General features: G+C 42.3%; 10 protein-coding genes, 1 long non-coding RNA gene and 2 pseudogenes across 19 annotated transcripts; 4 read left to right on the top strand and 9 right to left on the bottom strand.

Moving 5' to 3' along the window:
* Window positions 1-31,093: 31,093 nt before the first annotated feature.
* On the bottom strand, window positions 31,094-54,113 carry LOC149974350 (heparan sulfate glucosamine 3-O-sulfotransferase 6-like). The gene is made up of 2 exons (XM_090212144.1): window positions 53,263-54,113; window positions 31,094-32,398 (listed from the first exon to the last, which is right to left on the bottom strand). The coding sequence occupies exons 1-2, from the start codon at window positions 53,766-53,768 to the stop codon at window positions 31,780-31,782; spliced, it is 1,125 nt and encodes a 374-aa protein (XP_090068270.1). The 5' UTR covers window positions 53,769-54,113; the 3' UTR covers window positions 31,094-31,779.
* Window positions 54,114-77,148: 23,035 nt separating this feature from the next.
* On the bottom strand, window positions 77,149-79,237 carry LOC149974349 (methionine-R-sulfoxide reductase B1-A-like; annotated as a pseudogene). The gene is made up of 4 exons (XR_016489231.1): window positions 79,069-79,237; window positions 78,630-78,772; window positions 78,349-78,466; window positions 77,149-78,144 (listed from the first exon to the last, which is right to left on the bottom strand). The product of XR_016489231.1 is annotated as a methionine-R-sulfoxide reductase B1-A-like (transcript).
* A 225-nt stretch (window positions 79,238-79,462) lies between these two features.
* LOC110499181 (neuralized-like protein 2) lies at window positions 79,463-81,024 on the bottom strand. Its single transcript, XM_021576139.3, is given in 3 exon segments — window positions 79,463-79,824; window positions 79,959-80,248; window positions 80,250-81,024. Coding segments are annotated over 3 exon segments (924 nt in total). The 5' UTR covers window positions 80,768-81,024; the 3' UTR covers window positions 79,463-79,708.
* Window positions 81,025-82,505: 1,481 nt separating this feature from the next.
* On the top strand, window positions 82,506-106,267 carry LOC149974348 (testis-expressed protein 2-like). The gene is made up of 12 exons (XM_090211875.1): window positions 82,506-83,084; window positions 91,191-92,694; window positions 93,730-93,930; window positions 94,222-94,549; window positions 95,074-95,324; window positions 95,424-95,573; window positions 95,830-95,929; window positions 98,389-98,530; window positions 99,542-99,679; window positions 103,526-103,741; window positions 104,991-105,111; window positions 105,342-106,267. Exons 2-12 carry the CDS (start codon window positions 91,222-91,224, stop codon window positions 105,555-105,557), a joined length of 3,336 nt encoding a protein of 1,111 aa, XP_090068001.1. The 5' UTR covers window positions 82,506-83,084; window positions 91,191-91,221; the 3' UTR covers window positions 105,558-106,267.
* Window positions 106,090-114,211, bottom strand: LOC110499594 (RING finger protein 151-like; annotated as a pseudogene). The gene is made up of 5 exons (XR_016489225.1): window positions 114,069-114,211; window positions 113,741-113,837; window positions 107,135-107,276; window positions 106,550-107,039; window positions 106,090-106,107 (listed from the first exon to the last, which is right to left on the bottom strand). The product of XR_016489225.1 is annotated as an RING finger protein 151-like (transcript).
* A 3,989-nt stretch (window positions 114,212-118,200) lies between these two features.
* On the bottom strand, window positions 118,201-127,346 carry LOC110499182 (NADPH oxidase organizer 1). Its single transcript, XM_021576140.3, has 8 exons — window positions 127,164-127,346; window positions 126,931-127,011; window positions 126,752-126,824; window positions 125,904-126,087; window positions 124,655-124,848; window positions 124,245-124,358; window positions 121,645-121,762; window positions 118,201-121,169 (listed from the first exon to the last, which is right to left on the bottom strand). The coding sequence occupies exons 1-8, from the start codon at window positions 127,236-127,238 to the stop codon at window positions 120,431-120,433; spliced, it is 1,578 nt and encodes a 525-aa protein (XP_021431815.3). The 5' UTR covers window positions 127,239-127,346; the 3' UTR covers window positions 118,201-120,430.
* A 23,339-nt stretch (window positions 127,347-150,685) lies between these two features.
* On the bottom strand, window positions 150,686-154,589 carry LOC110499187 (glucose-induced degradation protein 4 homolog). The gene is made up of 6 exons (XM_021576149.3): window positions 154,040-154,589; window positions 153,629-153,688; window positions 153,398-153,505; window positions 152,771-152,872; window positions 152,527-152,657; window positions 150,686-152,146 (listed from the first exon to the last, which is right to left on the bottom strand). Exons 1-6 carry the CDS (start codon window positions 154,226-154,228, stop codon window positions 152,083-152,085), a joined length of 654 nt encoding a protein of 217 aa, XP_021431824.1. The 5' UTR covers window positions 154,229-154,589; the 3' UTR covers window positions 150,686-152,082.
* On the top strand, window positions 154,560-157,094 carry LOC110499186 (ATP synthase mitochondrial F1 complex assembly factor 2). Of its 4 annotated transcripts, none has more exons than XM_021576147.3 (8): window positions 154,560-155,027; window positions 155,162-155,206; window positions 155,342-155,490; window positions 155,670-155,767; window positions 155,892-155,972; window positions 156,138-156,250; window positions 156,538-156,653; window positions 156,776-157,094. In XM_021576147.3, the coding sequence occupies exons 1-8, from the start codon at window positions 154,901-154,903 to the stop codon at window positions 156,911-156,913; spliced, it is 867 nt and encodes a 288-aa protein (XP_021431822.1). In that variant the 5' UTR covers window positions 154,560-154,900; the 3' UTR covers window positions 156,914-157,094. The 4 variants fall into 4 exon arrangements, with proteins under 4 accessions (XP_021431822.1, XP_036811911.1, XP_090068268.1 ...); XM_036956016.2 differs by having other exon boundaries at window positions 154,571-154,649; XM_090212142.1 differs by having other exon boundaries at window positions 154,586-154,649; window positions 155,028-155,206.
* A 2,038-nt stretch (window positions 157,095-159,132) lies between these two features.
* LOC110499185 (TOM1-like protein 2) lies at window positions 159,133-178,972 on the top strand. 4 transcript variants are annotated; one of them, XM_021576142.3, is made up of 14 exons: window positions 159,133-159,242; window positions 159,912-159,996; window positions 160,627-160,855; window positions 162,473-162,607; window positions 162,706-162,903; window positions 163,031-163,147; window positions 163,460-163,593; window positions 163,765-163,813; window positions 165,724-165,895; window positions 166,101-166,224; window positions 166,400-166,478; window positions 175,104-175,163; window positions 175,615-175,651; window positions 175,735-178,972. In XM_021576142.3, exons 1-14 carry the CDS (start codon window positions 159,191-159,193, stop codon window positions 175,875-175,877), a joined length of 1,614 nt encoding a protein of 537 aa, XP_021431817.2. In that variant the 5' UTR covers window positions 159,133-159,190; the 3' UTR covers window positions 175,878-178,972. The 4 variants fall into 4 exon arrangements, with proteins under 4 accessions (XP_021431817.2, XP_021431818.2, XP_021431820.1 ...); XM_021576143.3 differs by lacking the exon at window positions 175,104-175,163; XM_021576145.3 differs by lacking the exons at window positions 175,104-175,163; window positions 175,615-175,651; window positions 175,735-178,972 and adding an exon at window positions 167,031-167,343.
* LOC149974347 (E3 SUMO-protein ligase ZBED1-like) lies at window positions 168,176-172,396 on the bottom strand. Its single transcript, XM_090212140.1, has 2 exons — window positions 170,239-172,396; window positions 168,176-170,086 (listed from the first exon to the last, which is right to left on the bottom strand). Exons 1-2 carry the CDS (start codon window positions 170,371-170,373, stop codon window positions 168,422-168,424), a joined length of 1,800 nt encoding a protein of 599 aa, XP_090068266.1. The 5' UTR covers window positions 170,374-172,396; the 3' UTR covers window positions 168,176-168,421.
* Window positions 178,973-179,336: 364 nt separating the features above from the next.
* LOC149974346 (uncharacterized) lies at window positions 179,337-183,766 on the top strand. The gene is made up of 2 exons (XR_016489302.1): window positions 179,337-179,450; window positions 180,346-183,766. It is a non-coding gene; the product is annotated as an uncharacterized LOC149974346 (long non-coding RNA).
* Window positions 183,767-184,319: 553 nt separating this feature from the next.
* On the bottom strand, window positions 184,320-188,445 carry LOC149974345 (forkhead box protein L3-like). Its single transcript, XM_090212139.1, has 4 exons — window positions 187,948-188,445; window positions 186,804-186,905; window positions 186,615-186,681; window positions 184,320-186,159 (listed from the first exon to the last, which is right to left on the bottom strand). Exons 1-4 carry the CDS (start codon window positions 188,091-188,093, stop codon window positions 185,683-185,685), a joined length of 792 nt encoding a protein of 263 aa, XP_090068265.1. The 5' UTR covers window positions 188,094-188,445; the 3' UTR covers window positions 184,320-185,682.
* A 1,895-nt stretch (window positions 188,446-190,340) lies between these two features.
* LOC149974344 (extracellular serine/threonine protein kinase FAM20C-like) lies at window positions 190,341-268,384 on the bottom strand. The gene is made up of 9 exons (XM_090212138.1): window positions 266,930-268,384; window positions 266,406-266,584; window positions 254,286-254,364; window positions 204,372-204,464; window positions 196,905-197,020; window positions 196,542-196,722; window positions 196,223-196,332; window positions 195,689-195,830; window positions 190,341-194,439 (listed from the first exon to the last, which is right to left on the bottom strand). Exons 1-9 carry the CDS (start codon window positions 267,667-267,669, stop codon window positions 194,172-194,174), a joined length of 1,908 nt encoding a protein of 635 aa, XP_090068264.1. The 5' UTR covers window positions 267,670-268,384; the 3' UTR covers window positions 190,341-194,171.
* Window positions 268,385-271,833: the final 3,449 nt, after the last annotated feature.

Here is a 271,833-nt window from a genome sequence, read left to right as displayed (position 1 = left end):
TAGACACAACATCACAACCCTCCAAGGACATTGTAAATCACTTGAGTGGAGAATAGCCTTTGCTTAAAAAGACTCCCTCTCATGTGTGGGTTTGAATTCACAGCACTACTCAATGTAATGACAGTCTGGGTTGAACTGAAAGTGTTAATTTGATGCAACATAGTGTTTACGCCATTATGTTCTAGTATGGTGCCATATTGAATATGCTGTATTCAAGAAGACGAATGAATGTGCAAGTAGAGATACTGAGGTGCAAAGGAGCAAAATAAATCAATAACAGTATGGTGATGAGGTAGTTGGATGGGCTATTTACAGATGGGCTGTGTACAGGTGCAGTGATCTGTGAGCTGCTCTGACAGCTGGTGCTTAAAGTTAGTGAGGGAGAAATTAGTCTCCAGCTTCAGTGATTTTTGCAGTTCGTTCCAGTCATTGGCAGCAGAGAACTGGAAGGAAAGGCAGCCAAAGGAGGAATTGGCTTTGGGGGTGTCCAGTGAAATTTACCCGCTGGAGCGCGTGCTGCTATGGTGACCAGTGAGCTGAGAAGGCAGGGCTTTACCTAGCAAAGACTTATAGATGACCTGGAGCCAGTGTGTTTGGTGGCGAATATGAAGTGAGGGCCAGCCAACGAGAGCACACAGGTCGCAGTGGTGGGTAGTATATGGGGCTTTGGTGACAAAACAGATGGCACTGTGATAGACTTACATCCATCCATGTATTCACCCCCTTTGCTCTGAAGCCCCTAAATAAGATCTGGTCCAACCAATTACCTTCAGAAATCACATAATTAGTTAAATCAATTCCACCTGTGTGCAATCTTCAGTGTCACATGATCTCAGTATATATACACACACCTTTTCTGAAAGGCCCAAGAGTCCGCAACACCACCAAGCCAACGGCACCATGACGACCAAGGAGCTCTCCAAACAGGTCAGGGACAAAGTCATAGTTGAAGTGTACCTATGATGAAAATTACAGGCCTCTCTCATCTTTTTAAGTGGGAGAACTTGCACAATTGGTGGCTAACTAAATAGTGTGCAGTAGTGCTCAAAGCATGCCATTCCATAAACAACAGAATAGGGCTGTCAAATAAGTTCTTAGTTTTGGGGTTATGCTCAGGTAAAACAATTTGGCTCATCTATACTTCCATAAGTCTTATTCTTGAAAATCAAGGGCTATAACATTTATTGGAATTTCTGGAATTCTGATAGACTTTGGTTTTCAAGGTAAATATATAATTTAATCGTATTATTATATGTAGAAGAAAGCGATGGGTTAGAAGCCTACATAACCAACCCATAAAGTAAAATGTAACATCCATACATGACCAGCTATATAAACTTTAACATTGATTTATCCTGCAATAAATGTGGTTCAATTGGTAACATACATTTTTGTCTTATTCTAATGCCTCTTAAGGGGAAAGTAATCTAAAAGTAACTGAATTAATCAGATTACATTACTTAGTTTGGTTAATCCAAAAATTGTGTTACTGATTACAATTTTGAACAGGTAACGAGTAACTGTAACAGATTACATTTAGAAAGTAACCTACCCAAACCTGCCTAGATGTACATATTACCTCAATTACCTCAACTACCTTGTACCCCTGAACATTGACTTGGTACTGACTCCTGTATATAGCCTCATTATTGTTATTTTAATGTGTTACTATTTCCGATACATTTTTGATCTTATTTCCTTCGTTTTTTTACTCTGCATTATTGCGAAAGGACTCCTAAGTAAGCATTTCACAGTGAATTCTATACCTGTTGTATTCGGCGCATGTAATAAAATGTGATCATAAAATCATGATTGCAAAGTCTCAAATGTTGGATAATACTAATACAGTCATAGTTGTTACATACCAGGCACATCTCCAGACCTGTCATCCTCATCCAAAAGATTCAGAGACCTCGTTGGCATAGCTGAACAGAAGGCTGGCTTCCTTCGTATCTTATGTATCTCAAACATAATCACATTAAATACAGTATTAGGTACTATATTAAATGAATAATGTGAACATTAAAATATGCTCTTAAAAAAACAATTATCTGCTGTTTCTCAATGCAGAAAAGGCACGTGTTGTAAACAGATATGATCAGTCCAGATGAAGTGATATCCTTACCCGGGTTGACAGTGATTATGGCTTTAGAATTGACTGTAGCTGTCATGCAGTTCCGGAAGCTGTCAAAACCAATCCTGGTATCCGAGATAAAGAGCACTTGGAAGTATAGAGAAAAGTCTAATTCAGTCCAAAACCTTTTAAACAAACACAAAAACTCACATTTCCATTGAACAAGTAACAGAGAATAAGTGCCCACTGTATACCAACCTGTTTCTCTTGGTATCAGTCTAAACTAGCTGAATCGCCTCTCTGTCCCAGCCGTGTGATACAGAGGTTGTTATGGTTACTCAGGGGAGAGGATGGGGATATTGAAGAAGGGGTACAGTGGTACATCTTAGTTCCTATCATACTAAGGGAAAGGATGTGACAGAATCATCAAAAAGCTTCCCTTCCAGCCTCTGCCCTTTGTGTCCATCGGCTGTGGTGAAATACCTTGGCTCTGCAATCTAGAGGGCAGAAATAGTGGTTTGGAAAATATTTACAACACTTCTCTTTTTCTTGCTGAATGATCTATAATCTATCTTCATAGCGATATAATTGAATTGAATGTATAATCTCACTACAGTCTCCTACGCTGAACGTGTTAGACAGTCCATTGATGTATTCATCATTGCCCCACAAATAGACATTCATTAAATAGTCTGGCGAGTCCTTGATTGTGAAGACAAAAGAGAATCTGTCAAAACCAGTGGCGATTTTAGCATGTAGGTCTTGCTGGGGGGAAAGTGCGATGCATGCCAGCAAACCACTACATAACACTAAACAATACATTCATTCTGCCCTAACAAGCAAAAAGGCAGTAACTGCTCATTTGGTCAAACAATTATTTTTGGCATTTTTTGCTACATTAAATACATGCTTAATCATGTGGACAAGTATCCTGCCTCTATTGTATTGTGTTTAGGAGAAAATGGGGGTCATGTTAGCAGTAACTGCATAAAGCTACTGTGAAACCAAGGTAAATAAAAGCAATTTTTCTCAGTTCCACGCTATGAGCAGTTACTGCCTTTTTGTTTGGTAGGACAGAATTGCACTAGAACGGTGACAAACGGTGCCCACAAAATGTTAGGGCCTACATAAAGCTGTCCCAACAGCAGTCCCAACATCTTACCACTGCTACACCTGGCTATCAGCAGAGTCTTGTAAGGTAGCGAAATAGTTCATTCAGCCTCATTTACTGCCTTTAAAAAAAACATAGCTGATATGGCTGACTTGCTTAAAGAAATGTGGTTTCTAACGACAATTGAGATGTTCAAACTCTGGCATAAGGGGACAACACGTGGATAAGAGCTAGGACAGACGTAGTCAATATTACTATTTGTTTAGATCTTTTGAAATGTATAGCGTGTAACACCCTGATCTGTTTCATCTGTGCTTGTCTCCACCCCCTCCAGGTGTCAACCATCTTCCCCATTAACCCCTGGGTATTTAAACCTGTGTTTTGTGTCTGTCTGTGCCAGTTTGTCTTGAATGTTCCAAGTCAACCAGTGTGTTTTTCCCCGTGCGCCCGCTTGTTCTATTCTCTTTTGCTAGTCATCCCGGTTTTGACCCTTGCATGTTTTCTGGACTCTGTACCCGCCTGCCTGACCATTCTGCCTGCCCTGACCTCAAGCCTGCCTGCCACGCTGTACCTCCTGGACTCTGAACCAGTTTTGACCTTTTGCCTGTCCACAACCATTCTCTTGCCTACTCTTGCCTAATAAATATCAAAGACTCAAACCATCTGTCTCCTGTATCTGCATCTTGGTCTCGCATTGTGCCCTTATATGCGACAGAATTCAGAACTGTGAGTCGTTCTTAGTGTTCTCCCTGTACACTAAGTCCAAACCATAGGATAAATAAAGGGGGCATATACGCAGACAATGAAAGCTCTTATAATATTATATGATTACATTTCACTAAAACAGGCCATAGGCTACTGTGCACCACCAAGTCAGAACAGTAGTTAAAATTAAGATGGTAAATATACCAAATTATTAGGGTGAGGCACATGGGCTACTAACATCTTACTACACAACATACACTTAGTATTACTTTCTTAGCTATAGTATACATATCTCCCTGGCATATTGCATCATTTATGCAGCAGCATACAATACATTTTTGGACTCACCTTGTTGTGCTGTGCTCACTTGAACAGGAAGGTGGCGCAGCGGTCCTTCCAGGCCAAATTATGTCATCAAAGTCTGACATTCTCTGGATTTATGGTGCTTTCAAAACAACTGGGAACTCGGAAAGAAAACAAGGTTGAATCATGATGACGTCATTGATATTCAGGTTGTAGCTCTAGAAAGAGGCCGGATTTACATTCTGAGTTGGATGACCGTTCAAAGCTTATTTTCCCAGTCGTAGCTTGTTTATTCCCGACTTCCCAGTTGTCTTGAACTCACTGAAGTAAAGTTTAGAGTTTACAGTTGTTATGAGCGAGGCACAAATCATGCTTCATTGACAGCATGACCAATGTTGAATGTTTATCATTTTAAACTTGGAAAAGAGCCCCTTAATCTCAGATTTGGGACCACACAGCCACTGTCACTGATTCCTTCCAAACCACTCACTGTTGAATTTGCGATTTCCAACTTGTTGTGTAATGTTTATGTTGAATGGCCGATGAGTACCAATACGTTTTATCTTTAATTTCTCTTCATTATTTCTCTTCATATGACAAGGATTGAAAAGGATTTGCCAGTAGATTGTCGACTTGATTCATGATGACTGCTAGCTAAGATTTTGAAAGTATGATTTTGACATGATCAGTCCAATCAAAGCTACTGTACATATAATGTGATTTGATGTCATTTTATCTGTGGCCAATGATCTTGAGCCTTCTTGGATGGGCACTTCTAATGTAACTCTATGACAGCACCAAAAATGTTGGGCTTTGCCTCACCTGCCATGAATGACGGGTCGCCACTGGTCAAAACCAAAACCTGAAATGATGAGAAAGGAGAGAGCTCAGTTTCAAAACCTGCCAGAAGAGGATACCAGTGAGCAAGTAATAAACTTGAGCACAGTAGGCTACAGTGCAGGCATGCCTTGGAGAAAGTCTATGCTTGGGGAGGACAGACAGAGTCAAGAGGCCTCACTGTATTTGATACCAATCATGAATACTTGAAAATGTATATAGACTATTAGATCCCAGTATTCCCCAGTATTAAATTATGGAGTAAATATATTGAAATTGAATCCTCAACTTTTCCGGTCTGGATGGCTTTTGATATCAGTTTTTCCAATGATGACTCCAGCCATGCTCTGAAAAACACAATAGATATTTCAACATTTTGTAGGCTTTAAAATATTTAGCCAAATCAATACAACAGTCACGTTTCAAAATTATTAGTTTATTTCACTTCAAGGTATTGTTTTGTTTTATGACAATGAGTCCACACAACTTAGGCTACTGTATCAATTGTATCATATCACATTATTTTTTTTAACTGACATAAGTCAGTTAAGACTTACATAAGTCAGTTAAGAACAAATTCTTATTTACCATGACAGCCTAGGAACAGTGGGTTAACTGCCTTGTTCAGGGGCAGAATGACAGATTTTTACCTTGGGGATTTTTTTCAGCTTGGGGATTCAATCTAGCAACCTTTCGGTTACTGGCCCAATGCTCTAACCACCAGGTGACTTGCCACCTGAAACTATGTCTTGTGTTTTGATGTAAGTCAGAAATGGCAACAAAGTACTGATCCTGTTGTATGCCATTTAAAAAAATGTGTATCCTGTTCTAAAGTGGAGAAGCTGCTGAAATAAGATGAATAGAAATCACACCTGTCTGATATCCAACATGTGTGAGTTAGTAAATAATTACTGGAAAATGTGACATTATTGGCCAAGCTAGCTAACTGCTCTGTCAACTGCTTCCTGCCAGATTACCTACCACGACTCACCTTTGCAGGCTAAAAGCCAGGTAAGGCAAACATTTTCTTGAAGATCATTGAACAAACTATGTCAAATAAACTCAGCAAAAAAAGAAATGTCCTCTCACTGTGAACTGCGTTTATTTTCAGCAAACTTAACATGTGTAAATATTTGTATGAACGTAACAAGATTCAACAACTGAGACATAAGCTGAACAAGTTCCACAGACATGTGACTAACATAAATGGAATAATGTGTCCCTGAACAAAAGGGGGGTCAAAATCAAAAGTAACAGTCTGGTGTGGCCACCAGCTGCATTAAGTACTGCAGTGCATCTCCTCCTCATGGACTGCACCAGATTTGCCAGTTATTGCTGTGATGTTACCCCACTCTTCCACCAAGGCACCTGCAAATTCCCGGACATTTCTGGGGGGAATGGCCCTAGCCTTCACCCTCCGATCTAACAGGTCCCAGACGTGCTCAATGGGATTGAGATCCAGGCTCTTCGCTGGCCATGGCAGAACACTGACATTCCTGTCTTGCAGGAAATCACACACAGAATGAGCAGTATGGCTGGTGGAATTGTCATGCTGGAGAGTCATGTCAGGATGAGCCTGCAGGAAGGGTACCACATGAGGGAGGAGGATGTCTTCCCTGTAACGCACAGCATTGAGATTGCCTCCAATGACAACAAGCTCAGTCCGATGATGCTGTGACACACCGCCCCAGACCATGACGGACCCTCCACCTCCAAATCGATCCTGCTCCAGAGTACAGGCCTCAGTGTAATGCTCATTATTTCGACGATAAACGCGAATCCGACCATCACCCCTGGTGAGACAAAACCGCGACTCGTCAGTGAAGAGCACTTTTTGACGTTGTTGCCGGTGATGTCTGGTGAGGACTTGCCTTACAACAGGCCTACAAGCCTTCAGTCCAGCCTCTCTCAGCCTATTGCGGACACTCTGAGCACTGATGGAGGTATTGTGCTTTCCTGGTGTAACTCGGGCAGTTGTTGTTGCCATCCTGTACCTGTCCTGCAGGTGTTATGTTCGGATGTACCGATCCAGTGCAGGTGTTGTTACACGTGGTCTGCCACTGCGAGGACGATCAGCTGTCCGTACTCCCTGTAGCGCTGTCTCACAGTACGGACATTGCAATTTATTGCCCTGGCCACATCTGCAGTCCTCATGCCTCCTTGCAGTATGCGTTCACGCAGATGAGCAGGGACCCTGGGCATCTTTCTTTTTGTGTTTTTCAGTCAGTAGAAAGGCTTCTTTTAATGTCCTAAGTTTTCTTAATTGTGACCTTAATTGCCTACCGTCTGTAAGCTGTTAGTGTCTTAACGACCGTTCCACAGGTGCATGTTCATTAATTGTTTATGGTTCATTGAGCAAGCATGGAAAACAGTGTTTAAACCCTTTACAATGAAGATCTGTGAAGTTATTTGGATTTTTACGAATTACCTTTGAAAGACAGGATCCTGAAAAAGGGACGGTGCTTTTTGTTGCTGAGTTTACAATTATAAAAAATCAAGAACCCTTAGTATTTGTTAGAAAAGCCATTGAGATTGCCTGGTTTGCCTCCGGAGTTAAGTTAATTTTGGCTGCAAGAAAAGCCCGCCCGCTCGAGCCATGTTGTTAACCCACCCACTGCACCCTTGTGGATGGATGGATAGACTAACACATGGTGCTCTAGGGCTGATGCTATTGTCTCATCTGCATTGAGAGAGCGCTTCCTTTTTACTTTTTTTTGTTGTGAAACTGGATTTATTCTGATTCTTTCAACCAAGATATTCTTTTAGGCCTTTACATCATGTGCTTGTTCTTTGATTGTACGGCTTATATCAGCGATGGGAAACTTTGATGGAAATGGGGCCCACAACAAAACTGAGCTCATCATGCCACAGTGGCTAGTTTGTCTGTGTGCCCATATCCAGTGGTGTAAAGTACTTTACTTTAAAATACAACTTAAGTCGTTTTTTGGGGTATCTGTTCTTTACTTTACTATTTATATTTTTGACTACTTTTACATTTACTTCACTACATTCCTAAAGAAAATATTGTACTCTTTACTCCATACATTTTCCCTGACACCCAAAAGTGACATTTTGAATGTTTGGCAGCATAGGAAAATGGTCCAGTTCACACACTTATCAACAGATCATTCCTGGTCATCCCTACTGCCTCTGATCTGGCGGACTCATTTAACACCCATGCTTCGTTTGTAAATTATGTCTAAATGTTGGAGTGTGCCCCTGGCTATCCGTACATTTTTAAAACAAGAAAATGGTGCCGTCTGGTTTGCTTAATATAAGGAATTTGAAATGATTTATACTTTTACTTTTTACTTTTCATACTTAAGTACATTTTAGAGATTACAGTTACTTTTGATACTAACGTTTAATGAAAGCCAATTACTTTTAGACTTTTACTCAAGTAGTATTTTACTGGGCGACTTTCACTTTTACTTGAGTCATTTTCCATTAAGGTATCTTTACTTTTACTCAAGTATGACAATTGGGTACTTTTTCCACCACTGCCCACATCCATAACCACACATGCAGTCAGAGCTGGCCCTAGTCTTTTGAGCTAACACAATTTTGTTTAGTGGGGCCTCGCACCATGCGAGCAAAACAATTTAGCGGCACCTCTCTTGACAGCGGAGATTATAATATTTTTTCCCCCTGGAATTCTACACATTTTGCCATGGTTGTAGAGAAAATGTTGCAGTTGTAAAGCAAGTTTGCTGCAATTCCACACATTTTATCATGGGGCACTTTAGAGGATTTAGCCATTTTATAACACATTTCATGCAATTCTACTCATTTTGCCATATGATGGAGAGAAACACTTGCAGTTTTACAGCTAATTTCCTGCAATTCTACACAGTTTTGCATAGAGTGGGGAGAAATGTTAGTATTTTTTTATATGATATCTGAGTGTTAGTGACTAACAAAATCAATGGGAGCCCCCCAGACGGTAATTCGACAATGATTACTACAATCTTAGATAGCTGGCTATAATTTACTAATCAAAATGTTTTTGCTGACATGGGTGAGTGACTGTCAATGACTGACACAGCAATAAAAAACTACTGATGGACAACCACGTTTTGACATTTTGCCCAACCCTGACTTATTTGATAAAACTGTTCCTTGGACACAACTTCCTCTCTGTAATGCTCTTCTCCACCGCCCACTTTTCTTGGCATTCATTTAAAAAAATAGATGAACATTTATCAGCCGCATCCAAGGACTTGTCACCCCTTATTGAAAGGATTTATGACTTGTGGTTGAGGATTAATACATTCCCTTGGCTACAGACCTAGTCCTTGACATGGAGAAAGGGTCTACTGCAGTAGGCTGCTACGTCAATCCAGACCCTTTTGAGACATGACCTTACTGAACTGTCATGATGTAAACCTGCCGGTTTCCACATGTAGACTTTCGGCTACCTCAGTAGTAAGTACAGTGTACTTTGTAATAGCCAGACATTACATTACATTACACTATCATAGAGGAGGCCCTAGAGCAGTTTATAGCCAGAGAGCAGTTTATAGCCAGAGCGTTAAAAGAGGCCACGAGATGGGCTCTATCTTTTTTTACGAGGTAAATACATCTCAATCACTGGCCTGTGTTTTGCAAGCAGCCCAATCCTTATAGACTATGGGCAAACCAAATATGTGAAGGCTATGCCTCTCCACCTTTGACTCACTCAGTTTGAGATTTTATTCTAAATGTTACACTGTAGATCTAGCCACAGTAAGATTCTGGCTAGAATTAAGCTTTAACTTTCAGATGCAACCATGTTTAATAAACCTTCCAAAGAACGGCCATGCAGAGCAGGCAGCTGTACAAACACAAAACCTACACGAACAATGACGAAACTGGCGATGATGCACAGGTGCGATCTACAAGTAGAATATCAAAGTCTGGCACGGCCTGGCTGTTCTGTTCCGTAGCATTGACATTTGAGATGTTGTCATTACAAAGAGGGGATAACAGCAGTGCCACAGGCTACGGTATTGTCCCTGTTTTGAGACCTAAGATGATCGTACTTGCCTCTCAGTCGTTGGTGTCTGTATTTGATGAGACAGCTGTGACAGCTCCTCCCTTCACCAAATGGTGGGAGCTGCTTTGATACACTAAGCTGGAGCTGGAACACAATACAGTGTATTTCACAGCTGAATGGATAACAAAAGGTGTAATTGGAAACCACATTGTTTGTCGTCAGTCAAGTTCCTTACTGTAATCCTTTTCGCTGTGTGTTGTGTTTTTTGGATCAGATACTGACTGGTGGTGATTTTCATATGCCGAAATATGTTTTCTGTTTTTAGTTCACGTCGTATTTGAAATCAGGATGTCATGCAAGATACGGTGCATTCGGGAAGTATTCAGACCCCTTAAGTTTTTTCACATTTTGTAGTGTTCCAGTCTTATCATTAAATGGATTGAATAAAGAAAATGCCTCATCAATCTACACCCAATACCCCATAATGACGAAGACAAAACAGGTTTTTGAAAATGTATAAAAAAACAAACAGAAATACCTATTTTACATAAGTATTCGGACCCTTTGCTATGAGATTCGAAATTGAGCTCAGGTGCATCCTGTTTTCATCGATCATCCTTGAGATGTTTATACATCTTAATTAGAGTACACCTGTGGTACATTCAATTGATTGGACATAATTTGGAAAGGCAAACACCTGTCTATATAAGGTCCTACAGTTGACAGTGCATGTCAGAGCAAAAACCAAACCATGAGGTCGAAGGAATTGTCTAGAGCTCTGAGACAGGATTGTGTCGAGGCACAGATCTGGCGAAGGGTACCAATGTCTGCAGCATTGAAGGTCCCCAAGAACACAGTGGCCTCCATCATTCTTAAATGGAAGAAGTTTGGAACCACCAAGACTCTTCCTAGGGCTGGCCGTCCAGCCAAACTGAGCAATTGGGGGAGAAGAGCCTTGGTCAGGAAGGTGACCAAGAACCCGATGGTCACTCTGACAGAGCTCCAGACTTTCTCTGTGGAGACGGGAAACACTTCCAGAAGGACAACCATCTCTGCAGCACTCCACCAGTCAGGCCTTTATGGTAGAGTGGCCAGACCGAAGCCACTCCTCAGTAAAAGGCACATGACAGCCCGCTATAGGCACCTAAAGGATGCTCAGACCATGAGACACAAGATTCTCTGGTCTGATGAAACCCACATTGAACTCTTTGGGCTGAATGCTAAGCGTCACGTCTGGAGGAAACCTGGCACAATCCCTACGGTGAAGCATAGTGGCGGCAGCATCATGCTATGGGGATGTTTTTCAGCGGCAGGGACTGGGATACTAGTCAGGATCGAGGGAAAGATGAATGGAGCAAAGTACAGAGAGATCCTTGATGTAAATGGCTACTATGTATGCTAAAACACCTGTATGTTGTTATATGACAATATGCTATACTATATATCAAATATAGTTTATTTGACAGCTTTGAAGTAATGTTGATAGTGGCAGTGATCATCATTATAATTCCATGCAAGGTATGTAGGCCGAGAGTCATTTAGGTATTCAATTATCATATTACAAATGAAAACGTCATTAGGCATTTCCTAACAGGGTTTGTGATTCCATTGACTGCACCGAAAACTAAATTACACAAAAAATAAGTATGTTAAATCTACATGTATACTAACATACTATTATTTTGTATTCAACATAATGGAGAATCAACGTTTACTACTACCACTTTCATTCATAATTTGTATGAATTTAGAAATCACATTTATCAACTATTGGATGCTTTGGAATGCCACTTGTGACATTGCTTACATGTTTCATGAGTCGAGCAGGAAATACACAGGCTTTCAAACAGAGGCACTGATGGAATGCTCTGTGATTGGCTGGCCCCTCGTCCGAGGGTCGTCTGACTCGGTTCCCATGAGTCCACACCAAGGAGGACTGGAGTGGTCTGCTGGCCCCTGACTATTGACCGTTCACCCTCCTGAACTATTAATCAAACCAGTTAACCTATTTCAGTGGCCTAGAGGGCAGCCATGTAACACCTGACCTGTGACTCTGACCAGCCCAGAGCCAGGTCCATGTTATCCACTGAGACTACAGCAGTCTCTATGGTAAGGCAGAGTCAGAGTTGTCCTCACTCAACCCTCCAGTGAAAGCATTTTATAGTAGGCATAATCTGATGACTTTTGAACACTTTTCCAATGTACTTTTTTATCTTGGTTATATGAGTAATGCCGTTATCTGTTATCTGTCACTCCATATACCCAAACAGGGGGAGAGAAACAAAGCTATGGTACAGTCATGTGCCATTTGGAAACTGGAGGGAGAGCTAACTACTTAACATTTCCAGGGGTTAGGTTACAGGTGGAGCAAAGAGTTAGAATCCACAGACTAACAATGGAACTATTGTCAAGAGTCAAATCAGTGGTGCAAAATGGTAATACACTGACCACTACATCGATGCTGTAGAGTTCAAATCAAAGCAGAAAATCTAGCATTTTACAAGCACTGGCCAAGGAACATGGTGGTGGTTGAATGGGTGTGTGTTTCTAAAGTGGAAAACGTCTCAAGTACAATAGAGGTACTCTATGTATACTTCTCTCCAATATTCCTAACACCTGTGCAACTGCTTTTCTTTAAGCCTACAGTAGGCATTTGGGCCTACAGTATAGTATGTAGCCATTTGGGCCTACAGTATAGTATGTAGCCATTTGGGCCTACAGTATAGTATGTAGCCATTTGGGCCTAATCCAGCTGAGAGCTTTAGTAGAACAGTGCTCTCTGTCTGTTGTATATCAGGTTCAATAGACCTGGTATTATTTTGGCGGAGGCCTCATTAATCATCTTAATAAGGTGCTGAAGAAAACCAGTGCGGAGGTAGAGAGCAGTGACATTACACTGCATGATGACAGCAATCAGCACATCAATGCTGAGACCTTAGCTGGTCTACTTTTAGTGAGTGTGCTTGTGCATTTTGCATTATGCATGAGTTTAAACCAGTTTAAACTGCTTTCACCTCACTCAATACTCACTTTTTATCCACTCAAAATAAAACTCCAGCTTGAAATGCAGTGACTGCCTCTCAGTATGACGTTACCTAGAGAGATTTATCTTCTGTTTTCGTCTTTACTCTGGAAAGACCCAGTGCAGTATTTCACCAGCATCAAAGGTTCACCCGGTCTCTATCTGAGATGTATTCAGAGTCAGAACAGATCGTGTTTAGGTTTGTTCTCCTCAGAATCGGCCTTGACAGACAGAACTATCTCGCTCCGAGTTTGACCCCAGAGTTCTTCATTTTCTCAATAAAACAAGCCTTTGAAGTGCCGAATCAGAAGGAAGACACATTTGTTCAATTATATTTGTGAGAACATTTTAAACAGAAGCTTTCATTTGTCTCTGCTGCATGTGCTCCGCTGAACAATGAGTCCATTTAGTTCTCGAACACAAAAAGGGGGTATGAAGTGGGACATGGTGAGTTCAGTTTCATGGTGAGTTCAGTTTCATGGTGAGTTCAGTTTCACGGTGAGTTCAGTTTCATGGTGAGTTAGGCTCTTACAATAATTACACTGTTTATGAGCTGATTCGATATGCTAGCTTCAGTATGTAACACGTTTGAAAATAAGATTTTTTACGTGAATCATATTTGTGTTATTGTGCATTAAGTTGCATAAGCAAAATCATGTGTAAGCCACTCTAAACTGAGGCAAGATGCACCCAGACATTGTGTTGACGCCCACAAAGGGTTAAATACATAATGATATGAAGGTCCCTTAACCTATTGATATTCAGTATTTCTAGCATAATCTGTCAATCACCCGAGCAACGCTATGGAGGGTTTTTCTCTGCATTTACTATAGATCTCTGCTGCCTGTCAACCTCAGGGGAAGATGTGCTCCTCAGGGGTTGGTTAGGCGAGTCATTCAGTTTCACTGTTGATGCATCACACCAGCCCAAAACACCATGAATCTCCCAAGGATATCACATCTTTAGTCCAGGTTATCCATCCAGGTCTCAAGTGGCTTATTGAAGGTGGACGGTATTGGATTCTGTGGTACACTGGAATTAATCCTGAGAGAGCATCTGTGAATCTGTTACTGGTAAGGTTGTGAAAATGATGGTAAAATATGGAATCCTGTAGTAGCATCGATAAGTCCCTCCTCCAAGAACTAAATGTCTCACTAATTCGCCCTTTTCAATGACACATTGGCTTCTTTCAAATCCAACTCTGCTATTAGACCGAAAGGGTCGGTCTCACCCGTCTCTTCCAGTTAATCTCCTGCTGGATGGTATGCTGGTACTGGTCGTTATGTCACATATGGTAGCAATCACATTCTGTTATAGGCAACCCTTCATGAAGCATTAATAACAGTGTGGCTTGGGTTTTAATAAAAAAGTGTGGAACGAATTATGGACTTATCCCATTGAAGTAGAGCACAAGTGTGGCCAAAAGCCATTCCAGGGATTGGAGAGATGACAGAGTGCAGGAATTTGACTGGTGGAAGAGCAAGGCTTCCCAGTAATTACTGAGCAGGCCCTTGGGATTCGTACAGTGGTTGGGGGGAGAACACACAGCAAGTCTATCGACATCACAGACACAGAACTGACAGCGAGTCTACAGACGTCACAACCCCTACTACTGCAGCAACACACAGCATATCTACAGACGTCAGAAACACGGAACACACAGCGAGTCTACAGACACCACAGACCCTAGACAGGCTCCTCAGAATATAACAGCCCCTCAGAATATAACAGCTCCTCAGAATATAACAGGCTCCTCAGAATATAACAGGCTCCTCAGAATATAACAGGCTCCTCAGAATATAACAGCTCCTCAGAATATAACAGCCCCTCAGAATATAACAGCCCCTCAGAATATAACAGCTCCTCAGAATGTAACAGGCTCCTCAGAATATAACAGCCCCTCAGAATATAACAGGCTCCTCAGAATATAACAGACTTCTCAGAATATAACAGCCCCTCAGAATATAACAGCCCCTCAGAATAGAACAGGCTCCTCAGAATATAACAGACTTCTCAGAATATAACAGGCTCCTCAGAATATAACAGGCTCCTCAGAATATAACAGGCTCCTCAGAATATAACAGGCTCCTCAGAATATAACAGGCTCCTCAGAATATAACAGGCTCCTCAGAATATAACAGGCTCCTCAGAATATAACAGCTCCTCAGAATATAACAGCCCCTCAGAATATAACAGGTTCCTCAGAATATAACTGTCACGCCCTGACCATAGTTTACTTTGTATTTTCTATGTTTTGATTGGTCAGGGTGTGATCTGAGTGGGCATTCTATGTTTCATGTCTTGTTTGTCTATTTCTATGTTCAGCCTGATATGGTTCTCAGTCAGAGGCAGGTGTTCATCATTGTCTCTGATTGGGAACCATATTTAGGTAGCCTGGGGTTCACTGTGTGTTTGTGGGTGATTGTTCCTGTCTATGTGTTTTCACCAGATAGGCTGTTTAGGTTTTCGTTACGTTCATCACGTTCTTTATTTTGTAGTGTTTGTATTGATTCGTGTTTTACGTTTGTTCATTAAACATGAATCGCAATCTACACGCTGCATTTTGGTCCGACTCTCCTTCTCACCAAGAAAACCGTTACAGAATCACCCACCACCAACGAACCAGCAGCGTGTCAACAGGCAGGAGCAGCGCGAGGAGACGCGCAATAAGGACTTCTGGACATGGGAGGAAATCCTCGACGGGAGAGGACCCTGGGCTAAACCAGGGGAGTGTAGCCGCCCAAAGGTGCAGCAGGAGAAGAAGCAGCAGGAGCAGCTGCAGTGGGAGAGGCTGCACCACCTGGAGAAATGGACATGGGAGGAAGAACTGGACGGTAAAGGACCCTGGGCTCAGCCTGGAGAATATCGCCGCCCCAAGGAGGAACTGGAGGCGGCGAAAGCTGAGAGGCGCAGATATGAGGAGGCAGCACGACGTAGCGGATGGAAGCCTGAGAGGCAGCCCCAAAAATTTCTTGGGGGGGGGCTAACAGGGAGTATGGCTACGCCAGGTAGGAGACCTGGGCAGACTCCCTGTGCTTACCGGGGGGCTAGAGAGACCGGACAGGCACCGTGTTATGCAGTGGTGCGCACGGTGTCTCCAGTGCGGGTGCATAGCCCGGTGCGGTATATTCCAGCTCCGCGTGTCTGCCGGGCTAGATTGAGCGTCGAGCCTAATGCCATGAAGCCGGCTCTACGCAGCTGGTCCCCAGTGCGTCTCCTTGGGCCGGTTTACATGGCACCAGCCTTGCGCTCGGTGTCTCCGGTTCGCCTGCATAGTCCAGTGCGGGCTATTCCACCTCGCCACACTGGCAGGGCGACCGTGAGCATTCAACCAGGTAAGGTTGGGCAGGCTCGGTGCTCAAGAGCTCCAGTGCGCCTGCACGGTCCGGTTTTTCCAGTACCACCTCCACACCCCAGCCCTCCGGTAGCAGCTCCCCGCACCAGGCTTCCTGTGCGTGTCCTCGGCCCAGTACCACCAGTGCCAGCACCACGCATCAGGCCTACAGTGCGCCTCGCCTGTCCAGCGCTGCCAGAGCCTCCCTTCTCTTCAGCGCTGTCGGAGTCTCCCGCCTGTTTAGCGCTGTTAGAGCCTGCCTTCTCTACAGCGCTGCCGGAGTCTCCCGCCTGTTCAGAACTGCCAGTTAGCATAGAGCTGCCAGTTAGCATAGAGCTGCCAGTTAGCATAGAGCTGCCAGTTAGCATAGAGCTGCCAGTTAGCATAGAGCTGCCAGTTAGCATAGAGCTGCCAGTCTGCAAGGAGCTGCCAGTCTGCATAGAGCTGCCAGTCTGCATAGAGCTGCCAGTCTGCATGGAGCTGCCAGTCTGCAAGGAGCCGCCAGAGCTGCCAGTCTGCAAGGAGCCGCCAGAGCTGCCAGTCTGCAAGGAGCCGCCAGAGCTGCCAGTCTGCAAGGAGCCGCCAGAGCTGCCAGTCTGCAAGGAGCCGCCAGAGCTGCCAGTCTGCATGGAGCAGCCAGGGCCGCCAGTCAGCATGGAGCAGCCAGGGCCGCCAGTCAGCATGGAGCAGCCAGGGCCGCCAGTCAGCATGGAGCAGCCAGGGCCGCCAGTCAGCATGGAGCAGCCAGTCAGCATGGAGCAGCCAGTCAGCATGGAGCAGCCAGAGCAGCCAGTCAGCATGGAGCAGCCAGAGCTGCCAGTCAGCATAGAGCAGTCTGCCAGCATGGAGCAGCCAGAGCTGTCAGTCAGCATGGAGCAGCCAGAGCAGCCAGTCTGTGTCGACCAGTCTCTTCCAGATCTGCCAGTCGTCCAGACTCTTCCAGATCTGCCAGTCGTCCAGACTCTTCCAGATCTGCCAGTCGACCAGACTCTTCCAGATCTGCCAGTCGTCCAGACTCTTCCAGATCTGCCAGTCGTCCAGACTCTTCCAGATCTGCCAGTCGTCCAGACTCTTCCAGATCTGCCAGTCGTCCAGACTCTTCCAGATCTGCCAGTCGTCCAGACTCTTCCAGATCTGCCAGTCGTCCAGACTCTTCCAGATCTGCCAGTCGACCAGACTCTTCCAGATCTGCCAGTCGACCAGACTCTTCCAGATCTGCCAGTCGACCAGACTCTTCCAGATCTGCCAGTCGACCAGACTCTTCCAGATCTGCCAGTCGACCAGACTCTTCCTGATCTGCCAGTCGACCAGACTCTTCCAGATCTGCCAGTCGTCCAGACTCTCTCAGATCTGCCAGTCGTCCAGATTCTCCCAGATCTGCCAGTCGTCCAGATTCTCCCAGATCCGCCAGTCGTCCAGATTCTCCCAGATCCGCCAGTCAGCCAGGATCTTCCAGAACCGCCAGCCAGCCAGGATCTGCCGGATCTAACCACCTGCCTGAGCTTCTTCTCAGTGCTGAGCTTCTTCTCAGTGCTGAGCTTCCTCTCAGGGCTGAGCTACCCATCTGTCCCGAGTTACCTCTGTCCCGAGCTGTCCCTCTGTCCCATGTTATCATTGTGGTGGGTAACCTATTTAGGGACGTTTAGGAGGGGGATTAAAACTGTCATGGAGTGGGGTCCACGTCCAGCGCCAGAGCCGCCACCGCGGACAGATGCCCACCCAGACCCTCCCCTATAGGTTCAGGTTTTGCGGCCGGAGTCCGCACCTTGGGGGGGGGGTACTGTCACGCCCTGACCATAGTTTACTTTGTATTTTCTATGTTTTGATTGGTCAGGGTGTGATCTGAGTGGGCATTCTATGTTTCATGTCTTGTTTGTCTATTTCTATGTTCAGCCTGATATGGTTCTCAGTCAGAGGCAGGTGTTCATCATTGTCTCTGATTGGGAACCATATTTAGGTAGCCTGGGGTTCACTGTGTGTTTGTGGGTGATTGTTCCTGTCTATGTGTTTTCACCAGATAGGCTGTTTAGGTTTTCGTTACGTTCATCACGTTCTTTATTTTGTAGTGTTTGTATTGATTCGTGTTTTACGTTTGTTCATTAAACATGAATCGCAATCTACACGCTGCATTTTGGTCCGACTCTCCTTCTCACCAAGAAAACCGTTACAGAATCACCCACCACCAACGGACCAAGCAGCGTGTCAACAGGCAGGAGCAGCGCGAGGAGACGCGCAATAAGGACTTCTGGACATGGGAGGAAATCCTCGACGGGAGAGGACCCTGGGCTAAACCAGGGGAGTGTAGCCGCCCAAAGGTGCAGCAGGAGAAGAAGCAGCAGGAGCAGCTGCAGTGGGAGAGGCTGCACCACCTGGAGAAATGGACATGGGAGGAAGAACTGGACGGTAAAGGACCCTGGGCTCAGCCTGGAGAATATCGCCGCCCCAAGGAGGAACTGGAGGCGGCGAAAGCTGAGAGGCGCAGATATGAGGAGGCAGCACGACGTAGCGGATGGAAGCCTGAGAGGCAGCCCCAAAAATTTCTTGGGGGGGGGCTAACAGGGAGTATGGCTACGCCAGGTAGGAGACCTGGGCAGACTCCCTGTGCTTACCGGGGGGCTAGAGAGACCGGACAGGCACCGTGTTATGCAGTGGTGCGCACGGTGTCTCCAGTGCGGGTGCATAGCCCGGTGCGGTATATTCCAGCTCCGCGTGTCTGCCGGGCTAGATTGAGCGTCGAGCCTAATGCCATGAAGCCGGCTCTACGCAGCTGGTCCCCAGTGCGTCTCCTTGGGCCGGTTTACATGGCACCAGCCTTGCGCTCGGTGTCTCCGGTTCGCCTGCATAGTCCAGTGCGGGCTATTCCACCTCGCCGCACTGGCAGGGCGACCGTGAGCATTCAACCAGGTAAGGTTGGGCAGGCTCGGTGCTCAAGAGCTCCAGTGCGCCTGCACGGTCCGGTTTTTCCAGTACCACCTCCACACCCCAGCCCTCCGGTAGCAGCTCCCCGCACCAGGCTTCCTGTGCGTGTCCTCGGCCCAGTACCACCAGTGCCAGCACCACGCATCAGGCCTACAGTGCGCCTCGCCTGTCCAGCGCTGCCAGAGCCTCCCTTCTCTTCAGCGCTGTCGGAGTCTCCCGCCTGTTTAGCGCTGTTAGAGCCTGCCTTCTCTACAGCGCTGCCGGAGTCTCCCGCCTGTTCAGAACTGCCAGTTAGCATAGAGCTGCCAGTTAGCATAGAGCTGCCAGTTAGCATAGAGCTGCCAGTTAGCATAGAGCTGCCAGTTAGCATAGAGCTGCCAGTTAGCATAGAGCTGCCAGTCTGCAAGGAGCTGCCAGTCTGCATAGAGCTGCCAGTCTGCATAGAGCTGCCAGTCTGCATGGAGCTGCCAGTCTGCAAGGAGCCGCCAGAGCTGCCAGTCTGCAAGGAGCCGCCAGAGCTGCCAGTCTGCAAGGAGCCGCCAGAGCTGCCAGTCTGCAAGGAGCCGCCAGAGCTGCCAGTCTGCAAGGAGCCGCCAGAGCTGCCAGTCTGCATGGAGCAGCCAGGGCCGCCAGTCAGCATGGAGCAGCCAGGGCCGCCAGTCAGCATGGAGCAGCCAGGGCCGCCAGTCAGCATGGAGCAGCCAGGGCCGCCAGTCAGCATGGAGCAGCCAGTCAGCATGGAGCAGCCAGTCAGCATGGAGCAGCCAGAGCAGCCAGTCAGCATGGAGCAGCCAGAGCTGCCAGTCAGCATAGAGCAGTCTGCCAGCATGGAGCAGCCAGAGCTGTCAGTCAGCATGGAGCAGCCAGAGCAGCCAGTCTGTGTCGACCAGTCTCTTCCAGATCTGCCAGTCGTCCAGACTCTTCCAGATCTGCCAGTCGTCCAGACTCTTCCAGATCTGCCAGTCGACCAGACTCTTCCAGATCTGCCAGTCGTCCAGACTCTTCCAGATCTGCCAGTCGTCCAGACTCTTCCAGATCTGCCAGTCGTCCAGACTCTTCCAGATCTGCCAGTCGTCCAGACTCTTCCAGATCTGCCAGTCGTCCAGACTCTTCCAGATCTGCCAGTCGTCCAGACTCTTCCAGATCTGCCAGTCGACCAGACTCTTCCAGATCTGCCAGTCGACCAGACTCTTCCAGATCTGCCAGTCGACCAGACTCTTCCAGATCTGCCAGTCGACCAGACTCTTCCAGATCTGCCAGTCGACCAGACTCTTCCTGATCTGCCAGTCGACCAGACTCTTCCAGATCTGCCAGTCGTCCAGACTCTCTCAGATCTGCCAGTCGTCCAGATTCTCCCAGATCTGCCAGTCGTCCAGATTCTCCCAGATCCGCCAGTCGTCCAGATTCTCCCAGATCCGCCAGTCAGCCAGGATCTTCCAGAACCGCCAGCCAGCCAGGATCTGCCGGATCTAACCACCTGCCTGAGCTTCTTCTCAGTGCTGAGCTTCTTCTCAGTGCTGAGCTTCCTCTCAGGGCTGAGCTACCCATCTGTCCCGAGTTACCTCTGTCCCGAGCTGTCCCTCTGTCCCATGTTATCATTGTGGTGGGTAACCTATTTAGGGACGTTTAGGAGGGGGATTAAAACTGTCATGGAGTGGGGTCCACGTCCAGCGCCAGAGCCGCCACCGCGGACAGATGCCCACCCAGACCCTCCCCTATAGGTTCAGGTTTTGCGGCCGGAGTCCGCACCTTGGGGGGGGGGTACTGTCACGCCCTGACCATAGTTTACTTTGTATTTTCTATGTTTTGATTGGTCAGGGTGTGATCTGAGTGGGCATTCTATGTTTCATGTCTTGTTTGTCTATTTCTATGTTCAGCCTGATATGGTTCTCAGTCAGAGGCAGGTGTTCATCATTGTCTCTGATTGGGAACCATATTTAGGTAGCCTGGGGTTCACTGTGTGTTTGTGGGTGATTGTTCCTGTCTATGTGTTTTCACCAGATAGGCTGTTTAGGTTTTCGTTACGTTCATCACGTTCTTTATTTTGTAGTGTTTGTATTGATTCGTGTTTTACGTTTGTTCATTAAACATGAATCGCAATCTACACGCTGCATTTTGGTCCGACTCTCCTTCTCACCAAGAAAACCGTTACAATAACAGGCTCCTTAGAATATAACAGGTTCCTCAGAATATGACAGCCCCTCAGAATATAACAGACTTCTCAGAATATAACAGGCTCCTCAGAATATAAAAGGCTCCTCAGAATATAACAGGCTCCTCATAATATAACAGGCTCCTCAGAATATAACAGCTCCTCAGAATATAACAGCCCCTCAGAATATAACAGCCCCTCAGAATATAACAGCCCCTTAGAATATAACATGCTCCTCAGAATATAACAGACTTCTCAGAATATAACAGGCTCCTCAGAATATAACAGGCTCCTCAGAATATAACAGCCCCTCAGAATATAACAGCTCCCTCAGAATATAACAGCTCCTCAGAATATAACAGCTCCCTCAGAATATAACAGCCCCTCAGAATATAACAGCTCCCTCAGAATATAACAGCTTCTCAGAATATAACAGGTTCCTCAGAATATAACAGCTCCCTCAGAATATAACAGCTTCTCAGAATATAACAGCTCCTCAGAATATAACAGGCTCCTCAGAATATAACAGCCCCTCAGAATATAACAGCTCCTCAGAATATAACAGCCCCTCAGAATATAACAGGTTCCTCAGAATATAACAGGCCCCTCAGAATATAACAGGCTCCTCAGAATATAACAGGCTCCTCAGAATATAACAGGCTCCTCAGAATATAACAGGCTCCTCAGAATATAACAGGCTCCTCAGAATATAACAGGCTCCTCAGAATATAACAGGCTCCTCAGAATATAACAGGCTCCTCAGAATATAACAGCCCCTCAGAATATAACAGGTTCCTCAGAATATAACAGGCCCCTCAGAATATAACAGGCTCCTCAGAATATAACAGGCTCCTCAGAATATAACAGGCTCCTCAGAATATAACAGGCTCCTCAGAATATAACAGCCCCTCAGAATATAACAGGCTCCTCAGAATATAACAGGCTCCTCAGAATATAACAGGCTCCTCAGAATATAACAGGCTCCCTAGAATATAACAGCCCCTCAGAATATAACAGCCCCTCAGAATATAACAGCTCCCTAGAATATAACAGGCTCCTCAGAATATGTATAGATAGTGTCGAATCAAAATGTATACTATTGGTTGCATACACAGATTAAGCAGATGTTATTGCAGGTGCAGCGAAATGCTTATATTTCTATCTCCAACAGTGCAGTAATATCAAGCAATACAATAACCAAAAAGACCCCCCCCCCCCCCCCCCCCCCCCACACAAAAACAAAGCAATTAAGAAATATCAGTGTCAGCGCTAAGAACTGACCCCTGTCCCTAGAGCGAGTGACATCTCTGTCTTTCAATCAACCCCTACACACACACCACCCCTACTCACTGTGCCAGTGAAAGTGAGGTTTCTAGTGGGTTGGCAGAGAAGCGGCTGCCCCTAGAGGGAGCGACACCTCTGTCCTTAAATCAGCATCCATTCTGTGAGGTGACAGGTTAGATGTACAGCACGGTAGGCTGGGGCCCTGGCTCCGCTATCCCTCATAGACTGTCTGCATCATCTTGTATTTGGTCCCTAAATGTAGTATTTATGTCTTGCTAAGTGTCACATCATAGTTGGTTTCCAAATTGACCTTCATGCCACCCTGGCTGTATGGATCCTTGATGCCAGTATGTTATTGCTTTAGACAACTTCTAGTTTCCTAACCAAATAAGGCAAAAATATGTTGCTCATTTTATTGTCACGTTATTAGATAACGTATCACCAGGCATGTAGTCACAGTTTAATCTATTGAAGTGAAGGACTATAGTGAATCTACTGTGAATTACTTACTGTGATGCTTGTCTGCCATTACACTGTAATGACGGCATTTAGCACTTCTGATGAGCTATCCCATTACTCAGATGGGGCTGTGGCTACTGTTCGGTCTTACCAACTGGTTCGTCTTGAGTAAGAGCAAATGCACTGATCTTATTAACAGCACACTCTCTGTCTCATTGATTTCCATTAGTCTGAACACACCAATACGTCAGCTTGATCAACTCAGGCAAGATGAAACAGAGTATGCAGTGGTTAGAAATACATGGGAATGTCAGCCTGTGTAAAGATACATTTATACACATTGATGTTAAACACACACACACACACACACACACACACACACACACACACACACACACACACACACACACACACACACACACACCATCCCTTCTCCATATCCCCTTATCATCGGGAGCCCATCAATATCACATTACCTGTTCTTTTAGTTGTGTATTGATCCCAGCAGGCCCTGAGCCTGGCCATGTGTGGATTAGGACATGCTCTATTACCTGAACCTGGCTGTCAGATAGTGGCCTGGACACTGGACAGCATCATGGTCACAGGCTGCTAGCTGCTGATCGATTGCTGGGAGTGTGAAAGGTCTCTGATTGCAGTGTGTCTCGTCTCCATGGTGTAGATGGTTACCTATTGTCTCTGGAGGAGTTCTCTAAAATCCCTTGGCACTAGTCAGTGTTTTACAGTGGACTGATGTAGTTTTAAGATACTCCATAGTCAGGGTTCTATGTAGCTAGCCTATATGCACATTGCAAATGCGGCCATAGTGTAATGCCAGAGTTTAATGTCAGTTTAAACAGCCTGTTTACAAGTTTGTGTGGTGAAAGGATGTCATTGCAATTGTCTGTCTTTGGGCATCTGGAGTGACAGTTAAAATATTGGGCAATTAGTATTCATATATTCCGTTTTTTGTCTTTGTCAATGTCTGGTTTTTCTCATCCCTCAAATCACAGAATGTCAGAGTGATCTATTGTCTTTAGGGAACAGTTGGCCTAAGGCTGACTTTATTTCCAAAGTATGACAATGGCAGATAGAATGGTAGACAGAAAGACATGAATAATAATTAATTGTACCCTCGGTTCTCTTGTCATTTTCTTGACATCACAAACTGTTTAATGGTGAAGCCAATTGTTTCTGATCCTGATGGTTGTTGATGATGTCTATAAACATTATCATTAGGTGTGTGTGTGTGTGCGTGTGTGTGTGTGTGTGTGTGTCTGTATTTGACAGTGTGTGGTACAAATCTATGAAGTCTACTTTCCTCAATCCAGTGTCCCCCTCTCCAGAGATGATGATGATCCACACACACACACACACACACACACACACACACACACACACACACACACACACACACACACACACACACACACACACACACACACACACACACACACACACACACACACACACACACACACACACACACGCACGCAGGCAGGCAGGCAGGCAGGCAGCAAATCCACTGCTCCAAGGCCATATGTGACATGGGTCTTATTGAATATCGTCATAAAACTCTGACCCCCAATCAGCCTCTCACACAAGCACTTTAATATTAAATAATGAGAGTTGGGGAGATGTTCTCTGCTATAGTTCAGGCCCTGGGGGCTAGAGGTACAATATATTGCCTGTCTTTTTCTTGACCTAGAGATGTGGTAATGAACCGAAGCCAAGGAATTTCCACAGGAAGTGGACATTGTCTCAGATTTGGTCACTAATCGCTGGAGAAAATACTTATTCAATGTGAGCAGAGTGTCAGCATTTTGTATGGGCCTGCCCATTTTGTCTGGTGATCTGTGAGGATAAATATGTCGTATATTTTAAAAAACATGATAAAATTAACATACACAGGAGAAGACATTTTGTATGGGCCTGCCCATTTTGTCTGGTGATCTGTGAGGATAAATATGTCGTATATTTTAAAAAACATGATAAAATTAACATACACAGGAGAAGACATTTTGTATGGGCCTGCCCATTTTGTCTGGTGATCTGTGAGGATAAACATGTCGTATATTTTAAAAAACATGATAAAATTAACATACACAGGAGAAGACATTTTGTATGGGCCTGCCCATTTTGTCTGGTGATCTGTGAGGATAAATATGTTGTATATTTTAAAAAACATGATAAAATTAACATACACAGGAGAAGACATTTTGAATGAATCATCTTTGACATTAGTCTGAGGCATCACCTTCCATCCACTAGACCAGAGGAGATCTGACTCCCTCTCCAAGGAACATTGAACATCTGTTAAGTGGCATTGGATCTAATTGACTTTTTGGAGGGTGACCAGTTTTGAAAGGGGCGAGGGAAAGGGAGTGAGGGAGCCCCTTGTTCCCTCTGAGCAGTGCAGGGGGTTTGTAGTGGGCAGAGTACAGGACAGGTGGTGAGCGTAGGCTTCGGAAACATCCGTATAATCACAGGCTGAACACAGAGACGGAGGATAGTAATAATAGGTACTATAGGGAAGTGAAGCCACTCAACCGTTCTAATGAACAGACATTGTCCTCCTAGCTTACACACACACACACACACACACACACACACACACGGCAATCTGTCTCTGGGCATTAGTTTTGCTATAGTTTCAGGTGGAGAGGGCAGAGATCTTTAAAATGTACTGAAGAGGTCAGAGGTCACTCATGAATATCCACTCAGGGGTAAGCTTCATTTACCGTTAATGACTCTCCCTGAGGGTGAGCTGGCTGCTGCACTCTCTCTCTCCCTGCTTCATCTCATGAAGGGTTGAATCAGCTTTTATCATCAATTAACTCAGATCCTCCTCTTGTCTGATGATCTGTTGATCCCTGTGCTGATATTTCTCCGTAGCTCTTGCTTCCTCTTTCTCATGTCTTTGATTCCTCTTTTAACGGTCAGTGAAGTAACCAGGCAGGCTGATATCATGGTCATGAAACCCCAATGTCCACTGCTCAACATATGGACAAATCAATGAGAGGCCTTTTCATTAGACAAGCTGTCATCAGGGAGCCCCTTCAATAACAGCGGAAATGGCAACGGCAGTGCACGATTCAGTTGTTTCTTTCTTGGTGGATTTATAATTACAGCAGATGTTTGACTGACTTTCTGCTTTTGATCAGCTAATTATAAAGGAAACACGGGTGCTAAATAATCTTCTGTTGCATGGAGGAATGTGATCTTAAGTTTCCACCAGCCTTAATGTTGTAATTATAGACTGGAGTCTTCAATGGAGAGAAGGAACCCTCATATTAAACACATCATCAGAGAGACATATTTGTTTGACATCTGCTCAGACTGCCATGTTCTTGCATCTGGAAGGAGACATGTCTTGAGGCCAGTTTCGATCTGGCCTACTTGTCTGGGTTCTCTGAATGTGGCTCTTCTTGTCCATAGTACATTTGACCTGTGTCTTAAAACACTTCACACGTTGGCCGTAACTAACCATAAACACCTCCAAAAGAGATAGAATACCTGACATGTTTATAATGTGGTACGTGTTTAGGATAGAGAGGATGTCGAACATATCCATTCTAGTACAGGTATGTCTGTCTGACGGGGACTACCCATGACACTGCACAGATGTTAAAGAGCAACAGTTGACTCAGAAACACTGTACATCTAATTAGCATGATCCTTTAAATGAAATGTAGTTGACCTCATGTCCTGTATTCTATTTATTTCTACGACATGTACAGTGGGGCAAAAAATCATTTGCAGATCAATTCATTAAAAATCCTACAATGTGATTTTCTGGATGTTTTTCTTCTCATTTTGTCTGTCATAGTTGAAGTGTACCTATGATGAAAATTACAGGTCTCTCTCATCTTTTTAAGTGGGAGAACTTGCACAATTGATGGCTGACTAAATATGTTTTTTGCCCCACTGTATGTTCCTGTAGCACATGTGGAAACCGGTGAAAGAATACCAGAATGCTTTACAGTAATGTTCAACAGTCTACCAAAAAATATCACATTCAGCCATAATATATTAGAATAATTCATCTCCCTCCAATTTCTCACCCTCAATATTTCAGACAATTAATCAGACTGCATAGTCCAGAACATTCTCAAGATATTTGTCACTTCCTCCCTGTCTCTCTGAGAATAGCCTGGCCTGTAGAGGGTATATGGGTCAGAGAGGTGACTTGATGGTGGAATGCACTCTCCCCATGAACTCCAGGCTCCAGGGTCACCAGGGCCAGATCAGACTCCCACAGAGAGGGCTCTATCCTGGACCAGGAGAGACCGAGGAGTGGGCAGATGCTCTAGTCAGTTGAGGGGTGAAGAGTGAAGACTGTGTATGGCAACTCAATCAGGGAAAATAATAGATTTGACCTATAGTATGAGGACACAATGATATGTGCCCCTATATTGAAGGCTGCTATAGATGGTGAATACTGTTATTGAGATGAGTTTAATTAACATGAATTTCCATGACTGAACAAACCCTAAACAAACCTCTAGTCCAGTACCTGTCTTGGTCACGGTGACATGAATTTTGACCAGTTGGTCACAGTTTGGAACCATTGGGCTGGCATTGTAGTGGCCTCTTAACAGTAATAATAGTCTTGGCAAACGCCCCTTCCTGCTATAACAGCTGCTCTAGAAGACTGATGTAAGCTAAACAGTGTCCATAACAGGCAGGCAGGCACTCCGGAAGTGAAGAATGAGGATTGGATTAGCAGCCCTTTGTGATGTCTGCCACCTATTACAATTCATACGAATTTTCAACAGAGGAGGACAGCATTCTTCTGTCTGTTCCTCATAATGTCTTGTGTTGAGGCAGAGTGTCCATGGCAGGCAGACAGGCAGGCTGGCCTGAATTGGCAGCTACTTGACCTCCACTGCAGCTACTTGACCTCCACTGCAAGGGTCACTAATCACTTTCATCTGAGGTGATCTGAGGGCTGGGGTGACTTCCAGGCTCCAGCCTTATTCGCGTTGGCTTAATCCCTGGAACATGGGCCTTATTCACCGACTATGTCTGAACAGTAGTTAGGCCTTCACAGGGAACACTAGTGAGATGTATGGGGAGAGGTGTATGAGGCTAAATCTCAGGACCTGCCTATAAAAGCGCGCTCTACGTACCTTGCGTTGAGCCTGTCTGGCTGTTTGCATATTAATATGTCCGAGCCTCAATGCAATGTATCCAGTCAACTGGTGAATGGATGGCTATCTGCTTTCAGGGCTCTAGTACTGAAACATACAGGGAGCTTTTAGCTGGGGGAACTCTCAAATACATTCCCCTTTTTCTCTTCTCTCCTCTTTCATGAATGGAATCCTCTGACCTTCAACATTCTATACCCAAAGAGCAACAAGCCACTATTGTTGCTGGTTTTTGTTGTTGTATTGTTATCATTTGTTTTTTTACCTCTTGTTCATTCCCCCTCTTCATTCCCCACTTTTACATTGTTGAACCTTGGCCTGCCCATTCTAATCAACAGGCTCTCCTTTATTAGTACAACCAATGATCGAAAAGGTGATGGTCAAGGCAATTTTATCATGTATCAGATACCTTACATCCAGTAAATTCACAGTGTTATGAGATGAGAACTAGATTATAGAAATAGAGGGACTGATGGCAATGGAATTAACATAGTGTTCATAGTGTAGTATGTCGTTTTTAGATTGGTGTTCATTGTGTACATCAGTGGAGGCTGCTGAGGGGAGGAAGGTTCATAATAACGGCTGGAATGGAGTGAATGGAATGTTATCAAACACATGAAAACCTGTCACACCCTGATCAGTTTCACCTGTCCTCGTTATTGTCTCCACCCCCTCCAGGTGTCGCTTGTTATCCCTGGTGTATTTATCCTTGTGTTTTCTGTCTCTCTGTGCCAGTTCATCTCGTATGTTCCAAGTCAACCAGCTTGTTTTTCCCCGTGCGCCTGCCTGTTCTATTCTCCTTTTTCTAGTCCTCCCGGTTTTGACCCTTGCCTGTTTTCTGGACTCTGTACCCGCCTGCCTGACCATTCTGCCTGCCCTGACCTCGAACCTGCCTGCCACGCTGTACCTCCTGGACTCTGAACTGGATTTGACTTTATGCCTGTCCACGACCATTCTCTTGCCTACCCCTTTTGGATATAATAAATATCAAAGACTCAAACCATCTTCCTCCCGTGTCTGCATCTGGGTCTCGCCTTGTGCCCTTATAAAAACCATGTGTTTGATACCCTTCCATTCACTTCATTCCGGCCATTATTATGAGCAGGACTCCCCTCAGCAGCCTCCACTGGTGTACATGCTGTACAGTAGGTGGGTTGTGTTAATTCTGTGTCTATATCTTGTCAGTATATTCTGTTTATTGTGGTAGCACTATTTCACTGAGTCAAATTCCTGTACATGCGAATGTATTTGTTGAATAAAGGTGATTCTGATTGAAATAAGTCCTTCATGACTCCATCAATTAGACACCAAATGAATGAAGTATAAACCACAAACAGTCAGTAAGTATATTCGTATGCAGGCCAGTAGAGATAAGGCTCCAAATCACGGGACAAAATCATACCCATACATTTCTACTTAGGCCCTACATCGATTAGATGTGTATGAGCGATAGATCACTCGTTAAATAATACTTTACAAATGTGTGATGGCGTCCTGTGTCCGACCCTGGCCTAAATCACCGTGACAAGGGGACATGGTACGTATAAGCACATATTCCATAGTCCATAAACTAAACAGGCAGTTATTGATTCAGCTCCCTTCAGCCCGGGTCCCGGAGGTTGAGCTTGCAATATTAATGGATCCTCTAAAATAAGGAGTATATCCCAAATGGCATCCTATCCCCTATACAGTGCACTACTTTTGGCCAGAGCCCATATAGTGCACTATATTGGGGAGCACCCAGGGAGTATGGCTGGGCCTGGGCGGCTCCACTGGCCAACGCCGTAGCACTGGGGTGGTCAGCAGTTTATGGAGGCGAGGCATACAGGTCAACAGAGTGTCAGGGGTCAAAGATTGCCATCCCAAAGGTCTCCAATGACCCCAGCCAATTGATTGCTTACACATCAGAAAGCTTCCTTGCTGTGTTAACTTCAAATTTTGCCCTGGAGGCTACAGGGCCGTATGACCACCACCTACAGGGCCGTATGACCACCACCTACAGGGCCGTATGACCACCCCCTACAGGGCCGTATGACCACCACCTACAGGGCCGTATGACCACCACCTACAGGGTCGTATGACCACCACCTACAGGGTCGTATGACCACCACCTACAGGGTCGTATGACCTCCACCTACAGGGCCGTATGACCACCACCTACAGGGCCGTATGACCACCACCTACAGGGTCGTATGACCACCACCTACAGGGCCGTATGACCACCACCTACAGGGCCGTATGACCACCACCTACAGGGTCTTATGACCTCCACCTACAGGGCCGTATGACCACCACCTACAGGGTCGTATGACCACCACCTACAGGGCCGTATGACCACCACCTACAGGGTCGTATGACCACCTACAGGGTCGTATGACCTCCACCTACAGGGCCGTATGACCACCACCTACAGGGTCGTATGACCACCACCTACAGGGTCTTATGACCTCCACCTACAGGGCCGTATGACCACCACCTACAGGGTCGTATGACCACCACCTACAGGGTCGTATGACCACCACCTACAGGGTCGTATGACCACCTACAGGGTCGTATGACCACCACCTACAGGGTCGTATGACCACCCCCTACACACACCACCCTATCTGCCTTCTCTCTCTGTGGTCTGGTGTGACTGAACAGTGTATCATGTGGTGTGGATATTTCATACTGAAACGTTGATGTATATGATGATGGAAGGATGTCCATTTCAGAATAAAGGCTTTAGTAATATCAGCATCTACAAATACAAAAGTAGTAGATAAAACATCTCAAACATTGTCATTTTAATAAATTATGCTTCCAGAAATGTACAGTCAAGGAGGGGTACAGTTTATGAGTTTGGTATGAAACAAACAATGAAGAAAGGGATACAGATATAGCATATACCACAATTCTCAATAGCATAACACTTGCAACATAAATAATAGCAATTTTACAGCACACAGAGTAAATCAGTAATATATTTTGTTAACAAAAAAATAGTACATAGTCCAGCATTTATACCAGCAATAGTCTTCTGCATTGTTAAAAATAATGTCCCCTAAACATCTTTACGATTGCATTTTCAAACATGAGAATGGGATAACAGTAAAAATTATCATTAATACAATTATTTTAGAAATGCACTTGGCTTATTGTAGTCTAGTTTATTGAAATAGTATTAGCATATTTGGGATGAATATTTGGCAGGCTCGTGGAGCAGTTTTGTCAGAATATTTATTTTTTATTACATTGCAGCGACACAACAATCATACTAGGGAAATCACATCTGTTTATACAAGGAGATTTAAACCCTCTCTTTAAAAACCAAAATATACTAGTCTGTCTGTTTCCACCAGTCCCAGCCGAAGTCACGAGGACCTGTCATTTGGCAAAACCTCAGGTTAAGTGGCCATTACAAGGCCTGTAGATCCTCTGGAGACACATGTCTATGCTTTATCCCATCCCATTTCCATCAGTCCCAGCCAAAGTCATGGCCTGTCATTTGGTAAAACTTCATGTTGAATGGCCTATAGAACTCCCTGAGCCTGAGCAGCACCTCTGGAGAGATCTGTGGATGAGGCCTTCCCTTAGACTTCCCCAGACAGCGTGGCCTGCTGCTCCCCTCTGGCTTCTTCAGGCAGGGGAAACCCTTGGTCTGGTTGAAGTAGAAGTGTTTGTCCGTGACCAACCTCTTCAGCCCCAGGAAGTCCTGCACCCTGCCCATCTCCCCGGCCGGGTCCGTCACAAGCCGCTCGCCGCTGACGAAGAGGAACTTCGAGAGGGGGAAGTAGCGCAGCCAGTTCTCCAGGTGCTTGGCGTAGATCCCGATGCGCACGGCGCTCCAGGAGGTGTCGATGAGGCCCGTGGTGGAGTTCCGGAAGGTCAGGCTCTGGAAAGACGGAAGGCCGGGTTGTTTGGACAGCGTCTGGGTGTAGTCGGACACGGCCCGGGTCACGGGGTCTCGGACCACCACGATCAGCTTGGTATGACGACTCAGGGCGAAGAGACGCCGAGGAGCCTCCTTGGTGACGAAGTAGCTTGGTGTCTTCTCCATGGTGATCTGGCTTTCCAACGTCCGGGGCATCAAGTTTCTGAGAGGAGAGGAGAGAAGAGGAAAGATTTGATTAGTGGTTCCCAAACATTTGGTAAACTAACATACTAACATCTTCTGGGAATGCAACAAACTTTAAGACCTTTGGAACCTGGTTTGTGTGTCATTAACACGACCAGATCTGTTTCCACATGTTTAATATTACAACATTTTATGGAATATGGATATTCCATGCGTCATTGGAGTGTTCCAACAGTCCCCTTTGATGCTCCCCAGCCTTGAGGGCTTCTGATTTAGCTTTGTAATTAGTTGGTTAGGTCTGTGATTACATCAATATAAACATCTACATTAGACGCTGGCCTCGCTGAAATGCATGTCAGATGGAGAGGAAGTCAATGAGTGGGTGCTTAAGGGAAACCACAAAACCATAATAACCAGTGAAAAGTCATTTCCACAGGACTTCCTCCTCCTTCACAAGCCTGTCAGAGCATCTCTGAGAGCTAGGCTGAGAGGTAGGCTGAGAGGTAGGCTGAGAGCTAGGCTGAGAGCTAGGCGGAGAGCTAGGCTGAGAGCTAGGCTGAGAGGTAGGCTGAGAGCTAGGCTGAGAGGTAGGCTGAGAGGTAGGCTGAGAGCTGGGCTGAGAGCTAGGCTGAGAGGTAGGCTGAGAGCTAGGCTGAGAGGTAGGCTGAGAGGTAGGCTGAGAGCTGGGCTGAGAGCTAGGCTGAGAGGTAGGCTGAGAGCTAGGCTGAGAGCTAGGCTGAGAGGTAGGCTGAGAGCTGGGCTGAGAGCTAGGCTGAGAGCTAGGCTGAGAGCTAGGCTGAGAGCTAGGCTGAGAGCTAGGCTGAGAGCTAGGCTGAGAGGTAGGCTGAGAGCTGGGCTGAGAGGTAGGCTGAGAGCTAGGCTGAGAGCTAGGCTGAGAGCTAGGCTGAGAGCTAGGCTGAGAGGTAGGCTGAGAGCTGGGCTGAGAGCTAGGCTGAGAGCTAGGCTGAGAGCTAGGCTGAGAGGTAGGCTGAGAGCTGGGCTGAGAGCTAGGCTGAGAGGTAGGCTGAGAGCTGGGCTGAGAGCTAGGCTGAGAGGTAGGCTGAGAGGTAGGCTGAGAGCTGGGCTGAGAGCTAGGCTGAGAGGTAGGCTGAGAGCTGGGCTGAGCCCAGGCTGCCTGGACAAATAACGGTGCATTCGGAAAGTATTCACACCCCTTGACTTTTCCCACATTTTGTTACGGTATGTTTTTTTTTAATCTCATCAATCTACACACAATACCCCATAATGACAAAGCGAAAACAGGTTTTTAGAATGATTTACATAAGTATTCAGACCCTTTGTTATGAGACTCAAAATTGAGCTCCGGTGAATCCTGTTTCCATTTATCATCCTTGAGATGTGTCTACAACTTGACTGGAGTCCACCTGTGGTAAATTAAATTGATTGGACATGATTTGGAAAGTCATCATTGAGGGAAAGATGAACGGAGCAAAGTACAGAGAGATCCTTGATGAAAACCTGCTCTAGAGCAGACTGGGGCGAAGGTTCACCTTCCAACATGACAATGACCCTAAGCACACAGCCAAGACAATGCAGAAGTGGCTTCAGGACAAGACTCTGAATGTCCTTGAGTGGCCCAGTCAGAGCCCGGACTTGAACCCGATCGAACATCTCTGGGGAGTCTTGAAAATAACTGTGCAGCGAGGCTCCCCATCCAACCTGACAGAGTTTGAGAAGAATGGGAGAAACTCACCAAATACAAGTGTGTTAAGCTTGTAGCCAAGAAGACTCTAGGCTGTAATCAACAAAGTACTGAGTAAAGGGTCTGAATATTTTGTATTTATAATACATTTGCAAAAATGTATAAAAACTTGATTTTGTTTTGCCATTGTGGGGTATTGTGTGTAGATTGATGAGGGGGAAACAACTATATAATCCATTTAAGAATAAAGCTGTAATGTAACAAAATGTGGAAAAAGTCAAGGGGTCTGAATACTTTCCGAATGCACTGTATATCATACCATGCACTGCCTATCGTATACCACGGACACTGCAATAAACTCCCCAACAGACCAGCACCAGTCTGACTCTACTTTAGCCAACAAATGAGAAATAGACCTGCACCCAGATTAGCAGTAAATAATCTGATGATGAGCTAAAGAGATGAAAGACAGCTAATAGTCTCCAAATTGTTTTATTTTCATTTAATTTAACCATTATTTAACCTTTAAAAACGTGTCCTTTAGCAGCTGGAACCTAATGTTGGAACACTATTTAAAGTGGAATCCCAGAAGTTCCATTTTAGAATCCTAAGGACACAAAACAGGAATCCTTCCAACTCTCCTCAGAAAAGGACCACCTTCATTTAATTTAAAATGAGGGGATTCAAATCTCACGGCGGGTTTACGTTTTAGAAATCCAAGCATGAAGGAACGTTCCAACTCCTCAGAAAATCCCCCATTTAATTTCCACGGATGGTTCCCCCCGTAGCATAGCCATGTGGTAGAGACTGAGGTTGGGTCTCAAACGGCACCCTATTCACTATAGTACGGTGCACCAGGGCTCTGAACGGAATTTGTGAACTCTATAAGGAATAGGGTGCCGTTTGAGACGCATTCCAAAAGCTGTCATCAACGTGGTTGGTCTCTGGTCTCTAAATGCAGGGCTCTGGCCTGAGCTGTGTGGGGAACATACTCCTCTCTGATCCAAATCTGACATCCCCACCACGAATGTGCCATGAAGCTAATCCTGAAAACATGGCTTATGTTTTTACAACAGACCGCCTCTTTTTTTTTTACTACAGCCTGGGTATGAGTGGATATGAGGATCGGGTATACAGACAACACTCATACCACAGTAACGGAATCTGTTAGGTTTTTAGAGAGGATCTACCTCAATTGGATCTCCTGGTTCAAAAAAGGTTAAGTAAGAGAAAAAGGAAATCCTGTAGATAACGTTTCATTGGCTCACCCCAACTAGGCCTATAGCATGTTGATATTAATATTACAATGTAAGAGATCAAATAGTAACACAGAAAACCTCCTTTCAAGAGCAACAACTCCACTGGGATTCAGCTTTAGAGGGACATATCTCTACACATTCTCTCCTGTCTTCCTCTGTTCTGAACAACCCCCACGGTGGCTGATCAGTTACATAGGACAGCATTGTGCTATAATTCCATCACTTCATAACTCAAGTTCATTTCAAGATATAAAGGAGACCCTTTTCTTTACAACTACCACTACAACCCATTACAACTAAATAATTACACTTATTTCATTTGATACTTCTTTTGCTCTCTCTATTTGTAAAAAAATGTAATGTTTTACAATACTTATTTTGGCCTGCCATACGCAGGTGACAGTCTGTTTGTGTAGTGTGTACTCAACAGCAACTGAATGTTTAATTCTGACCAAACAGGCTAATGGCATCCATGCTGGACTGTCCCGGCTTCCATTGCCATCATGTTTAAATTCTTTATTTAAATGTTTTATTTATTTAACCTTTATTTAACTAGGTAAGTCAGTTAAGAACTAATTCTTATTTACAATGATGGCCTACCCTGGGCCAAACCCGGATGACGCTGGGCCAATTGTGTGCTGCCCTATGGGAATCCCAAACACAGCTGGTGGTGATACAGCTTGGAACCGAACCAGTGTCTGTAGTGAAGCCTCTAGCACTGAGATGCAGTGTCTTAGACCACCGCGCCACCCGGTATCCCCAAAACATTGTCCTGTAATCACGGAACTCTCTGGCTACAACACAAACCCAAGTGGGAGGGAGGGAGAGACACACATTAACCTAGCCAGACTTATCTCACAGTATTAAAGTGAGACCCATATACAGTGCCTTGCGAAAGTATTCGGCCCCCTTGAACTTTGCGACCTTTTGCCACATTTCAGGCTTCAAACATAAAGATATAAAACTGTATTTTTTTGTGAAGAATCAACAACAAGTGGGACACAATCATGAAGTGGAACGACATTTATTGGATATTTCAAACTTTTTTAACAAATCAAAAACTGAAAAATTGGGCGTGCAAAATTATTCAGCCCCCTTAAGTTAATACTTTGTAGCGCCACCTTTTGCTGCGATTACAGCTGTAAGTCGCTTGGGGTATGTCTCTATCAGTTTTGCACATTGAGAGACTGAATTTTTTTCCCATTCCTCCTTGCAAAACAGCTCGAGCTCAGTGAGGTTGGATGGAGAGCATTTGTGAACAGCAGTTTTCAGTTCTTTCCACAGATTCTCGATTGGATTCAGGTCTGGACTTTGACTTGGCCATTCTAACACCTGGATATGTTTATTTTTGAACCATTCCATTGTAGATTTGCTTATTTTTTGAATCATTGTCTTGTTGGAAGACAAATCTCCGTCCGAGTCTCAGGTCTTTTGCAGACAGAATGGTCCTGTATTTGGCTCCATCCATCTTCCCATCAATTTTAACCATCTTCCCTGTCCCTGCTGAAGAAAAGCAGGCCCAAAGCATGATGCAGCCACCACCATGTTTGACAGTGGGGATGGTGTGTTCAGGGTGATGAGCTGTGTTGCTTTTACGCCAAACATAACGTTTTGCATTGTTGCCAAAAAGTTCAATTTTGGTTTCATCTGACCAGAGCACCTTCTTCCACATGTTTGGTGTGTCTCCCAGGTGGCTTGTGGCAAACGTTAAACGACACTTTTTATGGATATCTTTAAGAAATGGCTTTCTTCTTGCCACTCTTCCATAAAGGCCAGATTTGTGCAATATACGACTGATTGTTGTCCTATGGACAGAGTCTCCCACCTCAGCTGTAGATCTCTGCAGTTCATCCAGAGTGATCATGGGCCTCTTGGCTGAATCTCTGATCAGACTCCTTGTATGAGCTGAAAGTTTAGAGGGACGGCCAGGTCTTGGTAGATTTGCAGTGGTCTGATACTCCTTCCATTTCAATATTATCGCTTGCACAGTGCTCCTTGGGATGTTTAAAGCTTGGGAAATCTTTTTGTATCCAAATCCGGCTTTAAACTTCTTCACAACAGTATCTCGGACCTGCCTGGTGTGTTCCTTGTTCTTCATGATGCTCTCTGCGCTTTTGACGGACCTCTGAGACTATCACAGTGCAGGTGCATTTATACGGAGACTTGATTACACACAGGTGGATTGTATTTATCATCATTAGTCATTTAGGTCAACATTGGATCATTCAGAGATCCTCACTGAACTTCTGGAGAGAGTTTGCTGCACTGAAAGTAAAGGGGCTGAATAATTTTGCATGCCCAATTTTTCAGTTTTTGATTTGTTAAAAAAGTTTGAAATATCCAATAAATGTCGTTCCACTTCATGATTGTGTCCCACTTATTGTTGATTCTTCACAAAAAAATACAGTTTTATATCTTTATGTTTGAAGCCTGAAATGTGGCAAAAGGTCGCAAAGTTCAAGGGGGCCGAATACTTTCGCAAGGCACTGTACTAGAGTGTATATCAATTCAACTGCTATTGTGGTTCTTTGTCAAATGTTGTTGCTCTCTGTATGGTTTCCAACGGCAGCCAGGTTAGCGGAGACTAGCTAAGTGATCTGCTGTTTGTTTTAATCACACCTTAGCCTAGCGGTAGCACTGTTAGCATCTGGAGCAAGAATGCAGGTCAGAGGGTCCACAGATGTGTGTTTATCTCTATAGACCTGCTGTACTCACCGTCTGGGTGGCCCTCAGCTCTATTAGGCCCTGTTGTAAAATACCTCAGGTTGATAGGCTACTGTTTATGACCGTATTGTAGAGACTGAACTAAGTACACCAACCTGAGTGTGTGTCAATGTCATCTCAAAAACAAGGGGAAAAGACAAGCTACACACTAATTGTGGAAACTTTAATGTTGACAAATATTGACTTGATCGTTTTTGTACTAAGTAGGTGAGCTCGCTCGTAAAACGCAGCATCTGGGCATTAGCATGCGTGTGTGTGTAGGGGCGTCATGCATCTCCAACATCTGAGGGAGCACAAAGTACGTGTGGATGGCTGCACGCACGCACACACACACACACACACACACACACACACACACACACACACACACACACACACACACACACACACACACACACACACAAAGTGCTCCAACCTGGGCTTTTAACTCTTATTTGCCTTCCCAGTGTTAGCTCATACAGTAAAAACCCATGTTTGTAAACATAGGACAGGAGCTTTGATTTAAAAGTTGGCCACACTCTCAGAAGAACACACCTAGACACACCCACCCACCCAACGGACACACACAAACACAAACATATGGGCATGCACGCATACACCCTTATGCCCTTTTGCAGGAGCAGCTAACACTCTGCACTGTTACCAGCAGGACAGGCTGAGGTTCTCTGTGTGTGTGTCTGTGTCTGTCTCTGTGTGTGTCTGTGTGAATGCTCACGCATGCAAATGTTTGTACCAGTATGAGCGCGTGTGTGAAATGCAGTAGAGGATATAAAGATTTGTTGTTGGGTAGGAAGGGTTTTCCCTGTTGGTCCCAGGACTCAGACCCTGTATGCTGTGATCTATCTTGACTCTGTGTAACTTTACTCTGTGACCCCCGCCAGACCCCTCTGGGAGAGGACTTTGTCCTTTCCACCCTGAAGGTCAGAGGCAGACACTTATGATTCAGTGGGTGAGACCATCGGGCCCACGGGGGATGCTTATAACGCAAGATGTCTTCAGCTCAGCATCTCCCTCTCCCTCTCTCTACTTATTTTATCAGGGATACTTCCATAGGACATTGCAAGTTACATTATGAGTACACACAGTGTGCAGGAAGGTTGAGAAGACATTTTGTCAACCAATTCCCATCACTGGGGGACTGCATTTCTGTCAAAACAAGTTAAATGTCATCTGGAGGCTTAAACACAGGGAAAGTTGCCTCTGAGAGCTGAGACATGCCTTTGACTCTTTGTCCCCTGCGTTAAACTCAGTACTCTGCTACTCTGCAGAGAGAGAGGCTTGTCATTCCTGGGAGAAGAAAATGGAGGCCTCAGGAGTTAGTGAAGAGTAATTAGAAGTCAAAGTCAGCAGGAAATAACAAAGAGACCAATAAAATGTGTGTGTGTCTGTGTGTCTGTGTCTGTGTCTGTGTGTGTCTGTGTGTCTGTGTGTCTGTGTGTGTGTGTGTGTGTGTGTGTGTGTGTGTGTGTGTGTGTGTGTGTGTGTGTGTGTGTGTGTGTGTGTGTGTGTGTGTGTGTGTGTGTGTGTGTGTGTGTACGCGCAGTACAGTAGCATAGTAAAGTCTAATGGTGTAACGTACACACCAAGGCTGTCGGACTACACTCCCACGCTGGTTTCATACAGCAGCCAGAGAGTGGTGAGAGTTCTATTTGTTGAGGAGGTTCAGGCCTACATCAGTGAGGTAGGTCGGTAAGAAAGACCTAAAGAATGTGTCTACGAGGGGGAAAAGTGAACATGACAGTTAATACAGAGATTATTACAGCAGGCAACTTTGAGAAGAGTCAGTGGGAAGCGGTCTCACAGTTTCCTCGGGAGAGATAATGACAGTGTAGAGAGAGACAGAAAGAGAGAGAGAGATGACAGTGTAGAGAGACAGAAAGAGAGATAGACAGAGAGAGAGAGAGACAGAGACAGAAAGAGAGAGAGACAGAGAGAGAGAGAGACAGAGAGAGAGAGAGACAGAGACAGAAAGAGAAAAAGACAGAGAGAGAGAGACAGAGAGAGAGAGAGACAGACAGACAGACAGACAGACAGACAGAGAGAGAGAGACAGAGAGAGACAGAGAAAGGGGGAAACAGCTCAAGCCTCCAGACTGTCTACTGCAGTATAAAGCCTGACATTCCAACTCCAGAATTAAAAAGAGAGAGAGAATTGGAGAGATAATAGGGTGAGAGAGCAAGAGACGGGAGACTATGTGTGAGAGAGAAAGACAGAAAAAAAGTGTGTTCCTTGCTGTAATTGCACCCCTCCGTCTTATCGAATGGGAAAATCAGCCTGTGTTCCTGCCTGGCCCACAGTGGGTTAGCTGTTAGCTGTGCAACTTTATCAGTGGGCAACCATGGGCCAGGGGCCCACACCCTGAGATAAACAGATGAACAGACAAGAGGAAGAGGAAGAGAGAGATGGACAGATAACTGGAGGGTCACTTCCTTCCTCCTTCCTCCCTCAGCCTGTGTAGTTGTGTAGTTACTGTAATAATTAGATTGGTTAAATTACTTAGAGGGTTTCAGTGTGAAAGCATGCACTGCACTGTAGTCATTCTTTACAAAGAACTACAGAAACCCCGTTTTTAAGAGAACCTCCACCTTTAAAACAGTACTATACTTCTTGTTCTAAATGAATATTTCACAAGGGCTTCTAATGATTCTCTGAGCCAGGTTGAAGTGTGTTTTTCTGTGCACTTCATAAAAGAAAAGCCCTTTTGAACCAAAGTTAAACATTATCATCTAATACTATACATCAAATCAAATCACATTTTCTTTGTCACATACACATGGTTAGCAGATGTTAATGCGAGTGTAGCGAAATGCTTGTGCTTCTAGTTCCGAACATGCAGTAATATCTAACAAGTAATCTAACAATTTCACAACAACTACCTTATACACAGAAGTGTAAAGGAATGAATGATGGCCGAACGGCATAGGCAAGATGCAGTAGGTGGTATAAAGTACAGTTTATACATATGAGATGAGTAATGGGTATGTAAACATTATATAAAGTGGCATTGTTTAAAGTGACTAGTGATATATTTACTACATCCAATTTTTAATTATTAAGTGGCTAGAGATTTGAGTCAGTGTGTTGGCAGCAGCCCCTCAATGTTAGTGATGGCTGTTTAACAGTCTGATGACCTTGAGATAGAAGCTGTTTTTCAGTCTCTCAGTACCCTCTGGAGAGCCTTACGGTTCTGGGCGGGGCAGTTGCCGTACCAGGTGGTGAAACAGCCCGAAAGGATGCTCTCGATTGTGCATCTGTAAAAGTTTGAGTGTTTTTGGTGACAAGCCAAATTTCTTCAGCCTCCTGAGGTTGAAGAGACACTGTTGCTGTTGTGCCTTCTTCACCACGCTGTCTGTGTGGGTGGACCAATTCAGTTTGTCAGTGATGTGTACGCCAAGGAACTTAACTTTCCACCTTCTTCACTACTGTCCCGTCGATGTGGATAGGGGGTGCTCCCTCTGCTGTTTCCTGAAGTCCACGATCATCTCCTTTGTTTTGTTTACGTTGAGTCTGAGGTTTTCCTGACACCACACTCCGAGGGCCCTCACCTCCTCCCTGTAGGCCGTCTCGTCAATGTTGGTAAGCAAGCCAACAACTGTGGTGTCATCTGTAAACTTGATGATTGAGTTGGAGGCGTGCATGGCCGCGCAGTCATGGGTGAACAGGGAGTACAGGAAAGGGCTGAGAACACACCCTTGTGGGGCCCCAGTGTTGAGGATCAGCGGAGTGGTTGTTACCTACCCTCACCACCTGGGGGCATTCCGTCAGAAAGTCCAGGACCCAGTTGCACAGGGTAGGGTCGAGAACCAGGGTCTCAAGCTTAATGACGAGTTTTGAGGGTACTATGGTGTTAAATGCTGAGCAGTAGTCGATGAACAACGTTCTTACACAGGTATTCCTCTTGTCCAGATGGGTTAGGGCAATGTGCAGTGTGATTGCGATTGCGTCATCTGTGTAGCTATTGGGGCGGTAAGCAAATTGGAGTGGGTCTAGGGTGTCAGGTAGGGTGGAGGTGATATGTTCTTTGACTCTCAAAGCACTTCATGATGGCGGAATTGATAGTAGTTTAGCTCAGTTACCTTAGCTTTCTTGGGAACAGGAACAATAGTGGCCCTCTTGAAGCATGTGGGAACAGCAGACTGGGATAGGGACTGATTGAATATGTCCATAAACACACCAGCCAGCTGGTCTGCGCATGCTCTGAGGACGCGGCTAGGGATGCCATCTGGGCCAGCAGCCTTGCGAGAGTTAGCAAGTTCAAATGTTTTTCTCACGTTGGCTGCGGTGAAGGAGAGCCCGCAGGTTTTGGTAGCGGGCCGTGTCGGTGGCACTGTATATTCCTCAAAGCGAGCAAAGAAGCTGTTTAGTTTGTCTGGGAGCAAGACATTGGGGACCGCGACGGGGCTGGTTTTCTTTTTGTAGTCCGTGATTGACTGTAGACCCTGCCACATACCCCTCGTGTCTGAGACGTCGAATTGCGACTCTACTTTGTCTCTATACTGACGCTTAGCTTGTTTGATTGCCTTGCGGAGGGAATAGCTACACTGTTTGTATTCGGTCATGTTTCCGGTCGCCTTGCCCTGATTAAAAGCAGTGGTTCGCGCTTTCAGTTTTGTGTGAATGCTGCCATCAACCCACGGTTTCTGGTTGGGGAAGGTTTTAATAGTTGCCGTGGGTCCAACATCACTGATGCACTTGCTAATAACCTCGCCCACCGAATCAGCGTATACATCAATGTTATTGTCCGATGCTATCCGGAACATATCCCAGTCCACGTGATCGAAGCATTCTTGACGCGTTGAATCAGATTGGTCGGACCAGAGTTGAACAGACCTGAGCACGGGCGTTTCCTGTTTTAGTTTCTGTCTATAGGCTGGGAGCAACAAAATGGAGTCGTGGTCAGATTTGCAGAAAGGAGGGCGAGAGAGGGCTTTGTATGCGTCGATGAAGTTAGAGTAACAATGATCCAGGGTTTTACCAGCCCGGGTCACACATTCGATGTGCTGATAAAAATTAGGGAGCCTTGTTTTCGGATTAGCCTTGTTAAAATCCCCAGCTACAATAAATGCAGCCTTGGGATATGTGGTTTCCAGTTTACACAGAGTCCAATGAAGTTATTTCAGGGCCGTCGAGGTGTCTGCTTGGTGGGGATATACACGACTGTGATAATAATTGAAGAGAATTATCTTGGTAGATAATGCGGTCGGCATTTGATTGTACGGAATTCTAGGTCAGGTGAACAAAAGGACTTGAGTTCCTGTATGTTGTTATGATCACACCACGACTCGTTAATCATAAGGCATACACCCCCGCAATTCTTACCAGAGAGATGTTTGTTTCTGTCGGCGCGATGCGTGAAGAAACCAGGTGGCTGTACCGACTCTGATAACGTATCCCGAGTGAGCCATGTTTCCGTGAAGCAGAGAATGTTGCAATCTCTGATGTCTCTCTGGAAGGCAACCCTTGCTCGGATTTCATTGTCAAGAGACTGGACATTGGCAAGTAGTATACTCGGGAGCGGTGTATACGGAACCTGACCAGAAGACCGCTCCATCTGCCCCTTCTGCGGCGTTGTTGTTTTGGGTCGCCTGCTGGGATCCAATCCATTGTCCTGGGTGGTGGTCCAAACAGAGGATCCGCTTCAGGAAAGTCGTATTCCTGGTCATAATGTTGGTAAGTTGTCGTTGCTCTTATATCCAATAGTTCCTCCCGGCTGTATGTAATAAGACTTCAGATTTCCAGGGGTAACAGTGTTAGAAATAATACATAAAAAAACGAAATGCTGCATAGTTTCCGAAGAACGCGAAGCGAGGCGGTCATCTCTGTCGGCAATGGAGGTGGATAGCAGGAGGTTGGTGGCACCTTAATTGGGGAGGACGGGCTCGTGGTAATGGCTGGAGCGGAATAGGTGGAATGGTATCAAATACATCAAACACATTCCATGTGTTTGATGCCATTCCATTTGATCCGTTCCAGCCATTTCAATGAGCCGTCCTCCCCTCAGCAGCCTCCACTGCTATACATCATGCTGCATTACTCTTTCCCCAGCGTCTGCTACCGTAAAACTATTGGTGAGGGAAAAATAAAACGCCCACATTTTTCCATGAATTACCTACCTTTTCCAAATGAATTGAAATTACAAGTACACCTCAGAACTCTCTAATGGACTCCAACCATTGGCCATCTGGTGTCTACTCAACTCTAGATCAATGAGAAGACTCAATACTGGACTGCAGTGAATGCCACTTCCTAAATTGTTAAATGTCCCACTCCTTGTGGTTGTAGCCCATCCTTGACTTGTTTTAACTGAGGAATGGGATTACAGTTGGCAGAACACAGGGCCTGCAGCTGCTGGGAAAGATAGTGTTTGTCATTAAGGGGCCAATCCTGGCCCAGTAAATTGTGTGTGTGTTTTTGTGTGTAAGAGAAAGATAGTCTCTAAAATACACAGCACAACAGAGAGAGAGTCTCTAAAATACACAGCACAACAGAGAGAGAGAGAGAGTCTCTAAAATACACAGCACAACAGAGAGAGTCTCTAAAACACACAGCACAACAGAGAGAGAGAGAGAGTCTCTAAAACACACAGCACAACAGAGAGAAAGAGAGTCTCTAAAACACACAGCACAACAGAGAGAGAGAGAGAGAGAGAGAGAGAGAGAGAGAGAGAGAGAGAGAGAGAGAGAGTCGGCATATGAGAAAGCATTTATTTGGTTTTCAGATTTCTTTTTTTGAACTTCCTATATAATGTTCACATTCCGAACTGAAAAGGACAGAGTTCTCCTTCAGACAGAGTTCTCATTTGAATCAGTCACATTTCCTCACAATTAAACATAACTATTGTCCAGGAAACCAATTTGTGTTACATTATTAAAGACAACCCATAAAATGTTTCCTTATCTGCTTTTCATAACAAAGAAAGGTGGGTTCCTATGATTCCTATAGCGAGTCTACTCACTACTCTCACGCTCTCTCCACTTCACCCTCACCCTTCTGCCCTCCTTACCCTCTCACCCACCCAGCCAGACGGTCAGTCGGTCAGTCAGTTATTAAACAGAGATGGTCAGGCAGGGCAGAAGGCAGAGGCCACGGCTGAGACAACAATACACACTGAGCTGTCAATGATTTACCAGCCTCTCCAGACAGGCTAAAACAGAAGATGGTATGCTGGGTGATGTGGGTAGAGGCTCAACCTAAAGGGTCATGGGTAAAATGATGTGCCAGACAGCTCCTGGATGAATTATAATCCAATAACTGCCCTTGTTGATAGACTAGAGCAAATAAGCAGACTCTGATTGGGACTGGGCCCTGGTTAAGATAAGTTTAGACAGTTTGAAGTGTAGGGATTCATCCCTTGTGTAACTAAACAGAGCAACTCTGGTGTTGGTGCAAAAACAAAGCTGCCCTTTTCGACTGTCACACTTGTATCACTATCCTACAGTCGCTACAATGACTAGGCCTACTACAGTCTCTGATAACTAAAATGTCATTAGTCCACAAATTTATAATCACAGCTTTACAGAAAACAGAAGACATTTCCCTCTGGTTTTCGGCGCTGACTGGGTGTGTATTATGATTCCAAAGAGGTGTAGTGCTATGTGAGGTTGTTATAGCTGTGACATCCATCTTGCTGTGACAGGGACATGGGAGGATGAGGTCGGGAAGGACGGAGTGGGGGATCATTTTTTACACTCCACCAAACATAAACCCTAATCAGTCACTGTAACCTGGGAGTCGTGTTAGAGACCTGACAGGAACCCAGGCTACTGGATCAATACTGTCATAGTTCTGTTGCTCTATCTGGTTAAAATTGATTAGTTTATAATGAGGGGAAAGAAGGTAGGCTAGTGAAAACATCCCTGGGTTAGTCTTACATTATTATAGTAAATGAGCATCCAAGTAGCCTACATCTGCTAGTTAAAAAAGAAACATACCTTTTTGTCACACTGAGCTTAGAAATCTCCACAACAATATTAATATACAGTATGTGTGAATGCTGCCGTAATTGGTCAACTGTATAGGGAGCACCGTTTTAACTAAGTCCCTTTGAACTAATACATTGCCATGTAGTTCTATTCACTGAGCAAATGATCAGTTAGCTAATCATGTATTTAGACCTAATTAGGTTAGGCATCTGGCTATTGAGGACATTGATTTGGAATAGGCAGTCCCTTGTTCTATCACACTAAGAGGGTTGGAAAGGAAGTCCAATGAACTTTTTCATTCGTCCAATACTAAATACTCATATTGTTATCATTTTCACATCTCCTATGCATGTCCCTTTATTTCATTAACTATCATCTGATTGGATAGGGCATAACATACGGAAGGTGAAAGATCGTCCAATGACGAGCTGTCAAAATATGGAGTTGGGCGATTAGGTTTTTCTCCAGATTGAAAATCCATACCCATCCCAACCCAATTTATCAAATCATGTTTGATTATTCAGTTATATTTCCCCCATTTCTTTTTGCATATTGACATCAGTCTTGAAGACATTCCTTTGGTGCCTTGAAAGCATGCCATGCATGTACACCGCCATAGCCTGAAATAATGACACAGACTAGCCGACCAGTGGACCTTGTCAGGGAAACAAAGTCTCCTTTGTTCAGTCCAATTCTATATATTTGATTTATTTCAGAGACACTTTGACCATGAAAGGCCCTCCCAAAATCTTTTCGTTGGGCCAAAGAACTCTCTCTCTCTGTCTCTAACACTATTTCAAAACCTTAAAAATGTGCCTGGGAATTCGGCAGTGGAAGAATCCCTTGTGATTGATTTTTAAAAAAGGCAGTTAAGAAATAAGAGCTGGACATTCCTGTCTGCATACTGTGACCAATGCTACACTGAATTATGCAAGAAAATATACTTCTGAAGAACCTTGTCCCCCCAATCCCCACACGTTTCAAAGTCTTCACAGTATGTATAGGGTATAAATGTCGGTGGTTGAAGGATCAACGGACACCTTGTCAACAAGATTGAATATTCAGCAGTTAAGGAACCTCCCCTGCAGTGCCCTGGTAAAGGTACCAACAGCTGAATCAATAGGAAACTCTAGTTTAACAGATCAATATTGGAAATGACATCTACAGTATGTCTAATGGATATTCATGGTGTCATGAAAAGGTGTGGTTTAATGGTGGATCGCAGAGGAGAATGGGGAGAGGGAGATGTGACACTTGACTGGGTTGGATCTCAAACGCTTAGGCTACTTGCACACATGCAATGGAAACACACACACACACACACACACACACACACACACACACACACACACACACACACACACACACACACACACACACACACACAAGCACACACACACACACACACAGAGAGAGAAAGAGTAGAAAGAGCTAAACCCTTTAAACATGTTCTCTCCCACAAAGCCACATAACCATTTCCAAATGCATCGAGAGGCCAAGTTTTTTCCACATATAAGCATTTCTTCTAAAACAATTTTCCAAATGCTTCTTTTTAACATGTCCATGTGTTTTATTTGGTAACTAACTGAAGACAGAGGACAGTGTTCCTTTCCAAACTCAAAGCAGTGTAACAATACACTTTGAAATTAAGAGCTCTGTCAAATTACATGATGTTTAAGTGATACTTTCAATGTCCAGTCTAAATGCTTTATGCTGCTGTCTTAAATGGTGCCTGGAGTGGTTCAAGTCCAGATAAGAATGTACATCCAATGGGTTTTTACTTAATTCTATGTCAATGTGAATAGCAACACTTTATAAAATTGCCCTTATGCCACAGAGTTACTCTGTAACTGATTTGGTAACCAGAATGTTATTGGTCAGCCGCACACATAAAACAGTGATTGAATTGCCTTGAAAGGTCCGATTCTGTTTCCTATCAGTTACTAGTATAGTTACTGTGTAGTTACACAAGTTATTATACAAGACATCACAATCCCTTGTGTAATACCTTGGTTAAAATCAAAGACCCCATCAATTATGATACAAGGCCTTTCACACAAAGGAGAGAAGAGTGGAGGGAGGTGAGAGGGCGGAGCTGGTAATGATAAGGGATTAGACTGACTGATCTGGGTGCTTTGACATTAGTCTCATTACTCCAACACAGCACTACATACTTCGACTTAGATAGGAACCAATAAACCATCACACCCTTAGGCACAGATCTAGGATCAGCTTTCCCTCCCCAAATCCCAACCTTTACCATTAGCGGAAAATACCCAATACGGACTTTAGATCAGAGCCTTGGCTTGGGGCAACTTCACCCTACACTGACAAGCTGGTACTCCATAACGTGATGTCATCTCTGTTTCCCTGAGCTGTCTGAGCTAATGCCTGACCTGTCATTACAGCAGGCCAATCCACACAGTGTTGACAATGCCTGTCGTCAGATTAGGAAAGACTAAAACCACACTTGTGAGACATGAGAGAGACTAGAGAGCTGCTGTGCAGCTGCAACAAAGCATTACATGGACTGTGACGGTGTTAAAAGATGTGTTAGAAGGTCACTGGTCTCTCAACACCATCAAAGGCTGTAGCCAGTAACTGTTGTAGTGCCACAATGTAGGCTACTACCTAATCATCTGCCTGGCCTCACAAACTACACTGAATAAAAATATAAACACAAAATGCAACAATTTCCAAGATTTTACTGAGTTACAGTTTATATAAGGAAATCAGTCAATTGAAATAAATTCATTAAACCCTAATCTATGGACTTCACATGACTGGGAATACAGATATGCATCTGTTGGTCACAGACACCTTAATTTAAAAAAGGTAGGGGCGTGGATCCAAAAACAATGCATCGCAACACATCTCCTTCGCGTAGAGTTAATCAGGCTGTTGATTGTGGCCTGTGGAATGTTGTCCCACTCCTCTTCAATGGCTGTGTGAAGTTGCTGGATATTGGCGGGAACTTGAACACGCTGTCGTACACGTCGATCTAGAGCAGTGGTTCCCAAACTTTTCATAGATCCGTACCCCGTCAAACAATCAACCTCCGGGTGTGTACCCCCTCTAGCAATTTCGATGAGGCTCTCTTGTTCAGATAGGAAAGGGATAACGAATCCAGTTTTTTGTGTCGCCATTTCAGGAAAGTACCTGCGTAATTGCGCACCTAGCTCACTAAGGTGCTTCGCTATATCACATGTGACATTATCTGTAAGCTTGAGTTCCTTTACACACAAAAAAATCAGACAATGATGGAAAGACCTGTGTGTTGTCCTTGTTAATGCAGACAGAATAGAGCTCCAACTTCTTAGTTGCTGAGAGTCCCTGTAATCCTAGATTCAGATCATTCAGGCGAGAAAAAACATCACCCAGATAGGCCAGTCGTGTGAGAAACTCGTCATCATGTAAGCAGTCAGACAAGTGAAAATCATGGTCAGTTAAGAAAACTTTAAGCTCGTCTCTCAGTTTTTAAAAAATGTGTCAATACTTTGCCCCTTGATAACCAGATAACTTCTATGTTGTAAAAGCGTTACATGGTCGCTGCCCATATCATTGCATAATGCAGAAAATACCCAAGAGTTCAGGGGTCTTGCTTTAACAAAGTTAACCATTTTCAATGTAGTGTCCAAAACGTCTTTCAAGCTGTCAGGCATTCCCTTGGCAGCAAGAGTATTACCACTCCACTATGTCTCCCTGTCATGGCTTTTGCGCCATCAGTACAGATACCAACACATCTTGACCACCAAAGTCCATTTGATGTCACAAAGATGTCCAGTACTTTAAAAATATCCTCTCATGTTGTCCTTGTTTCCAGAGGTTTGCAGAAGTGGATGTCTTCCTTAATTGACCCCCCATAAACTTAACAGACATATGCCATGAGCTGTGCCAGGCCCGCCAAATCTGTTGACTCATCCAGCTGTAATGCATATAATTCACTGGCTATAATTCACTTTCGAAACATCTGCTGCCATGTCACTTATGCATCATGAAACAGTGATGTTTGATGAAGGCATTGTCTGTATAGTTTTTTGGGCCTTTTCCCCCAGGATTGTCCCAGGCATATTCGCGACAGCAGGAAAAATGAGGTACTCTACAATAGTATGGGGAGTGCCTGTCCTAGCCACTCAGAAGCTCACGATATGAAACGCTTCCGACAGGCCGCCTGACAGGCCGCCCCCAGGTGGTGAGGGTAGGTAGCAACACATCTGCCACGCTGATCCTCAACACTGGAGCTCCCCAGGGGTGCGTGCTCAGTCCCCTCCTGTACTCACTATTCACCCACGACTGCATAGCCAGGCACGACTCCAACACCATCATCACCGACAACGATGAGACAGCCTATAGGGAGGAGGTCAGAGACCTGTCTGGGTGGTGCCAGAATAACAACCTATCCCTCAATGTAACCAAGACTAAGGAGATGATTGTGGACTACAGGAAAAGGAGCACCGAGCACGTCCCCATTCTCATCGACAGGGCTGTAGTGGAGCAGGTTGAGAGCTACAAATTCCTTGGTGTCCACATCAACAACAAACTAGATTGGTTCAAACACACCAATACAGTCGTACGGCCCAGTGTATCCGGTGCCTCTGCCAAGGACAGGGTCTCCTGTATGTCTCTCCAGCCTGGTGAGTCCTGTGCCTGCGCCCAGAACTAATCCTCTCGTATGTCTCCCCAGCCTGGTGAGCCCTGTGGCAGTACTGTCACACCCTGACCTTAGAGATCCCTTTATGCCTTTATTTTGTTTTGGTCAGGGTGTAAGTTGGGGTGGGCATTCTATGTTTTGCGTTTCTATGATTTTCTATTTCTATGTTTTGCCGGGTATGGTTCTCAATCAGGGACAGCTGTCTATCGTTGTCTCTGATTGGGAACCATACTTAGGCTGCCTTTTTTCCCACCTGTCTCTGTGGGAAGTTGACTTTCTTTATGGCACTTAGCCTTAAGCTTCACGGTTTTGTTTTGTAGTGTGTATTGTTTTGTTCGGCGTCTTTTCTTAATTAAAGAACATGTACGCTAACCACGCTGCACCTTGGTCTGCTCCTTTCAACAGCCGTGACAGTGTAAGTCCCCGGCTACTAGGAGTGCCGCCTCTGGGTGAACGTTTTCTTGTTTGCTTATGATACAGCTCATTCAATGTTGTCTTAGTGCCAGCCTCTGACTGTGGTGGTATGTAAACAGCTACGAAAAATACAGATGAAAACTCTCTAGGTAGATAGTGTAGTCAACAGCTTGTCATGAGATACTCTACATCAGTCAAGCAATAGCTTGAGTCTTCCTTAGATATCGTGCACCAGCTGTTATTTAAAAAAATGCATAGTCTGCAGCCCCTTGTCTTACCAGACGCCACTGTTCTATCCTGCCGGTGCAGTGTATAACCAGCCAGCTGTATGTTGATAGTGTCAAGCATTAGATATTACAGTTTTGAATGTCCCGTTGGTACTGTAGTTTAATCTTCCGCGTAGGTCATCTATTTTATTGTCTAAAGATTGCACGTTTGCTAGCAGAATGGAAGGAAGTGGGGGTTTATTCGATCGCCTACAAATTCTCAGAAGGCCTGCCGACCCATTTTTCTCTGCCTCCTCTTCAAGCAAATCATGGGGATCTGGGCCTGTTCCCGAGAAAGCAGTATATCAATTGCGTCAGGCTCATTAGACTCGTTAAAGGAAAAAAAGGATTCTGCCAGTCCGTGGTGAGTAATCGCAGTCCTGATGTCCAGAAGTTATTTTCAGTCATAAGAGATGGTAGCGGCAACATTATGTACAAATTAAGTAAAAAAATGAGTTACAAACAACGCAAATAAACGAACAAAAAAACACAATCGGTTGGGGGAACGTAAAACGTCTGCCTTCTTCTCCGGCTTCTTCTCACCAGGTCAAGACCCAGGTGAGGACGAAGAGCTCGCAGATGAGCTTCCCTGAGACGGCTTCTGATAGTTTGTGCAGAAACTCTTTGGTTGTGCAAACCTACAGTTGCATCAACTATCTGGGTGGCTGGTCTTAGACGATCACACTTGTGAAGAAGTAGGATGTGGATGTCCTGGTCTGGCGGGATTGCACGTGGTCTGCGGTTGTGAGGTACTGCCAAATTCTCTAAAACAACGTTGGAGGCGGCTTATGGCAGAGAACTTAACATTCAATTCTCTGGCAGCAGCTCTGGTGGACATCTCTCAAAACTTGAAATATCTGTGGCATTGTGTTGTGACAAAACTGCACATTTTATAGTGGCCTTTTATTGTCGCCAGCACAAGGTGCACCTGTGTAATGATTATGCTGTTTAATCAGCTTCTTGATATGCCACACCTGTCAGGTGGATGGATTCTCTTGGCAAAGGAGAAATGCTCACTAACAGGGATGTAAACAAAGTTGTGCACATAATTTGAGAGAAATAAGCTTTTTGTGCGTATGGAACATGAAACATGGGACCAACATTTTACATGTTGTGTTTTATATTTTTGTTCAATATATAGTAATTATAGTGAAAAACAGTACAGTCAGGTAACTTGCATTAGACGTATGTTACACTTGCTTAGGAAGAGTACTGTACATCATTATAGGCATTTTTCTGTGTAATCCTTAGTAAAAAAAAATTATAGGTGTATGCTTGGAGACTTTCATCCCTCCATTGATACTGTTTCCATTTGTACCCAACGTCTGCAATATTCATGAACAGACTGTATTGATTTCTCCCTCTTCTTCCCTCTTCTCCTGCCTTCTTCCTAACCAGGTGATATGGGTGACATGTGAGGGCTCCCCAGGGACACACACAGGGACAAACACTTAGAAATGCAGCACATCACGTCAACAAACAGCATTTTATTGGCAGGGGACTGAATACCCCGTCGAACCAAGGGGCTCTGAGAGAGGATCCTTATTTGGCGTTAGGGGATATTAATGAAGTGACACTGAAGTAAGCAGGGGAAGATAGGAGCCTGTTCAGGAGAGTTGATCAATTGCAAAAATAAGGCACCAAAATATACACCTGATATACAGTAAATCCACAGAATATTGTTCTCTTTTGGTGGCTGTGATGACAGGCAGTTTCACACAATATTTTGGGGTGAATTATGACTAAATTATGACTTGTGATTTACCAAGCACCTATGTCACAGTGCAATAACATGATTTTACCTGGGTGTCAGGTAATCTGCATAGACTGATTCAAGTGAAATATTAGGCTATTTATTATAGAAAATCGTATCTCTTTCCATTTTTTGGCCATGTTCAACATGTTTTCACTGCTACTGTAAATTAAAGCATACAAGAAGAAACAGATTTAATTCAAATTCAAAACAGCCCTTACTCTCCCTTACCTGTACCATTCCAATCCGTTATCATAGAACCTGTCGAAGAAGTGGGGTTCGGCGCCCACAGCTCTGACATCCGGGTGAATGCGCAGAAACTCCAGAAGCGCGCGCGTGCCTCCTTTCTTTACTCCGATGATGATTGCCTGAGGAAAAGTTTTACTACCGAAGTTATTGGCTATAGAGATGTTGTTATCCGGTCGCAGTTCGTTATCATTGCCCTGCATGAGTGAGTCAACACTGTCAAAGCCGGGGAGTTCGCGAACAACCGAGCCGGGAGAACTGTTCTTGTGCGGGTCGAGCTTTTGTTGCTTCAGTTCATCATTTAGGCCTAAGATTTTGTTGATAAAAGTTGTCTGTTGGTCGTATACAGGTCTAGGTAAGGATTCGCAGTACCCAGAGAGACAGTAAAATAAGTAAGTGAAAATGATGATCATGGTAAGGAAGACGGAAAGTTTGGACTGCGCCTTCAGGTGTCCAAAGTTGAACACAGCTCTCCATTTGCTACATCCCATGAGTCGCTATACTGAGCTGGAGGGTAACACGCAGAAAACATGCCTTTTTAAATTAGATAAGTTCAATGCGTTTTAAAATAAAGATTAGGCCTGGTCTTTCTTTATAAAGTTACCCATAAAAACATCGTTCTTGATGAAGTCGTGCCATTACGCACTTAAAAAAAATCCATGAATATGTTTGATCATCCACTTCATAACACATAACTCTAGTTTAAATAAATATTTGTAGGCCTAACTGTGTCAATGTCAACTTGTCCAAAATGCACAGTGCTCAGAGAAACGGAGTTTGTCCCCTCTTGCTCCCTGCTCCTCTCCCTTGGCTCGCGCGAAGCCCTCTGGCCCCCATCACCAGACTACAGACACACCCCTTTCCTTCTGGGTGTGAATCCACGCCCTGTTGGTCAAATTCCCTCCTTTACATTTTCAGTCATGATTCTGAAAATAACACGAATAACTGGCACACTGAGATAAATCACAAATAATAATGTGATTGAATAGCTTTTTAAATTACTATGTAGGCTAATTCAATAATATATAGGTATCTTCCAAGAAATAACCATTTGTTTAGAAATATGGTGTTATGCCATTTAAATGTAAAAAGGATCATTAAAAAATCTCTAGATTTGTCTATGTGAAGTGTTGTTTAAAGCCCTCTGTTTGGGACTTACTGTGGTCAATGTGTCTGTGTGGACTGTGGGGTAGGGGTTACCCCCTGTCCCCACCCAGGGCTGTAAAAGGGGCTATACCCTATGGAGCCACCTGTCTGTCTGCTAGCCCTCCTTGGCCACACACCCTATGGAGCCAGCCTGCCCAGCCATGATACACAAATGAACCTCTTCCTGCTATAACAGGGCCAGACAGGTGCAGTCTGTGGTCAGCTGGAGGTCTGTGTGTGACCAGCATGCTGTATAAACAAACCTTCTCCCTCTTCAGGAGACAATGGTGAAAATGCAGATCAGTTTCTCTCAGGTCAACTTTCTCACGTCAGCGGCCTACAGCCAGAGCAGTGTAGCTAGACTACAAGATGCTGATGATCGTAGTCGGCAGTAATTTCATCTGTGGTATTACATATTCTTTCATCAGGTAGAATGCAGTAAGTATTGGAGGAAATCAAAGTACTCGAAACCCAGCCCAGCTGCTGCTGATAAAAGCAACAAGGAAGTAAATGAGTAAAGAAAACAAGTGGAGTAAAGGACTCCTGGAACTGGATCTCTACTACAATGAAGATGTTTAGACAAAGGGCTAAGGTTTCCTCTGTTACCTGAGTAAGGCTGGAGGATGGGCCAGTAAAGTTGATATTACCACAGACATTACCAATCAGCATGGTTGAAACTGAACACACACATACACACACACACACACAGTTAATAAGATGCAGACTTGATAGTTAGTGAGGGGGGGGGGGGGGAAGCCGGACTCTAATACATGTTTAAGAAAGGAACAGCAATTAATGACAAATTTATTTAAGGGCAGAAATAATGCTTGAACATTCATATTTTTTTGCCTGTCCTTGTTCAATCTGTGCTCCTTGTGTCTGACTGGAGCCAATCAGTCCATAGTCAACTCTACTTTGTTGTATTGGAGGCTGTAGTGATAATCCGACTTTCAGACTGATCTGGACAGCCCATTTCAGACTGATCTGGACAGCCCATTTCATTTGAATGCTTCCTTTCAGACTCAGTTTTCTCTTCATCAGCTACCAATGTCATACATCCAGTTCAGACGGAAGATGAGACAGGGATGTTTAGTGTATTTTGTAACTCATTGATGTAAAAAAGCAGAGCAGAGATCTCAGAGAGGAGACCGATAGTAAGCTGTATGAAACATTTCACTTATGATTTTGCCCCCCAAAACAATTACAGTTAACATAATGGGTGAGAACTAATCATCAGCACATCCGTTATCTGCAGCAGACTGTGGTGTTGTTGGGTCGACCATGTGAGCAGAGTGGAAAACAAGCCTCTGGTGAAACAGTCTGACATGACAAAAATGTATTATTGTATTAACTGATAGGTGTAGCACATGCCAATGCAAAAATGGTGTTGTTATAGAATGTTAAAGTTCAGCAACATCCTTTTGGGATTTCAAAAAGAGGAGATAGGGTGAGGGATTCACTGATGTCAGGTAGTGAAGATGTTGACCTGTTGGTTGGAAGACAAATGAGTCCCTACATGACAGCACATCTACACTGAGTGGACAAAACATTAGGAAAGCTACACACATGATACACACATATACCTGTGTGTATCAAGAATGGTCTACCACACCCAGAGGACATTCAGCCAATTTGGTACAACTATAGGAAGCATTGGAGTCAACATGGGCCAGCATCCCTGTGTAACGCTTTCAACACCTTGTAGAGTCCACGCCCTGATGAATTGAGGCTGTTCTGAGGGCAAAAGGAAACATTGCATGCACAGTTTGAGCTACTCTAGGAAGTGACGTTGCAGGCTAGCTCAGTGCTGCCCCCTCTCATGGAGTAGCTGAAGTTTAAGGCCGACTGAGGTACTGCAGACTGCCATTAGCCACAAATGATCCTTATAACTTTGTCTGTGTGTGATTTGAAAGGAATCGGTTCAAGGACATACATCGGGTGAAATAGAAGCAAGTATTGGTACCATTATTGTGTTTTTTAAATTTTTTATATCCACGAATATTGACTACGAAGATCGAGATTTCCCCATTCACTATAATGGGGGATCCTGTTTTTCTGGAAACAATGCCTGCAGTACCGTGGTCAGTCTTTAACTGGAAATCCTCAATGCGAGGGGGCAGTCATTCTCCCCTGATTGACCTGTTACTCTTACCTAAATGATTTAGCTCACTGACTCTTTGAGTACTCTTCCATATTGATCTGTTTTGAATGTTGAAAAACAGCCAGATTTGCTTCTCTGTTCTTTGGTCAAACTGATAAATAATACTCAAATTAAAATATGTTTTATGGTCAGTTGTATTGCACACACACACGCAAACACGCACACGCACAAGCACACACGCATGCATGCACACGCACAAGCACACACACACGCACGCACACAGTGATACCTCCCGTGTTGAATTCCTACCGACCTGTGTAAGGTGCTAGGTGTGGGAAAGAAAACGGCTGCTTGGCAGCAGATTATTATGGTCTGTCGTCCTGGGTAAGTACCTATGACGATCTGCCCTGGCTCTTCAAAGAGAGGATCCATTTCAACCGTCTCCTCGGCTCAGATCCCCTCAGGCTTAAAGAGGATAGACACAACTAGAGACTTGTTTTATGATCATACTGACGTGTTATTGTTTACAGAAATATAAACGTTATCGCTTGTCGTGTCGTGAGGAGCCAGAATCCTCTTTCATCCAAGCTGAAAGTGACATTGAGTTGGAATGTATGGATCAGGGCTTGGGAAGGAGGTGGCAGACTACCAAAAGGTTCCTTTTTGTGATGGAAAAATACTTTTCTGTTTCAGCATAATAGCTTTTGTAACGGTCGTCGTAGGTGGAAGAAGGTGAGGACCAAGGTGCAGCGTGGTACGTGTTCATAATATTTTAATAGAACACTGAAAAATACAAAAAAAACAACAACATGAACGGACGAAACCGAAACAGTTCTGTCTGGCACAGATACGAAACAGAAAACAACTACCCACAACTCAAGGGCGAAACCAGGCTACCTAAGTATGGTTCTCAATCAGAGACAACGATTGACAGCTGCCTCTGATTGGGAACTATACCAGGCCAAACACATAGAAATACAAACATAGAACAAAACATAGCATGCCCAACCCAACTGACGCCCTGACCAACCTAAAATAGAGACATAAAAAAGGAACTAAGGTCAGGACGTGACAGCTTTGTTCAATGCTTTAAAGCTTTACACAATGGTTTTAGCACTTCACTATCTCTGGTGAGACTGTATGAGCAACACTTCTCAAGTTTAACGTTTTGAAGAGGATGACAGATGGTGAGCTGGTACAGTTGTCCCGTAGGAGAAAGACAGTATTGTGTCTATATAATACAGGACTACAGGAGATACAATGCATGGGGCTATCTGCTGAAGAGGTGCTCTTGAAACCTATTGAGTCACCTGGAAACCTATTGAGTCACCTGGATGGAATGTCTGTGCTGGCCTTACTCTGAGGGACAGTAATCACACACACGCGCACACACACATACACCTAGTGAGCCCTTCTGTCATAATGGATCATACACAGGCACCACAGGACAAAAGGGGCCATGACACATCATGCTGAACCCGACAGCTCATCCCTTTCAAGGAACCGGAGCCTGCTGTAATGAAGGAAGAGATCTGGCTGCTCCCTGGCTGTTTATCCAGCAGAGAAAAGACAGTTGTTGAAAGGTGCAGCCGTGTCCTATCAGCTTCCCCTGTTCTCACAGTCCTCTTTAGAAAACATCAAATCAATATCATCACCCCCCTGAGGTGCCGATGGCAAGGGCTGCACCGGATACAGTGAAACCAGAGGGAAATATCCTTGCGGTAACACCTAAGTGAACTTTAGTGTGTCTCTATAAACTTTAGTGTCTTTCCAATCTCTGCAAGATGTTGTTTTCATTCAGCTTTAACAGTAGGCCTATGTAGATTTCATCTATAATGTCATGTAGAGCAGACTTGCCAACCATGTTTGCTCAAAACAGCTGAATAGCAAACGAGCAAACTGCCTCTAAACTAACGAGTCTCTTCTAATTATGGAGGGGAGGTACTGAAGATCCCAGCATCCTCTCTCTCTCTCTCGCTCTCTCTCAGCCCTAACTGCAGGGCAAAGTAGTGCGGTTAGCTGGCTAAGTATAGTTATCGCAGGGCTAGCAGGCAAGCAGCGCAAAAATGCTTCCAAATGAGAGCAGCTTTCAGGGTATAAGTAAGTGCCAGGCATGCCCATGCAGGAACATATTCCTGCAAGATGTGAGAATTTTTGGAATAATAACAAATGTTTATCAGCCTGTGAAATTATTAAAGATGACAAAGAGGCCGTGGAGGCAGCTGCTGTGGGGAGAGCCAAGCTGATGCCTGACCAACCACCATTAATGGCTTTACTGCACTGCATTGTGGTTATGTATCCTCATTGTCTCTAGTAAAAGGAGAAGGGGTGAAGTTGCCCCCTGAGATGTTCCCATTTGAGATCAGCCTTTAGGTTTGGAAAGAGAAATAGCTGAGGCCATCAGCTGGGTTATGCTGAGTGAAAACAGTCAGGGTCTCATGTTAAAACAAATACTTTGACCATGATTACTGGGTTAAGTCCTTATAAAACTGATATTCTATGTAGGGACTGGGGGGGGGGGATGCACAGTGGTCTTAAATTCAAAGTAGAGTTTTTCTGTACCAGCACCATACCGTGCTGTCAGCAGCTTGTCACAACTAGAATCTGAAATCTAACCTCATTCCTTTGATTGGGATAAGATATCCCCTCAGGTGTGATACAGTTTGGAGATCCAGACACAACATTGGGAGAGAACCACTGGAAATCTAGAGGCCTGAAGTACATTTCTGCTACTGCTGCTAGATGGAAAAAGCAGATGAATGAGACAGAGTGGCACATTTTCAGCAGTTACAGGAAGACTATGTTGGTATTTCTATCATTAGTCCATTGTTGACATAGTCCCAACATGTTTTGCTTGTCAGCACGCAACTTTCAAAATGCAGAAATCATCCCAGTATGATACATTTTTGCATCATTTGGTGCTGTGTTTTGCATCATACGGGGATGATTTCTGCATTTTGAAAGTTACTTATCTTGGGAACTTGGACAACTAAATATGGACAATAAGCACTCCCAGGAACGATGACATCATGACGACAAGTCAAATACAAAAACAACCTCTGAGGTAACAGAGCATCTGGCTTTTAGTCTACAGGAGTAAGCCATTAGCCCAGCTTTGATAGGTTGTTATCTGAAAGGTGTAATTCACTGTGATAAGACCACCCGTAACAACCTGCAGTGAACAGCATATGGACCCACATGAAGTGTGTGAAGTGTACCACGTATACTGTGTGTGTGTGTGTGTGTGTGTGTGGCTGTTTGTGTACCTGTCTGCCTGCATGCCTGTGTTTGTGTGCATGCATGTATGTACACATGGGGTCGTTCTTGACCTGATGTTTCCCTCCTGCAACAAATCTGACCACTTAGCCTAAGCTCAACAATACAGTGTGCATTTCATATACATTACTGCATAGTGGGACACATACAGAGAGAATCCCAAACCACTTGATGATATGATCTATGATGTAATCTGGAATATGGAGAGGCCTGTAATCATGCTAGTCTCTTCTTCGTCTGTGATGGCTTCCACAGAGAAAGAGAATGTATCACAAACCAGCTTATCCATAAATAAACAGAAGTGTCCATTGGTGGCTAACCCTTTCAGAGAAACTTCTAGAAACCAAAAAGCAAATAAAAATGAGTAACGAGACTGAGATTTATGTCAGCATGTTTTTCTTTGGAAAAGAGCAAATGTATCTCTATGTTTGATATTCAAATGTGATTACGTGATCCTGATTCTGCAGGACCTTGGGTCTATGAGTTCTATGATACAAACATATATTTTTTAAACTATTGTGAGCCTATTCAACAGCTTGACTCAACATCTTGTCAAAGATCAGAACAGAAATAGAGCTACATAATGTATTTCTCCTCAGTAAAACTCCCCCAAACGGCACCCTATTCTCTACATAGTGCACTACTTTGGACCAGAGCCCTATGGACACTATATAGGGAATAGGGTACCATATGGGATACAGACATAGTTCCAGGTCTCTGCAGAGGGAAGGAGGAGATAACCTGATTAAATAGTTTCAGGGCCCGTATCGCCATGGCCTGGGACATTGTTTCTTTTGAAGTCTTCCCCTGGTTCGGTTGATGTGTTTCAAGGTTATCGCTCTCATAGGAAAGATAACACTACAGGACAGGAATCAGAGGTGATGTTTACTAACATTCACTACCACAGCCTTCCTCTAAGTAGTGATAGGATGAGGCAGCGATACAAGTCTAGCAGAAGCAACTCTGGAAACACCAGCTATTTAGTCTTGAATGCATTGAAAACTATTTTGTATTTGTATTTATTGTGGATCCAAGGCATCAGCTACTCTTCCTACGGTCCAGCAAAATTAAGGCAGTTATACAAAAAAATGTATATATATTTTTACAACACATACACAGATGTCACTACACACTGTGTGCCCTCAGGCCCCTACTCCAGCACTACCACATATCTACAATACTAAATCCATGTTTATGTGTGTGTATGTGTGTGTGTATGTGTGTGTCTGTGCCTATATTTGTGTTGCTTCACAGTCCCCGCTGTTCCATAAGGTGTTTTTTTTATCTGTTTTTTTTAAATCTAATTGTACTGCTTGCATCATTTACTTGATGTGGAATAGAGTTCCATGTAGTCATGGCTCTTTGTAGTACAAGGCACCTCCCATAGTCTGTTCTGGACTTGGGGACTGTGAAGAGACCTCTGGTGGCATGTCTTGTGGGGTATGCATGGGTGTCTGAGCTGTGTGCCAGGAGTTTAGACAGACAGCTCGGTGCATTCAACATGTAGCTCTCATAAATACAAGTAGTGATGAAGTCAATCTCTCCTCCACTTTGAGCCAGGAGAGATTGACATGCATATGATTAATATTAGCTCTCTGTGTACATCCAAGGCCCAGCTGTGCTGCCCTGTTCTGAGCCAAATGCAATTTTCCCAAGTCCCACTTTGTGGCACCTGACCGCATGACTGGACAGTAATCCAGGTGCGACAAAACTAGGGCCTGTAGGACCTGCCTTGTTGATAGTGTTGTTAAGAAGGCAGAGCAGCGCTTTATTATGGACAGACTTCTCCCCATCTTAGCTACTGTTGTATCAATATGTTTTGACCATGACAGTTTACAATCCAGGGTTACTCCAAGCAGGTCCAAGGATGTGCATAGTTCACCAAGCAAATAATGTGGATATATACTGTATACTGTATATATAATTAATATTGTGATAATATATTACCTACAGCATATACTGCGCATGTTGTATATTACCTCCAACTGATCTGTGAACTGTGTCCCTAACTCACATCCTATAGAGACTAAACATCCTAAGACAAATAGACTGTCATTAATATGAAGGATCAACTACAGCCACAACCAATCTCTACCAGAGATAACAGAACTCTTTTGATCCTTCCTCCAACTTCAAGTTACTTGACTTGCACATCACTGAGGACCTGAAATGGTCCCACCACACCGCAACAGCGCCTCTACAACCTCAGGCGGCTGAAGAAATTTGGCATGGCCCATTAGACCCTCACAAACTTCTAGAGATGCACCATCGAGAGCATTCCATCGGGCTGCATCACCGCCTGGTACGGCATCTGCACTGCGCATCACTTGGGGCACGCTGCCTGCCCTCCAGGAAATTTACGCCACTCGGTGTGAAAGAATGGCCAAGAAGATCATCAAGGACCTCAGCCACCCGAGCCACGATCTGTTCACTCTGCTACCTTCTTAGCAGACAGAGACGGCACAGATGCATCAAAGCTGGGACCAAGAGACTAAAAAACAGCTTCTATCTCCAGTCCATCAGACTGTTGAACAGTCATCACTAGCTGGCTACCTGCCCGGTACACTGCCCTGTGCCTTGAGACTAATGCCCCATGTACTGTACAGAGCCATTTATTGCAGGTCAACTCATATTCTGTTTATATTCTCTTGTTTACATACGGTGTATGTAAATACTGTATTCTCAACATAGCTCATCCTAATATACATAATGCACTACTGTACATACCATTCTCTTTTCCAAATTATATACCTTCTATACACACCACGTATTTATATTCTGGGTATATTTATATTCTGGTCCATACACACCACATATTTATATTCTGGGTGTATTTATATTCTGGCCCATACACACCACATATTTATATTCTGGGTGTATTTATATTCTGGTCTATACACACCACATATTTATATTCTGGGTGTATTTATATTCTGGTCCATACACACCACATATTTATATTCTGGGTGTATTTATATTCTGGGTGTATTTATATTCTGGGTGTATTTATATTCTGGGTGTATTTATATTCTGGGTGTATTTATATTCTGGGTGTATTTATATTCTGGTCCATACACCACATATTTATATTCTGGGTGTATTTATATTCTGGTCCATACACACCACATATTTATATTCTGGGTGTATTTATATTCTGGGTGTATTTATATTCTGGGTGTATTTATATTCTGGGTGTATTTATATTCTGGTCCATACACCACATATTTATATTCTGGGTGTATTTATATTCTGGTCTATACACACCACATATTTATATTCTGGGTGTATTTATATTCTGGTCCATACACACCACATATTTATATTCTGGGTGTATTTATATTCTGGGTGTATTTATATTCTGGGTGTATTTATATTCTGGGTGTATTTATATTCTGGTCCATACACCACATATTTATATTCTGGGTGTATTTATATTCTGGTCTATACACCACATATTTATATTCTGGGTGTATTTATATTCTGGTCCATACACCACATATTTATATTCTGGGTGTATTTATATTCTGGTCTATACACCACATATTTATATTCTGGGTGTATTTATATTCTGGTCCATACACCACTTATTTACATTCTGGGTGTATTTATATTCTGGTCCATACACCACATATTTATATTCTGGGTGTATTTATATTCTGGGTGTATTTATATTCTGGGTGTATTTATATTCTGGGTGTATTTATATTCTGGTCCATACACCACATATTTATATTCTGGGTGTATTTATATTCTGGTCCATACACCACTTATTTACATTCTGGGTGTATTTATATTCTGGTCCATACACCACATATTTATATTCTGGGTGTATTTATATTCTGGTCTATACACACCACATATTTATATTCTGGGTGTATTTATATTCTGGTCCATACACACCACATATTTATATTCTGGGTGTATTTATATTCTGGGTGTATTTATATTCTGGGTGTATTTATATTCTGGCCCATACACACCACATATTTATATTCTGGGTGTATTTATATTCTGGTCCATACACCACTTATTTACATTCTGGGTGTATTTATATTCTGGTCCGTACACCACATATTTATATTCTGGGTGTATTTATATTCTGGGTGTATTTATATTCTGGTCCATACACCACTTATTTACATTCTGGGTGTATTTATATTCTGGTCCATACACCACATATTTATATTCTGGGTGTATTTATATTCTGGGTGTATTTATATTCTGGTCCATACACCACTTATTTACATTCTGGGTGTATTTATATTCTGGGTGTATTTATATTCTGGTCCATACACCACATATTTATATTCTGGGTGTATTTATATTCTGGTCCATACACCACATATTTATATTCTCGATTCTGACAAATGCTCACTCTATATCTACTCTGGATTGTTAATTGATCCCATTTGTCATTTCTTTATATAGTGTCTTGTTTAGGTTTTTTGATTACTTGTGACATTTACTGCACTGTTGGAGCTAGTAACATAAGCATTTCACTGCACCTGCTATAACACCTGTAAATCTGTGTAAGTGGCCAAGTGACTCCATGTTTACTGTGGCCTTCATGTACTCTGCAGATGTTCAGTTACACACATCAAAGCATGATGCATTCTGTGTGAAAGCACACTGGGTGCCTTTACACTAGTAAGACAAGCATATTGTCAATATAAGTTCATTTGAATGTGTGTCTTTATATGCACACACAGTAGTAGAGTGCAGTGTACGGGCCAACTTAGCCTTCTTGTAATAAAACTATGATTAAATCCACTTCAAGGACCCAAAGGCGATAAATCATCTTGTTCCGTTGTCGATTTCTAACTTCATATCAAATCCGATATGGATTTGAAACATGTCAATACTGTTTTCTTTGACTGTAAATTGACCATTAATCAGACACAGCCTGTCCCCTGTATCATGGTATTTGATGCATTGTTGAGTGTGTGTGGTCTTGAGGGACTATGTGGTGCTGTCTGGGGCAGCATGCAGCATGTCAGAGGATGAAGATGGATGTGGCTCTACGCCAGCCACCCATTGGGGGAAATGGAGGCTAACACAGCCCAGATGTGGTGTGATCCTGTCCCATTTGACAGGTGAGGGTCCCTGCAGGCTTAGAATGATGTGGATGGAGGGGTATTTATTTAATCCAATAAATACCCCTCTGTCCACTGTCTTGCTAATTAAAATGTTGGCGGAGTAAACATTTTCTAAAATGTTCTAGAATATTTTAGCATGTTAGTGGGATTAAAAATGACTGTAGGAATTATTAAAATTGCAGTTAGGATTTCTCTACTCAGACTGAAATCCACCAACTGCAAATTGAGAAATCATGTGACTAAACTGAATAAAAAGAAGAAGAAACTGTACTATGAAACAAAGATAAATGACATAAAGAATGATATTAAAAAGCTTTGGATCACCAAATTTTGGGCAGAAAGGCAAACCACTCCATCATTCATTGAATCAGATGGCTCATTCATTACAAAACCAATTGATATTGCCAACTAATTTAAATATTTTTTAATTGGCAAGATTAGCAAATTTAGACATGACATGCTAGCAACAAACACTGACACAACACATCCAAGTATATCTGACCTAATTATGAAAGACAAGCATGGAAGTGTTTGGAAAAGGTGAAAAAGTGATTGTTGTCTATCAACAATTACAAGCCAGAATTACAGACTTTCAGCATGTTTATAGGGAAGGACATTCAACAAGCACAGCACCTACACAAATGACTGATGATTAGCTGAGAGAAATTGATGATAAAAAGACTGTGGCGGCTGTTTTGTTAGACTTTAGTGCAGCTTTAGACATTATCGATTATAGTCTGCTGCTGAAAAAATGTATGTGTTATGGCTTTACACCCCCTACTATATTGTGGAGAAAGAGTTACCTGTCTAACAGAACACAGAGGACATTCTTTAATGGAAGCCTCTCCAACATAATCCAGGTAGAATCAGGAATTCTCCAGGGCAGCTGTCTAGGCCCCTTCTTTTTTCAATCTTTACTAACAACATGCCACTGGCTTTCAGTAAAGTCTATGTAAGCTGATGACTCAACACTATACACGTCAGCTACTACAGCGACTGAAATGGCTGCAACACTTAAAAAGAGCTGCAGTTAGTTTTAGAATGGGTGGCAAGGAATAAGTTAGTCCTAAACATTTCAAAAACTAAAAGCAACTAAACCTCAACTAAATATTGTAATGAATAATGTGGAAATTGAGAAAGTTGGGGAAATTGAGAAAGTTGAGGTGACTAAACTGCTTGGAGTAACCCTGGATTGTAAACTGTCATGGTCAAAACATATTGATACAACAGTAGCTAAGATGGGGAGAAGTCTGTCCATAATAAAGCGTTATTCTGCCTTCTTAACAGCACTATCAATAAGGAAGGTCCTACAGGCCCTAGTTTTGTAGCACCTGGACTACTGTTCAGTCGTGTGGTCAGGTGCCACTTAATAAAATGTAAATTGGCTCAGGACAGGACAGCACGGCTGGCACTTAGATGTACACAGAGAGCTAACATTAATCATATGCATGTCAATGGAGGAGAGATTGACTTCATCACTACTTGTGTTTGTGAGAGGTATTGACATGTTGAATGCACCGAGCTGTCTGTTTGAACTACTGGCACACAGCTCAAAGGAGATGATCGTGGACTACAAGAAAGTAGGGCTGAACACGTCCCCATTCACATCACCAACAAACTGTCCACTGTCCGCAGCAGCTAATGGGGATCCATAATAAATACAAATATAAACACGTCCCTGGATGGGTGGTGTGGATATACAGATGTAGATGTAGAATTTGATCACTCTGTTCCTTCAATGCAGAAAAATTTAAAACATGTAATGTATTTAAGGTTTAAAAAGGCATCTGAAGTAATAATTTCCACTTTGAAATTTCAGGCTTGATTTTCCCTTACAAAAATGTATCAATCCATACAAAAATATCCATTAATTATAATCCACATAATAATTCACATTTTCTGTTGCTGCCAGATTATTTTCCTGCTGTAGCATACTGGCTCAAATTAAGATCCTACATCTGTCTGTACACGCAGGTGTGTAAATACCCTTAGTGTAGCTACCCCTATGGGACAAGGCATTTCCATTTGAACATTTACAGGTGTTTTTAACGGCAGTAGTCAGACAACAGAGTGATTGAACTCTCCCATGACGACGGCATTGTATGTATGTGTGCGTTTATGCATGTGCATGTGTGTGTGTGTGTGTGTGTGTGTGTGTGTGTGTGTGTGTGTGTGTGTGTGTGTGTGTGTGTGTGTGTGTGTGTGTGTGTGTGTGTGTGTGTGTGAATGATGGAGTATGCAGGTCCGTAGGGCCCATGTGCACTAATAACCAAGACACACCTGCTGTCTCACTGCTAGGGTCAATGACTATTTGTGTGTCCCTGTCCTCAATGATACCCATTGGACAAAAGCAGCTGCGGTGTGTACTGTAATAAGTACAGTATAAGCGCATCAAGTGCATATTCCTGTTTTTTCTGGTGTGTTGCTAAGACTTTCACACTTCTCTGAATGTTACCTCTGTATCAAACATGAACCTCATCCCCCCACTTTACCGGACATGTATGTGGAGTGTGAGATGTTCAGGGACTGTGGTTTCAGATGAATGCATGACAAGTCTCGGCTCTGGTCAAGCTCATTAACTCAGGTTCAGCAGTGTCCTCAAATCACCTTCAACTCAAGTCCTGTAGATGACTCTGCTTTAAGAAGACTGAGAGAGTTGCATTGTAATGACTAGGCCAGAAAGTACTACGTAAACAATGGAACTTGACTCACATGCATACAGTATTTGTGGATTTTACTGCTACGCAAATGTAGATTTACATAATATCTTACACATAACAGTTACAGGTAATATGAGGTTAAATCCCTGTGGCTAAAATGTCACTGATCTCGGTGTGAAGAGCTACATGTCAGAGCACAACTGGTTGTCTACGTCTGCCTCAACAGAATACACTGTTCAAACCCGTTTGTGTCTTACCTAACAGCTTTGTGGTCGAGGCGCATACTTCTCTGAGGCAGCCAAAACATTGCTTTGTGTCGGTCTGGGCTGCACTACCCAGGATTGTGAAGTGATGTCTGGTTTCTTCAGCTGTACCCTGATTACACATTTCTGCTGCTCAGTTATCTAACGTTCAGATCATCCTGTGTGTGTGTGTGTGTGTGTGTGTGTGTGTGTGTGTGTGTGTGTGCGTGTGCATGTGTGTGTGTCTGCGTGTGCGTGCACGTGTGTGCGTGTGCGTCTGCATGTGTGTCTGCGTGTGCGTGCACGTGTGTGTGTGTGCGTGTGTCTGCGTGTGCGTACACGTGTGTGTGTGTGTGTGCGTGTGCGTGTGCATGTGTGTCTGCGTGTGCGTGCACGTGTGTGTGTGTGTGTGTGTGTGTGTGTGTGTGTGTGTGTGTGTGTGTGTGTGTGCGTGTGTGTGTGCATGTGTGTCTGCGTGTGCGTGCACATGTGAGTGTGAATGATGGTGTATGCGGGTCCATAGGGCCCATGTGCACTAATAACCAAGACACACCTGCTGTCTCACTGCTAGGGTCAATGACTATTTGTGTGTCCCTGTCCTCAATGATACCCATTGGACAAAAGCAGCTGCGGTGTGTACTGTAATAAGTACAGTATAAGCGCATCAAGTGCATATTCCTGTTTTTTCTGGTGTGTTGCTAAGACTTTCACACTTCTCTGAATGTTACCTCTGTATCAAACATGAACCTCATCCCCCCACTTTACCGGACATGTGGTTTCTGTTGAATGCATGACAAGTCTCTGCTCTGGTCAAGCTCATTAACTCAGGTTCAGCAGTGTCCGCAAATCACCTTCAACTCAAGTCCTGTAGATGACTCTGCTTTAAGAAGACTGAGAGAGTTGCATTGTAATGACTGGGCCAGACAGTACTGTGTAAACAATTGAACTTGACTCACGTGCACACAGTATTTGGTGCATTTGACTGCTAAGTAAACATTTATTTACGTAATGTCTTACACAGTTTCAGTTAATATGAGGGTCAATCTCTCTGGCGGAAAAAATGTCACGTAGCTCTTCACACCAAGATCAATGTCAGAGTACAGCATGGCACCACTGGTCGTGTATGTACTTATGCCACAACAGAATACACTGTTCAATCCCGTGTGTGTCTTACCTAACAGCTTTGTGTTCGAGAGGCAGTCAAAACATTGCTTTGTGTTTGGCTGGCCTGCACTACCCAGGATTGTGAAGGGATGTTCAGTCTCTTATAGGACGAGTCATGACTAGAATACATTATATACATATAAAGTGGGTAAAACAGTATGTAAACATTCTTAAAAACTTTTAAGGATCGGAACCTTAATCTAACTGCCTGTAGCTCAGTACCTGAAGCAAGGATATGCATATTCTTGATACCATTTGAAAGTAAACACTTGAAGTTTGCGGAAATGTGAAATTCATGTAGAAGAATATAACACATTAGATCTGGTAAAAGATAATACAAAGAAATAAATGTGTTATATTTTTTTCTTATTTTTGTTTATCATCTTTGACATGCAAGAGAAAGGCCATACATTCAGATATTATTTACCTTCAGAGGTGAATCTATCAAACCAATCGCCATGATAAAAGTGTTTTGTTGTTGTGCACTATCCTCAAACAATAACATGGTATTTTTTGCTCTAATAGCTACTGTAAATTGGACACTGCAGTTAGATTAACAAGAATTTAACATTTCTGCCAATATAAGACATGTCTATGTCCAGGAATTGGCTGTGTTTACAACGTCATTCTAGTCACATTATTGCATATTGAGAAACAACTGTCCTGGTTTAGAGACACCGATCCACGGAGAGGTATTAATGTGCCCAGTGTTCAATGACTATGTACCTGTACATAGGGCAGCAGTCTCTAAGGTGCGGGGTAGAGTACCGGATGGTAGCCGGATAGTAACAATGACTAAGTTCAGGGCAGGGTACTGGGCGGAGGCTGGCTGGTGGTGACTGTTTGGTCTGGAGATACAGTCTAAGCTGTTTCTCAGTCTCTCATCCCAGCATTGATGCACCTGTACTGTCTCCGCCTTCTAGATGGTAGCGGGGTGAACAGGCCATGGCTCGGGTGGCTGAAGTCCTTGATAATCTTCTTGGCCTTCCTGTGACACCGGGTGCTGTAGATGTCCTGGAGGGCAGGCAGTGGGCCCCTGGTGATGCATTGGGCTGACCACATCACCCTCTGGAAACCCCTGCGGTTGCAGACGGTGCAATTGCCGTACCAGGCGGTGATACGGCTCGACAGGATGCCCTCAATGGTGCATCTGTAGAAGTTTGTGAGGGTTACAAGGGCCAAGCCACATTTCTTCAGCCTCCCGAGGTTGAAGAGCTGCTGTTGCACCTTCTTCACCACGTTGTCAGCAGGGTAGTAGTGAAGGGTAAACGCACGTAAAACACCATTTACGTGACCTTTTTATTTGTGAAATAGAACTTACTCACTTTTTATTTTGTTAATGATTGTTTACCCATTTATTATTGCGTTCCCCGCATTGATCAATGCATAGAACTCAAACATTCTTGAACAAATCAAATCAAATTTGTATTTGTCACATGCTCCGAATACAGTGAAATGTTTACTTACAAGCTTGTAACCCCCCTCCCCCAAAAATTAAGAGGAAAATAAATAACAATAGTAGGGCTATATACTGGGGGTACCAGTACAGAGTCAATGTGCAGGGTCACCGGTGTCGAGGTAATTGAGGTAATATGTACATGTAGGTAGAGTTATTATAGTGACAATGCGTAGATAATAAGAGAGTAGCAGCAGTGTAGAAGACAGGGGGGGGGGGGGGCAATGCAAATAGTCTGGGTAACCATTTAATTAGCTGCTCAGGAGTCTTATGACTTGGGGGTAGAAGCTGTTTAGAAGCCTCTTGGACCTAGACTTGGCGCTCCGGTACCGCTTGCCTTGCGGTAGCAGAGGGAACAGTCTTTGACAATGTTTATGGCCTTCCTCTGACACCGCCTGATATAGAGATCCTGGATGGCAGGAAGCTTGGCCCCGGTGATGTACTGGGCCGTACGCATTACCCTCTGTAGTGCCTTGCGGTCGGAGGCCGAGCAGTTGCCATACCAGGCAGTGATGCAACCCGTCAGGATGCTCTCGATGGTGCAGCTGTAAAACCTTTTGAGGATCTGAGGACCCATGCCAAATCTCTTCAGTCTCCTGAGGGGGAATAGGTTTTGTTGTGCTCTCTTCACGACTGTCTTGGTGTGCTTGGACCATGTTAGTTTGTTGGTGATGTGGACGCCAAGGAACTTGAAACTCTCAACCTGCTCCACTGCAGCCCCGTCAATGAGAATGGCGGCGTTCTCAGTCCTCCTTTTCCTGTAGTCCACAATAATCTCCTTTGTCTTGATCACGTTGAGAGACAGTTTGTTGTTCTTGCACCACACGGTCAGGTCTCTAATCTCCTCCCTATAGGCTGTCTCATCGTTGTCGGTGATCAGGCCTACCAGTGTGGTGTCATCAGCAAACTTAATGATGGTGTTGGAGTCTGTCTGGCCGTGCAGTCATGAGTGAACAGGGAGTACAGGAGGGGACTGAGCACGCACCCCTGAGGGGCCCATGTTGAGGATCAGCGTGGCGGATGTGTTGTTACCTACCTTTACCAACTCGGGACAGCCCGTCAGGAAGTCCAGGGTCCAGTTGCAGAGGGAGGTGTTTAGTCCCAGGGTCCTTAGCTTAGTGATGAGCTTTGAGGGTACTATGGTGTTGAATGCTGAGCTGTAGTCAATGAATAGCATTCACAAATAGGTGTTTCTTTTGTCCAGGTGTGAAAGGGCAGTGTGGAGTGCAATAGAGATTGTATCATCTGTGGATCTGTTGGTGCGGTATGCAAACTGGAGTGGGTCTAGGGTTTTATAGTCCACTAAGGGCATTTTACACTGGTGCACTTTATCAGTTTAAAATATAGAACACTGAATTGCAGTGCATCTCACATGAGATACTAAGAGCATGAACGTAATTAAAAAGATAACACATTTGAACATAAACATCTGCACATCCTATTTTTCTGGACTTTTCTAGTGTCCAGTCCAAATTAGCTATTTTGGGAGGGATGTGCATTTTGTGTCATTGTTAACTACAGGAAATTACATTAGGCCTTCTTCCCTAAAGACGTGCATGAAAATGCAATCAAACAATACAGTCCTGAAAATGTAATATGTTTTGGTTTATATCGGTGGTTGTTTGTCTTCTCTCGATCGCCCACAGAAGTTTATAGTTTACCAACCTTTTTGTACCACTACATCACTGGTTGTCAGTGATGTACAAGCCGAGGAACATGAAGCTTTAGACCCTCTCCGCTGTGGCCACGTCGTGCTCTCTCTGCTGTCTCCTGAAGTCCACAATCAGCTTCTTTGTTTTGCTGACGTTGAGGGAGAGTTTATTTTCCTGGCACCACTCCACCAGGGCTCTCACCTCCTCCCTGGAGGCTGTCTCATCGTTGTTGGTAATCAGGCCTACCACTGTTCTGTCATCAGCAAACTTGATGATTGAGTTGGAGACGTGCATGTCCACGCAGTCATGGGTGAACAGGGATTACATGAGGGGGTTGAGCTTGTACCCCTGTGGGGCCCCCGTGTTGAAGATCAGTGTGGAAAAGGTGTTATAGCCTACCTTCAACATTTAAATAGAGTGAAAGTGCAGTCATGTGTTGGATCTGTCATCACTGCTAGGAACATTAGCCTCGTCGCGAAGCCTGGGGAATTTCCATGGAAGAAATAAGCTGAAGAGGGGTCGGAACCCTGTGTCACCTCGCAACAAATCAAATGGCTTGCATTTTACAATGTTTGCAGCACACTGGTTTTCACAGAATTTCTGTTATTACGAGATGAGCTATAGCTGCAGCAAGAGGGGAGAAATGATCTACAATGCTGGCAATATCAATATTTTACATTTTGACGTTTCTGAAGTGATACAGTAGGGCAAAAAAGTATTTAGTCAGCCACCAATTGTGCAAGTTCTCCCACTTAAAAGGATGAGAGAGGCCTGTAATTTTCATCATAGGTACACTTCAACTATGACAGACAAAATGAGGGAAAAAAATCCAGAAAATCACATTGTAGGAGTTTTTATGAATTTATTTGCAGATTCTGGTGGAAAATAAGTATTTGGTCACCTACAAACAAGCAAGATTTCTGGCTCTCACAGACCTGTAACTTCTTCTTTAAGAGGCTCCTCTGTCCTCCACTCGTTACCTGTATTAATGGCACCTGTTTGAACTTGTTATCAGTGTAAAAGACACCTGTCCACAACCTCAAACAGTCACACTCCAAACTCCACTATGGTCAAGACCAAAGAGCTGTCAAAGGACACCAGAAACAAAATTGTAGACCTGCACCAGGCTGGGAAGACTGAATCTGCAATAGGTAAGCAGCTTGGTTTGAAGAAATCAACTGTGGGAGCAATTATTAGGAAATGGAAGACATACAAGACCACTGATAATCTCCCTCGATCTGGGGCTCCACGCAAGATCTCACCCCGTGGGGTCAAAATGATCACAAGAACGATGAGCAAAAATCCCAGAACCACACGGGGGGACCTAGTGAATGACCTGCAGAGAGCTGGGACCAAAGTAACAAAGCCTATCATCAGCAAGGGCATTGAAGATGAAACGTGGCTGGGTCTTTCAGCATGACAATGATCCCAAACACACCGCCCGGGCAACGAAGGAGTGGTTTTGTAAGAAGCATTTCAAGGTCCTGGAGTGGCCTAGCCCGTCTCCAGATCTCAACCCCATAGAAAATCTTTGGAGGGAGTTGAAAGTCCGTGTTGCCCAGCAACAGCCCCAAAACATCACTGCTCTAGAGGAGATCTGCATGGAGGAATGGGACAAATTACCAGCAACAGTGTGTGAAAACCTTGTGAAGACTTACAGAAAACGTTTAACCTCTGTCTTTGCCCACAAAGGGTATATAACAAAGTATTGAGATAAACTTTTGTAATTGACCAAATACTTATTTTCCACCATAATTTGCAAATAAATTCATTAAAAATCCTACAATGTGATTTTCTGGATTTTTTTCCCCTCATTTTGTCTATCATAGTTGAAGTGTACCTATGATGAAAAATACAGGCCTCTCTCATCTTTTTAAGTGGGAGAACATGCACAATTGGTGGCTGACTAAATACTGTTTTGCCCCACTGTATTTGGCTGTAAAGACTAGCATGAGGGACAGGAAGTAGATGGCAACAATGAGGTTTGTTTTGAGAACAGTCAGCTAACATTGTAAGCTACCTAGGTATAACTAGCTAGCTACTAGCTAGTTATATTTCTTTCATGATTATAAAGCCAACAAAATGTTAATAAAAACAGCATATTATTGACCTAAAAGGCTGGCAGTGTTAGCCCAGTCATTAGCTTATCCTTCAGTAAGGCCATTCTACTGCCAATGTTTGTCTATGGAGATTGCACGACTGTGTGCTCGATTTTATACACGTCTGCAACGGGTGTGGCTGAAATAGCCATATCCACTCATTTGATGGGGTGACCACATACTTTTGTCTATATAGTGTATGTGATTAATCAACATTGACAGTAGTTCATTTTGAAAAATAGTTTAACAATTAAAACAACTTTAAACACTTCACTTGAAAGAATCAATACTTCATCACTTCAAAATGTACAAATCAGCTAACTGGTATGTAAAGATTAGATATCTTAGTCTAAACAACAATAGATAATTGAGTAGAAACAAGTAGGATATTATTACTAAAGCAGGATTTCTAGTGAACAAAAAAAATATGAGCCCTGGCCAACCTTGCTCCTCTGATCCCTGACCTACTGGGTGAGCAGACTTCTATTCCAGCCCAGCAATAGCACACGTGATTATCAACTCATTAGATTTTGTAGCAAAGCTCAGTCATGTGGATGAATGGAGACAAGGAATAAAGTATGTTTGTCACCAGAGCGGTTTAAAACATGTTGTGACGTTTAACTTTCCCAGCATAATCCACTGTTAATTTCATGAAAAATGAATCGCAGGCCGTCGGTCACACTTGATGACTATGACTATAACTTTAACTATCCTACCGATCCTTGACTTCGCCGATGTCATTTACAAAATAGCCTCCAACACTCTACTCAGCAAACTGGATGCAGTCTATCTCAGTGTCATCCGTTTTGTCACCAAAGCCCCATATACCCCCGACCACTGCGACCTGCATGCTCTCATCGGCTGGCCCTCGCTACATATTCATCGCCTAACCCACTGGCTCCAGGTCATCTATAAGTCTTTTCTAGGTAAAGCTCCGCCTTATCTCAGCTCACTGGTCACCATAGCAACACCCACCCATAGCACGCACTCCAGCAGGTATATCTCACTGGTCATCCCCAAAGCCAACACCTGCTTTGGCCGCCTTTCCTTCCAGTTCTGTGCTGCCAATGACTGGAACGAATTGCAAAAATAGTTGGAGACTTAATAAGTTGGAGACTTAATATCTCTCTCAATAACTTTAAGCATCAGCTATCTGAACAGCGTACGGCTGCAGCTGTACACAGCCGATCTGTAAATAGCCCATCCAACTACCTCATCCCCATATAGTTTTTTATTTTTTTGCTGCTTTGCACACCAGTATTTCTACTTGCACATCATCATCTGCACATCTATCACTCCAGTGTTCATTTGCTCAATTGTAATTACTTTGCTACTATGGCCTAGTTATTTCCTTACCTCCTTACTCCATTTGCACACACTGTATATAGATTTTTCTATTGTGTTATTGACTGTACTTTTGTTTATTCCATGTCCATGTTCCATTCCATATTGTCGCACTGCTTTGCTTTATCTTGGCCAGGTCTCAGTTATAGATGAGAACATGTTATCAACTGGCCTACCTGGTTAAATAAAGGTGAAATAAATAGAAGGAAAAAAAATGTAATAACTTGAAAACTAACACTTGAAACTAGCATAAGCAATAACTACCTGGACGGAAAACAATGAAGCCCACACACACAGCACCCGTTCTACGGGCGTGTGGGGGAGGGTTCTTGAAATGTAATATCTAATCAAAATCTTGCCGCTGGGAGTCAGCGGATACATCTAATTATTGTAATCTATTTTTGAATATTCAATGAGGGTTGTTGACGTCAATGGCGAGAGATGCTACTAGCCTCATTTTATGAATATGTATAGTTACCTCGAGACAAGTCTGATATAAAGTGTTTTTCTCAAAGTTGCTGGGATGTCTTGTGTCGTACTTATATCAGTACACTCATAACAACTTAAGCATGACGGAACTTCTATTAGATCAAATAAACCTCAAGTATTAGCCAAATTCAACACTCATTGACCTCCATGCAAACACACCTTGCTTGGTGGGCGAAACAACAAAAAAACGCCACCTGCTGGAGGGAAACAGATTGTCTTCCTCTTCTTTTCTGACTACAATGACAACAGCCAGGTCAGACAGTTTAACTCTAATGGAGTTGAGATCATATGTTGGTTTTCAAAGGGCGTAACTGAGGGATACGTAGGTCAAAATGTATGCATTTATACTCATGTTTAGGTCTACAGTGTGTTGATTATATATGTTTAAAAATGTCTGAACTCTGCTTTGTTTTAATGGGCTCTAGTACACTCTCTTAAACATTTAGTCATACAGTAAATGTTCACTACAAGGATCAACCTTTTTAAAGAAAATAAGCATTACACTTGTGGTGAAATCCACAAAAACACACAGCAGCTCCCTCAAGACAGATACAGCAGAGTAGGAACTGCTTCAGAAACATGTCAAGAGTGAGTATGTGATGCGTAAGAGGGCAGTGTGTCTGTCAGTAGTGCTGGTACAGTAAATGATACCCCTCTGAGTCTAGCTGGTCTGCAGGGCCACTCCTTCCCCCACAGGGTCCGTCTGTGCCACTGCCCACAGAATGACTTCAAGCTGGGGCACAGAGAAAGAGATCAACCCTGGCCCCTTGGTACATAATCAAATAACTAAAAGGCAGCTTGCTGCCAAAATGTTGGTGACACACTATACACTGCATCACGAAGACGTTAAACACAGTACGGTGTATAATGTTCAGCTACATTTTTTGTGAAAACGATCTACACCTCAAGTTCCACCAACCTAAATCTGGCCAATTCAGGTGAGTGTTTTCCTTACTTTAAAATACTCCTTTCCCACAACCAGGCATGCAAAATCTGATGCGCCAAGCTGGGGGGTGCTTTCAGTAGGCTCATTTACAGAGATAGCCCCTCCAGCTGGACATGAATTGCAAATGTCTATTACCTCAATTCGAATGGATTTCTCAATTTCTGAATAAATAATGAGAGACAATGTAACAGAGGCAATGGTTTTAGTAAACTATAGTAATTTATTGTTATCAATATAATAGAATCATGACCGATAAACAAAGCATCTGCATTTCATCAGTGCAATTGTATTAATACCAGAAAAATCATTGTTTATTCCATTTGCATTGCCAGTTAGAACATGTATTAATTAAAAGAATGTCATGGGAATCACACAACAGAAGACTCCAAGTCATAAATGACATACGAGATCATATAAATAATAAGCAATCATGCTAGTCAATTCAAGTATGCCATTTCACATGGCTCAATGTGCAAATATACTGTAGCAATGTTAAATCACAAATGGTCCATACAACCCGAAATTCAGCTAATTGTTCAATATTTATCTACATAATATAAGGAAGTGATATTTCAATGAGTAGTATACATGTACATCAAATGCATAGATGTGATAGCAAGCCTGCGTATGTCTTTGGCTAAATTGCAGTGAGAGTTTTTTTCAAGAACATGACACCTTTGCACCAACTGTGTCCCCTCCTTACAGAATACATGGTAAGTATATTCAAATAAATAATCAAATAACTAAAATACAACAAAAAAAAACTCTAATTGCTTCACATGCTTGAACTGCTACAAAGCAATGGACTGCAGCTTAGCATAAAAAGCATATAATCCACCATAGGCTTATATCTTAACGTAACCTATATCTTAACGTAACCTATATCTTAATGTAACCTATATCTTAAAGATGAACTAGATCTGCATGCTTATTATAAGAGGTTTTCAAGGAATGCCTTTAGATCTGTGATGCACTGAAAAACACTACCACGTCTATAGAACAACTATCTTGGGGGAAAATAATGTTTCTCTAGAGTGTCCCTGTATTCCAGGCTGGTCATAGAGTCATCAGTGTACAGGGTGTCCCTCCTGGGCCTTGTTCCTGTCCACGTCACATACTGACCAGTCCCTTACACAGGGCTGTGATGTGAGGCTACAGCTACCTGCTTGGGCTCCTCAACTCGACTTACTGTTTGTCTGGAGCAAGGTGAGGAGAGTGAAGAGAAAGAGAGAGAGGAGAGTGCATTTCAGTACACACTCAAATAGAAAAGCAAATGTGAGTCAAAATATGGACGTTTTTATTTTGACAAAGGCAAATCCTCATTCAACTAGGTTCATATTAACACAACTACACATAAACCAAACAGTTCTTTTTTTCTGATTGGTATTTCGGCACGTTACCTTTATTTGGGACAAACTTGAGCGAGTTGCTGAATATTCAGAATCGTGAGATACCTTCCTCCGGACCGTCGTTGACAAACTCATGGCCTAGTCCGTTACCACACTTCCCACAAAGCACCTGGACACCATTACCACAACATTACACGATTGAGGTAAGAAGAGACACTGATTTTGGGGAAAACAATCCCATTAAAGGCCAACTCTGATATTTACAGCTAAATATCGGGGTTTAGAGGCACAATCTGGGACATTCATGTAAATCTCTAGGAGAGTCAGCCTACCTTGAAGGCTGTGAGTGACTCCATCATCTTGGTGACACTGTCCTCTTTGATGGTCTCAGTGAAGGCAGGCCACGGGGAGGAGTGGAGGAACTTAGACCTGCTGGAGAACAGCGGGTTGTTGCACTGAGAACACACATACATACCTAGAGAGAGAACCAGGTAGAGGGGTGTAGAGGGTTACGTCATCATTAAGGAAAGATACACATTATGTACGTAACAAGATATTTATATTGCATTATAATACATGTAATGGCTATTTTAGATGTAGTGAGGTTTTTATACAAACCTTGTATAACACATAAGAGTAGTAGCCTAACCTGCAGCTTATATAACTGATTAATTAGCCTGTAGTAACGGTTCAGTCGTATTTAATCCTGAAACAAGAGCAAGTTACAACACCAATCAAAGCAAAAATGTGCTTAATCTCATAAATACTCACCTGGTTTGAAATGGTCTTTATAGACCTCGCCATCAAAAAATGAGCAAAAAGACATTCTGAATGTAAAGGAAGAACACTATTTGTGGAGATGAGCTTTGACAGCGCCACTTAAATAGACTGCCAGCACAGAATGGATCGGGCTACAAGATAAGCTTCCGCACATGTGACCAAGTTGTATTATGCAAGCTCTGCCCACGGTTCAAATCTTGACCACTAGATGTCAGTGTTGGACAAACAGTGAGACAACAAGTGACTCTTGGAGAAAGTCCTGACGAAGCAAGTGAGTTACAAGAAGCCTAAGTAAGTGATACATCTAAAATACTTTTCGGGACACACGAACAGCGGACACAAATAACTGTATGGTAGATATAGGAGGAAAATAGATCATAAGAAGTTGATGTCATCCATTTATTTACCAGTTTTCCAAAAAGGCATCTCTGACAGACAAAAAATAATAGGTCAATCATTAATTAAAAACATAACTGGTAAGAGACCAGGGAGTCATTGTAAAGAAGATCTCAAAAATATAAACACATTAAGTACATTTATCATTTCTGAAATGCATAAACCGCTTGGATCTTAAGTTCGGCTCTCGTGAGAAGCTTCTTCAGGAGGTGCTCAGTCCAAAGTGCGCTGTCTGTCACTCATACTTGCAGTAGTGTTTGAGTCTCTCAGGCAGTTCCAGCCAGTCCAGAGCCATCCTGTGGACTATGTTTTTCTGGATGCACTTTCTACACAGAGTCTGCAGGGAGGAAACTGAAGCAAGGGATGAGAAAAGAAAGAGAGAAAAGCCTTGTTAAAACTAATTAATAGAAACTACAACGACCTCAATCTGAAATACTTGTATGTGTGTATTGTATATGTTTTGGTTTCATTCACTTGACACTTACATCCATATTCCACCTGGACAATGCGAACTTGCTTTGTAGCAGAGTAAACATCAACCACAGCAAACAAAGGCTGAAGCATTGGGATGCCCTTAGCTGATGCACCCATATCCTCTCCGTTAATGACAACATGCATGTCCGCCAGGCCCTGTCCTTTGGGCACATACAGCACTCCTATCCGACTACGTCTGGCAGTGGGGGGGAGGGCATTGGTCTTGTACAGGTCATCCAAGATGTGGCTGTAGCGTCCGGGTCGACTCCGACCAACCAGCTTGTCCATGGGGATTTTAACTTTCAATGTGCAGGTGGGAGTCTGTGAAGAACGTCTTGGGTTTGGGATTAATCGCTTCTTCTTCCACATCACCACCCCCGAGCCTAGGTAGCCTCCTACCTCCCTCTTCCCTACCATCCCCTAACCTATGACCCCCGGCCAACCCTCCATCTCCTGCCCCCTCTCCCTCAGGCGCCACAGCCTCCTCCTCCACCACCCGGTTGTGGTTTCGTGTGATAGCAAACACCCAGCTGTCCCCCAGGTCCATGAGGTCCGGCAGGGAGTACTCAGGCACCGTTTCGAAGGTCAGAGGGTCTCTGGCGGTCAGCCCGATCCGCAGGTGGCCACACCAGCCCAGCTCCTTCTCCTCGATCTCCACCAGGAAGATCTCCCCAGGACTCAGCGGCTCTCTGCTGAAGCACACCCCGTTGGCAAAGCTTTCCACTCGGGTAGCCTGGGTCCCCGTAGGGTCTAGCCGCACGTTGGTTCCATGGATATGGTGGAATTCCTGAAACTGGTCAAGAAAAGCTAAAGGTTCCATGTCACAAAGTGACTTGGTGGACTGGATACAGCTGCTTCAGTGGAAATGATATGCCTAAAGAGTAGGCCTGTTGCCTGTGGATCTGAATCAAATAATACACTCCCAACCGAAACCATACAAAAGGTGTACAGTGGCCCTCTATCCAAAGCTCTTACGGTGTCTTCCTTATTTTGAGTAGAGTTGGTAGTAAATGCATGGTCATTGTGCAGACACACACTCTCATACACACAACTACCCCTTAGCCTAGTGCCTATCTGTTGGCTACTCAGGGAAGTTTCTGGTGCCATGGAGAGGGCTATTTTTGAACAGCTGCATATGTCAACAGATGGCAAGGTATGCAAGGGGAGACCCATAAACACACACATGGATGGATGGGGAGTGGTTAGTTAGAGAACCCCCTGGGCCCAAGTGCTCATTTAATTTCACTATAGAATGTGCACAGTATTATACAGTAGTCTAATTATCATAATGCCTATATGCCAGATAAGACCATGGATCTACAGTATTATGTTATTAAGTCTAAAGTTGGAACAACATTGTCTGAATACAATTTGTAGACAAATCAGTCATTAGGCCAATATACTACAATATAGAGTTGTCTAATTGCTGTATGATAATACCTAATTATCATAGTATCGTATGTTAATAAATTAATATGTTGCTAGATGTACTATCTGATATCAGGTTTCTAAATATAGTCAGTGCAAATGTATTCTTATGTAAATCAGTCATTATAATGATATATTAATGTCCCCCTCAGAATAAATGTGTCTTTCCTCATTTATATCATGGACCTCTGAAGAAGCCAATTGGACCATGTCTGCGTCCCAAATGGCACCCTATTCCCTACATAGTACACTGCTTTTGAGCCCTGGCAGAAAGTAGTGCACTATATAGGGAGAAGGCTGACATTTAAGATGCAGATCGTGTCTATATGGGACTTGAAAGAGATGACTCTGCTTGATGTAGATTATGTATTCAGTATGTTGGCTCTGCTCCCATGGTAAGAAAAAAACATCAGTGACATCAGTGTTGTGTTAGAGGAGAGGGATGAACGGTCGTTGAGAATAGCTACAACAAGAACTGTTCCTTTGGGCAGAGAAAGGTATCCTCTAGTAGGGGGTTATCCTAGAGAGAGGGGAATGAGAGAGAAGAGAGAGAGAGCGGAAGAGAAGAAGAGAGAAAGCAGGAGAGAAAGAGCGAGAGGGAGAGAGGCAAAGAGAGAGAGGGAGAGAGAGATGGTAGAAAGAGAGGAGGAGGAGGAGGGGGGGGGGGGTATTCCCCAGCTGCAGCAGTGAGTCTGAACACTATGCCCTGTTCCTTGTCATTTCCAGAGCTTTCTGTATCTAGGCCAAGATAGATGGAGTGCCCTATTCATTATTTTCTCCCTTTCCCCTGCTTTCATAAGTGTTCTCCTGCTCCAGGCCAGAGAGCTGACTCCTGCTCATTTTATCTATAGGACAAGTTAATAAAGGTTTCTATAGAATGGGGTTGAGAGCATTGTCATAGCATCCATGGCCTGTGAAAAATAGACAACATGTGATTGTATATTTTTTTTTATTGGCTTGCTTGTGTGAAATAAGATATTGGCCATTTCATATGTGGTTTCACAATTGTTTGAATTTATGTAAGAAAGCTAAACCTTCTATAAAAAAGAGAGGTAGGCTTTAGAAGCAACACCAACTGAGCATCTCTGTTTCACTCTAGGTGTGTGTGCGTGTGTGTGTGAGAGTGAGAACGTTCGGAGAGAGTGTGTTGAGGCTGGATTATTTCATCTGGATTAAAGTGCACTGCGGCCATGGTTTTTATAATCAGATTGGTGAGAGGAGCTCTAGAGCTTCTGCTGATGATGCTGGAAGCGCGTGTCTTATCTAGAACAGAGTCCGCAAATGGGAGGTGTGCACGAGCGCAGCGTGTGGTGGAACTAGAGTCACACTATATTTTCTATTAAAAGATCAGTGGGCAGCGCACCTTTCTCTTTTTAATAGACAGTCACTACACATCACTGAACACGAACAACCGTCAATTATTCTTACTGCGGTCCGCCGTGAAGAATTAACATTGTTGATACAAGTGGGCGCAGCAAACCAGGCTTGTGATGTGACAAGCGCGCACTATGAGCATTTCGCAGGACATCTCTCTAGGTCGCATTTGACAACCTTGACACACCGTTATTTTGGAGAATAAAAACTATCGAATTGTAAATCGTATTGTCAAGTTAATCGTGGAGACTGGAGTCGCTTCTCGATGTGTCAGTGATAATTGAACAATACAGAAGAAGTGGTGTGGTTTGTGTCCATGCTGCAGCGATAACCAGGTAAATTGAATTCAGTTTTGGTACTTGATATTATTGCTTTTTAATTGAATATGTTTTGGAGCCTCGAAATATTTAATTTCAAGTTCAAATACTTTAAGGGTAACTGTCAACCCCAATTGCAGCCTTTGCCCAACCCCTTCAAAATGTACATTTGACCCGGACACAAACACAACATCTCAGGTGAAAAGTTGTGGTTGGGAGGAATTGCTAATAAATATTAATTTCGTTGGTGGGTGAACGTAGATGTACCTGTCCCAAAACTTTCTCAGTAGACATACTTAGCAGAAATCCACTGACACGCTCTGATAATAACATTGTGTGCGTCGCGAGCAAAAGACCCCCTGGACAGTTAGCTCACAGTGGTAAGGCGCCGAGTTCCTGACATCTGTTGCCACTTGAGGTCTACATTCGAATCCCTAATGGGGTATAAAATACACATTTGAAATGTAGACTCACATGTATTGTGTTGGGAAGAAAAGTGTAATCATCACCTTGAAAATTAAGATTAGGGGCTCAATCCAACCTGCATTGCAGTATTTACAAGGTAGCTCTTTTTCCAATGGTCAAATTAACTCACAGATTGGCCCAGTGTCGTTAAGGTTTTCCTGGGGAAGCCTGACATTGTAAATCAGAATTTGTTCTGAACTGACTTCCCTCATCAAATTACCTATCTGGTTTTTGATTTTAAAAAATGTACTCTTTAAGAACTATTAAAACATAAACATAAACCTATTTCTTGAAATGCTTTATTTAATTGAATGTCATAACAACATGTCAGCAACGTTTTGCCTTTTGTCTCTAGACAGAGCATCATTTATAACCATAACTGATCACCATTTATTTATACCATACATGTATCAATGAGCTCACTAGTCATTATCCTGTACCACTTCCAGTTTATTTGGAAGATATCTATAGGCCTACTGCTGTCACTCATCTCTCTCAGTGATGTTTGCATAAAGCAAACAAAGTCATCATGCATAAACACGTTTCCAGATTCCAAACATATCCGTTATTATTTTTGTCCATAATCCTCCTAGCATGATTTGTCTGACTTTACAGTGAAAGCCTGCATTATGGTTAATCCGGTTCTCTGGCACTGTCCCCCTGTCTGATCAGACTCAGACTGATCAGACTCAGAGAGATGTATTGACACTGCATGGTCTGAGAGGAGAGCAGCAGTAGGAACAGACCTGCCTGCTTGTCTGTCTGTTTGTCTGTCTGGCTTGGTCTGTGCAGTAATTCTCTGGTTGCGATGGAGAATATTGACTTGCCCTAGGAGGAGTAGAGTAACAGTCATCCTCCATAACTCCTATATAGACAGAATGAAATCTCAGATTAACAGGGCAAATACTAGCTGCTGCCTCTGAAGTTTTCCTCTAGAGCCTGTATTGAATAGTACAGTACACATGAGATTTGGAATCAATTTTATGTCGAATTTTACTTTTATTGAGGGGTCAATAATAGAAATAGAAACAATAGAAAATCCACGTACTACTGAAACTGGTAAACTAGTTCGTAATCATTTGTTTTGTTCTATACTGCCAGTGTGCACCAGCATAATGCCGCACTTTGCATGTGCCACTGACTGGATGTACTCCTTCTTGCTCTTTACATCACGCGCCGAGTTGGCACGTCAAATCCTCATCATTGTGTGTCATGCAGTTGACAGGATCAGAGGCATTATATTAGCCAAGCCATGGTTGAGCCTGTCTAGGATAATGCTGATTGATAGATAATGCTGCGGTGTTTCATAACCATGGACGCTGCCCGAATGGCACCCATTTTAGTAATATATAGGGCAGAGTCCTACAGGGCCTTCAGAAACTATTCACACCCCTTGACTTTTCCCACATTTTGTTGTGTGACAGCCTGAATTTAAAATGTCACTGGCCTACACACAATACCCCATAATGTCAAAGTGGAATCATGTTTAGACCTTTTTACAAATTAATAATATATCAAAAGCTGAAATGTCTTGAGTCAATAAGTATTCAAAATCAAATTAATTGTATTTATCACATACAACTGGTGTAGACTATACAGTGAAATGCTTGCTTGCGAACCTTTTCCAACGATGCAGAGTTGATCAAATAATAATACACAATAAAATAGTAACTAACACATTAAATTAAATTAAATACACAAGAATGGAGGTACAGTATATACAAGGAGTACCAGATCACAGTGCAGAGGTACTTGAGGTAGATATGTACATGAAGGCAGGGTAAAGTGACTAGGCATCCGGATAGATAATAATAAGAGTTAAATAAAGAACAGTCTAGCAACAGCAAATGATGAGTGTAAAAGTGTATGTATGTGTGTTTGTGTTGTCTCGGTATGCGTGTGTGTGTGTAGTATTTGTGAATGTGTGAGTTACTGTGTATATGGTGTGTATATATAGTCTAGTGAGTGTGCGTAGGGTCAGTGCAAGATAGAGTCAGTGCAGACAGTAGGGTACCATTAATGAACTATTTAGTAGTCTTATGGCTCGGGGGTAGAAGCTGTCTCGGAGCCTGGTGGTCCGAGATCCAATGCTCTGGTACCATTTGCAGGACGGTAGCAGAGTGAACAGTCTATGACTTGGGTGGCTGGAGTTTTTGCAATTTTTTGTGCCTTCCCAAGACACCAGCTAATATAGAGGTCCTAGATGGCAGGGAGCTCGGCCCCAGTGATGTACTGGGCTGTCCGCTCCACCCTTTGTAGCTCTTTGCGGTCAAGGTCGGGGCAATTGCCATACCAAGCGGTGATGCAACCAGTCAGGATGCTCTCGATGGTGCAGCTGTAGAACCTTTTGAGGATCTGAGGGCCCATGCCAAATAATTTCAGTCTCCTGAGGGGGAGGGGGAAGAGGCGCTGCCATGCCCTCTTTACGACTGTGCAGGTTAATGTGGACCATGTTAAGCTCCACAGCAGCCTCGTCGATGTTGATGGGGGACTGCTGTCCCCTTTTTCTCCTATGATACACAATCAGCTCCTCGGTGAGGGAGAGGTTGTTGTCCTGGCACCACACTGCTAAGTCTCTGACCTCCTCCCTGTAGGCTGACTCATCGCCGTCTGTGATCAGGCATACAACCATCATGTCATCAGCAAAGTCGATGATGGTGTTGGAGTCGTGCACTGCCACGCAGTCGTGGGTTAACAGGGAGTACAGGAGGGGACTAAGCACACACCCTTGAGGGGCCCCCATGTTGAGGGTCAGCGTGGCGGAGGTGTTGTTGCCTACCCTCATCATCTAGGGGTGGCCCGTCACAAAGTCCAGGATCCACTTGCAGAGAGAGGGGTTCAGTCCCAGGGTCCCTAGCGAGGTGATGAGCTTGGAGGGGTCTATGGTGTTGAACGCTGAGCTGTAGTCTATAAACAGCATTCTCACATAGCTATTTCCCCTCTTGTCCAGGTGGGAGAGGGCAGTGTGAAGTGCAATTGAGATTGTGTCATCTGTAGATCTGTTGGGGCGGTCTGCAAATTGGTGTGGGTCTAGGGTGTCTCGGGTGATGATGTTGATATGTGTCATGACCAGCCTTTCGAAGCACTTCATAACCCCTTTGTTATGGCAAGCCTAAATGAGTTATGGCAAGCCTAAATGAGTTATGGCAAGCCTAAATGAGTTATGGTAAGCCTAAATTAGTTATGGCAAGCCTAAATGAGTTATGGCAAGCCTAAATGAGTTATGGTAAGCCTAAATTAGTTATGGCAAGCCTAAATGAGTTATGGCAAGCCTAAATGAGTTATGGCAAGCCTAAATTAGTTATGGCAAGCCTAAATTGTGCTTAACAAGTCACATAATAAGTTGCATGTGTGCAATAACAGTATTTAACATGATTTTTTAATAACTCCCTCATCTCTGTACGCCACACGTCATATTAGTTATCAGTCGAGCAGTGAATTTCATACACAAATTCAACCACAGAGAACAGGGAGGTTTTCCAATGCCTCACTAAGAATAGCACCTATTGGTAGATGGGTAAACTATAAAATACATAGAATATTCCTTTGAGAATGGTGACATTATTAATTACACAAATTCACCTTTCAGCAGGACAATAACCTAAAACACAAGGCCATATACAGTGCATTTTGAAGGTTTTCAGACCCCTCGACTTTTTCCAAATTTTGTTACGTTACAGACTTATTCTAAAATGGATTAAATAAATAAAAATCTCATCAATCTACACACAATACCCCATAATAACAAAGTGAAAACAGGTTTTTAGAAATGTTTGCAAATGTATAAATTTTTTTGAAACAAAAATACATTATTAAGTAATCAGACCCTTTGCTATGAGACTCGAAATTGAGCTCAGATGCATCCTGTTTCCATTGATCATCCTTGAGATGTTCCTACAACTTGATTGTAGTCCACCTGTGGTAAATTCAAATGATTGGACATGATTTGGAAAGGCACACACCTGTCTATCTAAGGTCCCAGAGTTGACAGTGCATGTCAGAGCAAAAACCAAGCCACGAGTTTGAAGGAATCGTCCGTAGAGCTCCGAGACAGGATTGTGTCAAGGCACAGATCTGCGGAAGGGTATCAACACATTTCTGCAGCATTGAAGGTCCACAAGAACACAGTGTCACCATCCTTCTTAAATAGAAGAAGTTTGGAACCACCAAGACTCTTCCTAGAGCTGGCCACCCGACCAAACTGAGCAATCAGCATTGAATCTAATCAAGATATAGTAGTGAATTTTGAATTTTTCTTCCACTTTGACATTACAGAGTATTTTGTGTAGATTGTTGACAAAAAAATTACAATTAAATCCATTTTAATCTCACATTGTAACACAACAAAATGTGGAAAGGGTCATGAATACTTTCTGAAGGCACTGTATGGGCTCTGGTCAAAAGTAGTGCACTATAAAGGAAATAGGGTGCTATTTGGGATGCAGACATGTCTGTCACAGTACAGTGATGCAGACATGTCTGTCACAGTACAGTGATGCCACTGGTTTAGGCCATAGATTTCTACAGACTGAGGAAAGGGCTTTATTCTCAGAATATCTGGTAACGCTTTATTTGGGTAGATGCTCTACAGACTATCAGTAACATTTCAACTAACTATCTACTGACCCTAGCCCTAACTCTACATTTAACCCTTATCCTAAGCCTAAATTGAACCCTTACCGTAATCCTAGTCCTAACACTAAACTTAACCCTTACCCTAACCCTTATTCTAACCCTCACCCAAACTGTAACCTTAGCAAGCCGTTACTTATCAACAGATAGTTGGTTGTTAGTATGACCATCTGTAGAGCTTGTTTGTGTGTGTGTTTGTGTGTGTGTTTGTGTGTGTGCACTCATGCACCTGTGTCTATTTCTACTATTCATGTAAATGCACTGTGCACCCATTCACCCTGCAGAACTTGCCTTCTATCCCCCTGTCCCCAGGCTGAGAGGCAGGTCTAATGCTGTCTGCGACTCTGTGACTCTAATATCTGATGGCTCTCCAGCCCATTTTGGCTGAAGGGATTACAGAGAATCTGCCGCCAGATGCTGTAGAATTTGTGCCATAGCATCATAATGCAGTTACATAACCAACCACAGATGGTGGAGTTTAACTCACAGAGTAATTGACCTAGTCTGCATCTGAAATGGTATCTTATTCCCTGTCTATACATTACATGACTGAAGGTATGTGGACACCTGCTCGTCGAACATCTCACAATTGGACGTGGGCCTTGGTCCGGGAGGTGACCGGGAGGTCACTCTGACGGAGAGGACAACCAGGTCACTCTTCTAGAAGGACAACCATCTCTGCAGCACTCCAACAATCAGACTTTTATGGTAGAGTGGCCAGATGGAAGCCACTCCTCAGTAAAAGGCACATGCTTGTAGTTTGCCAAAAGGCACCTAAAGGACTATCAGACCATGAGAAACAAGATTCTCTGGTCTGAAGAAACCAAGGTTGAACTCTTTGTCCTGAATGCCAAGCGTCACGTCTGGAGGAAACATGGCAGCATCATGCTATGGGGATGTTTTAAAGCTGGAGGGACTGGGAGACTAGTCAGGATCGAGGGAAAGATGAACGGAGCGAAGTACAGAGATCCTTGATGAAAACCTGCTCCAGAGCGCTCAGGACCTCAGACTGTGACAAAGGTTCACCTTCCAACAGGACAACGACCCTAAGCACACAGCCAAGAGAATGCAGGAGTCAGGACAAGTCGTTGAAGATCCTTGAGTGGCCCAGCCAGAGCCCGGACATGAACCCGATCGAACATCTCTGGAGAGACCTGAAAATAGCTGTGAATCGAAGCTCCCCATCCAACCTGACAGATTTAGAGAGAATCTGCAGAGAAAAATGGGAGAAACTTCCCAAATACAGGTGTGCAACGCTTGTAGCGTCATACCCAAGAAGACTCAAGTCTGTAATCTCTGCCAAACGTGCTTCAACAAAGTACTGAGTAAAGCGTCTGAATACTTATGTAAATGTGATATTTCAGTTTTTTTGTTTATAAATTTGCAAATATTCTAAAATCCTGTTTTTGCTTTGTCATTATTGTGTATTTTGTGTTGATTGATGAGGGGGGAAATGATTTAATCCATTTCAGAATGAGGCTGTAACGTAACAAAATGTGGAAAATGTCAAGGGGTCTGAATACTTTCCAAATGCAATGTAGTGTATCTCATAGGGTCCTGATCAACATCTTCCTCCTGTCCACTGATCAACACATGCTCTTTTCTTGGACTGACTTGGACTACTAGCTGCCTTTAATGCCTATAATGTTATAGCCAGGCCTACTGCCAATTCTGCCATTCAGCTCTTTAGTACCATGGTGTAGAATAGATGTTAAATGGCTGCCAAGAGGAGGTGATTGAAAGCATCTCTGACTACCGTTACCATTCATCTTAGTATTACATAAGCTGCTCTTTAAGCTGCTGAAGCAGTCATCAGATCGTGTTGGCGGGCTGCTCTGGACTGCTCTGGGTTCTGACGGCAGGGATCAGAGTAAAACCAACTGATGTCTCTTAGACGGATGAGTCTGAGAGACACATAGAGTACATCTTATTTTCTCTGAGAGTGTCATCTGAAGTGCCTTGATTGAGGTGAATTTAAAAATCACTTGGTTGCATGGCAACAATGCAGAGAAGTGTGTATAATAGATTCCCAATCATACGATTGGTCAGAGCTGAAGTGCACATATGCTTATTCTATGATGTGATAGGCCAACACCTCTACAAACAGTGTTTACATCAAGCTTATATGAAAAATGTGTCTTTTTCCCTGTTCATATACATGAAATTATTAATATATTAGTCTAGCCTTGTGAATGAGTGTAATGTTACATTTTAATCAGTACTTCTTCCACCCCAAATCTGCATGGTATTTGGAGCAACAGGCCCCCAAAGTACAGCATTGGATTCAAGCCCAGTGCTCTGCCCTACTTTAAACAACATTTGGGGAGGAAACTCTCTTATCTATTTCTGTACTTTCCAAGCACAAACCTACACACATACACACACACACACACAAATCACTAGTCACTTTAATAATGCCACTTTAAAAATGTTTATGTATCTTGCATTACTCATCCCATATGTATATACTGTATTCTATACCATCTATTGTATCTTGCCTGTGCCACTCGGTCATCACTCATCCATATATTTATTTATATGGACATATTCTTATTCCATCCATTTACTTAGATTTGTGTAGGTTAGGTAGTTGTTGTGGAATTATTATATTACTTGTTAGATATTACTGCACTGTCGGAACTAGAAGCACAAGCATTTCACTACACTCGCATTAACATCTGCTAACCATGTGTATGTGGCCAATAACATGTCATTTGATTTGATTTGAAATGTGAAGCGACGGCAGCGGGAGACGGAGAGGTTGTTATCTATCGGGGGCCTAATTCAGATGTAGGCAAACGTCAACACAGAGATTTACAATTATGTCACTTCCCTTTGCTTGCCAAGCTGCATTCACACCTCCTTGCATGAACACGAAGGGCAGACTCTCACTGAAAGGAATGCTAATGATGAAAATGAGGCGTAACATATGAAAAGAAGCTCTCTCTCTTTCTCTTCTCTCTTTCTCCTGGGACTTAATCATGAACAGTAGCTGACTGGGTTGATCTTTCTTTTGCTGACTCCTAGGTGCCTCGGGTCTACAATGATAAGACAATAAATGGCAGAGATAGGAGAAAATGTGGCAAGAGGAAGAGAAGAAGGAGATGATGGAGTGGGAGGTTTAAGGCCACCTCATGACCCCCAGAGCCCTGCCCACTTTCCCTTTTCTGCTCCCCCAGTTAGGGCCCACCATGTCGGGCTCAGGAGGGGCATCGTGATCCAGCTAACAGGCACAGAGGGTGAGTGGGACAGTCTGGATGACAACGAGCTCATCTTCCCCCTTGAACACAACGACTATGACGACCAGACTCCCTACATCTCCCTCTCCAAGGAGAGACAGAACTCCATGGAAGAGGAGAACCAACACTGCCTGGACTCCCCAGCCTTCCACGTACCCCTCTCCCCCTCCTCACCTGGGTCCCTGGGGGACTGCTCCAACTCAGCCCCCAGCTTCCTCTCCCCCAGCCCAGCCACCCCCACCCACCGGCCACTGGCTAGCCTGGTCAAGTCCCTGTCCACGGAGCTGGAGCTCCCTCATGGCTCATCCCTCAGACCCAGGCCCTTCCTCAGCCTAGTCAAGTCCATCTCTACTGAGATCTCCCGCTCAGAGCCAGAGGTGTCGCAGTCCAAGTCTGACTCCCGCCTCAACCTGCACCTGCAGTGGAAGAACCTGACTCAGCCTAAGGGAAGGAGTGACGGAGACTCCCGTACCGCGCCACCCTCGCCCATCGCTCTATCCCCGTCCGAGGGCACCAAGGCGGGCTTCTTCAAAATAGAGCTGGAGGACACGAAGCGGAAGTTCTCTGAGGCCATGCAGGAGCCTATGTTCAGTAAACCTATCAGTATTTTCAGTAAGATCATGGGGGATGAGAAGGAGAATGCAGCAGCAGGCAGCCCCAAGCACCAGAGAGCTACAGGGACTCACTCAGCTGGCTCCCCCAGCTCCAGAGGTGTCTATGTGGGGAGGATGGAAAGCACGGAGGTGGGCATCACAGAGTCTCCGCTGCGGAGCACCAAGAGAACGGATGGTGACTCTCCGCCGGTGTTTGACTGGCCGTGTGTCAAACACCCAAAGAAGGGTCTGCCCACTAGAACATGTTCTGTCCACGATCACCACGGTAACAAACCCAACGACAATTCAGAGGAACTTGAGATCTGCACCTACGATGAAGTCATGCAGGTTTTTGCCATTGAGAGTCATCATCACAGGCGCCCGCGGAGATTGCCTGGTTCGCTGATCTCCTCAGGACCCCATCGTGTGGTTGTTCAACCCACCTCTCCACCTCCTCCACCACACATGGTGTTGTTCTGTGTGGCTGTGTTGTCCTACGCCTACTTCATCCTTCCCCTGGGCCCCTATATATCAGGCCTGGCTCTGGGCGTGGCCTTTGGCTTCCTGCTGGGGCTGCTGCTCATCAGGTTGGGCTCAACCAGACACACTGCTCAGCCACATCCACACAGAGACGTTCAGGCCCTGACTGAGGTTGTTAAGCAGGCTGATGCCCTCGGCAACGAATCAGACGTCCTCAAGGTAAGATAGTGTTCAATAGTGAAAATAAATTCCCCCCAAAAAGATAAGAGGCTGAAGGTGAATTCCTTTTTGTACAGTTCATTTCTCTCAGCACAAAAGACCAGCTACGTCTGAATGGGAACTTATAACCATGGAGTCAGAAAATGGCCTTGGTCTTTACAGATCTTGACACCCACACAAGAATTGGCTGAATAGAAAAAATATTTAAAAATCCTACATAATGCGGCGTGCACTTCTTAGAACTTTTCTTCCTAAAACAAGTCAGCACTTCCCATTCCCCCCTCTCTCCCTCTCTGAGCCTGAATTATTTCTAATGTGGTGCCTGTGCGATAGCTAAAAGTGCCTGGGATGCAATTAACGTCGCCCAATAAAAAAGTTCCTCCAAACTTAAAGAGATACAGAGCCTCATTAGTGTTGTCTCCCTTGGCTGAGAACAGCAGGGCAGAGCACAGAAGAGCAGAGCACAGCCTTGCCAGATGCAGGGTACAGCTCCGACCCAGCGTAATCAGCTCCAGAGGCAATTAACTGAGCAGAGAGGCTGGGGCTGTGTAATTTCTCAGGTTCATTGGCAGTCTTATCAGTGGTAAAGTGTAGCGCCACAGGGGGAAAGAGAGGTTATCTTTGTGAGGAGGGATAATTCCCTTGGTTATTTGGTGGGTTTGTTTGGAAAGTGGATGTCAGATTGAGCCTTGGGGTGAACAGTTAGTCGTGGACATCAGTGCGAGGGAGTTTTGAGACTTTTCCTCTCTAACACTAACACCATTTAAAGGACCTAGGCTCCCCGAAGAGTCAAGTCTAATATTGATAGATGTTTTGCTTTGTAGCTTTCTCTATGTGTCATGGTGTATGTTCACTCTTTGACTAACTGCATTGACATGTGTTCTGAAGGACAAGCTATTATCAACATATAAAATAGCGTGTTACACAACAGCTTGTCGTAGTCATTGAAGCATGCTCTCAGTGTATTCCCATGTGACGTTCAAGTATTCGCTTACTGTCTCACTATATAACTGGGTATGTTCCCATTGGTTTCAGGGCTGGCTGAACGAGATGTTTGAGTACGACCCAGAGACCTACCACCTGTCCCTGACCCACTCTGTGTTCGCCAGCCTGGAGGGGCACTGCCTTCGCCTGGACTACCCCAGGAACAACATCAGCCGCAGAGCCACCTACGATGAAAAGCCTCCCGAGGCTGCGGTTGTCAGCACACGCTGCTTCCAGCTACGACACAGCAAGGTCTGTCTGCTTGGTCTGTCAACTTACCCTCGCTGTTCAAAGCTTAACGCTTCATTTGAGGAAATATGATGCAAAGTTTTATATTTTATTCATTGACTTCATAAAACATTGAGATGTTTTTAAAATGTATTTTATATGTGTGTTACATACAATAATCTTAGTGGTCCCCTGTAGCCCAGTTGGTTTAGCATGGCGCTTGCAATGTTTTTTGAGATGGTCTGAAAGCATAATAACCAGATGTATTAATGTTGTGTTATAAGAGGTTTCTAATAAGTCTAGTTGTAATACCAGGTGTTCCTGCTGCCCTCTGAGCTAGCCCGTAAGAGGCTGTGGAACCTGAAGTACCCTATCTGCATTGAGCTGGCAGAGGGAGAGGGGGTCATGGAGGAGGGGAGGGGCACAGTGGAGACGCCAAAAGAGGAGCAGGGGGGAAACCCCCAACTCCAAACACGACCCACCTCCAACCCCAAACCAGCAGCCAACCTCCCCACAACCCTATACCTCTTCGGACGGACAGGAAGAGAGAAGGAGGAGTGGTTTCATCACTTCCTGTCCGCGTCCATGGTAATGGAGAAGGAGAAGGAGAATGAGAGGCCTGGCAGATGTGTGTGCAGATCAGGTAGGATAAACTGTTTTTGTTTGTTTTTGTTGTCTTGTATGGTTGTCTTTTTCCCTCATTTAATTGACTTTGCGTTAGTATTTTATTTGTGTTTTTTGTGTAATGACAAATCTTCACAGTACATATATTGGCCATGAAAATATAATGCATTAGCAATACATGTGGAAAGGGAAGGATAAATCAAGCAAATGTTACTCTAGTGGATTATATGCTCCAGTTCAATGTATTTCAGGATGATTCATTTGTAGATTACAGATGCGTGGACATGTAGGAGAATATAGTACTGTCGTGATGCTCTCAAAGCACTTAACCAGACATGTTTCTGTCCCTGCTCTGGTCTGTCCTGGTAGTAAACTGAACAGTGTTGTCCTACGTCTTAGACAGTCCACTAAGTCCCCTGAAGCTAAATCTATCGCTGAGAATATTACACATTTCCTTACAGATGCACTCTCATGTAACACTTAAAAGAAATGATCACAACAATGTAAAATCTGTGAACCGACAGCTGTCATCTCTGTATCTAGATGTGCCGGTATTGCGAGGGGTGAGCCCATCAAGACAGTCCCAGGACAGCAGAGGTTCCAGCAGGATTGGGAGCACTGAAGAGGACCTCCCCATTCCCCCTTCTGCCCCCTCCATCCAACCATCCAGGATGGGCTCTCCACTGCTGGACTACCCTACCTACATGGCTCGTTTCCTGCCCTCAGAGCAGCCCAGCCCCCTGCCCAGTCCACCCCTCAACAGCACAGAGACAAGCCCCACCAACAAAGTGAGGGTGAGTTCCGCTGACCACCTGAATGAAACATCTAGAAACAGATAGATTATATGATTAAATAGTGTGTTAATCTGTAGTGGCGTATATATTTCCCTACAGTGCACCTGTGATTTCCCAGAGTTCCCGGTGGAGGACAACACTGACTGGGTCAATGCACTGATTGGTCGAATATTCTGGGACTTCCTGCGTGAGAAATATTGGGCGGACATTGTCTCCAGAAAGATCCAGAAAAAGTTGAGCAAAATCAGAGTGAGTGTGTGAGCTCTCACAGTGTAAAATCCCCTCTTCAGAAGTAAGGGGAGCTTGTACAATGTTTCTATTTCGTAATTGTCTAGTAGTATATAGCCAACATAACCACAAAATCCACTGGAAACAAGCAACACAGAGGAGCGAAATTACATTTCTTTGTTTGTTTGTGTGTGTGTGTGTGTGTGTGTGTGTGTGTGTGTGTGTGTGTGTGTGTGTGTGTGTGTGTGTGTGTGTGTGTGTGTGTGTGTGTGTGCAGCTGCCTTACTTCATGAATGAGCTGACTCTGACTGAACTGGACATGGGCTCCTGTCTGCCCCAAATCACCAGTGCGTCCAGACCTGTAGTCAACAGCAGAGGCGAGTGTCAACTAATAAGCTCACTCTTCCTTTTTACTCTCCCTGATGTTTCTGCGATGATGACTAGGGCCGGGTGTTTTCCAGACCATGTGACCTGACCAGGAGAAACTCTGCGGCCCAAATATTGTCAGGAATAACTCCTGACCCTAATGATGACACAGCGAATCAGCCCACTCTGCATACAGTACATGAAACTCTCAGAGCACCAATTAGTGAAAGACAATGACAGTGTGTCATACTTAGTCTAATCTAGATTCTGGAGGGGTACTTAGAAGCAGATTAAATGGATTTGTCCTGATTATGAAGGTCTGCAAATTACAGCAAATTACGACAGATTATAATTCCCCAAAAGAATGATGGTGACAAATGTGGACTGTGCAGGGGGAGCTCTGTATGAATCTGTAAATGGGATGGTGTGTGATTAGAGAGGCATGGATGTGACGCAGGTCGTGTTGCCTTGCGCAAGTTGTGATGCGAGCAGAGAGACATGAGGAAAGGGCTTACAGACTAACCCTCTCTGTAGGTACTAAACTAACACATGGAATTGTTTTAAAATGGTCATACCATGGATCATTTAGCTGTTTTAGGACCCCTTTAGGTATAATAATAATAATATTTGCAAAAATATTTAATTTGGCCTTTATTACTATCGCCGATAGAAACAGATTGAATTCATAAATGGCAAAAAATATAGTTAAAAAAAAATTATCACAAGGAAAAAGGTTTTGAAGTATCTGTCCCATATCTAGCAGATATAAGAAAGGAAATATTTACACATATTTAACCCCTTATTTTTTGGGACACAAAACTACCTCTATACTTCCATTTGTTTGTATGGGTTTCCTTCAGACGAGTCCCATGACTATTCTGTGGTTCGTATAGCAAGACTGAGAACACCATCGTGTTCCTGAGAGTCTGCCCTTTCCATAGAAGGGTCATAACGTTCAGACGCTACAGACATTTCTGTGAGAAGACCGATTTTCGGGATGTCTCATGGTCTGACAAACACCGCTGTAGCTCGGCCACCTTCCACCGTAGATTTGGAAGGCCAACATAGGTGGATGCGACAGATTGAGATGTGATATCTCTAGCATAATTTGACAGATTGAGATGTGATATCTCTAGCATAATCTGACAGATTGAGATGTGATATCTCTAGCATAATCTGACAGATTGAGATGTGATATCTCTAGCATAATCTGACAGATTGAGATGTGATATCTCTAGCATAATCTGACAGATTGAGATGTGATATCTCTAGCATAATCTGACAGATTGAGATGTGATATCTCTAGCATAATCTGACAGATTGAGATGTGATATCTCTATTATAATCTGACAGATTGAGATGTGATATCTCTATCATAATCTGACAGATTGAGATGTGATATCTTTAGCATAATCTGACAGATTGAGATGTGATATCTCTATTATAATCTGACAGATTGAGATGTGATATCTCTATTATAATCTGACAGATTAGATGTGATATCTCTAATCTGACAGATTGAGATGTGATATCTCTATTATAATCTGACAGATTGAGATGTGATCTCTATTATAATCTGACAGATTGAGATGTGATATCTCTATTATAATCTGACAGATTGAGATGTGATCTCTATTATAATCTGACAGATTGAGATGTGATATCTCTATTATAATCTGACAGATTGAGATGTGATATCTCTATTATAATCTCACAGATTGAGATGTGATATCTCTATCATAATCTGACAGATTGAGATGTGATATCTCTAGCATAATGTGACAGATTTTGATGGGATATCTTTTTATTATTTTACTTAGATTGACGCACGGGTGCGTCAATAGACTATTAAGCACAAGCCAGCAAATCCTGTCCAAGCACTATAAGTGCCCCCCGTGTGTATGCGTTCGCAGATGCACACACTCATAGACACACACACACACATAGACACACATAGACACACACGCGCACATAGACACTCATAGTCACACACACACATAGACACACATAGACACACACACACACATAGACACACATAGACACACACACACACATAGACACTCATAGACACACACACACACACATAGACACACATAGACACACACACACATACACACACACACACACACACACACAGACACACACAGACACACATAGACACACACACACACACAGACACACATAGACACACCACCACCAAACCAATATGCTGCACGTCCCCAGCAGGAGGTAACAGCTCCCTGGCTCACTGAGATTACAACAGATTACTGTAATAATATCGACTCATCTGATGCTCAGGACTCTATCATAATCAGATGACATGAGCAATGGACCGTCTCCTCCCTCTCAATCATCTGATCTGTCTCTTAATCTCTGTGCTGGTGTGTGTGTGTGTGTGTGTGTGTGTGTGCATGCGTCAGTGTGTGTGTGTGCGTGCTTGCATTCGCACATGTGTGTGTGTGTTCTCCAGGCTTGTGGCTGGAGCTGGAGGTGGTATACACTGGGGCCCTGCAGATGACCCTGGAGACCAAGATCAACCTGTCCAAACTGGGCAAGGAGGGCAAGGAGGGAAGCCTGGACACTGACAGCCTCACTGATACTGGCAGCCTAGGGTCAGTCACATTACAGTTAATGCACTATCATCTGAAAGAAAATATATGGTTTACTGAACAACATGCATTTTACGTAGTACAACTAACACTATTATTTCATTGTAAATTGAACTGCAAAATTACTAGCCTGGGTTCCAGTCTGTTTGTGCTATTATGGAATTTTTGCACCAAACAGATCTGGATTTCAGGCTACAATATAACCACTGCCTTGCGGCATCTATGCTGACATCCTGGTAATGATTAGATGCTATGCTCTGTCAGAGGGGACAGACAATTAACGATGATTAAGAGACCAACCTACAAAATCCCTCTTATTCTGTCAAACTCCTCTAATAGTGAATCTTTGAACAGAGCCTGTGGATGGTAGAGTTCTCTATACATGACAGAGCTCTCTATACATGCCAGAGCTCTCTATACATGACATAGCTCTCTATACATGACAGAGCTCTCTATACATGACAGAGCTCTCTATACATGACAGAGTTCTCTATACATGACAGAGCTCTCTGTACATGACAGAGCTCTCTATACATGACAGAGCTCTCTATACATGACAGAGCTCTCTATACATGACAGAGCTCTCTATACATTATGTTGATTAGTTGGTCTGTTTCCAGATTTAAATGGATTCCTACAATAGATCCTTGTTCTGTCATAAAAATATAATCTTATTTGTTAAGCATGTATGAGCTTGTTTTTACAGTATGGTTGGCTCTGCTGAGTATGGTTTTATTTAGGTGTCAAATCCCAAAAATGTCTTTATCAGGTTTGTGGAGAAAGCTAGGGTTGGGGCTGAACTCAGATAAGGATTAAGGTTAGTCTCAGTGAGAGCTGAAATCATTTTGCTCTCATGCTTAGCCAGAGCGATTTACAGTCATACATTTTCACTCTTTTTTGTACTAGTTGCCAATGGGAAGTGGACCCACAACCCTGGCATTACAAGTGCCACATTATACCAACTGAGCCACACGAGACACTCAAGAAACCTGTGTTATTGTGTTTTGTGTCCAGATCCAGACCCGTCCTCAGTGTTTTGGCTGACAGTGATGAAGAGTCCTCCAGCGCCGGCTCTTCAGATGAGGAGGAAGTACTGCTCTCAGAGCACCAAAGCATTGTGGGAGAAAAGGGGACTCTACCTGGTGCTGAAGGGTAATTGATGCCTCTTTCTCTTACACACCAAATATAGTCGGCCATGTCGAATGATGCGGCCAGGAGTTTTTCCTGACTGTGACCTGACTGTGACCTTGTACTGTATTTGCCTCGTTTCAATCCGTAGCGATGACATTCGGTTTTGTCGCTCGTTTTACATTTAAAGGCAATGTTCCCACGCTAGCAGAGACTGCATTCACGGTAAACGCTGCATATGTTGGCTTCATCGGAAATGATCTTGACATTTCAAGCGTGCTACAGCGCTGAAACGCTTCGAGCCCTAATATCATTTTCTATAATCACAACCGAGTCACATGACTTGGACTCAAATCTGACTCCAGTCACAAATTTGATGACTTTCGACTCAACCTGATAGAAAATAAAATAACCTGAGACTTGAATTGGACCCTCAAGACTTGGGACTCGGCTTTGACTCGAGACTGATGACTTGAACTTATCTGGCCAGGTTTTGTCATGTCTTGTCACTCATTTTGTGGCACAGAGTCTATGTGGATTACTGTACTCCCAGCCAGAGACAGCAGCACAGCATCGCCCTTGCAAAAAAAACTGCAACAGATTGGCTAGTGAAACACACACTCGGCACTGTGATTGGACCAGCAAACTGTCAATCAACACAGGTCGGGTGACGAGCTAGTGAACAGATTGCTAAATTGCTGTAGGATAGGATCGGATCGGGTGCACCGCAAATGTTAAATTATAGAAGAGAGGATTGCCGTGATACATATACAGCTACAAAAATGTCTTGGTGTTTAAGAACACTTTGCAAGCTCATCGGTAATGGGGCAACAGTTGCTAGCATAGGCCTGCTGGTATGCAACAGCTTTAAACTGATAATCTACATATGAAACTTACCTTTGGAATTTGTTTAAATTGTATTATCACTGTGGTAAAGATGCACCATTGCGCACCTCTTCATTATGCTCTCCAAACTGCTTTTTTTTCTCTCTTGTTGAAGTGTTTGCTGTTGCTTTCACACGTTAAAGTGCATAGGCCCTATCTGGTAAATCTATATTCCATCTAATACTACAATAATTGATAGCGTTTCATCATTCCATCTCTGTACCGGTTATTGTGCACATGAACGTTCACAAGACTTATCTGGTAGAGGTTCTGTTTATTTCATATTTCCCGGGTTATGCCAGACTTCCGTTTGTCTGCGCTCCACGCTTTGGAGTCAGAACCTTAAATAAGACAAATTGGTTGTTGGTGTTGAAATATCATTAACAATCATTCTTCTTGATTAAAAGGAATGTAAACAATGGAAGTGGAAATGGCCTTTTACATTGTAGAACCAGTTTACGGGTTGTAATTGCCAATTGGGTAATTGTATGGTTCTGGGGACCAAGTGATATCATATGTTTGAGCTTCTGTTAGACAGATTCCATTTGGTTTCTCAAGGAGAGGCTACACAGTCTTGCCCTCTACCTGTCCATTCAGATGGGACAGGTTAAACCTGATACAGAGGGCGATTTCTTTTGGCCTACTGCCCTTGTATATGGCGCTTTCACCATGGATCACCTGTAAATAAATCTACACTCCGAGCACTTCAACCTGCCTTGCCGTCTGCTGATTTCATGTCCTTATGGCTGCTACAAATAATGAAACGGCCGTCTGGTAGCCTCAAAATAGACAAGGATTTGTAGTTGAGTAAAACATTTTCTTCATCAGTCTGCACACAATACCCCACGATGACAAAGCATTTTAAAAAGCATTTAAAAAAAAATAAAACTGAAACGTACATAATTATTGTGAGCGGACCAAGTAATTGGGCGTCACTCTAAAGCGGGAAGGTGGAATGAACGAGTCAGGAGTAGGTTTTCTTGATTGAACACAGTTCTCTATTGAGGGCATTTGGTCAACACAAACACTCCAACATAATCAATGAAAATCTTCCAAGGAAAAACATACATCTTCTTCTCCAGATGAAACAGGAACATAATAAGATCATCTTTAAACTACAACCAAAAGTCACGGGCTTGTCACCGTCTTAGTGGTTCTTCCTGGATAGCTCCTCTCTCTCGGTGGCCATCTTCCAGAGATAGTTTTCCCCCCTCTCTGCTGGTTCCATTCTCTCTGTTATAGGGTAAGGAGAGTATGTCATTAGTACCGTCAGCTGTGCTTAATTGCCTTGTCTCCCATGCCTTGTTGGGATACTATCCATGAGCCCAGCCTGCCCTCTGGTGGTCCTTCCACATTATTCAGACCCTTTACTAAGTACTTTGTTGAAGCACCTTTGGCAGCGATTACAGCCTAGAGTCTTCTTGGGTATGACGCTACAAGCTTGGCTCACCTGTATTTGGGGAGTTTCTCCCATTCTTCTCTTCAGATCCTCTCAAGTCGGGTTGGATGGGGAGCGTCGCTGCGCAGCTATCTTCAGGTCTCTCCAGAGATGTTTGATCGGGTTCAAGTCTGGACTCTGGCTGGGCCGCTCAAGGACATTCAGAGACTTTTCCCAAAGCCACTGCTGTGTTGTCTTTGGCTGTGTGCGTAGGGTCGCTGTCCTGTTGGAAGGTGAACCTTTGTCCCAGTCTGAGGACCTGAGCACTCTGGAGCAGATTTTCATCAAGGATCTCTCTGTACTTGCTCCATTCATCTTTCCCTCAATCCTGACACTTAATTATTATTTTTCTTAATTCTTTATTTAACTAGGCTTAAAAACATCCCCACAGCATGATACTGCCACCACCATGCTTCACCGTAGGGATGGTGCCAGATTTCCTCCAGACGTGACACTTGGCATTCAGGCCAAAGAGTTCAATATTGGTTTCATCAGACCAGAGAATCTTGTTTCTCATGTTCTGAGAGTCCTGTCATGTGCCTTTTACTGAGGAGTGGCTTCCGTCTGTCCACTCTGCCATAAAGGCCTGATTGGTGGAGTGCTGCAGAGATGGTTGTCTTTCTAGAAGGTTCTCCTATCTCCACATAAGAACTCTGGAGCTCTGTCAGAGTGACCATCGGGTTCTTGGTTAACAAGGCCCTTCTCCCCCGATTGCTCAATTTGGCTGGGCAGCCAGCTCTAGGAAGAGTCTTGGTGGTTCCAAATTTCTTCCATTTAAGAAAGATGGGGGCCACTGTGTTCTTGAGGATTTTAAATGTAGAATGAAATGCTTTGGTACCCTTCACCAGATCTGTACCTCCACACAATCCTGTATCGGAGCTCTACGGACAATTCCTTCGACCTCATGGCTTGGTTTGCTCTGACATGCACTGTCAACTGTGGGACCTTATATAGTCAGGTGTGTGCCTTTCCAAATCATGTCCAATCAATTGAATTTACACCAGGTGGACTCCAGTAAAGTTGTAGAAACATCTCAAGGATGATCGATGGAAACAAGGATGCACCTGAGCTCAATTTCAAGTCTCATAGCAAAGGGTCTGAATACTTATGTAATTTGCAAACATTTGTAAAAACCTGTTTTCACTTTGTCATTATGACGTATTGTGTGTAGATTGATGAGGATTTAAAAAAAATCCATTTAGAATATGGCTGTAACGTAACAAAATGTGGAAAAAGTCAATGTGTCTGAATACTTTCCGAATGCCCTGTACATTGACATCACTTTCCCAGAATATAGCTTACATTTAAGCTACTATGGCTGGATTCAATCCGTATCGCAAAAGATCTCTATTAAAAGATGTGAATTGTTAATCTCGCTATGAAGAGGATATTCAGTGCTATGGATTGAATAGGGTCCTTAGATTTAGATCATAGCAGTGCAGGTCATAGCAGTGCTGTTTTCATTTGTGACCGGTGTGACATTTACCTCTGAAGGCATAAGTCTTCTCATGTATAAGTCCTCTCTCCTCCTCTCCTCCCCTCTGCAGGATTGCTGCTGGTGGCGGGAGGACAGGCAGGCGGATTTTGAGATTTGTAGACAAAATTGCTAAGTCTAAGTACTTCCAGAAGGCGACAGAGAATGAGTACATCAAAAAGAAGATTGAGGAGATGTCCAACACGCCCCTGCTGCTGGCAGTGGAGGTTCAGGAGCTTTCTGGAACACTGGCTGTCAACATCCCTCCTCCCCCTACTGATAGAATATGGTACGGACCACACTCAACATCCCTCCTCCCCCTACTGATAGAATATGGTACGGCCCACACTCAACATCCCTCCTCCCCCTACTGATAGAATATGGTACGGACCACACTCAACATCCCTCCTCCCCCTACTGATAGAATATGGTACGGCCCACACTCAACATCCCTCCTCCCCCTACTGATAGAATATGGTACGGTCCACACTCAACATCCCTCCTCCCCCTACTGATAGAATATGGTACGGACTACACTCAATATCGCTCCACCCCCTACTGATAGAATATGGTATGGATCACACTCAATATCCCTTCCCCCTACTGATAAAATATGATACAGCCAACACTCCCTTTCCCTCCTCCCCCTACTGATAGAATATGGTATGACCCACTCTCACTCAAAGTTACTCTATGACACAGATCATGAACTCGATTCAGCCGGATGATTTTTTCTTGAGCAGAAGGTCAGGGGGCCTGAACATGATTGCAAATAATTTGTAGAATGCAAATTGACCGGAAGAAGCCCAAACAGATATAATATTTGACTATACATTTGTATACAATCACGTGTCTCTTTATTATGCACGGGAGTACTTGGGAACAGATTTCCAAAATTATAATCTCTTGGAGCTGACTTCCTGGTGTTTTTACAGAACGCTGCAACCCGCCTGGTATTCAACCTTCCCACGTTCTATCATCTCACCCCATTTTGCCACACACCACTCCACTGGCTTCCATTCGAGGCTTGCATCCACTACAAGACCATGTTGTTTACCATGTGATGTTCGGATGTACTGATCCTGTGCAGGTGTTGTTACACGTGGTCCATACTGTCTCCCTGTAGCGCTGTCTTAGGCGTCTCACAGTACGGACATTGCAATTTATTGCCCTGGCCACATCTGCAGTCCTCTTACCTCCTTGCAGCATGCCTAAGGCACGTTCACACAGATGAGCAGGGACCTTGGGCATTTTTCTTTTGGTATTTTTCAGAGTCAGTAGAAAGGCCTCTTTAGTGTCCTAAGTTTTCATAACTGTGACCTTAATAATTGCCTACCGTCTGTAAGCTGTTAGTGTCTTAACGACCATTCCACAGGTGCATGTTCATTGATTGTTTATGGTTCATTGAACAAGCATGGGAAACAGTGTTTAAACCCTTTACAATGAAGATCTGTGAAGTTATTTGTATTTTTACTAATTATCTTTGAAAGATAGGGTCCTGATAGGGTCCTATATTTGTGCATGTGTGTGTATTCCAGGTACAGTTTCTGTGTGCCTCCCAAGCTGGACCTGCGTGTCAGACCCAAGCTGGGGGAGAGGGAGGTCACCTTCTGTCACGTGACCGAGTGGATCGAGAAGAAGCTGCAGGATGAGTTTGAGGTTAGACTTCTCTTTCCTTTCCTGCTGCTATACCTCCCTTTTTCCTCTCTCTCTCTCTCTCTCTCCCCCCCTCCCTTTCCTACCCTTGTCTCTCTCACCTCTCGCCCTCCCTTGTCTTTTCTCATCCAGCTCTTCCTCTTTTACTCTCCCCTGCCTCCCCTTCCCCCCAAATCCCAAGTAAGACAATCTATCCCCAATAAAACAATTAATCTATCTTCTCTCCATTCCAGAAAGTTTTTGTGCTGCCCAACATGGACGATATCTACCTGCCTCTGATGCACTCTGGGATGGACAGTCCTCCAGCTGGGCTGCTGGAGGAGTGTCCAGCCCAGTCGTCACACTCACAACACTCCTCCATGGAGTCCATCGAGAGGATCTCCCAGGACAATACTGCTGCAGACTTGGACTTGGACTACACTGAACAAAAATATGAACTCAACATGTAAAGTGTTGGTCCCATGTTTCATGAGCTGAAATAAAGGAGAATCTCTGTCTGTTAAAAAGCCATTTTGTGGGGAAAAACTATTTCTGATTGGCTGGACCTGGCTGCCCACCAAGTGAAATCCATAGATTAGGTACAAATGTACTTATTTAAATTGTCTGATTTCCTTATGTGAACTGTAACTCAGCAACATATTTGAAATTGTTGCATGTTGCGTTTTTTTTGTTCAGTATAGATGTGCCACCAACTGTAGTAAGATACTGTATATTACAGACTTTAAGTGATACCTTTGGTCAATGTTTACATGTGAGGAACAGTAAAGAGATGTGTGTTTGCGTGTTGATTTCATTTTTTACAGTTCAATGTCCTTTTGATCAGACAGTCCATATTTAAGACGTGAAAGATGAAAACGATCGTTGAATAAAACCAAGACATATAGAAATGTTTTTATGTCATGTTTATAATCATTCAAGGTTTGGATTTGCCAGAATACAATAATCAACCTAATAGAAACATTATGAAAATGAAACATTCCATCAGAATACATCTGCAGTCTGTACAAAACACACCAAAATTAAATTAAAAGTTTAATTAAAATACAAACCTCTTTAATTTTCATAGTTCTGCATAATCATTATTTTATATAAAAACCCTTATGTCTTTTAAAACGTCATTAATCATTTGTAAAATACAAAAATAAACCCTGTTCCCATCTTAGGAGCTGCTGCTTGTGTTACTCTCCTCTGTAGTCTCCCACTCTCCATATCCCTCATACACCTCTCCTTCCCCCTCTCCATATCCCTCATACACCTCTCCTTCCCCCTCTCCATATCCCTCATACACCTCTCCTTCCCCCTCTCCATATCCCTCATACACCTCTCCTTTCCCCTCTCCATATTCCTCATACACCTCTCCTTCCCCCTCTCCATATCCCTCATACACCTCTCCATATCCCTCATACACCTCTCCTTCCCCCTCTCCATATCCCTCATACACCTCTCCTTCCCCCTCTCCATATCCCTCATACACCTCTCCTTTCCCCTCTCCATATTCCTCATACACCTCTCCTTCCCCCTCTCCATATCCCTCATACACCTCTCCTTCCCCCTCTCCATATCCCTCATACACCTCTCCTTCCCCCTCTCCATATCCCTCATACACCTCTCCTTCCCCCTCTCCATATCCCTCATACACCTCTCCATATCCCTCATACACCTCTCCATATCCCTCATACACCTCTCCATATCCCTCATACACCTCTCCTTCCCCCTCTCCATATCCCTCATACACCTCTCCTTCCCCCTCTCCATATTCCTCTCCCTCACCCTCCTGTCCCTCCTCTGCCTCTCCCATGACCTCTAGACTCTCACAGATGAGTGCCATCTGCCTCCTAACTTGTGTCTGCATTCTCCTCATCTTCCTCCGGAGGGCGCTAGCGATGGCTCTGTGGTTCTGCCTCTGGGACTACACCTGCTGCTTCAGCTGCCTTGGGTAACCATAATCATCATCAAAGAGGATTCATCCATTTACACCAAGATCATTTGTATATTGTCAAGGGTAAATTCTAGCCTGGAATCCAAATTGAAGCAGTTGTGTTGGTTCTGGGTGGCCTGTGTGAGCAGAGCACCACAGTCCATGGGGCAGAGCTGGCTCCAGGGCTGACCGGTGCACCAAGGAACTCCTCAGACAGAGGGAAGGTGGCCGAGCAACCATCATTGTTACACTGCATGGGAGAGTGAGAAGGGGAGAGAGGAGAGGAAGTGGAAGACTGTGGGAAAGTGCAAGTCAAAGATTGTGGTCAGTTGTTTACAAGATTTAGGGATAGTTCTGCATTTACTGGGGGGGGGGGGGGGGGAACTGATCCAGCTTAAGGTGTCATAGAAAACAAAACAAAACGATGTTAAACATATATTCACGCCCCTCCCATTGTACTCTACTGTAGTGTAATAGATGTGCTCATTTTTATGACCCCAAATAACCATAATTGTTGAGGGTTCGCCGACCAGAACAGACGAGCTCAGTCTCCTTGCCTGTATCATTTACACTACGATCAGAGCCGGCTGCAGGCAACGATCAACTAGGAGGAAATTACATTTTCAACCATTTGAATTATTGGGACAGTAAAGTATTTTTTGTACTTTTGACTCTATATTTGACACGTTTGGATTTAAAGTGCAGACTGTCAGCTCTAATTTGAGGGTCTTTTCATCCATATTGGGTGAACCGTTTATAAATGACAAATTACTTTTAGAGGAGCAAAAGTATTGGGCCAAATTCACTTATATTTTTATTAAAGTTAAGTATTTGCATATTCATAGCAATCAATGACTACATCAAGCTTGTGACTACAAATCTATTGGATGATTTTTCTGTTTGTTTTGGTTGTGCTTCAGATGATCTTTTAGAATGAATGGTAAATAATGTATTGTGTCATTTCGGAGTCACTGTTATTGTAAATAAGAATATCATGTGTTTCTGAACACTTCTACATGAATGTGGATGCTACCATGGTTACGGATAATCCTGAATGAATGAATAATGATGAGTGAGAAAGTTACAGAGGTATTAGTATCATACCCCCATTGGTAACTTTCTCACTCGTGAATATTCACAATTTTCTCCCCTAAAATTGGGGCGAACATGTACGAACAATTCAAATTATAGCTGACAGTCTGCCCTTTAACCTCATAGTCATTGTATAATTTCAGATCCAAACTTTTGGAGTTTAATAAAGAAATGCTTCACTACTCAATAATTAAGGAGGACACTGTATATACACACAGTTAAGTGATTGGGATTGCACAATAAAGTTGGGAACTTATTTCCATTGTGGTCCCTATTATTTACATAGATACATATACAATACATAGATACAGACACATTACATAGATGCAGACACATTATATAGATACAGACACATTACATAGATACAGACACATTATATAGATACAGACACATTATATAGATACAGACACATTACATAGATACAGACACATTATATAGATACAGACACATTATATAGATACAGACACATTACATAGATACAGACACATTATATAGATACAGACACATTATATAGATACAGACACATTATATAGATACAGACACATTACATAGATACAGACACATTATATAGATACAGACACATTACATAGATACAGACACATTATATAGATACAGACACATTATATAGATACAGACACATTACATAGATACAGACACATTATATAGATACAGACACATTATATAGATACAGACACATTACATAGATACAGACACATTACATAGATACAGACACATTACATAGATGCAGACACATTATATAGATACAGACACATTATATAGATACAAACACATTACATAGATACAGACACATTACATAGATGCAGACACATTACATAGATGCAGACACATTATATAGATACAGACACATTATATAGATACAGACACATTACATAGATACAGACACATTATATAGATACAGACACATTATATAGATACAGACACATTACATAGATACAGACACATTATATAGATACAGACACATTATATAGATACAGACACATTACATAGATACAGACACATTATATAGATACAGACACATTATATAGATACAGACACATTATATAGATACAGACACATTATATAGATACAGACACATTACATAGATGCAGACACATTATATAGATACAGACACATTACATAGATACATATACAATACATAGATACATATACAATACATAGATACAGACACATTATATAGATACAGACACATTATATAGATACAGACACATTATATAGATACAGACACATTACATAGATGCAGACACATTATATAGATACAGACACATTACATAGATACATATACAATACATAGATACATATACAATACATAGATACAGACACATTATATAGATACAGACACATTACATAGATACATATACAATACATAGATACATATACAATACATAGATACAGACACATTATATAGATACAGACACATTACATAGATGCAGACACATTACATAGATGCAGACACATTATATAGATACAGACACATTACATAGATACATATACAATACATAGATACATATACAATACATAGATACAGACACATTATATAGATACAGACACATTACATAGATGCAGACACATTACATAGATACAGACACATTATATAGATACAGACACATTATATAGATACAGACACATTACATAGATACAGACACATTATATAGATACAGACACATTACATAGATACAGACACATTATATAGATACAGACACATTATATAGATACAGACACATTACATAGATACAGACACATTACATAGATACAGACACATTACATAGATACAGACACATTATATAGATACAGACACATTATATAGATACAGACACATTACATAGATGCAGACACATTATATAGATACAGACACATTATATAGATACAGACACATTATATAGATACAGACACATTATATAGATACAGACACATTATATAGATACAGACACATTACATAGATGCAGACACATTATATAGATACAGACACATTATATAGATACAGACACATTACATAGATACAGACACATTATATAGATACAGACACATTACATAGATGCAGACACATTATATAGATACAGACACATTATATAGATACAGACACATTACATAGATACAGACACATTATATAGATACAGACACATTATATAGATACAGACACATTATATAGATACAGACACATTATATAGATACAGACACATTACATAGATGCAGACACATTATATAGATACAGACACATTATATAGATACAGACACATTACATAGATACAGACACATTATATAGATACAGACACATTATATAGATACAGACACATTACATAGATACAGACACATTATATAGATACAGACACATTATATAGATGCAGACACATTATATAGATACAGACACATTACATAGATGCAGACACATTATATAGATACAGACACATTATATAGATACAGACACATTACATAGATACAGACACATTACATAGATACAGACACATTATATAGATACAGACACATTATATAGATACAGACACATTACATAGATGCAGACACATTATATAGATACAGACACATTACATAGATACAGACACATTATATAGATACAGACACATTATATAGATGCAGACACATTATATAGATACAGACACATTATATAGATACAGACACATTATATAGATACAGACACATTATATAGATACAGACACATTACATAGATACAGACACATTATATAGATACAGACACATTATATAGATGCAGACACATTATATAGATACAGACACATTATATAGATACAGACACATTATATAGATGCAGACACATTATATAGATACAGACACATTATATAGATACAGACACATTACATAGATACAGACACATTATATAGATACAGACACATTATATAGATACAGACACATTATATAGATACAGACACATTACATAGATACAGACACATTACATAGATACAGACACATTACATAGATACAGACACATTACATAGATACAGACACATTACATAGATACAGACACATTACATAGATACAGACACATTACATAGATACAGACACATTACATAGATGCAGACACATTACATAGATACAGACAAAAAGCTTATACTGTTCACTCATTAGCCAGATTTTGACATTCTTTTAAAACGTGATTATGGTTGGTATGGCTTTGAGTTACTGTGGTAGTTTGTTCCACTCAACAAATTGGTCTATAAAAATGTGTTCTTACCAGATGGATTTAAACAGTGAGTAGTCGAGACTCTGGCTCTGGTATTATGCTGGTGAACATCTCTAACAAATAAAACATATTTGGAAAGGTATCTGGAGTCCATAATAATTCTGTGGACCAGACCAAGTTCAATTAATTCTACTCTTTTTTTTCCCACAGATAGCCTGCTTAGCTGCTTAAAATGTTTGACCTCCACAAGGGGAGAATTTGCGCACAATTCTTACAGGCTTGTTTTGGATGGTCTTTAGCTTATTCTTTAGATGCTTGGGGCTGCTGTTGAACCATGATGTGCAGCATAATCAAACTGACACTGGACTAGCGCATTTGAGTCTTTAGGGTGTCAATGTCAAGCCATTTTGAGCATGCAGGAATTGTATTTTGGACGAATGTGCACATGCCTACAGGAGACTTTCGAAGTGGCCTAATCAGATTGAAACATTGTACCTGTGTTTATGCCACTTCTAAAGGCACTACATTTTGAAGATGAAATGACACATTTGGGCTCTAATGAAGCGTTAGGTTCTAGGTGCGCTAGGATCAGTTTCTCAGATTGGAGGTTGTAGCAGTTCGCTTGTTAAGCTTTCCTTAAAATCTAGGCCTGTTGGGGGCATATGTGGCCTTATTATTATAGGATGATTTGGGAGAATTACGATCCTCAACAGACAGCACATCTCAGTATCAGAAGTAAAAATACAGCCTAGACTGGCCTGTTAGTACCTTTTTAGAACGTATAAACTGCCGAGGGTAGACCCACAACTAATCCAAATGGAATGAAATATCACAAGGCCTTTGCACCATTATTCAAATGACATTTTCACTGCAGCCTCTAGTAGAAACTCACTTGAAAACAATAATGCAAGTATACATTGTATTGTGGTGTCGTAGGCTAGTCTAGGTAGGATCATTGTATTGTGGTGTTGTAGGCTAGTCTAGGTAGGATAATTGTATTGTGGTGTTGTAGGCTAGTCTAGGTAGGATCATTGTATTGTGGTGTTGTAGGCTAGTCTAGGTAGGGTCATTGTATTGTGGTGTTGTAGGCTAGTCTAGGTAGGATAATTGTATTGTGGTGTTGTAGGCTAGTCTAGGTAGGAGCATTGTATTGTGGTGTTGTAGGCTAGTCTAGGTAGGATCATTGTATTGTGGTGTTGTAGGCTAGTCTAGGTAGGGTCATTGTATTGTGGTGTTGTAGGCTAGTCTAGGTAGGATCATTGTATTGTGGTGTTGTAGGCTAGTCTAGGTGTGATAATTTGATTGCCCCTAAACAAGATCAAGCGTTCTGAACTGCATGTCTTAGGTCTTCACTGTTTTTTCATGAACAATAAAGGCACCTTGCCTCTAACCTGCCTATCATCTATTCCTAATTGTTCTTATGGATTAATATTGAAAATGTATGCAGCTTTGAAGGCATTTATGTGTGGTATGATTGCTAATTAGCCTATTGGACAAACAATCCACCTACCAGTATTGTCACTATGAATGGTGAATAGAGGGCAGGATAGACAGTTAGATTGTATAGACCTGTGGTATATTTAAGCAATAAGGCACGAGGGGTGTGGTATATGGCCAAAATAGCACGGCTAAGAGCTGTTCTTGTGCACGATGTAACGCGGAGTGCCTGGATACAGCCCTTAGCCGTGGTATATTGGCCATGTACCACAAACTCCTGAGGTGCCTTATTGTTATTATAAACTGCTTACCAAAATAATTACAACAGTAAAAATACATTTTTTGTCATAACTGTGGTATATGGTCTGATATACCACAGCTTTCAGCCAATCAGATTTCAGGGCTCAGTTTATAATAAAAGTTGATGTGCTGAAAAGTAATGCATAAGGGAAGTACCAACACACCTTGATATAGAGGAGGCACGTGCAAGCAGATGAGCAAATTTGGCAACACTCTTAGAAAAAAGGGTTCTTCGGCTGTCCCCATAGGAGAACTCTTTTTGGTTCCAGGTAGAACCCTTTTTGGTTCCAGGTAGAACCCTTTTGGGTTCCATGAGGAACCCTCTGTAGAAAAGTTTCTACATGTAACCCAAAATGGTTCTACCTGCAACCAAAAAGGGTTCCTTAAAGAGTTCTCCTGTGTGGGCAGCCGAAGAACCCTTTAATGTTCTAGGTAGCACTTTTTTTTCTAAGAGTGTAAGGATGGAAAAAATACAGGCCATAAAAATGAATGTAGACAGTAAAAAAATCAACTACCCTCTCCTGTGCCCAATAATAAACAACACAACACCCCTAAAACAAAAACAAACGTTTGACAAGCCTCCCATGAGTTCCTCTATGCTTGAAAACTCTAATTTCCTGCCTACTGTGTGACCCTCGCACATTGCTTCTTGAGAAAAAGGAAACCCATTACTTTGTAAAAGAAACATTGAGCAACATTAGGCTGTCATGACTCACCTTAATCCCGAGGTGGCTGATAGTTTTCCTCAATTTGTACATGACAAACATAAAGCTGGACCTGATAGGTTTCCTACAGTAGGGACGTGTCTCCTGTCTAGAGAGAAAGCAGAATTGAATCAATAAAATAAAATGTTACACTTCCACAGTAGAAACCTGAAGAAACTAGATGGTCATCATATTTAAGCACTGTGAAAATGTGCCAAAAATCAACATTTTGTGTCCCAGAAACAGGTTGCTTCATACCTTTCATAATAACACAGCTACTACCTTTTCTTATGAATAACCAGTAAAGGTTACACTGAGGACATGACCCAGTGTACTGTACCTCCTGAGCCACTGTAGGATGCAGATCTTGCAGAAGAAATGGTTCCAGGCCACTCTGACAGGACACCTCAGGACAAATCTACAGATGGTGCAGAGCAGATCATAGTCTGGACCGTCCACAAACAGGTCCACGTCGTAACACACACACACACACACACACACACACACACACACACACACACACACACACACACACACACACACACACACACACACACACACACACACACACACACACACACACACACACACACTACTTTAGGCAGTTCTGAATCAAAGGAATGTCAAAAGCAGTAAGTTAGTCAAATCAAAGCCACTTTGTTATAATAAATCAGAATCCGTGGAAAGGAACACAGGAAGAATCAAATCCCCCCCAACAATGTTACGTGGGTGACGATTTACAACATCCAGGCACTTTTTATATTTCATTTTCCATGTGTTCCTTTCAATGACCCCATTCAATATCAACCAGCAGATGTATTTTTGGATACCAGTAGCTCTCTAGGCACAAAGTTGTTCTCGAAAATCATAATCCATATTCCATCCGTAAAGTCACTGTTCATTATAATTTACATTTCCTAACTCACCATATTTCCCCTGCTCTATTTTCAATTGTCATGAGGTCACAGTTGCCACTGTTTTCATTCCCACAGCTCAGCCCCTCACTCCCTTAGTTAGGACTAGCCTACATGTCAACAGCACAAACACATACACAAACAAATAGTCATTAGTGCCGAGCCACAACAATACACTGCTAAAACACCCTGGAAATAAAACATCAACTGACCAGTAATCATTCAGCTCCATGTCATTCCTCTTCTCTGAAGTTTTAGGGCCCACACTATAGTACTTACTGTTTGGCTCAAAACTCATGATAATGTCCAGAGCTAGTGATTTCACCACCTGGGTCTTTTTTTCTCTACCTCTCTTTACTGCTTTGACTAGATGTTGCCATGGAAACGGAAGTAGGGCTTTGAATGGCGGCTGGCTCTAGAGCTTCCAAACCAAACACATTCTCTAGCTATTGTTCTGACTGACTGTCACATTGAATGGGCTACTATGAATAGGCTTCTTTCAGAACTCAGCTGAGGTCTCTATTCAATAAAAAGTACACTTTCAATTTTAATGGCCTTTTAAAGGCAGTAACAGCCAACTTAATGTTGTAGTTTACTTTATATATCATGCATTTCAGAACTTTTGTCTGTGACATTGGCTGAAGGTTTTCATGAGAACCAAGGTTTTTAAAAGCGTGCCATTATTTTGCATATTTGAAAACCTGTGGTGTTTACAAATGTAGGATTTTAATTTGAGCCAGTTTGCTACTGCAGGAAAATAATCCCGTAAATGTAAATTATTATGTGGATTATGAATCTTGAAAACACACCAACTTGCTACGTATGCTTAGGAAAACAATGCACAGGTCTCACTTACTGGCTAAATGTTTCTAAACATCTGGTAAGGATGGAGACAGGGCGAAATTGTTACTCAGCAATGTTGGTAGTGTGAGAATTCTGGATACTGATTATTATTGACGCCTGTGTGACGGGTATCTGCAGATACCTGGCCTGTCGAGTGAGATGATTGAGATGATGCTTTGACTGGTCTTATTGAGTCACCTTTCTTAAGCGCCACATGTATGCTGATCCCTCCTTTATTCTTAATTAAATGGATGCCAACTTGTGACATGCTTTGAGTACGTTGCACTGATCTCACTTACTGGAAAAATGTTACAGGCATCCAGTAAATTGGAGACATGGGAATGCTTTTTTATATATCAGCAATGAGTTAGGTTAAAGTTCAATTGAATAATCTCCTGATGCATACAAATCTTTATTATCTTTCTTACAGTCTTAAACCTTCCCTTAAAAACATTCCCACCAGTAAATCATTGATCCCTAAACAATTCCCGTCAGGAACGTTCCCTCCTCTTTGCCGTCCCTTTCCATTAAATATGTTCCCATTTGCCCAATAAGCCGTCATTCTTTTAGCAACACCTGTGTGCAATAAGCAAGCATGGCACTATGCCATGTGGCAAAATGTATCTACTCTTCCCAGCATCTACATGTTTTATCAGTGTTCTTCCTTGTGTTTGGATGGAGTCATAATGTCAACACAATTAACTCTTTGTTACTGACCGCAAATGCCACTCCTAAAGTACACTGTTGATTTGCTTTAGTAGCAATAGTGGGAATTATAGACGCAATCAGAGATGTAATGAATTGGAAACTCCACATTCTTCTCTTTTATATATTTCCTTTATTGTTTTATTGACATATTTTTCACTATCTAGATATAGTGGGCTACTATAATCTGCTTGTGATAAGGCATGGATTGCTGCTGTGAGTACTCTATTCCTCAGAGAGAAACTATGAGAATACCTTCCTTATTTAACATACTAATAAATGGGTCATAAACTGCTTTTTCGTTTTCTTGTTTTGAAAAGCAAAATATATATTGTCCGTGAAGATTTATATTGAGTATGATACGTTTAAGAGACATTTATGTCCGAAAATAAGAAACCATTTTACTGTAGTATGAGTCATGTTAACCAAGGCCTTTTCTCAACATGCAGAGAGAGGTTATTTACCAACGACAACAACTTGAGAGACAAACTCATTTATCATCCAGCAGTGTCCAGGCCAAGGAGACTTAATCCTTATGACAGACAAGACTGGTAGAGATCAAAGAGAAAGGGGGATACCCAGTCAGTTGTACAACTGAATGCCTTCAACTGAAATGTGTCGCATTTAACCCAGCCCTTCTGAATCTGAGAGGTGTGGGGGGGCTGCCATAATCGACATCCACAGCGCCCAGGGAACAGTGGGATAACTGCCTTGCTCAGGGGCAGAACAACAGACTTTTACCTTGTCAGCACAGGGATTCAATCCAGCAACCTTCTGGTTACTGGCCCAACATTCTAACCACTAGGCTACCTGCCTAAAACAACCAAGTTACATAACATACGGTTATTCTCACCACAATTAGAAGCAAATCTACAATCTCACATTAAAATGCCGGAAAGTGTCATGGCAATCCCTCTGAATGCATTTAAGGAATGCATTTAATTATTCAGTTTAAGCAAGCTAGCAGGTAGCTTAGCGATTAAGAGCGTTTGGCCAGTAACCAAAATGTTGCTGTTTCGAACCCCTGAGCTGACTAGGTGAAAAATCTGTCGATGACCCCTTGAGCAAGGTACATAACACTAAGCAGCCTTTCAGGTTATGTTGATATAGGACTTGTTTTACTGTGGATATAGATACTTTGTACCTGCTTCCTCCAGCATCTTCACAAGGTCCTTTGCTGTTGTTCTGTGTTTGATTTGCGTTTTTCGAACCAAAGTACGTTCATCTGTAGGAGACAGAACGCGTCTCCTTTCTGAGCGGTATGACGGCTGTGTGGTCCCATGGTGTTTATAACGGCGTACCATTGTTTGTACAGATGAACGTGGTACCTTCAGGCATTTGGAAATTGCTCCCAAGGATGAACCAGATTTGTGGAGGTCTACAATTACTCTTCTGAGGTCTTGGCTGACATCTTTTGATTTTCCCATGATGTCAAGCAAAGAGGCACTGAGTTTGAAGGTAGGCCTTGAAATACATCCACAGGTACACCTCCAATTGATTTAAATTATGTCAATTAGCCTATCAAAAGCTTCTAAAGCCATGACATAATTTTCTGGAATTTTCCAAGCTGTTTAAAGGCACAGTCAGCTTAGTGTATGTAATCTTCTGACCCACTGGAATTGTGATAGTGAATTATAGTGAAATAATCTGTCTGTAAACAATTGTTGGAAAATTGTTGGAAAAATGACTTGTGTCATGCACAAAGTAGATGTCCTGAGGGTTAGGACATCTACTTTGTGCATGACACAAGTCATTTTTCCAACAATTGTTTACAGACAGATTATTTCACTATAATTCACTATCACAATTGCCAAAACTATAGTTTGTCAACAAGACATTTGTGGAGTGGTTGAAAAACTAGTTTTAATGACTCCAACCTAACTGTATGTAAACTTCTGACTTCAGTTGTTTATACTTGAATGTACTACTATGACGATTACTACTATGATTTGACTTTTCATTAAGTTGAACAAAAAAAATCTGATATTTTTTGTAACAAATCAAAACATGTAACAAATCAAATCAAAGTTTATTGGTCTCGTACAGGTGCAGCAAAAAGCTCCTATAGCGCAGTAATACAATACCAATACGCCAATTATCCAGGAAGTCCACAGCAAGAAAGAAATGCATCCCCTATACAGTAAACATGTGTCCAAAATGAAGTTGCTGGGGCCTGTTTGATGGGTGGGGGGGAAATATGGTACTGTAATACCGTAATATAAACCATTACGTAGAAGACACCTTTATCAAAAGTGACAACAGTGCACACATGTTGGTATGTGACCGCAGTGGGAATTGAACCCACAACTCTGGTGTTGCTAGCGCCATGCTCTTTTGAACTGAGCCATGTACAGGACCACTACAATACATAAGTACAATACAATACTGTAAAATACAATACATAATTACTATACAGGTGGAAGATATATGAAACATGACCACTGTAAAAAAATAAGACTTGGAAAGAGAGAAGACAAATACATTGAATTAAGTTTATAGGATAATGTTGATTGCATATAAGGCATACAGAGAGTAATGATAAATAGTTACAGTAAAATTCCAGTATGGAATAACAGTGACTTCAGACACCAATAGAAGAATGATATGTAGGCTACAACAAACAAACCAGTCATTGGTCAACTCTAAAGGGGTAGAACGAGAGCATTTCCATGCATTTCAATAATACATTGAAACTGAACCCTCTTGAAAATGCCCCTCCGGAAACAAATGCGCAATTTCAACATCATAATGAAAATCATTCTACAATATTAAAGCAAAGTAGATACAAATGATATCATACAAGCATACTATATTTAATTCTGTGTCATCCCGTATCTTTCAGAGACAACCGTGTCTCATTCCTTCATATTAAAATCAGACAGGAAAGGTGCATTGAAAATATCATCAGAATATAATGTTTCATCTCAAAATAGAAAAGGGACATTTTTGTGAACATTTGTTTCATCTCAAAATAGAAAAGGGACATTTTTGTGAACATTTGTGTGCTTGTTTCAGCTGTTACCGTGTAGTAATAGGAGTAGTATTATTTATTTGCATGTCAAATTATTATTTTTTTTGTTTGGGGCCTACTCTTTAAGGGTATGCACAAATTAAGGAGTGTGGCTTTAAAAGGTTAAGACTAGTACCTGTGAGCATTTCATGCTAATTTAAATAAGTATAATTAAATAGCAATAGTTTATCAATGATAAATAACATCAGAAAGTTGTCAGCACATTTTAAAGTTCAACACTAGCTAGAGTTCCATCAATTTGGCAAAAGATGTTCAAGCAAATATCTTAATATGCGCACCCAAAAAATATCCACATTTCACCTTCTGTCTGTTAACATCAAACTGGCTTCATGAAAATGAAAAGCTGTGCGTAATTACGTAGTGCACATAAAAATCACTTTGTCATATATTTTTTCATTTAACTAATTAAAAAAACAAGTACAGCATGACAATGACATTCTAGGCGATTCTGTGCTTCCAATTGTTTGGCAATTGTTTTGGGGAGGCCCTTTACTGTTTCAGCATGACAACACCCCTGTGCACAAAGCGAGGTCCATACAGAAATGGTTTGTCGGAATCGGTGTGGAAGAACTTGACTGGCCTGCACAGAGCCCTGACCTCAAACCCATCTAACACCTTTGGGATGAATTGGAATGCAGACTGTGAGCCAGGCCTAATCGCCCAACATCAGTGCCCGACCTCACTAATGCTCTTGTGGCTGAATGGAAGTACTGCTACAACATGTAGTGGAAAGCCTTCCCAGAAGAGTGGAGGCTGGTAAAGAAACAGAGGGGGGACCAACTCCATATTAATGACCATGATTTTGGAAGGAGATGTTCGACAAGCAGTTGTTCACATACTTTTGGTCATGTAGTGTATTTCACAGACAAAAACTTATTCCCCTGTTTTACGTATTTTGTTCTGTCAAGATTTAGAAAGTTTACTAACAATTATACCGTTTCCATCAGTCCTGTAGTGATTTTTTTATTCAACAGGTACTTTACTCATATAAAAATGGTTGGATGGAATTATGGTTAACGTAACATACAGAATAGGCATTTTTATGCCAATGTAACCCTTGTATTGCAAGCCATACTCAAAGTACTGCGCTTCATGTAAAGTCAACCTGGAGAGAATAGTGTAACCCCAAAAACCCCACTCTCCACAACCCACGGCTCCCCATAACCCTAACCCCATCTCCCAGTTCCCCCGCCACCGCTCCCAGCCTTTCTAGTGGGTCTGGACAGGGTCCTGCAGGGAGAACAGCCTCCCTCTGGAGGCCAAGGCAGCCTTGCGGGTCATGGTGGTACACCGGGTCAGGATCTCCTGGGCTCTGGGTCGCGGGGGCACCCTGGGTGCAGTGGTGGGCATCTTACAGGACCCAGTCTCAGACCTGGAGATAGGGCTGGATGACAGACTATTTTCTGGGATGCTGCAGCCATTGTTACGCTCCCTTAGCTGGGGTGAAGACCTGGGGCTGTTTGGGGGGCTCTGGGGCTCCTCCTCACTGCAGCTGGAAGAAGACGTCCTGACATTCCGGCCTGACGAGCTGATGTCAGAGTTGGAGGACTTGGTCCAGCTGATGCTGCTCTTGCGGATTGCTGGATCCGGATTTGACTCAAGGTCTTCTCTCTCTCTTTGGGATGGAGGGACGGCCATGTCGGGACGGGTCTCAGACAGGAGCTCCAGAGAGCGGGTCTTCTGGAGACAGGAGGCCCGGTACGGATCATCCCTGGGCTGGGTTGATGTGTGCTGCTGCAGCCCTGTCTCCTCATACAGTGTGGGTGGGTAACAGTTGCCAGATTGGCTGTCTCTGCTGGATGCCAAGTTGAGAGTAGAGCTGTCCATGTGGGTTGCCAGATTGAGAGAGGAGCTGTGCAGCTTTCTCTGCAGGTTGTGGAGGCCAGCACGTGGGTTGTTGTAAGGCTGCAGGTACATGGAGGGAGAGTAGCCCGTTCTGCCTTTATACCTGGAGGGGAAAAGAGTTGTGTCACTCAGGGTTCAAAGAGTTTGTTTTTGATTAGAGGACATCTTCTGGTCATGACCCTCATGTCAGAACGTTGAAAGTGGCGCCGTTCGTCACCATCACCATCAATCGTCATTTGTCAAAGGGAAACACCAACAAGTGTTATGTTATCCCTACTCTCCTTACTAGTTACCAAATACCTCTGTAAGAAAACCACAGGATTCCCTGATTTATGTCATTTTATTTCAGGTATTAACTTTTGGTGGCCATAATCACGTTTGGAGCGACAATGCATTCAACAGTTCCTCCCCCATACCTGCTGCCACACTATCTAGGCTAAGACAATGAGAGGTTGTAGATTCTTTGCATTGTCTTGTATTACAGACCCGACAATGAAACGCAGTGTTGGTTGCTTTGTCTGTGTAGCATTCTGAGAGGCAGACAGGCAGACAGATAGTCAGGCTACAAGTTAACATACCTGATGAGCCACCATCCGTCGTCTGATTTCCTCAGCACCTCGACCACAGAGCCAATAGGAACAGGCACCTCGTCATGCTTCTTAGTGGAGTAACTCCTCACAGCGCAGTAGAGCGTTCCTGAGGGACAAACCAGGAAGCAGGTTAAAACAACAGAGATTCCTTTCTACATCATCTACAGCAAGCCTTCAGGGCATTTATTGATATTGGATCTTGAGAAATCTCAAAACCATGACAGAATGTCTTGTAATGCAATCTTGTAATCTGGAATGCAATCTCAGTCTGTCATTCTCCATGATGTATATACACTACATGTCTGACAGGAGGCGCTGTGTTGGAGTCACCATGCCTGCATATTTTGTAAACTATAGAAATGCATTTACTAATGTCTACATTCATTTTGCCACATGTATTCTATTACAGTCACGTTAATGCATACTTTTACATTATGTTATGTGAGCTAAACATAAATATGTAAAATGAAAAATACATGAAAAAGTTTTTTTTTTTAAGTAGAATTGTTTTAGATTACAAATGTTACTGGCCCCACAACAACAAGAAATATATACTTCAATACATGCAATCATATAGAGCCTCACAGTGGAGTCATAATACCCATAAAACACAGCAGTCGAACAGGGAAATAGTTCCAATTGTTTTTCCACCATTCATTTTTCCCATAGGGGATTTTAGAAACATTAAAAATAAGGCCTGTGTTTTGTGTAGACTTACCCTGGCATGACATTTTGATAAGCATGTAAATCTCTCTCGGACAAGGTGACTTTTATCAATATATTCGGCACTATTTACGCTCTGATTCGAAAATGCTAATTATCATCAAAGTAGACATGATGCAAAACAACAAATCCCTGAAAGCTCCTGTATGTCATCTCTAGCTGACACCTTTGCTAACAGGTACATTTTCCGTACGCACAAAAATATTATTTCACTTAAATTTTGTGCACAAATTTGTTTAGATCCTTGTTAGTGAGTATTTATCCTTTGCCAAAATAATCCATCCACCTGACAGGTGTGGCATATCAAGAAGCTTACTATACTGCATGATCATTACCAGGGTTGGGGAGTAACAACAGATTACATGTAAATGTATGCACTCATTACTGTAAATCGCTCTGGATGAGAGCGTCTGCTAAATGACTCAAATGTAAATGTCAAATATTGCTAGAGAATTTCATGGTTATTTCTCTACCATAAGCCACCTTCAACGTCATTTTAGAGAATTTGGCAGTACGTCCAACCGGCCTCACAACCGCAAACCATGTGTGTGTAATGCGTTGTGTGGGCGAGCGGTTTGCTGATGTCTTCGTTGTGAACAGAGTGCCCCATGTTGGTGGTGGGGTTAGGCATAAGCTACGGACAACAAACACAATTGCATTTTAGCGATTGGCAATTTAAATACACAGAAATACTGTGATGCGATCCTGAGGCCCATTTTGAGGCCCATTTTTTCTTAAGGTACTGTATCTGTGACCATCAGATGCATATCTGTATTCCCAGTCATGTGAAATCCATAGATTTGTGCCAAATGTATTTATTTCAATTAACTGATTTCCTCATATGAACTGTAACTCAGTAAAATCTTTGAAATTATTGTATGTTGCATTTATATTTTTGTTCAGTGTACTGTACATTTAGTTAACATTTGATAGTTAATACAGAGATTCTTACCTTTGCCTCGACTCATCCAGATCATAATGGCATTTGTAGTTCTGTTTGATAGCCACATTAGCAGCTAACTAGCATTTCATTTTGTGTGTGTGGGGCGGGGGGCTATATTGATAAAAGTCATGTTGTCCTAGAGATATTTACACACAGTTATCAAAACGTAAGCCTACACGAAACAGCACTTATTTTAAGTGTTTCTAAAATCCCCTATGGGAAAAATGAATGGTGCAAAAATTCCCTATTTGACCACTAGGTTTTATGGGTATTATGACTCATACGGTGGTACTCAGTGGAGGACTGCTCCTACTGGGGAGGGCCAATATGGCCGACCAGTGGCTTCAAAGCCTCTCAATGACCAATACATAGCATCAGCAAATAAGGGTTTATATACATCACTGGTCATTCTCTACTATGTTGGGATGAGGGTAATTTATCACTCCAGTATTTAAATGCTAAATTATAATTACCTTGCCACGATGACCTATGTATTGCCTTACCACCTTATCCTACCTCATTTACACACACTGTATATAGACTTTTTTTCTATTGTGTTATTGACTGTACTTTTGTTTATTCGCGTGTAACTCTGTATTGTTGTCTGTGTCGCACTGCTATGCGTTTATCTTGGCCAGGTCGCAGTTGCAAATGAAAACTTGTTCTCAACTGGCCTACCTGGTTAAATAAAGGTGAAATAAAAAAATAAAAAAATGGTATCTAGTTCAGGACTTCCCCCTAGTGCCTGGCTGGCTGTGGAATTTTCTAACCACAAAACTGAATGTCTGGAATGGTTTTATCCATAAGCCAACTGCAATACATCGTAGGCTTAGTATATTAAACAAACTTTCACAACATCTACTGTGATTAAGTTTGGACTGTGGACAGGATATGTATCAATATAGATTTAAAAGTATCTTACCCCCCAAGGGAATTCCATCCAATTCATCTCCATCCTTCTCTGCCTCACACATCTCTAGGTAAGGAGCAGGGAACCAGGCCAACTGTTTGTCCTCGTTCTCCACCAGCCACCAGCCTGAATGAACACACATAAACAGAGACATTATATACGATTACTTTTATTTATTTTATTTTTGATTTAACCTTTATTTAACTAGGCAAGCCATTTAAGAACCAATTCTTATTTACAATGACAGGGGATAATAGATACTTGCATCCTCCAAATGTATCTTAATTAGACTAGTCTTGATTTCCATGCTTCTCCACACAAAGCTTGAAAGTGGAGCCTATCCCAGGTTAACAGTGGAGGGAGAAATTAAATGTGGGCTAACCTATGTTAAAATTGTAAACTAAATCAAAGAGGACTCTAACCTGCTGGGTCTTTGATGAGCACATCCAGCCTCTCATCCAAGGCCACTTTAAAGGGCCTGTTCTTAGTGTCCTTGGTGTTGTAGGGCCCCACACAGCAGTAAGACTGGCTCACAAAAGGGTGTGTCACGTTGCCCAGGCTCAGACGCTGCCCGCTCATGTCCTCCAGCCCATCCCCCGATGGTAGGATCATGACGCTGTGGAGAGGAGACAAACAGACATTGTTAATGTTTTTACCTGCTGGCAGAGATGGGCAGTATTTCTGTTACATGTATTTTAAATATGTATTTCAATTACTTCTGAGTATTACGTCATTTGTATTACACTGGGCTGAACATTCCAATGTATTTTGTAACAAGATACTTTCGAGAGCTGTAATTTGTATTTTCAAAATACAAAATACTTTTCTATACTTCTTTTGTTGTTGCAGTTCACAATTTTGTGCCCCCCTTTCACCCTGCATTAATATCAGAATTCGGGTGCCACTATTGTGTGATAAGAGCGTCTGCTAAACTAAATATAAATGTATATGTAAAAATTAACAATTGCAAAGCATGCCGAATAATATTGTAATGAGCTTCGCCCCGGAACAAGGCTAATAATAATAATACCCAGTGTGCTTTACAGTTCATTTCCATTTTGGTCATTTAGCAGACAATTATCCAGAGTGACTTACTGAGTGCATTCAACTGAGGTAGATAAACAACAACATATCACTGTCATAGCAACTAAAACGTTTCTGTAACCAGACAGAAAATGTTTCTGTCTAAACAAGTGGATTATTTATCTTGAGGCTTTCCTACTTGTATATTTTTAAAAACTTTTCAAAATTTCAAATGTTTTCATCAACTTACCACAAAATAGCCTACTGAGAATGTTGTTGCTGTTCGGTAGGCAACTTGCAAATGTATTTCTGTATTTTAAGTATTTAAGTATTTTGTCATTTATTTTTATGCATCTCTATTCTATTTTGTAATTGTATTTAGTAATTTTGTGCCCATCTCTGTCTGCTGTGTGTTTCTTTAGACAGAGGAACAGAGGCAACCTTGCAAGTTGCAACTCTTTGAAAGTATTTTTCATGAGATGGCCTGAGTGCTAGGTGCTTAAAATGTAGTTGTCATTTAGTAAGTAGAGTAGACGGTCTCAATCAGGACGTTTTTAATAATAAGTGTAGTGAAATTAGAAGGCTGAAAAATGACTTGATAGGCTGAAACGCCCACATTAAAAGGAGGGATGTTTGTAAAGTGTTTACCTGTTTTTGGTGAAGTCTGCCTGCAGGTCGTGGTCTTTGGGCATGAAGAACTGGGTGACCTCTGAACTGCAGCTCACCACGGGGTCACACCTGAGCAGCTCGCTACAGTAGTTTTCCAGTAAATTCATCCGACGCATTGACCAACTAGGATCCTTCTTCTGGATCTTTCTCCTCATAGCTATGGCTGAGGTAGACAGAAGAGGAAAATGAAAAAGGTCAGCTCCGCACTCCGTATTTGCAGTGAAAGAAAGGAACATGTCTTCCATATTTAGTATAGAGAAAGAATGGAAAATGTTTTCTATATTTTTTAATTGAAGGGTTACACTTTTTCATTGAGGTTGGACTCTTCATTCAAAGACTCAATCATGGACACTCTTACGACAGTTGTGGCTGCTTTGAAAGATGTATTGTTGTCTCTACCTTCTTGCCCTTTGTGCTGTTGTCTGTGCCCAATAATGTTTGCACCATGTTGTTGTCATGTTGTGATGCTACTATGCTGTGTTGTCATGTGTTGCTGCCTTGCTATGTTGTTGTCTTTAGGTCTCTCTTTGTGTAGTGTTGTATTGTCCCTCTTGTCATGATGTGTGTTTTTCCTATATTTTTATTTTATTTTTAATTTCAGCCCTGTCCCAGTAGGAGGCCTTCTGCCTTTTGGTAGGCCTTCATTGTAAATAAGAATATGTTCTTAACTGACTTGCCTAGTTAAATAAAGGTTACAAAAAATACAAAAAAAATAGGAAGAAGAACAACATGAACCCGAGGAGGAGGTGAGTGATGAAGGAGAGTTGAAATTGCTTGGGGGTAGATTGTGAGGCAAAGATGAGACTAGTGTGATGTTGTTGATTTACCTCTGAATTTGGGAATCACTCTGTCTCTCTTGCGGAAAGGATTCTCAAGGGGAAACCTCTTCTTCAATTGCCTCTGTTGAAAGAAGAGCAGGGACTAATTGTCAACACATCCGCTGATAAAGATGAATCAATCCTTTTTTATTTTCTTTATTGATGTACAGGTTAAGTTTTAAACTTACGTGAAACTCCTTAAAATCCAATAATGATCTGTAGACAATGACTTCACTCTCATCAGACCACAGAACAGAGGTCATAAACATCTGTAGAATTTAAAAAAATGACATTCATTTATAATTATGCAAAAATTCAACGAATGCAGATATATGGAAACATTTATAACTTTATGTACACACAAATGGAATAATACACAAACAACACACACATTACACTATTAATGTATATAGTGGTTTACCTTGATTTTAGATGCCTCTTTATGCATCACTCCAATAATCCGGACACTGATGGCATAGCGCATCTGGTCTCCCATGTCTGAGATTATTGACCTATTTCTTTTCGTTGGTAATGGTCTCCTCTCCAGTCTCTTGTTTTACACTCTATCGGCTGCGTGAGTACAATTTATACTTTGGGAGAAGAGGCGGAGTCGGTTATCACACCAGCCGCCCGCCGGAGCGATCCGGGTTGCGCTGAGTTCGTCGGTTGTGCACGTGAATAAATATTTAAAACACGTGCCATATACAACAAAATCATCGTCTCGGAGGCGCTTTGTACCTGGCTGTGGGCGGTGGGCTGTAGGCTAAAGGGAATACATCTTTGCATGCCTTGTCTAGAAGTGAATTGGACTGTTTCGATAGATTTTTTACATCGGTCAATTTTAACCACCCAGTTCACCACCCACAGAAATCAATTACAGAAGAAACGGTGGATAGTACAGTATTCAGTATGAACCAATAAATCAATGTATACAGTTAAACAAGGGTTTGGTAATGGGTAGGCAGCAGGCTAGGCCGAGATTTACTCTTCGATTAATTTGTAGGCATAGGGTGCTAGGGGGGTAATCAGCACCCCCCTCTAATTGCTGACACTGACACAAAAAAAGCAAGGTTTGGGGAAAGAAATGGTATGTGGATGAAGGTCATGCTTAGGCAAATAAACTATAAAGGGAAATAATTGGCTATTTTTTGTAAAGTCCTTTTTTTAATTTCTTTGTTGTTTCTTTTCTGTACAATCCATTATGTACAATTGCACTAAATATGATTTGAATAATACAATATTTTAAATATCAGCAGTCTTTAAAATGACATTCAGGAGCAAAAGGTTTTCAATAGTTGTTTTTAATTCATACAAAAAAAGTATTCATTGGAATATAACATTTAATAACAATAACTTCACCAATTAATTCAGTGTAACATTGATGTGGCAACTCGCTTATGCTCTGCTATTGCACATTTGTAATTTGTACATATGTCACAAATAAAACTATCCCCAGTAAAATTGGAGCACAACTCACGAACCTACCTCCTGCACTGCTCACATCTAAACCAGACCCCTCCTGTGATTTAAAACAGGGGGAGAGATGCCAATTGAAAAGCTTTCTCTTAAAAATGTAGCTAGCTATCTAGCTAGCTATATGATATACAATGCTGTGTAAAATAGCCAAAGGGCTATAAAGTAACATTAACTGTAAAGCTATCAGTCACTAGTGGAAACATTTACCACTGCAATTAAGTTACGTTATATTTTTTATGTATTTTACCTCAGACGATCTAGTAGTAAGGTTGCTAGCTAGCCGTCCTAGCAGTTTATGCTAACTATCTAGCTGGCTAGCATTTACTACTAATGAAGTTCCTAGCTAGCAAGTTAGCGTAAACTAGCGCTAACCATAAAGGAGTAACAGATACCTCCTAGTAGGTGGGGGAGGGGCCAGTTGCCCCAACTTTACTCAAAAAGTATTAAAATGTTTCTGTCTAAACAAGTGGATTATTTATCTTGAGGCTTTCCTACTTGTATATTTAAAAAAACTTTTCAAAATTTCAAATGTTTTCATCAACTTACCACAAAATAGCTTTGTTGAAATATCACCAAAAGTTGTGATGATACAGAGGACATGTACACCCGCCTATTGACTCGGTATCGGTACCCCTTGTATATAGCCTCATTATTGTTATTTTATTGTGTTACTTTTTATTTGATTTCTTACTTTAGTTTATTTAGTAAATATTTGCTTAACTCTATTTCTTGAACTGCATTGTTGGTTAAGGGCTTGTAAGTAAGCATTTCACGGTAAGGTCTACGGTACGGTAAGGTATTTGGCGCATGTGACAAATCAAATTAGATTTTGATTTGATTTAATAATCTACTAATACCAACCTTCCCCATTTGTACCTTCCTAACTGGGCCAAATTGTTTTGTTTCCCCTGGCTGCCACGGACCTCTGGCCCTGGCTCTGTTTATCTGACTCCTAATAAAACTCCTGCTGCATGTGCAATCCCTCCACACCTGTCATCCGGTTCTAATTTCCCCCGTCATGACTGGATGGGGGAGACAGTCCCAGGTGTCTCTTCAAAGTGAGGGTGGTGATAGGGGGTTGGATCTGAGGGGTGCAGGCTTTGGGAGCGTCTGAAGGGGTGCCAGGACCCCTCCCCCAGACTCCGTCAGTAAAGGTCAGCTCTATCAGGACCTGAGTGGATGTCAACAAACACCTGGAGAAGAACCACATGTGCCTCGCTGGGCTGGACACGGGACACGAGGGGGATGACTGGCTGTTTCTGGGAGGATTTGCTCGCTGTCTTATTGGGACAACATAACGTGTGTGCACATGCATGCACACACGCTGTAAAACCAAGTGTTGAGGATCTGAACACATAACTGAACATTTTCTGTAACACTTTTTAAAGTGGCAATATGTAACTTTTTGGGGGACCCGACCAATTTCACAAAAAAATATGAGTTATATATATCAAATCAAATCAAATCAAATTTATTTATATAGCCCTTTGTACATCAGCTGATATCTCAAAGTGCTGTACAGAAACCCAGCCTAAAACCCCAAACAGCAAGCAGTGCAGGTGTAGAAGCACGGTGGCTAAGAAAAACTCCCTAGAAAGGCCAAAACCTAGGAAGAAACCTAGAGAGGAACCAGGCTATGTGGGATGGCCAGTCCTCTTCTGGCTGTGCCGGGTGGAGATTATAACAGAACATGGCCAAGATGTTCAAATGTTCATAAATGACCAGCATGGTCAAATAATAATAAGGCAGAACAGTTGAAACTGGAGCAGCAGCACAGTCAGGTGGACTGGGGACAGCAAGGAGTCATCATGTCAGGTATTCCTGGGGCATGGTCCTAGGGCTCAGGTCCTCCGAGAGAGAGAAAGAAAGAGAGAAGGAGAGAATTAGAGAACGCACACTTAGATTCACACAGGACACCGAATAGGACAGGAGAAGTACTCCAGATATAACAAACTGGCCCCCCGACACATAAACTACTGCAGCATAAATACTGGAGGCTGAGACAGGATGGGTCAGGACGAAGAATAGTTTTGTATATATATATAACGAAGAAGGGGTAGATTTCTTATTTTTACTTTCAGTTTTGTACACCAGCTTCAAGCAGCTGAAACAACAACATTTTTGGTTATGGAAACCATATTTCACAAAGATTTAGATGGTACAATGATTCTCTACATTATACTCTCTTATTTTGTCACATAAACTGAAATTAGGCAAATTGTTAGAGTTTTAGCAACCAGAAAATGACGGAGCGATTTCTGCATAGTGTAACTTTAAACGCGTCAAGGCATTTAGAATTTCAATGAAAACGTGTCACAGCGTTTAGATTGTAAACACCAGAACATGTTTATTCGCTGCCTGTTATACTTTTTAAACACATGAACATGTTTATTCAGAGATACCCACCTATGACAGTGTTTTTTTTACGTGGATGTTGCTTTTAATTCCTTCCATTCCTGAAGCCTTCACCAAGTGACTGCCTAAGTGAATGTGTTTACATTAAAAGTACCCCTCTATGACCACATATTAGACATTTCATAAGGCCTTTAGTTATGGCCTAGTTATTCTCAACATTGTGGTCTGAAAATATTGTATCATGGGCCAAATCAGACCTGCAAGTCACAATATAGTGGTTTGTGAAGTTATTGGTAATTCCTATCTGAATCCAGCCAGAGGGAGAATATCCATGACTTGAAATATTTTATCCCCCACAACCTGCACTCGGGATGACTGCTGTGGTAAAACTACCTAAATCATCTAAACTGTAACAACAAGTAATAGGTGCGATAAGTCCAACCCCTCACAGATTGGATTATTTTAGATACATTTATAAGATCAATTCATCAATCATTGTGCATGAGGAAACATAAATATTAAAACAAAACTATTTAAAAAATCTCCCTACAACAAAGCATTCTGGGAAATATGATAATTTGGCCCCTCCCACATATTTTTCACTTTGAGAGAGTTCATGGAAATGAACTCAACACAGTCGAGGAGCAATAACACCATGCGATTGAAAATATTTCTTGAATCAAATGTCCTTTCCAGTTGTGCTGAAATATAGGTAAGGTGACAGACATTCCTAAAGATCATAAGAATAAAAGTCATGTCAATTTCTAATGACGAAATGCACACTAAACAGGACAATGGGAAAGTAAACACTAATGTTTAAAATCTGAACACTTAGGTGATATACAGTCCCTAAAAAGTATTCACATCCCTTGACTTTTTCCACATTTTGTTGTGTTACAGCATGAATTTTAAATTGATTAAATAGAGATTTTATGGCCTACACACAATACCATATAATGTCAAAATGAAATAACTTTTTCAAAATTTGTACAGATTAATAAAAAATGAAAACCTGAAGTATCTTGAGTCAATACGTATTCAACCCCTGTGTTATGGACTCTGTGTGTGCCACGCCCTGGCCTTAGTTATCTTTGTTTTCTTTATTATTTTGGTTAGGCCAGGGTGTGACATGGGTGGTGTATGGTTTTTGTCTCATCTAGGGTGTTTGTACTGTCTAGGGGTTTTTGTAGATTTATGGGGTTGTGTTCATTCTATGTGTTTATGTAAGTCTATGGTTGCCTAGATTGGTTCTCAATCAGAGGCAGGTGTTTATCGTTGTCTCTGATTGGGAACCATATTTAGGCAGCCATGGTCTTTGGGTATTTTGGTGGGTGATTGTTTCCTGTGTCAGAGTTTGTGCCACATGGGACTGTTTCATTGCCAGTTCACTGTATTATTTTGTATTTGTGTTCATGTTTAGTTTTTCTTATAAAAAACCATGGACACCTACCATGCTGCATATTGGTCTGATCCTTGTTTCACCTCTTCAGAGGAAGAGGAGGAAATCTGCCGTGACAGTGTGCAATAATAGTGTTTACAAATATTTTTTTAATGACTACCTAATCTATGTACCACACACATACAAGTATCTGTATGGTCGAGCAGTACATTTGAAACAGGTGAAGCTTGTGGGGGTGGTAGAGCAAAACTGAGAATAGTTTGTAGGCCGAAGACCGATTTTCTCAATAACAAACACCACTCTAGCTCTGCCACCTTTCACCAGAGATGCGGAAGGGCGACATCCACAGATGCAGTGGATTGAGACGCAGCCCATGCAACAAAAAAATAGTTTAAGTTGACACATTTTTTATGGGGACAGTGTAGTGTTTTAAGTCTTTATCTGAGACTGGGTTAGAATTAAATGGGTCTTCGTGCCATCACACGAGGTTGGTGGCACCTTAATTGGGGAGAACAGGCTAGTGGAAATGTCTGGAGTGCAATAGATGGAATAGTATCAATACATCAAACACATCTTTTCCAGGTATTTGATGCTGTTCCATTTGCCGTCCTCCCCTCAGCAGCCTCCACTGAGTAACTAAATAATGATACAGCATCATAATGTTTACCAGCAAGCAATATGCTAATTATGCTATACTTTTTTCTGAATGTGATAATACGATCAGTGTGCTATATTGATGTCTGTTTGTGCATAGTTTGATTTGTAATGTCTAGGAATTCCTATAAGGGACTATAGAGCTCACCAGCTTATTCATTACAACTGACTTAAGCTGATGCTACATCCCCGTGTGGAATAATTTCAGGTACTAATTCATATTTAGAATGTATTTCTCATGTCAATATTTTACAAATGTTACTGTTAGGGAATGTGAAATTAGTAATGACCAGCATTTAATTAGAAAGATGTTCCCCTAGGCTGTTCCCATGAACTTTCACACAATGTTCGCAGATAAGAACTGGCGCTATAGGTCAGAGGTCAGAGGATATGGATTTTACTTGGGGCACCTACAGACAAAATGGCAGGAAATATCTAACATCCGTTTCTTTTTAAAACAGAGTGCAATGCAAAAAGTATTTTAAATAGACAAAATCTATTCCTGGTCTATGTAGTTGATGTACTGTATATATAAATGTGTGTTTGGCAGTGAATATTGTAGCTATGTGCCCTGTTCCAACCGGATGCTGAGGATGGACTGAAGATGGCCTGAGGCCGAAAAGTAAATTTTTTGTTTTAAATTTTTATATATGCATTTTTTGGGCACCATGATGTTCAAATAAACACATTTGTTTTGCATTTAAGCCTCAGTTTTGTATTTATTCCTTTTTTCGACAGTGTGCAGGTCACCATTGCCTCCAGTATTCTTATTTTGACTCCTACGCACCTGGAACAGACACTATTCAGTAGTAAGGACCTGAAAAGAGAGCAGACGGCCTCAACATTTACCCTGTTCCAACCAGACACGTTATCTATGCAAGCATCAGCATCTCTGCTCAACAAGAGACAATAGTTGAGAAGGAACCCGAGCTGGGCATGGCACTTGGACTGACATGCCAGCGACCTGTCATTCTACCAAGAACACTTTGGTGAAACACCTGGAGCAGAGCCACATGTGCCTTGCTGGGCTAGACACGGGACACAGGACACAAGCGGGTAACTGTCTGTTTCTAGGAGGATTTGCACACTGTCTTACAGGACAAACACGTGCATGAGCACATCATATGCATGCACATTCTGTATGCAGGTACGCAATCCTGTAAGCACGCACGTACATACACTTTTTCACTGCATGATTCCATATGTGTTATTTAATTGTTTTGATGTCTTCCTTACTATTATATTATTATTATTCTACTATTATTCTATTACTATTATCCTATATTATATACAGTGCCTTGCGAAAGTATTCGGCCCCCTTGAACTTTGCGACCTTTTGCCACATTTCAGGCTTCAAACATAAAGATATAAAACTGTATTTTTTTGTGAAGAATCAACAACAAGTGGGACACAATCATGAAGTGGAACGACATTTATTGGATATTTCAAAAAAATGTAACAAATCAAAAACTGAAAAATTGGGAGTGCAAAATTATTCAGCCCCCTTAAGTTAATACTTTGTAGCGTCACCTTTTGCTGCGATTACAGCTGTAAGTCGCTTGGGGTATGTCTCTATCAGTTTTGCACATCGAGAGACTGACATTTTTTCCCATTCCTCCTTGCAAAACAGCTCGAGCTCAGTGAGGTTGGATGGAGAGCATTTGTGAACAGCAGTTTTCAGATTTCCACAGATTCTCGATTGGATTCAGGTCTGGACTTTGACTTGGCCATTCTAACACCTGGATATGTTTATTTTTGAACCATTCCATTGTAGATTTTGCTTTATGTTTTAGATCATTGTCTTGTTGGAAGACAAATCTCCGTCCCAGTCTCAGGTCTTTTGCAGACTCCATCAGGTTTTCTTCCAGAATGGTCCTGTATTTGGCTCCATCCATCTTCCCATCAATTTTAACCATCTTCCCTGTCCCTGCTGAAGAAAAGCAGGCCCAAACCATGATGCTGCCACCACCATGTTTGACAGTGGGGATGGTGTGTTGCTTTTACGCCAAACATAACGTTTTGCATTGTTGCCAAAAAGTTCAATTTTGGTTTCATCTGACCAGAGCACCTTCTTCCACATGTATCAACAGTATCTCGGACCTGCCTGGTGTGTTCCTTGTTCTTCATGATGCTCTCTGTGCTTTTAACGGACCTCTGAGACTATCACAGTGCAGGTGCATTTATACGGAGACTTGATTACACACAGGTGGATTGTATTTAACATCATTAGTCATTTAGGTCAACATTGGATCATTCAGAGATCCTCACTGAACTTCTGGAGAGAGTTTGCTGCACTGAAAGTAAAGGGGCTGAATAATTTTGCACGCCCAATTTTTCAGTTTTTGATTTGTTAAAAAAGTTTGAAATATTCAATAAATGTCGTTCCACTTCATGATTGTGTCCCACTTGTTGTTGATTCTTCACAAAAAAATACAGTTTTATATCTTTATGTTTGAAGCCTGAAATGTGGCAAAAGGTCACAAAGTTCAAGGGGGTCGAATACTTTCGCAAGGCACTGTATAATATACTCTTATATGTAGAAAATAGTAAAAATAAAGGAAAACCCTGGAATGAGTAGGTGTGTACAAACTTTTGACTGGTACTGTATGTTTTTTTATTTTTTTCTACTGTGTTATTGACTTGTTTATTGTTTACTCCATTTGTAACTCTGTGTTGTTGTCTGTACACACTGCTTTGCTTTATCTTGGCCAGGTCGCAGTTGTAAATGAGAACTTGTTCTCAACTAGCCTACCTGGTTAAATAAAGGTGATAAAAAAAATAAAAAACGTGCTCTATTCCAACCAGACATGTTATCTATCCAAGCATCAGTATCTCTGCTCAACAACAGACAATAGCTGAGGAGGAACCGGAGCCGTGCATAGCACTGTTTTACCAGCGACCTGCCAGAAAAGCTTATGCATGGCACGTGCATTCTACTTTCAAATACCAGTAACACTTTGGTGAAATCCTTTCCTCTAGTCAGTTCATGACCTGGAACCTTAACTTACCTTTTCTTATTGTCACTCGGAATGTTTTTTTTCTCTTTCAATATGGCCATACAGAATAGCACAGTATTCTGAGGGCCTTTACTTTACTATCAAAACGTGTTGGAAATCTGCAGAAATAGAAAAAAATGTCTATACCAGCTTTGTTGCCATCTTAGTTTTTTGGTACTGGTAGAGAATATGATAATGAGGAGGTAGGTAATGGGGGGGCTTTGACATATGGAAACTGTGTGTGCAGGCCTTTGGTTGTGTTTGTATCAGGCATGTGGCTGGCTCTCGCAATGCTCTGATTGTGGGTTCGATTCCCGGGACCACCCATTATGTAAAATGTCAGCACACATGACTGTAAGTCGCTTACAAGCATCAGCTAAACGGCATATATTATATTATTTATTATTATCGTATGTTACATTATTTTTATTATTATTATATATATATTATATTATGTGGATTTTTACACATGATTTTAAAAAATGGCATTGGATACTTCACCACCCACTTTTGCTGTAAACTGTATAGTGTATTAACATAATACATATTTTACTGTAGGTGAATGTATTTAATCTTATTGTATTTGTAACCCAATGTGAAATAACAGTACATGTTTATAGCACTTTGTGACTCCTTAGTCTCCAGTAAATGTGTTTATATGAAATATACTAAACCAAGACATAATAACAATAGAGGGGTATTGCCCATGAAATGTGTGTGTGTGTGTGTGTGTGTGTGTGTGTGTGTGTGTGTGTGTGTGTGTGTGTGTCAAACATTCATAGGTGTAGTCAAAGCGGGACATTTACCTCTCAATGATCCTCATAAATGCTTTTTGTTGAAGTTGAGGAAACAGGAATATTTTTCTTTTCATTCACATCCTGCAGAATGGTCACATGCAGAATGTTCCTTACCTCATCCAGGCAACCACACCTGAGAAAGTGTAACAGTGACTGCCAGCTAGCTCTGATTTCTAATCCTCAAATGTGAATCACACGCCACTGAAACAAAAACAATACAGATCCCGATAAGATTAATGACCAGGAAATGTCAGAATGTTTGTTGATTAGAATAAACATTTATTCAGAAAGAAAAAGATGCTTAGAAAATGGCAAATACAATGTGCATTCATAAAGTTACCCAAAGAATTGACATATTGTATCAAGCGGTTGAACATCCTGTGCATATTGAATAAGATTAGAGTTCTTATGAGTCAACTGATTCACCACTTCACTTAAGCATTGTTACCTTTGCTAATATTGTTTCTGTTATTTTAGTGTATCTGTGAAGGCTATATAATCTTTCCCATGTATCGGACCATGACCAAACCAATGAAGCTGGGGAGCAGGGAGTGGCGTGAGTGATGGTTTCTGAGAAGAGTGTAAAGCTTTATGTACTGTAACAGTGAGGTCAAGGAGGAAGTTTATCTATACTGTATTAGTCATTCATTGAAGATTTGGAGTCCCTGTGCAGGGAAAGTTGAACTTTTGGCAATACGTTGTGTGTACTACCCACAGAAAAACCCTTGAATAATTGATCATTTACATATTATGCAGTCTTAAAAGGAAAGATCATTTTGTCACTTGCAAGACCAGGTAAAATGCACGAGCACCACTGAAATTCTAGTCAATTCAGGAAGTAGACTGAAATTCCAATTCCTATTCTCTATAATGCTTTTCAATTAGGAACATTTGGAATTAGAGTTTGGATTACTTTCTAAAGGTATTTTTTGAGGAGTGGTGCAGACGCACTCCTTTCGTAATTTATTTATTTATTGAAGAGATTGTAAAGTGTTGGAAAGATGGGAGAGGGTGAGTCAAAGGGTAGTGGGACGGATTCAAACCCATTCCGACTCTGGCATACGTGTGCGGCGTGCCAGGGTCAGTCGCTGTAACCGCTGGACCACACAGGCCATGGATTTGATTAACTTGACTGGAATTGAAATGGAACCCCGATGAGCACTTGCTAGAACAACCTCATATCATTAAGGCTGATCCCTATTATTTATAGTTGTATAAAAATGTAGATCTCATGCCCTGCCCTCTGCCTCATCCCTATCTCTGGACTTAACATGCTGAGCCTTACATAACTAGAATTATAAACTGGGTGGGTCGAGCCCTGAATGCTGATTGGCTGGCAGACGTGGTATATCAGACCGTATACCACGGGTATGACAAAACGTAGATTTTTACTGCTCTAATTGCATTGGTAACCAGCTTATAATAGCATTAAGGTACTTCGGGAGTTTGTGGTATATGGCCAATATACCACGGCTAAGGGCTGTGTCCAGGCCCTCCGTGTTGTGTCGTACATAAGAACAACCCTTAACCGTGGTATATTGGTCATATACCCCACCTATTGGTCATATACCACACCGCCATATTATTGAATTAAAACACTACGCTGGGACCAGTGGAGACTGCTGAGGGGAGGACAGCTCATAGTAATGGCTGGAATACGCAATGGAATGGTATCAACCACACGGAAACCACGTTTGATACAATTCCATTGACTCAGCTCCCAGCTGTGCCCTGGACACCATTTGTGAATTGATCGCCCCCATCTCGCTTCAGAGTTTATTCTGTTAGGTGACCTAAACTGGGATATGCTTAACACCCCGGCAGTCCTACAATCTAAGCTAGATGCCCTCAATCTCACACAAATCATCAAGGAACCCACCAGGTACAACCCTAAATCTGTAAACAAGGGCACCCTCATAGACGTCATCCTGACCAACTGGCCCTCCAAATACACCTCCGCTGTCTTCAACCAGGATCTCAGCGATCACTGCCTCATTGCCTGTATCCGCTACGGATCCGCAGTCAAACGACCACCCCTCATCACTGTCAAACGCTCCCTAAAACACTTCTGTGAGCAGGCCTTTCTAATCGACCTGGCCGGGTATCCTGGAAGGACATTGACCTCATCCTGTCAGTTGAGGATGCCTGGTCATTCTTTAAAAGTAACTTCCTCACCATTTTAGATAAGCATGCTCCGTTCAAAAAATGCAGAACTAAGAACAGATATAGCCCCTGGTTCACTCCAGACCTGACTGCCCTCGACCAGCACAAAAACATCCTGTGGCGGACTGCAATAGCATCGAATAGTCCCCGCGATATGCAACTGTTCAGGGAAGTCAGGAACCAATACACGCAGTCAGTCAGGAAAGCTAAGGCCAGCTTCTTCAAGCAGAAATTTGCATCCTGTAGCTCCAACTCCAAAAGGTTCTGGGACACTGTGAAGTCCATGGAGAACAAGAGCACCTCCTCCCAGCTGCCCACTGCACTGAGGCTAGGTAACACGGTCACCACCGATAAATCCATGATTATCGAAAACTTCAACAAGCATTTCTCAACGGCTGGCCATGCCTTCCTCCTGGCTACTCCAACCTCGGCCAACAGCTCCGCCCCCCCCCCCCCTCCCCCCCGCAGCTACTCGCCCAAGCCTCTCCAGGTTCTCCTTTACCCAAATCCAGATAGCAGATGTTCTGAAAGAGCTGCAAAACCTGGACCCGTACAAATCAGCTGGGCTTGACAATCTGGACCCTCTATTTCTGAAACTATCCGCCGCCATTGTCGCAACCCCTATTACCAGCCTGTTCAACCTCTCATATCGTCTGAGATCCCCAAGGATTGGAAAGCTGCCGCAGTCATCCCGCTCTTCAAAGGGGGAGACACCCTGGACCCAAACTGTTACAGACCTATGTTCATCCTGCCCTGCCTATCTAAGGTCTTCGAAAGCCAAGTCAACAAACAGGTCACTGACCATCTCGAATCCCACCGTACCTTCTCCGCTGTGCAATCTGGTTTCCGAGCCGGTCACGGGTGCACCTCAGCCACGCTCAAGGTACTAAACGATATCATAACCGCCATCGATAAAAGACAGTACTGTGCAGCCGTCTTCATCAACCTTGCCAAGGCTTTCAACTCTGTCAATCACCATATTCTTATCGGCAGACTCAGTAGCCTCGGTTTTTCTGATGACTGCCTTGCCTGGTTCACCAACTACTTTGCAGACAGAGTTCAGTGTGTCAAATCGGAGGGCATGCTGTCCGGTCCTCTGGCAGTCTCTATGGGGGTGCCACAGGGTTCAATTCTCGGGCCGACTCTTTTCTCTGTATATATCAATGATGTTGCTCTTGCTGCGGGCGATTCCCTGATCCACCTCTACGCAGACGACACCATTCTGTATACTTCCGGCCCGTCCTTGGACACTGTGCTATCTAACCTCCAAACGAGCTTCAATGCCATACAACACTCCTTCCGTGGCCTCCAACTGCTCTTAAACGCTAGTAAAACCAAATGCATGCTTTTCAACCGTTCGCTGCCTGCACCCGCACGCCGACTAGCATCACCACCCTGGATGGTTCTGACCTTGAATATGTGGACATCTATAAGTACCTAGGTGTCTGGCTAGACTGTAAACTCTCCTTCCAGACTCATATCAAACATCTCCAATCTAAAATCAAATCTAGAGTCGGCTTTCTATTCCGCAACAAAGCCTCCTTCACTCACGCCGCCAAACTTACCCTAGTAAAACTGACTATCCTACCGATCCTCGACTTCGGCGATGTCATCTACAAAATAGCTTCCAACACTCTACTCAGCAAACTGGATGCAGTTTATCACAGTGCCATCCGTTTTGTTACTAAAGCACTTTATACCACCCACCACTGCGACCTGTATGCTCTAGTCGGCTGGCCCTTGCTACATATTCGTCGCCAGACCCACTGACTCCAGGTCATCTACAAGTCCATGCTAGGTAAAGCTCTGCCTTATCTCAGTTCACTGGTCACAATGGCAACACCCACCCGTAGCACGCGCTCCAGCAGGTGTATCTCACTGATCATCCCTAAAGCCAACACCTCATTTGGCCGCCTTTCGTTCCAGTTTTCTGCTGCCTGTTACTGGAACGAATTGCAAAAATCGCTGAAGTTGGAGACTTTTATCTCCCTCACCAACTTCAAACATCTGCTATCTGAGCAGCTAACCGATCGCTGCAGCTGTACATAGTCTATCAGTACAGTGCCTTGCGAAAGTATTCGGCCCCCTTGAACTTTGCGACCTTTTGCCACATTTCAGGCTTCAAACATAAAGATATAAAACTGTATTTTTTTGTGAAGAATCAACAACAAGTGGGACACAATCATGAAGTGGAACGACATTTATTGGATATTTCAAACTTTTTTAACAAATCAAAAACAGAAAAATTGGGCGTGCAAAATTATTCAGCCCCCTTAAGTTAATACTTTGTAGCGCCACCTTTTGCTGCGATTACAGCTGTAAGTCGCTTGGGGTGTGTCTCTATCAGTTTTGCACATCGAGAGACTGAAATGTTTTCCCATTCCTCCTTGCAAAACAGCTCAAGCTCAGTGAGGTTGGATGGAGAGCATTTGTGAACAGCAGTTTTCAGTTCTTTCCACAGATTCTCGATTGGATTCAGGTCTGGACTTTGACTTGGCCATTCTAACACCTGGATATGTTTATTTTTGAACCATTCCATTGTAGATTTTGCTTTATGTTTTGGATCATTGTCTTGTTGGAAGACAAATCTCCGTCCCAGTCTCAGGTCTTTTGCAGACTCCATCAGGTTTTCTTCCAGAATGGTCCTGTATTTGGCTCCATCCATCTTCCCATCAATTTTAACCATCTTCCCTGTCCCTGCTGAAGAAAAGCAGGCCCAAACCATGATGCTGCCACCACCATGTTTGACAGTGGGGATGGTGTGTTCAGCTGTGTTGCTTTTACGCCAAACATAACGTTTTGCATTGTTGCCAAAAAGTTCAATTTTGGTTTCATCTGACCAGAGCACCTTCTTCCACATGTTTGGTGTGTCTCACAGGTGGCTTGTGGCAAACTTTAAACTACACTTTTTATGGATATCTTTAAGAAATGGCTTTCTTCTTGCCACTCTTCCATAAAGGCCAGATTTGTGCAATATACGACTGATTGTTGTCCTATGGACAGAGTCTCCCACCTCAGCTGTAGATCTCTGCAGTTCATCCAGAGTGATCATGGGCCTCTTGGCTGCATCTCTGATCAGTCTTCTCCTTGTATGAGCTGAAAGTTTAGAGGGACGGCCAGGTCTTGGTAGATTTGCAGTGGTCTGATACTCCTTCCATTTCAATATTATCGCTTGCACAGTGCTCCTTGGGATGTTTAAAGCTTGGGAAATCTTTTTGTATCCAAATCCGGCATTAAACTTCTTCACAACAGTATCTCGGACCTGCCTGGTGTGTTCCTTGTTCTTCATGATCCTCTCTGCGCTTTTAACGGACCTCTGAGACTATCACAGTGCAGGTGCATTTATACGGAGACTTGATTACACACAGGTGGATTGTATTTATCATCATTAGTCATTTAGGTCAACATTGGATCATTCAGAGATCCTCACTGAACTTCTGGAGAGAGTTTGCTGCACTGAAAGTAAAGGGGCTAAATAATTTTGCACGCCCAATTTTTCAGTTTTTGATTTGTTAAAAAAGTTTGAAATATCCAATAAATGTTGTTCCACTTCATGATTGTGTCCCACTTGTTGTTGATTCTTCACAAAAAAATACAGTTTTATATCTTTATGTTCGAAGCCTGAAATGTGGCAAAAGGTCGCAAAGTTCAAGGGGGCCGAATACTTTCACAAGGCACTGTAAATAGCCCACCCAATTTTACCTACCTCATCCCCATACTGTTTTTATTTATTTACTTTTCTGCTCTTTTGCACACCAATATCTCTACCTGTACATGATCTGATAATTTATCACTCCAGTGTTAATTTGCTAAATTGTAATTATTCGCCTACCTCCTCATGCCTTTTGCACACAATGTAAACTCTCTTTTTTTTCTACTGTGTTATTGACTTGTTAATTGTTTACTCCATGTGTAACTCTGTGTTGTCTGTTCACACTGCTATGCTTTATCTTGGCCAGGTCGCAGTTGCAAATGAGAACTTGTTCTCAACTAGCCTACCTGGTTAAATAAAGGTGAAATGAAAAAGGAAATGAAAATGAAACTCCATTCCAGCCATTATTATGAGCTGTCCTTCCCTTACCAGTCTCCACTGGCTGGAACACAGGAACATAAAACTTTATATCATTCCAGTGATACATTTTATGATTGTCAGGAAGTACAAGCCAGGCCCTTGTGTCACCGGAGAGCAACACTGACCTGCCTACAATATCAGGAAAAGAAATAACACACAGATACATTGTGTTGGTGTGAACATGACTAGACAATGGGTTTTTCAACCACTGCATACCAGGGGAAAGAGAGGGATGGGTTTTCCAGACCTGCTACTATTTATGTTATCAAACCAAATGTGCCAACTAACCAACATTACCACATCAGATCTACAGGACAGTAGATTTACCTGGAGTTACAACTTAAATGTTATGTCTATGACAAGGGCACAGGATGGATGTGGTATGAGGATTCATGGACTGATTGACAGTGGTTTGTTACCTGGACAGGGGAGTTATTTCTCTATGGGTCATCACAAAACTCTGGGGAATAGAAATGTTGGGTGACACCATAAATGTGGTTATGTGAGTTATATATATAAATATTGCATTAAAAACATTTCTATGCAATGATTTTGAATGGCTTGGGGAAAGTACATGTTACCTTCACAAATAAGCAGTTTATTAATCTATCCTGTAAACTCTTTTATTGTAATGTTTCATGTTATATTATCAAAGAATAGATAGCAGGGACGTATCAACGGGCTTTGCTCTACAAGTTTTATGCTGTTCTCTTGTGGTCATTTGAAAAATAGCAACAACTTTGGTCCTGACTTGGAGCACTGACCTGGGATTAATCCTGTGGCGTGCACCATACTGTATAAAGAACACTGCACTGAATATAGAAATATACTGAATAAATAGCCCTCTAAGGTACCCAATCACTGACATGACAAGAGGAACGCTGATGATGCACTAGCCAATAAAAAAAATGTCATTCTACTATTACAACTTTCAAGAGTAAGTTGAAAGCTGGACTGAGTTCCTCAGTTCCTCAGTTCCTCTGCATATTACACTTACTGCACTGCTTTCGCCCTGGAAACTTCAATCTGTCTCACTTCCACAGAACATTTCTGATCCCCAGCAACATGGCCACCCCCACAATTGAAACTCTCCAATTCTTTCACCAAAACAACACACTTTTGCCCCATGCCCTCCTGCGCACTTCTCAAACCTCTGAATCTCCCTTCTACATACTGCTGCAATATGATCATAAACTTGGCACCTGAAACACCTTAGTGGGTTTGGAACAAAAGCTCTTACAGGATAACTTAAATACCCTAACATGATTTTAGCCGGGAAACACTGCACCAAAACTCAGAAGGACAGACAGTCTCGTCAGTCTCGTGCTCACCACCGGGTCTGCGTCACACCAAGCAACGTGCATCACAGACACCAAGGATTCCCAACTTCAATTGATCCACCTTAACACTCGACCACAACCCAGTTATCACTGCTTTAAGCGGCACTCTGCTCCAGAGAGCAAAAAGCAGGACACCGCTTTCGTCCCGAGTCTTGAAACACGCAGTGCACCAAAAAAAATCCACCTCTGGATACTTTGACCAAATTGACAGAATCCAACTCATTCTTACCACAAATGGATGCTAAAAGGTATGGATACACTTTCTCCATGAATCGTACTCCCACTGGGACAGAGTCATCTTGGGTGTTTTTCTGATCATTGGGCTTGGAAGTAGTGGCAGACTTACTATTAGGCAGAAGAGGCAACTGCTTCAGGCCTCACATCATCAAGGGGCATTGTGAGCTGGAATTATAAACTGGGTGGTTCGAGCTGTCATGGGTTGCTCAGCTCATCGCTGTCATTCTATCTTGCTTCAGCAGGTTGGTCCAGCAGCAGCAAAATATGTGAGAAGCTTCAAAGTTGCAAAGCAAATGGGGATGGAAGGGGGTTTTGCTTGGCCACTGTGCCCAGGTTAATGAGGCCACATTGTTTACAAAAAAGGCCTCCAAATATGTAAATTAATCCATAAAGCCAAATAATAATTCATAATCGATAAATCATGTATTAATATAATCCACGTTTGTATCATAAATAGTAGAAACAAGTGTCATTAATCACCCACGGACTGGTTCATATTTATAATGGACTATTTCACCCTGAGTTCTGCCGGCTCATGGACAGAAGGCATCCAGCTTTTGTCAAATTACTTTTTGCCGTTAAATCAAATCAAAATCAAATCAAATCAAATGTATTGGTCACATACACATGGTTAGCAGATGTTAATGCGAGTGTAGCAAAATGCTTGTGCTTCTAGTTCCGACAGTGCAGTAATATCTAACAAGTAATCTAACAAATTCACAACAACTACCTTATACACACAAATGTAAAGGGATGAATAAGAATATGTACATATAAATATATGGATGAGCGATGACCGAGCGGCATAGGCAAGGTGCAGTAGATGGTATAGAATACAGTATATGCATATGAGATGAGTAATGAAGGATATGTAAACATTACTAAAGTGGTGTTATTTAAAGTGTTTAGTGATACCTTTATTAAGTCAATTTATTTAAGAGGCCAAAGATTTGAGTCTGTATGTTGGCAGTAGCCTCTCTATGTTAGTGATGGCTGTTTAACAGTCTGATGGCCTTGAGATAAAATATGATTTTCAGTCTCTCCGCCCCAGCTTTGATGCACCTGTACTGACCTCGCCTTCTGGATGATAGCGGGGTGAACAGGCAGTGGCTCGGGTGGTTGTTGTCCTTGATTATCTTTTTGGCCTTTCTGTGACATCGGATGCAGTAGGTGTCCTGGAGGGCAGGTAGTTTGCCCCCGGTGATGGGTTGTACAGACCGCACTACCCTCTGGAGAGGCTTGCGGTTGAGGTGGTGCAGTTGCCTTACCAGGCGGTGATACAGCCCGACAAGATGCTCTCGATTGTGCATCTGTAAAAGTTTGTGAGTGTTTTAGGTGACAAGCCACATTTCTTCAGCTTCCTGACGTTGAAGAGGCGCTGCTGCGCCTTCTTTGCCATGCTATCTGTGTGGGTGGACCATTTCAGTATGCCTGTGATGTGTACACCAAGGAGCTTAAAACTTTCCACCTTTTCCACTACGGTCCCGTCGATGTGGATGGGGGGGGGGGGGTGGGGGGTGCTCACTCTGCTGTAGCAGGTTAGGAGAATTAACGTAGCAGGTTAGGATAATTATATTATGGTTAGGAAAATGGTTAGGGTAAGCTAAAATGAACCAAAGCAAAATCAACTTTTGACTTTAATTCGACATAAAATAAGGACATTTTATTTGAACAGAAAAATTACCGAAGTTAACAAATTTTTTTTGTAAAGAAACAGGTGCCGCTGATAACACTACCTTGGTCATCGAGGCAGAGGACACAATGATGAGCCCAGACAGGCCCAGGCCTAGTTAGCACTTCAACAACCACTAGCATTAGCCTAGCTAGAGCTTTAACCAGTAGCATTACTGCCTCTGCTGCTGTCGGTGAATAATCATCATCGGAACTACATGCTATGACTAGTAGTAGCACAGCGGTAGCTAATGTCGAAGCAGAGCAAAAGCTCTGAGAGGAAGATGCAAATCATGCAAATTCGGTTTCAGAGCCTTATTCACCTCTAGCCCTTGATCTTCCAGAGTCACAAAGAGATCAACACATGGACCTACTGTGTGTTGAAGTGATGATGTGGGCAGAGGCGCTGTCTGACAAACAGAAGTGTGATCTTGTCAAACAGGGGCCAAAACAGCATTCCCTCAAAGTGGGGACGCAGTCCCTTTAAGATTTAGTAGTGACATCTATGAAAAAGTTATGATAAACCGAGAAAAAACAATACACGGACATGGCTTTTGTATTCAAGTTAGGCTGATGCCGCGTTTCGTTTTTATTGTCGGAATTTGGGGAAAAATAAGACTAATTTGAGCAGTGATGGTTTTCAGTGCTGGAAGAATATCGGGACCAATTTGAAAGCACATGAGCGTTGAACTGAGCATTTACAAAATATGGAGAGTTGGCGCCACCTTAAGGAAAAATGTAAACATGGAGTTAATGGCACTTGAGGTAAATCATTGTAAGATGGTTTTGGGGAGATTGCTTGCCATTGATCTGTCATTTGGCTGAATGAAACCAAGCCTTTTGTAGACAGAGGATATACACGAGCCAAGAAACGGCAACTTCCTTGGGCAGGTGGAGCTAATGGCACAATTTGACCCTGTAATGACTGAACGTTTGAGATAGTTTGAAAATCATTACATAATTCATAATTATCTTAGCAAGAGTATCCAAAATAAACCGATAGCTCTGACTGCACAAAAAAATGCCAATGTTGAGAAGATTAAGAAGGAAAAACACTTTGCTGTCATCATGGACTGCATGCCATTTATAAGCCATACTGAACAGCTGTCAGTGGTATTAACGATTAACAATATTTGCACATTATTATTTTTTAAATTATTCAAGCTCTGTCAAGTTGGTTGTTGATCATTGCTAGACAGTCATTTTCAAGTCATGCGATAGATTTTCAAGCCGATTTAAGTCAAAACTGTAACTAGGCTACTTAGGAACATTCAATGTTGTCTTGGTAAGCAACTCCAGTGTATATTTGGCCTTTTGCTTAAGGATATTGTCCTGCTGAAAAGTGAATTTTTTTTCTCACAGTGTTTGTTGGAAAGCAGACTGAACCAGATTTTCCTCTAGGATTTTGCCTGTGCTTCGCTGTATTTGTTTTTTTTTCTTCCTAAAAACCTCCCTAGTCCTTGCAAATGACAAGCATACCCATAACATGAGGCAGCCAACATGCTTGAAAATATGAAGAGAGGTACTCGGTGATATGTTGTGTTGGATTTGACCCAAACATAACACTTTGTATTCAGGACATGCTTTTTTTCAGTTTTACTTAAGTGTCTTTTTGAACACTATTGCACACAGTGAGTCCATGCAACTTATTATGTGACTTGTTTAGGCTTGCCATAATAAAGGGGTTGAATACTCATTGACTTATTTAGATTTTCAGTTCATTTGTAATTTTTTTTAACTAAAAACATAATTCCACTTTGACATTATGGGGTATTTTGTGTAGGCCAGTGACACAAAATCTCAACTTAAATTCAAGCTGTAACAACAAAATGTGGAAAAAGTCGTGTGAGTGATCGTGTGAATACGTTGAAAGCGCTGTATATGTAGCCCATGGATCTGATGGTGTCTGGCCAAAAGGAGTATGGCATGTCCTACTCTTTTTGCCCAGACAGCATCAGATACATGGGCTACATGTAGTAAGGTGAAGGGGCGCTGTTTCACTCAGATTCTTTCTCTGGTGAAAGTTTCAGATACTTGCGAATTGAAGGAAAGTTGGCAGGTGCACAGTGCACAGACTGGCATCTGTCTGGGGCCTCATACTCACTAAGTCAGACCTCGGAAGCCTTCACCTCATGACACAGGTTATTTTTTCCTCACTTGTCAGGATCGATTTCAAGTTCACTAACTGTCAATTTCTCGCAATCTTCAGGCACGTAACATGCATTTCTCTCCTGTATTCGACCCAAATGAGAAAGTACTCAGGCCTGGGTTACAGGTTTGCACCTCGCGCCCCTTCTTTCGATACTGAACAAAAATGTAGACGATTACAACAATTTCAACCATTTTACTGTTACAGTTAATGTAAGAAAATCAGTCAATTTAAATGCATTAATTGGGCCCAAATCCATGGATTTCACATGACTAGGCAGGGGCGCAGCCATGGGTGGGCCTGGGAGGGCATAGGCCTACCCACTTGTGAGCCAGGCCCATGCACTGGGGAGTCATGCCCAGGCAATCAGAATGAGTTTTTCCACACAAAAGGGCTTCATTACACACAGAAATACTCCTCAGTTTCATCTGCTGTCTAGGTGGCTGGTCTCAGACGATCCCGCAGGTGAAGAAGCCGGATATGGATGTCCAGGGCTGGAGTGGTTTGCGGTTGTGAGGCCGGTTGGATGTACTGCCAAATTCTCTTAAACAACGTTGGAGGAAAATGCCAACATTCAGTTCTCTGGCAACAGCTCGGGTGGACGTTCCTGCATTCAGCATGCCAATTGCCAATTATCTTGCCAAAGGATAAATGCTCACTAACAGGGATGTAAACAAATTTGTGCACAGAATTTGAGAAAAATAAGCTTTTTGTGCGTATGGAATATTTCTGGAATCTTTTATTTCAGCTCATGAAATATGGGATCAAAACATTACATGTTGCGTTTGAATTTTTGTTCACTATTGTTACGGATACAGGTATCCTGTGTCTGTGTGTGTTTCTTTTCTCTCCTTCTCCCCTCACAGGTGAAAATCATCACTCCCCAATCAGTCAACAATCAACCCATCAATCAGAAGACACACCTCCTCCTGTTTCCTACCCTATCACAGTTCCTTCCCCATGGTTTAAAAACCCCATCATTTGTTTGCTCTAGAGCTCAATCTCTTTGTAAATGCCATGTTTGTAGACCTCTGTGTTTCACTCGCTCTCTGTGTATTACTTAACCTCTCTTTTGTTTGAGCACCTCCATAGCATATTGTTTTGGTTATGGTGTTTGTTTGTTTGTTGCTGGTGGGAAAACGGGAAACCAAGACAAGTCGCCCATGGGCATACACTACCCGTAGGTGAACTTTGTTAAATACACTAGTTAGAACTGGGCGGACCACCCACTGTATTTTTGGTTAGTTAGCTGTTGTTAAAGTAGGCTAGTCTAGCTTAGGGGTGTTTTTGCATATTTATTGTTTCTTTCCTTGGGTCCAGCTCAGCCCCTTTTCCTGCTCCCCCCATTACCGTGTGTTTATAAATAAACCCTGAGTTTGACGGTATTATTTCAGTTGTCGTGGTTATTTCGTTCACACTTTGTCACAGCTATAATTTGCATGAGATATGTTACGGGTCTCATTACCATCCCCCCTAGACTGTCGGGCCAAAAGGGATTCGTAACAACTATATACCGTATCTATGTCTCTTTCCCCCCCCCCCCCCGTCCGGTCCCTCCATCTCCGTGCGGGACCTCAGGAAATTCAGTTCCCTGCAGCGATCCTTTTCATTACAGCACAGCACAGGAGGGGACATCTATGAAGCATAGTGTACTTTATGGTTAACTAATCTAAGAGACAGAATCTGAGTCAGGCATCGGAAATGGTTACTTGTTAGTTTCACTGACCCCCAAGGCTCTGATGAAGGCAAAGATGCCAAAACGGACGCCTGCTTGTTTGCCCTGTCAATAAATGAACAGATCTATGCAGAAACAGAGTGCTCCTTTACTTTATTGTCCTGGGGTAAGGAATGTTTGTTGCCTTTGGAATCCTTTCTTTCATTATGACCCTGAATACTGTGTTGTAAACTATTGACAGCAACCCTGGCCAGTGCTATCTGGTATCCCTGGGACGTCCCTACCCTAAACCTTACCCGTACCATTTTAAATGTCTACTTCAATGGGGGGTATAGACGTCCCAAGCATTCCAGATAGCATAGACCCAACAACAATGTGTATCAAACTGGTATCACTAGAGGGTAGTATTAGATAGGTAGGAACAGCTAGGGAGCCAAAACTGCCACTTTATCCAGCTGTGCATTCTTGACCTTGAGGTAGCTCAGAATAGAGTATACCAAACATTAGGAACACCTTCCTAATATTGAGTTGCCTCAGAAATACCTCAATTTGTCCAGGCATGGACTCTAGAAGGTGTGGGAAGCATTGGAGTCAACCCATGTTGACTACTACCATACCTCTGTTCAAAGGCACTTAACTTGTCTTGCCCATTCACCCTCTGAATGGCACACATACACCAAAAATAATGATTTAACCCATCTCCTCCCCTTCGTCTACACTGATTGAAGTGGATGTAGCAAGTGACATCAATAAGGGATCGTAGCTTTAACCTTGATTCACCTGGTCAGTCTGTCATGGAAAGAGCAGGGTTTCTTAATATTTGACATACTGTTTATTTGTCCAGCTAGAATAATATTTAGTTCATTGTGTTTTTATGGAGTAATATAAATAACAGGACCCATTGCTAGTATGTCAGTGAAGTACAGTTCATACAATAGTCTTAACAGAAAAACAAGGGATGTTGATATGATTTACTCCATTCTTCACACCAATCTGCTTTCGGTCCATACTCACACACACACACACACACACATACTGGTATAATACATTTTGCTACAGTTTAAAAACATGGCACAATTGCATGGACAGGTGCAAATGTAGAAGGGTAGTGCTTGAAAAGGGCAATTAGACAAAAGATTTCCTTTAACGAGAAGACATTTTGAATACTACTTTATAGAATACATCTGGTTTTTGAAACTTGGAGATGTATGGTTCAGGTCAAGAATGTTGCTGTTGCATTATGCTGCATAGTTAACAATGAAGGGGCATGGACACCCAAGGAAAACAGAAGTTGGTGACAAAAGTATTTCTGTTTTAATGAATGCGAGTAGAGTAAAATGCTGCTGACTGCATGGGCCTAGTAACATGATTCCATCTTAAATCCAACCATGACCTGTGTTACATAACACATGTATATTGGATTAGAAGTGTGGCACTGGAGTTAAACACAACGTGTGCAAATGAAACCCACGATACAAGAACCACAAGCACTCACAAATGTCACTTGTCTTTTCCACAGAGCACGGGCCTCCAGACAGTCATTACTCTGTCGTCTGAACATTTACAACGAGTAGCTGAAGAGGTAACTTGCAAAATCTCTTTGCAGGCAATCAGAAGAGTTAGCCTAGATTGAAAATAAAACAATAACACTGACATTCAATGAGCTATGAAGTGTTTAAAGCTTCAATCCAAAAGACAGAGTGTAGTTCATCAGAACATTATTCCACACGCTGACATTTAGCTTCAAAAGAGATCCAGCGTTTGATAGAGTAGAGCAGAAGAATCTTTGTCCAATATCTGTTAAGCGCAGATGAGAATTGGATAAAAGCAGACAAATCCCCAGTTGCAAGAGGAAAACCCCAGCTTTATTTATAAAGTGTCCAAAGACAAGTGTTGTCGTACTGAAGTCTCCATTTTCATAACTCATGACTGGACCTTGACGCAGCAGAGTGAAAGTCAACAAGCTTTTAAAATCAGACGTTAAAACAAATTAAGAAATGATAAAGCATCACACTGCTATGGCTCTCTGCCCCAATCCCACAGGACTGAAGCTCCTGCCTGCCCTGGCTGGGGCAGAGCAGTCCTTTCCCTCTGTCTCTTCCATCCATCCATACCTTCCTCCGTGAAAGTTCCAGTCCAACAGACCTGCTTCCATCTGTCCATCAATAAATCCATCATTCCATTTCCTTTTCTTCCTCAGACAGAAAAGCACATCCTCTTGGTAGGAGAAACAACACCGTTTTCATGTCCCCCTTCCACCCATCCTTCCCCAGTCCTTCTCAGTCTTCATGCCTCCTTCATGTAGCTTCTGCAGGCCTTAAAGTCTTTCTGAGCCAACAAAGCCACAATGCCTGGGTCACCGGAACTCATAGATGGCTGCACTGTGTTCCAGAACATGGGTGAGGTTCAGAGACTGGTACCTGTGACGGAGAGGGAGTCAGACAGTGCTATTTAGTGCAGAAAGTCAGGAGAGGCGAGATGCATTGGCCAGTCCCAAATCAAATCAACCCCAAGCCCTCAACTCTTATTGTACAGAGATTAGTTATTAAATTTATTTTTGATTAGTTGAAAAAATTATATTTAAAAAAATAAAAGTTAACACCCCACAGAATTAGGGCATGAACTGCATCCCGACGCTGATAACCTGAGCAAATAAAATATGAATTTAAAGAAAAAAGAAACGCATAAGAACTGATGACGCACAGATGCATATGTTCTAAGTTCACAAGGCCTGGCTACATCTGAACCAGTTTTATCACATGTTCATCAATGACCCAGTTAGTATTTAGTCTCCTGTTACCATTCTGAGCTCCTATGATAGTAGTATCCCTCTATGGTGGCTGTGGACTTTTGGAAGCAGATGTAGTAGAAACCAGCGAAGGAAGCACCGCTGATATCTTTAATGGTGTGATCAGGGACCAGGAACTGCTCCTGTGGAAGAGAATGCAACAGTTAGTACATCATTATAACAACAGTATTTTTTACAGGAAATGTTGCCAAACCTCATAGCCATGATTCAGCTTTTCCATGGTAATGGAGCTTACCTTCCACCTCATGAAGATGTAGTCAGACTTCTTCAGCTCTTCATAGTCAAACTCATCCGAGTTGAACGTCTTTGCATACTGGTAGAAGGCCTGGAATTTTCCCTGGGGCCCAAATATAAAATCGTTAATCGCTGGAACAATACAATACGTTTAACAATCATAACAATTGTTCTTGCTTGACAAATCTACCGTTATCAGACCCCCCCCCCCCCAGGTTCCAAACCAATTCAATCACTTTTCACCCGGTGCAACGTCCACCCACCTGGGATAGCTTAGTCGAATCCCCTCATTGCTTGAAATCACTGCCCCCACTTTAAGCACCACATTCACCAAATCCTGATACGACCAAATAACCAGTGGCGGAACACCAAAACTAGCCTGTTAGCCGTCGCATCCCAGGGAATTTTCACAGACGTCACAATACTATTTATTTGACATAGTCTGTCCACGAGAGATTAACAGCAACCAAAAACATTAATGAGGGGGATGACACCCTCACATTCTCACCAGGAAAGATTAACTCCTACTTCATTTGACACAGCGGTCTAAAGCAGATCAACATGGGTGGTATCAGACTATTAAATTAAATTAGGCTAAATTAAATGAATGATCGCATATTCGATTTACCCAGTGCTTGCGATCCACATCCTCATCTGCATCCCACTTCCTGGTTAGAAACGGACGCTTCCTACTGATGATCTCCCCTGCAAAGAACGTAGTCAGAGTGGGGTATTCCTTCAGAAGAAAAAAACAGAAAGAGAAACAGGTTATGCTGGGAATCAAAACCATGATTAAAATAAAAGGGTTAGAATAAACCTTTATTCAACCTCTTTTCAGTATCAAGTAAATCATTCTCACCTCTGTCAACCCTTTGATCTTCAAGTACCCACACAAGTATGAGTCTTCCATGGTCACATGCTGAAAGAAACAACACAAGACTTGAAAACTGTATGTAAATGTTCACTTGCTAGATAGTGGAATGAAGGATCATTCATTGTGTAACTTCTTTCCAATGGTGTCATGATGTGAGCCAACGATGCATCTGAACACAGCTGAATCACATTCTGGTAATAACATGTTCACTACTAATGCCAGCTCACCTACCGTCACTAGAATGTAAATTCAATTAATGATAACATCTAGGTTTCATGGCCGGTGATTATGAACACTCCTTCTGGAAGCTGGCAATCATTACGTGTTTTGACATTTTAGTCAGCACAATTAGTCGTCACCTGACTGGCAAATGAAAGTTTCATAAATCTAACGGACCTGCAAAACAACCTCGACATCGTAGGAGTTGCCTTTGCTCTTCTGATGTCCTCGGAACTTGGAACCGCTGTAGAGAAGCGAGGCGATAACACCGGGCTGGTGGGTGTTGATCAAGGGAGGTGGGATAAGCGAGGCCGAGGACTTGAAGGCCATGGGGGTGTTACTGATGTATCCAGCGAGGACAGGCATGGTTCTGGTACCGCGGGAAGGACACCGACCGCAGTCAGTGGCCGTCCGGGCGATAGATGTGGGAAGATGGTACAGAGAGCACGAATGAGGCGGCTCACCTACATCCAAATCCCTTCAAATGTAATACTTCAGTCACTCACACCAAGCTCCAGAAAAGTAAATGGACTTCGTCGCGGGCGTCATAAAACAGCAGCATTCTCTTCTCTCATTAGCCAAGGGATGCACTCGTCTAAAAGCGCGCCGCTCATTGGCTTATTTATCGCAACGCTATCAATGACTTTTGAGGATGTAGTCCTTTTCGCTCTGGCACTCTTCCATTCTGTTTGATTGTATAACAAGAATAGAACTACATTTCCCATGTATCTGGGAAATCTGTCGAATCTGCCAAACACGAAAGGTCACACATGGGATGCAGTGAGAGGTGTGTGCAAATACGATCGTATTTTTCCAAATGATTCGTTTTAGATCAGTCAACCTTCAACTATTATTCGTCAGCCGTTTCAGTCGTTTCTTATAGCAACAGTAGTGTGTCCTGCATTTTGAAAAGCGATACTATCCGGCATTCACATTCCTGTTAGCTAACGTTAGTTCAGCTAGCCAAGTCAACTGTAGGTTTGAACCCCACTTCAATTGGGGAAACTTGTTTGTTAAAACATCTCTGTCACTGACACGATGTTGAGGAATCTTGTGAGATTTCACAATTGTCTGGGGCATGCTTTCTCTCCCCCCACTGTCTGCCCAAGAGGTCAAATGTTTAAGCTGCTCTCTGTGAACTCAAAATCCTACTCCATTATCACAGGTAAGAGATGCACCAGCCACTTGTTTCATCAAATATCAAGAAAAGGCTCTCGAGCTTGCTGGTTTACAGTGATCGTGGCTATGTGCACCACGGAGGTTGCACATGTCTTGTTTACTTTGTTTCGCTCTCAACAGAAAGAAAGAAATTCTATGAGGATGTTAGCATATCCCATGGAGAGGGTGAGTACTGTATCGGAACTTGGAGAGTGAGGGTCTTTCTCTCTTGACATTATTTAAATAAGAAGTCTGAGTGGTAAGAATTCAAGAACTCACTTTTTCTTTTTTCTTTTTTTACCTTAAATTTTTGGTCTGCAGGTGGCATGTTTGAGATCAACCTGGACCGGCGGAAACTGAAAACACCAGGAGGAAAGCTGTTCACAGCCCCCAACGAAGCCTTAGCCATTGCCGTGGCGAATGAATGGGATACTCAGAAAGACATGCTGAAGTTCTACAGCATGCATATGGTATGACCTTTTACCTCAGTACTTTTGTTCAATGCTTCATGTTGGCTGTATCTGAAATGGTCACTGTACCCCATACAGGGCACTACTTTCTCTAGAGCTTTTGACTTGGGCCTGGATTCAAACTAATGCTCTATATGTGGGAAAAGGGTGCAATTTGAGATTTGTTCTCTCTCCTCCAGACCACTCTCTGCAACACAGCCCTAGATAACCCTACGTTCCGCAGCAAGGACCAAATGATCACTGCTGCCCTCAAGTATCTGGAGACTGACACTATCTGGTACACAGAGATATTTGTAGTAGCATGTGGGTTTAGGTTCTCTCCATCAGAAATTATTTCTACAGATCATTCATGTGTATGATTGCACAGGGATTGAAACTGTGAGTATGTTGTCTCCTTGCAGTTACAGAGTTGAGGAGCCTCCATCACTAGTTGAGCTTCAGAATAATGAATGGGACCCTGTGTTGAACTGGATTGAAGACCGGTTGGTATCACTTTAACATGATCATTGACTCATTTTCTGTGAGTTACCTTACAAAAAGTTCACTGGACATGTATACGTATTTGCATGTCATCTTCAGCAAAGGAGGGAAACAGAGATTTGTAGCATTGTCTTGCAAATACTTGAATGAATGTTTTTCTCTTTCAGGTACAACGTAGTCATTGGCTCCTCCACCAGTATACTGGGGCCAGAGATCCCACAGGCGACGATGGATACTTTCCGCCAGCACCTGGGTTCCTATAACTTCTGGTCCCTGACAGGTAAAAACATCTAAGAGTCATTAGAGGTACTCCCGTCCCGTGGACATGTGCAAATTCTTTACTGTATGTGGGTGCTAAAAGGAATCAGCCTCTTGCCTAGACCAATGGACTGAAAATGGAGAGAGAATCGTCTCTATTTTCAGTTTGTTGGGCCACTTCAGGTAGAGCCTCTTGCTTTGCACTCAGAAGTAGGACCGGTGTTTATGATCACATAATATTGCAGAGTCTCAGTTAAATAGGCTGTACAAGACTACTAATATTCTTTGTGTGACCTCCTATGTGTGTAGGTCTGGAGTATGTGATCACCCAGCTGAAGTCAGTGGTGCTTGCCTTTGCTTTAATAGACAAACACATAACAGTGGAGCAGGCCGTGCTGCTGTCACGACTAGAGGAGGAGTTCCAGGTAGGAACTCGCCACAGAAACAATGCATATACAGAGATTAGAAAAGCGTTGTGGATATGTATTCAATCTCTTTCTCTCTTACTAATGATTTATTTTCCTCTGTCTCTTTTCCCTCTACATAGATCGGGCATTGGGGAAATGTAGAGTGGGCTCATGATGTTGACCTGTATGAGCTGAGGTCACGTACAGCAGCAGGGGCTCTGTTTGTACATTTCTCTTCTGAAAGTTCAACGGTCAAACGCAAACTCATGCAAGACTAAGGAGGACATTCAGTGCTTCCCTGAGTCAACACAAACTCAGACAGGACTCTTAAGAGCAAAGGCAACAGAGGCAGTGTACTGGCCTCTGACTGGGAAGAAATCCCAACTCCTTCGGACTTGTGTTTATCTCTGGTTGTTGTCTTTTGCGGAATAAAAACACATAATATTCTATGTCAATCAATCAAATGTATTTATGAAGCCCTTTTACATCAGCAGTGTCACAAAATGCTTATACAGAAACCCAGCCTAAAACTCCAAAGAGCTAGAAATGTAGTTGCCTGGAAACCTGACGTTCAGTTGCATTGAATTTTACATCGTGCAAAAATGTGCGTTTGAATCAGGAAAGTTACTTCTACTGACCTCTACAAGCCAGAATATTGAATAATATATTTTAATGTACTTTAGCGGTTGTCCGTGCGGTAGGAATGAGGAAAGTATAATTACATAAACTTTTCAAAGCACTTGTAGTGCATTCAGATTTCTATCACCTGACGCATGTTCACAAGATAAAAATACATGCACGAGACGTAGCAAAATTAAGGCAGTTATTTCACAACACATTAAGTGTGCCACTACTCTTCTACCATACAGGCTACCTACCTAGGCTACCTCTGATGGCAGGTAGCCTAGTGGTTAGAGCGCTGGACTAGTAAACAGAAGGTTGCAACATCAAATCCCTGAGCTGACAAGGTAAACATCTGTTGTTCTGCCCCTGAACAAGGCAGTTAACCCACTGTTCCTAGGCTGTCATTGAAAATAAGACTTTGTTCTTAACTTACTTGCCTAGTTAAGTAAAGGTAAAATATACATAAATATATCTACAACACAAAAAAATCAAGTTTGTATGTGTATCTCCTCGCTGTTCCATAAGATTAATTTCGATTGGTTATTTAAATCTGATTTTACTGCTTGCATGAGTTAATTGATGTGGAACATAGTTCTGTGGCTCCATGTAGTACTGTGCACCTCCCATAGTCTGTTCTGGACTTGGGGATTGTGAAGAGACCTCTGGAATGACTTGTGGAGTATGCATGGGTGTCCGAGCTGTGTACTTGTAGTTTTAAACAGACAGCTCGGTGCATTCAACATGTCAATACTTCTCACAAATACAAGTAGTGATGAAACCAATCTCTCCTCTACTTTGAGAATGACATGCATATTATTAATGTTAGCTCTGTGTACATTTAAGGGCCAGCTGTTCTGCCCTATTATGGGCCAATTGTAGTTTTCCTGAGTCCCTCTGTGGCATCTGACCACATGACTGGACAGTAGTCCAGGTGTGACAAAACTAGGGCCTGTCGGACCTGCCTTTTTGATAATGTTAAGAAGGCAGAGTAGTGCTTTATTATAGACAGACATCTCCCCAGCTTAGCTACTATTGTGTCAATAAGTTTGTACAATGAGAGTTTAAAATCCAGGGTTACTCCAAGCAGTTTAGTCTCCTCAAAAAGAAAGATGTGTAATTTAATTTCAGTAAAGAGGAACAGGCTTCTCTGACACTCATTCCCTATAAAGTACAACTTGGCAGCAGCCAAGTATGATGATGGCCATCTCTTCTACAGTTTGTGTTTTGAATCAGTTTCTCAGTCATCAGTGACTTTTGGGAACATTGCATGTTTCTATGGAAACAGTGAGTGTTGTTCCTTCAGGGGAGGAATGTTAATTCCTTGTCCCCCCTGTCTCAGCCCAGATGTCTCTTTCACTCCCACTGTATTATGCTTAGTAGCTTGTAGCAAAGCTGACTTCGTTTTTCTGTTGCTTCAGTAAAAATGTAATTTATCAATGGGTCAAACTGACTAAAACATGTTTATTGTTACATACACAGCTGTTACACATATCACCAGCTTTTTTGTCAAACCACTTGAATCAAACCCTAAATGCATTAGAATAAAGATGTTCAGAAACACTGTTCTGTTATTTTTAAAGCAAACATTTTGAAATCCTAATGTAAAATCGCTTGTGGACATGATAACATACTTTGGATTGTGTGCACAGATTGTAAAATCTAATGTTTACATAACCATATTGGAAATAAGTCACAAAAATCTTTTCACCATAAACATATTTTTATCTAGGTTTTCTTCATGTAGTCCTGTTAGATTCATGAACGCAGTGATGGTTGTCATTATTTACAATGGTCTGCAATGTAATGATCGACGTTTATGTTGCCCAATCAGATTGACGTACTGGATGTCTCTGCCAATGCAATTGCTTGATGGGCGAGGCTTACTATCTTTCCATGAAGTGAATCGTACACATTGTTTGTTGTCGATCAAGATGGAGTTCCTTTTGGGAAATCCATACAGTACTCCGGTGGGACATTGTATTGGTAAGTAAAACAATTATTTTTTTTTTTTTTTAACAAACTCTGATTGAAAGGAATTTGTAGATAATCGTGTTTCACATTTTTGAATCGTCATGACATTTGATTCTTACTCAGCTAAGTTCATTGGCTATCGACCCATACGCGAAGCTAACCAGTTGACTAGCATTCATTTTGGTTATTTCCAAGCTGGTTAGCTTCAGATAATTGGCAAAAAAATATGTTAACTAGTTATATATTCATCAATGTAAGCATAAGCAATAGTTCGTGGTAATCCTGCTAGGTAGTGGTTGGGCATATTCCGTTTGTTGCACTTTATTCATTTACACTCGCTACTTAAGTTAAGCTAGCTAACGTTAACTAACGTTACTGTCTGTATCTGGTCGCGATAACTGTTTGTGGCTGACTAGCTATTCGAATGAACCATATGACACGTATTTGACAGCTGGACTACTGCTAAATTAGCTAGCTAGCTCTCGATAACCCAAGGCACATGACTGGGTAACTAACTTAAGTTACTTAGCTAGCTAAATTAGTATAGCGTTGCTGTAACTGAGCTAATTAGCTAGCTAACAAGTTAGCATATGTGATCATTGCAATCATGAAAAGGATATTGTTTTCAAATGACAATTTTCTACTGCTCTGACGAGGCGGAATTGAATGTTCTGTCTTTAGAGAGAGCCACTGATGGCTCCCTTCAGAATGAGGACTGGGCCCTCAATATGGAAATATGTGACATAATCAATGAAACCGAGGATGGGTGAGTAGAAAAGCGCATTCTAACTAGGCTAATGAATTATGTGAATTATAAAACACACGTTAGACCTATTCTGGAGCTTTGTGACATGGACTTGATAATTTGTCCCTAGTGACTTAACTACATCTGAATATGGCCACACTTTCTCTGTGAAGGTCTCTTGCTCTGTTTGCCTTGCCTCTTATCAGAAACAATAATGGATTTGGTCCAAGTGCTGGCCTACTATCTAGTGCTTGGATAGCTATCTGATCCATTAAACTTGATGTAAAAGTGTTGAAGTCCATTTTCTGTTTGATAAGTGGGTGGTAAATGAGGGAAGGTGGATTTACCCCTACTCCCAGTTTCTCATAATATGACATCAGTTTCTTAAAGCCCTCTGTATCAGGAAGGCCACACCTACCACTGTTAATGATGTGTCTGCATTATAGTGTAGCCTAGACCATTTTTAGTAAAGCATTGCCTGTTACATAAATCCTTTAAATTATTCATAACATTATTTCAGTCAAAATGGCGAAATGATGCTTGGTGGTGCAGTTACTACGCTGTAGTAGATGGTATGTTGTAGTTATCATGTGTCAGTCTTCTCCCAATCTCACCCTGTTCTCTGCTCTTTGCTGTGTGTTGATTCTGCAGGCCCAAGGATGCCATCAGGGCAATGAAGAAGAGGCTGAACGGGAACAAGAACTACAGGGAGGTGATGCTGGCACTCACCGTCCTGGAGACATGTGTGAAGAACTGCGGGCATCGTTTTCATGCCCTCGTCACCAGCAGAGACTTCATAGATGGCGTGCTTGTAAAAATCATCTCGCCTAAAAACAACCCTCCCACTATCGTACAAGACAAAGTGCTCGCCTTGATCCAGGTAAGGGATCACATACTTATGGGTGAGAGAGTTTATGCATGACATGTTTTTATTAATTTGTGACAACTTTGGTGATAAAGCTAATAGAAGAAGCTTTCATTGATAAACCACATTTTTAAAGTATTCTGACAGTTGTGTTAAGAGAGAATGATAGTTTGTCCTTGAGCAAATAGATGGAAGTGCTTTCAGAGTATATTGTACTGCTCTGTATGAGCTAGTTGAGGAGAGAAAGGTGTTGGTTGCCTGTGGCTGCAGCCCTGGGGGATCCAGTGTTCTTCAGGCAGGGCCTCGGGTGTTGTGCTACCTGCAGCCAGGTGTTCTCTGGTTACCATGGGGATCTTAGGTAACCCTGGCCGATTGCCTCCGGTGGCCTCTAGTTTCCCACTAAGATGGCGGCTGTTGATGGAACTTTAATGGTTTTCACCAGACCACATGCAAGTGTTATTACAAACGTGGCACTGTTTTCTCACAAGGATGAATGTGTAATGATACACCCAAGATACTCACATGCTTTCTTGCTCAGCCAGCAAGAGCTTTTGTGGTAGTGTAAATGTCATTTGTGACACCCTGGACCTAAATACTTTGACCAGTTTATTCACTACACGTATGAATAGGGCTAAATTAAAATGTTTCTTCTAGAAAAATGAAAAACATATGCATAATCATGGTATCAATTGAAAAGTAATAGTTAGGAGATTCTGGAAAAATTATTAGACCAAAGGTGAGGACAACAGTTCACCTGACACAAGACTGAATCTAAACTGTTGATTTTTATTTTCATTTTACATTACTGTACTTTTCGCATCATTTGTTGACATCAAAATCTGAAAATACTCTGGATACAGATGCACGTATGACTCAAAGAAAACTTGTGCACTTTAGGAAATAGAGCAAGCGCACTTGTAGTTTTGTTTGGAACACAACTCTGCATCCCCGCCATCACACAATTGTTTATGCAATCCAAAAAAACAGTCCATTGTAAATCTGGGTCAGGTGGGCAGCATTTGAAAGCTTGTTCTATTGCTAACATGACGACTAGTTAAGTTATACAAAACAATATTACGGTGTTAGGCTTTCACAATGCAATTCAGGAAACAGATAATTATTTTACTGCGCATTGAAATGAGTCATGAGTGCATTGAGGTGCGTGCACCGCAGCAAATTGTCTTCACAATAGACAGACTAGTTCTGTTCAGAACAACCCAGGGTGACGCCATGTCTTGTAACTACATCAAACATAGTGATCATAAACGTTGACACTATGACATGAGTTTTATAATATGGAAATGTGGAGTGCACATTTGGACTCATGGGTGTTTTGCTTGCTTTTATGACATCAAAGCCGTATTTAGTATAATCCTCAATGTCTCTTTCAAAATACATAGTCTTCTTTAATTTACAGCCTTTCCCTGTGAAGCGCAGCGCCAGAGCGCTGACATCATGCATAGCATTTTACTGTGCAGCCACTGTGTTCCAATTAAGGTGTTTATCGGTGTCCAAATCTGCCATTTTCAACCCGTATATGGGTACGAGTGTAAAGGGCTACCTGAATAAAGCACTGACAGACATGACACGGTTAAGGTAACGTTTGTCTTTCTCATTCAACCCGTCTCCCAGGCGTGGGCTGACGCGTTCAGGAGTAGTCCAGACCTGACGGGTGTGGTCCATATCTATGAGGAGCTGAAGAGGAAAGGCATTGAGTTCCCCATGTCTGACCTGGAGACCCTGTCTCCAATCCACACTCCTCAACGAGTAGGACTGTCACATCCATTTGCATGCATTTCCTTAATCTATATCGAGTATGAGAATCCATCTGCTATTTTGTTGTAATTTTTTTTTCTAATTTAAAGCTGTCGGCTGGCTCTGAGGTGAACCAAGCCACACTGAAGGCCACCGCCCCTCCTCCAGCCCAGCCTATCCTCCACCAGCAGCCTCCTCCCCATGCTGTCTCCGCCCCACCCTTTGCAGCATCTGTCCCTCCTACCTATTCCGCCCCTCAGGTCCCCAACCTCGGTGCCTCTGGGTCTATCAACCCCTCACCTGACCAGGTACTGAGTCAGTGAATAGCCATTACAGTTGTGAAAAGGCTTTTAAAATATTCTGGATAGCTTGCATTCTAAGGTTCAAGGAGATGGATCTGAGAGGAGTTGGCATGTTATTCCCTCTGCTGTACAGATTTGCCGGCTGCGCAGTGAGCTGGACATTGTGCGTGGCAACACCAAGGTGATGTCAGAGATGCTGACAGAGATGGTTCCTGGACAGGAGGACCCCTCGGACCACGAGCTCCTGCAGGTTAGACTCCAACCCCCTTTCTGACTGTATGACGTCAGCTTCGACCCTGGTATTGTTAGTTCATTTATAGGGTCTGGTTTCTTGACAAACAGAAAACAGATGATTGACCGAAAAGGGTATTCGCACAGGCCACTAGAGAGTGCGCTTTCAATGTTTGTACTGGTAGTTTCCTTTTTCTGCAGTTGGTACACCATGAAAGCACTAACGCCATCAGATCCTTTCAGATCTCTGACAACCCTGGGTCCAGCCCTTTATACAGTTAATGTCAGACTGGGTAACGCTGCTGTGTGTAAACCTGTGTGCTGTTTGTAGGAGCTGAACCGGACATGCCGGGCCATGCAGCAGAGGATAGTGGAGCTCATCTCCTGCGTGTCTAACGAGGAGGTCACAGAGGAACTACTGCACGTCAACGACGACCTCAACAACATCTTCCTACGCTACGACAGGTAGGCTAGCTCACACACACACACACACACTAACATCTCTCATCACGGAGCGATGGCTAACATTTGTCTCAAATAACACCTTTCTCCTATGAGAGGCATGGATGACTTCATGTAACGCAGTCGTTATGAACAAGCGTGGACCAGTTATTTTTATGTTCATTTTTCTCTCAGGTACGAGAGGTTCCGGTCAGGCAGAGCATCTCAGGGTATCAACAATGGGGTGAGTTAGCAGTGACGGCCATAGGCAGTAACCCCCCCCCCCCCCCCCACAAACACAAACTAGGACATCACTTCCTTATTTGTACATGGTTGGCGCATGCAAATGCATAATGTTATTCCTATTTGATACTTTGCATCATATTATTCCTATCTCTGCTTGATATTTTGTCTTCCATATCTTACAAATGTTTTGTCATTCTGTAACGTCGTTGAGTCTGACTAAAAGACTGACTGTTCTGTCTAGAGATGTAGGCTAAGGCATGTTAGATCATCTGTCGCTGTCCGTACCGTTAATATCATGCCCACACTGACCGTGGCGTGTTGCCCAGGCATGTTAATGGTATTTTTTTCTTTATGGATAGTTAACACGGGCAAGTATGAAAGTCACCCCAATAATTAGTATGTCACATGTATTTGGACACCAAGTGACACTGTTAAAACATCAATGATATTGACCCTGCTCCCATCTGCTCCATATGGCATGTTTTAACTGCACAACCCCCTCAGTAACTGACCCAGAGACGGTCTAAAACTAGGAGTATAATGAAGTTGCCGCTACACGTTGATCTAAGATCAGTTTTGATTTTTCCTCCCTGTATGGTTAAAGTTGGGATTCAGGGAGGGTAAACTGATCGTAGATCTGTGCCTAAGGGGCAACATCTACCGAATGTCTGAAGATATCCCCTACCCCACAACCACCCATCTTTCTCAAGGTTCTCTTACACAGGCAAAATGAATGAAAAATCATAGAGGCACACAACAGCTCATTCTTCACCACAATCAAATCTTATTGCATTTCTCTTACTAACTGTTTCTGGCTGAGTACCTACCCCCTTAACCAAAACTCCCACAAACTACAACTGTTCCTCATTCATGGGCATATTCATGCTTTTCTCCAGCTAACCTAGGATTTTCCCTGACCTCTCACATTCGTATGTGCTTTATTTGCCTGAACCTTTCTGTTCTAGCTAATCATTTTGTTGGTCAAATTGATGAACAAAACTAATGCCAGGTGTCGGGCCCTTTTTGTGTAGTCCCCCTCCCCTTCGCGACTAGTTAATTGCTTTGTTTATTGTAGTGACTAATGGGAAATGTAATTGGCAGTCGGTTTGGAGTGGGCTCCTAAAAGTGGTCTTTCATTCTCTTCAACGTGTCCCAGCACACCAAAACAGTCATGAAGAGGGCACGACAACCTATTCCCCCTCGAGACTGAAAAGATTTGACATGGGTCCTCAGATCCTGCACCATTGAGAGCATGGTGGTTGCATCACTGCCTGGTATGGCAACTGCTCGGCCCCCAACCACAAGGCACTACAGAGGGTAGTGTGAACGGCCCAGTACATCACTGGGGTCAAGCTTCCTGCCATCCAGGACCTCTATACCAGGCGGTGTCAGAGGAAGGCCCTAAAAATGTTCAGACTCCAACCACCCTAGTCAGACTGTTTTCTCTGCTACCGCATGGAGCGCCAAGTATAGGTCCAAGAGGCTTCTAAACATATTCTACCCCAAGCCATAAGACTCCTGAACATCTAGTCAAATGGCTACCCAGACTATTTTCAGCCTCCACCGTTACTCTGTTGTCATCTATGCATAGTCACTTTAATAACTCTACCTACATGTACATACTACCTCCAATAACCGGTGCCCCTGCACATTGAATCTGTATCAGTACCCCCCTGTATATAGTCTCACTGTTGTTATTTTACTGTTGCTCTTTAATTACTTTTGTTAGTTTTATCTCTTATTCTTATCTGTATTTTTTTTAAACTGCATTTTTGGTTAGGGGCTCGTAAGTAAGCATTTCACTAAGGTCTACACCTGTTTTTATTTGGCACGTAATTAATAAAATGTGATTTTGATTTGACTCTCTCACGTGCACTCACACTCATTCTCATACCCCTTTGTTTGCAGGTCCTCAGTGAGGCTACAGAGGACAACCTGATAGACCTGGGCCCTGGCTCTCCTGCTGTCGTCAGCAACATGGTCACCACCACTCCCCCGTCCAGCCTGCCCCCTTTCTACACCACCCCCGCTGCACGGCCTTCATCACCTGCCTCCCTGGCCTCTCGGCTAGCCGGCCTTGGTATGTTCCCTGGACACTGTTACTGTACATACGCCCCATCCAAGTCTATTTAGTAAAAGACAAATCTACTGTAAGAGTGCTGATTCATTGGTTCTCTTTGAACAGTTTACCAGGTCCTTCAGCAATATAACATGTTCTTAACACATGCAATTGACATTTTATTATGTCTGAACAATATAACTGATGTCCCTTTGTTGTGACTCAGATGTGGGTGACAGTGTGAGCAGCACTTTGAGCTCTCTGCCCAGCTGTAAACCTCAGGACGACTTTGACATGTTCGCCCAGACCAGGACCGGAGCTCTGCCTCTGACCACCGAAACACTCGTGACGTAAGAACGCATCGCACTTGGTATCCCGTTCAGAGACTAGCCCTTACCTCCTAGGCTTGTAATGGATCGAGCATACACAATTCTCTATTCTACATGACTGATATGTTCTACACAATACATTTCTATCTGAATGTTGTGTTTGTCTGGTCATTAAACACTAACTCTCTCCTGGCAGAGCTCCTCTAGAGGACCTTAATGCTGTATGTGGGATTGGGCTGCCTCTTCTGGAAGTCAGGCGGCAGCCCGCAGGAGGGGTGAGTACTCTGGCTGGCCAACCTTTGAGAAGTGCACTACTTAAAAATAATAATATTTAACTAGGCAAGTCAGTTTAGAACAAATTATTATTTACAATGACGTCCTAGGAACAGTGAGCTAACTGCCTTGTTCAGGAGCTGAATGACATATTTGTACCGTGTCAGCTTGGGGGTTCGATGTAGCAACCTTTCGGTTACTGGCCCAATGCTCTAACCACTAGGTTACCTGCCGTCCCTAACATCACTAAGGATGACGTTTAACTTTTACATTCAATGTGCTGTTACACTGTCAAAAGCTCTCCCCGACGTAAAAAAAAGAATAAATAATCTTAGTCGGCCGTCCAATCGATTGGTGGAACTATTTAAATATGCATTTTTCCCATACATACACACCCTATGTGTTTTAAGAAAATGAACTATATGCACTGAGCTTCTCTGACGCTTTTAAGCGCACTGTTGAAATAATTAAGACACAAATTACGAAAGAGGGAGTCAGATATCAAGAACCTGTTCCCGACCCAATTCAACGGCGCACTGAAGATTATCTTTCAGAACCGTGGAGAGCAACCGCTAGCCAACGCTGGAGAGAAAGCTCACTGAAGATTCAGTTCAGCACCTTGGAGGGCCACTGCATCGGCCGCACCCCACAACAGCACTCCTAATCAGCCAGTTCCACACACCTGTGGCAGAGGAGTGGGGAACTGTGCTACAGACAATTTTGCCATGTCAGGAAAAGGCTGCCGGATGAGAGAATGCTGTTTGATGTTGATTTGATTATTGTTCCATTCCCCTTTCCTTAGAACTTTAGAAGGGGACATGCCTCCCTAATGTTAGAAGCAAGTCAAATAAACATTTTAATAACTCAGTCGGGGGCTCAACTTACTTTTGAGAGTTGTAGTAGTAGAATACACAAAGTGCAATTTTGAAATGTGGTTGGGCATCAGTAGTTTTTCCTCTTTGTCAGTCACTCAATTAGCCCATATGAGCTACATTTATAATGATTTTTTTATTGGTAAAATTGTCTAGCCAGCTACCTAAACTTACTACTAATCATGGTTGAATTACCAAGGTGGCTAGGGCCCCCAGAAGGCTAGGGCCGGCTCTGACTCCAGGTGTGGGTATGGATGTCTACACAAACCAGAGAGCTACTTCAGCCTCTCATGTTGAGTCCAGATTTTTGTACTAGGAAATTCCTCACAGTAGCAGAGGGAGTACAAAATGGTTGTTTAATTGACTATATAAAGTGTGTATATTATGTCACACTGGTGTGCAGTACAGTATGAATGGCCATGGCCCTGAAACAGATTGGACTGTACCATACATAGTAGATGCAACTCTGCAAGGCCCATCTAAAGCCTTGTAAATTTGCCCATGTCTATTTCTCAAGACACTAGAAATTAGCATTTAATTTTTTGTCTCTCTGGACCTCTGTTTAAACACCACAGGGCCGTATTGTTTTTACCACAACCAGATAACAACTTTCTAGTGTCTTTATCATGGTACTTAACAATCTGAATTATACCTACAGTAGCCTAGCTTAAATAAAGCTAAGTTTATCACGGACTCTCTCAAATGATTTTGCAAAATGGAAATATCCAATTAAGAACATAACAAATGGAACTATTTTAAATTGTGCTTAATTAAAATAATGAAAAGCAGCAGTTACAGCCAGTAGGCCTAGTATTCAATCAACAGAGTTAAACAGTAAATGTTTAATTATGAATTAAATACATGAATAACAAAATAAAGAGCAAGGTGTAGCCCCAAATGGTATCAAAATCAGCTTAAACTCTAATGCTGAACATATAAAATGGCTTGCATAGGCTACAAAAATAAGCATGGGCTATTCCAAACATTTAGCATAATAGTTTGATCTTCTCCATCTGTCAACTGTATCGGACTAGCCTACTTACTCACATAGACCTGGGCTGCCGTTTAATAGCCTACTTCCCCAATCTTTTCAAGTTATGCGACAGGAACACCAGCTTGTCAACATTTTCGGGCAGAAGGCAGCTCCTCGTTTTATTGAATATAAACCCTGCCTTGGAAAATATCCGCTCTGATGGAGTAGAGGTCGCCGGAATCGAGAGGAGGTATTTCGCTGCTCTGGCCAGCCTCGGATACCTGTCCTCATTTTTCCCCCACCAAGCTAGTGGTCCAGCGTCGACTTTCGTTCTATCTTGGAGATAATACTTAACTTCTTTTTTGCTATCCCCCGGAAACTCTTTCTCTCCCTCATCTCCACACATTAGCATATCAATCTCCCGCTCCTTATCTGTTTTTTTTCTTTTTGGTGCGGGTACCTCTTCATCCGTGGGTGTAGAGCTGTCTCTGTCTCCCTCAGCGCTCAACCGGTCGGCCAGCTGGGACACGTTGATGTAGGCTACGTCCCGTTTTGCATCGTCAAGGAACGAAAGCAGCTTGAAGCGGGGGTCTACGACTGCTGCTTGGACGTATATACTACTCTCAAATAGTCGGTCTTTGAGCTGCCATCTGTTGTCAGATTCCTCCACCAGCCTTGTTTTAAGACTCTTAGTGGTGGGGCTGTCGTCCTCCACTGGTGCCAAGTGGCGGCGTTTGAGGTTGGCCAGCATGGGTATGGTTGCAGATAAGGATGCATTTTCCTCCTCGGACTGCAGCTCAGTCAGGGTGACAATGGGCTTCAGCACATTTGAAATGTCCTCTGCCATGTTCCATTGCGCTGGGGTGAGATCAAGGTTGCGTTCATTTTCCCCAGTGTAGTTGGGGTCGGAGAGCACTGCTGTTACAGGCAATCTCTGTTCTATCAGACGCGCTAACATGGTCTGAGAAGAATTCCACCGCATGGAAACGTCTTGGATCAGGACATGTTCAACCACCTTTTGTTCTTTTTGTTTCTCCTTTAGTCCCTTTCTGGCTTTTGTTCGCTTCTTAAAATGAGCCACAAGGAGTCTGGCTGCAACCACAGTGCGACAGATGGGGTCTTGATTGAGAGTGGCGTTGATGCACAGCTGTAAGGTGTGTCCAGCACATCTGATTCCTTTAACGCCTGCCCATTTCTCCTCCCGCCCCAGTATATCTGCACACAAAATCATATTTGCGGCGTTGTCGTGTACCACAGCGACCCTTTTACATCCTGGGATTTCGTATTTGTCGGCCACTTCTCCAAGTCTCTGCGCAATGGTGGCGGCGGTGTGATTCTCCTCCATTTGCTTTGTCTCCAGCACAAGACACTGCAGTCCCCAGGCCTCCGTAATGAAATGGGCAGTTACGGTCATGTATGACTCCATCCTCAGTGAGGTCCACATGTCGGTTGTAAAACTTACTGCCTGGCTGTTTTTGATAGACTCCAAAACCTTCTCTTTTGTGGTCTCATATTTCGCTGTCAGAGCATGCATAACAGTCTCTCTCTTGGGAACAGTGTAACCAGGCTCCAAGATTTTCATCATATCCTTAAATCCCACGCCCTCTATCAGGTTAACGGGCCTCATGTCCAAGGCAATGAAGTCCACGATACCATCCGTTATCTCTCTCTTTCTTTGTTCTGAGATTGGGGAATTCTGGTCCAAGGTGGTTTGGGTTAAACCTGAGCTAGCAGTGGAGGCGCTCGTGCTGTACTGGGGATGCGCCTATAAATACACGAAGTTTAAAATTTAAGTAGGCCTACATTTGAATTAATGATGTATACCATTGTTATTACATTATTTGGAGATGTTCACATGCATATAAACCCTGTCACTGTTTTAGCATGCAACTAGAAAAACAAAGTATGCTAACTTACTGTTTTCAAGTGATATGTCATATTCGTTGTCGAACTATGGTAAGCAAACCGCTGTTTGCAGAGTTTGCATTCCACTTTTTTGGCGTCATCCATTACTACAATGAAATGCTGCCATACTACAGACCTTTTCGACATGTCTTAATTTGGCCTAATAAGAGTATGAAGAAGCTACGGTATGTACTGGTAGGGTATACACCGCTTCCAAATTCGCCAGAGACAAAGTTCCGCCCCCATTCATTTTCAACGGGAGCGCAGCACAGGGAATTGTGGGAAGGCGAGGGGCGCGATAAAGTTCAGTTCTACTTTATGCAAATTACACGCGGCCACCGCTGCTGTTAACCAATCAGGTGAGGGGCAGATGTTTGCTTGAAAATCGTCCTTTTATGGAACAGTTCCACCTGTCATTTAGTTCCTGACAAGCAGATGGAGGAACGTAAATCATTGCTGTGTCGGGTTTTCCAATTCTATATGATTTTGCTTTGCTAGAATATAGAGACAAAATCTGAAGGTCAATGGCATGGAGGATTGCAGAGATTTTTGCTGTTGATGCTGGGTGAAGAGATTTGCACATCAATGTTTGCTTGTGCTGCTAGCTAGCTATGAACATCAAGCAACCTAGACATCAAAACTATTATCAAAGTCAACAAATTGTGAGATTTCCCACCAAAGGATAGAAATCACCAGTAACACAAATTATAACAGTGTATAATTTACAAAGCTTGCATTTCCCATGTAATATCCTACTAATTGGGTTATGGTATCTTAACATTATGATTCCCATTATCTTATGGCTCTTTCATTGTCTAATGACATTGATAATTATAGCTTACTTCCTGTAAAATAAATAGGCCTACCTTTCACATGAATGGGTAATTTGGGTAAAGGAAATTGTAGCTTTGCAAATCTCTTGATTTGAACACCTGTTGTATTCGGTGCATGTGGCAAATTTGATTTGATCAACATCATCTGCAATCCTCCATGCCATTCTTCATATTCAGATTTTTGTCTCTGTGTTCTAAAATCATTCTCGGCAAGTAAACGAGGTAGAATTACAAATCCCCTCACGCAACATTTTTATTTTTCTACATTTTTAATTAGCCTAAAAATAGTCAGATTTGTAAAAAATGTACTGTACCTAGAATGCAAGGGTTGTACTTACACTAGACAATTTCGTCATAAAAATCATCATGTAGGAAATTATGATCATGCATGCTTAGCCTCATGCATTATCGATCTCATCAATATGGAAACTGAGTTTAGCTGTTCTCTGCTTCAGATGTACAATGACAATGGGCATATTGATTGCACATATCCGTTAGGCCAGTTATGTCATCATACTGTAGGCCTATGGCTGCATTGATGAGGCATGACATTATGATAAGCTGCACAATGGGTTCACATGGCTGATATCCTGAGACGGTGACAATCAAATAAAACCCATTTGGAGAGCTCACAACTGGACACAAAGGTCATGTTCATTTGAGGAAGCAACACAAATTAGAGAATTGTTTTTGCAGAATTGTGATCTGTGATGAATGAACATTAACACTAGTTCATCTTGAATAATAGTTTAAGTTAACAATTAAAACAAGATGAAACACTTCACTTCAATGAATCAAAATGTACAATCTAACGGGTTTGTACATTTTAGACATCTTAGTAAGTAGGCTATTATGAAAGCATAATTACTTGGTGAACAAAAAAAGTCCATATGCGAGGGGGGCCAACCTTGCTCCACTCCCTGATCTACTGGGTGAGTAGACTTCTATTCCAGCCCAGCAATAATACACATGATTATCAACTCCTGTAGGTTTGATAAGTTAAATCAGGTGTGTTAGTGCTGGGCTGGAACAGAAGCCTGCGTACCTCTAGGAGAAGGATTGGTCTGCTGAAGCTGTGGTATGTTTTGTATTGTATACAACATTTTGCTTACATAAATACACATAATGGCATACAAGGATGTGCAAGCAGTCTCTTGGGATTCATTGTAGATATGTGATAAGAGTAGTGGCCTGAGGGAACACCCTTAATGTGTTGTGAAACGTGTTAAGTGTAATATTTTATTGTATATAACTGCTTTAATGTTGCTGGACCCCGGGAAGAGCAGCTGCGACCTTAGCAGCAGCTAATGGAAATCTTTAATAAATACATCTGCAGACATGTCTTCACAGCTCTCAAAGAAACAGGTTTCATGTTATTACAATTAAGGCCTGGCTATTATCTCTCTTGCTTCATAGTTTTCCTCTCTAGGGACTAAAACTAGAGAATATTTACATAATGTCATCCTACAACCTGCCCTATATAACTAGTACACCTACTCCCTTTTCTGACAAGATGGAGCAGAAAATAAATCCACCCTTCCATTGCTGTTATCTACAAATGTATTTGGAACATGAGTTTTTAATTTAGAATGAAAAATAGAACTACATCAAGATAACAAGCTACACTGAACAAACATATAAACAACATGAAACAATGTAAAAGATTTTACAGAGTTATATGAACCATAAGGAAATTGGTCATTTTAAACAAGTCATGGATTTCACATGACTGGGAATAGGAAGATGCATCTGGTCATAAAAAAAAGGTAGGGACATGGATCAGAAAACCAGTCAGTATCTGGTGTGACCATTTGCCTTATGCAGTGTGACACGTTTCCTTCGCATAGAGTTGAAGGCTGTTGACTGTGGCCTGTGGAATGTTGTCCCACTCCTCTTCAATGGCTGTGCGAAGTTTCTGGATATTGGCGGGAACTGGAACACACTGTTGATCCAGAGCATCCCAAACCTGTCTGAGTATGCAGGCCATGGAAGAACTGGGACATTTTCAGCTTCCAGGAATTGTGTACAGATCCTTACGAAATTGTGCTATTCATTATCGTGCTGAAACGTGATGGCAGTGGATGAATGGCACGATAATGGGCCTCAGGATCTCGTCACAGTATCTCAAATGTATTTATAAAGCCCTTCTTACATCAGCTGATGTCACAAAGTGCTGTACAGAAACCTAGCCTAAAACCCCAAACAGGAAGCAATGCAGGTATAAAAGCACGGTGACTAGGAAAAACTCCCTAGAAAGGCCAGAACCTAGGACGGAACCTAGAGGAACCAGGCTATGAGGGGTGGCCAGTCTTCTGGCTGTGCCAGGTGGAGATTATAACAGAACGTGGCCAAGATGTTCAAATGTTGATAGATGACCAGCAGGGTCAAAAAATAATAATCACAGTGGTTGTCGAGGGTGCAGCAGGTCAGCACCTCAGGAGTAAATGTCAGTTGGCTTTTCATAGCTGATCATTCAGAGTATCTCAACTGCTCCTGCTAGAGAGCGAGAGAAGTCACAGTGGATAAGACAGGAGAAATACTCCAGATATAACGGACTGACCCCCCCCCCCCGACACAAACTATTGCTGCATAAATACTGGAGGCTGAGACAGGAGGGGTCGGGAGGCACTGTGGCCCCGTCTGACGATACCCACTTAATATTCGAATTGCTATCAATTTCAAATGTAATTTTGTTTGTTGTTCGTAGCTTATGCCTGCAAATACCATAACCCCACCGTCACCATGGGGCAGTGTTCACAACGTTGACATCAGCAAACTGCTCGGCCACACGACGCCATACACGCTATCTGCCCAGTACAGTTGAAAACAGGATTCATCTGTGAAGAGCACACTTCTCCAGCATGCCAGTGGCCATCGAAGATGAGCATTTGCCCACTGAAGTCGGTTACGTCTCCAAACTGCAGTCGGATCAAGACCCTGGTGAGGAAGGCTAGCATACAGACAAGCTTCTCTTAAAGGTTTCTGACAGTTTGTGCAGAAATCCTTTGGGTTTACAAGCCCACAGTTTCATCAGCTGTCTGGGTCGCTGGTCTCAGATGATCCCGCAGGTGAAGAAGCCGGATGTGGAGGTCCTGGACTGGCGTGGTTTCACGTGGTCTGCATTTGTGAGGCCGGTTGGATGCACTGCCAAATTCTCTAAAATGACGTTGGAGGTGGCTTATGTTAAACATGAACATTACATTCTCTTGCAACAGCTCTGGTGGACATTCCTGCAGTCAGCATGCCGATTGCACGCTCCCTCAACTTGAGCTATATCTGGGGCATTGTGTTGTGACAAAACTGCACATTTTAGAGTGGCCTTTTATTGTCCCCAGCACAAGGTGCACCTGTCTAATGAGTATGCTGTATAATCAGCCTTAGTGATGGATTGTGCCATCCCCGCGGCCTGCACAATGGATTAGTCCACTCACTGAGACAGGCGTGAATCACAGGTTTCTCGTGTGCCCCCCAAATGTTTTTTTTATCAATTTGCGATCGATCAACAACTAAATCTCTTTTGGCCAACAGCCTATCGACCAAACAATCGACCAGTCGACTAAATGGGGTCAGCCCTATGGGCAATACATTATTTTCCACAATGCTTGGCCGTGGTGTGTGTGTGCGCGCTGTTGGCCTCCTATAACCAATCTTCCAAAGCTTACACTAACTCAGACTAGTCTCATCTAGTGCATGTCCATCCCACACCCACATAGTTTCATACAGCCTTCAAGATGTTCATATTCACCGTCACTGCATGGCATTGCAAAGCCTTCACATGGCTCTCTGTTTCATGTGTGCCATTGGTACTTCTTCATGTCATTGATCAATGGCAGAGGTCTTTGTCTCATTTTATCAAATGCAGTGGTTTGTTAGCATTTTTGTTCGTTTTTTGAGTTTCTAGTATTTTGGTTTTGCATCATATTTCAATTATATTTAAGTTGATTTTCTTTTTGTGTTTTCTCTACCATTTGTTTCATTTTCTTTTGGATTTTTGTATATTTTTTATTTATTTTTGCACCGTTTGTCCATGATGTTGCCCTGTAGATTCCCGTTGGCCAATCCTCTGTCATGGATGACATAGAGGAGTGGCTGTGTACCGACTTGGTGAGACCATCATGATTTTATTCTGCCTTTTCTTTTCTCTTCTCCTTTTTATTCCTGTTGCATCCCTCAACTTTTGGACTGCTTGTTCTTCAGAAATCTAATTGTAACACATTCCACTTTCTTTGTCCTTCAACACATTTCCTCATCCTTGACCAATCACGTGTCTGATCCATTGTAGCTTCCTGTGTAGACTTCAATACTACCGGTGTGTCTTGGCTTGAACAAATTAGTTCAGTATTGAAGGGTTTCTGTCCTCTTTGGTGCATGGTTGTTTTTTCTAAATTAATTTGATGTAAGAATGTGGTAATACTTTGTATTTATTGAACTTCTTCTCTAACGTAAATGGATTTGTGGTGAGGGTGGTTGTGTAAGTTCGGATTGTCCTTAAAATAGTTTCCACACTTTGGTCAGTGAGGGACAAATGTGTAACTTTGTTTCACTTCCTCAACAGCAAGGAGATGAGGGAGAAGAGGGGGTGACCAGTGAAGGTAGGAAACATGATTCACCTCTGGCTAGCATGTGTAATATGCTTACCTCTTCTCCTCTGATCCCTCTCTTCCTCCACTTCTAGAGTTTGACAAGTTTCTGGAGGAGCGGGCGAAGGCAGCAGAAACGGTGCCCAGCCTCCCTTCGCCCCCTAGTGGTGACCCTGGTGCAACTACAGGCACACTCAAGAAGAAGGCTGAAAGACCAGATGACACCCTGTTCGCTTAGTACAGTGGTTTTCAAACCTCTCCTCGGGGACTCCCAGACGTTTCACAATTTAGTTTTAGCCCTGAACTAGCTGAGTTGATTCACCTATTCAAGGGCTTGATAGTTAGTTGACAAGTTGAATCAGGTGTGTTAGCTCTTGAATAGTTCAAATTCATGGAACGACTGTGGGTCCCAGAGGAGAGGTTTGAAAACCCCTCGCTTAGTAGACCTTTTAACCTTAACTTCTGACCTGGCCAGCGACCTCAGTCCCCAGACTTTTATCTGTGACAAGCACACACACTTTCTCATCCTCCCCCTCTGGTTCTCTCTACCTTCAAAACTAACCCTCTACTACCCAGCAACGCATTGATTTACTACACTACAAAGGGAACCCCCGATTTTGATATCCCCCCTCTTTCAGAAAGAGACCAGCTTCATTCGGGAGAAGACCGCCACGTTATTCCATAATCAACATTCCTTATCTAACAGTTGATGGTTTGGAACAGTCTCCAGCCTCTGAAGAACTGTGGAGTATCAACAACAACGGCCGTCTTTATAAACCAGCAGCTCACCCTGTCCCGGGGCTGGTCTTCTTCTGAAGGGTAATATGAGACATACCCAACCTACAGGACTACCCATATTCTGCTCCGTTATGGCAGCAAGAAGCCATCCCTATCCTGTCGTCCCCTAATCTACTGCATGCATTATCAGATCCATCCACCCTTCAATCCCTTGAAGGGTCGTCAAAGGGAATTCAATGAAAACTAGGTACAATTATTGTTAACCTTTTTTATTGTAGGTCAGATGGGGGAAGGTAGCATTAAAATATGATGAGATATATTAATGGGGAATATGCTGGATCATTGTATGTTTTGACTATGCGTTTCATTCCTAGTCGATATTTTCTGGTTGTCTTATTTCATCAATTTAACTTCATGGTTTTGAGTGTGGCTTTGTTGTATAACTGTAACATAATGACATGTAGAATCGCTGTGTGTATATTCAATCAAGCAGAATAAGGTAAAGAAATGGTGGATGACGGGAGATCTGTTATGAGGGCATTGGAGCCTGTTACAGTAGGTCTACCTGGATATAACATTTCACAGCCATTACCCAAAAAGGGTATCAATAGAAAAGGGAAGTGGATATGTGATTTGTCCACTACAGAATTACACTACAGGGCATTTTGCTTTCAAGGGATGAAGTATTTCTAGGGATTGATGCTATCATCTTCTCTACGCCTTTAGAGATTGATCTATTTTACCAGCTTAGAATTCTAGAAGATTATCTGGAATGTTATTTTGGAGATTTATATACGATTTCTGATTTATTTTCAGATGATGTTTTTTTTAAGTGAGACAACTAAATAATTAACGTCACTTAAGAAAATGCACTGTTATGTTAAATGAGGTGTTATGTTTATCTTAACAAATAAGTAGTACCATTTACCTGACAATGATTTTCTGTGTATCCATATGCTGAAGGACCAGTACAGGTACAGTGCTGATGGGAAAGCATCATCTAGATGTCGTCATGTGGCCTAAGCATGATTGCATCACATCCATAGTGAACGCACTACCGTATCATACTGTAAGATTCAGTCAGGCGTAACACTGTATCAGTCAGTCTGAGAAGGATAACCGTTTCTTGTTAAAGCCCTGTTTTAGTAGTCTTCACTACAACCTGAACAGACTGAACATTGTATGTCTGGTATTGAACAATAAACTTAATTTATGGACCAACGTTTTACAAAGTGGATGCGATAAAATGAACCTATAGAAGGGATGGTAATGAATATCATGAAGGAAATATAGGAACGGGGATCTGTTTGGTCTCTGGTTGGAGCGTCAAAGGTTGTTTATTTTATTGTTTAATCACCTGGACTCTTATGTACCATTTCCTGTTCTTGTCTCTCGTTGGCTTGCTAGCTGTTCTGGCATGTCACTCCGATGCTAGCCAGTTAGCTCTGGGCTAATCCGCTGATCAAAACGGTGACGGTGCTGAAAAGAGGGATAGGCTGTGCGAGAGACTCGCCATTTAGAAAAAGTGACATTCATGTTTTCAGAAACGGTAACACTACTTACTAGTATGAGCAAGAACATTGAGTATTGCAAACCGAGATCTTTATTCTCTTTCTTGATGATGATAATACACGTGCTGTTTCATACAATCACAATGAATTTAAAACAATGTAACACTTGATAGTCACTCACGACCTTATTCTACCCTTATTTTATTGTTCAAATATCTAGTTGAGCGGGTTGGTATATTTAACATATCTGTAATCAATGGAAAATGTTGCAAAAATATTGACAAGTGTAGGAATAATTTATTTAGGATTTTCTTCTGATCTCTGTTTTTGAAATTGTTTTATTGTACAAAAGTAGAATGACATTAACTTTACGGGAGAGATTAGGGGTTTTCATGTTAATTGTGTGTTAAACATGTTTTATGGAGTTTGATAATTTCTTATGCTGATTCAATGGTAAAGATCATGTAAATGTTTCCAGATGAATTTCACTCTACAGTAACTTTTAATGTCACTATTTATGACAAGTGTCCACTCTGTGATTGGTTTGTTTGTTTGTAACTGTAAGCAAAGAACCCTATTGAGTTACATTTTTTCCATGGTTTGATGAACAAGCAGTACATTGCTAAACGAAAGACTCTTTGATAGAAATGTTGACATTGCACATTATTAAAAGGTTTTCCCATCTCTCTGAATGGAATACTTTAAGTGTGTGTGTACAACTGTTGCCCTACGCTGAGACAGTAGCCCTGTACATTTGATGTATTGGAGGAGTAAAAATATATTGCTGTGTGTGCAATCCAATATGCATAGTATAAAATGTATAGCTTGATATTGGTCTGGCTTGCTCAGTGGAACTATGGGTCTATACATGATCTTGTATAATTAAGGCAAATATAAATATTAGCTTGCCAGGTGGTCACCTCAAAGCCTGCTCTTAGAAAGAATATGTGTGTATGGTAAAACACAAAGGGACGTTTGTGTGCTGGCTGCTGCTGTTTCCTGACTTTATCTAGCTCTATATTGTTTGACTCATGCATGTGTTGAACTCCAATAAAAAACTATAGTAGTATGTGATATGTGCCAACTTTATTTCGTAGTTGTTTTTTTTTCATACTATAGTTTTATGTTGATTCAAGTCTGTCACCTCGTCTGACACATTTGTGTGCAGTTTTGGCGGTGCATGATTTAAATCCTAGTACATTACTGTGCAGTTCTGTGGAGAAGAAGGAATCCTTGCCATGGCTTGTGCCTCACAGACAGTACACTAGTGTAAGTTGGCCTATAGTAACCCCTGACCATTCATCTTACTGTGGAACCACTGTATCCCCTCCAATCCTCACCCCTTGGCCATTTTTCTTTCTCAGCCCCATTCCTTCCTTGTGGGGGCAGGCCCTAACTGACAGTCGTCTATGGGCTCTCCCATTGGTCGTTTAGGATCGCCTCATCCTAGAACATGGCTGGCTCTTCACATTCTGCTCCACTCTGCCTGCTGTACTTCATGTGAGGACATGTGTCCACAAGTTCTATTCTGTTCCATAACCGTGTGGATTTCACTTTAGAAGGTAAATCTTAATATTATTTGCATTGTATGAATCTATATCATGTTGCGATGGATGGATGTTGTTCTTGTGGCAATATGCATGTCTTTTTCAGAGTGCATTAATTCATTGAATAACCATCTAATATGAAACATCTCAATCTTGTAAAGCAATCCTTATTTTATTTAAGGCTACGGTATGCACTGTAATTTTGGAAAACGTGTATGATTTGAACGATCCCACCAAAACACTTTCATTATAATAACTAGAGGAATCAAAACCATTATGAATTCTTAACCTAAGAACCACATGTGATAATGCCACAAGAGATTGAGTACTGCATTGAGTACTTGAGTGTTGTCCAGTAATGTGATGGTGATAACGGGACATCTGAGAGAGGAGAGCTGCCTCTGCACGCTCACTGATTGAAATAGATACAGAGATTTCTTAATCAATTCAATTATTAAAACCAAGGAGCTCTTGATTAAAGTATGTGTGTAGAGGGAGCAGTCTGAGCACAGCATAAGCCTACTTACACTAACAACATGAATGAAAAACAAGTGGGCCTACAGTCAGCCAGCCTCTATCAACCTCAATGGTCTCTTGCCCCTCCCCTTTTCAATGTGCTGCTCCAATCAAATCATCTTGTATTTGTCACATTCGCCGAATACAAAAAAAAAAGGAATAAAAAAAACATAATTAAGGAGCAACAATAATAAAATAAATAGACAGTAGTGAGGTTATATACAGGGGTACCGGGACAATGGATTCCATAACCGACAATGGATCTTTGCAGTAGGTAGTAGTACCAAAGATACTGATAACCTTTCATCTGTGGTAGAACCCACTGATTGCGGCAGTGTAAAAAACGAAATAGAATGAATGTCATAAAGTATGCTTCTCTACTCTCTCCCTTCAGTTTCAATGGAAACATGACAACAGTTCCCATTCTAGGTTGTGAGCAGCCCCTGCTGGCCAAACTGGGTTTGAGGCCAATGGCCATGTGCAAGCAGCGCTGGAAAGGACCGGGACTGGGACCAACTAACATCAATCAGCCCATTCACTCATAGCAAAGCAGCAAAAAACTGGCGTGTGTGTGTGTTGACCAGGGCTGCAATGCATTGTTGTTGCATTGCATGTGTGTGTACATGGTGTGCAATGCTCCTTCCATGCAACACAGAGCTGTGTCGTGATGACACGCTGTGTAATTCAGTCTTTACAATTGCCAGCAAGAAAGAAATAAAGTCAAGGTCTGACATTCTGAAACTGTTGAATATCCTGCTCTCTATCATGTCATCTATGGACACGATGTCGGTCTTCTCATCTATCCTTTCATGGTAAATGCATATGAATCCTTTTATTTTCACCCAAAGCACAACTGCTGTGAAGTGTGAACTCTGAAATATGGGACAATATGATGTGAATATGCTCGTTGGCGTGTCTGTGAGATCCAGGAGCTTTTTGAAGCAGCCTGCTGTTTACCCCTAGATGTGGTTACAGATAACGTTCTTGAAGTTGGTTCACATAACTTTGACTCTGCAACAACAAGTGGATGTCTCAGATTGATTCATCAAACGTTGAATTGGACAAGATGTTCTGTTCTGTCTATGGTCTTACTGAGGTTGAGTCCCAAATGGCACCCTATTCCCTATTTGTGCATGCATTTTTAACAGAGCCCTATGGGTCCTGGTAAAAACAACAGTGGGAATAGGGTGACATTTGGGACGTACAGTTGAAGTCGTAAGTTTACATACACCTTAGCCCAATACATTTAAACTCAGTTTTTCACCATTTTCCTGACATTTAATCCTTGTAAAATTTCCCTGTCTTAGGTCAGTTAGGATCACCACTTTATTTTAAGAATGTGAAATGTCAGAATAATAGTAGAGAGTGATTTATTTCAGCTTTTATTTCTTTCATCACATTCCCAATGGGTTAGAAGTTTACATACACTCAATTAGTATTTGATAGCATTGCCTTTAAATTGTTTAACTTGGGTCAAACATTTTCAGTATGCCTTCCACAAGCTTCCCGCAATAAGTTGGGTGAATTAGGTTGTAGGCCTCCTTGCTCGCACACGCTTTTTCAGTTCTGCCCACAAATTTTCTATAGGATTGGGGTCAGGGCTTTGTGATGGCCACTCCAATACCTTGACTTTGTTTTGCCACAACTTTGGAAGTATGCTTGGGATCATTGTCCTTTTGGAAGACCCATTTGCGACCAAGCTTTAACTTCCTGACTGATGTCTTTTGAGATGTTGCTTCAATATATCCACATAATTTTCCTGCCAAATGATGCCATCTATTTTGTGAAATGCATCAGTCCCTCCTGCAGCAAATCACCCCCACAACATGATGCTGTCACCCCCGTGCTTCACGGATGGGATGGTGTTCTTCGGCTTGCAAGCATCCCCCTTTTTCCTCTAAACATAAGGATGGTCATTATGGCCAAACAGATCTATTTTTGTTTCATCAGACCAGAGGACATTTCTCCAAAAAGTATGATCTTTGTCCCCATGTGCAGTTGCAAACCGTAGTCTGGCTTTTTTATGGCGGTTTTTGAGCAGTGGCTTCTTCCTTGCTGATCAGCCTTTCAGGTTATGTCGATATAGGACTCGTTTTACTGTGGATATAGATACTTTTGTACCTGTTTCCTCCAGCAACTTCGCAAGGTCCTTTGCTGTTGTTCTGGGATTGATTTGCACTTTTCGCGCCAAAGTACTTTCATCTCTTGGAACGCATCTCCTTCCTGAGCGGTATGACGGCTGCGTGGTCCCATGGTGTTTATACTTCCGTACTATTGTTTGTACAGATGAACGTGGTACCTTCAGGCATTTGGAAATTGCTCCCAAGAATGAACCAGACTTGTGTAGGTCTACAATTTTATTCTGAGATCTTGACTGATTTCTTTTGATTTTCCCATGATGTCAAGCAAGGAGGCACTGAGTTTGAACGTAGGCCTTGAAATACATCCACAGGTACACCTCCAATTGACTCAAATTATGTCAATTAGCCTAACGGAAGCTTCTAAAGCTATGACATAGTTTTCTGGAATTTTCCAAGCTGTGATACAGTGAATTATAAGTGAAATAATCTGTGTGTAAACAATTGTTGGAAATATCAATTGTGTCATGCACAAAGTAGATGTCTTAATCGACTTGTCAACACTATAGTGTGTTAACAAGAAATTTGTGGAGTGGTTGAAAAACAAGTTATAATGACTCCAACCTAAGTGTATGTAAACTTCCGACTTCAACTGTAACTTAAAGCTGCAAGGCTTCCTGACTTGGACAAGCAGGCATGTAACTGGAGGATGCATGAAATGAGGCAGGATGTATGAAATGAGGCAGGATGTATGAAATGAGGCAGGTTCAAATGGAAATGAGGGCTATTACGCTTTATTTTACAGTTCGATTTTTACTTGGAATTTACTCAGAAATGGCAAGCTACAATAATTACATAGTAACAAACCACTCACTATTTTATTTCAGATTCACTGAAGCCAAGTGCCACTGAAAAGGCTATCACTAAAAGGCTATCACTAAAAGGCTATCACTAAAAGGCTATCACTAAAAGGCTATCGTTACCATACAAATGATCAAAAAAGAGTTGTAGTGGTGTAAAATAAGGCCTATTTTCCATATTTCTTCTATATCCTGGTTCATTTCTTACACCCTTCTAGTTGTTTTTTATACCCTAGTTTTGGGTGTTCCTAACAGGGACATCCTACACAGGTCTCCAGTAGCAGGGGCCAAACAGGGGCCTGGAAGATCTACAGTAAATAGAATCTAACTGTAAACACGTCTAAACTGACATTGATTTGACATCCAGTGTTGATATTCTCATTCGCAACCCATTTAAAAAAACATTTCAGAACTGTGGAATATTCCACCCTGCCGAATCTACCTCTGGCCCTTTTGATTTGTACATGGGGATTCAAATGGCTTCAAAGGGCAAAAGCCATCGGCGTGTACCTGTTAGCCCTTTCTGTCTCCTCGGGCTATTTCAACACTCTTCATTAGCTAGAAGCCTGATATCATTACCCAGCAATCTGCTTTCCATTGTAGGCCTCTGGTACATGAGCATGTCCCATATAACAAACTGTACATTCGCCCCTCCAGTCCCCGCCTACCACAGCTCAAGGAAATCATGGTTGTTAGTCAAGTAAGGTGAAATTACACAGCCTCCCTCGTATATAAACATATACTATGTTGTTGTTGTGGTTTTAAAACACCAACAACAGCACACAAATATTTATAATTAAATTCATAATCAAAATTACTCCCAAGAATGAAAATCCAATTATAAAACACATGCTGTAGATTAAATGACCTATTTGTGTTTATGATTGAGATGTTATTAACGTTGCAGATCATTGCTTTCCCAATTTCCTCCTCCCCATTTCACTCATTCTGCCCTGAGCTACACATTTCAACATTACCTACCTACACTCTTAGATAAAATGGTTCCAAAAGGGTTTTGAGGCTGTCCCCATAGGAGAACCCTTTTCGGTTCCAGGTAGAACTCTTTCAGGTTCCACGCAGAACCTTCAAAAGGGTTCCATGTGGAACCAAAGGGCTCTACCTAGAACCAAAAATGGGCTCTTCAAAGGGTTCTCCTATCAGGACAGCCAACAAACCTGTTTTGATTCTCAATAGCACCTTTTTTTCTAAGAGTGTACACAATAGCCACAACTAGAAGTGAGCTCATACAGAAAATTATAAACATTTCCATATTATTTTTCCCAGACCAAATTTCCCTCTCATAGAGGTTTTTAGCTCAAGAAGACATAAAGGTTCAATGAAAATATTGATAGCCTCAAGATACGTAAAAAAATATATTTTGTGAAGACCATTTCCCAATAAAAATAAATCAAACAACATGACACAAATACTTTGAATTTGGAATGGTCATTTAATAGAGGCCATTCTAGGACACAATAATAGTACTTCTCTCCTGTATGTGTATTTTCTCTTTGGTGTCTCAATACAAACCCGACACAGAAGCAGACCCAGCCTTGCAGCACTTTATGCTAAGTTAATTTACCCAAATACATCCACAGCGCCACCTTACATCAACAGCTTAGTTAATGGAAACCTACTGATCCATAACAGTGGTGGTGCTAGACGTTGGCTGGAGGGCCAAGCAGGTATGAATGTTAATATCATTGATCGATCACAGGATTTGAAAGGAAGCATACGCCGGTGTGTTTAATTATAATTGCGTCAGGCCGGGCGGGCGGGAGTTGCGGCAGTGTTGTTACGGCAGCACGGCACCCTTCTTGTATTTGACTAGGGTCACATCTCAGTCTCACCTTGCAAGTGTAATTCTATATTAAATGCCACTCATGTTAAGTGTGTTGTTGTGTTCTGTTGAAACCCCTCCTGTCCTGAATGATGCAGTCACGGCATAATATAAAGGTTAAATTGAAAATTGTCCCTTCAAACAAGCAAGAGAAACCCTGCTATGATTGATATCCCTTCTCCTAACAGGGAAATACATGTTAGTGGTGTAGACCCCATGTTTTAGTCTCCTTCATACAATATATGTATATAATGTATTCTAATGTGTCTGGATGAAATGGGGAATGTGTCAGTCTCAGGGGAATTGAAAAGGTCACGGGGAAAGATTAGGAGGTTTGGAGAGGGCCTGGGTTGATTAACCCCATGATAATTGCCTTAAATCACAACAATAAGGATTGACGGGGCTGAGCACCAGCTTGTGACATGTACACTTCACCCTGTTCATTGCTTTGACACTTTCACCAACCAAAACAATTGTTGAGATTGTTATCTTTTAATATTGATACTGGTTATGATGATGATGAAGTCACAGGTCACCCTGCCTTCAGTTTTATCAGCTTTCTCATCCAGTCAGCATACTCAGTGTATTTATTTCTGTCCTTAAAATAGTAACGATATAATATAGGTGAAATATTATTTTCACAGACCCTCATAACAGAACATCCTCCTTTATGAATACAGCTTTATGTAAGCCTTTATGCCTTGGGACAAGACTATGAACACTGTTCAAGCTTAATTTGAGTGTAGAGTGATGTACATTTAGTATAATCAGCTAGGATCCATTGCACAATACTGGACCTCTCTATATTCTTTATTTACAGGACAAGTCAATCAAATCTCCCCTTGCACAAGGAAGCAGTCTTTGGATCTTTTAATTTCCTAATTCAGATATGGAGGAAAAACCATCCAGTCTTTCAGATGAAGTATCTCTCTTTATAGGCAAGGCTATGACACTCACATGGTCCAGAAGTGCAGGTTCAGGTGTTGGGGCTCCAGAGCGTGTATGGGGGCCACTGTTGTACCACTACGTGGAGGTCTGAAGCCTGGCAGAGGGGGGTTGGGGGTGGAGAGGATGTAGTCAATACTGAATTTAATCTCCGGTTCTGGTTTATCCTGCTGGTTTGGGTTGAGGGGGGTGTGGTGACCTGGTCTGTGGTCAGGGCTGATGGGGCAGAAGGAGTCTGGTTTGGGGTTAGGGTTAGGATCGGACCGCCGGGTGGAGCCGCCGTGTTGGTTGTTGATGTTATTGTTCTTGTTATTGTCTACTGGGAGGAAAGGCTCCCCAGGCTCTCTGAAACCCATTTTCATGTTGCGTCGGCGCCGGCGACGCCGAAAGTTGCCGTTCTCGAAGAGGTCAAGCATGGACTCACAGCCAGTGGCGAATGTCCAGTAGTTTCCTTTCCCCTTTTCGTTTCCCTCCGTACGGGGAACCTAAAAAATATATATGTTTAAAAAAGAAACGCAAATAAGAAAGTAGAAATAAACCCATAATAGCCTATTTATGATCGCGCTCAAATGTGAATGCAACATACAGTACTGTATTGAAACAGTGTTTTGTCTGGTACCCTTTTTGCTTATAGGCTACTGTGTGCAAAAGACACATTCGCTTACCATTCATACAGTACATTTGTAAATGTGCATGTAAACGTGTATGGCTGTTCCCTGTCTCCTTTGGGACCTTATTATTGTAATATGTTTTAAACGTTTCATACAATATTTAATCAACGAGGATGAAATATTATCGTCTTACTCGTTTTCTTCTGACTTATATAAAGTTAAACTTATTTCGAAGAAAGTAATAACATGTGTATCTTACTCTGTTTGATAAGGATTCTTGATCAAGTTATCAACTATCATCACACAACATGTGTTAAAAAGTCCTTTACCTTAATGAAGCAGCTGTTGAGAGAGAGGTTGTGTCGTATGGAGTTTTGCCATGCTCTCTGGTTAGACCTGTAGTGGATAAAGAAAACAGTACATACACTACTCTGTCAAAATGAATTTGTGAAAGTTATCCAGACACTTTTTAAGGAAAATGACCGTTGAATGTGAATGTGACATGTGAAGCTCCTTACCTGTAGTATGGAAAGCGTTTCATGATGAACTCATAGATCCCTGACAAGGTGACCCGGTGCTCTGGACTCTGTTGGATGGCCATGGCTATCAACGCTATGTAACTGAAGAGAGAGGGCAGACAGAGTTACAATGTACAAAGATTTATTTGAATTCATATTTCTTGGTGTTCACAATGATATTCCCAAGAACAGGGTTGGGGAGTAAATTATTACATGTAATCATTTACATGTAATCTGATGACAAAAAACTGCAATCAGTTACATTACTAGCACAAATATTATAATCCGATTACAGATACTTTTGAAAAACTAGATGATTACTTCTTGGATTACTTTTAAATTCAGAAAGGATGTTGGCAAAAAAAATACATTATGAAACCTTTCTGTTTTCTCAATGACATTCAATTCAGCATTGAAAGAAGGCATATGTTTAGCTTTGTTCCACCTGATCAGGCTATTATGGGCTCCTAAGTGGCACAGCGGTGCAAGAGGCACTACTATAATACCTGGTACAAATCCAGGCTGTATCACATCCAGCTGTGATTGGGAGTCCCATAGGTCGGCGTACAATTGGCCTGGGTTTGGCTGGAGTAGGCTGTCATTGTAAATAAGAATTTGTTCTTAACTGATTTGCCTTAATACATAAATCAACTAAAAGTAATCAGATTACATCACTGAGTTTTGGTAATCCAAAAGTTATTTTACTGATTACAATTTTGGACAGGCAACTAGTAACCTTAAAATATTACACTTAGAAAATAACCTACCCAACCCTGCCCAATAATATCTCGATAAGACTGATTAAAGTTACATTCAGGGAAAGTGGTCTAATAATCTTAATTATGATACTAATTTAATTTGGATAGTGTTGAGATTGGATAGTGTTGAGATTCCACAATCATCTGATTAAAATAACACAACAACATTTGGTATTTAGGTTTTAGATTTTAAATGGCTTGCATTGCATTCATTTGTGATTTATATTATGGTCTATAAAATACAAAAATAATATGAATTTGTTTTGTATTTCTTTTCAGTAGAACATAAACATAATGTAAAATATCATGAATAATGCTTCTATTATTTAAAAATATAGAAATGATATAATATAATAATTCCATGATATTAATCATAAGCATTCTACCTGTAAGCGGGTCGACACATCTTCTTGTCTTCATCCGTGCTGCAGGAAGGGTATCCATCTCCATCATAGTTGAAGCAGTTATATGGATACTGCGAGTTATCAAACATGTCTACACTTCCACACTGGCTATTATAGGACTGCTTCATCTAATTAACAAATAAATTGCAGTTTTTACCACCCTCCAAATTTAGACCAATAGTACCAAGCAGTTGTTTTCTTTACAGAGAATGTCAATGTTCTTCTACTCTAACATACTCTACTCATAGTGGTGGCATACTGAATGAAGTATACCTTCCCCCTTGGTGATGAATAGATCTCTTGGAACCCCCACTCTCCTCCTCATCGACTGCCTCACTGTTGGGTTGGTCCCCAGGTAGGCTAGGCTAGCGCCGATAAGACATGCCATGCACCAAATGACTTGGCCAGCCCAACGCACGCAGCTTGTCCACTTGAACGTCTGAACCCGGGGCGTGATCAACTGGTAGCTAGACTAATCTCTGTCTCGCTTGAATCTGGGTGGTCTATAGACTATTTCGATTGTTGACTTTATGTTTTGTTTTGTTTCTTTTTATAGTCTAATCTACCTAACATGATTTAAACAACTAATCCAATACTAACAAACAACCTCCTTACATCTCCATCTCTCTAATCCTATTTTTTTCTTTCGCCTAACTTTAAAGAGTGTGTGTTGTTTTGGGGTATGTTGTGCTTGTCCGATTTTTTTTCCGCAACCAGTTTTTTTTTTTGGGGTGGGGGGTGGGGGGGTTTCCTTGTGTCACAGACGTTTTAGTCAACAAGGATAGTTTTGTAGATGCAATCTATAATGCTGTATAATAGCCATAAATTGTGTTTCCGTGACTAAAAGAGGGGATGTGTGTTCTGAAGGGCTCCTAACGGGGCATTTTGGTCTCTCCCGGCAGCCGACGGAGACCGGAGAAAACAGCCTGCGGGCGCGAGGCCTCCGTGTGTGGCCTGCTGTGATCCAGTAGATTAATTGTTGTAGAGACCCTTTGTGTTCTTCTATCGATGCGACCAGAACAGTTTAAAAATGCAATTTTGTGTTTACTCCTTTGATACTAATGGGGCAAAGAAAGGGTCAACACTCCAGTCAATTTTAAAGTGGCAAATAAGAGTGAACATTTTAGATGTCCATGTCCAAATAAAGTACAACTATTCTTAGATCATGGAATTGGGCACATTTTGAAACAAAATTATTTGAGCTATTTTGTTTTATTTGGAAAATGCACAGCTATACCCTAATTGCTGGCAGCCTAGGTAGGCCCATACCAGCAAATGTGGTGTGTTTAATCAGGTGTCAACCCACTTGAAACAATGAAGTGTCCAGTCCACATCTTTATCAAATATATTGTCTTTACATTTGGAGCCATGGCATATCCTCTCTGTATGTCGCTGACCGCTGTGACCTTGCGACCCTGGTTGGTCTCCCTCAACATTATCTAGCAAATAAAGTGATTAGCCAGTTACTCTAATTGCCAAAACCCAAGATCTATTCTAAAATGCCAGTACACTAATTCCCTGTCATTAGTGATGCAGTGAAATCAATTGCACCACCGTTTTCAGGAGCAAATCCAGGGCCTGGGTTGACTACCCACGTGATCAAACAAGGAGAGTCATTCTATCATAGAATTAGAACCAGATTCCAGAACTATGCCCAGTCTATTGGCTTTAGCAATTCTATTCTACGGTCCCTTCATCCGGGCAGTGCAGGGGTAAATGAGTGGGATCAGGATCAGATAAGGTGTCCTGTTGGTCAGATCCCTGGCTCATTCCCATGACGATGTTTCCTCTGCCGCCTGTCTGCGGTGGGGATGATTACCCTAGTTAGGCCTGTGGTCCCTGTCCCTTAGATGTTTGTCTCAGAACACATCCCAAATAGCACCATATTCCCTTTATAGTGCACTACTTTTAACCAAGGCCAATAGGGTGCTGGTCCAAATAAGTGCGCTATAAAGGGAATGGGGTGCCATTTGGGGCGTACACTCAGACTGGGCTTCCTCCATTCATGAGCAATCCTTTGGATGCATTTATAAACCATAGTGGAGGCATTCCAGGGGCTGTGAGGGGCTAGGGAAAGGTTATCAAAACAAAAAGACGAAACTGTAAACATGTTCATGTTGGGGCGCTGAGGGCCATCTGCATTAGTACTGTAGTAGGCCTATAGACATTTTTACTGACCAGGCTCTGTAGTCTGAACAGACAGACAAATACAGAGGAGATATTCCTTTTCTGTAAGAGCCAATGACTCCTGTGTCTGTGCTGCCTACAAGGATCAGAATCAAGTCCAATTTGTTTGCCCCCGTCTCGTCTCATCGTTATTTTTTCAATGTACCTATTCTATGTTTCAGGTATAACTAATACAGTTAAATGACACGTTTAAATGCACATTTTGTTTTATTGCACCTTTACGATGTTGCAAACAAAACTCCACAGAAACAATGAACAGATGAAAAATAAGCATTTTAGCTGCAGTCAGAACCACAGCCTCTAATGGTGTCCATACCTCCGTCTATACATAAAGTATCAACACAGACAGACGTATGGAAACACGTATACTGTATATAGCTTCTGACCAGGAAATAATATTTCCCATAAATACCCTTTCAGTCATGATCCCAAACATTCAAGTATTTCTATCATTGCACAGGCACTAGGTTTATCTACTGTATATATATGAACTTTCAGTAACAGTAAGTGAAATGTTTTCTCCAGCAAAGCAGATCTGCAGTTGGAAAGTTAAGAAATGTACATCCTGCATATCTGTAGACAACATTAACATCTGGACATCATACATACAATCACACCCTAAAGGAATATTCATCCTACAAAAATCTTGGTGTCACATTTGGCTTCTTAGTACCAAAATTGAGGACTGACTAAAGTTTCATCTTAAATTCATCCTCAAATAATAAAATAATCTATGGGCCAAAGAAAAATAAGAGGAAAGTACAATGGAGGATATGCTGTAGTGTGAATCACTTTGAATCGGATTCATTCTTGTCATTCAAACCCGAAAGGGCCTTTCCCAAACTGTTGCCCCTAAATTGGAAGCACAGAATCGTCTAGGATGTCATTGTATGCTGTAGCGTTAAGATTCCCCTTCACTGGAACTAAGGGGCCTAGCCCGAACCATGAAAAACAGCCCCAGTTAGCACTATCCATTGGGGCAAGTAGCATTCTCCTGGCATCTGCCAAACCTAGATTCGTCAGTCGGACTGCCAGATGGTGAAGCCTGCCACTTTGTGGCTGAGCCTTTGTTGCTCCTAGACTTTTCCACTTCACAATAACAGCACTTACAATTGACCGGGGCAGCTCTAGCAGGACAAAAATTTGACAAACTGACTTGTTGGAAAGGTGGCATCTTATGACGGTGCAACATTGAAAGTCACTGAGCTCTTCAGTAAGGCCATTCTACTGTCAAGGTTTGTCTATGGAGATTGCATGGCGGTGTGCTCGATTTTATACACCTGTCAGCAATGGGTGTGGCTGAAATAGATGAACACACTAATTTGAAGGGGTGTTCACATACACTATATATATATATATATATATATATATATACACACACAAAAGTATCTGCGGAGCGAGCGGGTTTGAGGGTCATCCTATTGTGTGGATGAAGGAGGGGTGGGTGGCGAGCGGGTTGAATAATGAGGAAACAATGCATACAAAGATCCATAAATGTATCATTCTTGTTGAACGTATATCTACCGGCTACATTGAGGTTTTTCCTTCATTCTTTTTAGGCTATCTGGCATTAGTGCCACCAAATAGCCTACAAGCCAATAGCCAAATGCTTTTGGGAACAGACAGAAAAAGTTAAAGTCGATCCACTGAGGCAAAAAGGATAATGTCGGAGTTTAATTGAATAAAATAAAAGCTGCGAAATGGAGAGTTGTTTAAGTGGTAAAGGAGTGTGCCGGTTATGTTATGTGTGATGATTCTTTACATTTTATTTAACCTTTATTTAACTAGGCAAGTCAGTAAAGAACACCCCAGCTGACGCTGGGCCAATTGTGCGTTGCCCAATCACGGCTGGTTGTGATACAGCCTGGAATCAAACAAGGGTCTGTAGTGACGCCTCTACCACTGAGATGCAGTGCGTTAGACCGCTGTGCCACTCGGGAGGCCACTCAAGGCGTGCATACAAATTCAACAGTCACAAGACCAGGACAAGTCAATTTAACTGTAGCCTACTGTTCAGATGGGTTAAATGGAAACTGAAATCTGGACACTGACTGTAGGTCTATAACCTTACACATAACCTTAATATTAACTCCTGCAGAATGATGCATTTCTTGCAGTAAAATAATACACCAAATTCAAATGTATCCTACATTTTGACTCGGAAACAGGGGTGGAGAAATATGATTGATTTCTTAGAGCATCTTGAGAGAATCCGAATCTGCAGTTAGGGACCTTCTGTAGAGGTGCTATTTTTATCAGCATCATAAAAGCTAATAGGCCTAGTATTTCAACCACAGGAGGTTGGTGGCACCTAAATTGCCATTCACACTGTTAGCATACACCCTTCTCCCCTCAGCAGCCTCCTGTGAAACCACATAAAGTATGTATCCAAGCCGACCTGAAATCTTATCAGAAACATCTTGGGTCATTTTTACAGCTTTCTATTTCCTTACCAACGGTCAAACTGATATAATTTGGACATTTTACACAGAAAATCTTTCCTTTTTTTTTGTTATTGCATTTTCACCCCAGTCCCTAAACGTCTTTGCTTCGGGAAAGAAATAGAGACGACAAAGAAAAGTTTACTGATGTCAACTACATAGATAGAATGAATGCTTCTATCAATTTATGAAATTTTTCTGGTGAGCAAGGGTTTATTTTAGTCTCCTAGGTCAACATATAATGACAAAAGAGAAGCAGCATGTATATAGTCTAATTATAGACAAGTTGACTAACAAATAGCCTACCGAAATGTCGGTAATTATAAGCAGAAACATATTTGCTATAAAAAAGAAACTGCACCCCTGTCAAAAAATCTTTCTGCCATCTCTGACCGTAGCCTACAGCATAGTTGGGCGGTTGCAGGTGGGTTATTAGCAATTGTGGGCAGGTGCAGGTGAACAAACAGCTGACCTGCAGACCACTATTGTACATGCACTAGAGCTGCCCTCTACTTGACCAACTAAGGACTGCACATCTGTAGTATCTCTCACTCCCTCTTGGTCTCCTGACCACTCAGGGCTGTATTCGATCTGTATAGTGGAAGTTCAGCGTTACAGTGTGCTTGAAATTTAAAGGCAATGTTCCCACATTAGCAGAAACTGCATTCATGGTAAACGCTGCAAATGTCGGCTCAACAGGACATTAACTTTATATTTCTAGAGCATGTATTTATTTAACCATTATTTAACTAGGCAAGTTAAGAACAAATCCTTATTTACAATGACAGCCTACCCCGGCCAAACCCGGACGACACTGGGCCAATTGTGCGCCGCCCTATGGGACTCCCAATCACGGCCGGTTGTGATACAGCCTGGAATCAAACCAGAGTCTGTAGTGATGCCTCTAGCTCTGAGATGCAGTGCCTTAGACCGCTGCACCACTCGAGAGTTTCAGCGATACAGATTGACTCGAGCCCCCAGTCCTATTGATAGAAAAATGATTTGGGTCTCATTTATTTCAAACAATTAATATGAAATGCAATAAATACTCTCGGGACAGGAAGCATTTGAAAGATGAAAAGCAGAAGACACATTTTGCAGTAAACCCTCCAATGAAATATCTCTTAAATTAATACAAAATACAATGTAAAAGAGCAACAGAAGTTATAAAACATTTTGCAATAAATTGTTCATTAAGACACAGAATCGATCTCCAATACGCATATCGTTTGCACACCTGCGACAGGTCCCAACAATGTGTAGAAACACAATATTCAGTTGACAGCAGAAGGAATAATACCAGTCTTGGAATTCACTGAATTCAAAAATGTCTCCTGAACAAGACAAGCGGCTCTCGCAAGACTTTCATGATCTGTGGTGCTGTGGTGGGAGATGATCGATTGGTTGGGAGGTGTACACTGTTATTTAAGGGGCCTATGGGGATGGTGGTCAAAACCGGTTCAGTCCGGTTTAATCTGGTCCAGTCCAATCCAGTTCAATCCAGTTCAGTCCGATCGACTCTAGTTCCATACGGTCCAATCCAGTCTGGTCCATTCCAGAACAGTTCAGGCCTCCCAGCTACCTCCCCCTGGGTGATGTGTGCATCTGAGCCCCCCTCCTCTCACTCGCCAGGTCATCCTCCACAACATTACTATAGCCCTCCTTCTCGATGCAGTCTGCCAGGACGTTGAGTGTGTGGCGTAGGCGTCTGTCCATCGCCTCCAGGTGAGGCTGGATGAGGATGGGGATCAGTTTGTCCCTCAGCAGAGACTCAGACATCAGATCACTCAGCTGGTACTCCTCCTTGGCCAGCAGCTGCAGACGCAGGTGGGTCGACTTCTTCACTCTGGAGAGACAGGAGGGGTCAGGAGGGGACAGGAGGGGTCAGGAGGGGACAGGAGGGGTCAGGAGGGGACAGGAGGGGTCAGGAGGGGACAGGAGGGGTAAGGAGGGGTCAGGAGGGGACAGGAGGGGTCAGGAGGGGTCAGGAGGGGACAGGAGGGGTCAGGAGGGGTCAGGAGGGGACAGGAGGGGTCAGGAGGGGACAGGAGGGGACAGGAGGGGTCAGGAGGGGTCAGGAGGGGTCAGGAGAGACAGGAGGGGTCAGGAGGGGACAGGAGGGGTCAGGAGGGGACAGGAGGGGTCAGGAGGGGACAGGAGGGGTCAGGAGGGGTCAGGAGGGGTCAGGAGGGGACAGGAGGGGTCAGGAGGGGTCAGGAGGGGTCAGGAGAGACAGGAGGGGTCAGGAGGGGACAGGAGGGGACAGGAGGGGTCAGGAGGGGTCAGGAGGGGTCAGGAGAGACAGGAGGGGTCAGGAGGGGACAGGAGGGGTCAGGAGGGGTCAGGAGAGACAGGAGGGGTCAGGAGGGGTCAGGAGAGACAGGAGGGGTCAGGAGGGGTCAGGAGGGGTCAGGAGGGAATGGAAGAAGTTCATTGACGCTGTATGATTGTAACTTCATATAAAGTCATTAACTAAAAGATTTTTAAGCTTTAAGTCAGTTTTGACATGGATTGTGTATGTGTGCCATTCAGAGGGTGAATGGGAAAGACAACATATTGAACTGCCTTTGAACGGGGTATGATAGTAGGTACCAGGCGCACCGGTTTGAGTCAAGAACAAGGGTTGCAACTCAATATTAGTAAGGTCTTCTTCATAATGTCCCATTATGGTGTCTGTGAGCACACAGGCATTTTAAAGTAGTCCATTTTCTTATTCTACTACTTCTATGAGTTAGCAAACAAACTGAAAGGGTGCATACTGCCACCTAAAGTGTGTTGTTTGAACAAGTACGAAGCCAAGGTTGGCTATTTACTGCCACCTACAGTAATGGAATGTTTGCTCACGTGTACAATTCATTGGCTGAGCCCCCCTGATGACCTGGATGGAATTATGTGATCCTTCCTTAACCCATAGGAAGTACACTCCACCCAGCTGATTACTTTAAAAAAGGTGGGAGCCCTCAATAGCAATGTCCAAAATGGGTTTTAACCTCTATGTCAACTCCTGATAAGTGAAAAGTCAGGTTAAGTGTGTTGAGGTTCACCAGTCACAAGTAAATGCTCTTGATGTAGAAAAGATTCATGAAGTTACTGACCTGCAACATTGGCTTAAAGGCACCAGGATAGACACCTCATCATGGGAATGCTTTCCAAACCCTCTCCCGTTGTCCAGGTGGATTATGAAGCTCTCATTGCCAAACTTCTCAAACGTCTCATAGTGATGGCGATCCATGTTGCCTGAGGAGAGACGCCATTTTATAATGGAGCCATCTCACTGGGCAAAAACTGGTTGAATCAACGCTGTTTTATAATGGAGCCATCTCACTGGGCAAAAACTGGTTGAATCAACGCTGTTTCCACTTTAATCTCAACCCCCCCCAAAAAATCGATATGATGATGTTAAATCAACGTGGAAAAGTGATCGGATTTGAAAAACGTCGTCAACGATTTGGAGTTTCTTCTTTCACCCAACTTTTAACCTAAATCCAATGACATGATGATGTTTTTGGGTTGATTTCACGTTGAATTCACGTTAGCTGAACTGACGTCTGTGCCCAGTGGGATGTCGCTGTACTCTGAGTGTGTGTGTGTGTGTGTGTGTGTGTGTGTTTTAGGAGGTGTGGTCTCACCCATGAGGAAGTCAAAGATGGTCATGTCCATGATGTCCAGCAGACGGGTGCCGCCGTCATAGGGCGGAGTCTGTTTCACCTCTTCACAGTAGTCAGGGTCCACCTCCCACCTACAGAAACAGACACAGAGAGGTCGCCATTAGAAACCTGTTGGGTTCTCACTTCTTTCTACTTGCATTTTATTGGAACTACAGTAACTTGTCTTTTCACCTATACTTCTCCGTGCTTTTCACACTCTTAAAGTATATGCTTTTCTTTTAAATAAATGTATTTTGTATTTTATTATGTTATGCTTTCTACATGTGCATTGTTTTCTTACTCTGCTTTCTTGCGTTTGTGGTAGGATCGTCTCCAGGGGTTTCTCCAGGTCTTACGTTTTGCCAGGGCCAGGTCTGGGAGGAAGGCAGCCAGAGAACCCTCGATCTGGTCCGGCTTACCGCACAGAGCATGCTCCGTAGAGCAGTAATACGAACACTCCCCATAGAAACAGATGTTGTTGGCTGGGAAATGAGAGTTTGTATGAACGGATTTGTTGGTGATATTGATTTGATCATTTGGTCGTCAATAGCACCACCTACTGTTCATAAACTGAAATGTAGCTGACATGATCTTAACGCAGCATAAGCTTCATTGCTCAAGACGGCTGTGTTTGAATCTCAGACAACTGTCCTAGGTTTAGTACCTGGTGATATGAAGAAGGTTTTCCACAGCTTCTTGTCCCTGGTCATATCTTTGATCTCTTTAGTCATATTCAGCAATCTGCCTGCTACAGGAGGGACACGACGGAAGTCCAGGATTCTGCAAAAGGACAAAGAGAGGAAGATATTTAGGTTTGTCTTTTTATATCCTGAAATTATCAATCACTCTCTCACGAATTCAACCAATGAGAAATGCCATGATACTTAAGGTCCACATGCTATGGTACCATAATTCTGCTATCCTTCTTCGCGTAAAGTGCACTGTCGTTTATTTTTAACCACCAGAGGGAGCTGTGACACCGCTTCCAACTGCTTCAGTAAACAGCCTAGGGCGGCCATCACAGAAATATCTAAATGATTTCACTTCAACAGCTCAAATACAGTAACTGTAGTAGTCTAAATCAGCAATGATAATAATCTAATCAACCATGCTTGGTCTTAATGTCTTCCTCTACACCATGTGTAGTTCTGCTACATGTTATGTCTCTATTCTACTCTACTGCCAAGTTGGAGGAAGACAGGTGTGTAGAGAACATGTGAGAGCTGGACACGTGGCTCTGAGGATGATTCATCTGTGTGTGCGCCCAGGTATGTGTGTGTATGTGCACAGAATATTTCAGTGTGTTGGCGCAGATGTGAATGTGTGTATGCATGAACTATGCATGTGTTCGCCGTATACAGTATTCTCAGCGAGTATGAGACCACTCCAGGGACATGTGGAGATGGAATCTTCTAATGTGAACCTCCTCCCTCCCTCTGTCTTTCTGAGTGCTGTCATGTCTCTATGCATGCTACACACTCATTCAGAGAGAGAGAGAGAAAGAGAGAGAGAAAGAAAAAGAAAGAAAGAAAGAAAGAAAGAGAGAAAGAGAGAGGAAAGGAGAGAAAGAGAGAGGAAAGGAGAGAAAGAGAGACAGAGAGAGAAAGAGAGAAATAGAAAGAGAGAAAAAGAGAGAAAGAGAAAGAGAAAAAGAGAGAGAAAGAAAGAGAAAGAGAGACAGAGAGAGAAAGAGAGAAATAGAAAGAGAGAAAAAGAGAGAGAAAGAAAGAGAAAGAGAGAGAGAGAGAAAGAGAGAGAGAAAGAGAAAAAGAGAGAGAGAAAGAGAAAAAGAGAGAGAGAGAAAGAGAAAGAGAGAGAGAGAGAAAGAGAAAGAGAGAGAGAAAAAGAGAGAGAGAGAGAAAGAGAGAGAGAAAGAGAGAGAGAAAGAGAGAAAGAGAGAGAGAAAGAGAGAGAGAGAAAGAGAAAGAGAGAGAGAGAGAGAGAGAGAGAGAGAGAAAGAGAAAGAGAGAAAGAGAGAGAGAGAGAGAGAAAGAGAGAGAGAGAAAGAGAGAGAGAGAGAGAGAAAGAGAGAGAGAGAAAGAGAGAAAGAGAGAGAGAGAGAGAGAGAGAGAGAAAGAGAGAGAGAGAGAGAGAAAGAAAGAGAGAGAGAGAAAGAGAGGAAAAGAGAGAGAGAAAGAGAGAGAGAGAAAGAGAGAGAAAGAGAAAAAGAGAGATGGAGAGAAAGAGAGAGAGAAAGAGAAAGATAAAGAGAATGAGAGAGAGAGAGAGAGAGAGGGAGGTGAAAGATAGTGGGGGAAGAGAAAGAGCAAAAGCACTCCAACGAACAAATTGCCCCGTCATGTTGCAGAGCGTGACAGAGAGCATGTGTAAGAAGAGAGACTGTGTGTGGTTTGTATGTGCATGCAAGTGTGTGTGTGTGTGTGTGTGTGACATGTTTCCTTCCCTCTGGCTGTCAGATGTTACTGTGCCGTACCACACCGCACAGCCCTATGGGGGATCTGCCATGCAAACAAGGAAGTGCTGGATTCAATTTCCCCCCTCGTCACTCACTGCTCTTATCCCTCCTTCCTCCCCCTTCTTCCTCCTCCTCCTCCTCCTCTTCCCTCCATCCCACATCATTTCAAAGGGAGCCGAGACCAAATGTAAGACAGCATTTCCCCCTTTTAATCCAATCAGATAATTAATGGAGCGTAGAGCCCGGCTTAAAAGCCCAAATGGAAAGTATGTGCATGTGTGTGTGTGCGTTACTGTATGTGTGTGTGTGTGTGTGTGTGTGAGTGTAGCTGCGGCCTCCTGGGACAGCAGACAAAACAGCCTCAGCATCGGTAGCCAGCCTGTACCCAACGACAATGCTGTAGCTTTCATTTAGACCAGAAACCAAATGTGAAAAACTAAACGGCTGCTTTTGGCTAACCCTAGTCCCTGCCTGCCTTATATTTAGAAAGGAAGCAGGGCTTTTCATGCCTTTGGTTTCCTCTCCCCCTTACCCACAATGCATGCCTGAGTGTGTGTGTGTATGTGTGTGCCAACTAGGTCTAGTGCCGTACCAGATGTGTGGCAGACTGTCTGCTATTGCTGCTGCTGAATGGTGATATTGTGCCTCCAGGCAGACACAGCTTTATCCAGCTTTATACTATATGTACTCTGTGTGTGTGCATCCGTGCGTGCATGCCTGCATTTCTAGTGCCACTTGAACGGACCTGGTTGTGTCAGGGACAACATTTAATTCCACAGATGTGAAAGCCTAAGAGATAACAAGTACATTATCATCACCATCTTCACACCACAGCTGTGTAGACTACATCTGTTGTGTCTGAACATACAAGAGCCAGACAAAGCAAAGGCTTGCTGTGTGAAAAGACCTGTGGCAGGTGACTACAAAGGATATAGCATGAATGAACTGAAAGGAAACCGCCGCGACACTACAGTATGTGGCTATGGACACCGGAGATTAACCATCATGGCAGTATTATTATAATACAGAGATTAACCATCATGGCAGTATTATTATAATACAGAGATTAACCATCATGGCAGTATTATTATAATATGGAGATGAACCATCATGGCAGTATTATTATAATACGGAGATTAACCATCATGGCAGTATTATTATAATATGGAGATGAACCATCATGGCAGTATTATTATAATACGGAGATTAACCATCATGGCAGTATTATTATAATACGGAGATTAACCATCATGGCAGTATTATTATAATATGGAGATTAACCATCATGGCAGTATTATTATAATACGGAGATTAACCATCATGGCAGTATTATTATAATACGGAGATTAACCATCATGGCAGTATTATTATAATATGGAGATTAACCATCATGGCAGTATTATTATAATACGGAGATTAACCATCATGGCAGTATTATTATAATACAGAGTGTAACTATCATGGCAGTAGTTTATAATACACAGTGTAACTAGCATGGCAGTATTATTATAATACAGAGTGTAACTATCATGGCAGTATTATTATAATATGGAGATTAACCATCATGGCAGTATTATTATGATATGAAGCTAAACTATCATGGCAGTATTATTATAATACAGAGTGTAACTATCATGGCAGTATTATTATAATACAGAGTGTAACTATCATGGCAGTATTATTATAATATGGAGATGAACCATCATGGCAGTATTATTATAATACAGAGTGTAACTATCATGGCAGTATTATTATAATATGGAGATTAACCATCATGGCAGTATTATTATAATATGGAGATGAACCATCATGGCAGTATTATTATAATATGGAGATGAACCATCATGGCAGTATTATTATAATACGGAGATGAACCATCATGGCAGTATTATTATAATATGGAGATTAACCATCATGGCAGTATTATTATAATATGAAGCTAAACTATCATGGCAGTATTATTATAATACAGAGTGTAACTATCATGGCAGTATTATTATAATACAGAGTGTAACTATCATGGCAGTATTATTATAATACAGAGTGTAACCATGGCAATATTATAATAATATGGAGATGAAACATCATGGCAGTATTATTATAATATGGAGATGAACCATCATGGCAGTATTATTATGATACAGAGTGTAACTATCATGGCAGTATTATTATAATACAGAGTGTAACCATGGCAATATTATTATAATATGGAGATGAACCATCATGGCAGTATTATTATAATATGGAGATGAACCATCATGGCAGTATTATTATAATACGGAGATTAACCATCATGGCAGTATTATTATAATACAGAGTGTAACTATCATGGCAGTATTATTATAATAAAGAGTGTAACCATGGCAATATTATAATAATATGGAGATGAACCATCATGGCAGTATTATTATAATGTGGAGATGAACCATCATGGCAGTATTATTATGATACAGAGTGTAACTATCATGGCAGTATTATTATAATACAGAGTGTAACTTATTATTATAATATGGAGATGAACCATCATGGCAGTATTATTATAATGTGGAGATGAACCATCATGGCAGTATTATTATAATACAGAGTGTAACTATCATGGCAGTATTATTATAATAAAGAGTGTAACCATGGCAATATTATAATAATATGGAGATGAACCATCATGGCAGTATTATTATAATACAGAGTGTAACTATCATGGCAGTATTATTATAATACAGAGGGTAACTATCATGGTAGTATTATTATAATATGGAGATGAACCATCATGGCAGTATTATTATAATATGGAGATGAACCATCATGGCAGTATTATTATAATACGGAGATGAACCATCATGGCAGTATTATTATAATATGGAGATTAACCATCATGGCAGTATTATTATAATACGGAGATTAACCATCATGGCAGTATTATTATAATATGGAGATGAACCATCATGGCAGTATTATTATAATGTGGAGATGAACCATCATGGCAGTATTATTATAATACAGAGTGTAACTATCATGGCAGTATTATTATAATAAAGAGTGTAACCATGGCAATATTATAATAATATGGAGATGAACCATCATGGCAGTATTATTATAATGTGGAGATGAACCATCATGGCAGTATTATTATAATGTGGAGATGAACCATCATGGCAGTATTATTATAATACAGAGTGTAACTATCATGGCAGTATTATTATAATAAAGAGTGTAACCATGGCAATATTATAATAATATGGAGATGAACCATCATGGCAGTATTATTATAATGTGGAGATGAACCATCATGGCAGTATTATTATAATACAGAGTGTAACTTATTATTATAATATGGAGATGAACCATCATGAAAGTATTATTATAATATGGAAATGAACCATCATGGCAGTATTATTATAATACAGAGTGTAACTATCATGGCAGTATTATTATAATACAGAGTGTAACTATCATGGCAGTATTATTATAATATGGAGATGAACCATCATGGCAGTATTATTATAATATGGAGATGAACCATCATGGCAGTATTATTATAATACAGAGTGTAACTATCATGGCAGTATTATTATAATACAGAGTGTAACTATCATGGCAGTATTATTATAATATGGAGATGAACCATCATGGCAGTATTATTATAATATGGAGATGAACCATCATGGCAGTATTATTATAATATGGAGATGAACCATCATGGCAGTATTATTATAATATGGAGATGAACCATCATGGCAGTATTATTATAATACGGAGATGAACCATCATGGCAGTATTATTATAATATGGAGATTAAGCATCATGGCAGTATTATTATAATATAAAGCTAAACTATCATGGCAATATTATTATAATACGGTGTGTAACCATGGCAATATTATTATAATATGGCGTGTAACCATGGCAATATTATTATAATACGGTGTGTAACCATGGCAATATTATTAGAATACTGATCGTAACCATGGCAATATTATTATAATACAGAGCTAAACCATCATGGCAGTATTATTATAATACGGCGTGTAACCATGGCAATATTATTAGAATACTGATCGTAACCATGGCAGCATTATTATAATACAGAGTGTAACCATGGCAGTATTATTATAATACGGATCGTAACTATGGCAGTATTATTATACAGTAATACCCATTTGTTTACCTCTCTTACAACCAGGAGATTTTCCTATGATCATTAATGCGTTGTCAACAGGCAGGTCATAAAGCCTTAACCTTGTAAAGCCAGTGGAGTTCCAAAGCAGACAGACAGGCAGACAGAGCTGGGTGGTTGGGTTAGCTAGGCAGGCAACAGTCATTGTTAAATCAAATGTGTGCTTTTATTTTGATTTGTTTAATTTAACCCTTATTTTACCAGGTCAGTTGACTGAGAACACATTCTCATTTACAGTAACGACCTGGGGAATAGTTACAGGGGAGAGGAGGGGGGATGAATGAGACAATTGGAAGCTGGGGATGATTAGGTGACTGATGGTATAAGGGCCAGTTTGTGAATTTAGCCAGGACATCGGGGTTAACACCCCCACAATAAGTTCCATGGGATCTTTAGTGACCACAGAGAGTCAGGACACTTGTTTAACATCCCATCTAAAAGACAGCACCCTACACAGGGCAAGGTCCCCAATCACTGCCCTGGGGCATTGGGATAATGTTTTTTTAGACCAGAGGAAAGAGTGCCTCCTACTGGCACTCCAACACCACTTCCAGCAGCATCTGGTCTACCATCCAGAGACCGACCAGGACCAACCCTGCTTAGCTTCAGAGGCTGCAGGGTGGGATGCAGGGTAGTATGCTGGCCAAAAAGCATCCCATTCTCTAAATAGTGCACTACTTTTGACCGGAGCCCTATGGCCTTCCTGCTGTTATAGGCCACATCCCAAAAGGCACCCTATTTTCTACATAGTGCACCATAGGGTTCTGGTCAGAAGTAGTGCACTATGTATGAAATAGGGTGTCAGGGATGCAGCCTATAACAACAGGAAGGCAGTGCTCAGCAACTCAGTGAGTATGACTCATGGGCCTCCTGATGTTCCGAGCTTAATAGAGGAACACACAGAAGTCTGCCTGCTAACAAACTGTTCCTCAGATATACAGACATGATGCATGTTTATACCTGCTGCTAACATGCATCCCTTTTCCTGATCTTGTCCACATACTGACTGCGCCCACATTTTCAGACATGCATTTTACACATGGTATTAAAATGTGTTTCTTATCCGTCCACTGGGTCCACATTGTGACCAGATTTAATGGTCCTACCCTGTGTGCACATCTTTTGACAGATATTCTTTATGTATTTTAAGACACATATTGATGTCATAAGTCAATGATTTTAGACGGTGGGATAATGATGATTTCACTGTCCAGATCTGTCTAAACATGTAAGATATCCAGACACAATGCGTGCCTTACTACATCCGGAGGTGGTCAGGAAGATCTGATCACAATCAGATCACAATGCATATTTTAATCATCTACACCTGTCCAAAAATGTGGGCCCATTCAGAATGTGGACAAGACATGGACACGGGTGCATGTTAGTACCAGGTATAAACGGGGCCAGACAGACACCTACACAAACACAGAGATTGAAACAGGCATTTGATAAAAACAGTGCATGCACTGACACACGCGCACACCCTGTGGATTCTTCGGTGTCAGGTACAGGTGTGTGTGTGTGTGTGTGTGATTTACCTGTCCAGATGAAAGGCAGCGATTTCAGCATTGTGTCTCTCAAAGTCTGAGAAGTAGAAGAAGTCAGGGGGCGTCTCCTGCTCCCGGGTCTGCCTGCAGGGGAAAGGGCAGAGGTCAGGGGTTATAACATCATTCTCTTAGCCCCTTACAAGAAAACAAGCTCTGGGTAGACGTTGTCCTTAGGCACAGATCTAGGATCAGCTTCTCCTCCCTAAAGCCAAGTCTTAAGGCTTAGGAGGAAGATGACAACAACTGTTCTTACAGAAAAAACACTTGATTTCAAATGTGAAAAATCACATGATTTCACATGTGAAGTGTTCCAAAAATAGTTTTTTCGGAAAGGGCAATGATGTTCTTGGGATGTTTTATTTCTAGCTCACATGTTGTCTCATGTAGTTTCATGTAGTTTTAGTTGACATTTTGCATCCCTGTTGTAAAGATGAGATCATGTTTTCACATTTGTAGTTTCATGTTATCTATCACAAGTTACTTTTACATGTTGTCACATGTCATCATATTAACGTCACATGAGATCACATGTGAAATTCATGTGTTTTTTCTGTAAGGGTGACCTCAGATCAGTGTCAAGAGGCCAAGTTCAGCCAACTCCTATACTGATCAAAGACACACTGCCTGCCACAATACTAAGGCCCCTCTCTGGCGCTCTAACAGAGGTGAAGCCACAATTGAAGCGGTGTGGATCGTATTGTGGCTTCGTGATGGTGACTGGAGAGACTCAAGGTTAGAGAATCCACTACTGTACTTTAACTATTTCTGGAGTCCCATGATCCTCCCTGGATTCCACACACATTCTGACTGCTTAACCCTCTCACAGGGCCCAACAGACCGGACCGACCGAAGTGCAAAGGAGTCAAAGGCATTGAAGGTGAAGAAATACAAACAGACACTTTGTTACCTGTAGATTGTCGACTCAGAAGTGATGTTTTTCAGAACAGACACGGTAGCAAGTTGAACTGCAGTTCATGAACTCAGGCACTCATGGAGAAAACATACCACAAGACATCCAACATCTAAGTGTAATCAGGGTATTTTGCTGACTAATAGAAGGAATGTAGCTGTGATGGGACTTTTCCATCACTGTAAAATCAATGACGTGCCTCACACATGCCTCTGTTGTTTTACATAAGCTTCAGAAGAACAAAACAAAATTCAGAGAAAGTCATTTCAGGAGAAATGGGTCTGCAGCCCCCTCCACATCCATACCTACTCTGCAGGCCGTATCTCATCAGCTGAGGAGAGGTAGTGAGCAGAGGAGAGGAGGATTGGAAACAGATTCTTATCTTGGCAAGGCAATGCGCTCTGCTCTCTCTCTTCCTCGTCACTCTTTCTCACCCTCCCTCTCTTTCTTCCTCCCTCAAGCACTTCTCTTTGTCTCTCTATTCTCCCTTTCTTCCTCACACGCTCTCCCCCCTCATACCTCATCCTCTCTCGCTCTTTCTCTGTAGCCCTCAGCTGTCTGTGATTGTTTCTCCCCAGCTGTGAGGCTAACATATGCACCGACCATTAAATAACTCACCAGGAACCCTGGAACACTCCACAACGCATTCCTAACTCTCTACTAACGCTTCCTTTCCCCTCCTTCCTCCCTTCTTTACTCAGTTCTCTCTCTTTCTCTCTCCCTCGATCTCTCCCCCTCGATCTCTCTCCCTCGATCTCTCTCCCTCAATCCTCAAAGGCCAGTCAGCCTGCAGATGATATCTTCTCCTTCCAAGAAGACTCTACAGGGACTGTTAAATTGAAACAGACTGTTTTTGCCTGATGTGAATAGCAACAGTGAAAAAGCTACTGTGTTTAGGTCTACGTAGGGTGTTTGGTTATGATCATAACTGATAGATTTACTACATTACAGAATATCTAATACATCTCAGGAATTAGTAGACACAAGTTACTGTACCAGCACAGTAGGCCTACTGGCCTTCACTACCTTTTCTTTAGGCAAACATTCAGTCCTGTGATTCAAGGTCATTCAGGCTCCTGGAAATCCAATCATACCTCACACATTCCTAATACATTATTTTCCGTGTGAGACAGAACAAAAGCTTAGATTCCATTTCTGTACAACAGAATTCACACCATGTTTTCACTGTGTGAACTTATGGTCCCCTGACACTGTGTGTATGTGCCCATGCGTGTGTGTGTGTGTGTGTGTGTGTGTGTGTGTGTGTGTGTATGCATGATGTGTGTGTAAGTGTGTGTTCCTCCCCTCTTATTGTCTACTCCGGGGCCAGAGATGATCCGGTGTTGACACGGTTTTGTCAATGAGTGGCTCGCCCAGAGGCAGGAAGGCTGGGTAATTACTATGATACACATCTAATTCAAATGCCAATAAAGCTATCCATCTGGAGCATGGTATTACACCTCGGCCTGAAGAGAAAGATAGAGAGAGGGAGAAGGGGATTGTCAAATCAAATCAAAGTTTATTGGTCACTCTGCTGCTGAGTTTTCTGTCTTTACATACAGTACAGCTGGAGCCACACACACACACACACACACACACACAGTTGTGTATGACCCTGAAGGAGGGGGTAAACACATAGTTTACACTCCAGGGTTAGACAGCTTCTTGGCAGCATGGCGGCTTGGAGGGACAAAGCAGCCAATAGGTCTGCGGCTTGTCTGCAAACACTGGAGTGTGAGAATAGTAGCCGTACGCAACAGGAAAACCATAGGCATTACTGTACACTACATCTCATACCTGACCTCTCTCACTGACAGAACAACAAAGAACAGACAAGTGGCAGAGAAGTCACATTGTCCCAAAGTCATTTTGGCAACCATAAGTGTATACTTACTGTGGGCTCCAGTAAACCGTAGATGAGATGTGGCAGAACAACTGTGTAAAGGACTTAAAGAGTAAAAGGACAAGGGCATCACTCCTCCCTAGAGGAGCATGTAAAGGCTGAGTCCACTATGTGTCATCTATCATCTGTCAAACAGACACACAAGATGAGGAGCTGACTGCATGGTGTCCTTCTGGGGCCTGTTTAGTGAGGCTACATGTTCACAATGCTGCAGATAGAACATGGTGTCATTCTGGGGCCTGTTTAGTAAGGCTACATGTTCACAATGCTGCAGATAGAACATGGTGTCCTTCTGGGGCCTGTTTAGTAAGGCTACATATTCACAATGCTGCAGATAGAACATGGTGTCATTCTGGGGCCTGTTTAGTAAGGCTACATGTTCACAATGCTGCAGATAGAACATGGTGTCCTTCTGGGGCCTGTTTAGTAAGGCTACATGTTCACAATGCTGCAGATAGAACATGGTGTCCTTCTGGGGTCTGTTTAGTAAGGCTACATATGCACAATGCTGCAGATAGAACATGGTGTCCTTCTGGGGTCTGTTTAGTAAGGCTACATGTTCACAATGCTGCAGATAGAACATGGTGTCCTTCTGGGGCCTGTTTAGTAAGGCTACATATTCACAATGCTGCAGATAGAACATGGTGTCCTTCTGGGGTCTGTTTAGTAAGGCTACATATTCACAATGCTGCAGATAGAACATGGTGTCCTTCTGGGGTCTGTTTAGTAAGGCTACATATTCACAATGCTGCAGATAGAACATGGTGTCCTTCTGGGGTCTGTTTAGTAAGGCTACATGTTCACAATGCTGCAGATATAACATGGTGTCCTTCTGGGGCCTGTTTAGTAAGGCTACATGTTCACAATGCTGCAGATATAACATGAGGTCCTTCTGGGGCCTGTTTAGTAAGGCTACATATTCACAATGCTGCAGATAGAACATGGCATGCGTAGAGTAAGTCCCTATTGTATATGTCAGAGAATCACATCTGTTCTACACAATACATTTCTATAACCTCTCTAGCTCTTGGGGGAGGTGTTGAGCTGTATTCCCAGACATACATTGAGCCCCCTGTGGACAGACACACAGCACTACAGTAGAGAGACCACAGGGACTTTGAGCCTACAGGTGAGGAGGTGGCCACTGGAGCGCCAGGCCTGACGTCAGAGCTGATCACAGGAGAAAGGCAACACACATCTTGAGGGAGGGTCATTGGAAAGGTCCTCCCTAATGGCTGATGGTGACTTATCTGTCTACAAAAGCAGCGTATAGTTTTTATGAGAGCAATGACTAAAAATGTAATGCAAACATAATCATGCTGTTGCGTTGGAAACGAGGCGCCTCATTTCTAAGTGTATCTTTCCCCAAAACCACATTGGAAAACAGAGTTGAAATGGGAGAGGTTATCAAGTGTACAGGACCACTGTATGGTGTCCTGCTCCGCGGGCTGGTGTGTCTCATACTGATTTAATGCTCAGACAGACAATGGTGGCGTAGTGAGCAGTGCGTGTATGTACTGACTGGGTCAGAATGAGAGGAGTAGAGTAGTGAAGAGAAGAAGAGGAGGAGGAGGAGGCTGTGGCCTTGAGTGCGCTCCAGTCTGCCCTGTCTTGTTTATGTGAGGGAGAGGCAGTGTGTGGACAGGTACTCAGCTAGGCAGTAAAAATTCCACTGAGGGACTGTTAGCCAGAGCACACACCCGTGGCCTTTTTTAACAACTCCTACACAGTGGTCCAGATGTGTGTGTGTGTGTGTGTGTGTGTGTGTGTGTGTGTGTGTGTGTGTGTGTGTGTGCGTCTGTCTCTCTAAGAGCAGTAAAGACCCTCCAGCGCTCCTCAGTTCCCCCCTGATGCCTCAGATCCCACAGCTGAGAGGGAGAATGGTTAAAGACTGTGGCTGTGGAGAGAGGAAGAGGCTGAAAGGAAGACTGGCTGTGGAGAGAAGAAGAGGCTGAAAGGAAGACTGGCTGTGGAGAGAAGAAGAGACTGAAAGGAAGACTGGCTGTGGAGAGAAGAAGAGGCTGAAAGGAAGACTGGCTGTGGAGAGAAGAAGAGGCTGAAAGGAAGACTGGCTGTGGAGAGAAGAAGAGGCTGAAAGGAAGACTGGCTGTGGAGAGAAGAAGAGGCTGAAAGGAAGACTGGCTGTGGAGAGAGGAAGAGGCTGAAAGGAAGACTGGCTGTGGAGAGAAGAAGAGGCTGAAAGGAAGACTGGCTGTGGAGAGAAGAAGAGGCTGAACGGAAGACTGGCTGTGGAGAGAAGAAGAGGCTGAACGGAAGACTGGCTGTGGAGAGAAGAAGAGACTGAACGGAAGACTGGCTGTGGAGAGAAGAAGAGGCTGAAAGGAAGACTGGCTGTGGAGAGAAGAAGAGACTGAACGGAAGACTGGCTGTGGAGATGTCACACCCTGCACTTAGTATTCTTTGTTTTCTTTGTTATTTTGGTTAGGTCAGGGTGTGACATGGGTGATGTATGTGTTTTTCTCTTGTCTAGGGGTTTTGTATGTTTATGGGGGTGTCCTATCTAGGTGTTTTTGTATGTCTATGGTTGCCTAGATTGGTTCTCAATTAGAGGCAGCTGTCTATCCTTGTCTCTGATTGGGAACCATATTTAGGCAGCCATCTTCTTTGGGTATTTGGTGGGTTATTGTTCCTGTTTCCTGTGTTCCAGTGTTAGTGTTCACGTTTCGGGACTGTTTCGTCTTCGTTCATTTTTGTCGGTTTGTTGTTTTTGTTCATTCTTTAAGTTTACTATTAAATATGGATAATCATCACGCTGCATTTTGGTCCTCCTCTCTTTCACCCGAAGACAATCGTTACAGGAGAGAAGAAGAGGCTAAAAGGAAGGCTGGCTGTGGAAAGAAGAAGAGGCTGAATGGAAGACTGGCTGTGGAGAGAGGAAGAGGCTGAAAGGAAGACTGGCTGTGGAAAGAAGAAGAGGCTGAATGGAAGACTGGCTGTGGAGAGAGGAAGAGGCTGAAAGGAAGACTGGCTGTGGAGGGAAGAAGAGGCTGAAAGGAAGAGGCTGGTTGAGGAGAGAAGAAGAGGCTGAAAGGAAGAGGCTGGTTGAGGAGAGAAGAAGAGGCTGAAAGGAAGAGGCTGGTTGAGGAGAGAAGAAGAGGCTGAAAGGAAGAGGCTGGTTGAGGAGAGAGGAAGAGGCTGGTTGAGGAGAGAGGAAGAGGCTGGTTGAGAAGAGAGGAAGAGGCTGGTTGAGGAGAGAGGAAGAGGCTGAAAGGAAGAGGGTGGTTGAGGAGAGAGGAAGAGGCTGGTTGAGGAGAGAGGAAGAGGCTGGTTGAGAAGAGAGGAAGAGGCTGGTTGAGGAGAGAGGAAGAGGCTGAAAGGAAGAGGCTGGTTGAGGAGAGAGGAAGAGGCTGAAAGGAAGAGGCTGGTTGAGGAGAGAGAAAGAGGCTGAAAGGAAGAGGCTGGTTGAAGAGAGAGGAAAAGACTGAAAGGAAGACTGGCTGTGGAGAGAGGAAGAGACTGAAAGGAAGACTGACTGTGGAGAGAGGAAGAGACTGAAAGGAAGACTGGCTGTGGAGAGAGGAAGAGGCTGAAAGGAAGACTGGCTGTGGAGAGAGGAAGAGGCTGAAAGGAAGACTGGCTGTGGAGAGAGGAAGAGGCTGAAAGGAAGACTGGCTGTGGAGAGAGGAAGAGGCTGAAAGGAAGACTGGCTGTGGAGAGAGGAAGAGGCTGAAAGGAAGACTGGCTGTGGAGAGAGGAAGAGGCTGAAAGGAAGACTGGCTGTGGAGAGAGGAAGAGGCTGAAAGGAAGACTGGCTGTGGAGAGAGGAAGAGGCTGAAAGGAAGACTGGCTGTGTAGAGAGGAAGAGGCTGAAAGGAAGACAGGCTGTGGAGAGAAGAAGAGGCTGAAAGGAAGACTGGCTGTGGAGAGAAGAAGAGGCTGAAAGGAAGACTGGCTGTGGAGAGAGGAAAAGGCTGAACGGAAGACTGGCTGTGGAGAGAAGAAGAGGCTGAAAGGAAGAGGCTGGTTGAAGAGAGAGGAAGAGGCTGAAAGGAAGCGGCTGGCTGAGGAGAGGCTGTGTGTGGCTGTGGAGGGTACTGTATGGAGAGGGAGAGAGGCTGAAAGGAAGAGCGTGGCTTGTGGCTTTGGAGACAGCTGTTTTCTCAAGGCCCAGCGGGGGTATGTTTGTTTCACTCTCACACAGTACAGAGACTGGAGATGACAGGAGAGTCAACACGAGAAGACTGACAGGGCAGCTCTCTGCATTTCCTTTTGACCCAGCTCCCTTCTAAAACACCAGGCAGTGCTTTTGTGTGTCTACTTCCTAAGCTATTTAAACAACGGGTTAAACACTAATAACTACTAGTCTGGGGGCTATTGGAGATTCTTAGACCTTGCTTGGGGGGGGTAATAGATGGAAATATCCCTCCCTTTGAATTAAACCACCAAACTCCTTAGAATAAACATTCAGTCAGTTACATTGCAGCCATTTCAAAAGGCCTGCGTTTATATAAAAGACCTACATGGAAATCCCTGTTTGAAACAGTTATTAGAGGGTAAATGTGTGTGGCAAAATGTGTGTGGTAAATGTGTGTGGCAAGTAAATGTGTGTGGCAGTTATTAGAGGGTAAATGTGTGTGGTAAATGTGTGTGACCCCATGAAATGTGTTTTTCCTCTGCAAGGCGAACTCAGAACTGCATGTCAGTGTTATTGTGTTATTGAGAGGCTTTCAATATGACAGCAAGAGACAGCTAAGGGACTGACATATCCTGCACCTGCAAAGCAATACAGGATGAGATCTGTAATCCTACACACACACACACACACACAGTAGATCAACTGACGGGCATATCCTAATATCCTTCACTACAATCCTCCTCTACCTCCCCTACCAGGCCCTGTTGTAATGACATCCTGTAAATACCAAGGCAGGCAGCTACATCAACAGGCCATAAAGAGGGATCAATCATCGATACATAATCTGGGACAGATTTACCGCTCACTAGAGCTGCCGCTGACAGCCTTCCTCAATCTCCATCTCCATCCTCAACCTTTCAGATCCCCACATCACAGCCAGGGACAACAGTGAACTGGCATAGCAGCTCATCATGCCACCCACCTCCCATCTCCCTAAAGAGGCAACAGTATCTACAGATGTAGGGTCTTCATTTCATCACTATTTTATTGCTGAGAATTTTCCTGAAAAGCAGGAAATTCAAACTTGTTGTGAATTTTAGTTTTAAAAAGACTTCTCAAGTTTGTAATTTCCACTTTGAAATCTGAGACCTGATTTGTCCTAACGAAAAGTGTATCAACTCCTACAAAAATGTCCATTCATTATAATCCACATAAAAAAAAAATCACATTTCCTGGTGCTGCAGGATTAATTGGCTCGAATTGAGAGATGCACTATAAGCAGCAACAGCACTAGAATACATGACATCTCTTCTCTCTCTCAATATACAGACAGAGCGCAGGTCTATGCTGTCCTGTTCAGTGATGGCATCTATAACTGCATATTATTTATAGCTTTCAGTCCTGTGTATTTCAAACCTCAACATCAGCAAACCGTCCAACATCAGACAGCACACTTCAGTGTCTTACTGAAGCCTGCAATATTTCTCCGAAACTCATAACTCCTCTCACTCCATTTCCAGTGCATCATCATCAAAGCCGCCAGGAAATTATACAGGGCTTCCATTTAATTAAAATGTATTTGCTTAATAAAAAAAACTGGGCTTGAGAACGCAACTAAGCATTTAAAAAAGGCTAATAACATCCAACCCGGTGACGTAAAGAGGCAGAGTGTGGAGTGTCTCTCAGCCCAGAGATGAGGCTCCACTGTGGGGCTAGTTCTAACACCTAAAGGATATTATATAACTAACCCCACAGGGGATGCAGAATGAAGTGCTCATGAAAAAAAAAAACTAATTCATTATAAAAGGCGTGAAACATGAAGGTGTAGGTATTCCTGTCATTTTAAGGAATAACGCGCGTGAATAAATGATGTCGCAGAGTGAAGTGTGGAATCAACACATTGTTGTACCACTGCCTTCAAAATAAAAAGGAGTGTTTCATTAAATTGTAGGTTTCTATTTCATTTCCTCATCAGGGAATAATAATCCTTTTACGGCCTGTTTTCAGGGAGATGATTTCTAGTCCACAGCACCTGGTCTTCAACTCTATTCTGATGCAGAGTTAACTACGTTCAATACATTATTTAACCAGGTTATCCTCAATGACGGGGCATTTATTTTTCAAGAGATAAGACTGCTTTTAATTAATAAAGGTGAGAAACATCGGTTTAATAAATCACTTTTCCTATGGTAACCCGGTATTTCCTGGAAGTGTCATTCAAAAGCACTGTAAAGCATATAAATATCTGGATTTGATTAAAGCTTTGATCAGCATGAACATTCACACCAGATGCTATCTGAGCCTGATGAGCCATACATTAAATACATTTAATGACCCAAAGCCTAAAAAAGGCCAAATTATTTTGCTGTTATCAAATACATAGCTTATATGATTATCTACTGCACATTACGCACGGCAGAAAAACATGAAAGCCCATAGATGTTGCTAGCTATATGCTCTCTTGGGTAAATAAATGAATCTAGCTCCAGTAGGCTAATCTTTGTGTGAACTATATGACTGTACTGTGGCGCAGTGGTCTAAGGCACTGCATCTCAGTGCTAGAGGCATCACTACAGACCCTGGTTTGATTCCAGGCTGTATCACAACCGGCCGTGATTGGGAGTCCCATAGGGCGGTGCACAATTAACCCAGCATCGTCCGGGTTTGGCCGGGGTAGGCCGTCACTGTAAATAAGAATGTGTCTTAACTGACTTGCCTCGTTAAATAAAGGTTAAATTAAATACAAATATACTGTATTATATGGACTGGAATTATGCACATCGTTCAAACCATTGTAAAGCAGAAGAGAACATGTGATTCTGGTGCAGCACGTGACCTACAAAGTTACAAGTATAGGCTAGCGAATTTAATTTCGAAATCTAATAGAGCCTATTTGTATAATCGGTAGGCTGACTCATATACCTTTCATAATATTTCCCCTAATGTTATTAGCCTACCGCTTCTTTCTCTGGCTGCTGTATTTAACATTCAGCAAAAAGGAGCATGCATCCCTCTTCGAATAGTCTATCGATAAAAGAAATGCTCAAAATAAATAATGTCCTGCAAGCTATTCTAGTCTAGCTTTTCCTGCATGGGACTCCAAGAGCTAAAGGTTTTTTTTTAAGGAGAGCCCAGCGGAGCAAATGTGACTGAGTCTCCATTGTATTGAACATGGAGCTTGACATCAGATTGCGAGCGAAGGTAGAATAGCACAGGTAGAATAGCACAGGTAGAATAGCACAGGTAGAATAGAGAAAGGTAGAATAGCACAGGTAGAATAGCAAAGGTAGAATAGCACAGGTAGAATAGCACAGGTAGAATAGCAAAGGTAGAATAGCAAAGGTAGAATAGCACAGGTAAAATAGAGAAAGGTAGAATAGCACAGGTAAAATAGAGAAAGGTAGAATAGCACAGGTAGAATAGAGAAAGGTAGAATAGCACAGGTAAAATAGAGAAAGGTAGAATAGCGAAGGCAGATTTGTGATGGTAGAATTGCGAAGGTAGATTTGCGATGGTAGACTTGTGAACATAGAATAGTTAATGTAGAATAGTGAAGGTAGAATAGCTACTGGTGCTGTTCTAGTTAGACCTTCTATATTGTATTGATTAATGGATTCACACTTCCATAACACCTGCTTCAACCTATCACAATGCCAAAGGTTAATTTTTTCTTGCTGAAGATCAGGTTGATTTTCAAATCAAATCAAATTGTATTGGTCATTCACATATTTAGCAGATGTTATAGCGGGCGCAGTGAAATGCTTGTGTTCCTAGCTCCAAGATTGATGTCAACAATCACCGAGCATCCATGCATCTACTTAAATGTTCAGTTTGCTTCTGTGACAATAACATAATCACCCTTTTCACATAATTGGAATTGACTATTGTTATCCCAGTTACTGCAATGCAGGATAAGGACAACCCCCACTGCTATTGTTGTTTATAATTAGAATTGCCCTCTGAGGTTTGGGTTGTAGTAATTCTCTGGGGGGGTCCGACCATGCCTCTGAAGGTGGTGTTGTTTATCTTGACTGTATTAGCTACAGTATGTACCCAAACCACATTTGGAAGTTAAGTTGAATGGAATGGTCTCTGGTCTTTGTCCCATGAGCTCATTCAGAAGGTGATTCATTTTGAAGAGCATTGCTGCCAAAACAAGCACTTGATGATCAGAATCCATCTTATTATCTTGAATGGTCCTTTTTCGAAATTCAATAGCAAATCTAAAAGATAGTTGTAGGCTATACGCTTCTCAAAATAATTCACTCTCAAATTGCTTGGTGCTCTTTTTTGCATAGACTGGCTAAATCCCTCTTTTTGAAACTCTAGCATTCAGAAAGTGGTTCTACACTGACAAAAGGTTGTTAGAGTGATCTCTGTGAAACTATAAGCTATTATCTGTTCTTAATGGACACCCACCAAGTGACCAGGCCTTCACTTTCCTACCTCTCCCTCTGTCTCCCTCCCTCCCTCCTGCCTGCCCTCCCTCCTGCCTGCCCTCCCTCCCTCCCTCCTCAGTAGACGAGCCCTCTGTCTGATTGAGAGCTTTGAAGAGTGCTAGTTCTACTGTCAACCCTACAGTACAATTGCACAGGGGCCATGGCTCTACGCTGGTTTAAACGTACATCTACTAAATCTATTTTCTCTACTTCGACGAGTCTACTTTTGACATAATGAACTAAACTCCACTCCGTGATGAAGGACGTTCCTGATGAACTCAACCAACGGAGTGGAGCAGAGACCAGGCTTTGTGGAATTTAGCTTCAACTACACTGATTAGCCCCAGGTCAATACTTAAAAAATGATAATTCTGAAATGCCAACCTTGTACCTAGGTTTGTCCTCTGTAGTTGTGTGCCTTTTTTGTTGTTGTTGCTGAAATCAATACCTTTTCAATAAAATGTTAATCAAATACTGTACAACCACCGACTATTTCCTTGTTGAGATTCAATTAGCACATGCGCATTTGCGCTGTCGCCATCTTAGAGCAACAGCATTTACTGAAATGTATGGATTCGAACAAACAAAGAAAGGCACAGAACTGAGGCCAAACAAGGTAGGCATTTCAGAATTTAAATGGTTTGGAATTGTATTGATCTTGGGCGAATCGATGTAGTCGGAGCTATAGTCCACAAAGCCTGGTCTCTGCTCCACTCCGTTGGTGGAGTTCATCAGAAACTTCCTTCACCACGGAGTGGAGTTTAGTCTGCTACTTTTGGCATAATAAAATATAAGTTATAATTGTATGTACTTACTTGTTGATGCATGAACAATAAAGAAGTATAGGAGAAAAATCAGCTACTTATGCATACTTATTGCATCAAACTATAAACAGCAAAGACTACTTTGTAGTAGCATGTTCTTCTGGCGTAGCTAAGATAATAATCATAACTTAACCACATAAACCCATCGCCTACACAATCCAGAAGTTAAACGAATGTTTCCCTTTACAGCAATTACTGCTAATTATCAGGTCTGGTATTCTCTATTATCACTCTGAGCACGTAGCACATCTTCTCTCTCTTTCTCTCGCTCTCTCTCGCTCTCTCTCTCTCTCTCTCTCTCTCTCTCTCTCTCTCTCTCTCTCTCTCTCACTCTCACTCTCACCTCTCCCCCTTGTGTGCCCACAGCATGCTTCATCTGCCCCAAAACCTTAACCGCACAGGACGATTCTGGGTACTATACATGTCCAGGGTGGGCAGGATTGAGTGTTGTATGCATTCATTATTCACGTTCCCCTCTGCCTCGGCATCGCTGGGCGGAAATCATTTCTAGGAAGGCAGCACTACCTTCTAGACGACATTAGCTACCGGGAAGGAAGAGTGTTCAGAGTGTTCTGGAGATCCCAGGCTGATGGTCGTTGTGATGAGTGGGATTTGCAATGACTGGAACCCTTGATAAAGATGAGCAAAAAAGACAGAGCTATATTGTATGCTCCAAAGTTGTTTTTATTATATTGTTTTATACTAATACAATTGCTCAGAAAAAGATATGGGTCAAAATTATTGGCACCCCTGTTTTCAATACGCCTTGCGAGGAATTTTTTTTTTTTTTAATGAAATTGGAGAACACATTGGGAGGAATCTTAGATCGTTCCTCCATACAGAATCTTTCCAGATCCTTGACATCAAATCAAATCCAATGTTATTTGTCACATGCGCCAAATAGTGAAATGCTAACTTACAAGCCCTTAACCATCAATCCTTTGTCTGCGCGTATGGACTGCCCTCTTCAATTCAAAACATTGTAAAATGTTGATTTTGTGATCAATGAAACATCTCTTTGTGGATTTTGTTGTGTGCTCGGGGTTATTGTCCTGCTGGAAGATCCACTTGCGGCCAAGTTTCAGCCTCCTGGCGGCAAACAGGTTTATGACTAAAATATCCTGGTACTGTAAAGTTCATGATGCCTTAACAAGGGCCGAAGAACCAGTGGGAGCAAAATAGCCCCATAACATCAAAGATCCACCCCCATATTTACCAGTAGGTCTGGGGTTATTTTCTGCTCATGCTTTCTCATTTTGACGCCAAAACTCACTACTGGTGTGTGTGACCAAAGAGATCTATTTTTGCTAATCTTTATCAACGGTGCCAATATTTTAGGACCTGACTGTAGGTTTGGAGGAGGGAGGGGAGAGGGAGACGAAGTGAGAGGAATGTTTGTGAAAAAGCAAGAAGGATTAAGAGTGAGAGAGAGAAAGAGAGTGAGGGGTGAGCGGGGAGAAAAATATACAGGGATTGTTCAGCTTCCTCCCTCTCAACGTGCCGCCCAGCCAATTATGTTTTAATTGTGTTGGGTAATGGATGGTTTTCCTGCACCAGGCTAATATGTGAAAATCACTACTGACCTCACTCTCTTCTCACACTACAGAGAAGCGAACAAGGCTGTCTAACACTCAGTGATACGGTGTCCAATCAAAAATGCATCCTTTTTACTGATGGTTGAAATATTACGTTCCTTGTGTAGATACTCTAAGAAAACGAATGGTCGAAACCTCATGTCTTTTTCACAAACCCTTTGTAGGATGGCCAATATTAGAGTGACTAAATCAATGGAGGCCAGAGAGAGAAGTGCTAGAAAAGTGGTCACAAACAGGAAAATAGCATTGCGTCAGCTAGGCTGGATACTATGTAAGAATTAAGGCAAACCGACAGGCTCACCGTTGAACTCGTCATCTTTGTTCTCGAATCTGGAGGACATAAAACAACACAGAGGTAAGATAGATATCGATTTTGAGACATGACATGTAGTATTTTTATTTTTTAGTATACGAGTTTCATATTAATGCGAAATTCCTGTTATTTTTAGAAGATTTCTCTGAAAACCAAGCGGATCTCTGAAATGTCAACGGAGCACAAAGCTTACTGCAAGCTTTCATTGTCAAGCCTTTTTACATTTGATTCAGCTCATGGCGTGTTAATTTAGCTTTTTGCGACCCGCGGAAACAACGTTGCTGATAACCACAACATGTAAAATCCTCAAAAGTCACTGCGAGAAGCGGCACCGCTCTGTCTACAGAGCACGGTGCTTATTGTCAGATGTATTAGGTTACGAAATCAGACGTTTTGGTTATAATTTGAATGATATGTTAGAGAAAGACCCAACTGAACAATTCAGAACATTCAGAATCATAATTGTCTTCGTAAAATGTATTTTATAGCATAAGGAAGTGAAATTACATCACCAAAGCGTGTTTGGGCAGAGTAGGGGGACACCCTACATTGATGCTCCACATCACATGTCAAACTCATTTCACATTGGGCGAGTGTCTGTGAGTTTTCACTCCACCCTTGCACTTCATTGATGAATTAAGGTCACTTATTCTGTTCTACCTGATAATGAAATACACCCACCTGGTGTCCCAGGTCCAAATCAATCTCTGATTAGAGGGGAATAATGAAAAAAAGCAGTGGAACTGGCTTCGAGATCCAGAATTTAATTTGAAGGCTTTACAGTGATGATATGACATAAACAACAGGTGCTTCTTCCTGTAAGAGGCTGGATCCTATTGTTTCAAGGGGGAATGGAAGAGAAAACAATTAGAACGATGCAGCCTTGTACTTCCTGTAGTTCAAGTGGTAGAAATGAGATACATCTAAGGGGATGGAAAGTGTATGAACAGCGACTCTCTGCTAGGCCAGCTAGACTACACATACTATATACAGGGGCTTTTTAACACAAGCTTAGGATGAGTAACTGTCTGGAACCGATCTGTTCCATTCCTCTCAGCTGGGGTCTGATGGGTTTAGCTATGTCTGGAGAGCAGAGGGAGAATCTCCTCAGAGAGAAGAGGAGCGGCAGAGGATGAGAGGAGAGGAGAAGAAAGGAAAATGTAGGCATGAGAGCTAAGCTGCAGAGAGGAGCACAACTCTACTGAGTGGTGGGATGATTCTCTAAGGGCATTCTGAGGGCCAGGGAGGGGGTTGGTTAATGGGATAACTTGGGAGCTGCCAATAGAAGAACCATCATTTGTGCCATTTGAGTGGAGCCCTCAGTCATACAGCCATCCAGGCCTCCTTTGTGAATACACACGCACACACTTCAACTGGCTATTCCGGGCAGGCGGTTAATGATGACACAGTCATAATGTCAGAGTGCCAGGGGCAGTCCATTCCTTCAGATTACACAGCTCTGCTTGGCCTGGCTTAATGGACGGAGCCAGAGACAGACAGACACACTGTCTGTGTCGAGGGACAGAGGCAAAATGTATCTTCGTAGCAGCTGCGTGGGCCAGTCACACACACGCCAAGGCTGAGGTCAATTCATACCGTGACAAAATGGCATTTCTTTTCTATGACTTCTCAGTAAACTGATGAGTAGAAGCTATTTTTAATTTGACATCTTCTAAAAAACACTTCCTGAATTGACTGCCTTCAATTAAAATTGATCCCAGCCCCGATGCACGCACACACAAGCGCACGGTCATGTAGTGCATTGACACAGTGCAAAATGTTGTTGGACAATACTAGCTCACACATGCTGTCCTTGTCCTCCAGTCCATAAACCAGCTCAGTCAGAGAGTAAATGAACTTCCAGACAGACTCAGTGAGCTCAGGAGAATCATATTGCATCTGTGAACATGTGAAAGTAATTCAGCAGAGATGGAAGAGGGAGAAAAGAACGAGGAATTGTGAACTCGTGGCACTATTCTTCCCTTGTCATTTGGGATGATGAGAACTGTTACACACACACACTAACACACTAACACACGCACACAGACAGAGACAAAGCTAAACTTCCGCTTCCAGTGAGCTTCCGTTGTAAATTGCAGTTTGATGAGTGTCTCCAGTGCTAGGCTACCCCTGGGGATCCTGCCTGGCCAAGCTGGAGGAAGTACTGACCATCATCCTCTAGCACAGTTGACACAGTTCAGATCCTGCTTTACACTACTGCACTAAGACCCATAGTTCCACCAGGGTTCACACAGTTCAGAAGAACCTAGTAACCTACAGTGCTAGCATTGTATCAACAATGGTGCTACTTATTAATATCTTACTTAAGACCCCTGTGGATTTATAATATTGTGCTGTTATTATTTCTATTAATATGATCTATTATTGTGATTATTGATTTTTTTCTGACTGTTTTCCATGTTATTTGGTAAGTTCTCTGAAAAAGCACCCTCATTGATATGCAATAAACATTCACTTAAAATGAACCCTTGTCACGCCCTGACCTTAGAGATCCTTTTTATGTCTCTATTTGGTTTGGTCAGTGTGTGATTTGGGTTTGGTATTCTATGTTCTATTATTTGTATTTCTATGTTTTGGCCCGGTTAGGGTTCTCAATCAGGGACAGCTGTCTATCGTTGTCTCTGATTGAGAACCATACTTAGGTAGCCCTTTTTCCTACCTGTCTTTGTGGGAAGTTGATTTTCGTTTATGGTACAGAGCCTGTAGCGGCACAGTTTGTTTTGTAGTGTTTATTGTCTTGTTCGGCGTCTTTTCTAAATAAAATAATATGTATGTTCACCACACTGCACCTTGGTCCAGTTCCTTCAACAGCCATGACAACCCTACAAATAGCAGTGTTGGGCGATTGGGAAAGGCATAGTCAGTCAATGAATAATATAATAATACTCAAAGTAGCACTTTGAATGTGTTAGTGAAGGGTGGCAGTACTGAATTATGTTATCATTGGACTGCCCATATTTCCCTCTGACCTACGCCAATGGTTTGCCTTAGGAAGCAAAGGTGAGTCAGGGAGATGGTCTGACGGGGGAGGTTTTAGTGGTGGAATATTAGGACAATTGGAGGTTTACAAAGTTGCAGCTACAGTATGTTTAACCGTGAATATTATGGTACAGCTATATGGACACAATCATAATGGTGCTTTTTAATGGTAACATTGGATGTGGTAAGTATAATTGAAACGTGGGTACCATTATGGTAAGTGGGGAAATAAGTATAGCAAGATAAAATTGTAATGGCTAAAAGAGAGAATATGTATATTGTTTACAGGAAAATCATTCTACAAATATAGATGAGGTTGGGTGGGAAAAGGACAGGGAGAAATATATTTTTGTCATGGGCAAAGAAACTCAAAAAGGGTGATTATACTAATTAATAACTTTGATCTGGTTGTGCAAACTGTGCAAACAGATCCTCAAGGAAGATGGATTCTTTTAAATATGCTACTGCACCAAAAACAGATTTGGCTAATTAATCTTCAGCATATGGGTCAAATAATGATGATCCACACTCCTTTGAAAATATCTATAATAATCTATTGAGCTCACAAGCAACGCATTAATCTATTATTATGGTGGGAATAAGTTAAGTACCTCAATGGATCGTAAAGGAAATCACACTACAAACTATCCCCTGCAAGCACTTAAGGAGATCACGAATATCATGGATACATTAAAACTAGTGGATATATGGAGGCTGAAAAACCCTGACGTAGTGAGATATACATGGAGGAGGCTTCATCAAGCTAGTCGCCTTGATTACTTCCTAGTCTCGTTCTTGCTGGTATCAAAAGTTTAAAAAAATAATTAATAGGAGACTGAATGCGATCGGACCCCCATTGTCACGCCCTGACCTTAGAGAGACTTTTTTGTGTCTCTTTTTGGTTTGGTCAGGGTGGGCATTCTATGTCCTTTATTTCTATGATTTGTGTTTCTATGTGTTGTCTCTGATTGGGAAGCATACTTAGGTAGCCCCTTTTTCCCTCCTTTCAGTGTGGGTAGTTATCTTTGTTAGTGGCACTATAGCCCTAGTAAGCTTCACGGTTGTTGTTATTTCTTGTTTTGTTGGTGACAGTCAGTCAACAAATAATATAATACTCGTAGGAAAGGTTTTCATCTTTAGAAAGGGTCAAAATGTATGTAAAACATCACAGTGCAATTGAAAAATATATGGCACATGGAAACCAAACGAGGGTGGTCTGTGGTGATAGGTGGGATGGGCTGAGAGTGGCTGAGGGGTGGTCTATGGTGATAGGTGGGATGGGCTGAGAGGCTGAGGGGTGGTCTATGGTGATAGGTGGGATGGGCTGAGAGGCTCAGGGGTGGTCTATGGTGATAGGTGGGATGGGCTGAGAGGCTCAGGGGTGGTCTATGGTGATAGGTGGGATGGGCTGAGAGAGGCTCAGGGGTGGTCTGTGGTGATAGGTGGGATGGGCTGAGAGTGGCTGAGGGGTGGTCTATGGTGATAGGTGGGATGGGCTGAGAGGCTGAGGGGTGGTCTATGGTGATAGGTGGGATGGGCTGAGAGGCTCAGGGGTGGTCTATGGTGATAGGTGGGATGGGCTGCGAGAGGCTGAGGGGTGGTCTATGGTGATAGGTGGGATGGGCTGAGAGAGGCTGAGGGGTGGTCTGGTGATAGGTGGGATGGGCTGAGAGAGGCTGAGGGGTGGTCTGGTGATAGGTGGGATGGGCTGAGAGAGGCTGAGGGGTGGTCTGGTGATAGGTGGGATGGGCTGAGAGAGGCTGAGGGGTGGTCTGGTGATAGGTGGGATGGGCTGTGAGTGGCTGAGGGGTGGTCTGGTGATAGGTGGGATGGGCTGTGAGTGGCTGAGGGGTGGTCTGGGGTGGGATTAGAGAGTTTATGTTTGGTAATGTCTTATTGTTATGCGATTGCTTTATATAAAAGTACCATATATGTCAAATGTGTATGCAAAGTGTGTATATGTAGCAGAAAATCTGTAGGTTTCATTTCAGAATATAGTAGGGACCTATTCTCCATTGTTTTATAAGTAAAGAAATAATGTAACTATTTGGATGGCTGAAATGTGATCATCCAGACCTTCCTGGTTATGAGAGCCTTCTAAAGCATGGCTTATGCAGGGAAATCCCAGGTGCAGACTGCAGAGAGCAGAGACTTCCCAAGTTACAAGTGTGTAGCGTTGAGAAAGGCAAGACATGTTCTTGAGTTTCACATGAACTGGACTTGGCAGCCTGCTAAGTGGCAGGGTGCCAAGTGCATCTCCTACAGCAGCTATACATATACACCTTAACATACACATCTCTGTACTTACAGACTGCTATCGATTGCATTTCTCTCCAAATCAAATCAAATGTATTTATATAGCCCTTCGTACATCAGCTGATATCTCAAAGTGATGTACAGAAACCCAGCATAAAACCCCAAACAGCAAGCAATGCAGGTGTAGAAGCACCTGCCGAATGTCCGTTCTCCTTTACGTGTAATCTTAGACCCTGTTTTAATGGACTGTATGGATTTCCCAGCAGAAGCCCCTTTGTAACCCCTTGCCTGACATCCCACTAGTCAGTTAGCCAGTCCCAGTACAGAATAGACAATAGCCAGGAGCAGAGTGGGACTCCAACACACAGTCCTCTGTCTGTCTGATCCTATAGGAGCCCTGAGGTAAAAGAAGAGAAAAAAGGAGGGAGGTGAACGGAGAGAGAGAAAGGAGATCACAGATCCAGTTTCTGGAAGCCCCCCGAGTCAGTCCTGATAGCTGGGCTGACCCTATTCATTCATTACGGACACTCTACTCTAGCTACATATAGTGTGTGTGTGTGTGTGTGTGTGTGTGTGTGTGATTTCTTGCAAGCGTGTATTTGTGCATGACTGTGATTGTGGAGTGAGTGGGGTATGGCTTAGGACTCAGTCATTCCTCCTGTTGTCTTTCACGTTAGCTATATCTGCATTAGTGCCGTGAGAGGAATCAAAACAGATTCTGTATCTGTATAGACTGTATAGCCGGTGCGTTTTGGACTTCTAACCCATTTTAACCATTGTGTGTCTGAGATACAAACTTATGGGTTGCCTATTTCCTCTGCATCCGTAGATACTGACCACTAGTCTGTGTGATTAACGGAGGCTGAAGTAGAGCAGTGTTTGTGAAATAAGGGCGGATCCCGAAGGGGCCCAGGGCCTGGGTCTCTTTTACAAAAAAAAGTCTGAATGGTTTGAGCTACTAACTATTAAAGCTATCTATGACAAGATGAGACTCTCACGAACATGCACAGTCTGCTCTATGATTCTCACAAGCTACACAAGCATTGTTAGAAGGTAAGTGGTTCGTCTACTTAGAAAATCATTGGAAATCCCAGGACATAGTGTCTATAATACTGTAATAAACTCATAGTTGCTGTCACAAACTTCACACAGTTGTCACTGACTAGTTTGATAATAATTTCTCAGTGAGCAAACAAATAGACTTTTTGTTGATGTTGACAATTGCCAATAAACCGGAAAATGGTAAAACACTTCAATGTGAGGCTAAATATAAGGTCTGGGCATACAGATAAATGACAGTCAGATAAATAAAATGAATCTCGGGACTGATAGGGTTAATGCCGGCCCATATTCACTGCCCCTTGATGTTAGCCTAAAGCAGGGATGAATCATCCACTAAAACAGTCAGGAAACATCTGAAATATCTTCTTCCATATTTCGTAGATGTCCAATGATTCATCACAAAGAAACAAAGAAATGTAAAAAACTGTTCAATACAGAGCTAATATGTTCAAAACCCCTAAGCCCCTAGGTCAGGAATGAGACAGAGACAGACACTGAACAATACTATATCACAAGGGCTTTTACAGCCAACAATACAAAATACAGTGGCAAGAAAAAATATGTGAACCCTTTGGAATTACCTAAATTGGTCATAAAATTTGAGCTGATCTTCATCTTAGTCACAACAATAGACAAACACAGTCTGCTTAAACTAATATCACACAAACAATTCTACGTTTTCGTGTCTTTATTGAACACGCCGTGTAAACATTCACAGTGCAGGGTGGGAAAAGTATGTGAACCCTTGGTTATAATAACTTGTTGATCCTCCTTTGGCAGCAATAACCTCAACCTGTACTTGTGGATCAGACCTGGTCAGGAGGAATTTTGGACCATTCCTCATTACAAAACTGTTTCAGTTCAGCAATATTCTTGGGATGCCTGGTGTGAATCGCTCTCTTGAGGTCATGCCACAGCATCTCAATCGGGTTGAGGTCAGGACTGACTGGGCCACTCCAGAAGGCGTATTTTCTTCTGTTGAAGCCATTCTGTTGTTGATTTACTTCTGTGTTTTGGGTCGTTGTCCTGTTGCATCACCCAACTTCTGTTGAGCTTCAATTGGTGGACAGATAGCCTTACATTCTGCAAAATGTCTTGATAAACTTGGGAATACATTTTTCCGTTGATGATAGCAAGCTGTCCAGGCCCTGAGGCAGCGAAGCAGCTTCAAAGCATGATGCTCCCTTCACCATACTTTACAGTTGGGATGAGGTTTTGATGTTGCTGTGCTGTGCCTTTTTTTTCCACACATAGTGTTGTGTGTTCCTTCCAAACAACTCAACTTTAGTTTCATCTGTCCACAGAATATTTTGCCAGTAGCGCTGTGAAACATCCAGATGCTCTTTTGCGAACTTCAGACGTGCAGCAATGTTTTGTTTGGACAGCAGTGGCTTCTTCTGTGGTGTCCTCCCATGAACACATTCTTGTTTAGTGTTTTACGTAGAGTAGACTCGTCAACAGAGATGTTAGAATGTTCCAGAGATTTCTTTAAGTCTTTAGCTGACACTCGTAAGATTCTTCTTAACGTCATTGAGCATTCTGCGTTGTACTCTTGTAGTCATCTTTGCAGGACGACAACTCATATGGGAGAATAGCAACAGTGCTGAACTTTCTCCATTTATATACAATTTGTCTTACCATGGACTGATGAACATCAAGGCTTTTAGAGATACTTTTGTAACCCTTTCTAGCTTTATTCAAGTCAACAATTCTTAATCTTGGGTCTTCTGAGATCTCTTTTGTTCGAGGCATGGTTCACATCAGGCAATGCTTCTTGTGAATAGCAAACTCACATTTTGTGAGTGTTTTTTTTTTTTACGGCTGCTCTAACCAACATCTAACCAACATCTAACCAACATCTCCAATCTCGTCTCAATGATTGTACTCCAGGTTAGCTGACTCCTGACTCCAATTAGCTTTTGGAGAAATCATTAGCTTAGAGGTTCACATACTTTTTTTCTAACCTACACTGTGAATGTTTAAACGATGTATTCAATATAGACCAGAAAAATACATTCATTTGTGTGTCATTAGTTTAAGCAGACTGGGTTTGTCTGTTGTTGTGACTTAGATGAAGATCAGATCTAATTTTATGACCAATTTATGCAGAAATCCAGATAATTCCAAAGGGTTCACATACTTTTTCTTGCCACTGTAAGTGGAGTGAAATTAGTTCCAATTAAAGGTAACCACTGACTCACACATCATCTGTTACTGTCTGATGCTCCGTAAAACTCCATTCAAGTGTCCCACTTATAACTGCACCCAATGACACGACTAGCTTCAGTACAACTCACAATCCCTATCCCATAATCTGGAGGTTGAATTGGGCCTTTTATGTGTGATGAGTCACATTTGAGGTTCATATTTTTTGTCGGACGTCGGAGCACGATCTAATTTCAGATGCCACACAAGGCAAGGTTTAACCAACCCTGCTGAAATGACATTAAACCAACCCGTTAAACCCTGCCCAGAAACATCATTTATAAATAGAAAGGTTCGTCTCAGTAGTGAAACGTAGTCTGGTTCGAGGTGCGTTCAAAATGGCACCCTATTCAGACCGAGCTCTGGTCAAAAGAACTGAACAAATATAAACGCAGCATGCAACAGTTTCAAATATTTTAGAGTTACAGTTTAAATGAAGAAAATCTGTAATTGAAATGAATTCATTAGGCCATAATCTATGGATTTCACATGACTGGGAATACAGATTACTGTTGGGCACAGATATAGTACTTAAAAAAAAAGAGGTAGAGGCGTAGATCAGTTTCTTGTGTCTCATGCAGCGCGACATCTCCTTTGCATAGAGTTGATCAAGCTGTTGATTGTGGCCTGTGGAATGGGCCTCTTCAATGACTGTGCTTAGTTGCTGGATATTGGTGGGAACTGGAACACACTTTTTATTTTACCTTTATTTAACCAGGCAAGTCAGTTAAGAACAAATTCTTATTTGAACAGGCCTAGGAACAGCCTGTTCAGGGGCAGAACGACAGATTTGTACCTTGTCAGCTCGGGGATATGAACTTGCAACCTTTCGGTTACTAGACCAACGCTCTAACCACTAGGCTACCCTGCCGCCCCGGCATGTTGATCCAGAGCATCCCAAACATGCTCAATGGGTGACATGTTTGGTGAGTATGCAGGCCATGGAATTGTGTACAGATCCTAGCGACACGGGGCCGTGCATTACCGTGCTGAAAAATGAGGTGATGGCGGTGGATGAATGGCACGACAACGGGCCTCAGGATCTTGTGCATTCAAATTGCCATTGATGAAATGCAATTGTGTCCATTGTCAATAGCTTGTGCCTGCCAATACCATAACCCCACCACCACCATGGGGTACTCTGTTCATAACGTTAACATCAGCAAACAGCTCGCCCACACAACGCCATACTAGCGTCTGTCATCTGCTTGGTACAGTTGAAACCGGGATTCATCTGTGAAGAGCACACTTCTCCAGCATGCCAGTGGCCATCGAAGGTGAGCATTTGCCCACTGAAGCCAGTTACGACGCCGAACTGCAGTCAGGTTAAGAATCTGGTGAGGACGACAAGCACGCAGATGACATTTCTTTGTTTGTGCAAACCCACAGTTTCATCAGCTGTCCGGGTGGGTGGTCTCAATCATGCAGGTGAAAAAAGCCGGATGTGTAGGTCCTGGGCTGGCGTGGTTACACGTGGTCTGTGGTTGCGAGGCCAGTTGGACATACTGCCATGTTTTTTTAAAACTAGGTTGGAGGTGGCTTATGGTAGAGAAATTAACATTAATTATTTGGCAACAGCTCTGGTGGACATTCCTGCAATCAGCATGCCAATTGCACGCTGCCTCAAAACTTGACATCTGTGGCATTGTGTTGTGTGACAAAACAACACATTTTAGAGTGGCCATTCATTGTTCCCAGCACAAGGTGCACCTGTGTAATGATCATGCTGTTTAATTAGCTTCTTGATATGCCACACCTGTCAGATGGATGGATTATCTTGGCAAAGGAGAAATTCTCACTTACAGGGATGCAAACAAATTTGTGCACACAATTTGAGAGAAATACATTTTTTTTCAGTATGGGATCTTTGATTTCAGCTTATGAAACATGGGACCAACACTTGTTTATATTTTTGTTCAGTATAGACTATTGTTCAAAAGTTTGGGGTCACTTAGAAATGTCCTTGTTTTTGAAAGAAAAGCAAAGTTTTTCTCTATTAAAATAACATCAAATTGATCAGAAATACAGTGTAGACATTGTTAATGTTGTAAATGACTATCGTAGCTGGAAACGGCAGATTTTTTATGGAATATCTACATAGGCATACACAGGCCCATTATCAGCAACCATCACTCCTGTGTTCCAATGGCACGTTGTGTTAGCTAATTTATCATTTTAAAAGGTTAATTGATCATTAGAAAACCCTTTTACAATTATGTTAGCACAGCTGAAAACTGTTGTTCTGATTAAGAACCAATAAAACTTGCCTTCTTTAGACTAGTTGAGTATCTGGAGCATCAGCATTTGTGGTTTCAATTACAGGCTCAAAATGGCCAGACAAAAGTACTTTCTTCTGAAACTCGTCAGTCCACTCTTGTTCTGAGAAATGAAGGCAATTCCATGGAAGAAATTGCCAAGAAACTAAAGATCTCGTTCAAAGTTGTGTCCCGGAGCCACTCCTGCATTGTCTTGGTCTCTGGAGAGACCTGAAAATAGCTGTGCGGCAACACCTGACAGAGCTTGAGAGGATCTGCAGTGAAGAATGAGAGAAACTCCCCAAATACCAAGCTTGTAGCGTCGTACCCAAAAAGACTTGAGGCTGTAATCACTGCCAAAGGAGCTTCAACGAAGTACTGAGTAAAGGGACTTTGAAAAATGTGACATTTCAGATTTAAAAAAAAACTATTTGGTTTGTCATGATGGGGTATTGTGTTGACTGATAAACTATTTAATTCATTTTAAAATAAGGCTGTAACAAAACAATGTGGGACACTCAAGGGGTCTGAATACTTTCCGAATGCACTGTAAATCATTTAAAAGTCCTTATATTAAGCAAAGCAGTCGGAACCAGTTTCTTGTTTTTAAAATGTATGGTAGCCAGGGGCAAACTCCAACACTCAGACATAATTTACAATGGAAGCATTTGTATTTAGTGAGCCTGCCAGATCCGAGGCAGTAGGGATGATCACGTGTTCTCTTGATAAGTGCGTGAATTTGACAATTTTCCTGTCCTGCTAAGCATTCAAAATGTAACAAGTACTTTTTGTTGTCAGGGAAAATTGTTGTCTCACCAAACAGGGGAGGTTAGCATTTCAAGGAGTATAATCTTTGACTTTCTGTAACTTTCATGTTCATCATTATTCAGTATTATCCGTTATCATGGCAGCATCCACATTAATGTAGAATGATGTAGTCACAAGCTTGATGTAGTCACAAGCTTGATGTAGTCACAAGTTGATGCAGTCACAAGCTTGATGTAGTCACAAGTTGATGTAGTCACAAGTTGATGTAGTCACAAGCTTGATGTAGTCACAAGTTGATGTAGTCACAAGCTTGATGCAGTCACAAGCTTGATGCAGTCACAAGCTTGATGCAGTCACAAGTTGATGCAGTCACAAGTTGATGCAGTCACAAGCTTGATGTAGTCACAAGTTTGATGCAGTCACAAGTTGATGCAGTCACAAGTTGATGCAGTCACAAGTTGATGCAGTCACAAGCTTGATGCAGTCACAAGTTGATGTAGTCACAAGCTTGATGCAGTCACAAGTTGATGTAGTCACAAGTTGATGCAGTCACAAGCTTGATGCAGTCACAAGTTGATGTAGTCACAAGTTGATGCAGTCACAAGCTTGATGTAGTCACAAGTTGATGCAGTCACAAGTTGATGCAGTCACAAGCTTGATGCAGTCACAAGTTGATGCAGTCACAAGTTGATGCAGTCACAAGCTTGATGTAGTCACAAGCTTGATGTAGTCACAAGTTGATGTAGTCACAAGCTTGATGTAGTCACAAGCTTGATGTAGTCACAAGTTGATGCAGTCACAAGTTGATGCAGTCACAAGTTGATGCAGTCAAAAGTTGATGCAGTCAAAAGTTGATGCAGTCACAAGCTTGATGCAGTCACAAGTTGATGCAGTCACAAGTTGATGCAGTCACAAGTTTATGCAGTCACAAGCTTGATGTAGTCACAAGTTGATGCAGTCACAAGTTGATGCAGTCACAAGCTTGATGTAGTCACAAGTTGATGCAGTCACAAATTGATGTAGTCACAAGTTGATGCAGTCACAAATTGATGTAGTCACAAGTTGATGCAGTCACAAGTTGATGTAGTCACAAGTTGATGCAGTCACAAGCTTGATGTAGTCACAAGTTGATGCAGTCACAAGTTGATGCAGTCACAAGTTTATGCAGTCACAAGCTTGATGTAGTCACAAGTTGATGCAGTCACAAGTTGATGCAGTCACAAGCTTGATGTAGTCACAAGTTGATGCAGTCACAAATTGATGTAGTCACAAGTTGATGCAGTCACACATTGATGTAGTCACAAGTTGATGCAGTCACAAGTTGATGTAGTCACAAGTTGATGCAGTCACAAGCTTGATGTAGTCACAAGTTGATGTAGTCACAAGTTGATGCAGTCACAAGCTTGATGTAGTCACAAGCTTGATGTAGTCACAAGTTGATGCAGTCACAAGCTTGATGTAGTCACAAGTTGATGTAGTCACAAGCTTGATGTAGTCACAAGTTGATGTAGTCACAAGTTGATGCAGTCACAAGCTTGATGTAGTCACAAGTTGATGCAGTCACAAGCTTGATGTAGTCACAAGTTGATGCAGTCACAAGCTTGATGTAGTCACAAGTTGATGTAGTCACAAGTTGATGCAGTCACAAGCTTGATGTAGTCACAAGCTTGATGTAGTCACAAGTTGATGCAGTCACAAGCTTGATGTAGTCACAAGTTGATGTAGTCACAAGTTGATGCAGTCACAAGCTTGATGCAGTCACAAGTTGATGCAGTCACAAGTTGATGTAGTCACAAGCTTGATGTAGTCACAAGCTTGATGTAGTCACAAGCTTGATGCAGTCACAAGTTGATGTAGTCACAAGCTTGATGTAGTCACAAGTTGATGCAGTCACAAGTTGATGCAGTCACAAGCTTGATGCAGTCACAAGCTTGATGTAGTCACAAGTTGATGCAGTCACAAGTTGATGCAGTCACAAGCTTGATGTAGTCATTGCTCGGAATATGGGACCAATACTAAACACTTTACTACTGTATTTATACACATCTTTATGGGTGTCAATAACTTTGACCACTTCCCTTTTCAGAGAAAAAAATATTACTTGTTAATCCAAATCTCTTTCTCTGAGCAATGTATTAGTATAAAATAGGGAGATGAGGATAGGGAGATGAGAGAGAGGAGGATAGGGAGATAAAAGAGAAGGTGGAATAGAACCAGGGAGAAAGAGAGGCGGATAGGGAGAAAGAGAGAGGAGGATAGGGAGATAAGAGAGAAGGTGGAATAGAACCAGGGAGAAAGAGAGAGGCGGATAGGGAGATAAGAGAGAGGAGGATAGGGAGATAAGAGAGAGGAGGATAGGGAGATAAGAGAGAGGAGGATAGGCAGATAAGAGAGGAGGATAGGGAGATGAGAGAGGAGGATAGGGAGATAAGAGAGAGGAGGATAGGGAGATAAGAGAGGAGGATAGGGAGATAAGAGAGAAGGTGGAATAGAACCAGGGAGAAAGAGAGACGAGGATAGGGAGATAAGAGAGAGGAGGATAGGGAGATAAGAGAGAAGGTGGAATAGAACCAGGGAGAAAGAGAGAGGAGGATCGGGAGATAAGAGAGAAGGTGGAATAGAACCAGGGAGAAAGAGAGAGAGAGGATGATAGGGAGAAAGAGAGAGGAGGATAGGGAGATAAGAGAGAAGGTGGAATAGAACCAGGGAGAAAGAGAGAGGAGGATAGGGAGATAAGAGAGAAGGTGGAATAGAACCAGGGAGAAAGAGAGAGCCAGACGCACACATAGAGAAGGCAGTAAAGGAGGATCCCAAACCTCAGCGCAGTCTGCAGAGATCCTTGTATTATTATGTAAGTATAGAAAAGGACATCGTAAAGCTCTCTGGTTGACTTTACAAGAAACCAAACCTTTCATTGTGTTATAATACACACAGCAATATAACAGGACCCGTAGGGGAGAGGATACACTGTGGATATTACAACCAAAAACGGACCTTGTTAAACATTTACAGGCACCGTCTGGGACACTTTATTGGGGGGAAAAACAAGTTTATCAGAGAAGAAAACATTTATTATAAACGACACCCTCAAAATTGGCAGTCCACAAACAACCGTTCACACTTTCCAACAATGTGGATAAACTGCTTTGGTAAGAGTCACCGGAGAGAAACACAAAGTGAGAAGGAAGGGGAAAACACGAGGGAGATTTTAAGATGGGACTTTTCCTACGTATTGGATCAGTGAGGTTGGTAAAGAGAAAATATTTGTATATTAGAGGAAGGGCAGTGCTTTCTGCCAAGATGAAGGGATGGAGGAGGACTGGAAAAAGGGAGTCAAGTAGTGAGAGAGAAATAGAGACAGAGAGAGAGAGGGAGAGAGGGAGGGGGAGAAAAAGAGAGAAATAAAGAGAATAGACGTCCCTTTTAAATGAATTATACAAATAGAACTGAGTGTAGCTATAGAACAGAACAATATATACTGTACATATAATAGATATAGAACTACAAGAAATAGAACTCCACCAAATATGGTGCAGAATACCAGAAGGATCCAGCAGAGAGAGGTCTGGTGGCAGTTATAGTGTTGGGATAAGTGCCACTCTGCTACTCTCTTCCTGAATGACTGTCACATATTTTCCTACAGGGGAACCGAAGCCCACAGAACCAGCCACAGAGCTTCACCATACACTCCCTCCCACGTCAAAACACATCCATAAATGAAATAATGGCCTGTGATGACTTACTTACACAGGAAGTTCTAGAGCCACTTTAGACTCTAAAATGTAAAAATAGCCACCACACTTCCTCTATGGTAAAACCACTATCAAGTGATCATATCTGGAGCAGTATTAGCACTTTGTTGATCTGATGTGATGTTTTCATGGTAAAGCCAAGTAGTCCGTTTCGATTTATGGTTGGCCAACTAGTTTGTTTGGATCGGTGTTTTGAAAGTGTGACAGAGTTAATGTTTTGCAGCGAGAGACTGCAAGTGGCAGCCATCTTGACGATGATGTAAGATGTCTACTGTGTGGGAGGGAGAAGAAGGGGGTAGGGCAGAAGGTCAATATAAAGTCCTATTTCTGGCACTGTTTTATGATTTCATCACTGGCGCTCATTACTGTGACTGATGAGAGAGACACTCCCCCAGACACGAGTTCCTGCTTGGACAAGAGCTTCAATTCCAAAGCTCATATTTGAATAAGTCATTAGACAAACACGGTAACTATTCCCCCCCCATTGAAAAAGGAACAAGACTGTCCGTCCCTACGACATGGAGTTAAATCCATGCGTTTCACAAGCTGTTTTCCTCCAGATTGGCCAAACAAAGCTGAAGTACACTAGTCATTTATTTTTTTGCAACAGCAAATCATAAACCTTCTTTGTCGGGGCTGGTTACCATATGCTATTTTCTTTATCCTTTCATTGTACACAGCTCACAACCTACATTACTAAACTCTATGGAGAAACACACGCGCGCACGCACAACATTTTATAAATGATAAGCCACCAGTTTCCAGGCCCGGTGTAATCATTTCCTTCATTGGTGTTCCACACAAAACAGCTGTGACTACTGCCTACCACTTGGACAACACAGTCACATTCCCACGCATAGCCTATTCATTACGGTCCATAAACTGTCATGGTATGTGTGTCCTTATGCATTTATATAGGAACACTTCTGGCTGCTTTGTGTTCAGATGTGTAAGTTTTTTTTATGTTCTGAAGCCCTGAAACTTACTGCATTATGTTAACACATTAGAATGGTCTTCTTTGACCATCAGAGTAGGGCAGAGAAAACACTGACCTGGGCCTGTATCTGGGTTGGCACCGTGAAGAGAGAGTTATGAATGATATTCAACATCTAACTAATACATACAGAGTCCAAGAAGAAAGTCTTTATCAACCCTGGTGGACTGTAGGAGAGGTGAAACTGGACAACTAATCGTGTTGGAACAGGGATGTGACACGTTGCTTTGCACTGAGGACAGTTACATCGTTTGTTTTGACTATCCAACCAAGAAAGGAAAGGGGAGGAAAGAGGGGGAGGAGGAGGGAGGAAGGGAGGGGCTGGACAATCGGGTGAGCAATCCACATCTCCCATCGCTAGATCAGGGAGTTAAAAATCCCTTTTGAGAGTGAGGGAAGGAGTTAAGGATACTCATTTAAAGCTTATGGCTGTGAGCAGATGTATCTTTAAGCCCCATTATGCTGTCTATTGTTAAGAATGCTATTTTCTGATGATTATTCCCTATTGGAATATGACCTTTAGGTACCCTCTTTAATGCCAGAGGTCAAGACAAAGCAGGTCTTAGTAACTGGTACCTGGGCACTTGAGCCATAAAATTGGCCATGGGTGTTCTTAAGCGATTAAGATGTTTAAAATGTATAGTCTACTCAACCCTACGGTCTTAGTCTTGATTTAATGCCTTGCACCAGGCACGGAAGGGTGAAACATCGAACAGATAAGGCAAGAGTATTTAGGTCTGCCCTCCCCTCTGGAGGGGGAGAGATTTTCTGCAAACCTCTTAGCGGAACGTGTCTCTCTTGCCATATGCATATGTCTGTCTATGTCTGTCTATGTCTGTCTCTGTCTGTCTCTGTCTGTCTATGTCTATGTCTGTCTATGTCTGTCTATGTCTGTCTCTGTCTGTCTCTGTCTGTCTCTCTCTGTCTGTCTATGTCTGTCTCTGTCTGTCTATGTCTGTCTCTGTCTGTCTATGTCTGTCTATGTCTGTCTATGTCTGTCTCTGTCTGTCTATGTCTGTCTCTCTCTGTCTGTCTGTCTGTCTATGTCTGTCTCTGTCTGTCTATGTCTGTCTATGTCTGTCTATGTCTGTCTATGTCTGTCTATGTCTGTCTATGTCTATTAAACCTTTATAGAAGTTGTTCACCTTATATTTTGCATCTAGCATTTCTCCACACCTTGACCAGGTTTTCAATTCCTAACAATATGGGGACTTTAGAATGCTGACTGACAGACGTCCACAATGATACATACAATGATACATACAAAAATACATACAATGATACATACAAAGATACATACAATGATACATACAATGATACATACAATGATACATACAATGATACATACACAAAGATACATACAATGATACATACACAAAGATACATACAATGATACATACACAATGATACATACAATGATACATACAAAAATACATACACAAAGATACATACAATGATACATACACAATGATACATACAATGATACATACAATGATACATACAATGATACATACAATGATACATACACAAAGATACATACAATGATACATACACAAAGATACATACAATGATACATACACAATGATACATACAATGATACATACAAAAATACATACACAAAGATACATACAATGATACATACAATGATACATACAATGATACATACACAAAGATACATACAATGATACATACAATGATACATACAAAAATACATACACAAAAATACATACAATGATACATACACAAAGATACATACAATGATACATACACAAAGATACATACAATGATACATACAATGATACATACACAAAGATACATACAATGATACATACAATGATACATACAATGATACATACAAAAATACATACAATGATACATACACAAAGATACATACAATGATACATACACAAAGATACATACAATGATACATACAAAAATACATACAATGATACATACAATGATACATACAAAGATACATACACAAAGATACATACAATGATACATACAAAAATACATACACAAAGATACATACAATGATACATACACAAAGATACATACAATGATACATACACAAAGATACATACAATGATACATACACAAAGATACATACAATGATACATACCCAAAGATACATACAATGATATATACAAAAATACATACAATGATACATACAATGATACATACAAAGATACATACACAAAGATACATACAATGATACATACAAAAATACATACAAAGATACATACAATGATACATACAAAAATACATACAAAGATACATACACAAAGATACATACAATGATACATACAAAAATACATACACAAAGATACATACAATGATACATACACAAAGATACATACAATGATACATACACAAATATACATACAATGATACATACAATGATACATACACAAAGATACATACAATGATACATACAATGATACATACAAAAATACATACACAAAGATACATACAATGATACATACAAAAATACATACAATGATACATACACAAAGATACATACAATGATACATACACAAAGATACATACAATGATACATACAAAAATACATACACAAAAATACATACAATGATACATACACAAAGATACATACAATGATACATACACAAATATACATACAATGATACATACAATGATACATACACAAAGATACATACAATGATACATACAATGATACATACAAAAATACATACACAAAGATACATACAATGATACATACAAAAATACATACAATGATACATGCACAAAGATACATACAATGATACATACACAAAGATACATACAATGATACATACACAAAGATACATACAATGATATATACAAAAATACATACAATGATACATACAATGATACATACAAAGATACATACACAAAGATACATACAATGATACATACAAAAATACATACAATGATACATACAATGATACATACACAAAAATACACACAATGATACATACAAAAATACATACACAAAAATACATACAATGATACATACACAAAGATACATACAATGATACATACACAAAGATACATACAATGATACATACACAAAGATACATACAATGATACATACACAAAGATACATACAATGATACATACACAAAGATACATACAATGATACATACACAAAGATACATACAATGATACATACACAAAGATACATACAATGATATATACAAAAATACATACAATGATACATACAATGATACATACAAAGATACATACACAAAGATACATACAATGATACATACAAAAATACATACAAAGATACATACAATGATACATACAAAAATACATACAAAGATACATACACAAAGATACATACAATGATACATACAAAAATACATACACAAAAATACATACAATGATACATACACAAAGATACATACAATGATACATACAATGATACATACACAAAGATACATACAATGATACATACAATGATACATACAAAAATACATACACAAAGATACATACAATGATACATACAAAAATACATACAATGATACATACACAAAGATACATACAATGATACATACACAAAGATACATACAATGATACATACAAAAATACATACACAAAGATACATACAATGATACATACAAAAATACATACAATGATACATACAATGATACATACAAAAATACATACACAAAGATACATACAATGATACATACACAAAGATACATACAATGATACATACACAAAGATACATACAATGATACATACACAAAGATACATACAATGATATATACAAAAATACATACAATGATACATACAATGATACATACAAAGATACATACACAAAGATACATACAATGATACATACAAAAATACATACAATGATACATACAATGATACATACACAAAAATACACACAATGATACATACAAAAATACATACACAAAAATACATACAATGATACATACACAAAGATACATACAATGATACATACACAAAGATACATACAATGATACATACAAAAATACATACAATGATACATACAAAAATACATACAATGATACATACACAAAGATACATACACAAAGATACATACAATGATACATACACAAAGATACATACAATGATACATACACAAAGATACATACAATGATACATACAATGATACATACAAAAATACATACAATGATACATACAAAAATACATGCAATGATACATACAAAATACATACACAAAAATACATACAATGATACATACAATGATACATACAAAAATACATACAATGATACATACACAAAGATACATACAATGATACATACACAAAGATACATACAATGATACATACACAAAGATACATACAATGATACATACACAAAGATACATACAATGATACATACACAAAGATACATACAATGATACATACACAAAGATACATACAATGATATATACAAAAATACATACAATGATACATACAATGATACATACAAAGATACATACACAAAGATACATACAATGATACATACAAAAATACATACAAAGATACATACAATGATACATACAAAAATACATACAAAGATACATACACAAAGATACATACAATGATACATACAAAAATACATACACAAAAATACATACAATGATACATACACAAAGATACATACAATGATACATACACAATGATACATACAATGATACATACACAAAGATACATACAATGATACATACAATGATACATACAAAAATACATACACAAAGATACATACAATGATACATACAAAAATACATACAATGATACATACACAAAGATACATACAATGATACATACACAAAGATACATACAATGATACATACAAAAATACATACACAAAGATACATACAATGATACATACAAAAATACATACAATGATACATACAATGATACATACAAAAATACATACACAAAGATACATACAATGATACATACACAAAGATACATACAATGATACATACACACAGATACATACAATGATACATACACAAAGATACATACAATGATACATACACAAAGATACATACAATGATATATACAAAAATACATACAATGATACATACAATGATACATACAAAGATACATACACAAAGATACATACAATGATACATACAAAAATACATACAATGATACATACAATGATACATACAAAAATACATTCAATGATACATACAATGATACATACAATGATACATACACAAAAATACACACAATGATACATACAAAAATACATACACAAAAATACATACAATGATACATACACAAAGATACATACAATGATACATACACAAAGATACATACAATGATACATACAATGATACATACAAAAATACATACAATGATACATACACAAAGATACATACACAAAGATACATACAATGATACATACACAAAGATACATACAATGATACATACACAAAGATACATACAATGATACATACAAAAATACATACAATGATACATACAAAAATACATGCAATGATACATACAAAAATACATACACAAAAATACATACAATGATACATACACAAAGATACATACAATGATACATACAATGATACATACAAAAATACATACACAAAGATACATACAAAAATACATACAATGATACATACAATGATACATACAAAAATACATACAAAGATACATACACAAAGATACATACAATGATACATACAAAAATACATACAAAGATACATACAATGATACATACACAAAGATACATACAATGATACATACACAAAGATACATACAATGATACATACACACACATACATACAACAGCAATGCAGATTGTCCTGTTCTTTATTCCTCAAATAAATATGCATCACAATATGCATACAGGCCGACACCCCAACATTATGTTTCAGATTAATTTCTTTATCGAGCTCCTAAGGAAAAGACTAAAGCCAACGTGCAGCATTATACAGATTTAGATGTTTTTCAAATATTCTGCAGCAAAACATGAACACAATATTGTGTTTTTAGAATCGGATCACTTCGCTTCGGAAAAGACCAAAGCTACCATGTACAGCAGCATATAGATTTAACGGTGTCAAATAATGATGCATCACAACATGCATAGAGACCTATACAACACAACATTTCATATCAGATCACTTAGCTTACAGCTGCTAAGCAAAAACGCCAATTAGACCAACTGTCCATCTGGTGAGAGGAGATGTAAGGAGAAAAAAACGTGACACTGGCCCTGTGGTGACATAATTAAACCTGACAGTCAAGACTTTTTGGGACTGTCAACGTGGTATTTCACCCCCTGCTTCATTATCTATGAATGATTCTCCTGAGGGGCTTTTCTCCGACACCAACTACAGGTTATAAAACAGAGAGGGAGAGAGGGGTGTAGAGTTTTACAGGTTCAGGTTGTTAACTGACAGATAGACCGTCTGTGTTGCTGTAGACAGACGACATGCAGGAAACGAGGCTAAACCTACACCTATAAATGAGGGCCAGAGTGTTGGAGAAGAGAAACGACGGTGAGTCTCAAAATTAGGCAGAGTTACACAGCTGTTGCACGTCTACTACCCAGGTATGTCAGGATGAAAGGAGTATTCACGGTTTCCCATGAAGTAGTTTGACCCATTGAGCAGCCCCTGAGTACACAGACAGATAGATAGCTAGGCCAGCACTATGGAGGGACGGAGCGCCCCTCTCCACGAGACGAGACAAGGTGACAGTTGATATCAACTGACACAGTCACACAATAAGCTACCGCTGAAATGACTCTTTCTCTCTCCAGAGGGGAACAGAGAGGGACGAGGTCGGAGGAGGAGGGGAGGAGGAGGAGTTGTGTACATTAGTGTCATGAAAACTGAGTGATTAACCTTCTCTGTCTTCCCAGAGACAATGAGAGAGTTTATCAGAGCCTGCCTTAATGTGATGAGCCATAAACATTATGCCTCTGAGACAACACAGAAATGTCAGGAGTGGAGTCACACACGAACAGTACACGCACGGGCGCGCGCGCACAGACAAACACGCACAAAACCTTTGCTATGCAGATTCTGTACTAACCTGTCACCTTTCCTTTCCTAACCACAAAAACAAAGTGTTATCATTCCTTTAACAGTGGAAATTCTAACTGATAATAATAAACCTGCTGGGAGGTTTATAGCTTTTTGGAGAAATGTTTCTAAGGCCTAAACACTGACAGCGTGGAAGCTGTGAGTAATGCACGGATGGCAGAGCTAGCTAGCTATCACTGAATGTAACACAGAATGCCTCTGTTTGCTCCCTAAACTAAAAATAAAGTGACAGTTAGGAACACAGCATGTCCAGAATCATCAAGGGTGTGGTGAGGAGACACACTGGGCCGAGAAGTGTCCATCTATAACGATGAGACTCAGCGACGCCAGACAATGCTGAGCAGAGGAGAGAGGAGAGGAGCAGAGGCACGGCATGGAGGACATGTCAAATGCTGTCTTATTGTAAACAACCCCCAAAATGTAAGCTAAATGAATTCGGCAAAAGAAAATCGAACAACGTTCAATAGCACTGTTGTTTGTTCAACACATTGTATCGCAATTAACCTAATTCACAATTGTACAATAACCCATATTGACCGTTCGCATTGGCTAGTAGGGCACTATGCATTAGCTAGCCTGTATACAGCCTATATACAGCATCACAGGGCTGCTAGTCAGATCACCGTAGGTCTGAGAGTCGGAGGAGGTCGGTTTAAACACAGCCTCAGGGCTAAACACGTGTGGACCATCTGACTGTACAGGGAACCGCATCAAATCAAGTACAATGTTATTTGTCACATGCGCCGAATACAACAGGTGTATATTACCGTGAAATGTTTACTTACAAGTCCTTAACTAACAATGCAGTTCAAGAAATAGAGTTAAGAAAATATTTACTATATAAAATAAAATAAAAAATGTATTAAAAGTAACACAATAAAATAACAACAACGAGGCTATATACAGAGGGTACCGGTACCGAGTCACATTTGTGTCAATGTGTGTGTACTTGTGTGTTGGTGTAAAGGACACCGCGCTGCTTGCTTAGAGAGTATCACGCCAACTCAGGACCTCTGCCTTGCTAGGACACGTGACCAACCTCCTGAAAAGTCTTACCAGTCAGCGCCACTGGAAAAGCTAGCTATACACTGGTGAAAGTGGGGACACTTCAGGCTGAGGAGTGAGTTTCACACATCTCCATGTGCTACATTTGCAAGCGTGTTATCCTTTCACAATGCCTCCCGTTCATTAGGCTTTCATAAACATGTTATAATTACTTCAACACAAACCCTGCTGAACTCAATGCCCAGAGGACCCAATTATTACAACAGAGAAATTGTCAAAACATTAGGGGGTAATTTGCTAAATCAGTGTTGGGCTCAAAGTGCTGTTGTATCATGTGATCACACTGGGATCTTGACTAATGAATTATTCCCTCTCTGACTCGCTTCATATCTGCTCCCATTAGGGACACTGGCAACTGGTACTAAGACACCGATCTAAGGTATGTTTCCTCCTAATGGTTAAATTACCGTAGGGTGAAGGTAAGCTGATCCTAGATCTGTGCTCGGGGCTTGGAAGAGTGTGACATTTTAGTTCTTTTACCAGGCAGGTCAATTAAGAACACGTTAATATGTACAATGACAGCCTGGGCTAGGTATCCCCATGTAACAATCACTGCCCTGTGTCATAAGATGACTTCAATCACCACAGCTTTCATCCAGAAGTGAGTGCATACAGTTTTGTACTGATCTGCCGTGGGAATCAAACCCACAATCCTGGCATCGCAAGCGCTATGCTCTACCAACTGAGCCACATGGGCTCAGATAACCTTACTCTAATCAGTATTTGTTCACCATAAAACAAAATCTGACCCTGAACCTGTGGTTTAGAGGTTAAACATCTACTACAGTATCAACCATTCCTGGCCTGAAACTTGTGTCATTCTTGACATCATAATGTTTGATGTTTCCCCTCATTTTAAATCTGTCTCATATTCATCTCCTCTCAACCAGTTGTCCTGAGGCCAGTCAAAGCCAAATCGCAATCAGGATTGTAGGTGAAAATTCACGACTGGGTGATTTTCCAGTATCTATACTGTTTTCCCAGAGGTAGTGAGCAGACTCAACATAGGGTTCATTAATAGATATGTGTAAGCAGAATAAAGGCTGAGCTCAGGGGACTGGACAGAGCTGGATCAACATAGAGTTAACCATTGGACATGTAAAAACAGAACGGAAGCAGAATCCACGGGAGTGTACAGACTGGGTCAACATGGAGTTAATCACTGGATATGTAAAAACAGAACGGAAGCAGAATCCACGGGAATGTACAGACTGGGTCAACATGGAGTTAATCACTGGATATGTAAAAACAGAACGGAAGCAGAATCCACGGGAGTGTACAGACTGGGTCAACATAGAGTTAACCATTGGACATGTAAAAACAGAACGGAAGCAGAATCCACGGGAGTGTACAGACTGGGTCAACATGGAGTTAATCACTAGATATGTAAAACAGAACGGAAACAGAATCCACGGGAGTGTACAGACTGGGTCAACATGGAGTTAATCACTAGATATGTAAAACAGAACGGAAGCAGAATCCACGGCAGTGTACAGACTGGGTCAACATGGAGTTAATCACTAGACATGTAAAAACAGAACGGAAGCAGAATCCACGGGAGTGTACAGACTGGGTCAACATGGAGTTAATCACTAGATATGTAAAAACAGAACGGAAGCAGAATCCACGGGAGTGTACAGACTGGGTCAACATGGAGTTAATCACTAGATATGTAAAACAGAACGGAAGCAGAATCCACGGGAGTGTACAGACTGGGTCAACATGGAGTTAATCACTAGACATGTAAAAACAGAACGGAAGCAGAATCCACGGGAGTGTACAGACTGGGTCAACATGGAGTTAATCACTAGACATGTAAAAACAGAACGGAAGCAGAATCCACGGGAGTGTACAGACTGGGTCAACATGGAGTTAATCACTAGATATGTAAAACAGAACGGAAACAGAATCCACGGCAGTGTACAGACTGGGTCAACATGGAGTTAATCACTAGATATGTAAAAACAGAACGGAAGCAGAATCCACGGGAGTGTACAGACTGGGTCAACATGGAGTTAATCACTGGATATGTAAAAACAGAACGGAAGCAGAATCCACGGGAATGTACAGACTGGGTCAACATAGAGTTAACCATTGGACATGTAAAAACAGAACGGAAGCAGAATCCACGGCAGTGTACAGACTGGGTCAACATGGAGTTAATCACTAGATATGTAAAAACAGAACGGAAGCAGAATCCACGGGAGTGTACAGACTGGGTCAACATGGAGTTAATCACTAGACATGTAAAAACAGAACGGAAGCAGAATCCACGGCAGTGTACAGACTGGGTCAACATGGAGTTAATCACTAGACATGTAAAACAGAACGGAAACAGAAAATGTGTACCTTAGTTCATTAATATAGGCACCAAAGCCATGTATCTGTAATAAAAACATGTGTTTGTACTAATCAAGTATTATTAGATAAGCACTTATATTAGGAACGTATATAAGCAATAAATGTATTCTTTTTTTGTATTAATATTATGGTGCCGCCACCAGTATGATCTAAACTGAGCAGATGTGGGCTTTAACAAGCAAGACTTGAGATGGAAAGATAATGGTGGCGAGAGACCAAGGGGAGTTAATCATCTACATAGAGGGGAGTGACCATGTGTGTTATGTGAAGGTGGAAACCTATAAACGCCTGAGGTCTGTAACAAGAAAATTCACTTGTTCCATGGAATTGCTCGGCTTCTGTTACTTTTGTAATAAAGTCTATTTGAATTTACAAGCTCCGGTTTCTGAGAAATATTTGATTCAATATTTCCACGACAGGATCAGAAGATATTGTAATTACAGTGATATTGTATTAGGTAAAACACAGAGAATAGAGCGAGAGAAAGAAGGCGTGCGGGAGAGAGAGAGGGGGGGGGGGGGAGAGAAGAGAGAGAGGTGGGGTGTTATGTGATGAGAATGTGAAATACTGTTTATATTGTATTAGAGACTAAAAGAGAGGAGGATATGTGAGAATGTGTTAGTTTGAAACGTCTCTCTGAGGCTGACAAAACATAATGACAAGAGACAAGAGAAGAGAGCAATTCCTATATTGTCTCACTGTTATGCTCGTTGTATTGTCACATGGCTGCATTGTTCTCTGAGAGAAGCCAAGTGGCCATCAAAGTGAATGAAAAACACTCATTCTGTTCTGACACGTCTTATTCCGTTCAGAAATTTTCATCTCAATACAGTACATTGCTTGGAGCGCTGATGCTATTTGATAAAACAATGTTTCACATCCTGCCCATTTTTAGGAAATGTTTAAATATTTAATGAGTTACAGGCCTACACAGACAACTTCAGGGAGTTATTTATTTTGTGCTGTCAATATGTTGACTAAAACAGTGAAAAATATTGCACTGGCTCTACTCTCAAACTGTCCATCAATCACCTATACAGTCATGGATTGCACAGGCAGCTGGTGGCCCCTTAATTGGGGAGGACGGGCACATAGTAATGTCTGGAATGGATTTGCATCGACACATCAAACAGATGGTTTCCATGTGTTTGATACAATTCCATTAACTTCATTCCAGTCTTTATTTTGAACACTCCTCTCTTACCCAGCTCCTGTGGGTGATTGATACTATACAGACTATACAATTAGTCTCCATAGAAAGCGACAGGGCATATTTGTTTGATTTGTGTGCACTGTATGACTCAGTGGCGGTGATTGACAAGCAATACAATTAACGGGGAATGCCGGAACAGAAGCCATCATTATATCAACACCCAACCCTGCCTCCCATTTGATCTCATCAGCTAACTAACGATGTCTGTGTACTCAGGGGCTAATTTGGCTGTATGTATGACGATCACGTCTCCTCCATTCACACAAACAGATGAGACGGAGAAACAGACTGGCTGTCAGAAGAATGATCGTTACAGAGTCAGTGTTTACGCCCGACCTACCACTCTGTACCCCCAAACAGCCTGGAATCAGGCTGGAATCATGGTGAAATGGAGAATATCAGTTAGGATTCCAGGCTAACCAACAGAGCCAGTGGACTAGACTGTACCGTGGGTGTCTCTACCTCATTGTGCAACTAAATAGGATGGATAGATCATTTGTAACTCATCCAACATGACAAGGCCGATGTCAAGAGGTGAATCATCAGACTTATAGGTCTTATTCACACAGCCACATTGTGACGCCTGATGCCTGGGTTGGGCAATGCTTTAGGGAAGCTGACTGACTTGACTTATGCCCCAAATTGCCTACGGATTTGTGAACTCTTCACAAAACACAAGGCTTCAGGATGCAATAACCTTACAGTAAAGACTCCATAATGGACCATAATGGAAGTACATACAGTAACGTCTCTAAAAGCACAACTCTCCACAGCACAGAACATTGAGACCAGCATCAATAGCACCCCTATCGAGAGAGAGACAGAGAGAGAGAGAGAGACAGAGAGAGAGAGAGAGAGACAGAGAGAGAGAGAGAGACAGAGAGACAGAGAGAGAGAGAGAGAGAGAGAGAGAGAGACAGAGAGACAGAGAGAGAGAGAGAGAGCGAGAGAGAGAGAGAGAGAGACAGACAGAGAGAGAGAGAGACAGAGAGAGAGACAGAGAGAGAGACAGAGAGACAGAGAGAGACAGAGAGAGAGACAGAGAGACAGAGAGAGACAGAGAGAGAGAGAGACAGAGACAGAGAGAGAGAGAGAGAGAGAGACAGAGAGACAGAGAGAGACAGAGAGAGAGAGAGAGAGAGAGAGAGAGAGACAGAGAGAGACAGAGAGAGAACTAAGCCATCACTTACAGAGACATGAACCTGGAGAGTCCCCTAGGCAAGCTGGTCCTGGGGCTCTGTTCACAAACAGAGCCGCAGGACAGCAACACAATTAGACCCAACCAAATCATGAGAAAACAAAAAGCTAATTACTTGACACATTGGAAAGAATTAACAAAAAAACAGAGAATTTGGCTTATTTGGCCCTAAACAGAAAGTACACCGTGGCAGAATACCTGACTGCTATTCCTTGACCAAACTTAAGGAAAGCTTTGACTATACACATATTTCCCTCGGATTACACAGATACACAAAGAATTCGAAAACAAAGCCAATTTTGATAAACTCCCATATCTGTTGGGTGAAATACCACAGTGTGCCATCACAGAAGCAAGATTTGTGACCTGTTGCCACAAGAAAAGGGCAATCAGTGAAGAACAAACACTATTGTAAATACAAACCATATTTATGTTAATTTATTTTCCCTTTTGTACTTTAACTATTTGTACATAATATGACATTTGTAATGTCTTTATTCTTTTGGAACTTTTGTGAGTGTAATTTTTATTGTTTATTTATTTTGTTAATTATCTAGTTCCCTTGCTTTGGCTATGTTAACATATGTTTCCCATGCCAATAAAGTCCTTAAATTGAATTGAATTGAGAGAGAGAGAGAGAGAGAGAGAGAGAGAGAGAGAGAGAGAGAGAGAGAGAGAGAGAGAGAGAGAGAGAGAGAGAGAGAGAGAGAGAGAGAGAGAGAGAGAGAGAGAGAGAGAGAGAGAGAGAGAGAGAGAGAGAGAGAGAGAGAGAGAGAGAGAGAGAGAGAGAGAGAGAGAGAGTGAGAGAGAGATGGGATTGATACAGAGCAGCACCATTGGTTTTCTGCTCTGCACCTGCTCTGTTCTATTCTGAAACTGGTTTACTGGTAAAGGAAGCCCGATCTCTCCCATGATGCATTTTTGTTCAGAGGAGAAGCTGATGCCCTGTGGAAAGTCTTTGATGTTGCGGCTTTATCTCTTTGATGCACCATGTGGCAATGTGTGTGTGTTTGTGTGTGTTTAGCTATTCTTGTGGGTACCAGAAGTCCCCAAAATAATAGTAAACAAACAAAAAATTGACCAACTTTTTGTTATTCCCTACGAGGTCAAATCATTTTTCTAGTGGGTTTAGGGTTAAGGTTAGAATTAGTGTTAGGGTTAGAATTACCTTAAGGGTCACTGTTAGGAGCTAGGGTTAGGGTTAAGGTTATTTTTTGCATTAAGGTTAGGGTTAAGGTTAAGGTTAAGAGTATGGGTTAGAGTTAGGTATAGGGGCTAGGGAAAATAGGATTTTGAATGTGACTGAATCCTGTGTCCCCACAAGGTTAGCTGGACATGACTGTGTGTGAGTGAGTGAGTGAGTGAGTGAGTGTGTGTGTGTGTGTGTGTGTGTGTGTGTGTGTGTGTGTGTGTGTGTGTGTGTGTGTGTGTGTGTGTGTGTGTGTGTGTGTGTGTGTGTGTGTGTGTGTGTGTGTGTGTGTGTGTGTGTGTAACTATACTTGTGAGGACCATTTTGTTAGTACCCTCAAGGTCTATTGCTATTTCTAGGAGGTTTATGATTTCAGGTTAGAATTAGTATTTGTGTTAGAATTAGGGTTAGTTTCAGGGTGAGGAGCTAGGGTTAGGTTTAGGGTTAGGGTTAAGTTTTTGGGTTAAGGTTAGGTTTTTGGGTTAAGGTTAGGTTTTTGGATCAAGGTTAGGGAAAATAGGAGTTTGAATGGGACTGAATTGTGTGTCCCCACAGCGTCAGTTATACAAGGAGTGAGAGGAAATGAACACCAAGGGAATAATACCAGAGATGAGTTGACAGCTGCAGACAACAAATAGATTTAAATCCCAAACGTAATTTCATTTCTGTAATTTAGTTGTTGTTTAAGTTCAATATTAGTGTACCGCAGAGAGATAATCTGAATGGATTTTTGATTGTATTTCAATATTTTTCGATATGAGAGAGCGAGAGATAGATAGAGAGATAGAGAGAGAGATAGCGCGAGAGATAGAGCAAGATATAGAGCGAGAGATAGAGAGAGAGATAGAGCGAGAGATAGAGCAAGATATAGAGCGAGAGATAGAGCGAGAGATAGAGAGAGAGATAGAGCGAGAGATAGAGCGAGAGATAGAGCGAGAGATAGAGAGAGAGATAGAGCGAGAGATAGAGCGAGAGAGAGCGAGAGATAGAGAGAGAGATAGAGCGAGAGATAGAGCGAGAGATAGAGAGAGAGATAGAGAGAGCGATAGAGAGAGAGATAGAGAGAGAGATAGAGCGAGAGATAGAGAGAGAGATAGAGATAGAGCGAGAGATAGAGAGAGAGATAGAGAGAGCAAGATATAGAGCGAGAGATAGAGCGAGAGATAGAGCGAGTGATAGAGCGAGAGATAGAGCGAGAGATAGAGAGAGAGATAGAGCGAGAGATAGAGAGAGAGATAGAGCGAGAGATAGAGAGAGAGATAGAGCGAGAGATAGAGAGAGAGAGATAGAGCGAGAGATAGAGATAGAGATAGATAGAGAGAGAGAGAGAGCGAGAGAGAGCAAGATATAGAGCGAGAGATAGAGCGAGAGATAGAGCGAGTGATAGAGCGAGAGATAGAGCGAGAGATAGAGAGAGAGATAGAGCGAGATATAGAGCGAGAGATAGAGAGAGAGATAGAGCGAGAGATAGAGCAAGATATAGAGCGAGAGATAGAGAAAGAGATAGAGCGAGAGATAGAGAGAGAGATAGAGCGAGAGATAGAGCGAAAGATAGAGAGAGAGATAGAGATAGAGCGAGAGATAGAGCGAGAGATAGAGAGAGAGATAGAGAGAGAGATAGAGAGAGAGATAGAGCGAGAGATAGAGAGAGAGATAGAGAGAGAGATAGAGCGAGAGATAGAGCGAGAGATAGATAGAGAGATAGAGAGAGAGATAGAGCGAGAGATAGAGAGAGAGATAGAGCGAGAGATAGAGAGAGAGATAGAGATAGAGCGAGAGATAGAGAGAGAGATAGAGCGAGAGAGAGCAAGATATAGAGCGAGAGATAGAGCGAGAGATAGAGCGAGTGATAGAGCGAGAGATAGATAGAGAGAGAGATAGAGCGAGAGATAGAGAGAGAGATAGAGCGAGAGATAGAGAGAGAGATAGAGCGAGAGATAGAGAGAGAGATAGAGCGAGAGATAGAGAGAGAGATAGAGATAGAGCGAGAGATAGAGAGAGAGATAGAGCGAGAGAGAGCAAGATATAGAGCGAGAGATAGAGCGAGAGAGAGCGAGAGATAGAGCGAGTGATAGAGAGAGAGATAGAGCGAGATATAGAGCGAGATATAGAGCGAGAGATAGAGAGAGAGATAGAGCGAGAGATAGAGCAAGATATAGAGCGAGAGATAGAGAGAGAGATAGAGCGAGAGATAGAGCGAGATATAGAGAGAGAGATAGAGCGAGTGATAGAGCGAGAGATAGAGAGAGATAGAGCGAGAGATAGAGAGAGAGATAGAGCGAAAGATAGAGAGAGAGATAGAGCGAGAGATAGAGCGAGAGATAGAGCGAGAGATAGAGAGAGAGATAGAGAGAGAGATAGAGCGAGAGATAGAGAGAGAGATAGAGAGAGAGATAGAGCGAGATATAGAGCGAGAGATAGAGCGAGAGATAGAGAGAGAGATAGAGCGAGAGATAGAGAGAGAGATAGAGAGAGAGATAGAGAGAGAGATAGAGAGAGAGATAGAGAGAGGGATAGAGCGAGAGATAGAGAGAGAGAGAGAGAGAGAGAGAGATAGAGCGAGAGATAGAGAGAGAGATAGAGCAAGATATAGAGCGAGAGATAGAGAGAGAGATAGAGAGAGAGATAGAGAGAGAGATAGAGAGAGAGATAGAGAGAGAGATAGAGCGAGAGATAGAGAGAGAGATAGAGAGAGAGATAGAGCGAGAGATAGAGAGAGAGATAGAGCGAGAGATAGAGAGAGAGATAGAGCGAGAGATAGACATGGGATCGATAAAGAGCAGCACCATTGGATTTCTGCTCTGCACTTGCTCTGTGTCTTTCTATTCTGAAACTGGTTTACTGGTAGAAGGAGCCCGATCTCTCCCATGATGCATTTGTGTTCAGAGGAGAAGCTGATGCCCTATGAAGTCTTTGATGTTGCACCTCTGTCTCTTTGATGCACCATGTGACAACACGCCAACAGATTGAGGAGAGAGGTGTGAGTTGGTGGGGTGTTATGGAACGGTGTGTGCGTGTATGTCACTGTATGTCAGTGTGTATGTGTGTGTGCATGTCAGTGTGTATGTGTGCGTGTATGTCAGTGTGTATGTGTGTGTGCATGTCAGTGTGTATGTGTGCGTGTATGTCAGTGTGTATGTGTGTGTGCATGTCAGTGTGTATGTGTGCGTGTATGTCAGTGTGTATGTGTGTGTGCATGTCAGTGTGTATGTGTGCATGTATGTCAGTGTGTATGTGTGCGTGTATGTCAGTGTGTGTGCGTGGACGGGATTAACTATCCCCACAAGCATAGTAAACAAACAAAATTGGGGATAGTATGGAGGAGTGACAGGATATGTATGCCAATTCAGCTGGACGGAGAATGGCGTCCAACTGTGGAGTCAAGACAGTTGGGATGGCCATGTTTTGTTAAATGAAGTGTATCAAGACGGGGGAGTGAAAACAACCCTCATACTCCTCCTGCCCCTCCTTTCTCTAGATTAGAGGAACACCAAGGGGATCCTACCGGAGATGAGTTGACAGCTGCAGACAACAAATAGATTTGTTTCTGTTTTAAATTCAATATTAGTGTACCGCAGAGAGATAATCTGGATAGATTTGTATTGCATTTCAGCATTTGTTGGTATGCTCCTCCTCTGAGCCTCTTTGCAATGTTACAGCTGCGTACACACGCACACGCGCACACACACACACACACACACACAAAGTTATGTCAGGGTGATTTGAGGTGCGTCTAGCTTGACTTTATGTGAGTAGACTGAAGTAGTTAGTAATTATGACAGCCTCTGAATAGCTTCTCTCTGCCTCCACCACCTGCTCCTCATCCTCCTCCTCCCTGCGATCATCCACAGGCTTAACCCAGCTCTCCACACTGACACTGAGGCCAAACACAACAGGAGGGTGACAATGATTAACCCTCAATTCAATTACAATTACGATAACAAAAGGAATTACATTTAAAACCCAGCTAGCTACAACAATCACGAAAGGGATTAGGGCTAAAGGACCAAGTCTATCATCAGGAAGTATAGTATCATCACAATATGGACAACCTGGATACAAATAAGGATAAATTAAATCATTGTTGTTTTCATTTAACCTTTATTCATCTAGATCAGGGGTCTCCAACCTTTTCTAGAATATTTTTTTTTGTAATATTATTTTTTTATAGCCTTCAAATAGACACATTCTTCTCTTCTCCCGTACCCTGCAAGTCTTCCCTGGGTCCTTGTTGTACAATAGGTGGGTTTTCTGTCAATATACCCGGTAAAATAATGGTTAATAAACTATATTTGGCATGACCGGCCCCATAAAATTAGATTTGGTATTTTCCCGAAATCTGTTTTAAGAAAGAATTGGCAAGCTACTCATAGAGCTACTGGTAGCTTGCGGGAACTACCTGTCGGAGACCCCTGATCTAGATTGTCAGACTACTCTCATAGACAAGTGAACATAAATCCGGAACACTGAAATGAGTATGATATTTTACGTTTGGTATGGTTACATAAAACAGAAGGTTATTTAAGACAAAAATGAAAGGAGGGTGGGTGGGTGGTTGTTTGGTTGGTTGGTCGATCAGGGTGGGTGGGTGGACGTACAGTATAATGTGAATGTCTAGCAACAGATGGGTGGGCGTATACGCGAACATCTAGCAACCCAAAGGTTGCGTGTTTGAATCTCATCACGGACAACTTCAGCAATTTAGCGACTTTGCAACTACTTACTACTTTTTAGCTATATTGGAACTTCTTCGCATGTTAGCTAACCATTCCCCTAACCGTAACCCTTTTAGCTAACCCTTCCCCTAACCGTAACCCTTTTAGCTAACCCTTCCCCTAACCGTAACCCTTTTAGCTAACCCTTCCCCTTTAACCTAACTCCTAACCCTACCATTAACCCCTAACCCTACCATTAACCCCTAACCCCTAGCCTAGCTAACGTTAGCTAGTTAGCTAACATTAGCATTAGCCACCCCTAGCTAATGTTACCCAAAACAAATTGGAATTCGTAACATATCAAACGTTTTGCAAATTCGTAACATATCATATGAATTGTAATTTATATCATATTATATACGAAATGGATGATGGACACCCACTCATTAATACAAACCATAACATATCATTCCAAATGGAGTGTCTTGGATTTACGAAATGCTCTGAGACCACGTTGAGATTATCCCCTTGCGGAACTGTACACATAGCCTATTGAACCTCTACAATACATCACCATGAGAAGCATTTCTGGTTGGCATAGGCAGTCAAATCAAATCAAATCCAATGTTATTGGTCACATACACGTGATTAGCAGATGTTATTGCGGCTGTAGCGAAATGCTTGTGCTTCTAGCTCCCACAGTGCAGTAATATCTAACAAGTAATATCTATCAAATTACACAACATATACACAATACACACACATCTATGTAGGTTGGCATAAGCAGTCTACTTACTTCATAGGTTTGAACAGAGCCTGTCCATAGTTCTGGAACGTCATGATCAGTTTCAGTTGGGTGCCTCCAGACTTCATGGCTGTTGGAAAAAATACAAACAACAAAAATAGTCATTGGCAGCAAATGTACAGTATGGCAGAATAATTTTCTCACCGAATGACATTATAGAGTACACCATCAAATATTATCTAGTCAATCATGTAATGATCCCCCCCAGAGGATGGTCAACTTCTCCCACTGATTCACTTCAGACTGTGTGCCTAACTGTTTTTCAAAACAACTGGGAATTCAGAACTCAGAGATCTCAGACTTTAGTGTGATCAAGACAGCTGGAAACTCTGGAGAAGAAAAGCGAGCTCAGAATGGGAAAAATATTTTTGAACCGTCATCCAACTCAGAATTCCAAGTCAGAAACTCTGGCATCTTTCTAGAGCTCTGACTTTCCGACCTGAAGATCGCTGACGTCCTGATTTGACCTAGTTTTTTTCAGAGTTCCCAGCTGTCTTGAAAGCAACAAGTGTACTTAGAGTGAGTGACAGATGATATCACAGTGTTTGTTTGATCAGGAAGGAGACTGGAAGGTGAAGGATAGAGAGTGCAATCACATTGCTCTCTGTTCTTTCTCTCTCTGTTCTCTCTGTTCTCTCCTTTCTTCCCTCATTTCCTCTCTGTTCTTTCTTCCCTCAGTCTCTGTCTCTCTCCATTTTAAATTCAATTCAATTTGAGGGCTTTATTGGCATGGGAAACACATGTTAACATTGCCAAAGCAAGTGAAGTAGATAATAAACCAAAGTGATATAAACAATAAAAATGAACAGTAAACATTACACTCACAAACGTTCTAAAAGAATAAAGACATTTCAAATTATGTGCAAATAGTACAAAAGGGAGAATAAACATAAGTATGGGTTGTATTTACAATGGTGTTTGTGCTTCACTGGTTGCCCTTTTCTTGTGGCAACAGGTCACAAATCTTGCTGCTGTGATGGCACACTGTGGTATTTCACCCAACAGATATGATTGAAATTGGCTTTGTTTTTGAATTATTTGTGTTTGTGTAATCTGAGGGAAATATGCATCTCTAATATGGTCATACATTTGGCAGGAGGTTAGGAAGTGCTGCTCAGTTTCCACCTCTCTCTCTGTCTCTTTCTCTATCTCTCTCTATCTGTCTCTCTCTCTCTATCTGTCTCTCTCTGTCTCTCTATCTGTCTCTCTCTGTCTCTCTATCTGTCTCTCTGTCTCTTTCTCTATCTGTCTCTCTCTCTCTCTCTCTCTCTATCTGTCTCTGTCTCTCTCTCTATCTGTCTCTCTCTGTCTCTCTATCTGTCTCTCTCTCTATCTGTCTCTATCTGTCTCTCTCTGTCTCTCTATCTGTCTCTCTGTCTCTTTCTCTATCTGTCTCTCTCTCTCTCTCTCTCTCTCTCTCTCTCTGTCTCTATCTCTCTCTATCTGTCTCTCTCTCTATCTGTCTCTCTCTGTCTCTCTCTCTGTCTCTCTCTGTCTCTCTATCTGTCTCTCTCTGTCTCTCTCTCTCTCTCTCACTCCCGCTCTCTGTCTCAATTAAATTCAAAGGGGCTTTACTGACATGGGAAACATGTTTACATTGCCACAGCAAGTGAAATAAACAATCAACAAATGTGACAACAAAAAACAACAAAAAACAAGTATATGTAAATTAAGAGTAAACATTGCACTCACAAAGGCTTCAGAAAGATAAAGGCATTTCAAATGTTATGTGACATTTTTTGAAGTACCAATGGTAGGTAGGGGAATATAAATAAACAGATAAATATAGATTGTATTTACAATGTTGTTTGTGTTCCACTGGTTGCCCTTTTCTCATGGCAACGGGTCACAGATCTTGCTGCTGTGATTGCACACTGTGATAGTTCTCCTAACAAATATGGGAGTTTATCAATGTTTGATTTGCTTTCAAATTCTTTGTGGGTCTTTGTGATCTGTGGGAAATGTGTGTCTCTAATATGGTCATACATTTGGCAGGAGGTCAGAAAGTGCAGCTCAGTTTCCACCTAATTTTGTGGGCAGTGGGCATAGCCTATCTTCTCTTTGTGTTTATTTCTTCACTCATTTGCTCTCTCTCTCTCCTCTCTCTGTGTTCTTTCTTCCATCTGTCTGTCTGTCTGTCTCTCACTGTCGGTCTCTTGGTCTGTCTGTCTCTCACTGTCGGTCTCTCGGTCTCTGTCTGTCTTTGGGTCTCTGTCTTTCGGTCTCTCTGTCTCTTTGTGTGTCTCTCGGTCTCTCTGTCTCTTTGTGTGTCTCTCGGTCTCTCTGTCTCTTTGTGTGTCTCTCGGTCTCTCTGTCTCTTTGTGTGTCTCTCGGTCTCTCTGTCTCTTTGTGTGTCTCTCGGTCTCTCTGTCTCTTTGTGTGTCTCTCGGTCTCTCTGTCTCTTTGTGTGTCTCTCGGTCTCTGTCTGTCTCTTTGTGTGTCTCTCGGTCTCTCTGTCTCTTTGTGTGTCTCTCGGTCTCTGTCTGTCTCTTTGTGTGTCTCTCGGTCTCTCTGTCTCTTTGTGTGTCTCTCGGTCTCTCGGACTCTGTGTGTGTCTCTCGGACTCTCGACCTCTGTGTGTGTCTCTCGGTCTCTGTGTGTGTCTCTCGGCCTCTCTGTGTGCCTCTCACTCACTCGGTCTGTGTGTGTGTCTCTCGGTCTCTGTGTGAGTCTCTCAGTCTCTCACTCACTCACACCTTGTCTCTCTCACACACACACACAACAAGCCATCAAAAATGGACAAAATTCAACAAAGTCACTTTCTTGGTCAGTAAAACATATTGCCCCCAAAAGAGAGCCACTAAAGCTTAATAGATTGGACTGTGTGCTTTAGATTGAACCATGTGCTTTAGTGAATGGTCACCACAGTGAAGGTTTTCTCTTCAGTAAAACAGCTATGCTTTATTGACATGATCAGTCAAAGAAGCAGCACTGAAAATAATCACATTTATGGTCTTTCAAAAGAAGAACATGCTGTTTCATGTTAAAGAGATGTTGACAAGTGCTGTACAAAGGAGAGAAGAGGGTGAAAAGTTCAAGTGGAAATGTCAATGCTTCAGTCTCTAGACTGTTGGCATACTCACTTAGTAATCAGATGCCCTCGTCAAATACCAGGCTTCCCTAAAACTGGAAGCCTGGGGAACTTCCGTTGCAGAAATCAGATAAAGAGGGGTCGTAACCAATTATGTATATAAACCCTGGATTGCTGATGCTATGTATTGGCCATTGAGACACGTCTGAAGCCACCGGTCTGTCATATTGTTACATCTGCTCCTGCCACGCCCTCTACTGCTCATCCTGTGTCTCCTTGACCTGCCACCACTCCCCCAGTAGTCTCTCCCTCTCCCTCTCTCTCAGTGTGTGTGTGATTGTGTGGGCGGAGACAGGTGTGCTGGAGTCAGAGCAGATCCCCACCAGCTGCAACCTGTTCCATAATCAAGACCTCTACAAATACTCAGTTCTGCCACTTCCACGCTGCCAGATCGTAATCTCTGCTCAGTCAGTCTACGCTTCTAGCCATTTGTTACTACTCAGATCCTGTTTCCCTGCCTGACGCTGTTTTCCTCTCCACTACGGTTCTGCCCGTTCTGACTCTGGTCCCTGTCTCCTGTCCCACATCTCGTCATCCTGCTACTCTGTCCTGGATTCCCCACTCTACTACTCCCTTGGATTCCCCTCTGGACCCCTCCCCCCTGCACTCCATCCTGTGTTTCAATAAATATCCTGGTTACTTCATCCCAGTCTCCTTGTCTGAGTCTGCTCTTTGGGTTCCCCTGTTCCACTCCGCGTAACACATATTGGCACTCCCCAGTAGGAGCAATCATCCATAGGAATTCATGGAATGCTAAAAAATGACGTGTATTGAGGTATATTTGATGTTGTTGTAGTGGGGACAGTAACATTACTAATCGAAAAAAAAAAAAAAGGATTTGTTTTATATATATACAGTTTTAACACACATACTCATTCCAGGGTTTTTCTTTATTTTTTCAATTTTCTACATTGTAGAATAATAGTGAAGACATCAAAACAATGAAATAACACATGAAATCATGTAGTAACAAAAGTGTTAAACAAATCAAAATATATTTAATATTTGAGATTCTTCAAAGTAGCCACCTTTTGCCTTAAAGACAGCTTTGCACACTCTTGGCATTCTCTCAACCAGCTTCATGAGGTAGTCACCTGGAATGCATTTCAATTGACAGGGGTGCCTTTTTTAAAAGTTCATTTTTGGAATTTCTTTCCTTCTTAATGCATTTGAGTTGTATTGTGACATGGTAGGGGTGGTATACAGAAGATAGCCCTATTTGGTAAAAGACCAAGTCCATATTATGGCAAGAACAGCTCAAATAAACAAAGAGAAACGACAGTCCATTATTACTTTAAGACACGAAGGTCAGTCAAATCGGAAAATGTCAAGAACTTATAAAGTTTCTTCAAGTGCAGTCGCAAAAACCATCAAGCGCTATGATGAATCTGGCTCTCATGAGGACCACCACAGAAAAGAAAGACTCAAAGTTACCTCTGCTGCAAAAGATGGCGCCGACAGAGATGGTCACCTCGCTTCAGGTCCTTAGGAAACTATGCAGTTAATAGTTTTTTCATGTATTATCTCTTACTTTGTTAGCCCAGAAAATCTCAAGTGTTATTACATACAGCCGGGAAAAACACTGGATATAAATGTGATGTCAACTTACCAACATTATGACCAGGAATACGTATTTCCCGAAGAGGATCCTTTGTTCGGATCTCCACCCTGGACATGTGATATTATCCCAGAGGCCGGCCCAAAACAAAGCGGTTGCCGCAGGAGAGGCAGAAGAAGCGGCCTACTGGTCAAACTCAGAAGGCGAGCACACCATCCACCCTTCCGAGCATATTACTCGCCAATGTCCAATCTCTAGATAACAAGGTGGACGAAATTAGGGCACGAGTTTCCTTCCAGAGAGACATCAGAGATTGTAACATTCTCTGTGTCACAGAAACATGGCTCACCCAGGATATGTTGTCAGAGTTGGTACAGCCATCTGGTTTCTTCATGCATTGCGCTGACAGAAACAAACATCTCTCTTGTAAGAAGAAGTGTGGGGGTTGATTATGGGGGTTGAAGTGTGGGGGTTGATTATTGATTAAGGGGGTTGACCTTATGATTAACGAGTCGTGGTGTAATCACAAAAACATACAAGAACTCAATTCCTTTTGTTCACCTGACCTAGAATTCCTTGCAATCAAATGCCGACCGCATTATCTTCCAAGAGAATTCTCTTCGATTATAGTCACAGCCGTGTACATTCCCCCCAAGCAAATACCTCGTCGGCCCTGAAAGAACTTCACTGGACTCTATGCAAACTGGAATCCATACATCCTGAGGCTGCATTTATTGTAGCTGGGGATTTTAACAAAGCTAACCTGAGAACAAGACTTACTAAATTCTTTCAGCATATAAAATGCGCGACACGAGCTGGTTGCATTCTGTACCATTGTGGCACTCCCTGACCATAGAGAGCCCTCTGGGTTTTCTATGGTGTAATAGGTCAGAGCGTGACTAGGGGGGTTTCTAGGTATTATATTTCTATGTTGGTGTGTGTGTATGGTTCCCAATTGGATGCAACTGATAATCATTACCTCTAATTGGGGATCATATTTAGTGTGTCCTTTATCCCACCTACTATGGGAGATATTGTTTTGTATGAGTGCCTACATTCACTACGTATTTCACGATCGTTATATCTTTGTTGTTTTGGAAATTTCACTATCATTAAAATGTGGAACTCTACTCACGCTGTGCCTTGGTCCAATTATTCATACGATGGTCGTGACAGAATATCCCCCCTAGTCAGGACCAAGCAGCGTGCCCAGGAGGTGAAGGAGAGTTGGCCATGGGAAGAGATACTAGGTGGATGCGAGACCCTTCCTTTGCGGGAGTCACCAAGGAGTAAAGGAGGACAGCGACGACGCAGGGGTCCGCGGCCACAAACAGCCTAAGGGCAACCCCAAGTTTTTTTGGGAGGGGGCACAAGGAGCGGTCGGCCGAGCCAAGGAGAGAGCCAGAGACCGTCTGGGAGTCGATGGAGCAGTTTGAGGAGGGATATCGTAAAGAGATGTTGGCTAGGAGTATGCTGCAGCGCAGGCGTTTTGAAGAGTGTGTCATCAGTCTGGTGCAACCTGTGCAGGCTCCACGCACCAGGCCTCCAGTGCGCCTTCCCAGTGCGCCTTCCCAGCCCGGTACGTCCTGTGCCGGCTCCCCGCACTCGCCCTGAGGAGCGTGTCATCAATCCGGTGCAACCTGTGCCGGCTCCACGCACCAGTGATGGTTCACAGTTCAGAGCCTCCAGCGACGGTTCACAGTCCAGAGCTTCCAGCGACGGTTCACAGTCCAGAGCTTCCAGCGACGGTTCACAGTCCAGAGGTTCCAGTGATGGTTCACAGTCCAGAGCTTCCAGCGATGGTTCACAGTTCAGAGCCTCCAGTGATGGTTCACAGTTCAGAGCCTCCAGCGACGGTTCACAGTCCAGAGCTTCCAGCGACGGTTCACAGTCAAGAGCTTCCAGTGATGGTTCACAGTTCAGAGCTTCCAGTGATGGTTCACAGTCCAGAGCTTCCAGCGACGGTTCACAGTCCAGAGCTTCCAGTGATGGTTCACAGTTCAGAGCTTCCAGCGATGGTTCACAGTTCAGAGCTTCCAGTGATGGTTCACAGTTCAGAGCTTCCAGTGATGGTTCACAGTTCAGAGCCTCCAGCGACGGTTCACAGTTCAGAGCCTCCAGTGATGGTCCACGGCCCGGAGCTTCCATTGCCAGTCCCAAGGCCGGAGCCTTCCTCTGCGCCGGTGCTCAGTTCAGACACGGCGTCCAGTCCCGCTCCATGGCCGGAGCCTTCCTCTGCGCCGGTGCCCAGTCCAGGCACAGCGTCCAGTCCCTCATGGCTCCATGGCCGGATCGGCTGTCTGAGCGGTGCTACGTCCCGCACCGGAGCCGCCACCGACACTAGTTGCCCACCCTAACCCTCCCCATCTAGTTTCAGGTTTTGCGGTCGGAGTCCACACCTTGGGGGGGTGGGGGGTACTGTCATGCCCTGACCATAGAGAGCCCTCGGGGTTCTCTATGGTGTAATAGGTCAGGGCGTGACTAGGGGGTTTCTAGGTATTATATTTCTATGTTGGTGTGGGTGTATGGTTCCCAATTGGAGGCAGCTGATAATCGTTACCTCTAATTGGGGATCATACTTATTGTGTCCTTTTTCCCACCTGCTATGGGGGAAATTGTTTTGTATGAGTGCCTATGTGCCCTACGTATTTCACGATCATTATATCTTTGTTGTTTTGGAAGTTTAGAGACTTTTGGAAGTCTCTACTCACGCTGCGCCTTGTTCCAATTATTCATACGACGTTCGTGACACATTGCTATTCTAACTTCCGTGATGCATACAAAGCCCTCACCCACCCATACTTTTTTCCCACCATAATTTGCAAATAAATTCATTACAAATCCTACAATGTGATTTTTCTGGATTATTTTTCTCATTCTGTCTGTCATAGTTGAAGTGAACCTATGATAAATTACAGGCCTCATCTTTTTAAGTGGGAGAACTTGCACAATTGGTGGCTAACTAAATACTTTTTTGCCCCACTGTATATACTGTATTCTATACCATCTACTGCATCTTGCCTATGCCGCACGGCCATCGCTCATCCATATATTTATATGTACATATTTTTAATTCATCCCTTTACATTTGTGTGTATAAGGTAGTTGTTGTGAATTTGTTAGATTACTTGTTAGATATTACTGCATTGTCAGAACTAGAAGCACAAGCATTTCGCCACACTCGCATTAACATCTGCTAACCATGTGTATGTGACCAATAAAATGTGATTTGATTTGCAGAGGATAAGGCTGGTAACTCTAATGAAGTTCATTAGAGTTAACAGTCTCAGAAATTGCAGCCCAAATAAATGCTTCACTGTGTTCAAGTAACAGACACATCTCAACATCAACAGTTCAGAGGAGACTGTGTGAATCAGGCCTTCACGGTTTAATTGCTACAAAGAAACCACTACTAAAGGACACCAATAAGAAGACGAGACTTGCTTGGGCCAAGAAACACTAGCAATGGACATCAGACCAGTGGAAATCTCACCTTTGGTCTGATGAGTCCAGATTTTAGATTTTTGATTCCAACCGCTGTGTCTTTGTGAGGCGCAGAGTAGGTGAACAGATTCAAGGCACACTTAACCAGCATGGCTACCACAGCATTCTGCAGCGATACGCCATCCCATCTGGTTTTGGCTTAGTGGGACTATCATTTGTTTTTCAACAGGAGAATGACCCAACACACCTCCAGACTGTGTAAGGGCTATTTTTAACAAGAAGGAGAGTGATGGAGTGCTGCATCAGATGACCTGGTCTCCACAATCCCCCGACCTCAACCAAATTGAGATGGTTTGGGATAAGTCAAACTGCAGAGTTAAGGAAAAGCAGCTAACAAGTGCTCAGCATATGTTGGAAAAGCATTCCAGGTGAAGCTGGTTGAGAGAATGCCAAGAGTGTGCAAAGCTGTCATCAAGGCAAAGGGTGGCTATTTGAAGAATCTCAAATACGAAATATAGATTTGGATTTGTTAAACACTTTTTTGGTTGCTACATGATTCCATATGTGTTATTTCATAGTTTGATGTCTTCACTATTATTCTACAATGTAGAAAATAGTAAAAATGAAGAAAACCCCTTGAATGAGTAGGTGTTCTAAAACGTTTGACCGGGTAGTGTATATACACCTCACTCTCAGATAAATAAGTAGTACTGCTAGGTTTTACACAGTCAAATGTAGCAAATAACTACCTTTTTTTATAAAGAACTGTACAAATTATACATTTCTGACATCAATATATATCAATACAGTAATATGAGATCTGTATGTAAAATACTTACTTTCAAAAAATTGTGTCATTTAACATATGCTCTTAGTTAGTACATTCATCTTAAGATAGCTAGGTGAGACAATCAAATATCACACTCAAATATACAGAATAGATGCACTCCATTCCAGCTAAACACTGCAGAAAAAAAATAATTTTAATAGACCCCTAGAATCTATTAATTAAAAATCTGACAACAGTAATATATTACACACACATGAAGGTACCCATAAGCAATAATTCCTGGTGAAAAAACTCAAATGTGAAATATTGGTGGATGTAGAGTTTTGGAAATAAACTCGTCAAATTCACACAACCAAATATCTGTAAATGAGTGAAGTAGGTCTGACTGTAGCTAGGCCTGCTATACAAAGCAAAACCCATACTACCAACTGCTGGATTTTGTAGTCTCAATTGACATTCACATCCTAGCCACTCAGTCATATAGCTATGTAATTACATGGGCTGGAGGGAGCAGCATGTAGTTGACCATACTGCCAGACCAAGCTGCATCCACCCTGCATTCTCTCGTTTCACTGTGTGTGGATCTGAAGAGAGAACATAGCCTGGTCCCAGATCTGTTTATGGGTCTTTCTATGAATAATGGAGCCAAAGTGTGACATTGGGATCAACATTTCAAAATGGTTTGAAACAAAACTAAAAATGATTTTTTGGCAGTTTTACCTGTGTACTTAGAGGAATAAAAGTGAATACATGCAAATTGACCCATAACTCCACCAACACCACAACATAGGACTAATAGTATACATCCTTTAAGCAGCGATCAGACAGACATCGGCAAGTCCAATTCAAGGACTTTCAGGGACTTTTTCAAGCACTTAACTGTAATTTCCAAGGACCTCAATGTAACACAGTCGTATAATTTATATCATTGTACAGTGGGGCCCACTTCCCCCAAAATGCATGCAAAACGTGTATAACGAGATAGGCGCTTACCACTTCAAGAAAAAACATGTTTTTAGGCCTTGCCAATGCATTAACATTCCAATTATTATTTCATTCTAAAATATGTGAGAATAATGTGGACATCGCCTGACTAAATAGATTAGATGCATGACGATTTTTCTGTAGCCTATGTGGCAGACGCGACGACACATAATAAAGCCATGAATAGCAGCATCATTCATCTCCCCATTTGAATTACACCATTGCTTTTTATAATGAGAAAGTGAGCAACAACCAGGTTCCTTTTTCATGGAAGGATTTGTATGGAAAGACAAGTTGTCATCCTAACAATAACCGCAAGTGGTTTTACCGCAACAGAAATTCAAACAAAAACTTAGCAATAACGTAAATCACAGATAGTTAAGAGAGCTGGAGAACTTTTAAATTGACTACAATAATTACAATTGAGGAAATTGTATGGTTTAAAATTGCAGGTGTAACATGGAAACCGAAATGTATTTGTCATGTTATTTCATTACCAGATCGTGTTGTGAATAAGCCCACTAGGTATGTAATTTGTTGTCATTTTATCCTGAATAATTCATCAGAATAGTGTTGGGTGTTGCGCAATAGTCTATCCTACACAACTGCGCAAAGTAGACAGTGTCCAATCTGAGGCACAAAAACATGCGAAAACATGAACACATTACCTTGATGCTTTCTCTGTTAAATCTAACGACACCCTGCTGTAAATCAAGCAGACAACAACAGATGATCAACATCAATTCGCATGTGATTTTAGACCCAACGTGGATCTAGGCACAAGCGTAACGAATGAGACACCAAATTATTCTGGACATTCCTCGAAACCACCTTTTTCCCAGCACTTGGGCTGTTGTTGCATCGCATGTGCTCTCAGAACAGCTGCTTGTCACTTGACTGTCATTCGGAAAATTCCTTTCTAGATCAGATGATGACGTGCGAAAATATCACGGCCTAACTAATCAGCTGCACACCAAATGCGCATCCATCAAGTATTAGGCAGAATTATTTAAAAAAACACGTTAATGACAGTATCAATTTAGGTTTTAAGTATCAAGTTAAGGTTACTCTTTCGGTTAGGGGCTTGCGATTTTGCAATTGAATTCATTATTTTGGATTTGTGTGCCCATGAAAACGGTTTTCACCCCGTAACATAAGAAGACACAAAATGTTAGGTAGTTACACTGCATTTCTGAGATCTCTATACAACAAACTGTCCGATAGCTCGATCCAGGATTCTTACAGGGTTCACATTCATTGTCAAATTGAACTGATTAATGCTTAATATATGAAGTAATGTCAACTTACACTGACATAAATGCAAGGAGAGAAAAGTCATGTTTTATGTCACAGGTTTTTACAAAAATCCATCAAGACACCAACCATGACAAAGAATTAAACATCAACTTATGAATTGTATTAAATGTAGCTCTGATTCCCCCCCCCCCCCCCCCTTATATCTTAATGTAATGACATGAAACAAATCAGCAGATTATTATGAATGACTTAACAGCTGTAACACGTTGTCCAGTGTGGTAAATTCTTCACTGGTACCCTAGTTTATTGAAAGACCCTTATGTGCTTAGTTTAGCTAACTACTCTGACTGTTGTTGTGCCATACAGAGGAGAAACTAGCCAGTCCCAAATATGTCGGTGCCTTTGCCAAGTCCTCTGTAACAATGATAGTCAGAGGAGTTGGCTACACAATCCACACACAGATCTGGAACCAGGCTAGTTTCTCAACCTCAATGACAGGGGTAGGCAACCCTGTTCCTGGAGTGCCGCAGGTACTACAGCATTCTGTTCCAACTACACTGTAGGCACCACACCTGACACACTGAGAAAATGTATCAGTTCAGTGATTGCCTAAATTCATAGTCAAAAATAAATTCATAGCTGTTTGTGGGTGGGGGTGCTGCAACTTTTTTTATATATATATATATATATATATATACTCTTTTTATTCTGGTTTTTCAGGGGGTGCTGCAGCACCCTCAGCACCCCCGTTTCCCGGGGCTAAGTCGAAATTCAACACAACTGGACTTCCATGTTGGTTAAACCAAAACAATGAATTGCATGCGGCACTCCAGAACCAGGGTTGTCTAACCATGGTTGTCTAACCAGGGTTGTCTAACCAGGGTTGTCTAACCCTGCTATATGACATAAGGTTTGGCTGAATAACGTACAACCAGATCTGAGACAGGGCTATAGAGAAGCTGCCTTCTCTCCTCTCCTCTCACTTACCGACGCTGGTGATTCTCTGTGAGACCAGGTCCCTGAGCAGAGCATCGATGACTAGGTTATGTCTGGAGTAGAGCTCATATCGATTAATCCCTATGTGGAAGCGGAGCCAGTTGGGGTAGGAGTCAGCCGTCAGCTCTCCTCCTGTTGGAGTGTACTCCTCCATGTTCCCTTCAGCGTGCCTGGGAGGAAGAGGGGAGGGAGGAGAAGGGAGGTGATCCGTGTTTTTTCTGTAGCCCTGAACCACCCTCCTTTTTAGTGTTTCATGTGTTAAGAGGTGTTTTGACAGGACATGACTTGAATTTGCAAGAGAGACATTTGCTAATATGGTTAGGTAGCCTATAACCATTTGTGTAAAAACACCTTTATTAATGTGAAATAACAAGATGAAATGTGTAATTTCCACATAATATCCTAGGTGTATTGTTTGTTTAACTTGTGCTATTGTCTTGGGTTGAATTTAAAGAGGCTAATTATCACTTTTCGATTGTGGTGATGGTCTATAAATATATAAAAATGTATGTTACCATTCCTGATTCTCTGTGGCGGCGTTGGGGTCAAATCTGATGTCTGTGTTCACGTTGAACAAGGTGTCTTCGTCGGTCAGAGACGGTAAGGCTCTCTTGAATAACGGGTGGTCAAACAGAGCCAGCAACCTTGAACTCTTGACAGGTATGTTTTTGGTGACCACAGTGTCCTGTATGAACCGTCTCTTTTTGTCACCATTTTGTGCATAATGTTCAATCCGTTTAAAGGCTTCCGTTTTGTTTCCCGCTTTGGTGTTCTTCTCCAGAGAATGGGAAGAGGTGTTGGAGTTTGGCTCATTGCTGAAGTCCTGGAGGATTCTCAGCGTGTGTTTGTTAGGCCAGCCTGACTCCGCTCCCGACCTAGCTCGGTGTTTAGCCCAGTTCTGAGGGTCCTCGCTCGGCTTGTGCGAGCAGGAGCAGCCGCTGTTGCTGCGCCTCTCCAGCTTTGGTAACAAGTCTATCATGATGTGCATCGAGCAGGCGATTAGAAACACCATGAGAATCAAAACTCGGAATTTACGGAAGAGTATCATCTTCATAGTCCCCTGTTTGAGCAGTTGCGAGTATTTACTGCAAATGATGAGCACGCATATGAACAGACTCACTACATCACTGATTATGTTTATCACGCTGGATGCCACTTTAATGAAATACACGTTGAACACGTAACCATCTTCACTTCTTGCCGTCTTGAGTAGACTAAATGTTTCAGTGTTCAACTTTTGTATTTCCAACCACATAGAAATCCAGACGGCAGGCTTCTTTTGTGGTTCAGAACGAGAGGGTTCTCCGCATGCGCCCAGGTAAAACAGGTCGACTCGGTTCAGACCAACGGTCGAGTTGGGAAAGCGGCATTATCTCAATTGCTTTCGCTCTACAGCTCCGACCCCAAGGCTTTACGCACAATACACGGTATAAAGGAAGTGCAAGGGTCTGGAAAGAAGCTCGAAAACGGTAGATAAATGATCCATCAGAGGTGTATGTTGGCGGGGTCTGCTGGAGCACATCGGTCCGGCCATTGAGCGTGAACTCTGCTGTGTGAGAAACGGAGCTGTCGTGGATCCGCTGGGCACGGGCTACGCATTGGTCCAGTCCGGGATAGGAAAAGCGCCGAGAGCGCTATTCACCAATGTCAAAATATAATTTTAAAAGAAGACTACTCGAAAGACTCCTCCTTTTCCACTAGAAACGATAAAACAACGTGTAAAGGCGCAGCAGGCAAAGTACAGTAAGCGACCCAGGATGAGAATAAATGGCAATGTTCAAAGCAAATCCCGAATAAAGACAGGCAATACAAAACAACCAAAACGAGACGAATCAAACAAATAATTCGGATAGGTGCCGATTCGGTTTCTCTCTCGGAGATAGACTACAGTGTGCCTTGTGAGCTAGGAAAAAGACAATCACTGTCCTTCGCATGTGAGATTGAGGTTGGGTGTGTTAAATATTATGATGAAGCGCGTCCAGCCTTGTGCAGCGTCACCGTGCACAGATTGGCTGAGTCTCTCCCACAGTCGGAGAGAGAGGGGGACAGCAACCATCTGAGGCTCAAGTGCCTGCCTGCCTGTTTCTGTAGCCTGTGTTCTTCCTAAAAAACATTTCCCCCTGCAAATCCAGACTGTGAAAGAAGAGGGCGTCTCATCCCAGTGGTGAAAATCCACTGTGGCACAATATTGTATGTAGCTACGTTAGATGATGTATGTCTATTGATTAGTGAAATGCATCTGGTGCAATCAAGGAGGCATCCTCATGGAGACATGTCAGTATCAGTCCAGGGCCTTCATTCAATCAAATCAGCAGTATCTGTACAGCAGCATTACCAGCACACAGTATATACAAAAACAACCACAGCAATACCAGACGGTATGGATGTGTATAGAAACAACAGTTGGCTGCTGCCATATTCACATCTTCTGCCTCTCCACTTCCCAATCAACACACCAATGTCTTGGCTAAAAGGCCCAGCAGTAAACGTACTGAAGGGGTGGTTATGGTTAGGATGGTTGGATGATAACTGCAGGGAAGACAATGGGAGATGGGTTAACGAACAGTCTGTAGGTCATTATCCATGTGTGACCGACTGATCATGCCCAACATGATTACCTTTTGTTATGACATTTTGTAGTACAGTAAAAGCAGCATGGCTTTAGCTGCACCATTCTACAGTGGTATAGGAATGGCTTTAGCTGCACCATTCTACAGGGGTATAGGAATGGCTTTAGCTGCACCATTCTACAGTGGTATAGGAATGGCTTTAGCTGCACCATTCTACAGGGGTATAGGAATGGCTTTAGCTGCACCATTCTAGAGTGGTATAGGAATGGCTTTAGCTGCACCATTCTACAGGGGTATAGGAATGGCTTTAGCTGCACCATTCTACAGCGGTATAGGAATGGCTTTAGCTGCACCATTCTACAGCGGTATAGGAATGGCTTTAGCTGCACCATTCTACAGCAGTATAGGAATGGCTTTAGCTGCACCATTCTACAGCGGTATAGGAATGGCTTTAGCTGCACCATTCTACAGCGGTATAGGAATGGCTTTAGCTGCACCATTCTACAGCGGTATAGGAATGGCTTTAGCTGCACCATTCTACAGTGGTATAGGAATGGCTTTAGCTGCACCATTCTACAGCGGTATAGGAATGGCTTTAGCTGCACCATTTTACAGTGGTATAGGAATGGCTTTAGCTGCACCATTCTACAGCAGTATAGGAATGGCTTTAGTTGCACCATTCTACAGCGGTATAGGAATGGCTTTAGCTGCACCATTCTACAGCGGTATAGGAATGGCTTTAGCTGCACCATTCTACAGCGGTATAGGAATGGCTTTAGCTGCACCATTCTACAGTGGTATAGGAATGGCTTTAGCTGCACCATTCTACAGTGGTATAGGAATGGCTTTAGCTGCACCATTCTACAGCGGTATAGGAATGGCTTTAGCTGCACCATTCTACAGGGGTATAGGAATGGCTTTAGCTGCACCATTCTACAGTGGTATAGGAATGGCTTTAGCTGCACCATTCTACAGCGGTATAGGAATGGCTTTAGCTGCACCATTCTACAGCGGTATAGGAATGGCTTTAGCTGCACCATTCTACAGGGGTATAGGAATGGCTTTAGCTGCACCATTCTACAGCGGTATAGGAATGGCTTTAGCTGCACCATTTTACAGTGGTATAGGAATGGCTTTAGCTGCACCATTCTACAGCAGTATAGGAATGGCTTTAGTTGCACCATTCTACAGCGGTATAGGAATGGCTTTAGCTGCACCATTCTACAGCGGTATAGGAATGGCTTTAGCTGCACCATTCTACAGCGGTATAGGAATGGCTTTAGCTGCACCATTCTACAGTGGTATAGGAATGGCTTTAGCTGCACCATTCTACAGTGGTATAGGAATGGCTTTAGCTGCACCATTCTACAGCGGTATAGGAATGGCTTTAGCTGCACCATTCTACAGGGGTATAGGAATGGCTTTAGCTGCACCATTCTACAGTGGTATAGGAATGGCTTTAGCTGCACCATTCTACAGCGGTATAGGAATGGCTTTAGCTGCACCATTCTACAGCGGTATAGGAATGGCTTTAGCTGCACCATTCTACAGGGGTATAGGAATGGCTTTAGCTGCACCATTCTACAGCGGTATAGGAATGGCTTTAGCTGCACCATTCTACAGCGGTATAGGAATGGCTTTAGCTGCACCATTCTACAGCGGTATAGGAATGGCTTTAGCTGCACCATTCTACAGTGGTATAGGAATGGCTTTAGCTGCACCATTCTACAGCGGTATAGGAATGGCTTTAGCTGCACCATTCTACAGGGGTATAGGAATGGCTTTAGCTGCACCATTCTACAGCGGTATAGGAATGGCTTTAGCTGCACCATTCTACAGCGGTATAGGAATGGCTTTAGCTCCCTATAGGGATTTACCTACTGGAACATTACTGTGAGGAATAATGAAGTATCTGTAAAGGCAAGATTAGATGGGAATGTAATGATCATTGTGAATCTGAGTACTAAATTGTGTGTGTGCCTGCCTGCCTGCGTGTGCATGTGTGTGTTTGCAGCTGTGCTTGTGTGTACTAAAGTGAGTGAGTGAGTGAGTGAGTGAGTGAGTGAGTGAGTGAGTGAGTGAGTGAGTGAGTGAGTGAGTGAATGAGTGAATGAGTGAATGAGTGAATGAGTGAGTGAGTGAGTGAGTGAGTGAGTGAGTGAGTGAGTGAATGAGTGAGTGAGTGAGAAATGATGGGTTTATTCCAGTCCTACGAAAGAAGCCTTTCTGGGAAGTGAGTAACAGTCTAGTGACTCACTCACCTAACACAAAGGACCTCTACTGTCTTTCCTATTGTGTGAGACAGAGGAGGAGGAACATAGCCCGTACTTAATAGACTACAGATTAGTTCACCAAATTGCTATGTAGCCTTCTGCAGGGATGACATGGGGTCACACATTGAATTTTGAGGCCTTGAAGAAACTCGTAAAAATAGCTAGTAAATAACTAGTAATTCAACTTCTGTCAGTGTGTGTGTGTGATGGCATTGACTCAGACTATATAGAGACAATGCATCACTTGTTGCCCATCATCCCCTATAATCATCTACAATGACCAATCTACCTTCCTCTCTCTTGCCTAGGGTGAAATAAATGTGTATTGATGTCAGTCAGGTAGGCATGATGATGATTTCATGCAGTCAGTCAATGGGTCAGTGAATCCTCACAAACTCCCTGGCCTGAATGACTGACTGAACAGTGCAGTTCATTCAACCTTTCAATATGAGTCAAGAACACCTTTGTATTCTTGCTGTGTTACTGATCATTGCCCTGTAAGAGGAAGACAACATTTAACAGGTGGTCCAATACCATTGGCCACCTCTACCAGTAGAGACTGCAATGAGATGAGGG

This window comes from Oncorhynchus mykiss, chromosome 20, assembly GCF_057628025.1.
Source record: "Oncorhynchus mykiss isolate SJ-2025 chromosome 20, ASM5762802v1, whole genome shotgun sequence".
In the NCBI taxonomy this organism is placed as follows: Eukaryota; Metazoa; Chordata; class Actinopteri; order Salmoniformes; family Salmonidae; genus Oncorhynchus; species Oncorhynchus mykiss.
This window is presented reverse-complemented; position numbering and strand designations above follow the sequence as displayed.

Coding starts and splice junctions, on each gene's coding strand:
- LOC110499182 (XM_021576140.3), bottom strand. CDS start 127,238: ATGGGAGACCAGATGCGCTATGCCATCAGTGTCCGGATTATTGGAGTG. Junction 127,012..127,163: donor AAGAGGCATCTAAAATCAAG/GTAAACCACTAT, acceptor TAAATTCTACAG/ATGTTTATGACCTCTGTTCT. Junction 124,359..124,654: donor GCTCATCAAAGACCCAGCAG/GTTAGAGTCCTC, acceptor GTGTTCATTCAG/GCTGGTGGCTGGTGGAGAAC.
- LOC149974348 (XM_090211875.1), top strand. CDS start 91,222: ATGGCAGAGATAGGAGAAAATGTGGCAAGAGGAAGAGAAGAAGGAGAT. Junction 92,695..93,729: donor ACGAATCAGACGTCCTCAAG/GTAAGATAGTGT, acceptor CATTGGTTTCAG/GGCTGGCTGAACGAGATGTT. Junction 93,931..94,221: donor TCCAGCTACGACACAGCAAG/GTCTGTCTGCTT, acceptor TTGTAATACCAG/GTGTTCCTGCTGCCCTCTGA.
- LOC149974350 (XM_090212144.1), bottom strand. CDS start 53,768: ATGGGATGTAGCAAATGGAGAGCTGTGTTCAACTTTGGACACCTGAAG. Junction 32,399..53,262: donor AACGGATTGGAATGGTACAG/GTAAGGGAGAGT, acceptor CTCTCCTCTCAG/AAACTTGATGCCCCGGACGT.
- LOC149974344 (XM_090212138.1), bottom strand. CDS start 267,669: ATGTGGTTGGAAATACAAAAGTTGAACACTGAAACATTTAGTCTACTC. Junction 254,365..266,405: donor ACAGAGAATCACCAGCGTCG/GTAAGTGAGAGG, acceptor TTTTTCCAACAG/CCATGAAGTCTGGAGGCACC. Junction 204,465..254,285: donor GCTCTGTTCAAACCTATGAA/GTAAGTAGACTG, acceptor TTTCCCCTGCAG/GCAGACCCGGGAGCAGGAGA.
- LOC149974347 (XM_090212140.1), bottom strand. CDS start 170,373: ATGTCGAAAAGGTCTGTAGTATGGCAGCATTTCATTGTAGTAATGGAT. Junction 170,087..170,238: donor TGACATATCACTTGAAAACA/GTAAGTTAGCAT, acceptor GTGTATTTATAG/GCGCATCCCCAGTACAGCAC.
- LOC149974345 (XM_090212139.1), bottom strand. CDS start 188,093: ATGAAGCAGTCCTATAATAGCCAGTGTGGAAGTGTAGACATGTTTGAT. Junction 186,682..186,803: donor AAACGCTTTCCATACTACAG/GTAAGGAGCTTC, acceptor TATCCACTACAG/GTCTAACCAGAGAGCATGGC. Junction 186,160..186,614: donor TCAACAGCTGCTTCATTAAG/GTAAAGGACTTT, acceptor TATATTTTTTAG/GTTCCCCGTACGGAGGGAAA.
- LOC110499187 (XM_021576149.3), bottom strand. CDS start 154,228: ATGCCTGTCCTCGCTGGATACATCAGTAACACCCCCATGGCCTTCAAG. Junction 152,873..153,397: donor ATGTGGATCGCAAGCACTGG/GTAAATCGAATA, acceptor TTTGGGCCCCAG/GGAAAATTCCAGGCCTTCTA. Junction 152,147..152,526: donor TATCATAGGAGCTCAGAATG/GTAACAGGAGAC, acceptor TCTCCGTCACAG/GTACCAGTCTCTGAACCTCA.
- LOC110499185 (XM_021576142.3), top strand. CDS start 159,191: ATGGAGTTCCTTTTGGGAAATCCATACAGTACTCCGGTGGGACATTGT. Junction 163,148..163,459: donor CGGACCACGAGCTCCTGCAG/GTTAGACTCCAA, acceptor TGCTGTTTGTAG/GAGCTGAACCGGACATGCCG. Junction 175,652..175,734: donor AGAGGGGGTGACCAGTGAAG/GTAGGAAACATG, acceptor CTCCACTTCTAG/AGTTTGACAAGTTTCTGGAG.
- LOC110499186 (XM_021576147.3), top strand. CDS start 154,901: ATGTTGAGGAATCTTGTGAGATTTCACAATTGTCTGGGGCATGCTTTC. Junction 155,207..155,341: donor TAGCATATCCCATGGAGAGG/GTGAGTACTGTA, acceptor TTTGGTCTGCAG/GTGGCATGTTTGAGATCAAC. Junction 155,491..155,669: donor AGTTCTACAGCATGCATATG/GTATGACCTTTT, acceptor TCTCTCCTCCAG/ACCACTCTCTGCAACACAGC.